The sequence below is a fragment of the Xenopus tropicalis genome, chromosome 3 (assembly GCF_000004195.4).
Source record: "Xenopus tropicalis strain Nigerian chromosome 3, UCB_Xtro_10.0, whole genome shotgun sequence".
Taxonomy (NCBI): domain Eukaryota; kingdom Metazoa; phylum Chordata; class Amphibia; order Anura; family Pipidae; genus Xenopus; species Xenopus tropicalis.
The window spans coordinates 138,940,027-139,189,718 of record NC_030679.2 but is presented as its reverse complement, the minus strand read 5'-3'; the positions used below and the strand labels follow the sequence as shown (position 1 = coordinate 139,189,718).

Genomic DNA, 249,692 nt, shown 5'->3' with positions numbered 1-249,692 from the left:
ATTGTCCCTGTAACTCCTTATTCCAGTAACCCCGCCCCTGAGTGCCTTATTGTCCCTGTAACTCCTTATTCCAGTAACCCCGCCCCTGAGTGCCTTATTGTCCCTGTAACTCCTTATTCCAGTAACCCCGCCCCTGAGTGCCTTATTGCCCCTGTAACTCCTTATTCCAGTAACCCCGCCCCTGAGTGCCTTATTGCCCCTGTAACTCCTTATTCCAGTAACCCCGCCCCTGAGTGCCTTATTGTCCCTGTAACTCCTTATTCCAGTAACCCCGCCCCTGAGTGCCTTATTGTCCCTGTAACTCCTTATTCCAGTAACCCCGCCCCTGAGTGCCTTATTGTCCCTGTAACTCCTTATTCCAGTAACCCCGCCCCTGAGTGCCTTATTGTCCCTGTAACTCCTTATTCCAGTAACCCCGCCCCTGAGTGCCTTATTGTCCCTGTAACTCCTTATTCCAGTAACCCCGCCCCTGAGTGCCTTATTGTCCCTGTAACTCCTTATTCCAGTAACCCCGCCCCTGAGTGCCTTATTGTCCCTGTAACTCCTTATTCCAGTAACCCCGCCCCTGAGTGCCTTATTGTCCCTGTAACTCCTTATTCCAGTAACCCCGCCCCTGAGTGCCTTATTGTCCCTGTAACTCCTTATTCCAGTAACCCCGCCCCTGAGTGCCTTATTGTCCCTGTAACTCCTTATTCCAGTAACCCCGCCCCTGAGTGCCTTATTGTCCCTGTAACTCCTTATTCCAGTAACCCCGCCCCTGAGTGCCTTATTGTCCCTGTAACTCCTTATTCCAGTAACCCCGCCCCTGAGTGCCTTATTGTCCCTGTAACTCCTTATTCCAGTAACCCCGCCCCTGAGTGCCTTATTGTCCCTGTAACTCCTTATTCCAGTAACCCCGCCCCTGAGTGCCTTATTGTCCCTGTAACTCCTTATTCCAGTAACCCCGCCCCTGAGTGCCTTATTGTCCCTGTAACTCCTTATTCCAGTAACCCCGCCCCTGAGTGCCTTATTGTCCCTGTAACTCCTTATTCCAGTAACCCCGCCCCTGAGTGCCTTATTGTCCCTGTAACTCCTTATTCCAGTAACCCCGCCCCTGAGTGCCTTATTGTCCCTGTAACTCCTTATTCCAGTAACCCCGCCCCTGAGTGCCTTATTGTCCCTGTAACTCCTTATTCCAGTAACCCCGCCCCTGAGTGCCTTATTGTCCCTGTAACTCCTTATTCCAGTAACCCCGCCCCTGAGTGCCTTATTGTCCCTGTAACTCCTTATTCCAGTAACCCCGCCCCTGAGTGCCTTATTGTCCCTGTAACTCCTTATTCCAGTAACCCCGCCCCTGAGTGCCTTATTGTCCCTGTAACTCCTTATTCCAGTAACCCCGCCCCTGAGTGCCTTATTGTCCCTGTAACTCCTTATTCCAGTAACCCCGCCCCTGAGTGCCTTATTGTCCCTGTAACTCCTTATTCCAGTAACCCCGCCCCTGAGTGCCTTATTGTCCCTGTAACTCCTTATTCCTGTCACCAAACAACACCCCCCTCAGACTCTTAGAGCAATGGCAGATTCTGGGTGCTTTGGTGCCAGTAGTTTCTTATGGTGCATCAGTTGCCCCTCCATAGCCAGATGGTACCTGCCGGAAAGCATTTATGCCGATGCTGGTCAGGTGATTGTTCCTTAGTGACATTTGCTTTACTGCACTTGCTGTTTGGCTTCTAGTTGCCCTGCCATGTTGGTGCCAGACAAATGCCAGCAGGAGGGATCAGTTACAGTAGCCACGGCCCCTATAGCCCCTATTGTCAGTGACGCTTGTGCTTTAACTTGAGCAGAAATTGTCCATTGTGTTTGTGGGAAAGCTCTGGAGGGGTCAGAGGAAGTGGCAGTCCCCTCCGTTCCACCACCCTCTCCTGAGTCTGCAGAAAGCCAGGGTAGGGGAGGGGGCAGGATGTGTGAGGAAAGTTCCAAGTACAGTGGGATAGCGGCAGGAATGGTGGGAGCGGAGCACCAAGGCTGCTAGATACCAGGTACTGTATGGATCTCATGCTTCATTATCAGCGCACAGTGGGAATGCCACGTGCCACACAAGCCACACAAGCCAACTGGGAGTTGATAGAACTTTAATGAATGGAAATGTACATTGTTGGCTGAAGCCGAACTCCATTGCGGTGACTGATTTACAGGGCAGGGAATCCAAACTTGTTATTCACGCTCCTTTGCTGAACTATAACCCCCCAAAAGCCTTAGCCAGGACCAGGATCTTGAGTTATCGTCTCGGAGGTTTTGTATAATTCAGGCACCACCAGACTGGCTGGGCTGTACTGTAACTATGTGTAGTCACTGGTGGGTAGCAATGATATAGGGAACTGAAGATATTCCCTGCTTTATGGCTGAGATTCTAGCTATCTGTATAACAGAGCATTCTGTCACAGTGGCACAGATCCTATCTGATCCCCCCACTGTAAGCAGCAGTCCTGCCCTGCTTTATGGCTGAGATTCTAGCTATCTGTATAACAGAGCATTCTGTCACAGTGGCACAGATCCTATCTGATCCCCCCCATTGTAAGCAGCAGTCCTGCCCTGCTTTATGGCTGAGATTCTAGCTATCTGTATAACAGAGCATTCTGTCACAGTGGCACAGATCCTATCTGATCCCCCCATTGTAAGCAGCAGTCCTGCCCTGCTTTATAGCTGAGATTCTAGCTATCTGTATAACAGAACATTCTGTCACAGTGGCACAGATCCTATCTGATCCCCCCACTGTAAGCAGCAGTCCTGCCCTGCTTTATGGCTGAGATTCTAGCTATCTGTATAACAGAGCATTTTTTATGCATCTTCTGCAGTTTAATAGGTTTTCAATTTAATGAAAATTCTGGTTTAATAAAGCAATATAAGCATCAGTCCAATCTGTCCAATCGCCAGGCTGCGGTGCATTTGCCGTATAATCTCTGCCTCCAATGGAAAAACTGCAGAGGAAATGAGTTTCGAATCTACAATAACAGCAATAGCCGTAATCAAAACAAATATGCAATCCTGTTGTGTCTTTGTCCTAAGGAAAAAAAGGCAAATGTGCATTATGGGTAATTTATAAAACCCACAGGAACTCCAAGGAGAGCAACCTTGTTCGTGGATATTGGCTCGGTCAATGTTGTTGTTTGCCTTTGAGTTAACTTTTATTATGATTTAAAGAATAATATTCTAAGATAATTTGCAGTTGGTCTTCATTTTGGCTTCATTGGGTTTTTTCAGCAGTTATCTGGTTGCTAGGGTTCAAATTGCCTTAGCAACCAGGGAGTGGTTTCGATGAGAGACTGATATATGAATAGGAGAAGCCCTGAATAGAAAAATAAGTTATAAAAATGAACAATAACAATACAATTGTAGCCTCACAGAGCAATAGTTTTTTGACTGCCGGGGTCGGTGACCCCCCATTTGGAAGTTGGAAAGAGTCAGAAGAAGAATGCAGATAATTGAAAAACTCTTACAAATAAATAATAATAAGAACCATTTGAAAAGTTGCTTAGCATTTGCCATTCTATAACATACTAAAAGTTAATTTAAAGTGAACCAAGGGATTAGAGCTGGGACACCTGAAGGCATCACTGGAGGGGGGGGAGGAAACAATGGTTTCTCCTTCTCTTTTCCTTCCGGATATTGAGAGTGAGATTTGTAGTTGCGCAATACCCAATTAAGTTTGTAATTCATAAATGTTAAGAACAAGCTGAACTCTTGCTTATTGCCTGGCACCGTTCCTAAATACTTTGCTTTGGCATCAGGCTGGCGTGTTACCTGTGCTACCAATTAAAGGGGCATACACAGTGAGGCGCCCCAGTGTGTTATTAGAATGTTCTCCTTAGATGTAGGGGGGCTGTGAGTTCCCTGGTCCCCTTTATTTATGTAAGTTAGGACTGTACAGGCAAATACAAGCTTTCATTTCCCCCATGGTACCCACTGCCTAACTGGTGCAGAAGGACTTTGCACTACTGGGAAGGTTTGTATCACCATAAACATAAGCTCTTACGGTAATTTCATATTGGTAGGAATTTCAATATATGGTTGCGATGAGGTCCCTGCCCTGAAGAACTTACATTCTCTTAAAGGAAAACTATACCCCCAGAATGAGTGCTTAACCAACAGATAATTTATATCATATTAAGTGGCCTATTAAAGAATCTTGCTAAACTGGAATATATATCAGTAAATATTGCCCTTTTGTCATTTTTTCCCTTGAGCCGCCATTTTGTGATGGTCTGTGCGCTCCTTCAGAGATCAGCTGACAGGAAGTGATGCAGCTCTTACTGTATCAGGAAGTAGTGTGGGAGTAAAGGTGGCCATACAGGGGCCGATTCTAGCTGATTCAGCAGCTAATCGGCCCATATATGGCCTGAAATCGGGCAGGTTAAAAAATGTAGTCGGTTTGGGGACCGCATTGGCTCACTGATGCGGTCTCCAATCCGACTTTGCCTATTCCTGTCGTTCGTCGTTCTAGTCGACCAAACTAGGCTGGATTCGCCCGATATCGCTCACCCGTAGGTGGGGGATATCGGGAGAAGATCCGCTTGCTTGGCGACATCGCCAAGCCAGCAGATCGGAAGGTGTATGGGCACCTTTAAAGACAGAACTCTGTCCATTCATTGGCTGATGGGGCCTAGCATGTATGTGTGCCTCGGCTTGTTTGTGTGCACTGTAAATCCTATGACCCCAGGGGGCGCCCCTTCATTTTTAAAAATGACAATTTTCTATACATTGTTTGGGGGTATACTTTTACTTTAAGAAAAGAGAGAAAAATATGTGCTGTTATGTCTGTGTGTATACAGCTACCTCCACTGAGGCGCCATGTTTGGAGATCCTGGGTCTCGGAGCAGCCTGTCCTTGGATCTGGACATGAGCTGGGGAATTGTTCTCAGGGCCTACCGCTGTCTATCAAGTGATCTGGATGAGGAATCTGGGTGCCTGGTAAGTGGCTTATTGCATCTGTAAAAAATCTACATTATTGGGCCATCTATAGCCTCCTGGGAACCATATCCAAGTGGGGTTTTGGCCACTCCCCAATCACAATGTGTTACGTCTTGACCATGAATCAATACCCCCCTAACCATGTACCTTGCCCAATAGCTGTCCATTGTATAAATCCAGGTATCTCTTGAAAAATCTTGGTTGGGGGGGAAGACAGGTTTGCATCTATATTTTACGGTCCAGTTTCACTTGGCCCAAAAGGCTTATTGGTGGGGGGGTTGGGCATGGCCTATTTTAAAAATTGTGACTCCATCCTATGTAGCTGGCAAAAAAACACTCCCAGAAACTGGGCTGTGTGCTAATAATGCAGGGGGGATACCCTGAAATACAAAAAGTGTGGGGCCCTTTGATTAAATATGAAGTATATAGTTACAGCCATCCCTGTTCAGCTTACAGTTACTTTAAGTTGGCCATACATCCTAAGATTCGCTCGCTTGGTGAGGTCGCCAAGAGAGCAGACCTTCTCCCGATATCCCCACCTATGGGTTGGCGATATCGGGTGAATTTAGGCTAATTCGGTTGTTTGGCCCTGGGGCCAAATGATCAAATTAGAATGCTGGTAATAGACACAGTCAGTTCAGGGACCGCATTAACGAACCGATGCGGTCCCTGATCCGACTACATTTTTTAACCTGCCCGATCCATATCTGGCTGATTTCAGGCCCGATGTCGGTCGGCAGGCCCATCGTTTCTGCCCCTACACGGGCCGATAAGCTGCTGAATCGGTCCAAGGGACCCATATCTGCAGCTACAATCGGTCCGTGTATGGCCACCTTAAGGCTGTGGTTTTCAGGCTTTGCTTCTTTGGCCAAGCCCCACATTGTGATCAAACATTTGGCCGGACTAAAGACCCCCTTAGCCTATAACAAGGTCACAAAAACACAACCGCATACCCTTCTGTAGTTCCAGGGGTATCCAAGTCTGCTGCATTTTTGTACAACACAAGCTTGGCTCTAGACAGGGCCCTGTACTTGGTGGCGATTCCCATTGGATTTCAGTGGGGCAGTTTCTAGCGTTTTGCCCCTTCCACTCAGGTGAAAAAACTACCAATTGCCCAGTCGCCATTCCCCTTAAAGGGCAGATTTAACTAAAGCTTATTTTTTTCCCCGTACTTGTATGTATGTATGTATAACTTTATTTATAAAGCGCCACAAGGGTACGCAGCGCTGTACAGTCTTACAGAATACACAATTACACACAGGGAGGACAAGTGATATAATAAATAAATACAATAAATACATATATATAAGTGCCATGTGGTATGAGACACAGTAGGAAGGAGGTCCCTGCCCCGTAGAGCTTACAATCTACTTGGCAAAGTAGAAAGGGTATTTTACCTACAGATTGAATTTTATTCATATTCATGGAAAATCTAAAACGAAACCTTTTTTTTTCTCAAATCAAATATTTTTTTTATCTGTATACTGTTTGGGTTTTGATAAATCAGCCCCTATGTCTTTCCTAGGGGCCCCTACACCTTTCCGCCAGATGCTGGGGGGAGGCCAGTGGGACACTGATAAAGCCATTTCACTAAATGTTTACAAAATAACATCTAATCCCAGATTTTAGGTGGCCCTGAAATGATTTTGCTGTGGGGCCCAGTAACTTCCAGTTCGGCCGCTGGATTTTCCTGTAGGGCTTGTTATTATGTCAGTCACGTGTGTTTTGGCCTTGGTGGGGGCAGGAAACTTCTGTAGCTGCTTTGTTATGGAAACAGAGAGCCGGTACTTTGTATATAGAGAAAATAACATATGTGGCCCGGTGAGAAGTCCCCAGCATTCCTGCGCACACCCGGGCCTGTCAGTGCTGGCTGAACCACATTACTGGCTGGGTGCTACCCTGAGGCACCAGGATGTTGGCCCTGCTGGCTGGGAGTTGTAGTCTGGCTGCCCTGCTTGCCTCACTCTTTCATTATCTGTCCTTCGCTTTTTTTTCCTTTAACCTTCTGCTTTTCCCAGAACTGCCACTTTCCCACAAGAACCCTTTAACCTTGCTGTGACCTCTCTCATATCAGTAGAAGTGCCCTCCTGCCTTTTCCCTCCATTTTCTTTCCTCCACTCCTAATGCGACCACATTCACTCCTTTCCCCCAAATCCCTCTCACCTCCCCCAGATCACTCTCCCTTTCTCTGTTTATTTATCCTACTCCCACGCCTATTCTTCTGCCTCTTTCTTTCCCTCCTCCTTGGTGTCTCCTTCTGCTATCTCTCTCCCTCCTCCCTACCTCCAGGGACTCTCCTCTCCTCCCATTCTCCTCCCTCTCTCTCCCTCTCTTGAGGGCCGGGATTAAATCCCTTGATGATATCAGTCTGAGCATTTGAAAAGAAAGAAAACTTTCCACAACAGGCAGTGCACCCTGGAGAGGGGACCTCAAGGACAGGAGAGCCTTAAAGCTACATAAATGCAAGGGGGGTGGCAGAGACATTGAGCTAAGGAGCCGCTCCTGAGAGGAGAGTGTTTTGTTTGGGGGGGGGGAGAGAAAAAAGTGCTTTATTTGTCAGTAAATGGCAGGAGTTGGACAGCTGCGTCGGCTCTGAACTGACAGATTTAAGAGGGAAAGGGGCGAGTCGCTGAAAAAGTTAAGAAATAGAGAGTCGAGCAGGAACAGCGCTTCAGAGGGAGCAAATCTTTTTGTAAAAACTTGGGAGCGTGTCAGCGAAAGCCAGGTCAGAAATCAGAGGCTCAGAAGATCATTAATAATCCCAATTAATTAGCTTTACTGAATTGCTGAAATGGAGGACCAGTTGTTGCCAGGGGGCCATTGTTGCCCCTATTGCCTTTACTTGATTTAGAAGAGAACGTTTGAGTTTCCTCCCCTGGATTTGCCCCCTGCAAGCAGAGCAATGCCCCTCTGGCACCGTCAGCCCGCACTCAATGGATATTCATTCCAGGATTATCATGGCGCATGATGCTGATTCCAGGATTATCCCAGGACTGACAGGTTTTATCTGCGAGACTCTCCCAGGATTTACTCACTGATACTGGGATTATGGTAACCATGTAACACAAACTCATTCTGGCTGTGCAGGGATTACTCGGGGGGATTTCGCACATTTACACCAGGATTGTCCTGGGCAGAATCACTTTCTAAGATAAAGCCATTCAGTGTTCGACTGTGGCACCTCACGTGAACTGGTATTACCCGAAGCTGATGCAGGATAGAAATACCCATTCCTGGGGAAACGTCAATTGGAAATATCCAAATATTTATTTATCTGGCCCTTTACTCCTTCTGCCATCTCTGCCATTCTACTCATTCATTGTTGCTGTCCTTCAACTCTCTGAGTAACTCTGTTTCTCAACATACTCACTGTCTCTGTCCTTCTATTCTATTAATATCTCTGTTACTCTGTTAACTGATTATCTTTGACCCTCTACCCATTTGGTATATCTGTTCTATAACTGGCTCACTGTCTCTGTCCTTCCATTTAATCAATATCTCTGTTACCTTGCTTACTCAATATCTTTAACCTTCTTCACACTCAGTATCTCTGTTCCTGAATTACTCACTGTCTCTGTCTGACTATTAAATCAATATCTCTTACACTTCTCATTCATTATCATTGACCCACCACTAATTCATAATTGCTGTCCATCTACTGGCTCTCTTTTACTTCGCTCACTCCATAAATAACTTCCTTCTCTTTATCTCACATTATCAGTCTCTTCTTCCCTTAACCCTGTTTCTTTACTCCCTATCTCTGTAGCCCTCCTCATTCACTATCTCTGTACTCACAGAATATCTCTGTAGCTCTCCTCACTCTCTGTCTCTGTACTCACACAATATCTTTGTAGCTCTCCTCACTCACTACACTATCTGTCTTTGTACTCACACAATATCTCTGTAGCGCTCCTCACTCACTGTCTCTGTACTCACACATTATCTCTGTAGCTCTTCTCACTCACTCAGTTAAACCATTCTTCTGCCTTCTCTCATTATGTTGTCTCTTCACTTGTCGCTTGAGTCACTCTGTACCTAACTGTGTACCCTCCTCATCTCCTATGCAATATTCTTCATTTCTTCATACATCTCTTCTACTAGACATTTCCTATTCATCTCTTTTCTTTTGCTTACTCTCTGGCTAATTTTATTTCCCTATCTTCTTTCATTCATTCCCTATCTCATCTCCTCTGCTAACTCTCTGTGCATCATACTCACTCTTTATGTCACTTTGTGCCTCTGCTCTCTCGTGGGACCTTACCTTCTTCCTACCTTGCTTCCAAAATCCTTTTCCTTTATAATTAGACCAAATTTATTTGTGGCTCCCTTCCTTTCCCTGCCTCGTGGTTCATTACTCTAGTTCTTCCCCATCTTTATCGTTTCTACTTTGTTAAACTGGAATGGTGCTATTCAAACTGTCATCGCTGCATCTAAGTCCCATGTCCCCCTGAGACTGTGACAATCAGCACAGATGTCAGATGAGGAGCAGCCCCCTGGGCCAAAGACTCGCCGTGCAATGGGAAAGGAGATCACTATGGTATGAATTTGTATATGCTGGGGACAAATATGCAATATAGGTAGAGGGGAATCCTATCCTACAAAGCTGACACTTTGTACACTAATGCCAATATCTGCCACAGATTTGAAAGAATGTGATAAGCAGAGATATTGGCGTCACTTCTGGGCAAGCGCGTTCAGTGGCCCGAGGCTCTTGAAAGCAGCCCCATATGTTATTAGACATTATATTGTGCAGGGAGGGGAAGACAAGGGAATCCAGGTGCCTCCCTTGGGCAGGGTAAGATATAAGCCCATACCAGACCAGTAACTTTAGATTTGGAAATGGTTGTGGAAATTACCCATACAATACTTTTGCACTATGGACCCCATTATTACTGTATCTGCAATTAAATGGAGTCATCATGACAGCATAATTATATCCGTACGCATATGTGTTCAAGGGAGATCCAATAGAAATGATAATACTGCACAAAAAAATCCATGGAGCTTCCTGATTGGCTGAGGAACATACAGGTCTGTGTTAGCAATCACTATAACCAAGGCTATTTAACAGCTCAGAAATAGAAAGGCCAAATACACTCTGTGATTTAAATGGGATGTTTGTCCTTCTGAACTTGTTTTCCCAGAATCCTTCGCAGGAATGGGGAGAAGAAGTGGAAGATGGGGCAGTGTATGGAGTGACTCTGCGGAGAGTGAGGACGGAAGCCCCTACAGGTGACACCCTGGTACGTAGCTTGGCACCCAATTATTTTTCCATGCCACCTATCATTGAGACCTGTAATGTGTAAAGGAATAATTTCCCTATAAAGTCCAACACTGTGATGTTCCACTCTTTCTCTTGACTGTATCTTCTGTATTTCCCATGGCCCAGGCTGTCCCCATGTCTCCTGGCTATGTGCATTATAAAACCTGCAAGGTCCGAGCTCTCAGGGCTGGAACACTGCAAAAGCTGGTGGAGAACCTGGTTGTGGAGTATCAGGGAACCGATCCAACGTATGTGCCCACCTTTCTGAGCACCTATCGTGCCTTCGCCGCCCCTGAAAGGGTCCTGGAGCTGCTCTTAGACAGGTGAGTGAAACTCTTCTGGGTTTAATATTACTATGTTGTGTCTGCCGCTCAGCCTGGCATTCTACATCCTATCCTACCCTGCCGTAGGGTTGGAAACCACTGAGCCAGAATCACTAGGCAATTCCTGTACCAGGAATGATTATGAATGATAAAATAATATCTGATCAGATCAGTTCCAGTGCTAAACTTTGTACACTGTTTTCAGCCATTTTGAACAGTAGTAGCAGTAATGGCAGCTGCTGCCAGGCAGTGGTTGAATCATAGACTGGAAACTGATTGGCAAGGGCTTAAATAGAAATAATAATAATGGCAGCCATCAGGAATCTCCATACGCCTGCATGGCCATGCCCTGAAGCACACAACCCAGCCCTGAAGCACACAACCCAGCCCTGAAGCACACAACCCAGCCCAGATCCATCCAATCTCTGCCCCTTTTAGCAGAAAGACCAACCCCTCTCTTGCTGTACAGAGCCCCTGATTGAACTGAGTCCCTGACAAGACTCCTACCTCAACAATAATCAGTCAGCGCAATAAATCTGGCTTCACAAACAGTTTTCATTGAAATAAGGTTTCTGTTTCTATCAAGGCAGGTCATTATTCTACAAATATCAAATTTCTGTCTCTTAAACAATAATTTCGCTTCATGATGCATCTGATTTCCCACTTCAGTGCCAGGCAGCATTTGCAATTTTTAGCTCAAGACAACTATGTTAAAAATGAAGGCCAGTGGCAAATGTTCTCAGTACGCTAAATATTACCATAAAAGATGATTTACGGTCATGTTGCTAGGGTTAGTGGGACCCAGCAACCAAAAAATACAGGACAAAGAAATCAGTATTCACTGGGATTCCAATTTGTTGAAGGTGCCTGCTTACTAATTACAGGTATGGGATCCATTATCCAGAATGCTTGGGACCTGGGGTTTTCTGGATAAGGGGTCTTTCAGTAATTCAGATCTCCAACCTTAAGTTTTTTAAAAAAAAAATGATTTAAACCGTAATTAAACCCACTAGGATTGTTTTGATTCTTAGTTGGAATCAAGTACAGGTAGTGTTTTATTATTACAGAGAAAAGGGAATCATTTAACCATTAAATAAACCCAATAGGGCTGTTCTGCCCCAATAAGGGGTAATTATATCTTAGTTGGGATCAAGTACAGGTACTGTTTTATTATTACAGAGAAAAGGGAATCATTTAACCATGAAATAAACCCAATAGGGCTGTTCTGCCCCAATAAGGGGTAATTATATCTTAGTTGGGATCAAGTACAGGTACTGTTTTATTATTACAGAGAAAAGGGAATCATTTAACCATGAAATAAACCCAATAGGGCTGTTCTGCCCCAATAAGGGGTAATTATATCTTAGTTGGGATCAAGTACAGGTACTGTTTTATTATTACAGAGAAAAGGGAATCATTTAACCATTAAATAAGCCCAATAGGGCTGTTCTGCCCCCAATAAGGGGTAATTATATCTTAGTTGGGATCAAGTACAGGTACTGTTTTATTATTACAGAGAAAAGGGAATCATTTAACCATGAAATAAACCCAATAGGGCTGTTCTGCCCCCAATAAGGGGTAATTATATCTTAGTTGGGATCAAGTACAGGTACTGTTTTATTATTACAGAGAAAAGGGAATCATTTAACCATGAAATAAACCCAATAGGGCTGTTCTGCCCCAATAAGGGGTAATTATATCTTAGTTGGGATCAAGTACAGGTACTGTTTTATTATTACAGAGAAAAGGGAATCATTTAACCATGAAATAAACCCAATAGGACTGTTCTGCCCCCAATAAGGGGTAATTATATCTTAGTTGGGATCAAGTACAGGTACTGTTTTATTATTACAGAGAAAAGGGAATCATTTAACAATTAAATAAGCCCAATAGGGCTGTTCTGCCCCCAATAAGGGGTAATTATATCTTAGTTGGGATCAAGTACAGGTACTGTTTTATTATTACAGAGAAAAATGGAAACCATTTTTAATAATGTGAATTATTTGATGTAAATGGGAGATTTTTTTTTTTTCCCGTAATTCGGAACTTTGTGGATAATAGGTTTCCAGATAAGGGATCTGATACCTGTACCAGTGGTGTAACTAGTGATCACTAGAGCAGGAACTATGGGTATGCAGAAGAGGCACAAGCCTAGTTGGAACAGACCTGCTGTGTGTTCTGGGGTATTATACATGGGACTGGCACTGTATTTATCCTGCCGTGGGTTCTGGGGGTGTTATACATGGAATTGGCATTGTATTTATCCTGCCATGGGTTCTGGGGTATTATACATGGAATTGGCCCTGTATTTATCCTGCCGTGTGTTCTGGGGTATTATACATGGAATTGGCCCTGTATTTATCCTGCCGTGTGTTCTGGGGTATTATACATGGAATTGGCCCTGTATTTATCCTGCCGTGTGTTCTGGGGTATTATACATGGAATTGGCAGTGTATTTATCCTGCCGTGGGTTCTGGGGGTGTTATACATGGAATTGGCACTGTATTTATCCTGCTGTGTGTTCTGGGGGTATTATACATGGGACTGGCACTGAATTTATCCTGCTGTGTGTTCTGGGGTATTATACATGGAATTGGCAGTGTATTTATCCTGCCGTGGGTTCAGGGGGTGTTATACATGGAATTGGCCCTGTATTTATCCTGCTGTGTGTTCTGGGGGTGTTATACATGGAATTGGCACTGTATTTATCCTGCCGTGTGTTCTGGGGTATTATACATGGAATTGGCACTGTATTTATCCTGCTGTGTGTTCTGGGGTATTATACATGGAATTGGCACTGTATTTATCCTGCTGTGTGTTCTGGGGTATTATACATGGAATTGGCACTGTATTTATCCTGCTGTGGGTTCTGGGGTATTATACATGGAATTGGCCCTGTATTTATCCTGCTGTGTGTTCTGGGGTATTATACATGGAATTGGCACTGTATTTATCCTGCTGTGTGTTATGGGTGTTATACATGGAATTGGCACTGTATTTATCCTGCTGTGGGTTCTGGGGTATTATACATGGAATTGGCACTGTATTTATCCTGCCGTGGGTTCTGGGGTATTATACATGGAATTAGCACTGTATTTATACTGCCGTGTGTTCTGGGGTATTATACATGGAATTGGCACTGTATTTATCCTGCTGTGTGTTCTGGGGTATTATACATGGAATTGGCACTGTATTTATCCTGCTGTGGGTTCTGGGGTATTATACATGGAATTGGCACTGTATTTATCCTGTGTGTGTTCTGGGGTATTATACATGGAATTGGCACTGTATTTATCCTGCTGTGTGTTATGGGTGTTATACATGGAATTGGCACTGTATTTATCCTGCTGTGGGTTCTGGGGTATTATACATGGAATTGGCACTGTATTTATCCTGCCGTGGGTTCTGGGGTATTATACATGGAATTGGCACTGTATTTATCCTGCTGTGTGTTCTGGGGTATTATACATGGAATTGGCACTGTATTTATCCTGCTGTGTGTTCTGGGGTATTATACATGGAATTTACCCTCTGTTTATCATGGTGTGTGCACACATGATCAAGCAGTTTAATTAAATTAAAATATTCTAGGAAAAACTCTTTCTGGACGGATCAGTGCTCTCCGATAAGCCCATTGAATGCATGTTGGAAGGTTGGAATTAATAATAAATATGCCCTACCATGTAATGAGGATAAACATAATCTTCTCAGAGTTCTGGATAATTAGAAACCTGCAGAAATTTCAACAACTGGTTTTCATTTTTTTCTGACAGACTGAATATTCAATTCCACAGCAGAGAGTCTCACCCTGGGCTGGGCTGATGCCAGGGAGGTTCTGTCGTGCTGTCAATCACTAATTATAGTGATAAAATTAAGAAGCAACTACACAATAAAGGGCGGATTTAGTGATTGTCGTAACAATTGATCCTGATCCATGCATAATCATTATTAGAAGTTATTACCACAACAAGCTGCAATACATCAAATTGATTTTTTATGGATCCATCAAAATTCATGTGGATTTTAATGACTGCTTGGGATGGTTAAACCTCCTCAATCTATTGCCAGATTCCTACAATAAACAGGATTGGGGTATTATATATGAAGTTGGTGCATTACTTATCCTACCATGTATGATTGGGTTTTTATACATGAAACTGACACAGTATTCATCCTGCTGTATATTCCGGGGTATTATACATGGAGTTGGCACTGTTTTTATCCTGCTGTGGGTTCTGGGGTATTATACATGGAATTGGTATAGTATTTATCCTGCTGTGTGTTCTGGGGTATTATATATGGAATTGGCACTGTATTTATCCTGCTGTGTGTTCTGGGGTATTATACATGGAATTGGCACTGTATTTATCCTGCTGTGGGTTCTGGGGTATTATACATGGAATTGGCCCTGTATTTATCCTGCTGTGTGTTCCGAGGTATTATACATGGAATTGGCACTGTATTTATCCTGCTGTGGGTTCTGGGGTATTATACATGGAATTGGCACTGTATTTATCCTGTGTGTGTTCTGGGGTATTATACATGGAATTGGCACTGTATTTATCCTGCTGTGTGTTCTGGGGTATTATACATGGAATTGGCACTGTATTTATCCTGCTGTGTGTTCTGGGGTATTATACATGGAATTGGCACTGTATTTATCCTGCTGTGTGTTCTGGGGTATTATACATGGAATTGGCACTGTATTTATCCTGCTGTGTGTTCTGGGGTATTATACATGGAATTGGCACTGTATTTATCCTGCTGTGTGTTATGGGTGTTATACATGGAATTGGCACTGTATTTATCCTGCTGTGGGTTCTGGGGTATTATACATGGAATTGGCACTGTATTTATCCTGCTGTGTGTTCTAGGGTATTATATATGGAATTGGCACTGTATTTATCCTGCCGTGTGTTCTGGGGTATTATACATGGAACTGGCACTGTATTTATCCTGCCGTGGGTTCTGGGGTATTATACATGAAATTGGCACTGTATTTATCCTGCCGTGTGTTCTGGGGTATTGTACATGGAATTGGCCCTGTATTTATCCTGCTGTGGGTTCTGGGGTATTATACATGGAATTGGCACTGTATTTATCCTGCCGTGTGTTCTGGGGCATTATACATGGAATTGGCACTGTATTTATCCTGCTGTGTGTTCTAGGGTATTATACATTGAATTGGCACTGCATTTTTCCTGCCATGTGTTCTGGGGTATTATACATGGAATTGGCCCTGTATTTATCCTGCTGTGTGTTCTGGGGCATTATACATGGAATTGGCACTGTATTTATCCTGCTGTGTGTTCTAGGGTATTATACATGGAATTGGCACTGTATTTATCCTGCTGTGTGTTCTAGGGTATTATACATTGAATTGGCACTGCATTTTTCCTGCCATGTGTTCTGGGGTATTATACATGGAATTGGCCCTGTATTTATCCTGCTGTGTGTTCTGGGGCATTATACATGGAATTGGCCCTGTATTTATCCTGCTGTGTGTTCTGGGGCATTATACATGGAATTGGCACTGTATTTATCCTGCTGTGTGTTCTAGGGTATTATACATTGAATTGGCACTGCATTTTTCCTGCCGTGTGTTCTGTGGTATTATACATGAAACTGGAGCTGTATTTATGCTATCATGTGTTGGGTATTATATAGGGAACTGGCTCTGTATTTATCCTGCGATGTGTTCTACTGAGACATTATACATATAATTGGCACTGTATTTATCCTGGCATGTGTTCTGGGGGTATTATACAGAAAAGTAGCACTGTATTTATCTTGTCGTGTTTTGGGGTATTATACAGGGACTATGCATTCTATGGGCATTATATGTGAAACTGGCACTGTAATTATCCAGCCATGAGTTCTGGAGTGTATGTAACTGGCACTGCATGTATCTTCTGGGGTATTATACATGGAATTGGCTCTCAGATAATATGAAGGTATACAATATCTTTAAATAACCTTTCCAAACACAAAATCCTCCCTCTGCCCATGTTAACATTTATCAGTGATTCTGTAGGATCCTATAAAAAATATTGATCAAATTCTCTGACCCTTCTGTGGGTTTGATACCCAAGACCAGTTCATGTTTTGAGGAGTCCAAGATATTGAAGGGAAGTAGGCAACGGACAAACTGGTGTATTGATCTGATAAAACTTCTGCCTATGGTCAAATAGACCATCTTGCAGGGAAACGGCATTATTTCCCATTCAGTCTTTGATCAATCTGCCCCTAAATATTGGAGAGTAGTGTTCAAAAAGCCTTTGTAAAGAGGTAAGGGTGAAGACACACGGAGCTACTAGTATCAGCTACTTTTTCAAGCTACTAAATGCCATAAAATACCCCACCATAGACAATACTGAGAATGGCCTCTTCTAAAACACACATAGAGAAAATTATCAATAAATGATCAGCACTCTCCACAAGATGTAGCTGCTACTAGTAGCTCCATGTGTCTTCACCCTAAAGGGAGGAGAGAAGGACAGAAATCCTGGTAAATGAACCGCAACCATTATCCCTTGTCTGGTTTATGCAGGTTCGGGCTCTCAGGTAAGCAAATATATCTGGGCCAGCAGCCAGCTAAGATTACAGTTAAAGAAACCCTTTCTCAGGAACAGAAAGGCGTGGTAAGAGAATAAATACAGATATTCAGTCGCCTTTCCTTTGGCCACTAGTTTGTATATATATATATATATATATATATATATATATATATATATATATATATATAAAAGGCATAATATGTTTTTATTTAGAGTTACAGGGAACACTCTAATAAAAAATAATGTATCTGTGCCCAAAAGTAAAACACTAGAAAACTGGGATCCTCTGAATCCATTATATTTGGGTTTGACCGAACACCAAATCCTTCATAAAAGATTCGGCTGAATACTGAACTGAATCCGAATCTTAATCTGTATATGAAATTAAGCTATGGAAGGGGGAGATAGAAGAAAAACAGAGACATTTTTTTTTACTCTGTGTTCATGGAATCAAAAGTCACATGATTTGGATTCGGAGGAAAAAATGACTGGGACTTAAGGTGGCCATACATGCACCGATAATATCGTACGAAACCTCGTTTCGTACGATATTCGGTGCGTGTATGGTATGTCGGCGAGTCGACCAATATCGCAGGAAGCTTCTGATAATGGCCGACTCGCCGATCGGACCAGTTTGAAAATTTTGATCGGGCGCCATAGAAGGCGCCTGACCAAAATCTCCCTTCAGAGCTGAATCGGCAGAAGGAGGTAGAAATCCTATTGTTTCTACCTCCTTACCTGCCGATTCATCCCTGAATGGTGTGTGGCGGATCTGACATCATCAGATCGCCACGTGTATGGCCAGCTTTATACAGTTTGAGATGGAACTGACAAGATAAAGTATATCCTAATGAATGATCTATCAAAGAATCATATACATATGATTACATGTTGCCCTTTTACATTGAGCCGCCATTTTGAGATGCTCTGTGTGTCACTCACTGATCACCTGACAGGAAATAATGTAGGTTCTGACTGAAACAGGAAGAAGTGTGCGAGAAAGACACAGCCCTGTCCATTCATTGGCTGATATAACCTAGCGTGTATGTGTGCCCTAGTTTTATGTGTAACCACAGTGCTTCATACCTCAGTACTACAATGCAGTTTTTCAGTATGATTTTATCAAGTGGAACATACTATTATACAAGCGTGTTTTCCATTAAATGATTTTTATAAAAACTTAAATTACATAAGTCTTGTTTCTCCACAGTCGATCGTGGATGAAAAGATTCTGCCCCCCCACTGTATTATGGTGATATATTTTTATGGAAACCTGAGATGTTCAGGGAAATAGTTTGACTTAATAGGGGAATTATCAGAAAAACAAAATACTCTACACTTTATCTCACGGAAATAAGAAACTTTCTAATCATAATTTAATGTTTCTGAAATAATAAAGCTACTCTTCAGTAGAGTCCAGAAGCGGGTCATCTATATTTTTACTTCATTTTTTTTTCTACCTCGCCCACTTTTGATGATGTCACTTCCAGTTTTGCAGCAACAGCACTTCCGCTTTAATGGTGGTCAGTGGGTCACGGATTGGGATGCAGATAAGGCAGTTGCGGGTCGGGTAGTGGGTCCAAGTGGGTAGAAATGGGGTTGTGGGCTGTTGGGCCAGGTCCAAACTTAGTTCCGCTCAGAATTCTACTCTTCAGTATCTTCAGTACCCCCCTCTCAGCAGCTCCAGATTTTTAAACCGCCCCCATTCTGCGCCCCCTAACGCCCCCCCCCCGCATGCACGTTTAAACTCCCATATGGAGCAGCGGGGAGAGGTCCTCATTGCTCCGTATTGGAGCAAAATTTCTAAATTTTGCTGCGCCACCCGCCCTAAGTTTGTGCCACCCTAGGCCCGGGCCACAAATTCGGGCCTGCCTCACAGCAGTCTGTGTCATTACATGCAGGTAAGCAGGGGGCGGGCCAAGCCGACGGGGCGCCCTAGGCAACCAGGTCGGCCAACTCCGCCCACCTCCCTGCCCCCCGAACGGAGCATGCGTGCCAAAGCACAGGAGGCGGTGCAGGGGGGGCGGGGCGATTAGATCGGTCATTGCCTCCGCCGCTAATGACAAGCGGCGGGAGGCAATGACAAAGTATCGCTAGGGGTAGGCAGGAGAGGCTCCTGCCTGGCGCCCCTCAATCGTTGCGCCCTAGGCAGCTGCCTCTTCTGCCTACCCCTACTTCCGGCTCTGCAGGTAAGTCAAATACTTTGGCGTGTCCCCTCTTTGCTAAGACAACTGTCTTTAAAAAAAGAAAAATGATTGTGACACAAAGAAGACAAATTGCTGAGAGGAGGCAGGCATGTCCAATTGTTTCTGTTTAGGTGGGGCTGGTATACTATTTAGGTGGGGTCTGATATACAGTTCCAGAAAACTGGGCATGGTTAGGATGAGCTGAGGGGGCGCAGTGTCAGACACACTGCTTCCCCTTGTACTGAAGCTGAGTACATGTATAGCCCCCTTAGCAATGCATCAGCTGATTATCTACTGTCGGGTTGTACCCCGGGGCTTGCTATTTAATCATTCCCCTTGTGATTGTAGTTCTTTAAGTTCACATAGAGGCACATTAATCTTGCCAGCGCTCTTTACTGCCTTTTGCTCTATTTTTATCTTATTATTTCACTTATGAAGCATGAAGGACTGGGCAACACTGTAATCTGTTCCTTCAAAAAGTATAAAAAAAATACCATTTTATTTCCTGAAATCCGGCTGCAGAACAGTTCTTCTCTTTCTGCATCATTTGAAATCCTGGCAGGAGAGGAGGGGCTAAAACATCAGTGTTACAAATGGTAACAACTTCTCCACAGCTTACAGACAGCAGTAGGAACTACATAACCCACAATGCATTGCACTGTAATGTACCTTTCCTTATTGACATCACATGTGCAGCAGGGAATTGTGGGATTGGGAGGAGGCAGGCTGAAGGCAGGCTGAGGACAGGCGACTACTGTTACATTTTATTTGAGTCTCAAAGTAGTCAGCCAGATCCGCAGGGGAACAGGGGGCGGGGCTTAGGGAACTGTACCAAACCATATTATCACATTAGACATGATGAAAAGGCTGCATATTATTTAATTGTTGTATATTGCATATTGTTTACTTTTCAAAAAGTTTGAAGGGAACAAAAAAGAGTCCTTTTCAAATGAAACATGATACCCAAATTACATTTTTAATAACACACCCCTACTTATTATAAAGGTATTTAAAAATCCCAGCTGTCAAACGTGTATTGCCTGCCCAGCCTCTATGCCTTAGGCATTCAGGTGGGTCAGATAATTACTTTCACTTTCCATTCAGCACTCACTTTCCCCCTCCCTCCTCACTATATAATTATGTAACCAGTGCATGGGCATGTGCATGTACACCATTCTGGCAAATTAATAAGATTTTGGCCTGATGCAAAGCTTGCCTTAATAACAGTGCCCACAAAATGGCGCCTGCTTGCTTGCTGTGACTGTGTAATACCAAGACTGAGGAGTCAAAATATATGTTATTTACATTTGTAAGTGTAAGTGAAGTTCATTTTGCTTGACAAACAAAATAAAAAAGAATTTGGAATTCTTTCTTAGGGTGACAGGTCCACTTTAAGTTGTGTTTGGGTGGAGTTCCCTTAGTACAATTTCACTCACAATTTCTTCTCTTCACAGGCGCCTGGAAAGAACCAGTGAAGAGGAGCATGTTACACCGGGGAGCCCTGTCCCAGATACCCCATCTGTGCAGAGGTCAGAATAGCAAAGGCCCACTCAGCCTTCTCCATGTTCTTTTTTTAACAGATATTAGGGGTAGTCCTGACCAAACCTCTAGGATCTAGTGACTAGGAATGCCATGACTTTTTATATTTACTACAGAAAAGTAATGGGACAAGCAATCCCACTGACAAATCCCATTGATCTGGCCATTATTAGACGTCATAGGCAGGAAGGAAGCAGAGAAAGAGGGGGAAAGGTTTCCTGTGCAGCTAGGAACCTCCCCACCACCCTCATCTTTACATGTTTTGTATACATTGTTCTAATGAACAGCAGGGGGCACTATTGTTTCAATTCATTATCTCAGCAGTTATGGTTGCCACCTTTTTTTTTTTTTTTTTTAGCCTTTAGGCTAGGGGCGGCAGTGACATCACTTGGAGGGGGGGGGAAATGGGTGAGATAAGGCTGCCATACACGGGCCGATTGTAGCTGCCGATATCGGTCCCTTGGATTGATTCGGCAGCTTATTGGCCAGTGTAGGGGCATGAACGACGGGCCTGCCCGACCGACCGCATCGGCTCGTTGCAGTTCCCGAACCGACTGCACCTATTACTGGCGTTTTAATTCGATCCCAGGGCCAAATGACCATATTAGCCTAAATTCACCTGATATCGCCCACCCGTAGGTGGGGATATCAGGAGAAGATCCGCTCGCTTGGCGACCTCACCAAGCGAGCGAATCTTAACGTGTATGGCCACCTATAGGCAAGGGAATGGGTGAATGGGGTGGGGGAATGGACAGATGGGGCGGGGGAAGGGGCAGGTGAGTGGGGACAATGGGTGGGGCAGAGGTTGGCCTCTATATTAAAGGGCCACAGAAAGAGTCAGGGAAGGGATTATAAGTAGGGTTGCAATCCTTACAAGTGCCTGTAAAGTTGTAATACTGGCACTGGACCTGCCAGTCAAATACCAGCTGGGTGGCAACCCTGTCAGCAGTTAAAATTGCTAATATCTTAAAAACTAAAAAAAAAAAAAAGTAAACTGCCAATGTGCTTAGAAGACTGCTTTTACCAGGTTTACATTCATTTATTTGCAGGGTGATGGCACCTGTGGAGATTAGCTTTCTACACTAAGCAACTTCTGTGTTTCCTTACCGGCAATTTACATTATTGCTGGTGGGAGATTAGTCACCCACTGTGGCGCAGATTTACCCCAAGAAACGAATCTCTGCGTCTGCCAGGGCCCTTACATTTACTTTAACTATGGCAGTGGGGAAAGATAAGGAGGCTTAAATGAGGCAAATCAAACAGATGCATCTTTATCACTGCAGGGATTCTCTTGTTTAAACAAATGTAATGGTCTTATAATAAAGTGGGTAAATTAGGTGAGGATAGTTTAACCCATTCCTTTGTGCAGGGAATGTTACAGCCGTACATAAGCCCTTGCCTTTATTTCTATATATTTATAGAGTGGTGCGCTGTCTGCTTCAGTCCTGGTTAGAGAAACACCCCCAAGATTTCCGGGATGCTCCTGACTGCCTGCAACTCATTTCCAATTACCTGAGCTGTGACAAACGGGAGCCCCCCAGCCCTCTCCTCCGCCTTCTGCAAAGTCTACAAGAGGAGATGGAAGAAAGCCCCACACCTATGGGTAAGGCAATTAGGTTCACAGGGAATGGCTTCCCCTGGGGCAGGAAACAAAGACAGTCCTGTAAAGGGCATGGATAAGTTTTGCCCATAGGGTTACCACCTGGTTGGCTTTTGACTGCCCCAGCCTGTAACTCACCAGTTACGAGGCCAGGTCCGGGGCCAGAATTACAAATTTACTCAGAATGTAATTGTAAATACCATACAAATCCCTCCCTTCCCTGGCCCTCTCCACTGATGGAATACCCCCTTATAGGGCCAGACCCACATATAATCTGCCCATTTCCCCGCCCACTCCACCCATTTCCCCCACCCACTCCACCCATTTCCCCCATCCACTTTGCCCATTTCCCTGCCCCACGTGACACCCCTGCTTGCTTCCCCGACCCAAAGGCTGGTATAATAGTAAAAAAAAAAAAAAAAGGTGACAACCTTAGTGTAGCTCAGAATTCCTGCCGTCATCAGCAGGGTACAGGGGGTATTCCAGCCATTGGCCCTGTAATAGAGGGGGGCCCCCAAGAGACAAAGGTGTGATATGAGAGTCAAGAAGGGGGTGGGGATTGCAGTGAGTGGGTGTGGTTTGGGTGTATCATGGGTTGGAGCATGTGTATGCAGTTTTTTTAATTAATTATACTACTTCTTGGCAGAATTTGCCAGTCAGAGGTCCCAGGTGACTGGTGGGAAAGGGCCCTGCTTAGTAGTATAGGCCCCATGGTTACTGATGGCAGCCCTAGCAGCAATACCAAGCTCCTAACACACTCTTTCCTTAAAGGGAGCAAAGTGAATCTCCAACCAGTAGAGGGAGACACCGAGACCCCTGGACCTACCATAGACTTACTGTCGTTCCCACCCCAGGATGTGGCTGAACAGCTTACACTTATAGATGTGGTGAGTGCTGAAGATATGTATGTACAGCCAGACAGGGGAACCCCAGCAACTAGAAAGCAAATTTTATGGTTCTTTTTGTTGTTAAGTTTAAGGCCCTCCTTGTTCATTTTCCAGTGTCTCGTTCAACCCCCATGGCGCATTGCTTAACTCCCACTGTTGCACCATTGTCCTGTTGTGCTAAAATGGAATCATGTTGCCCTATGGATCACTGCAGTGCCATAAAGCAAACCCTACTTAAGAACATGGAAGTCAATATTCCTGAGTGAAATCCCAATTGGCCCAGCAGTGTCATGTGGTACTCCCAAGTATATAACAGAAAGGGAACTGAGAACGACCGCCAGAACTACCGCTATTATCAGAAGCAATAAAGTTTCTATAGAAATGTTTAATTTACTCTTTTGTCCCCCCTTACCCCCACAGGATCTCTTTCAGAAGCTGCAGTCTTGCCATTGCCTTGGGAGCATTTGGTCTCAGCGAGACAAGAAGGAGAATAGGAATGTTGCACCCAGTGTTAGGGCCACTGTGGCCCAGTTTAATGCCGTGACAGCATGTGTGATAGCATCTGTACTGAGTGACGTCCAGCTGAAACCTCAGCAGAGAGCCAAGGTGCTGGAGAAATGGATATGTATAGCACAGGTGTGTTGCCATCGGCTCCGCCCACTGCTGGGTGACACAAACAGGAGGGGGTTATGGGGCATGGAGTCTGCCCCTCCCATTGCAGGGTGATACAGTGACACAGACAGGAGGGGGCTATGGGACATGGAGTCTGCCCCTCCCACTGCAGGGTGATACAGTGACACAGACAGGAGGGAGCTATGGGACATGGAGTCTGCCCCTCCCACTGCAGGGTGATACAGTGACAAAAGACAGGAGGGAGCTATGGGACACGGAGTCTGCCCCTCCCACTGCAGGGTGATACAGTGACACAGACAGGAGGGGGCTATGGGACACGGAGTCTGTCCCTCCCACTGCAGGGTGATACAGTGACACAGACAGGAGGGGGCTATGGGATACGGAGTCTGTCCCTCCCACTGCAGGGTGATACAGTGACACAGACAGGAGGGGGCTATGGGACACGGAGTCTGTCCCTCCCACTGCAGGGTGATACAGTGACACAGACAGGAGGGGGCTATGGGACACGGAGTCTGTCCCTCCCACTGCAGGGTGATACAGTGACACAGACAGGAGGGGGCTATGGGACACGGAGTCTGTCCCTCCCACTGCAGGGTGATACAGTGACACAGACAGGAGGGGGCTATGGGCATCCCTTAGGGAACCTAATTGCCACCTGGAAAATGAATTGCTGGCAATTCTCTGTTTCAGCACTGTCGTTTCCTGCGCAACTTCTCCTCTCTCAGAGCCATTTTGTCTGCTCTGCAATCCAACCCACTCTATAGACTGAAGAGGACGTGGGCGGCGGTGAGCAGGTAAGAAGCCCCTAACTTATTGTGACCCAGATTTATAGATTTATATATCCCCACAAGCCCACAGGACAGCCATTTTGTTGCACCCCCCTGTCTGACTAGGGGCAAATGTAATATTTTGAGGCCTAAAGCCGGAGGGCTGTGGCTTGCCTCATCCTGACAGCGCTTTGCCGCACACCGCGAGGAACCCATTGCCCTTTGCACAGTTCCTGGCAACAGTAGCAACAGCAGGTGATTAAGAAAGTGTGGCGAGAGGGAGAAATCCTGCTTAATGAGATGTTTATACAGTACTAGCGTCTGCGGACTTCTAACCTTTTGACTTTGAAGCCATGAGAAAAGAACCAGGAAAACAACTCAGAACCAGACGTCCTTTAAATAAACTTCTAGTATGAAGCAGCCAGACAATTTGCAGTTGGTCATCATTTTTCAGATTTTTGAATAACTGACAATAAAGGTCCATGAAGCTTAATGTGTCTCCCCTTCCTTCCCCAGGGATAATCTGAATATCTTCCATAAACTGTCCGACATCTTCTCGGATGAAAACAACCATGGAATGAGCCGGGAAATCCTAACCAAGGTAAGTACTGCTCAGTGGGACTGAGTATCTATAGGCTGATACTGATCCCCCCGCTCTGTATAACGGGGCTGAGTATCTATAGGCCGATAATGATCTCCCCGCTCTGTATAATGGGGCTGAGTATCTATAGGCCGATAATGATCTCCCCGCTCTGTATAATGGGGCTGAGTATCTATAGGCCGATAATGATCTCCCCGCTCTGTATAACGGGGCTGAGTATCTATAGGCCGATAATGATCTCCCCGCTCTGTATAATGGGGCTGAGTATCTATAGGCCGATAATGATCTCCCCGCTCTGTATAACGGGACTGAGTATCTATAGGCTGATACTGATCCCCCCGCTCTGTATAACGGGGCTGAGTATCTATAGGCCGATAATGATCTCCCCGCTCTGTATAATGGGGCTGAGTATCTATAGGCCGATAATGATCTCCCCGCTCTGTATAACGGGGCTGAGTATCTATAGGCCGATAATGATCCCCCCGCTCTGTATAATGGGGCTGAGTATCTATAGGCCGATAATGATCTCCCCGCTCTGTATAATGGGGCTGAGTATCTATAGGCCGATAATGATCTCCCCGCTCTGTATAATGGGACTGAGTATCTATAGGCCGATAATAATCTCCCCGCTCTGTATAATGGGGCTGAGTATCTATAGGCCGATAATGATCTCCCCGCTCTGTATAATGGGGCTGAGTATCTATAGGCCGATAATGATCCCCCCGCTCTGTATAATGGGGCTGAGTATCTATAGGCCGATAATGATCTCCCCGCTCTGTATAATGGGACTGAGTATCTATAGGCCGATAATGATCTCCCCGCTCTGTATAATGGGGCTGAGTATCTATAGGCCGATAATGATCTCCCCGCTCTGTATAATGGGACTGAGTATCTATAGGCTGATACTGATCCCCCCGCTCTGTATAATGGGGCTGAGTATCTATAGGCCGATAATGATCCCCCCGCTCTGTATAATGGGGCTGAGTATCTATAGGCCGATAATGATCTCCCCGCTCTGTATAATGGGGTTGAGTATCTATAGGCCGATAATGATCTCCCCGCTCTGTATAACGGGGCTGAGTATCTATAGGCCGATAATGATCTCCCCGCTCTGTATAATGGGGCTGAGTATCTATAGGCCGATAATGATCTCCCCGCTCTGTATAATGGGGCTGAGTATCTATAGGCCGATAATGATCTCCCCGCTCTGTATAATGGGGCTGAGTATCTATAGGCCGATAATGATCTCCCCGCTCTGTATAATGGGGCTGAGTATCTATAGGCCGATAATGATCTCCCCGCTCTGTATAATGGGGCTGAGTATCTATAGGCCGATAATGATCTCCCCGCTCTGTATAATGGGGCTGAGTATCTATAGGCTGATAATGATCTTCCCGCTCTGTATAATGGGGCTGAGTATCTATAGGCCGATAATGATCTCCCCGCTCTGTATAATGGGGCTGAGTATCTATAGGCTGATGGGTGATTTACTTGCTCGCACAGGAGGAAATCCCTCTCCGTCGAACAAACAGCGCTAGGAACGAGCCACGCCCCTTACAGAGGTCGGCATCACAAGTCCGCAGCACAGTAAGGAACTCAATTCCCTCTGCTTTATTTCACCTCTGGGGATTCTTCTGTTTCCAAAATAAAAGAAAAGTGATGATAATGAGTGCGGGGGGTGGGGGCACTGTTATTATTATACACGCCTCAGTTTGTGTACCCAAACACAGTTCAAAGGGTAAGTGCACCTCTGTCCCAGTAATTGCAAGTGTTGTGGAAGACACAGCAAATTTGCTACAAAGATGATTGACTGGGGGGAGAGATAAAGGCAGGAAAATAACAGTGCCACAAGGTGAGGGGGAGGGCAGAAGGGGGGGCACAGGTATCATTAATGTAATTGCGTGAGGAGTGGGGGGCTGCCAGCAACAACCCAGAGCATGATCTGAGCTTCACTGTTCCCACCCTCACTCACATCACCCCATAGAGTTAGGGGCGCAGGGGGGTGTGTGGCCCCACAGGTGTAGGGGGCAGGATTACTGGGTATCCATAGTTATACCCAAAGGTGCCCATGGCAGAGGCCTAGGTGCCAGAGCATGCAGTGAGTGGCAGTGCAGGGTAGCACCATGTGGTTCCATACAGTGAGTACTGACCCGTGTGTCCCCCCCATACACAGAGAGTGCTGCAGGGCACCGTCCCCTACCTGGGCACCTTTCTAACCGACCTCATCATGTTGGACACAGCACTGCCAGACTGTACTGAGGTGAGTGCCTCTATATACCTACCTACCTGTCTATTTCCCTACCTCTCTGTCTGTACCTCTATATACCTACCTACCTGTCTATTTCCCTACCTCTCTGTCTGTACCTCTATATACCTACCTACCTGTCTATTTCCCTACCTCTCTGTCTGTACCTCTATATACCTACCTACCTGTCTATTTCCCTACCTCTCTGTCTGTACCTCTATATACCTACCTACCTGTCTATTTCCCTACCTCTCTGTCTGTACCTCTATATACCTACCTACCTGTCTATTTCCCTACCTCTCTGTCTGTACCTCTATATACCTACTTACCTGTCTATTTCCCTACCTCTCTGTCTGTACCTCTATATACCTACCTACCTGTCTATTTACCTACCTCTTTGTCTGTACCTCTGTATGCCTACCTGTCTATTTACCTACATCACTGTCTGTTCTTTTATATATTCACCTTTCTTTTAATGTACCTACCTTTCTGTATGTTTCTCTATACGTGTACATACCTGTTTATCATACGTATCTATCCATGTACCTGCCTTACTGTATGTTCTGCTCTATCAGAGTAGGGAAACAACATCCTGACAAAGCCTCTGGCACCTTAGATATCGTGTCGGCTGGGCATCTCCATGGGGGCTGATGATGATGGTGTTTAGTAGAGAGAGTGGGGCCAATTATACAAAAAGAGAATTTTGGACATATGCTTCAGAAGCCACAATACTGAAAGGCCTCAATGCACCTTTTGGCATTTAATTTTTATTTGTGTGCCCACATTCTTATGGTTTGTCATTTTTAAGTGTCTTTGGTTCTCTCTTCTTTGCTTATGCTGGTTTTATTGCTATGTGACAGGGTGGCCACTAGAGGGTGTGATAGTGCTAGTGTTTCTGCATATCACCATGTGACTGTCATTTCTATACACCTACCTCCTGTTTGTTATTCTGCTATACACATACCTGTCTGCCCCTCTGTAAACGTACCTATCTATATATAACGACCTACCTCACTGTCCCTTTTCTGCCCCCCACTTTGCCTTTCTCTCCCCCATGAACCCCCAAATAATCTCAGAACCATTGATCCTTTGCAGGGTGGGTTGATAAACTTCGAGAAGAGAAGGAAGGTAGGTTTCACCTAATACTAAATCAGTGAGCTATTTACCCCTACATATACAAACTTGATTGACCCAAGAGATAACATTCTGTTCCCCCAGGAATATGAGGTTCTGGCCAAAATACAGAAGCTACAGCTTACGTGCCGCCATTATGTCCTGACTGCTAAACCAGAAATCCTCCGAGCGTTTTACTCACAGAGGCAGCTAACCGAGGACCAGAGGTAAGTACCCATGCACTATGTTGGTCCCTATCCCGTAACGTTAGTAACCTGCCAGCACATACATGCTGTGGTTTGTATCCTGGGGCAAACATGGATTCTCAGAACCAGATTTTACCCCCTTCATTAGGCAATAAATGCTGGATTGAGGGAAAGCCTTGAATTTATAGTAGGAGTAGACAGGTGAGAACTAGTGATGTGCTAATCTGTCTGGTTTCACTTCACCATAAAATTCGCGAAATGGCAAGAAAATATGCGAAACAGCGGAAAATTAGCGAAATGCATTTGTTGCACTATTTTTTTTATCACCTGCCTTTTTTGGTCTTATTTTTTTGTCGCCCGCGCTATTTTGACGCAGCCGCGTCTTTTTTTGCTGCGCCCAGTTTGCCATGACCGTGACTTTTTTTTATGCGACCGTGCCCAATTTGACGTGACCACGGCCCCTTTTTGACGCGACTGTGCCCAATTTGACGCGCCTGTGCCCTTTTTTGCCGCAAAATTTGAGATGTGACAAAAAAAATTTGCGTGAGTACTTTTTCTGCAGCAAATTTTCACGGAGGTTTCGCAAAACAATTCGCCGGTGGCGAAATGCGGAAATTCGCTGCAAATCCATGCCTGGTGAAAAAATTCGCTGATCACTAGGGAGAACCCAATCAAATTTTATTTAGTTTTATAATTATCTACACAACCCCCCACACAGAGACCTGAATGCTGAGGGCTGTTTTGGGCCCAAGTACAAAGGGGCAGTGCTTTCCTATAGGGGGGGTCACAGGTAGGTACAAATGCCGGCATGTATAGCCTTTAATGGACTAGTGAGTAGGGTTGCCACCTGGCTGCCGGTAACATTCCAGCCAAGGCCGGGGCCGGTATTACACATTTACCAGCAATGTGAATTTGTAATACCTTGTCCTCCGCCCCTGTCCCACCTTAGATCCACCCCCAGCCCACCCCCTATTCTTTCTCCCAGCACCCTTTCTAGCCCACCCTCAAACTATTGCCCCTCAAATGCGGCCACTGACTTCATGCCCCGCACCCATTAATGTTATTGCTCTGCCCCTGATGTTGTGAACCCACCCCCTGTTGACCTACCTGTGAGGAATAAGTAAGAACTGTCTGTCCGCTTTCAGTTACAGAATCTCACGCACCATCGAGCCGCCGGCCGACTCCTGCCCCAACTCTCCCCGAATTCGCAGGAAATTAACAAAGCGTTTCAGCTCGTAAGTACCATTATAGTGTGTGTAGGGGGGCGTTCAGCATGGAAGCTCTTGTGATGCTCTATAGGCCGCTTTTGGTATTTACTCTCTTCTCTTACTATTCCTTTCTATGGGTGCCTCCATGGCTGTTATCTATAAACCGTGCCTGCAGGTAGAGGAATAGTACGTTGGCTTCATGAGTCAGCTCTGGCCTTTAACTGACTCAACCTTGTATGTGCCAATAAGGCTAGGATTACTGCTAGCACTCAGCACTCACAGGGAAGGGTCATTTGTTCTGATGAACAGAAAGTTCCTAGAAAATGAACTGCTCCGATACCTCCATGTGTCACAGAAACATCCGTAGTAGATAAAAAGATATATAGACAGATAGATAGATAGATAGATAGATAGATAGATAGATAGATAGTAGATAGATAGACAGACAGATAGATAGTAGATAGATAGATACATAGATAGAGCAATAGATAGATAGATAGATAGGTATTATATATATAAATATATATACAGTATATATATATTTTTTCTTTTTTCCCCCTCCCTCTATGAAATTTAATGCCTCAACGCCTCATGTTCATTGTTTGTATTTGTTGTTTTCTATTAGTTTGCTGCTGGGATCAGAAGTATTTGGTCCCAAGCTAAATGGCGATCGTGTGTCTCCTTCAGGATCCTGCAACAGTTGTGAGACAGATGATGGTCTGATCTCAGCACTTTGCCCTAATGAGTCCTCCACACAGAAGGTACAGGGCTACTTGGGTACAGGAACAATAAGGCACTCAGGGGCGGGGTTACTGGAATAAGGAGTTACAGGGGCAATAAGGCACTCAGGGGCGGGGTTATTGGAATAAGGAGTTACGGGGACAATAAGGCACTCAGGGGCGGGGTTACTGGAATAAGGAGTTACAGGGGCAATAAGGCACTCAGGGGCGGGGTTATTGGAATAAGGAGTTACGGGGACAATAAGGCACTCAGGGGCGGGGTTACTGGAATAAGGAGTTACAGGGACAATAAGGCACTCAGGGGAGGGGTTACTGGAATAACGAGTTACAGGAACAATAAGGCACTCAGGGGCGGGGTTACTGGAATAAGGAGTTACAGGGACAATAAGGCACTCAGGGGCGGGGTTACTGGAATAAGGAGTTACAGGGACAATAAGGCACTCAGGGGCGGGGTTACTGGAATAAGCAGTTACAGGGGCAATAAGGCACTCAGGGGCAGGGTTACTGGAATAAGGAGTTACAAGGACAATAAGGCACTCAGGGGCGGGGTTACTGGAATAAGGAGTTACAGGGACAATAAGGCACTCAGGGGCGGGGTTACTGGAATAAGGAGTTACAGGGACAATAAGGCACTCAGGGGTGGGGTTACTGGAATAAGGAGTTACAGGGACAATAAGGCACTCAGGGGCGGGGTTACTGGAATAAGGAGTTACAGGGACAATAAGGCACTCAGGGGCGGGGTTACTGGAATAAGGAGTTACAGGGACAATAAGGCGCTCAGGGGCGGGGTTACTGGAATAAGGAGTTACAGGGACAATAAGGCGCTCAGGGGCGGGGTTACTGGAATAAGGAGTTACAGGGACAATAAGGCACTCAGGGGCGGGGTTACTGGAATAAGGAGTTACAGGGGAAATAAGGCACTCAGGGGCGGGGTTACTGGAATAAGGAGTTACAGGGACAATAAGGCACTCAGGGGCAGGGTTACTGGAATAAGGAGTTACAGGGACAATAAGGCACTCAGGGGCGGGGTTACTGGAATAAGGAGTTACAGGGACAATAAGGCACTCAGGGGCGGGGTTACTGGAATAAGGAGTTACAAGGACAATAAGGCACTCAGGGGCGGGGTTACTGGAATAAGGAGTTACAGGGACAATAAGGCACTCAGGGGCGGGGTTACTGGAATAAGGAGTTACAGGGACAATAAGGCACTCAGGGGCGGGGTTACTGAAATAAGGAGTTACAGGGACAATAAGGCACTCAGGGGCGGGGTTACTGGAATAAGGAGTTACAGGGGCAATAAGGCACTCAGGGGTGGGGTTACTGGAATGGGGAGTTACAATAAGGCACTCAGGGGTGAGGTTACTGGAATGGGGAGTTACAATAAGGCACTCAGGGGCGGGGTTACTGGAATGGGGAGTTACAATAAGGCACTCAGGGGTGAGGTTACTGGAATGGGGAGTTACAATAAGGCACTCAGGGGTGAGGTTACTGGAATGGGGAGTTACAATAAGGCACTCAGGGGCGGGGTTACTGGAATGGGGAGTTACAATAAGGCACTCAGGGGCGGGGTTACTGGAATGGGGAGTTACAATAAGGCACTCAGGGGTGAGGTTACTGGAATGGGGAGTTACAATAAGGCACTCAGGGGCGGGGTTACTGGAATGGGGAGTTACAATAAGGCACTCAGGGGTGAGGTTACTGGAATGGGGAGTTACAATAAGGCACTTAAGGGCTGGGCTAATGTGATAGGCAGAAAGATAATGCTATGATTATTATAATTTATGTTACAGAACATGCAAGAGCCTGGCACACCACCCACCACACCTCGGCATGATGACCAATTTCGTTTTGCCCCTCGCTCTCCCGTCTCCCCTTCCAGCACCCAGCCTTTGTACAACCAACAGATAGCTGATCTCTGTATTATACGTGTCAGCATGGAGAACACCCATGGAAACATGTATAAGAGCATACTGGTAAAAGAAAATAGATATGCATCCTTCATTCTTTTCTAGTCTTTAAGGTCTGATTGTTTTTGTTTGTTTTGCTTCTGAGTTTGCAATTCATTTTGGGTCCATTGGGTCTGATCTCTCATTGGTTCTGGTTTTATAAAAATAGTTTTTACCTTATTTTCTGATGTGTCTTATAGAGTCTCTGTATTGCATTGTGGGTTTAACAGTCCTGCTCTCTTTCAGCTCACTAGCCAGGACAAGTCCCGTGCTGTTATAGAGAGGTCACTACATAAGCACAACATAGAGTCTTGTCAACCTGATGAATTCCAGCTCGTACAGTTACTTTCTGAGGGGAAAGGTAAGGATGGAACTGAGCCCGAGTTACAAAATTTGTAACTAAATAATATATTGTCCCTTTAATGAGTGACTTTTAGATGTTTTTTAGGACAGGACTGCTGGTTACAGTGGGTATCAGATAGGATCTGTGCCACTGTGACAGAATGCTCTGTTATACAGATAGCTAGAATCTCAGCCATAAAGCAGGGCAGGACTGCTGCTTACAATGGGGGGGATCAAATAGGATCTGTGCCATTGTGACAGAATGCTCTGTTATACAGATAGCTAGAATCTCAGCCATAAAGCAGGGCAGGACTGCTGCTTACAATGGGGGGATCAGATAAGATCTGTGCCACTGCGACAGAATGCTCTGTTATACAGATAGCTAGAATCTCAGCCATAAAGCAGGGCAGGACTGCTGCTTACAATGGGGGGATCAGATAAGATCTGTGCCACTGCGACAGAATGCTCTGTTATACAGATAGCTAGAATCTCAGCCATAAAGCAGGGCAGGACTGCTGCTTACAATGGGGGAATCAGATAAGATCTGTGCCACTGCGACAGAATGCTCTGTTATACAGATAGCTAGAATCTCAGCCATAAAGCAGGGCAGGACTGCTGCTTACAATGGGGATCAGATAAGATCTGTGCCACTGCGACAGAATGCTCTGTTATACAGATAGCTAGAATCTCAGCCATAAAGCAGGGCAGGACTGCTGCTTACAATGGGGGGATCAGATAGGATCTGTGCCACTGTGACAGAATGCTCTGTTATACAGATAGCTAGAATCTCAGCCATAAAGCAGGGCAGGAATGCTGCTTACAATGGGGTTCAGATAGAACCCATGCTGCTCTCTTATAGCACAAATGTGGGAAAATTTTCCCCAAACTTTTCCACTTTACTTAACATTGTTTTCATTTACAGATATCACTTGCAGAGTCAGTTCTAGCAATGTATTTATATCAGTGTTTATTCCTTACTCATTGTTCCCTCTCTTCTCAGAACTTACCATTCCTGACTCAGCCAACGTTTACTACGCTATGAACACGTCGGCCAATTTTGACTTTGTGCTGAGACAGAAAGCGAGAGAAAGCTGAAGCTGACTGGGCCCCGCAAGGCTCCTCCCCTAAGACAATATCCAATGGAGAGGCATCAGACTGATGGTTGGAAGCAAATAAACAAAACCGGAATGCAAAGCCTATCTGAACAATCCGTTCTGGGACACAGTGACACAGTGCACCCATATTACGGGCGTGTTTATATATATATACTGTATACAGAAAGGCTCACCTTAGGATGCCGTAACAGGACAGTATATGAGTGGCTACCAACAGCAATACAAATGGAGTCACAGGACAAGTACAGTGATGCATCACAGGGCCACAGTAGAAGGCCCCACCAGAAAAAGACCAACCCACTCTCTCCAAAAATGCAGAGTGGCGCAGCAGGGTTGGTGGTTTCCATGTCCTGCCATTATCATGACCATATCAGCTTCAACTGGGCATGCTCCTTATTGGACGTTGCTAGCCTAGGCCTAGGGCAGCAAATCAAATGGCCAAACATGGCAGCCACCAACCCTGCTGCTCTTTAATAATGATCTGCCTAGTAGAGGTAAGTCTAACTACACTGAGTAATCTTGGAAAGGTTCACCACTCATCTTTATCTCAGCCCTAGGGACTTTCCAGGTATTAGGGCTATGGTAGAGCAGTACTGAGTAGCGGTGTGTAGGAGAAGTGCCCGTGCTATGATGCATTTCCCGTTCGGGTGATTGGGAGATGATAATGGCGGTTATTGGTATTTCTATGGCAACTGAAATAGACTGGCCGCCTGTGTGCTATCGTCATGATCCAATCGTAAACATTTGCTGAGCAACAGAGCACAGACTCCTCCTCTTTCAGGTAGAACCACTAATTTGGGTATTTCTAAAAAATGGGCACAACGTTTACTATAGGCCTAGTAACCCATAGCAACCGATAAGTAAGTATCATATACTGGGACTTGTTTGAAAAGCGAGGAGTCCCCCTGTCCGGTTCTTTGGGTTATTGGTGGGGTGGGGCGGGGCACCAGAGATATTAGATATAGATATATATAAGTGTATATAGTTATTAATGCACATTGACTGTATTATATGGTGCTCTGTACAGGCCAACAAACAGCTGGATTTGTAGGCTCTGATGCCTTTAAATGGACCAAAATTCTGCTTTAGGGCATTGGGACACATTGCAGTTCTGGGCGTCGACATTGTGGACGGTCAAGAAACACTTGTAATGGATCCATGGTCAGCTGACACTGGAGGGCACCAATCATTGCAGGCTGAATCGATACGTGGACCGGTGCAACTAAAGGGGAACATTGACTTTAACATAAATGATCCTATTCATATGACATAGAGGTAGTAATGGTTTCCCATTTCTAATACAAACACATTTGTATTGGAAAATCCCACTGGTGCCACCTTAAGGGCCCACTAAAAGCAATAGGCTGGGCAGGGCTTTGTTTAAAAAAAGTATACAAGATGGCTGAACACAGCAGCGATAATGGTAAACTCACTGCAATAAAACACAGATTCTACAAGATTTCTAAATGCCCTTGCTGAGCATACCCTACAAAAGGATCAACCTATTGGGGCAAGTTTATTAACACGGGTGCTCAACTGCTGTTGCCTATAGCAACCAATCCGACTGTTACTTTCATTTTCTTACTTGTGTGGGCAGTTTTTGGTTGCTATGGGTAACGGCACTGGTGCCATGTTGCAATCATGGTAGTAAATAAGCCCCACTGTCTTCAAAGCTGCCTAATCTCTATTTTTTGGACTGACATGGTATTTGCATCTGCAGAGATGGACCAAATGGTTTGGGGACTCTGGGAAATTGTAGCATCAGGAGAGCCCCAGGCAGTTCCTCTTGGACCTACTGCGCCCATTGTTCTGTCTGAGACCAAGTAGCCTCAAACCACTTCTTCCTGACAATATGACTTGATGGCCAAACAAATGTGACCACTAATAAATCATAAAATAAAAGCACTTTAATAATAAAAACGTTGTTGCAACTCTGTTATTGCGGTTTATTAGATTCTAGTTTGTTCGGCCCTTTGCTCCCTCTGCTGTTGGACCTTTCTAATTAAACATGCATACATATATAGAAACACTGGGGTAACTGTCACCCTGCTATAGTTCCAGGGGTACCCAGGGCACAAATAAGCACTCACCCCAAATCCCCCCCTAACTGGCCTTCAGGCTGGGCCCCCTTAGCCCATAACAAGGTTACAGATATATAGAAACATTGGGGTAACAGTCACCCTGCTATAGTTCCAGGGGTACCCAGGGCACAAATAAGCACTCACCCCAAATCCCCCCCTAACTGGCCTTCAGGCTGGGCCCCCTTAGCCCATAACAAGGTTACAGATATATAGAAACACTGGGGTAACTGTCACCCTGCTATAGTTCCAGGGGTACCCAGGGCACAAATAAGCACTCACCCCAAATCCCCCCCTAACTGGCCTTCAGGCTGGGCCCCCTTAGCCCATAACAAGGTTACAGATATATAGAAACATTGGGGTAACAGTCACCCTGCTATAGTTCCAGGGGTACCCAGGGCACAAATAAGCACTCACCCCAAATCCCCCCCTAACTGGCCTTCAGGCTGGGCCCCCTTAGCCCATAACAAGGTTACAGATATATAGAAACATTGGGGTAACAGTCACCCTGCTATAGTTCCAGGGGTACCCAGGGCACAAATAAGCACTCACCCCAAATCCCCCCCTAACTGGCCTTCAGGCTGGACCCCCTTAGCCCATAACAAGGTTACAGATATATAGAAACATTGGGGTAACAGTCACCCTGCTATAGTTCCAGGGGTACCCAGGGCACAAATAAGCACTCACCCCAAATCCCCCCCTAACTGGCCTTCAAGGTTAACTTTTATACCTGTGAGCCACATTCAAATGGTAAATGTTTTGGGGGGGGGGAGCAACACGAGCATGGAAAAAGTTCCTGGGGGTGCAAAATAAGAGCTATAGGGCCCGATTCACTAAAGTCCGAAATAAGGAGTGCTATTTATAGCCTGCGTTAAAAATCTTATCACTTCTTATTTTTCGCTCGATTCACTAAAAGGACACTTGTCATAATTAAGAAGCGATGTTCTTGGCGTTATTTATCTTGCGACGACATATTTTCAAGCAACGTGCTGCGTAATATGTTGTGCGCTGCGTAATATATTGCTTGAAAATATGCCGTCGCAAAATAAATAACGCCAAGAACATCGCTTCTTAATTATGACAAGTGTTCTTTTAGTGAATCGAGTGAAAAATAAGAAGTGATAAGATTTTTAACGCAGGCTATAAATAGCACTCCTTATTTCGGACTTTAGTGAATCGGGCCCAACATTGGCTATTTGGTAGCCTCTATTTGGACTGGCAGCCTATAGAAGGCTCTGTGTAGCTTTACACTGGTTTTATTCAACTGAAACTTGCCTCCAAGCCAGAAATTCAAAAATGAGCACCTACTTTGAGGCCCCTGGGAGCAACACCCAAGGGTTTGGAGAGCAACATGTTGCTAACGAAGCACTGGTTAGGGGTCGCTGCTCTATTACAAGCAGTTGAACTGCAGCTCTTTTACTGACTTCCTTTTATGGTGTGAGGCTCCACCCCTTTCTGAGCCCTCCTTCTCTCTCCAGCTACGATGACCTAAAATTGGCGAGATGTCAATCAGGCAGGCTTGGTTTTCCTGTCAGACCAAGGACCTCATAGGCTCATTGATGCACTCCTCGCTCTGACTTCTCATCTGCTGTAAGGTGCCATAGACACTCACTGTTTGGGTCTCTGTGTATCTGAAATGGCAGACCTGCTTCTCATATACCCTTCATTGTATTGCAATTGTTTGGCCCTAGTGCCAACTGATCACATTAGCATGACTTCAGCCACACAAGGTGGGCATAGGTGTATGGTGGGTGCATTCCTGGTTCTGATTCTTTGTTGTCTGATTTAAGGTTCTTGGGGCTGAATAGAAGTCTCCATGGCATCATACTTCAGGGAGCTGAGTTATCTGAGTGACCTTCAGACCTTCACACCTTAAGCTTATGTTGGACAAGATCACAGCAGTGGCTTATATCAGCAGACCAGGCTCTTCATCCTAAACACACACATTTGCAAGATCCTTTCCTGGCAGAAAGTAATGTCCCCCAATGTAGTCTAAATACATGGACGTTTGCAGGAAATTCATGGGACCAAGATGTCCTGGAATATTGCATTCCCTCCATTCTACTGACCTTATGTCAACCAGGAAGAATTGCAAGTTACAAACATTTTGTTCTCTAAACAAGTTGAATCAACTAGATTTTCCTGTTGTTCAAGTGGTACTTTCCCCTGGTATATATATATATATATCTCCTCTGTTGCCTTTGACTCCCAGAGTCCATCAGAAGATCCATCAGATCCAGCAGGGATATGTGAATCCTCTCCCCATAGCCCCATGTGGAGCTGGTTCCTGAGAGTATGGGGGACCCTTCAGGCTTGGTATCATAAACATCAGGTTACAAAAGAACAATCATCTATCAACCTTCTTCTTCACTTTCTTCAAGAGGGGTTCATCAAAGGCCTGACTATTAATTCCCTCAGAGGAGCACATACCACTGGCAATCTGTGGGTTCTGGCAAATGCCAGAGGGGCTGCTGTAAGGTGCCATAGACAGTCACTATTTATTAGGCTGCTGGGGGGCTGTTTGGGCCTCTGTGTACTGAAAATCAGGCCCAGACTGGCAATCTGTGGGTTCAGGCAAATGCCAGAGGGGCTGCTGTAAGGTGCCATAGTCACTCACTATTTATTGGGCCTATGGGGGGGCTGTTTGGGTCTCTGTGTACTGAAAATCAGGCCCAGACTGGCAATCTGTGGGTTCAGGCAAATGCCAGAGGGGCTGCTGTAAGGTGCCATAGACACTCACTATTTATTGGGCCTATGGGGGGGCTGTTTGGGTCTCTGTGTACTGAAAATCAGGCCCAGACTGGCAATCTGTGGGTTCAGGCAAATGCCAGAGGGGCTGCTGTAAGGTGCCATAGTCACTCACTATTTATTGGGCCTATGGGGGGGGCTGTTTGGGCCTCTGTGTACTGAAAATCAGGCCCAGACTGGCAATCTGTGGGTTCAGGCAAATGCCAGAGGGGCTGCTGTAAGATGCCATAGACACTCACTATTTATTGGGCCTATGGGGGGCTGTTTGGGCCTCTGTGTACTGAAAATCAGGCCCAGACTGGCAATCTGTGGGTTCAGGCAAATGCCAGAGGGGCTGCTGTAAGATGCCATAGACAGTCACTATTTATTGGGCCTATGGGGGGCTGTTTGGGCCTCTGTGTACTGAAAATCAGGCCCAGACTGGCAATCTGTGGGTTCAGGCAAATGCCAGAGGGGCTGCTGTAAGGTGCCATAGTCACTCACTATTTATTGGGCCTATGGGGGGGCTGTTTGGGCCTCTGTGTACTGAAAATCAGGCCGGACTGGCAATCTGTGGGTTCAGGCAAATGCCAGAGGGGCTGCTGTAAGGTGCCATAGACACTCACTATTTATTGGGCCTATGGGGGGGCTGTTTGGGCCTCTGTGTGTGTGTAGGGGGGGGTAGCTATAAATTAAAGCTGATGGGCACACGTGTGTTTATAGTAAATACAGAAGCTGCTTGGGAAAGGGGAACTGGCCGGGGTAGCGCAATGCCTGACACACACGCAGGGGATGTTTCCCAATGTTCCCCTCACACTCACCCACTCTCTGATAGGGTGCCAGCACGTGGCCAGAGCCTCAGGCCACCACCCTCTCGTGTCCCCATTGGGGGTGCCTCACACGTAGGTGCCAGCACCATCGCTTCCTCTAAACTCTTCACCTCCAATTGACTTTCTAACCTTTTGCCTTAGTACATCTCTTTGTAAATCTCAGCGGTCCTTCCCAGAATACACTGGAAATCTGCACTAAAGGGACCAACTCCTGTACTTTTCCTATAATGGAACAAGAGGTTCTACAAGCATTCATATTTATTTTATCAGTTTTATTATAGTTTTATTTATATAAGTTTAATGGAATTGTGATATGTATTATAAAAAAAAACTTGCCCCTAAATAATCTTATAAGGACATTATATATTATAAAGGATAATGTACCCCCTACTGTAAATGATAAGGATATTAGCAGTCACTGAGGGGTTCTGTGCCCCCCATATAAAGGCACAAGGCTGCAGGCTGAGTTATACAGGGAACTCTGAGTATCACTCATGTATTATAAGGGATAATGTACCCCCTACTGTAAATGATAAGGATATTAGCAGTCACTGAGGGGTTCTGTGCCCATATAAAGGCACAAGGCTGCAGGCTGTTATACAGGGAACTCTGAGTATCACTCATGTATTATAAGGGATAATGTACCCCCTACTGTAAATGATAAGGATATTAGCAGTCACTGAGGGGTTCTGTGCCCATATAAAGGCACAAGGCTGCAGGCTGAGTTATACAGGGAACTCTGAGTATCACTCATGTATTATAAGGGATAATGTACCCCCTACTGTAAATGATAAGGATATTAGCAGTCACTGAGGGGTTCTGTGCCCATATAAAGGCACAAGGCTGCAGGCTGAGTTATACAGGGAACTCTGAGTATCACTCATGTATTATAAGGGATAATATACCCCCTACTGTAAATGATAAGGATATTAGCAGTCACTGAGGGGTTCTGTGCCCATATAAAGGCACAAGGCTGCAGGCTGAGTTATACAGGGAACTCTGAGTATCACTCATGTATTATACGGGATAATGTACCCCCTACTGTAAATGATAAGGATATTAGCAGTCACTGAGGGGTTCTGTGCCCATATAAAAGCACAGGAGTCAGTGAGAGTAAAATAACTTTAACTGCAGAAAAGAAGATCCCGTATCCAATGAAAACAAGAGAGATTTGATGTGGCTGAACATGCTGTAGCCAATGAGACTAACAGGAAATTCACATTGGTAGATCAGCCTGTAGCCAATCAGAGTGTTAGTAGGGTCAGAAATCAAAAAAATTAGTCACATGGCAATTGCACTGTTAAGGCAACAAAATAGAAGTAAATTGTGCCCGACAATCCATCAACTGGGCCGTGCCACTGGCCGATACTGTAATGGTACTGGCACACTTACCTGCTGGGAAATATGTTGTTGTTTTTGTTTAGTTTCAGTTATATCACGTTCTTATGAAAAATATATTTCTATATATGGAGGAACAATACTGTATCTATTGTAGCTATAGGCACACACTCACCCACCAGTGTTACTAGGAACCCCTTCCCCCTTCTCCTGTGTTATCAGCGCCGTACCATTGTTCTAGCCGGAGTGCTGCTCAGATGATAAACTCCCCGAGCCCTTATCTCCCCTTTACTACTCCCTGAAACCTGTCTACAAAGCGTGCAACACCCTGGCCCCTGTGGCCTCCGCCGCGTCATATGGCATATACCTTTTTAAAAAAAAAAAAAAAAAAAGCTGTTTTGTGTGTAAATGAGCAACATTGTCTTGCTTTATGGCAGGGATTCTATATACTCACTCAGGATCCGAAAGATTGAATAAAATTATGGAACTTATAAATACAGGTATAGGACCCATTATCCAGAATGCTCGGGACCAAGGGTATTCCGGATAAGGGGTCTTTCCGTAATTTGGATCTCCATACCTTAAGTCTACTAAAAAATGAATAAAACATTATTTAAACCCAATAGGATTATTTTGCATCCAATAAGGATTAATTATATCTTAGTTGGGATCAAGTACAGGTACTGTTTTATTATTACAGAGAAAAGGGAATCATTTAACCATTAAATAAACCCAATAGGACTGTTCTGCCCCAATAAGGGGTAATTATATCTTAGTTGGGATCAAGTACAGGTACTGTTTTATTATTACAGAGAAAAGGGAATCATTTAACCATTAAATAAACCCAATAGGGCTGTTCTGCCCCCAATAAGGGGTAATTATATCTTAGTTGGGATCAAGTACAGGTACTGTTTTATTATTACAGAGAAAAGGGGATCATTTAACCATGAAATAAACCCAATAGGGCTGTTCTGCCCCAATAAGGGGTAATTATATCTTAGTTGGGATCAAGTACAGGTACTGTTTTATTATTACAGAGAAAAGGGAATCATTTAACCATGAAATAAACCCAATAGGGCTGTTCTGCCCCCAATAAGGGGTAATTATATCTTAGTTGGGATCAAGTACAGGTACTGTTTTATTATTACAGAGAAAAGGGAATCATTTAACCATTAAATAAACCCAATAGGGCTGTTCTGCCCCCAATAAGGGGTAATTATATCTTAGTTGGGATCAAGTACAGGTACTGTTTTATTATTACAGAGAAAAGGGAATCATATTTAAAATTCTCACTTATTTGATTATAATAGAGTCTATGGGAGACAGGCTTTCCATAATTCGGAGCTTTCTGGATAATGGGTTTCCGGATAAGGGATCCCATACCTGTACACACAAGTAAAATATAAATAAGGGGTGTGTGGTGACTAAGGGTGCAGTTTTACACCCTGTTGTACTATAGCATGTGTGCCTCAAGCACTTCTCCATCCCAGTCTGTATTCCTGTTCTGTTACTGCTACTATAGGCACCATCTCTCCCTACTATACCTGCTATCCCACAGCCCCAGTCCCTTCCCAGAGGCTATTATCCCTCCCACTGCTACTATAGGCACCATCTCTCCCTACTATACCTGCTATCCCACAACCACAGTCCCTTCCCAGAGGCTATTATCCCCCCACTGCTACTATAGGCACCATCTCTCCCTACTATACCTGCTATCCCACAGCCCCAGTCCCTTCCCAGAGGCTATTATCCCCCCACTGCTACTATAGGCACCATCTCTCCCTACTATACCTGCTATCCCACAACCACAGTCCCTTCCCAGAGGCTATTATCCCCCCACTGCTACTATAGGCACCATCTCTCCCTACTATACCTGCTATCCACAGCCACAGTCCCTTCCCAGAGGCTATTATCCCCCCACTGCTACTATAGGCACCATCTCTCCCTACTATACCTGCTATCCCACAGCCACAGTCCCTTCCCAGAGGCTATTATCCCCCACTGCTACTATAGGCACCATCTCTCCCTACTATACCTGCTATCCCACAGCCACAGTCCCTTCCCAGAGGCTATTATCCCCCCACTGCTACTATAGGCACCATCTCTCCCTACTATACCTGCTATCCCACAGCCCCAGTCCCTTCCCAGAGGCTATTATCCCTCCCACTGCTACTATAGGCACCATCTCTCCCTACTATACCTGCTATCCCACAGCCCCAGTCCCTTCCCAGAGGCTATTATCCCACTGCTACTATAGGCACCATCTCTCCCTACTATACCTGCTATCCCACAGCCCCAGTCCCTTCCCAGAGGCTATTATCCCACTGCTACTATAGGCACCATCTCTCCCTACTATACCTGCTATCCCACAGCCCCAGTCCCTTCCCAGAGGCTATTATCCCACTGCTACTATAGGCACCATCTCTCCCTACTATACCTGCTATCCCACAGCCCCAGTCCCTTCCCAGAGGCTATTATCCCCCACTGCTACTATAGGCACCATCTCTCCCTACTATACCTGCTATCCCACAGCCCCAGTCCCTTCCCAGAGGCTATTATCCCCCCACTGCTACTATAGGCACCATCTCTCCCTACTATACCTGCTATCCCACAGCCCCAGTCCCTTCCCAGAGGCTATTATCCCCCACTGCTTCTAATACTAATTTTCAAGTGTATGTAACCTCAGGAATTACCCCTGCACATACGAGAGTATATATATCGCACACACACCCTTTATGTTTTCCTGAGAAATGTGATGACACAAACATTAGCTGAGTAAGACGTTTGGGGAGGGGGAAGGTGGGAGGTGTATTTTTTTAAGCCAATCAGGAACTGACTTTTAAAGCTCCAAAAAAGAATAATATATTGTCTTAAGACCCAGAAGATGAAAAAGAGGACAGAGTAAGGAAGATGTTATTATAGCAGAATATCAGTATCCAATGGGGGATAATATCTGCGCTTCTATATATGTGCCCCCCACATACAGATCCGCTATGGCTTTAGCTTCTTTTATGGACCCCAGGACAATAGCTCAGTGTGATTTCCTGCAGGTAAGTGGCCACTGGGGTGGGATATGTATTATACGGTATATAAGGGGCAGAGGGACTGTTACCCTTTAGGTTTACAGGTTTGGGTAGCAGAATAGGGACTGTGCATGTTTTTTATAGTTAAATAAATTGTAGCAGTCAGTCCCTTGCTATTCTTGGCACTGTTGGTTCTGACTCCTGAAACAATGTAGCAGAACCCAGCTGTTTAACAGACTGAATTGTTTCAGGACCAGAGAATTGAAAGATAGGTTTGCGGACGAATGGGTTCCAACAGCAAATACATTTAAAACTATAGTTATAGACCAGGGCAAATGTGTATTGAATGGATATCAGGAAGCTGCTTAGAATTAGATTTTCTTTTATATTATTAGGCTAAAAACACAGTCTTTGGGTGGAGTTCCCCTTTCAAAAATAAAAAAAAGTTGGATAGAATGTGGGATAGAATGTGTAATGGAATTCTAGAGATAGAGTGCAGCTCTCGTGAAGTATTGAAGTGATAGTATGGAATGGGCAAAGTGTGAGCTCTTGGGCAGCAGACTGTTAGAAGAGCGTAATGGGCAGTATGGTGACTACCTGGGGACAGGGACCTCTTGTTGCCTATGAATATCATGTGCCACTGAATCTTTATTTTTAATGCAGTGTTTGTCCCCCTTGTGCACTGTCACTGTGTTGTACAATATGTTCATATATAGTAGAACTATATAAATAAAGATACACAAATACAAACCTTTATTCAGTGTCAATCTCGATCCACCGTGGATTGTCATCAGGAATATATATACAATCTACGAGGTGGTAGTGTTACATAGCACCATCTTAAAAATGATATCCACCAATGACGTCTAATATCCTTATCCCTGTATAACTCTGTGACTATGGTCACAGAACCCCTTAGTGATATTGTGATATAGTAATATCCTTATCATGTACACTAGGGGGTACATTATCCCTTATAATACATGAGTGATACTCAGAGTTCCCTGTATAACTCAGCCTGCAGCCTTGTGCCTTTATATGGGCACAGAACCCCTCAGTGACTGCTAATATCCTTATCATTTACAGTAGGGGGTACATTATCCCTTATAATACATGAGTGATACTCAGAGTTCCCTGTATAACTCAGCCTGCAGCCTTGTGCCTTTATATGGGCACAGAACCCCTCAGTGACTGCTAATATCCTTATCATTTACAGTAGGGGGTACATTATCCCTTATAATACATGAGTGATACTCAGAGTTCCCTACTAATATAGATATACATACATGTGTCTATTCCTTTTTCTCTAACCTTCATCATTTTATGGCCTTAGTTGTACAAACCGGAGGTGGGCCCTGAAGAACCCCCAAAGCATGCTGAAAGACATTTATTTCATTGCGCCCCCATCCCGTCCCTGACACCCAATATGGCTGATGAAGACGCCAACTGGGACGCTGACTTTTTCTTAACAAACTTTACTGACTGGCCTGCAGGTGGCGCCAGAGAAGCACCCAGCGTGCCCAGCCAACTGAAGTCCCCACTAGGCTCCCCCCAATCTGCTACAATTGCTGATATCCTTGCCCCATTCACAGAGGATGAAGCAGACCTGTTGTCACTAGTGCTGAGCAGCGGTGCCAGGCAAGAAGGATACCCTGTGCCGGTGTCACAGTCAGCAGAAATAACTGGGACTAACACAGCCCCAGGGTGTGATGAGATAGTAAATCCCACGTACCACGTTCAGTTCTTGGGATACCCCAACTCACCCCTTCCCACCCTGCCGAAACCCACCGACACTCACTTCTCAGCCAATCTGGTACCGATCTTGCCGAGGCCACTGGGTCTCTATTCTGGATTCCCCCAGACTCTGCAGTCCTTCCCCTCTACCAACCCCAATATGCCAAGCCAGCAATGTGCCGTGCCCCCCGCCCAGCAACAGAAAAGGAAAAAGTGCAAGTCCCAGAAAGGGAGCACCGCCCACCCATGCACCATTCCCGGCTGTGGGAAATCCTACAGCAAGAGCTCACACTTAAAGGCCCATCTCCGCTCTCACACAGGTAACAAGGGTTTATGGGTAGTGTGCAAGTGTCTTATTGAGTTGTTCAGCCCCTTATTGTCCTTGTAACTTCCTATTCCAGTAACCCCGCCCCTGAGTGCCTTATTGCCCCTGTAACTCCTTATTCCAGTAACCCCGCCCCTGAGTGCCTTATTGTCCTTGTAACTTCCTATTCCAGTAACCCCGCCCCTGAGTGCCTTATTGTCCTTGTAACTTCCTATTCCAGTAACCCCGCCCCTGAGTGCCTTATTGTCCTTGTAACTTCCTATTCCAGTAACCCCGCCCCTGAGTGCCTTATTGTCCCTGTAACTCCTTATTCCAGTAACCCCGCCCCTGAGTGCCTTATTGTCCCTGTAACTCCTTATTCCAGTAACCCCGCCCCTGAGTGCCTTATTGTCCTTGTAACTTCCTATTCCAGTAACCCCGCCCCTGAGTGCCTTATTGCCCCTGTAACTCCTTATTCCAGTAACCCCGCCCCTGAGTGCCTTATTGTCCTTGTAACTTCCTATTCCAGTAACCCCGCCCCTGATTGCCTTATTGTCCTTGTAACTTCCTATTCCAGTAACCCCGCCCCTGAGTGCCTTATTGTCCTTGTAACTTCCTATTCCAGTAACCCCGCCCCTAAGTGCCTTATTGTCCTTGTAACTCCTTATTCCAGTAACCCCGCCCCTGAGTGCCTTATTGTCCTTGTAACTTCCTATTCCAGTAACCCCGCCCCTGAGTGCCTTATTGTCCCTGTAACTCCTTATTCCAGTAACCCCGCCCCTGAGTGCCTTATTGTCCCTGTAACTCCTTATTCCAGTAACCCTGCCCCTGAGTGCCTTATTGCCCCTGTAACTCCTTATTCCAGTAACCCCGCCCCTGAGTGCCTTATTGCCCCTGTAACTCCTTATTCCAGTAACCCCACCCCTGAGTGCCTTATTGTCCCTGTAACTCCTTATTCCAATAACCCCGCCCCTGAGTGCCTTATTGTCCCTGTAACTCCTTATTCCAGTAACCCCGCCCCTGAGTGCCTTATTGTCCCTGTAACTCCTTATTCCAGTAACCCCGCCCCTGAGTGCCTTATTGTCCCTGTAACTCCTATTCCAGTAACCCCGCCCCTGAGTGCCTTATTGTCCCTGTAACTCCTTATTCCAGTAACCCCGCCCCTGAGTGCCTTATTGTCCCTGTAACTCCTTATTCCAGTAACCCCGCCCCTGAGTGCCTTATTGTCCCTGTAACTCCTTATTCCAGTAACCCCGCCCCTGAGTGCCTTATTGTCCCTGTAACTCCTTATTCCAGTAACCCCGCCCCTGAGTGCCTTATTGCCCCTGTAACTCCTTATTCCAGTAACCCCGCCCCTGAGTGCCTTATTGTCCCTGTAACTCCTTATTCCAGTAACCCCGCCCCTGAGTGCCTTATTGTCCCTGTAACTCCTTATTCCAGTAACCCCGCCCCTGAGTGCCTTATTGTCCCTGTAACTCCTTATTCCAGTAACCCCGCCCCTGAGTGCCTTATTGTCCCTGTAACTCCTTATTCCAGTAACCCCACCCCTGAGCGCCTTATTTTCCCTGTAACTCCTTATTCCAGTAACCCCGCCCCTGAGTGCCTTATTGTCCCTGTAACTCCTTATTCCAGTAACCCCGCCCCTGAGTGCCTTATTGCCCCTGTAACTCCTTATTCCAGTAACCCCGCCCCTGAGCGCCTTATTGTCCCTGTAACTCCTTATTCCAGTAACCCCGCCCCTGAGTGCCTTATTGTCCCTGTAACTCCTTATTCCTGTAACCCCGCCCCTGAGTGCCTTATTGTCCCTGTAACTCCTTATTCCAGTAACCCCGCCCCTGAGTGCTTTATTGTCCCGGTAACTCCTTATTCCAGTAACCCCGCCCCTGAGTGCCTTATTGCCCCTGTAACTCCTTATTCCAGTAACCCCGCCCCTGAGCGCCTTATTGGTTACTTATTGCTCCAGTAGCCCCGCCCCTGAGTGCCTTATTGTATTGTTGCTTTCTCTCTGCACAATGCTAATTAATGCCACTACCATTTTGCTGTTCCGCCAGGGGAGAAGCCCTATGTGTGTGACTGGATTGGCTGCGGTTGGAAGTTTGCCCGCTCTGACGAGCTCACGCGCCATTTCCGTAAACACACGGGTCTGCGTCCGTTCCAGTGCCGGGTCTGTCTGCGAAGCTTTGCCCGTTCTGACCACCTGGCGCTACACATGAAGAGACATTCCTCATTGGGGACATAACAACTCAAAGATTTATTTCTTCCTACTTGTAAGCATGGGCGTCCGCAGAAAATTTTCCAAGGGGGGGCAAGTAAGCTAGCATCATCCTGCAACAGACAAATATATATATATATTTTTTTTTTTTTGCAGGATGATACTAGGGGAGGCTAAATATGGCCCATACACAGACTGACCTACAGCTAATGTGACACTTAGTGGATTCACTGCTGACGTAAAAAGTTAACCTCCCAACTACCTCTTGCCGTTCCCACTGACTCCCAGGGATACTGTACAAAAGTGCGGGTGGGGGTGCTTTTTTTTTTTACCCTAAAATGTTTAGTATTAGTAGTAAAAGTATTCATACGCGCACTTCTGTTAGGGGATCTGCAAACATTTGTGTTTGGGATCAGTTAGCTTAAAGGGGTAGTTCGCATTCGAATTCACTTTTATTTTTAATGGTTTTTCAGTTATTTAGCTTTTTGTTCAGCAGCTCTCCATTTGGTATTTCAGCAGCTATCTGGTTGCTAGGGTCTTATTTACCCTAGCAACCAGGTAGTGATTTAAACAAGAGATGGGAATATGAATAGTTAAGGGGCCTACTTGGAAAAATAAGTAATACAAAATTATAATAATAATAAAATTGTAGCCTCGCAGAGCAATATTTTTTGGCCCCCATTTGAAATCTGTATAGAGGCAGAAGAGAAAGGCAAATTATTCAAAAAAATTAATTAGGAAGACCAATTGCAAAGTTGCTAGGAATAGGCCATTTTATAACATACTAAAGGTTAACTTAAAAGTGAACCACCCCTTTAGATGTGTTTATGTTAGTTTTATAGCAAGAAAGGCAGTGGGTACTGACTCCCCATTATATACAGTGAGATGCAGTCCGTATTTACAAACCCAGCACATTATATGCCATGAGGAGCAGTGGGTACAGATGGCAGATATTCAGGCCCTGGCACTATAACACTGGCACTGATACACAACATTGGCCCCACTGTAACTTACTATAAATGAACAAAACAATGACAAAAAAAAAAAAAAAATAGTAAGTGCAAAAAACAACAACACATATATAAACACACAATGAGCTTTTTCAGAGGGAAAGAGTTAACTTACCCTCCATGTGTTAGGGTAGGGGATAGATTATAAATTAAACAATTTAATGTCCGCTAGTGATTCTTTAGAACTGTATAGTACCTGTGTATAGTACCTGTGTATAGTACCTGTGTATAGTGCCTGTGTATAGTGCCTGTGTATAGTACCTGTGTATAGTGCCTGGGTATAGTGCCTGTGTATAGTGCCTGTGTATAGTACCTGGGTATAGTGCCTGGGTATAGTGCCTGTGTATAGTGCCTGTGTATAGTGCCTGGGTATAGTGCCTGGGTATAGTGCCTGGGTATAGTACCTGTGTATAGTACCTGGGTATAGTGCCTGTGTATAGTGCCTGTGTATAGTACCTGTGTATAGTACCTGTGTATAGTACCTGGGTATAGTGCCTGGGTATAGTGCCTGTGTATAATACCTGTGTATAGTACCTGGGTATAGTGCCTGTGTATAGTACCTGTGTATAGTACCTGTGTATAGTACCTGTGTATAGTACCTGTGTATAGTACCTGGGTATAGTGCCTGGGTATAGTGCCTGGGTATAGTGCCTGTGTATAGTACCTGTGTATAGTACCTGTGTATAGTACCTGTGTATAGTGCCTGTGTATAGTACCTGGGTATAGTGCCTGGGTATAGTACCTGGGTATAGTACCTGGGTATAGTGCCTGTGTATAGTACCTGTGTATAGTACCTGTGTATAGTGCCTGGGTATAGTACCTGTGTATAGTACCTGTGTATAGTACCTGGGTATAGTGCCTGGGTATAGTGCCTGTGTATAGTACCTGGGTATAGTGCCTGTGTATAGTACCTGTGTATAGTACCTGTGTATAGTACCTGTGGGATGAAAACTGCAGCAAAAGTTGAGAGTTGGTTCTCAGGTAAAGTTACAGCTGCAGATTCATCTTTTCAGTCTTTATTTCTGTTTCCAGTTTGCAAAATCTCCCGATCCCTGTGTGCATCTGTGCTCTGATTGGTCAATTTTACTGTCTGTAAAGGAAGCTGTGCTCTGATTGGTGAATCCACAAGAAGAAAGATCCAATCGGAGCACAGCAAAAACGGGCTTGAGGGGAAAGTGCAGAAACGGAGTAAGGTTTTTGTTTTTTTTGCTACTTTTCCAGGGGGGGGGCAAGTGCCCCCTCTTGCCCCCTTCTGTGGACGCCCATGCTTGTAAGACTTGGGCGGGACTATGACTCCCGCTGGGTCTAATGTGGGACTCATTGCATTCTATTTCAACTTTTCATGGCTTTTTTTTATTGTGTTGGTTTCTGTTAGACTGGTATTGGCTGGTTGCTATTTTACATGCATATAGGTTTAACCAATCACAATCAGGTTTAACCAATCACAATCAGGTTTAACCAATCATGAGGTTGGATCTGGTTGAACGGACCAAGAATCATCTCTTATTTGGTCACTCAGTTTATTATCAGAGCTGGACAACAGTTTTCTATGAGGCATGCAGACTGGCTTCTGATTGGTTCAACCAGCATGCATGTATGTTAGGGCCAACCAGTGACTGCATAGAGCAGCCTGATAGTGTTATTCAGTGAATAGCCAATAGATGGAGACATTACATGCTTCCCCACTCACATGATTCTGTTGATGTAAGTGAAGAGATGGTAACCCCCCCCCTTCCTGTCAGCTGATCTCTGAGGGAGCACACAGCCCATCACAAAATGGCGGCTCAAGGGAAAGGATATAAAAGCACAATATTTACTGATATATATATTCCAGTTTACTACGATACTGTAACAGATCACTTAGTATGATATATCTATTGGTTAAGTATTCATTCTGGGGGAATAGTTTCCCTTTAAAGGCTAAGGCTAACATGGCAGCTTCCAGAGCATGAATGCAGTGTATAACTGTGCAGCTCAGTCTGTAGGGATGAAGGGATGGCACAATGTAGCAACCTCTGAGCGCAGACAGTTGAGGTGGAAGCGGATACTATGCCAATTATCTGATTGGACGCCTGTGCCAGCCATTCAGATAAAGCCATTTTCTATAGCCAGCATTGTTATAATGATGAATATACAATGAGTTGTTGCCAGTTGCGGTATTGTATTTGTGTTCCTAACCGCCAACTGCTAACATTTTATCTGTGCAAACTGAGATAAAGTCATGTTTTGCCTTCTTTTTCCATCTGTCTTCAGTGTTTACTTTACTGCAGCAGTATTTAAAGGGGCAGTTCACCTTTTTGTTAACTTGTACTATGTTAGAGAATGCCCAGTTCTTAGAAACTTTTCAGTTGGTCTTCATTTATTTAAAGCTACTGGATTATTTGCCTTGGAATTCTGATTCTCTTCAATGTCCATATTAAAATGCATCCTGGTTGTTGGGGGTCACTGACCCCAGCAACCAAATAGCTATTGCTCTGTGAGGCTAAACAGGAAGCTTAATAAAAAAATAGAAACAAAAAAACGAAGACCAATTGAGAATTGCCTTATAATATTACTTTCTACATCATATCAAAGCTTAGAGTGCAAGATAGCAGCTCCCAGTAGGTATCAGAATAGCACTCAATAGTAAGAAATCCAAGTCCGGCTTGGGACTCCTCCAGTTACATGGGAGAAGGAGAAACAATAGGTTAGCTAAAATCAGTTCTTTGCTCCCAGGTGTTCCTTGTGCAGGAACATTGGTTGGTTGCTAGGAGTTACCAGATCTGGAGTAAGCTTTACCCCTATTATTACATCACTGTGCTTAAGGCCGGCCCCCCCTGAGCCTAAGGTATAGCAGATCTGTTTCCTACGTTTGATTGGACGGAGCCAGTAACAGCTGAATGGACAGATGAGCATACAGGCAATACATAAATATCATTATATCCCCACACAAATATAGTACATGCCTTTATATCTCGGGTGGCAGCTGGTGATATTGTTCTGTGCCAGCCTTACCCACGGGAACTCTCAGAATGGCTTTCTTATGTATTTGTTGTCTGGAAAACAGCTCCCGGCTGTTCTACCACGGATTTCCCATGGGAGCTAATAGCCAATCAGGTGGCGTATCCTGGAAAGGGTGCGGATGTAGCTGCTTGGTGTTTACAATCTGTATCTCAGAGATATGTGCAAGGGGACCTGAGCTATTGCCATGCAGCATCAATACAACTGACTGCCAGTCATTCCTATGGGAGGATATTTAGCCACTGGGCCTAGCGCAGATATGGGGGTCACTAGCTGTAGACTGGCTACTAGTGGCCCAGGTCAGGGGTATCCAGTCTGCCCCTATCAGGAATTGCTGGGAGTTAGAGTTTAAAGAGGTGGCCCTATTCCTAGCAATTTACCAATTGGTCTTCATTATTTATTTTTAATTACTTGCCTTCTTATTCTACATTTTTCCAGCTTTTCAATGGGGGTCACTGACCCCGGCAGCCAAAAAACTATTGCTGTTTGAGGCTCCAGTTTTATCATTGTTCATTGTTATTACTTATCTTACTGTTCAGTGCCTCTCCTATTCATAATCTATTCTCTCTTTCAACCCACTGCCTGGTTGCTAACGTAAAAAAGAACCTGGCAACTAATATTCCAAATTGAAGCACTGCTGAACAAAAAAGCTAAATAACTAAAAAACCCAAATAGCAAATTGTCTCAGAATATTGATGTCAATGTCATACTGAAAGTTAATACAAAAGTAAACAAGTGCTATAACAGCACATGCCATTTCCCAGGGATCCCCTGTCCTATTTCACGTCAGAAGCAATAAAATAGATGCGCTGCTGTCTGTTTAGAGTACATGGACCAAATGGCCCACGGCCCAGATACTCGGATCCACGGTGGTACTGTCCACTATATGCAAAGATTATACCAGGTTCTGGGCATTGAGCTTCTTATCCCTGGTAAAAACAGAGTATTCACTGACGCAAGTGGAAAGGAGATTCCATAACCAGCGTAGAAGGGGCTCTATAGCGTAAGTGTAGTCAAGTTGCAGAATTAGATACGAGGGAAGTGGGGAGGGGGGTTAGGGGTGATTTCCCACAAGTTTTACTATCTGTCACATGACAGGTTCCTAGTACATATATATATATATGACCCTGTGTATCAGGAACACTTTCCTTTTACCAAACTGACACATGACAATGGTTATTATCATATAATATAATTACATGTTATTACATATGTCTCAGCACACGCCTGTACAAGGAGCATCACATGTACAGGGCTATAAATATATTTCTATTCCATTTGCCAGTAACTAAAATAGAATATTAGAAATGGTTTCATTTCAGAATAAATACATGACTGCATGAACACCCATCTGGTTCCCTTCATCCAACCCCTGATGCTACATATAATGATGCTACATATAATGATGCTGAGTATCTCCAAAGTGCTTTGGGGTCATATAGACAGCATTACATTAATGGGCGGAGCTATGTAATCACATGAAATACAGCAGTCGCCCTGCTCTGCGCAGAAAATGACATCACTTAAATGACCAGTAGATGGCGCTGTTGTTCCAAATCATCATAGGCGCAGTGTGAGAATTACTAATATCTGCAAAACTAGAAAAATAATCATTCATGTAAATTGCAAAAATACTCAAAAGAGCAATCTATTTACATAACTGGCTCCAAAAGGGGTGGAGCTTTCCTAAAATAGAGCTAGGTTTTAGGATCAGGAATAATATATATATACAGGGTGTATGTATAATAAATGCCCATGTTTATAAGGGTGATGTGACCTTCCCCATTCTACTATATCCAACCCAAGTCCAAGAAAAGTCCACTTCACCCTGTAGCTTTGGGACGAGAAGGGGTGGAGTCGGGGAAACAAGGTGCATCCAATGAAAGGAGAGCAGAAGTTGAGAGATGGCAGCAATTCAGTAGCCAATCAGAGGGATGACTGGCTGCATTGCGCTGCATCCCTGCTCATGGTGTCGATATCACAGGAGCCGCCATGTTTAGTTAGGGATCAGGCACTGTTGCCGATGTGGCAGAAAAGCACGAGAGAGACAATCATGGCTGCGAGCTGTGAGGGGTTAAACAGAGAGAATGTTCATCAAGGTGCCCATATACAGACAGAGGAGGTTGGAAGGTGGCATAGGGCACAGAGAGCTAGGTGCCATACTGTGGGCCCATATCGAGGGGAGAAGGTGCCCATATACATACAGAGGATGGGAGTGGGTGGCATAGGGCACAGAGGGCTAGGTGCCATACTGTGGGCCCATATCGAGGGGAGAAGGTGCCCATATACATACAGAGGATGGGAGTGGGTGGCAGAGGGCACAGAGGGCTAGGTGCCATACTGTTGGCCCATATCGAGGGGAGAAGGTGCCCATATACATACAGAGGATGGGAGTGGGTGGCATAGGGCACAGAGGGCTAGGTGCCATACTGTGGGCCCATATCGAGGGGAGAAGGTGCCCATATACATACAGAGGATGGGAGTGGGTGGCAGAGGGCTAGGTGCCATACTGTGGGCCCATATCGAGGGGAGAAGGTGCCCATATACATACAGAGGATGGGAGTGGGTGGCAGAGGGCACAGAGGGCTAGGTGCCATACTGTGGGCCCATATCGAGGGGAGAAGGTGCCCATATACATACAGAGGATGGGAGTGGGTGGCAGAGGGCACAGAGGGCTAGGTGCCATACTGTGGGCCCATATCGAGGGGAGAAGGTGCCCATATACATACAGAGGATGGGAGTGGGTGGCATAGGGCACAGAGGGCTAGGTGCCATACTGTGGGCAAATATTGAGGGGAGAAGGTGCCCATATACATACAGAGGATGGGGGTGGGGGCATAGGGCACAGAGGGCTGGGTGCCATACTGTGGGCCCATATCGAGGGGAGAAGGTGCCCATATAATACAGAGGATGGGAGTGGGTGGCATAGGGCACAGAGGGCTAGGTGCCATACTGTGAGCCCATATCGAGGGGAGAAGGTGCCCATATACATACAGAGGATGGGAGTGGGTGGCATAGGGCACAGAGGGCTAGGTGCCATACTGTGGGCCCATATCAAAGGGAGTAGGTGCCCATATACATACAGAGGATGGGAGTGGGTGGCATAGGGCACAGAGGGCTAGGTGCCATACTGTGGGCCCATATCGAGGGGAGAAAGTGCCCATATACATACAGAGGATGAGGGTGGCATAGGGCACAGAGGGCTGGGTGCCATACTGTGGGCCCATATCAAGGGGAGAAGGTGCCCATATACATACAGAGGATGAGGGTGGCATAGGGCACAGAGGGCTGGGTGCCATACTGTGGGCCCATATCAAGGGGAGAAGGTGCCCATATACATACAGAGGATGAGGGTGGCATAGGGCACAGAGGGCTAGGTGCCATACTGTGGGCCCATATCAAGGAGAGAAGGTGTCCATATACATACAGAGGATGGGGTGGCATAGGGCACAGAGGGCTAGGTGCCATACTGTGGGCCCATATCGAGGGGAGAAGGTGCCCATATACATACAGAGGATGGGGGTGGGGGCATAGGGCACAGAGGGCTAGGTGCCATACAGTGGGCCCATATCAAGGGGAGAAGGTGCCCATATACATACAGAGGATGGGAGTGGGTGGCATAGGGCACAGAGGGCTAGGTGCCATACTGTGGGCCCATATCAAGGGAAGAAGGTGCCCATATACATAGAGAGGATGAGGGTGGCATAGGGCACAGAGGGCTGGGTGCCATACTGTGGGCCCATATCAAGGGGAGAAGGTGCCAATATACATACAGAGGATGGGAGTGGGTGGCATAGGGCACAGAGGGCTAGGTGCCATACTGTGGGCCCATATCAAGGGGAGAAGGTGCCCATATACATACAGAGGATGGGGTGGCATAGGGCACAGAGGGCTGGGTGCCATACTGTGGGCCCATATCGAGGGGAGAAGGTGCCCATATATATATACAGAGGATGGGGGTGGGGGGCATAGGGCACAGAGGGCTAGGTGCCATACTGTGGGCCCATATGAAGGGGAGAAGGTGCCCATATACATACAGAGGATGGGGGTGGGTGGCATAGGGCACAGAGGGCTAGGGGCCATACTGTGGGACCAGTATATCAGTATACAGTATATATACAGTACTTTGCTTGGGCATCACCAGGAAATACAGGGAATTACCTCCAGAGCGCAGATCCCCAGAGCGACCCCACCAACAATCTTCCCATTCCGGCTAAAGAAGTGCTCGAAGGCGGCCAGGCAGCCCTGGGGGGGGGTCACAGAGACAGTGGGTCATTCACTTGTACCTATACAGCCAGAAATACACATTCTTTCTTTGTTCTGTAAGGCTCAGTACTTGGAATATCCAGTACTGGGCATGGATATGCACTTTGAATAATGAAAGTAATACTCTGATTGGTTGCTACTGGTCACAAGACCTCAGCATCTTGCTCTACAGCTCTATAGCAGCCCATTAGGCTTAGCTTTGTATTAGATAAACTCTTTTAATGTGCAGTATCCTTATGGATTTTGGGGTACCGAGGATAAATACTAACTGGCACCCATTTATATATGCCAGGGCCTGGTATCTCTGGGTTGGCTGAGCACAGCCCTGTGCTTTATCTGTTGGTAATGTGGGAATATAGATAATAAAGAAGCACTTGGCTTTGTATATCTAATGGGTCAGGGTATGAAGCATGGCGTCCAATCACTGCCTGGCATCTATATGGGTACATAGGAATATGCCCTCTCTGGGCACAGGCACACTCAGTACAGTAACCCTCTGGGGTAATCCCATGGCTCCTACCTTCACATCAGGGTCAATTTTATACTTCTGGCACGGGCTGATGTTGGCACAGCATACGGGCGGGTACTGCTGGTTCCTCTGGTAATATGTGGAGTTGGTGAAATCCTCATAGCTATAGAATCCACAGCACTTCAACTGGGAGAGAAACAGTCAGTGTGATATGTATTGTTCCACTGCTTCTAGCAAGCTACTCAGCCCCGTTATACAGAGCGGGGAGATCATTATCGGCCTATAGATACTCAGCCCCATTATACAGAGCGGGGAGATCATTGTCGGCCTATAGATACTCAGCCCCATTATACAGAGCGGGGAGATCATTATCGGCCTATAGATACTCAGCCCCATTATACAGAGCGGGGAGATCATTATCGGCCTATAGATACTCAGCCCCATTATACAGAGCGGGGAGATCATTATCGGCCTATAGATACTCAGCCCCATTATACAGAGCGGGAGATCATTATCGGCCTATAGATACTCAGCCCCATTATACAGAGCGGGGAGATCATTATCGGCCTATAGATACTCAGCCCCATTATACAGAGCGGGGAGATCATTATCGGCCTATAGATACTCAGTCCCATTATACAGAGCGGGGAGATCATTATCAGCCTATAGATACTCAGCCCCGTTATACAGAGCGGGGAGATCATTATCGGCCTATAGATACTCAGCCCCATTATACAGAGCGGGGAGATCATTATCGGCCTATAGATACTCAGCCCCATTATACAGAGCGGGGAGATCATTATCGGCCTATAGATACTCAGCCCCATTATACAGAGCGGGGAGATCATTATCAGCCTATAGATACTCAGCCCAATTATACAGAGCGGGGAGATCATTATCGGCCTATAGATACTCAGCCCCATTATACAGAGCGGGGAGATCATTATCAGCCTATAGATACTCAGCCCCATTATACAGAGCGGGGAGATCATTATCGGCCTATAGATACTCAGCCCCGTTATACAGAGTGGGGAGATCATTATCGGCCTATAGATACTCAGCCCCGTTATAGAGAGCGGGGAGATCATTATCGGCCTATAGATACTCAGCCCTGTTATAGAGTGCGGGGAGATCATTATCGGCCTATAGATACTCAGCCCCGTTATACAGAGCGGGGAGTATACCGTTCTGCAGTAGAGATATTCATTATTCATTACTGTACCTCTTTCATGGTTGCATTCCATATTGTGGTGAGTTCATCACTTTCCCCATACTGGTAATGCAGGTATTTCACAGCCACGTTACCAAGGTACTCAATGAAAATTCGAGACTAAGGGAAAAATTAAAAGGTCCCAAACAGTGTCAGTGACTTCTTCCTCTCCCTGTATTGTATCTGTATCCCTCTGTATATTAGAGTGTAAGCTCTGCAGGGCAGGATTCCCTTCTCCCAATGGTTCCCTCTCCCTGTATTGTATCTGTGCCCCTCTGTATATTAGAGTGTAAGCTCTGCAGGGCAGGATTCCCTTCTCCCAATGGTTCCCTCTCCCTGTATTGTATCTGTGTCCCTCTGTATATTAGAGTGTAAGCTCTGCAGGGCAGGATTCCCTTCTCCCAATGGTTCCCTCTCCCTGTATTGTATCTGTGTCCCTCTGTATATTAGAGTGTAAGCTCTGCAGGGCGGGATTCCCTTCTCCCAATGGTTCCCTCTCCCTGTATTGTATCTGTGTCCCTCTGTATATTAGAGTGTAAGCTCTGCAGGGCAGGAGGTTCTATATTAACCCCTGAGCGGTTGCCCTCACCGAGTACCAGTGTAATTACAGTACCTCGTTACTGTGGGGTTCGGGGGGGGCAATGCTTACCACAGATGAGAATGCCAGCACTACCACAGCTCCTGCCACTTCAGCAATAAAAATAATGAGGATGATGATGAAGAACTGCAAGGAAAGGGCAGATATGATAGATATTGGGGTTACACAGTGCAGGTTATATGGGGCAATAGGAGGAATTAATGGGGGGAATCACTAGTAGGGAGGTTTATATAGCACAACAGGAGGGTAAGGGAAGAGTATATATGGAGCAGGATGGGCAGGTCTATCATCTATACAAAGGGGTGGAAGAGGGGCGAGTAGGAGTATATAGTATATAGAAAGAGCTTACCAACATTAACATGCAGCGGCTCTCCTTCACGGCCCCACAGCAGCCGAGGAACCCCATAAGTATAAGGAACCCTCCGACGGCAATGCACAGATACCCCACATTCACCACCTGCATGAGCTGGGGGGCAGCAGAGCCCAGGATCTGAAGAAAGGAGCCTCCATCCACCTTCACCCAGACACCGATGCCCAGTACAGCCACCCCGCCCAACTGCAACAACAGGGAAACGTTATCTACTGGGGCATCTACTGGGGTATCTACTGGGGTATCTACTGGGGTATCTACTGGGGCATCTACTGGGGCATCTACTGGGGTATCTACTGGGGTATCTACTGGGGTATCTACTGGGGCATCTACTGGGGTATCTACTGGGGTATCTACTGGGGCATCTACTGGGGCATCTACTGGGGCATTTACTGGGGCATTTACTGGGGCATCTACTGGGGCATTTACTGGCTCCTCCTGACTTTAACCATTATATCACATGCCTCTGATTGGCCATTATCTGATTATACTTATAGTGATTACATGCCTCTGATTGGTCATTATCTGAATATATTTATAGTGATTAATTGCCTCTGATTGGCCATTATCTGATTATACTTATAGTGATTAATTGCCTCTGATTGGCCATTATCTGATTATACTTATAGTGATTAATTGCCTCTAATTGGCCATTATCTGATTATACTTATAGTGATTACATGCCTCTGATTGGCCATTATCTGATTATACTTATAGTGATTAATTGCCTCTGATTGGCCATTATCTGAATATACTTATAGTGATTAATTGCCTCTAATTGGCCATTATCTGATTATACTTATAGTGATTAATTGCCTCTGATTGGCCATTATCTGATTATACTTATAGTGATTACATGCCTCTGATTGGCCATTATCTGATTATACTTATAGTGATTACATGCCTCTGATTGGCCATTATCTGAATATACTTATAGTGATTACATGCCTCTGATTGGCCATTATCTGATTATACTTATAGTGATTACATGCCTCTGATTGGCCATTATCTGATTATACTTATAGTGATTACATGCCTCTGATTGGCCATTATCTGATTATACTTATAGTGATTACATGCCTCTGATTGGCCATTATCTGATTATACTTATAGTGATTACATGCCTCTGATTGGCCATTATCTGATTATACTTATAGTGATTACATGCCTCTGATTGGCCATTATCTGAATATACTTATAGTGATTACATGCCTCTGATTGGCCATTATCTGATTATACTTATAGTGATTACATGCCTCTGATTGGCCATTATCTGATTATACTTATAGTGATTAATTGCCTCTGATTGGCCATTATCTGATTATACTTATAGTGATTAATTGCCTCTGATTGGCCATTATCTGATTATACTTATAGTGATTAATTGCCTCTGATTGGCCATTATCTGATTATACTTATAGTGATTAATTGCCTCTGATTGGCCATTATCTGATTATACTTATAGTGATTAATTGCCTCTGATTGGCCATTATCTGATTATACTTATAGTGATTACATGCCTCTGATTGGCCATTATCTGATTATACTTATAGTGATTAATTGCCTCTGATTGGCCATTATCTGATTATACTTATAGTGATTAATTGCCTCTGATTGGCCATTATCTGATTATACTTATAGTGATTAATTGCCTCTGATTGGCCATTATCTGATTATACTTATAGTGATTAATTGCCTCTGATTGGCCATTATCTGATTATACTTATAGTGATTAATTGCCTCTGATTGGCCATTATCTGATTATACTTATAGTGATTAATTGCCTCTGATTGGCCATTATCTGATTATACTTATAGTGATTAATTGCCTCTGATTGGCCATTATCTGATTATACTTATAGTGATTAATTGCCTCTGATTGGCCATTATCTGATTATACTTATAGTGATTAATTGCCTCTGATTGGCCATTATCTGATTATACTTATAGTGATTAATTGCCTCTAATTGGCCATTATCTGATTATACTTATAGTGATTACATGCCTCTGATTGGCCATTATCTGATTATACTTATAGTGATTACATGCCTCTGATTGGCCATTATCTGATTATACTTATAGTGATTACATGCCTCTGATTGGCCATTATCTGATAATACTAATTAAGTCAGGGTACAATTTGATGACAGGGTGCCCCTATGCCAGTTGCTGCTGGCAGAATGGAGCAAAATAACCTGCACCCCTCCCATGAGGCCTTCAGCCCTGTATTCATGACAGGTAGGCGGTACATGGGCGGTACATGGGCGGTACATGGGCGGTACATGGGCGTTCCCTTGCAACTAAGTTACCCTAATTTAATTAATCACAGGGGGTTTCTGGAGGTATCTCTCCCCTACCCTCTCCTGCCTCCTGTCGTTGCCCTCCTACATTTACATTTCCTATTGGTTTCTCTCTCTCCAATACTCACAAATATGATTCCATTGAACACAAACATCATGGTCTTGAGGAAGGAGAAGCAGCCCATTGTGGTACCTGAAAGGCTCGGAGCAAGGAGAAATGGATGTTATTGGACATTCCCATAAGCAGTCAGTAGTAGTGTCTGTATTAGGAGGAGAGGTAGGTAACCCTGGTGTATGTAGTGCCAGGTATCTGGGGGTGCCCCTGGCACAGCTATTAACCCTGCCCAATCCAAGTGCAAAGGGAAGGCTTTGGGATGTACCAATCATGGGACCCCAACCGTTGCATATGCCCAGTGATGGGCCGAGGGGGAACTAAAGAAGAATTGTTTTTCCTCAAATGTCCCTAAGTTGCCACCGTAGCCATATGCCCTATATAGAAAATACAGCCCTGTGTATAAGGAAGTACTGAGTGGTAGGTGCCCCTGGTATTAGCGGTAGGGTATACACCTTATACTTGTGTATTAGGGGAAGGGAAAAATAGGTGCCACTGATGGGGGAGGGGGAGGTTGGTACTTTTATGGTTGTGTATGGGGGGAAGAGTCCATTTATTAGCAGGAGGGAGAGGTAGGTAGGATATAAGGGGAGACTAACGTGTCTCTGACCTCTGATAACTTCTCCCCAGAGGCACAAGGAAGTAGCAATAGAGTTGGGTTACTGGGGAAATTCACCTAAAAATTAACTTTTAGTAACTTATAACCATCAGCTCCACAGCTTGGGACAGGGGGGGGGGGGTCTGCTTTATTCTTCCTTTAATATTTATTTACCTCTTAAATGAATTGCCCCTATAAATAAATCATTACCCCCCCCTAATAAATAAGTTATTACGGAACATTATTTCCAGGCAGTAATGCAGAAATATTATAATAGTGTCCCATTAATGGTTTAAAGTGGGTAATTGTGCCCATTGGCCGGCTGAAATTTTTTCAAAAATGGTGATATATTTACCAGCTCTTTGACTTATAACCATTAATATGTCTATAAATGTATAACCATCCTCACAAGAACATTCCTAGTGACCAGTGGTGAGTAATAAGCAACATTATGGGAATATTGAGCCATGCCAAACTTCCCCCCACCGTGATTCCCCCCGCCCCCTGGGGGCAATTCATCAAAAAATCTCCCATCATGCTTAGCCAACAGTTGTACTGGGAATCCCCGATACAGAGCATTGGAGCGTCATGGAACATTCCGGAATGTACAGGGACCAACCATTGGATCATACAGGGGGACAAGGACCGCACCAACACGCCAATGTGTTCCTCACTCAATGGGATTTTTAAATCTGCCCAATTCTTGGCCAGATATAGTTCAGGCAGGTTTATTATACTATACATGGGCCAATAAGCTGCTGCCCAGGTCTGGAGGGAGCATGTTGGTCCATGTATGGCCAACTGTACTCTGGTTACTCTAGTATTACCTGGCAGAGTATTAATATTATTACTTAGGATGTAAAGGTTTTGACTGTCTGCACAGAGGGATTCAGCTCCATTATTGCCAAGCAGACAAGCAAAGGATAAAGAAGCGTAAGCTCCACTGGGGCAGGGACTGATGGGATTGATGTACCTGCCCCCCCCCCTATCTGTGCATAATGCTGACAGACACCAAAGAGGAGGATTCTGGGTGTTTAGGGCTCCATGCCTGTAACAGGGGGCATGAATGGGGGAGAAAATGGGGTTTTTTCCACTGTGCCATTAGTTACGGAGAAGATCTAAAGGGCAAGTTAACCGGCGCAGGGGTATAAATGCCTCTGGGTATAATGGTTTCTCCGAATCCCCAGGCCTTGTGCCATAAATTGGGAGAATCTCATCACATAAACAAACAATTCCCTGACAATCCTGCTTTTGTGTAAATAACTCAGCCGCTCTCACTTTTATTCTCCTGCAGGTTCCCTTCCCTCTCTGTGCTCCATTCCCATCCCATCACTTTCCTCTATTCTCTCTTTTATTCACCTTCATGCTCTCCCCTCTCTTCCCCTTATCTTCATCTTCTCTATACTCCATGTTCAACTGTAGGCTCCGCACTCCCCCCCATAGTATCACTCCTGCTTCTCTCAGCACTGCCCCCCAGCCCTATGCTCCCTATCCCCTTATGGTCTCTGGAAGGAAGAAGATCAAACCAAGTGAGGCAAGAAGCCGGGGGAGCACAGAGAAGGGGGGGGGGGGGGGTAATAATAGAGTTAGGGAGCAGGAAAGAGAGAAGGAGCAGTTGAGGGAGAGGAAGAACAAGGAGAACATAATAAGGATGAATAGGTGCAGACAAACTCGAAAAGTCGAGAGTCAGAAGGCAAAAAGAAAGGTTGGGGTAGAATGAGTGGGGTCAGATTATGGAGGAGATTAATTAAGAGAATTGATTGCAGCAACAGATAAAGGGAGGGGTCAGATCTTAGGGGGAGGAGTCAGACAAGAAGATAAAAATTAAGGAGATGAAATATCAGACAAGAGTGATAAGGGATTCATTAGAGAAGCAGCGAAAGTAGACAAGTTGAGGGTAGAAAAATATATAAATTATAGAAAGGGGAGGAGTCAGCCAAGAGGGGGAGGTGTCAAATGAAAGAGGGAAAAGACAATATAAAATTAGATGGACGAATTAGTCAAGGGGGGAATGTAATGGGTGGAGTTAAGTGAGGCGAGAAGATGAATGAGGCGGAGTCACAAAAGATAATGAGTAGTTTTAGGTCAGAATAGTGGAAAGATATTTTAAGGCCTCAGATTACATTGTGTAAGGTGTAATTAAATCTTGGCCAATTAAGGAACAAACCCACAGTACCTCAACCTCTGTGCGGCAATTTGTATTTGTGTCGGTGCCTGATTCCTGTAGGAAGGGACAGGGAAAATAAGTGAGAGGCTGCGGTACTTGTTACATTGTACAGCAGCCCCAGGCACTGACAGTACACTCCTATACTCTTAGTATCCTTAGTATCCCTAGTATCCTTAGTATCCTTAGTATCCCTAGTATCCTTAGTATCCTTAGTATCCCTAGTATCCTTAGTATCCCTAGTATCCCTAGTATCCTTAGTATCCTTAGTATCCCTAGTATCCTTAGTATCCCTAGTATCCCTAGTATCCTTAGTATCCCTAGTATCCCTAGTATCCTTAGTATCCTTAGTATCCCTAGTATCCTTAGTATCCTTAGTATCCCTAGTATCCTTAGTATCCTTAGTATCCTTAGTATCCCTAGTATCCTTAGTATCCTTAGTATCCTTAGTATCCCTAGTATCCTTAGTATCCTTAGTATCCCTAGTATCCTTAGTATCCTTAGTATCCCTAGTATCCTTAGTATCCTTAGTATCCCTAGTATCCTTAGTATCCTTAGTATCCCTAGTATCCTTAGTATCCCTAGTATCCCTAGTATCCTTAGTATCCCTAGTATCCTTAGTATCCCTAGTATCCCTAGTATCCTTAGTATCCCTAGTATCCCTAGTATCCTTAGTATCCTTAGTATCCCTAGTATCCTTAGTATCCTTAGTATCCCTAGTATCCTTAGTATCCTTAGTATCCTTAGTATCCCTAGTATCCTTAGTATCCCTAGTATCCTTAGTATCCTTAGTATCCTTAGTATCCCTAGTATCCTTAGTATCCTTAGTATCCCTAGTATCCTTAGTATCCTTAGTATCCTTAGTATCCTTAGTATCCTTAGTATCCCTAGTATCCTTAGTATCCCTAGTATCCTTAGTATCCTTAGTATCCTTAGTATCCCTAGTATCCTTAGTATCCTTAGTATCCTTAGTATCCCTAGTATCCTTAGTATCCTTAGTATCCTTAGTATCCTTAGTATCCCTAGTATCCTTAGTATCCCTAGTATCCCTAGTATCCTTAGTATCCTTAGTATCCCTAGTATCCTTAGTATCCTTAGTATCCTTAGTATCCCTAGTATCCTTAGTATCCTTAGTATCCTTAGTATCCCTAGTATCCTTAGTATCCCTAGTATCCTTAGTATCCTTTGTATCCCTAGTATCCTTAGTATCCTTAGTATCCTTAGTATCCCTAGTATCCTTAGTATCCTTAGTATCCTTAGTATCCCTAGTATCCTTAGTATCCCTAGTATCCCTAGTATCCTTAGTATCCTTAGTATCCTTAGTATCCCTAGTATCCTTAGTATCCTTAGTATCCCTAGTATCCTTAGTATCCTTAGTATCCTTAGTATCCCTAGTATCCCTAGTATCCTTAGTATCCCTAGTATCCTTAGTATCCTTAGTATCCCTAGTATCCTTAGTATCCTTAGTATCCTTAGTATCCTTAGTCTCCTTAGTATCCCTAGTATCCTTAGTATCCCTAGTATCCTTAGTATCCTTAGTATCCCTAGTATCCTTAGTATCCTTAGTATCCTTAGTATCCTTAGTATCCCTAGTATCCTTAGTATCCTTAGTATCCTTAGTATCCTTAGTATCCTTAGTATCCCTAGTATCCTTAGTATCCTTAGTATCCCTAGTATCCTTAGTATCCTTAGTATCCCTAGTATCCTTAGTATCCTTAGTATCCTTAGTATCCTTAGTATCCTTAGTATCCATAGCTACAGAGACAGTGAGGAGGCATAGACTCATTGCTCTGATGCTCTTCCACTGGTTCCATTATGATGTGATCCTTAGCCTGGGGGTCAAACGACTGGTTCAGCCCGATTTGGCCTAGAATGTAAGTGACCAAATTGGGGCTAATATTTGTGTATGTCCATCTTAAAGGAATACTGCCATGGGAAAACATGTTTTTTTCAAAACCCATCAGTTAATAGAGCTTCTCCAGCAGAATCCTCTGTTTTTCCCATGGGGCTAGCCTTTTTCTTCATTTCCCAGGGTGCCACAGCCATGTGACCTGTGCTCTGATAAACTTCAGCCACACTTTACTGCTGCGCTGCAAGTTGGAGTGATATCCCCCTCACCCCCAGCAGCCGATCAGCAGAACAATGGGAAGGGAGCAAGATAGCAGCTCCCAGTAGGTATCAGAATAGCACTCAATAGTAAGAAATCCAAGTCCGGCTTGGGACTCCTCCAGTTACATGGGAGTAGGAGAAACAATAGGTTAGCTGAAAGCAGTTCTAATGTGTAGCACTGGCTGAAAGCTCAGACTCAGGCACAATACACTGAGATGGCGCCTACACACCAATATTACAGCTACAAATACATTTGTTGGTTCAAGAATAAAAGTTTAAACGGCAGAGGGAATTATTTGCAGGGAGGCAGAGAAATCAAATCCGACACTGGAATGGGAAATTGAGTCAGAGAAGGAAGAGAGGAGCCCAAAAGGGGGACAGAGAAGAGATTGGGGAGAGGAGAAATAACAGGAGTAGAGGAGTCTGATAAGGTGAAGCGGAGGAGTCAGGAAAGGGGATAATGAGCCAGAAAAGTCAGAGAAGAGACAGAGACAGAAGAGTAGGAATGGGGAGTGGAGACAGGAGAGGGGGGAAAGGTGGAGGAGGGCAGTGATGGTAAGAGGAAAAGAATCCATAAGGGAAGGCTGCCTAAGGTGTAGGGTTTTTATGTTGTTTACTGAAAACTTTACAAAATCAGAAGTAACAGAGCTTAGGCTGACACGGCAACAGTACGGGGGGGGGCTGCGAGCACAGAAAGGGGCAGGAGGGGCACAGAGACGGCAGGTGGTATTTTTGGCAGGGAATGAAGTTACTCACCTGTCAGGCGCAATCTCTATCCCCGCTGTGTGACTGCCACTTACTGTTCCCTCTCCTGGTAACTGCCAACCTCACTGATCTCTCCTAGAAACTGACTCTGCACCTGAGGCAAACTCCTGGGATTCACCCCCGGGGGGGAGGGACAGCGAGGGAGGGGCAGCGCGTGAGAACTGGCAGTACCAACACTGTGTAGCTCTCTCCTCTGGGGCTGTGAGCGAGGGAGACAGGGTACGGCATTGGGGGGTAGGGACCCTCTGGGTGGGGCGCCGCACTCGCACAAGATAATGTTTGATGGGCACTTGATGAGGATTTGGCACCTCTATGGGGGCATCACTGACCCCTAGTGGAGGGCAAAAAAAATTAGAATTATGTGCAATGATGTTGGAATTCAAATTGTAGAAACTTTAACCTTAGGCACCTGTAAGGGGACCTGGAACCTGCGACTTTCTGAACTACATCTCCCAGAATCCCCTTCAAAACAGAATCATTGACTGCACTGAAAACAGTTTGGGTATGTATGTATAACTTTATTTATAAAGCGCCACAAGGGTACGCAGCGCTGTACAATCTTACAATATACACAATTACACACAGGGAGGGCAAGTGTTATAATAAATACAATAAATATATATAAATGCACAGGGAATAAGTGCCATGTGGTATGAGACACAGTAGGAAGGAGGTCCCTGCCCCGTAGAGCTTACAGTCTAAGTGGTTGGGTAACATACAGGCACAAACTGGGAGGTAAGAGTGCACTAGGTATGGGTACAGGATGCATCAAAATGAACTGCTAATAAGCCATAATAACATAGTAACATACATAGTAACATAGTAAGTTGGGTTGAAAAAAGACATACGTCCATCACGTTCAACCATAATGCCTATATATAACCTGCCTAACTACTAGTTGATCCAGAGGAAGGCAAAAACCCCCATCTGAAGCCTCTCTAATTTGCCGCAGAGGGGAAAAAATTCCTTCCTGACCCCAAGATGGCAATCGGACCGGTCCCTGGATCAACGTGTACTGGAAAATATTCTTTCCAAGAATATTTTGTTCTCAGAGGGGTTAATACTTGGGGGAAATTCCTTCCGTAGCTTGCGACTGCCTGCACCATGCACTTGCACCAGCAGGGGGAGCCTGTGGCTACGGGAGGCGCATATAAAAATGTAAATATTTAGCGTTCCTCATGGCTCTGGGACACGTCAAACATTCTAAAGCAAACACTAGACCTAAGGTGCCCCCCCCTATGAAATGAATAGCTGCTAAAAAAAAATGCATTCTCCTTGCAGTGGGCCAAGGGGGGCAGCCCATTACTATTACCATCATGTATTTATAGAGCGCTGTACAGTAAATGGGTATATACAGTGAACATACAGTTTCACAGTCTGGCATTTAATTCTCATACCAGATACTTTGCTGCAAGATATCATAATCTGGGCCACCATTAGTGGGGTACAGGGGGTACTGCAGGCAGGAACCATGTGGCACAGGGGTGCCCAGAAATGGAAAGGTGCGTTTCGCTGGTGGCAAAAGGGGCTGGGCTTGGGGGAGTGAAATGTTATTATTATTATTATTATTTATATAGTGCCATCAATATACGCAGCGCTTTACAGAATAGAGGGGTACAAAAGACATAACAGTTAACATGTACATATAAACAATACACAAAAATGGGTTACAGTTACATTGGATGAGGATCGGAGACACTAGGGGGAGGGCCCTGCTCGCAAGAGCTTACAATCTAAAAGGGAGACATAAGGTCAGGGTAACTCGGATGGTGTTAGAGTTTATGTAGGTGTGTAAAGTGACAGTAAGTGTGAAGTGAGAGGTGAAATGTGTCTGTGCAGGGTCAGACTAGGGGGTACAGGGCCCACCAGTGTTTCTGCCTCAGGGGCCCCTCCATCCGTCCAGCCCCCTCCCCCGAGCGCATTAATGAAACTTACCTGCAGAGCGATGGGGAAGGGAGACTGGAGGAGCGGTGGAACTAGGGGTAGGCAGAAGAGGCATGTATGTAGGGTGCAATGCTGGGGGGGGGGGGCGCTATTCCATGCCCTTGTCCCCCACAGCCTGCTTCTTTATGGTAAAAGTGGGGCTTATTCTTGCGCTCTCATCCCTCCCCTCGCTGCCAGCATGCATGCACAAGTCTGGGAATGAGTCCGCACAATGGGAGAGGGGCAGGCTGGTCTGCTGGGCTGGTGGGGTGCCCTGTGGGGATCAGGTCTGAGCCGCCGGGACCCATCAGGTTTTTTCCTGGTGGCCCAGTCTGACCCTGCTTCTGTGCAGCTGGTCAAAATCAAAGACAGAGAGCAAACAACAGGAACCATTGCTGAAATGTAGGGACATTTGGCAACTATACATCCTTAGTGTAATGGGTGAGAGCAGGGCCGTGTTAATAAATGGGCAAAAGGGCATGTGCCCAGGCCTCACCAGCAGACAGAAATATCCTACAGAGATGGCAGACCTCTTTATTTAGTCAACTGGAAGAGCTCTACAATGCGGCTATTATATTGTCTTTGCTTTCTATCTTGTGGCACCCCAATATCTGCTCCCATAGCGGTCGGTCCAGGGTAGCACCCCCGGGGGATCGTGCCTACGTCAGTAAGTACAGACCATTTCACATGGGTATTTCTATCACATAGTTCTTGGGGCAGTCAGTGCTTTCTCCAAAAAGAAATTTGTAGGTCCCCCAGGTCCCCAGTGACTGAAGGGTCTGCTTCCTCCAGGGACCCCAGGGCAGCGGGCTGGGAGAGTCTGCTACTTTCCACCGGGCCCTTCTAAAGAATTTTTTGTAGGGGGGCCCAGCGCAGAGCAGTTACCACACTGCTATGGAGTTCCGTAAGGAAAATTCTACTAAATTGTGCAAGGTAAGGGCCAGAAGAGAGCCCGGCAGTGGAGCAAAACTGCTGTGCCAGGGTAGAATACTAGGCAGCCATCTGTGCCCTGAGCCCACTGGTACCTTAAAGTGGCCCTGGGTGACTATACTTGGCCATGAATGAATGACAGTTATGGAACTGTGCATAGGCTCAATTGGTCCCTTTATAATTACCATGGACACCCCCCAGGGATAGATGTCACCTGGCAGCCTTGCTGTGAAGGTCGCATTACCTGCAGGAGATTCTTCGTATTTTAACGAAGAATAAATGAATAACGCGTTTTTCAGGATAAAGCAAACTTAGTTACTACAGTCACAACACCTTCCATCATTTTGGTAGGAAGATGCAGCAAACAGCGCACAATAAAGAATCTGCAGTACCCGATCATATCCTCAAGAGGCCGCTGCTTCCCATAGCGTAATATACAGAGGCTGCAGTTACAGCACATTCACGCAAGGTGGAGCTGTTTGACAGTACCCAGACAGTAGGCGGAGACACTCCTTGCAAAGGAGGCGGATCCTACAGGGGGCGGGTCCCGTTGCTTCAGATGAGTCCTGTCCTGCCGGTGCAGTTGGAGTTGGGGATCTGTTCGCTGCGGGATGGCTACGGCGGATCGTAGGGCCTTTGCACAGAAAATCAACAGGTAACCTGGCGTGGGGGCTTTACTGAATCCCGTGTAGCAGTGACAGGGGGAAAGCACACAGTCAGGTACAGCGGTGACAGGGAGGGGACAGTCAGGAGCAACAGTGACTGGGAGGGGACAGTCAGACAGGTGCAACGGTGACTGGGAGGGGACACACAGGTACAGCAGTGACAGAGAGGGGACACACAGGTACAGCAGTGACAGAGAGGGGACACACAGGTACAGCAGTGACAGAGAGGGACACACAGGTACAGCAGTGACAGAGAGGGACACACAGGTACAGCAGTGACAGAGAGGGGACACACAGGTACAGCAGTGACAGAGAGGGACACACAGGTACAGCAGTGACAGAGAGGGACACACAGGTACAGCAGTGACAGAGAGGGACACACAGGTACAGCAGTGACAGAGAGGGACACACAGGTACAGCAGTGACAGAGAGGGGACACACAGGTACAGCAGTGACAGAGAGGGACACACAGGTACAGCAGTGACAGAGAGGGACACACAGGTACAGCAGTGACAGAGAGGGACACACGGGTACAGCAGTGACAGAGAGGGACACACAGGTACAGCAGTGACAGAGAGGGGACACACAGGTACAGCAGTGACAGAGAGGGACACACAGGTACAGCAGTGACAGAGAGGGGACACACAGGTACAGCAGTGACAGAGAGGGACACACAGGTACAGCAGTGACAGAGAGGGGACACACAGGTACAGCAGTGACAGAGAGGGGACACACAGGTACAGCAGTGACAGAGAGGGGACACACGGGTACAGCAGTGACAGAGAGGGGACACACAGGTACAGCAGTGACAGAGAGGGGACACACGGGTACAGCAGTGACAGAGAGGGGACACACGGGTACAGCAGTGACAGAGAGGGGACACACAGGTACAGCAGTGACAGAGAGGGGACACACAGGTACAGCAGTGACAGAGAGGGACACACAGGTACAGCAGTGACAGAGAGGGGACACACAGGTACAGCAGTGACAGAGAGGGGACACACAGGTACAGCAGTGACAGAGAGGGACACACAGGTACAGCAGTGACAGAGAGGGGACACACAGGTACAGCAGTGACAGAGAGGGGACACACGGGTACAGCAGTGACAGAGAGGGGACACACGGGTACAGCAGTGACAGAGAGGGGACACACGGGTACAGCAGTGACAGAGAGGGACACACAGGTACAGCCGTGACAGAGAGGGGACACACAGGTACAGCAGTGACAGAGAGGGGACACACAGGTACAGCAGTGACAGAGAGGGACACACAGGTACAGCAGTGACAGAGAGGGGACACACAGGTACAGCAGTGACAGAGAGGGGACACACAGGTACAGCAGTGACAGAGAGGGGACACACGGGTACAGCAGTGACAGAGAGGGGACACACGGGTACAGCAGTGACAGAGAGGGGACACACAGGTACAGCAGTGACAGAGAGGGGACACACAGGTACAGCAGTGACAGAGAGGGACACACAGGTACAGCAGTGACAGAGAGGGGACACACAGGTACAGCAGTGACAGAGAGGGGACACACAGGTACAGCAGTGACAGAGAGGGACACACAGGTACAGCAGTGACAGAGAGGGGACACACAGGTACAGCAGTGACAGAGAGGGGACACACAGGTACAGCAGTGACAGAGAGGGGACACACGGGTACAGCAGTGACAGAGAGGGGACACACGGGTACAGCAGTGACAGAGAGGGACACACAGGTACAGCAGTGACAGAGAGGGGACACACAGGTACAGCAGTGACAGAGAGGGGACACACAGGTACAGCAGTGACAGAGAGGGGACACACGGGTACAGCAGTGACAGAGAGGGGACACACAGGTACAGCAGTGACAGAGAGGGGACACACAGGTACAGCAGTGACAGAGAGGGACACACAGGTACAGCAGTGACAGAGAGGGGACACACAGGTACAGCAGTGACAGAGAGGGACACACAGGTACAGCAGTGACAGAGAGGGGACACACAGGTACAGCAGTGACAGAGAGGGACACACGGGTACAGCAGTGACAGAGAGGGGACACACAGGTACAGCAGTGACAGAGAGGGGACACACAGGTACAGCAGTGACAGAGAGGGGACACACAGGTACAGCAGTGACAGAGAGGGACACACGGGTACAGCAGTGACAGAGAGGGACACACAGGTACAGCAGTGACAGAGAGGGGACACACAGGTACAGCAGTGACAGAGAGGGGACACACAGGTACAGCAGTGACAGAGAGGGGACACACAGGTACAGCAGTGACAGAGAGATGGTCAGTGGGTGGGAGTCACCCCTGGTTTCATATGTAAGTAAATGAGATGCTTATGTTGCGCTGGATCCCCTGTGGCCCCAGATTAGTTCTTATGTATTCCTGGTGGCTCTGCTCTGTCGAGCAGGGGGCAGAGGATTATGGGAACTGTAGTTTAGTAAAAGTTTCAGTCTGTGGATTCTAGCTGTTCTGTTCTGTAAGGGGATAATCCCATGCTACTAATGGGAACTGAATATAATGTGTATTTAATGTAATATAATATATACTATCTGCTCTGTTATGTACTGAGGGGGGTGTCATAGATACGCGCAGCATATGGTCTGTCTGTCAGGGGGGTACAGTTTCACTTGGGTCCCACGTCCCTGCCCCTCATCTGCCCTCATACACCCCCTCTCCCTGATACCATCTGCTCCTAACAACTGTCTGTACTACACAAGCGCCGCACTGTCCCTCTCCCCTGGGGTATTGGCACCAAAGACGGGGTTACAGGGACAATAAGGCACTCAGGGGCAGGGTTACAGGGACAATAAGGCACTCAGGGGCGGGGTTACAGGGACAATTAGGCACTCAGGGGCGGGATTACAGGGACAATAAGGCACTCAGGGGCGGGATTACAGGGACATTAAGGCACTCAGGGGCAGGGTTACAGGGACAATAAGGCACTCAGGGGCGGGATTACAGGGACATTAAGGCACTCAGGGGCGGGATTACAGGGACATTAAGGCACTCAGGAGTGGGGTTACAGGGACAATAAGGCACTCAGGGATGGGATTATAGGGAAATTAAGGCACTCAGGGGTGGGGTTACAGGGACATTAAGGCACTCAGGGGCGGGGTTACAGGGACATTAAGGCACTCAGGGGCAGGGTTACAGGGACAATAAGGCACTCAGGGGCAGGGTTACAGGGACAATAAGGCACTCAGGGGCGGGATTACAGGCACATTAAGGCACTCAGGGGCGGGATTACAGGGACATTAAGGCACTCAGGAGTGGGGTTACAGGGACAATAAGGCACTCAGGGGCAGAGTTACAGGGACAATAAGGCACTCAGGGGCAGAGTTACAGGGACAATAAGGCACTCAGGAGTGGGGTTACAGGGACAATAAGGCACTCAGGGGCGAGATTACAGGGACATTAAGGCACTCAGGGGCAGGGTTACAGGGACATTAAGGCACTCAGGGGTGGGGTTACAGGGACAATAAGGCACTCAGGGGTGGGGTTACAGGGACAATAAGGCACTCAGGGGCGGGATTACAGGGACATTAAGGCACTCAGGGGCAGGGTTACAGGGACAATAAGGCACTAAGGGGCAGGATTACAGGGACATTAAGGCACACAGGGGCGGGATTACAGGGACAATTAGGCACTCAGGGGAGGGGTTACTGGAATAAGGGGGCGGGGTATAATACATTTGCAATATTAGTGAAATGGAACACACTCTCACACACACATAAGTGAAATTCTACGTTAGTCACAGTTGTGATTACCAGTAACCCTATGGAAGTGCTGAGCTCCCTCCCTTCCTCCCAAGTTCCTCTCCCGCACCCCCTGCGTCCTGTTATTGTTACAGGAGGAGCTGACACTTCCTATAGAATCAGCAGCCGCAGTCTGTGTCCTGTCAGCCCCAGGGGAGAGGGGCCCATTGTGTCGGGCCGAATGGGATAATACCCACGTGCTGGGGCACAGCCGGCCCTCCTGTTGTATCTCTCTGTGCTGTCTCTGCCTGGCTTGGTCTCCCCTCCTGAACCCTATCCTGGGCTGTACACCCTGCTTTCTCTATATTAGAGTGTAAGCTCTGCAGGGCAGGATTCCCTTCTCCCAATGGTTCCCTCTCCCTGTATTGTATCTGTGTCCCTCTGTATATTAGAGTGTAAGCTCTGCAGGGCAGGATTCCCTTCTCCCAATGGTTCCCTCTCCCTGTATTGTATCTGTGTCACTCTGTATATTGGAGTGTAAGCTCTGCAGGGCAGGATTCCCTTCTCCCAATGGTTCCTTCTCCCTGTATAGTATCTGTGTCACTCTGTATATTAGAGTGTAAGCTCTGCAGGGCAGGATTCCCTTCTCCCAATGGTTCCCTCTCCCTGTATTGTATCTGTGTCCCTCTGTATATTAGAGTGTAAGCTCTGCAGGGCAGGATTCCCTTCTCCCAATGGTTCCCTCTCCCTGTATTGTATCTGTGCCCCTCTGCATATTAGAGTGTAAGCTCTGCAGGGCAGGATTCCCTTCTCCCAATGGTTCCCTCTCCCTGTATTGTATCTGTGTCCCTCTGTATATTAGAGTGTAAGCTCTGCGGGGCAGGATTCCCTTCTCCCAATGGTTCCTTCTCCCTGTATTGTATCTGTGCCCCTCTGTATATTAGAGTGTAAGCTCTGCAGGACAGGATTCCCTTCTCCCAATGGTTACTTCTCCCTGTATAGTATCTGTGTCACTCTGTATATTAGAGTGTAAGCTCTGCAGGGCAGGATTCCCTTCTCCCAATGGTTCCCTCTCCCTGTATTGTATCTGTGCCCCTCTGTATATTAGAGTGTAAGCTCTGCAGGGCAGGATTCCCTTCTCCCAATGGTTCCCTCTCCCTGTATTGTATCTGTGTCCCTCTAAATAATTCAGAGGATGAACGTTCCCTCCCTGTGTATTTGGGTTACAATCCGGCACAGCCGCTCTCATGTTTCAGCCCTGCCATGGGGTATAATTGCCGCACATGGTGCTGAGAGTTACAGACATGCCTCTCTGTGTAACGACCGACCAGTGTGATTGGCTACTAACTTCATTGGGGCCCCCGGGCCGATCTGCTCAGGCTCAGCAGTGGCTCTGTTTGGCTATAGATCTGAATGTGGCCACGTGAGTGTCTCCCAGACTGAGGAGCCAATAGGAGATATTTGATCACATGATTTACTGCGGTTGGACGGGTTGTAGCGGCAGTTGCAGTTTAGCAAGAGCAGCAGCGCATTACCGCTCATTTACTAACCGGCCAATGCCCCTTCAGCTCTCTCTCACCATTAAATATGTACGTCTCTGCCCCCGGTTTTACTCTTTGTACCATATCCATGTACCCTTCTGTATCTGCCCCCCCCTACACCCCCATAGTGTATGTAGTGCTGGAATGCCCCAGGAAATGCCCCACTTGGGAAATCAGATACCAATTTTCCAATTAAAATACCTTACTAAATTCCCGATTGCTAAATTTGGATATTTTTCACACCCCTGATCTGATGCAGCCACACCCAGTTACAACCAAATGACCCTAAACTCCACCCACATTTAGTTAAGTCCCACCTCCTTTGAGATTTGTAAACAGAGCCACCATCAGGAACCATGGGGCCCCATACTATTAAATTAGCAGGGCCCAGCCCCCTTGGGGGCCCCAATTATCAAGCCAATGGTCATCTGGTCTCACCCTGATCCTTCCAAACTCCAACCACTCCCCTTCAAGCCCCGCCCCAAGCCCCGTCCCAACTCACACTTTTATGCCTTTCCTATTATATGGCCCCTGGTCTATAGAATTCCCTGTATCCCCCTATTGTGGGCCTGTCTGTGGCTCCTCCTATCAGCCTGTATATGCTGTGATGCAGCCCCCTACCCACAAGTCTTCCTAGGACCCCAATCATTGGCCTGGGGGTCACATGATTATATCATCCCAATTTGGCCCACCTCACTGAACTGACGAATGGCCCTCACACCTATTACAGCTCCTCCGGGCATTCATATGTGGCTTTTATGGCATGCTGGGAGTTGTAGTTCTAAACAGCTGCAGTCGCATGCATTGTGATCCATAAGTATGAAACCAGGCCTGTGTCCCCTGTTGGTATTGTATAAGGAGATTCTCAGAAATGGGAGCTTTGGGTGGATATAAGGAGGCTTGTATGAATAGGAGTGGAACAATGGAGCTGCTGTGCAAGGCAGAAGCTGCAAGGAGAGTATTTTGGTCCAATGACAACCCAGTATCTGTTGCTTACATGTACTAAGAACAAAAGCCTGCGGTAGAAAGGCAGAGTATTATTGTGAGTATTATTCTCGTAGAGCCGTGCCCATTGGGTAATAGCCGCCCTTCAGCTCGCCGATAAGGCCATGAAAGCAAGTTAATGATTGGCGCAGTGTTTGTGGCACGTGTCTTTCAGCCAATGTTGCCGGGAGAGATCAGTGAATAACTATAATGAAGGAGCCAGATAACTCAATGAACTTGTACTTAAAGGGGAAGTAAAGCCTCCTCTCTGTTGGTTTACAGTCATTTTTAAATGTAATTGCTATCAAAAGCAGTGCCTGTTTGGCTGTATACATTCTCTGCACTGCTGGTTCTGACTGGGGAAGCATTGTATCAGATTTACTGGAGGAGAGCCGACTTCTGCTACTTTGTTTCCAGAGTCAGAAGCAGCCGTGCAGAGCGGGAAGTTGGTTGGAATGACACAAGTGTTTATTTTGGGTTTATATCTCCTTTAATCAAAGCTTGTTTCTCATTGTTACCACATACGCCCCAAATAATCCCAGTGTAGGGCAGAGCCGTTCCTTTCAGCTGCTTGGAGAAATCTATTTCCTTTCCTTGCCTTCACTTCCTGTTCTGTAGGAAATGCCCCTCTATCCAACACTGGGGGGGTATGGCAGCTCCCGTAAAACTCCCACAGGATGTCCGGCTGGGAGCTCATTCTTTCTCTAAAACTGGAAGCGAAACAGTAGTTTTCAATACAGGGAGAGGGAACCATTGGGAGAAGGGAATCCTGCCCTGCAGAGCTTACACTCTAATATACAGAGGGACACAGATACAATACAGGGAGAGGGAACCATTGGGAGAAGGGAATCCTGCCCTGCAGAGCTTACACTCTAATATACAGAGGCACACAGATACAATACAGGAAGAGGGAACCATTGGGAGAAGGGAATCCTGCCTTGCAGAGCTTACACTCTAATATACAGAGGGACACAGATACAATACAGGGAGAGGGAACCATTGGGGGAAGGGAATCCTGCCCTTCAGAGCTTACACTCTAATATACAGAGGGACACAGATACAATACAGGGAGAGGGAACCATTGGGAGAAGGGAATCCTGCCCTGCGGAGCTTACACTCTAATATACAGAGGGACACAGATACAATACAGGGAGAGGGAACCATTAGGAGAAGGGAATCCTGCCCTGCAGAGCTTACACTCTAATATACAGAGGGACACAGATACAATACAGGGAGAGGGAACCATTGGGAGAAGGGAATCCTGCCCTGCAGAGCTTACACTCTAATATACAGAGGGACACAGATACTATACAGGGAGAGGGAACCATTGGGAGAAGGGAATCCTGCCCTGCAGAGCTTACACTCTAATATACAGAGGGACACAGATACAATACAGGGAGTAGGAACCATTGGGAGAAGGGAATCCTGCCCTGCAGAGCTTACACTCTAATATACAGAGGGACACAGATACAATACAGGGAGAGGGAACCATTGGAAGAAGGGAATCCTGCCCTGCAGAGCTTACACTCTAATATACAGAGGGACACAGATACTATACAGGGAGAGGGAACCATTGGGAGAAGGGAATCCTGCCCTGCAGAGCTTACACTCTAATATACAGAGGGACACAGATACAATACAGGGAGAGGGAACCATTGGGAGAAGGGAATCCTGCCCTGCAGAGCTTACACTCTAATATACAGAGGGACACAGATACAATACAGGGAGAGGGAACCATTGGGAGAAGGGAATCCTGCCCTGCAGAGCTTACACTCTAATATACAGAGGGACACAGATACAATACAGGGAGAGGGAACCATTGGGAGAAGGGAATCCTGCCCTGCAGAGCTTACACTCTAATATATAGAGGGACACAGATATAATACAGGGAGAGAGAACCATTGGGAGAAGGGAATCCTGCCCTGCAGAGCTTACACTCTAATATACAGAGGGACACAGATACCATACAGGGAGAGGGAACCATTGGGAGAAGGGAATCCTGCCCTGCAGAGCTTACACTCTAATATACAGAGGGACACAGATACAATACAGGGAGAGGGAACCATTGGGAGAAGGGAATCCTGCCCTGCAGAGCTTACACTCTAATATACAGAGGGGCACAGATACAATACAAGGAGAGGGAACCATTGGGAAAAGGGAATCCTGCCCTGCAGAGCTTACACTCAATATACGGCTGTGCGTATGGGGACAGCTGTGCGTATGGGTACGGCTGTGTGTTTGGGCACGGCTGTGTGTATGGGTACGGCTGTGCGTATGGGTACGGCTGTGTGTATGGGTACGGCTGTGCTGGGCGCTGCCAACTGATACCAGCTGAGCACACAATGCAGCACTGTGCTGCCCGGGGAGTCGGGGTAATGTATCAGGGATGGCTGGAATGGGCGGGATAAAGAGAATAAGGAGAGAGATAGGGAATGGTTACTAGCACCCGCCTTATAAACTGCCAACTTTAAAGGGGAGATTCGCCCCTTTCTTGGCATAATGAATGAGAGTTCTAAGCAGCTTCCCATAACCATTCATTCCTCACTCTCACTGTCTGTATTATTATGTGTAAATATTATTGCCAAGCAGCGTCTGCCTCGCCCCTTCTGCACTGCTGGTTCTGACTCTGACACAGCTTAGCAGAAGCCAACTCTCTTCTGGCCAAAACTCCACATCACTTCACAGCCAGCATTGTATAGGGAATAGATAGCGATACATCCATTTTGAGAAAAATTCCTCTTTAAAAGGGGGACCCCACCTGTGAAATTCCGTGTTTCTAGACACACAGGGTTACATACATATTGCTCATAATTCTAGATAGTGATGATAATGAATGAGTGGTGGAGCCCGGCATGAAGCAGCATGTCGCCCAGCAGCTGCCAGCGTCCTACCATCCTCGCTATTAGTTATTCCCCCTGCCCCCCCCCCCCAGGACAGTTAATGTAAAGCTAAACTTCCCATTTTTGTTTCCCCTTTAAATGATTTGTGTTCCCAGAATGTTTCTTTTCTCTGTGATTATATTGCGGGTCACTGGGTGCATGACGAGCGCAGGATAATAAATCATTTTGCACATACAGAATGCGCATGCTTTCAGGCGATTGCTTTAGGCGCATTGTGTATGGCTACATAGAAACCGGCGCAGTCTGCAGCATGCCTTGTCTGCAGTCTGCCCCTCCCACTGCAGGGTGATACAGTGACACAGACAGGAGGGGGCTATGGGACACGGAGTCTGTCCCTCCCACTGCAGGGTGATACAGTGACACAGGCAGGAGGGAGCTATGGGACACGGAGTCTGCCCCTCCCACTGCAGGGTGATACAGTGACACAGGCAGGAGGGGGATATGGGACACGGAGTCTGCCCCTCCCACTGCAGGGTGATACAGTGACACAGACAGGAGGGAGCTATGGGACACGGAGTCTGTCCCTCCCACTGCAGGGTGATACAGTGACACAGGCAGGAGGGAGCTATGGGACACGGAGTCTGCCCCTCCCACTGCAGGGTGATACAGTGACACAGGCAGGAGGGGGATATGGGACACGGAGTCTGCCCCTCCCACTGCAGGGTGATACAGTGACACAGATAGGAGGGGGCTATGGGACACGGAGTCTGCCCCTCCCACTGCAGGGGGACACAGTGACACAGGCAGAGGGGGCTATGGGACATGGAGTCTGTCCCTCCCACTGCAGGGTGATACAGTGACACAGACAGGAGGGAGCTATGGGACACGGAGTCTGTCCCTCCCACTGCATGGTGATACAGTGACACAGGCAGGAGGGGGCTATGGGACACGGAGTCTGCCCCTCCCACTGCAGGGTGATACAGTGACACAGACAGGAGGGGGCTATGGGACACGGAGTCTGTCCCTCCCACTGCAGGGTGATACAGTGACACAGACAGGAGGGAGCTATGGGACACGGAGTCTGTCCCTCCCACTGCAGGGTGATACAGTGACACAGACAGGAGGGAGCTATGGGACATGGAGTCTGCCCCTCCCACTGCAGGGTGACACAGTGACACAGACAGGAGGGGGCTATGGGACACGGAGTCTGCCCCTCCCACTGCAGGGTGACACAGTGACACAGACAGGAGGGAGCTATGGGACACGGAGTCTGCCCCTCCCACTGCAGGGTGACACAGTGACACAGACAGGAGGGAGCTATGGGACACAGAGTCTGCCCCTCCCACTGCAGGGTGATACAGTGACACAGACAGGAGGGGGCTATGGGACACGGAGTCTGCCCCTCCCACTGCAGGGGGACACAGTGACACAGACAGGAGGGAGCTATGGGAGATGGAGTCTGTCCCTCCCACTGCAGGGTGATACAGTGACACAGACAGGAGGGGGCTATGGGACACGGAGTCTGTCCCTCCCACTGCAGGGTGATACAGTGACACAGACAGGAGGGAGCTATGGGACACGGAGTCTGTCCCTCCCACTGCAGGGTGATACAGTGACACAGACAGGAGGGAGCTATGGGACATGGAGTCTGTCCCTCCCACTGCAGGGTGATACAGTGACACAGACAGGAGGGGGCTATGTGACATGGAGTCTGTCCCTCCCACTGCAGGGTGATACAGTGACACAGACAGGAGGGAGCTATGGGACATGGAGTCTGTCCCTCCCACTGCAGGGTAATACAGTGACACAGACAGGAGGGGGCTATGTGACATGGAGTCTGTCCCTCCCACTGCAGGGTGATACAGTGACACAGACAGGAGGGAGCTATGGGACACGGAGTCTGTCCCTCCCACTGCAGGGTGATACAGTGACACAGACAGGAGGGGGCTATGGGACATGGAGTCTGCCCCTCCCACTGCAGGGTGATACAGTGACACAGACAGGAGGGGGCTATGTGACATGGAGTCTGTCCCTCCCACTGCAGGGTGATACAGTGACACAGACAGGAGGGGACTATGGGACATGGAGTCTGCCCCTCCCACTGCAGGGTGATACAGTGACACAGACAGGAGGGGACTATGGGACATGGAGTCTGCCCCTCCCACTGCAGGGTGATACAGGGACACAGACAGGAGGGGACTATGGGACATGGAGTCTGCCCCTCCCACTGCAGGGTGATACAGTGACACAGACAGGAGGGGACTATGGGACACGGAGTCTGCCCCTCCCACTGCAGGGTGATACAGTGACACAGGCAGAGGGAGCTATGGGATAGGGCAGATGTTAGTGACAGACAGCGGGGCCCAGGGTTGCAGTTGGTCAGTGTGGGAGGAGGGAGAGGTGAGTGCAGGACTGTGGGAGTGTGTTGCACCTGTGAGTAATTGGAGCAGAACAGGTGGAACAGGTGTATGAAGGGAGGGGCAATGGGAGAGTTAACTGCCGAGTTGCCAGACAGCCCTGCTGACAGACAGAGAGGGTGCTGCCTGGGTGTCTGTAGCTGGGTGCCAGGGCTGTGGGTGCCAAGGCATTATGGGAATGGCGCACACACATACACGTATGTAGGTACCATTATTAGTATTTATTTCTATAGTGCCAGTTACGCAGCAACAATAATTTACCAAACAAGGGTTACAGTGAAATTAGGGTCAGGGGGCCCTACTCACAGGAGCTTACAGTCTGTAGGGACAGATGGAGGCACAGTAACAGGGAAATGCTAAGGGAGAGGGACACTTAATGAAACCCAGATCCCTATAAGGCACAGCCCAGGCAGCAGCCATAAAACTGACAGAGTGCAGCACAGAATAACCCCCCCCCCAACATGGGCCGTTCCTGCTGGCTGGGGGGGATATGGGATTCTGTGTATAGAATTCACTGCCTTGCAGACGTTGTTCAACTACAAATCCCACAGCCCACTGCCAGCCAATGCAAGCTTACATTAAGGCTGCTTCCTCATCCCTTTAAAACCAGGGAGGTACTAAGCCCACACCACAGCCTTGGCTAATTAGCAGCTAATTAAGATGATTGCTGCAGATTACTCGGCATTAGCTCAGTTAATGTCAGACACCTTAATTCTACCCCCCACCCCTGTCACCCACACTGGGGGCTCAGTCTCCCAGTTCCTGTGACTTGCGCCTGAGTTTATATTGGAGTCACTGCTGAGGGCCCTAGGGGGGCTTCAATGGAGGGGGCTTGATTGGGGACGTGGCCAAGAGACACATGAGTGAGTACCTGTCGCTGGGGTTCTGCCAGGAAGTAGAGACAGTCACATGAGTACCTGTCGCTGGGGTTCTGCCAGGAAGTAGAGACAGTCACATGAGTACCTGTTGCTGGGGTTCTGCCAGGAAGTAGAGACAGTCACATGAGTACCTGTCGCTGGGGTTCTGCCAGGATGTAGAGACAGTCACATGAGTACCTGTCGCTGGGGTTCTGCCAGGAAGTAGAGACAGTCACATGAGTACCTGTCGCTGGGGTTCTGCCAGGAAGTAGAGACAGTCACATGAGTACCTGTCGCTGGGGTTCTGCCAGGAAGTAGAGACAGTCACATAAGTACCTGTCGCTGGGGTTCTGCCAGGAAGTAGAGACAGTCATATAAGTACCTGTCGCTGGGGTTCTGCCAGGAAGTAGAGTCAGTCACATGAGTACCTGTCGCTGGGGTTCTGCCAGGAAGTAGAGACAGTCACATAAGTACCTGTCGCTGGGGTTCTGCCAGGAAGTAGAGACAGTCATATAAGTACCTGTCGCTGGGGTTCTGCCAGGAAGTAGAGTCAGTCACATAAGTACCTGTCGCTGGGGTTCTGCCAGGAAGTAGAGACAGTCATATAAGTACCTGTCTCTGGGGTTCTGCCAGGAAGTAGAGACAGTCATATAAGTACCTGTCACTGGGGTTCTGCCAGGAAGTAGAGTCAGTCACATGAGTACCTGTCGCTGGGGTTCTGCCAGGAAGTAGAGTCAGTCACATGAGTACCTGTCGCTGGGGTTCTGCCAGGAAGTAGAGTCAGTCACATGAGTACCTGTCGCTGGGGTTCTGCCAGGAAGTAGAGACAGTCACATGAGTACCTGTCGCTGGGCTTCTGCCAGGAAGTAGAGACAGTCACATGAGTATCTGTCGCTGGGGTTCTGCCAGGAAGTAGAGACAGTCACATGAGTACCTGTCGCTGGGCTTCTGCCAGGAAGTAGAGACAGTCACATGAGTATCTGTCGCTGGGGTTCTGCCAGGAAGTAGAGACAGTCACATGAGTATCTGTCGCTGGGGTTCTGCCAGGAAGTAGAGTCAGTCACATGAGTACCTGTCGCTGGGCTTCTGCCAGGAAGTAGAGACAGTCACATGAGTACCTGTCGCTGGGGTTCTGCCAGGAAGTAGAGACAGTCACATGAGTACCTGTCGCTGGGGTTCTGCCAGGAAGTAGAGACAGTCACATGAGTACCTGTCGCTGGGGTTCTGCCAGGAAGTAGAGTCAGTCACATGAGTACCTGTCGCTGGGGTTCTGCCAGGAAGTAGAGACAGTCACATAAGTACCTGTCGCTGGGGTTCTGCCAGGAAGTAGAGACAGTCATATAAGTACCTGTCGCTGGGGTTCTGCCAGGAAGTAGAGTCAGTCACATGAGTACCTGTCGCTGGGGTTCTGCCAGGAAGTAGAGACAGTCATATAAGTACCTGTCGCTGGGGTTCTGCCAGGAAGTAGAGTCAGTCACATAAGTACCTGTCGCTGGGGTTCTGCCAGGAAGTAGAGACAGTCATATAAGTACCTGTCTCTGGGGTTCTGCCAGGAAGTAGAGACAGTCATATAAGTACCTGTCACTGGGGTTCTGCCAGGAAGTAGAGTCAGTCACATGAGTACCTGTCGCTGGGGTTCTGCCAGGAAGTAGAGTCAGTCACATGAGTACCTGTCGCTGGGGTTCTGCCAGGAAGTAGAGTCAGTCACATGAGTACCTGTCGCTGGGGTTCTGCCAGGAAGTAGAGACAGTCACATGAGTACCTGTCGCTGGGCTTCTGCCAGGAAGTAGAGACAGTCACATGAGTATCTGTCGCTGGGGTTCTGCCAGGAAGTAGAGACAGTCACATGAGTACCTGTCGCTGGGCTTCTGCCAGGAAGTAGAGACAGTCACATGAGTATCTGTCGCTGGGGTTCTGCCAGGAAGTAGAGACAGTCACATGAGTACCTGTCGCTGGGGTTCTGCCAGGAAGTAGAGTCAGTCACATGAGTACCTGTCGCTGGGGTTCTGCCAGGAAGTAGAGACAGTCACATGAGTACCTGTCGCTGGGCTTCTGCCAGGAAGTAGAGACAGTCACATGAGTACCTGTCGCTGGGGTTCTGCCAGGAAGTAGAGACAGTCACATGAGTACCTGTCGCTGGGGTTCTGCCAGGAAGTAGAGACAGTCACATGAGTACCTGTCGCTGGGGTTCTGCCAGGAAGTAGAGTCAGTCACATGAGTACCTGTCGCTGGGCTTCTGCCAGGAAGTAGAGACAGTCACATGAGTACCTGTCGCTGGGGTTCTGCCAGGAAGTAGAGACAGTCACATGAGTACCTGTCGCTGGGGTTCTGCCAGGAAGTAGAGACAGTCACATGAGTACCTGTCGCTGGGGTTCTGCCAGGAAGTAGAGTCAGTCACATGAGTACCTGTCGCTGGGGTTCTGCCAGGAAGTAGAGACAGTCACATAAGTACCTGTCGCTGGGGTTCTGCCAGGAAGTAGAGACAGTCATATAAGTACCTGTCGCTGGGGTTCTGCCAGGAAGTAGAGTCAGTCACATGAGTACCTGTCGCTGGGGTTCTGCCAGGAAGTAGAGACAGTCATATAAGTACCTGTCGCTGGGGTTCTGCCAGGAAGTAGAGTCAGTCACATAAGTACCTGTCGCTGGGGTTCTGCCAGGAAGTAGAGACAGTCATATAAGTACCTGTCTCTGGGGTTCTGCCAGGAAGTAGAGACAGTCATATAAGTACCTGTCACTGGGGTTCTGCCAGGAAGTAGAGTCAGTCACATGAGTACCTGTCGCTGGGGTTCTGCCAGGAAGTAGAGTCAGTCACATGAGTACCTGTCGCTGGGGTTCTGCCAGGAAGTAGAGTCAGTCACATGAGTACCTGTCGCTGGGGTTCTGCCAGGAAGTAGAGACAGTCACATGAGTACCTGTCGCTGGGCTTCTGCCAGGAAGTAGAGACAGTCACATGAGTATCTGTCGCTGGGGTTCTGCCAGGAAGTAGAGACAGTCACATGAGTACCTGTCGCTGGGCTTCTGCCAGGAAGTAGAGACAGTCACATGAGTATCTGTCTCTGGGGTTCTGCCAGGAAGTAGAGACAGTCACATGAGTACCTGTCGCTGGGGTTCTGCCAGGAAGTAGAGTCAGTCACATGAGTACCTGTCGCTGGGGTTCTGCCAGGAAGTAGAGACAGTCACATGAGTACCTGTCGCTGGGCTTCTGCCAGGAAGTAGAGACAGTCACATGAGTACCTGTCGCTGGGGTTCTGCCAGGAAGTAGAGACAGTCACATGAGTACCTGTCGCTGGGGTTCTGCCAGGAAGTAGAGACAGTCACATGAGTACCTGTCACTTGCCCTTATTTAGGTCTGACTCGTGAAGCAATGTAGCAGCAAGTCAGTTCTGAGTTTCAGGGCAGCTATCAGTTGGGCAGCTCTGTCGGAAGGCCCCATACACGGGCAGGTAAGCTGCCGACTCTGTCCATCATTGGAAGCATTTATTGGCCCATGTGTGGCCACCGTTAGTTGGCTTCTGCTACACTGTTTCAGGAGTCAGAACCAGCAGTGAGGAGGGTATAAAGACACTGCATTGAAAAGCAATGAGTATGTTGGAAGGTTGCTTAGAAGTAAGGGTTGGCCCCTTGTGTTATGCACGGAGTATGGCACAGAACAAGGGCCCCTAAGGGCCCGAAACAAAACAAGGCTTACAGAAAGGGAAGGCTGGGCAGCCGGCTGTGGTGCTATCCCGGGGAATGCGGACAGACAGGATGGGGAACGGGTTGTCTGGGCCGGGAAAGTGGTGTGCGCACAGAGACAGTGGGAGTGTGAGCTCCAGGTTACACGTGTGTGTGTGTTTGCTTGTGCGAGAGTGCACGTGAATACATGTCAGTTGTGTCCAAGGGGTGGGATTTATATTTCTAGGGTATTAGTCCATGGCAGCCAATCAGAACGTTGCTTTCTTTACCCATACTGCAAAGCTGATTGGTCTTCATTTGTGATTTTTTTTAGGAGAGTTATTGGCTTTTTTTTGTTCAGCAGCATTTCCGAAGCTTTCTGATTGCTAGGGACTACTGTACCCTAGCAACCAGGCATTGGATTGAATGAGAGAACAGAAGATGAATAGGAAAGGCCTGAATAATAAAAAGTAACTATAACAGTAAAATTGTAGCCTCACAGGGCAACAGGATTTGGCTGCCGGGGTCAGAGAGCAATTAAGGCTTTGCTTTTGTATTTCCAGGACAGTGGCTGCAGAGGTTCGAAAGCAAGTGGCCCGGGAGTATGGGGGCTCTCCGCAGCTTTCCAAGAAGCGAGGGGGTCAGGCGTCGGTGAGTTCTGTCAGTGGCACCTTCTTCTGCCCCTGCTGGGGGGCATCCTTCCTTCATTTCCCTACTTCTCCCCTACGCTTGCTCTTGCTCCCCCTGCTGGGGGCATCCTTCCTTCATTTCCCTACTTCTCCCCTACGCTTGCTCTTGCTCCCCCTTCTGGGGGCATCCTTCCTTCATTTCCCTACTTCTCCCCTACGCTTGCTCTTGCTCCCCCTTCTGGGGGCATCCTTCCTTCATTTCCCTACTTCTCCCCTACGCTTGCTCTTGCTCCCCCTGCTGGAGGCATCCTTCCTTCATTTCCCTACTTCTCCCCTACGCTTGCTCTTGCTCCCCCTGCTGGGGGCATCCTTCCTTCATTTCCCTACTTCTCCCCTACGCTTGCTCTTGCTCCCCCTGCTGGGGGCATCCTTCCTTCATTTCCCTACTTCTCCCCTACGCTTGCTCTTGCTCCCCCTTCTGGGGGCATCCTTCCTTCATTTCCCTACTTCTCGCCTACGCTTGCTCTTGCTCCCCCTGCTGGAGGCATCCTTCCTTCATTTCCCTACTTCTCCCCTACGCTTGCTCTTGCTCCCCCTGCTGGGGGCATCCTTCCTTCATTTCCCTACTTCTCCCCTACGCTTGCTCTTGCTCCCCCTGCTGGGGGCATCCTTCCTTCATTTCCCTACTTCTCCCCTACGCCTGCTCTTGCTCCCCCTGCTGGGGGCATCCTTCCTTCATTTCCCTACTTCTCCCCTACGCTTGCTCTTGCTCCCCCTGCTGGGGGCATCCTTCCTTCATTTCCCTACTTCTCGCCTACGCTTGCTCTTGCTCCCCCTGCTGGGGGCATCCTTCCTTCATTTCCCTACTTCTCCCCTACGCTTGCTCTTGCTCCCCCTGCAGGGGGCATCCTTCCTTCATTTCCCTACTTCTCGCCTACGCTTGCTCTTGCTCCCCCTGCTGGGGGCATCCTTCCTTCATTTCCCTACTTCTCCCCTACGCTTGCTCTTGCTCCCCCTGCTGGGGGCATCCTTCCTTCATTTCCCTACTTCTCGCCTACGCTTGCTCTTGCTCCCCCTGCTGGGGGCATCCTTCATTCATTTCCCTACTTCTCCCCTACGCTTGCTCTTGCTCCCCCTGCTGGGGGCATCCTTCCTTCATTTCCCTACTTCTCCCCTCACCTACGCTTGCTCTTGCTCCCCCTGCTGGGGGCATCCTTCCTTCATTTCCCTACTTCTCCCCTACGCTTGCTCTTGCTCCCCTTGCTGGGGGCATCCTTCCTTCATTTCCCTACTTCTCCCCTCACCTACGCTTGCTCTTGCTCCCCCTGCTGGGGGCATCCTTCCTTCATTTCCCTACTTCTCACCTACGCTTGCTCTTGCTCCCCCTGCTGGGGGCATCCTTCCTTCATTTCCCTACTTCTCCCCTATGCTTGCTCTTGCTCCCCCTGCTGGGGGCATCCTTCCTTCATTTCCCTACTTCTCGCCTATGCTTGCTCTTGCTCCCCCTGCTGAGGGCATCCTTCCTTCATTTCCCTACTTCTCGCCTACGCTTGCTCTTTCTCCCCCTGCTGGGGGCATCCTTCCTTCATTTCCCTACTTCTCGCCTACTCTTGCTCTTGCTCCCCCTGCTGGGGGCATCCTTCCTTCATTTCCCTACTTCTCCCCTACGCTTGCTCTTGCTCCCCCTGCTGGGGCATCTTTCCTTCATTTCCCTACTTCTCCCCTACGCTTGCTCTTGCTCCCCCTGCTGGGGCATCTTTCCTTCATTTCCCTACTTCTCCCCTACGCTTGCTCTTGCTCCCCCTGCTGGGGGCATCCTTCCTTCATTTCCCTACTTCTCCCCTACGCTTGCTCTTGCTCCCCCTGCTGGGGGCATCCTTCCTTCATTTTCCTACTTCTCCCCTCACCTACGCTTGCTCTTGCTCCCCCTGCTGGGGGCATCCTTCCTTCATTTCCCTACTTCTCCCCTACGCTTGCTCTTGCTCCCCCTGCCCATTTATATGCTGTTGATGCTGATGATGTTTCTCTCGGTGTACAGTTTCTTTATCCTCTCTGTATTGTCTCTTCTTCTCCATTTATATTTCTGTTTCCCTTATTATTTCAGGTGCCCTTGTCTGATGTAGTAGAACCCCTGGATTTTGAGGAGTACCTCTCCAGTCACCCCCCAGATGCTGAGTGCGAGGCCATCAGAGATCTCTATGATGTTCCTCCTGATGATATTGAGATTCTATATGAGCCCAGAGAATGTCGCACTATAGAGCCGGCTGCACCAGAGGAGGGGTGAGGGACTCAGGCAGGGGGGCACTGGTAAAATATGTCTGACCTGACGTTGATATAGACAAGAGGGAACTATGGGACATGGATTCTGCCCCTCCCACTGCAGGGTGATACAGTGACACAGACAGGAGGGGGCTATGGGACACGGAGTCTGCCCCTCCCACTGCAGGGTGATACAGTGACACAGACAGGAGGGGGCTATGGGACACGGAGTCTGCCCCTCCCACTGCAGGGTGATACAGTGATACAGACAGGAGGGGGCTATGGGACACGGAGTCTGCCCCTCCCACTGCAGGGTGATACAGTGACACAGACAGGAGGGGGCTATGGGACATGGAGTCTGTCCCTCCCACTGCAGGGTGATACAGTGACACAGACAGGAGGGGGCTATGGGACACGGAGTCTGTCCCTCCCACTGCAGGGTGATACAGTGACACAGACAGGAGGGGGCTATGGGACACGGAGTCTGCCCCTCCCACTGCAGGGTGATACAGTGGCACAGACAGGAGGGGGCTATGGGACACGGAGTCTGTCCCTCCCACTGCAGGGTGATACAGTGACACAGACAGGAGGGAGCTATGGGACACGGAGTCTGCCCCTCCCACTGCAGGGTGATACAGTGGCACAGACAGGAGGGGGCTATGGGACACGGAGTCTGTCCCTCCCACTGCAGGGTGATACAGTGACACAGACAGGAGGGGGCTATGGGACATACATTTGGCCCCTCCCACTGCAGAGACCCAGGGACAGGAGGAATTAAATGTTTTTAACTTGATTTTCTACTGCAGGAAGTTGGATGCGCGAGTGCGGGAAGCACTGAAGGTTTACATGCATGACTGGGTGCTGGTACAGAGAAGGTAATTCTAATTTGGTTTGTTACACAGAGATTAATATGACAAAACAGGGACAGTAGAAGTTCTTGAATAAGTGAATTCAGACTATGGTGCTGCCATACTGATACTCCATGTAGAACGGATAGAGCGCTGTGTGCTGCAGAGTCGGAGGCTATGCTATAGTGCAAGCAATAGTGAAATTATGGAAAAGCAGTCCTGTCAGTGAGTTTTGTGTTGGGCAGATCCCAGGAGCTGAGCACGGCCTACTCACCCATCACGTTGGAACGCCAGAGGCAGCTCCAGAGGGGCTTGAGCCGACACCTGTATGAAGTGGATGAGGCTGAGGAAGAGAGGGCTGCTCAGGAGGAGCAGGTAGGCCTAGGAGCTGACAGTTGGGGTGAATGGGCTGTGGGTTGGTATCAAGCTGATTACACACCACATGTCTGTTCCTCAGGAGGACAAGAAGCGTGCGTCAGTCTCTATGGACGATACCCCCCGTGGGAGCTGGGCCTCAAGCATCTTCGACTTGAAGAATTCCTCCCCGGACCCCCTGCTTCCCGGTCTTCTGGAAAGGGCACCCTCTGAAGAGACGGATCAGATTAACCAGGAGCAACGCAGAGAAGGCAGGCACCCCCAAATCCTGGCCCTTTACTCAGCTCCTGATGAGGTGACTCTACCAAATAGCCCCCCTTAACCGTAATCCAGCCAGTTTGCATGAGAGAGACCTGAAAAAGTAACAATAACAATAAAACTGGAGCCTCACAAAGCAATAGCTGCCGGGGTCAGTGACCCCCATTAGAAAGCTGGAAAGAGTCTGAAGAGGAAGGCAAATAAATCAAAAACTATAAAAAATAAGGACCAATTGAAAAGTTGCTTAGAATTGGCCATTCTATAACATACTTAAAGTTAAATTAAAGGTGGACCACCCCATTAACCTTTCTCTATTCACCCCTAGGATGAAGCCGTGGAACGTTCCAGCATTCCGGAGGTGCCAAAAGAACACTTTGGGTTCCGGTTGCTCGTGAAGTTCCTCTCACTGAAGTGCGTATGATACGGTCTCGGTACTGAGTATTCCCATCTGGTCGCTCCCTGAGGTCTAGCAAAATGCAAAAGTTAGGCCTCACTCAACTTACTGACCAGTGGCACGGGGGGCATGACTTGGGCGCCATTAATTCTGGGCCTGGCACTGGCTAAGCCTGCCCTCGTGCCCTCCTAGCATTTAGCCATTGGTTGGGGGGTTATAGCTTGCCTTGTGCGCAGAACTGCCCTTCTCTGTATCTGTGTTTTTATACCTATGACCATATGGGTCACGGGCAATTTCCACTGGAGACAGGTCTAGTCTGTGGGATTTTGGGTATTTATGTCCACTGGCTGAGCAAACACTGCATATGCCACAAGTCTTAAGGGGTTATGTAAAAAAAGCCACTTAAGTGTGTTAGCTAACATCAACGGTGGTGTTGCCCATAGCAACCAATCAGCAATTAGATTTGAACAGTCACCGAGTTAGAAAAAATATCAAAGATCTGATTGGTTGCTATGGTGTACTTGGCTTGCACATTATAATAAATATGCCCCTAAGTTTGCCCAGGTGCAGTGACAGATAGCAACCAGTCAGCAGGTAGTATTTACTGGTCACCTGTTTCAAAGCAAACATCTTATTGGTTGCTATGAGTTACCGCTGCTGGGGAAACTTAGTGCCAGTTATTATATATGGGGGATATCATGTTTAGTTTTTATGCATTTGCATAGGGCGCAGTGGGCGTGTTTATATGCCTGGCAGATTCAGTGTACATATATGCCCTAGTATGTGCCCATATACACTAACCCTTGCCCTATCTCTCTCTCCATTGCTAGGTTTGAGATAGAAATCGAGCCCATATTTGGGGTTATGGCTCTTTATGATGCTAAAGAAAAGAGAAAGGTATGTGATGGATAACCATGTCTGGGTCACAGTACTGACATATTGGCTGCTTTGAGTTAGTTACCCAACATTTATTATCCTTCCTGTATCTATAGTCGGAGATGCAGCAAGAAATTAGGGGAATGATGGAGCTTCTTTATACTTGTAATATAACACAATAGGATGACTGTGGGAGGCAGTTAGGAAGCTTGAGGCCAGGCTTCCTGAGAGACAATGGCAGCTAAAGCAAGACTGATAGAAACTATAGAAACATGGGATTACACACTCAGCTCTTAATATTTACATTAATTTAATCCAAATGTAAAAATGAATGTACAGACCCCAGGGATACAGCTATTAGGCCTAGGAATCCCCGGCTGGTTCCCCTGGCGCTGAACAGACAAATTCCGTGCCAGGCACCTCGAGAGCTTGGATTACAGAATCCTATAGCTGGGTGCTGGCTGGGTGCCATGGCAGCTCCATCACTGATAAGGAGCCAGGCATATACCGTGCCAGTATATAGGGTATACATGGAGCTACCCTTCGCTGATGCTCTGATCTCTCTCTCGCTGCAGATATCGGAGGGCTTCCACTTTGACCTGAACTCAGACTCCGTGAAGAATATGCTGAGGTCACAGGGTGGGCACCAGGCACCTTCTACCCTTGCACGTTCTGCCATTTTCTCCATCACGTACCCCTCTCCAGACATATACCTTATCATAAAGGTGCCGTATAGTATATGTGTGTGTGTACCCTGTTATGTGCATGGTACCCAGCTATGTGCCATTCTCTGCTGCATGATTTCCTGCATTATACCCACCTCTGAGCCTCATACCCAGCTGTGTGCGTAAATCACTTATGTGCGTATAGCTTGATTTATGTAGTGCTGTTTGGATACTCAGTGCTTTGCAGTGTTACTTTAATAGCTTGTGTGATGCCCAGATACCCAGCTGTATGTGTGTGATGCCCAGATACCCAGCTGTATGTGTGTGTGTGATGCCCAGATACCCAGCTGTATGTGTGTGTGTGATGCCCAGATACCCAGCTGTATGTGTGTGTGATGCCCAGATACCCAGCTGTATGTGTGTGTGTGATGCCCAGATACTCAGCTGTATGTGTGTGTGATGCCCAGATACCCAGCTGTATGTGTGTGTGATGCCCAGATACCCAGCTGTATGTGTGTGTGTGATGCCCAGATACCCAGCTGTATGTGTGTGTGTGATGCCCAGATACTCAGCTGTATGTGTGTGTGATGCCCAGATAGCCAGCTGTATGTGTGTGTGTGATGCCCAGATACCCAGCTGTATGTGTGTGTGATGCCCAGATACCCAGCTGTATATGATGCCCAGATACCCAGCTGTATGTGATGCCCAGATACCCAGCTGTATGTGATGCCCAGATACCCAGCTGTATGTGTGTGTGATGCCCAGATATCCAGCTGTATGTGTGTGTGATGCCCAGATACCCAGCTTTATGTGTGTGATGCTCAGATACCCAGCTGTATGTGTGTGTGATGCCCAGATACCCAGCTGTATGTGTGTGATGCCCAGATACCCAGCTGTATGTGTGTGTGATGCCCAGATACCCAGCTGTATGTGTGTGTGTGATGCCCAGATACCCAGCTGTATGTGTGTGTGATGCCCAGATACCCAGCTGTATGTGTGTGTGATGCCCAGATACCCAGCTGTATGTGTGTGTGATGCCCAGATACCCAGCTGTATGTGTGTGTGTGATGCCCAGATACCCAGCTGTATGTGTGTGATGCCCAGATACCCAGCTGTATGTGTGTGTGATGCCCAGATACCCAGCTGTATGTGTGTGTGATGCCCAGATACCCAGTTGTATGTGTGTGTGATGCCCAGATACCCAGCTGTATGTGTGTGATGCCCAGATACCCAGCTGTATGTGTGTATGATGCCCAGATACCCAGCTGTATGTGTGTATGATGCCCAGATACCCAGCTGTATGTGTGTGTGATGCCCAGATACCCAGCTGTATGTGTGTGTGATGCCCAGATACCCAGCTGTATGTGTGTGATGCCCAGATACCCAGCTGTATGTGTGTGATGCCCAGATACCCAGCTGTATGTGTGTGTGATGCCCAGATACCCAGCTGTATGTGTGTATGATGCCCAGCTCTGTGTGTTTGATGCCCAGTTCTGTTGGTGAGACCAGTCTGCTCTGTGTTCCAGCTGGAGAAGGTGCTGCAGCAAGGGGATATAGGAGAGTGCTGTGAGCCGTATATGGTGCTGAAGGAGAGCGATGGGATGAAGGTAGGTCTCTTGGTGGAGGGTGGGGGGGGGATGAAGGTAGGTCTCTCTCGGTGGAGGGTTAGGGACAGCTGACAGCCTGTTGGGTGTATGGGATAAGCATATCCAGCACTTTGTACAATGTGCACTTATCAGCATTAGCCCCCAGGGATCTGCTGTTATGGTCGGGGGCCCAGGCTAATTGCCCTCTCTGCCTATCCCTGTATAAGGAATAGTAGCTACATAGACTTAAAGGGAAAGACTCTGCATCCTGACTAATATACCAGTCTTTGTTTTATATATTAGGCAATGGCAGGAGTTGAGTACAGGCCACATTGCCCCAGAGTGCACCCTGCCCTGAAATCTCATGGGTGCAAGTTCTCTAGAGATGGGCCCTAAGGGGAGCAAGGGCTTTTAACTATAAATCCAGCCATAAAATCCACCATGAAACCTACCTGTAAACTAGATTTATTCAATGTGCGTCTGTGATGCATTTTTATAGTGAAACGCTTCCTCTTTAATGGTATAAGTTTAAGGTTTATGAGGAATCTCCTTATCCCGTCTTCCATAAATGCCCATATCAGCTGCTGGAATTCTCCCTGTGTGTATATTTATATGTATAGCAACAAACTTAATACCCCACATTACTACAGCCCTAACTCATGTCACATTCCTACAATGGAAAGTTCTGTGCAGGGGCGGCCATCTTGCCTGTGTGCTTTTCAGCAGTCTCAAGTCACAGCCACCAGAGTCAGATTGCAGATTATACAGTTCCCGGTGTTAAGTGAGATAATTATATTCCCCCTATTGACACCCCCCAAGGAAGAAGGTGCTTCCCCAGGATGTACTAGTACCTACTCCTTCCATTAAGCAGAATTAAAGGGGAAGTAGGAAGTACAGGAAACCAGACTCATGGTCACTAATGGTTAATAATTTGTGTCTCCAGAACAAGGAGAAGGTGGACAAGCTGCGAGGCCAAGCGGACCAGTTCTGCTCACGACTGGGCCGGTACCGCATGCCCTTTGCTTGGACGGCCATACACCTCATGAATATCGTCAGCAGCGTGGGGGCGGTCGAGCGAGATTCCGACTCAGATAGTGGTAACTGTCCCAAGAGTGGCGGAGGGTGATAGGAAGGAAGGGGGTGATGGAGGTAGCTATTGTGGGGCAGGGGTCCTAAAGGAAATGACAAGGAAAGGAAAACCTGTAAATGGGAGGGAGGTACCCAGAGTGGCCTCTCCTCCTCCTGCAACATCTCACAGTGACACAGGCATGGGGAACTATAGCATAAATGTGTTACAGCCTATGGGACATGGAGTCTGTCCCTCCCACTGCAGGGTGATACAGTGACACAGACAGGAGGGGGCTATGGGACACGGAGCCTGTCCCTCCCACTGCAGGGTGATACAGTGACACAGACAGGAGGGACCTATGGGACATGGAGTCTGTCCCTCCCACTGCAGGGTGATACAGTGATACAGACAGGAGGGGGCTATGGGACACGGAGTCTGTCCCTCCCACTGCAGGGTGATACAGTGACACAGACAGGAGGGGCTATGGGACACGGAGTCTGTCCCTCCCACTGCAGGGTGATACAGTGACACAGACAGGAGGGAGCTATGGGACACGGAGTCTGTCCCTCCCACTGCAGGGTGATACAGTGACACAGACAGGAGGGAGCTATGGGACATAGAGTCTGTCCCTCCCACTGCAGGGTGATACAGTGACACAGACAGGAGGGGGCTATGGGACATGGAGTCTGTCCCTCCCACTGCAGGGTGATACAGTGACACAGACAGGAGGGACCTATGGGACATGGAGCCTGTCCCTCCCACTGCAGGGTGATACAGTGACACAGACAGGAGGGGGCTATGGGACATTGAGTCTGCCCCTCCCACTGCAGGGTGATACAGTGACACAGACAAGAGGGAGCTATGGGGCATGGAGTCTGCCCCTCCCACTGCAGGGTGATACAGTGACACAGACAGGAGGGAGCTATGGGGCACGGAGTCTGTCCCTCCCACTGCAGGGTGATACAGTGACACAGACAGGAGGGACCTATTGGACATGGAGTCTGTCCCTCCCACTGCAGGGTGATACAGTGATACAGACAGGAGGGAGCTATGGGACACGGAGTCTGCCCCTCCCACTGCAGGGTGATACAGTGACACAGACAGGAGGGAGCTATGGGACATGGAGTCTGTCCCTCCCACTGCAGGGTGATACAGTGACACAGACAGGAGGGGGCTATGGGACACAGAGTCTGTCCCTCCCACTGCAGGGTGATACAGTGACACAGACAGGAGGGAGCTATGGGACACGGAGTCTGTCCCTCCCACTGCAGGGTGATACAGTGACACAGACAGGAGGGAGCTATGGGACATAGAGTCTGTCCCTCCCACTGCAGGGTGATACAGTGACACAGACAGGAGGGGGCTATGGGACATGGAGTCTGTCCCTCCCACTGCAGGGTGATACAGTGACACAGACAGGAGGGACCTATGGGACATGGAGCCTGTCCCTCCCACTGCAGGGTGATACAGTGACACAGACAGGAGGGGGCTATGGGACATTGAGTCTGCTCCTCCCACTGCAGGGTGATACAGTGACACAGACAAGAGGGAGCTATGGGGCATGGAGTCTGCCCCTCCCACTGCAGGGTGATACAGTGACACAGACAGGAGGGAGCTATGGGGCACGGAGTCTGTCCCTCCCACTGCAGGGTGACACAGTGACTCAGACAGGAGGGGGCTATGGGGCACGGAGTCTGTCCCTCCCACTGCAGGGTGATACAGTGACACAGACAGGAGGGAGCTATGGGACACGGAGTCTGTCCCTCCCACTGCAGGGTGATACAGTGACACAGACAGGAGGGAGCTATGGGGCACGGAGTCTGTCCCTCCCACTGCAGGGTGATACAGTGACACAGACAGGAGGGAGCTATGGGGCACGGAGTCTGTCCCTCCCACTGCAGGGTCATACAGTGACACAGACAGGAGGGAGCTATGGGACACGGAGTCTGTTCCTCCCACTGCAGGGTGATACAGTGACACAGACAGGAGGGAGCTATGGGACATGGAGTCTGCCCCTCCCACTGCAGGGTGACACAGTGACACAGACAGGAGGGAGCTATGGGACATGGAGTCTGTCCCTCCCACTGCAGGGTGATACAGTGACACAGACAGGAGGGAGCTATGGGACACGGAGTCTGTTCCTCCCACTGCAGGGTGATACAGTGACAAAGACAGGAGGGGGCTATGGGACAGGGAGTTTGCCACTCCCACTGCAGGGAGCTATGGGTCAGTACTATACCGTATGGATCTCTCTCTGTGTATCAGAACGAAAGGGAACCTGGAATGAGCGGAAGAGGAAAGCATTCGAGCGGCTGAGCGTTGGAGATGAGACGTGTGGGCTTCACACCTTTCGCCCGGCGACACTTACTGTCACCAACTTCTTCAAACAGGTGAGCACCATGATGGAGGCAACACAAGCTGTATGAGGGGGTAGGAGTGTGAATCCTGCCCCTGGCACAGTAGGTACATAGCATTGCTTGGGCATCAGATGGGCATTTGCTGACAGCTCCTCCCTTGCAGGAAGGGGACCGGCTGAGCGATGAAGATCTCTACAAATTCCTGGCCGATATGAGGAGACCTTCTACAGCTCTGCGCCGCCTGCGCCCAGTAACAGGTATTTTCTTTTTCTTTGTAATTATAAAATAGTACTTTGTACTTGATCGCAACTAAGAATAATGAATCTTTATTGAGGCAAAACCATCCTAATGGGTTTATTTAATGTTTAAATTATTGAAGCATGGAGATCCAAATTATGGGAAGACCCCTTATCTGGAAAACCCCAGGTCCTGAGCATTCTGGATAACAGGTCCTATACCTGTAGTCATCATAGCCTGGTCCTGGGACTGATTTGGGGGATTTAGGTAACAAGCAGAGAGTATTGGAGGGAAATTAGATGGATATGGATAACTACATCAGCCATCTTGTTCTTACTTAAAGGGATACTGTCATGAGTATTATGGGGTACTTTTTATTTCTAAATGACACTGTTACACAGCAAATAATTCCCTCTGCCAGTTAAACTTTTATTCTTCAACCAACAAATGTATTTGTAGCTGTAATATTGGTGTGTAGGCGCCATCTCAGTGCATTGTGCCTGAGTCTGAGCTTTCAGCCAGCGCTACACATTAGAATTGCTTTCAGCTAACCTATTGTTTCTCCTACTCCCATGTAACTGGAGGAGTCCCAAGCCGGACTTGGATTTCTTACTATTGAGTGCTATTCTGATACCTACTGGGAGCTGATATCTTGCTCCCTTCCCATTGTTCTGCTGATCGGCTGCTGGGGGGGGGGGGGGGGGGATATCACTCCAACTTGCAGCGCAGCAGTAAAGTGTGCCTGAGTCTGAGCTTTCAGCCAGCGCTACACATTAGAACTGCTTTCAGCTAACCTATTGTTTCTCCTACTCCCATGTAACTGGAGGAGTCCCAAGCCGGACTTGGATTTCTTACCATTGAGCGCTATTCTGATACCTACTGGGAGCTGCTATCTTGCTCCTTTCCCATTGTTCTGCTGATCGGCTGCTGGGGGTGAGGGGGGGGGGGGATATCACTCCAACTTGCAGCTGCAGCAGTAAAGGGTAACTGATTTTTATTAGAGCACAGGTCACATTCAGGATTCTGCTGGAGAAGATCTATTAACTGAGGGGTTTTGAAAAAAACATCTTTTCCCCTGACTGTATTCCTTTAAAGTTTTCTGCTGGATCAAATAAAAGTCAAGTGTACCTTTAAGAGCTCCCTCCCTGGTTGGAGGAGAAGGCTTTTCCCATGGCTTTATCAGTAAGGCTGAGGCTATTGCCAATAAATCTACACCCCCAAGCACAAAGGAGCGCTGGTTCAGCAGTTAAACTTATCTCCCCCGGGGGCTGTGATAAACTGCTTTCTCCAGTGGCCGAGGGCTGGATGCCAGCGGGACTGTGTTTGTGCCCATGGTGGAGCTCAGCTTGGGGCACAGGTCCATTGTACTGTACATGGTTTAATTATACTTTTAGTACTTTTGCAATTGGTCTCCATTATTTATTATTTGTGGTTTATTAATAATTTCACTTCCTGTTTAGCAGCTATCAAGTTTGGAGTTTTAGCAGCTATCTGGTTGCTAGGGTCCAAATTACCTTAGCAACCAAGCAGTGGCGTGAGTGAGACATTGGCATATAAATAGGAGAGGGCCTGAATAGAAAGAAGAGTAATCAAAAGTAATAGTAACAATACAACTGTAGCCTCAGAGAGCAATAGGTATTTGGCTGCCGGGGTCAGTGACCCCCATTTGAAAGCTGGAAAGATTTGGAAGAAGGACATATAATCTGAAAGCTATAATAAATGGAGACCAATTGAAAAGTGGCTAAGAATTGCTCATTCTATAACATACTAGAAGTTCTTTTGAAAGTGAACTACAAACAGAACTTAGGGACTCTTAGCACCCACCCCTGCATAATGTTAGGCCTGATCCCTTGGCCAGTTACCTCATCTGAGGGTCATTAAAATGGCCCTGCTCATCCCTACTAAACTCCCAGCATTCCATTAGAACATGTCACATGGTATAACCAAAGCAGGGAAGGCAAACCCGCTACGAAACCCCTGGCTATTGGTCTTTTATATGAATATATCGCCTGGTATAAAGTCATTAGCGAGGGCAATACATTAACTGCTTGTTACAGGCACCACCCTCTTAATCCCATCATTCCCTCTGAATGTGTCACATGGTATGACTGAAGCAATGAGACAAGAGGAACGCCCGTAGAAATAGCATGATCATGGCACTGCCCCTTTGCTGGTTATTGACCTTGTCAATGTCACAGTGTCCTGTTAAAGCGCCCAACATGTAGTTAAGCCAAACAGTGAGCTCCCTATCTGGCTGTGCCCCCTTGCGTGTGAGTGTGGCGTATTGCCTGGGGCAGAGGGGCAATATTGAGATACCTGTGCCAAGTACTGTGTGAGACTGCACGGTAGCTGTGCCCTCTTGCTTGTGTGTGTGTGGCGTATTGCCTGGGGCAGAGGGGCAATATTGAGATACCTGTGCCAAGTACTGTGTGAGACTGCACGGTAGCTGCGCCCTCTTGCTTGTGTGTGGCGTATTGCCTGGGGCAGAGGGGCAATATTGGCATACCTCTGCCAAGTACTGTGTGAGACTGCACGGTAGCTGTGCCCCCTTGCTTGTGTGTGTGTGGCGTATTGCCTGGGGCAGAGGGGCAATATTGGCATACCTGTGCCAAGTACTGTGAGAGACTGCACGGTAGCTGTGCCCCCTCTGACATGTAGTCTTGGCACAGTTGGCTAATATGGGCGTGTGTCTATAAATCACGATTCGCAGTGCACGGACGCGAGCAAGCACAGACGTGCCGTTTCCACCAATAATCCATATCTGTGCAGGGAGACGTAACAGGTACCTGTAGGATATCACTGAGTTGGCCCTGCAGTGTATATGCCACCACACTGGGTACTGCCACCCTATCCATTGCTGTCCCCCGGGCACCTAAAGGCAGACATGCTGCCCATGTAGTTCTATGGTATTTACTGAAGGATGCATTCATAGCAGCCAGCAAATACAGCAGGTATATAGATGCCTCCTGCACCACATATGTAGCTACACTGTGGGTCATTTGTTAACACTGGACAAATTTGCACCTGGGCAGTAACCCATGGTAACCAGTTGGAATTCTGCTTTTGTTAAACGTGCAGCTGCTAGAAAAATATAATCACTGCTTGGTTGCTATGGGTTAAGGTAGCCATACACGGGCAGATTTAAGCTGCTGATTGGGGTCCTTTAGACCAATTCAGTAGCTTATCTGTGTATGGGCACCCCGATGTGTCTACCTAACCGAGATCTGATCTAATATTGGCCAGATCTAGATTGGGCAAGTTTGATTTTCCATCGGGGGCCACATTGGATCGTTGATGTGGCGTGACAGCGCCTATGCCTGCCATTTAAATTTGATTGTTTGGCCCTAGGGCCGAAGGACCAGATTAGCCCGATATCGCCCACCTTAGGTTTAAGAGCATACTGAGCTGGGAACAAAGTAAATGATTTTAACATGACACATTGAATATCAAAGCTGTAAATCCTGTCTGACAAGCTGTCCAGGCTCCCTTTCTGTCAGTCAGACGTGGAGGGGAGGAGCAACTTCTACCCCAGAATGTGGCCAATGAAAACAGCCAGAAACTGTGATGTCACAGAGCTGTCGACCAATCCCAAGTCACGAGGGAGGTAATGATCCACTCCAGGCCATTTTGAGACCTTATTTCATGTTATCATTTAGTGTGAGGAGAAATAAACCCAGGACTGGATCATTATCTCTCCCATGACAGGGGCCCGGTTGGTAGCTCTGATACAGCAGATTGCTTAGAACCTTACAATAATGCGACGGAGCAATAGGCCTCCTCAGCAATAGCAGTGACATCCCCAAGCGCAGCCCCCGTGTTGTTATTATACAGAAGAGTGGGCGCATCTCTGCTGCCCAAGGTCACGGTTTCATTTTCTATCGACAGGAGGAAGTAGAACTTCCCTAAACCATTTCCATCATTATTTCAGATTATTTAGTTCTCATGATTGAGCTTGAGATCCCTGCCGGTTCTGGGAAGGCCATGGGTGTTGGTGAGAACCAACCATAAAGCGCAGATGAAGTGTATCTTATTCCTAATCTGTCCATTGTAGTCCACGGCTCTGTGTATTGCAAGAAGGTACTGTATATAACATGGAGGCATTGGGACAGGACTCCGCCCATTAGCTGAGGGCCCCATTTATCACAAGTGTTTCTCAGGGTTGGACATGCCCATAGGGGTATCGGGAAAATACCTGGTGGCCCCCAGTCCTGCTGGCTCCCACTGTTGACAGTACTCTTCCCTTGTTTGACTTGTGCAATAACTTTTTTTCCTTCTGGGCCCCAATCACCCACCAACCTGCACCCCCCCGCCACTGCGCACTGCCGTACCAACTTTATTTTTTTCATATTCGAGATGAACACAATTAAAGATGGCCGTCTGTTTCAGTCAAACTGTTGGGGAACGGAGAGAAAACCCGGTGGGCCCAGTGGCCCCTTCCAACCCAACTGCAGGTGCTGGCACATTTCCGCCCCCCATCGCGGGCGCAAGGAGTAAGTGCAGTACGCATGGGGGGGATCCAGACAGCCTGTTTTTTCAAGGGGCTGTCTGGATCAGTATTCTGAAAACTGGGCAGAAACCTTCCGAATTGCATCTGGCAGATGCAATAACCCCACCCCTGAAGTCATTATGCAACCAGAAAACATCGTCAAATGATGTCAGCAGTTTGCATGATGACATCAGCTACGCACTGCACCAATGTCATCAGGCACAGCCCTTTGTCCAGGTTTAAAACCCGTCAAAGGTGGCAACCCTAGTCCCCGTGGACCCCAGACACCCCAGCCTGACCCTGAGTCTAGCTGGCATTTTGCATATTTGGGGTTAATGTGTTCACTGGCAATTTTCTGCAGTGATTTTCTGGTGTGTCTGGGGTTAATGAGCTTATAATCTGTTTCTTCAGTTTCTACATGTTTAACGTTAATATGTTCATAGTCCATTTGTGCAGCAATCTTTCTTGTGTGTCTGGGGTTATTGAGTTTATAATCGGTTTCGGAAGCATTCTTCGTGTCATGTCTAGGGTTAATGTGCTTATAATTCAATTTCTGTAGGTATCTACATTTTCTGTAGTTACCCCAAACCTTGATTATGGCTCTCTCATTTGTTTCCATTAGCTCAGCTAAAGATTGACGTGTCCCCGGCTCCGGAGAACCCCCAGTTCTGTCTGACTCCAGAGCTCCGTCATGTAAAGCCCTATCCGGACCCACGTGTGCGACCGACTAAAGAGGTGCTGGAGTTTCCATCTCGAGAGGTGTACGTACCTCACACGTCTTATCGGTGAGTATCAGCCCACCTTGTTGTGCTTCTAACACGTATCATGTGACACATGACCACCAAGTCCCACGTAGGTAGCGAACCTGTACATGCTTGGTACCAGCCAGTTGGTATCCACTATCCGTATCCATGCATGTCATACTCTCATGGTTAGGGTGAAGTATTTTTGAATTGTTTATATTTTTAATCAAAGTGAAAATTACTTGTGTGAATCTCTGGGAACCATTACTTGGGCTGGGAAATCCTAAGATCTTATTAAGTACCCTGCTCTCAAATGTTCAATCCAGGAACTGATCCCTGCAGTGTGGACATGTTTGCTATTTTGTTCTTTATGCTGCGTGGCAGTGTCTTTTGGACTCTTCCAGCCCCTCCCTAATGTCTAGCTTGGGCCCCTCTTAGCAACAAGGTAGGCCTGGGGTACCCAGGGCACAAATAAGCACTCACCCCAAATCTCCCCCTAACTGGCCTTCAGGCTGGGCCCCCTTAGCCCATAACAAGGTTACAGATATATAGAAACATTGGGGTAACAGTCACCCTGCTATAGTTCCAGGGGTACCCAGGGTACAAATAAGCACTCACCCCAAATCCCCCCCTAACTGGCCTTCAGGCTGGGCCCCCTTAGCCCATAACAAGGTTACAGATATATAGAAACATTGGGGTAACAGTCACCCTGCTATAGTTCCAGGGGTACCCAGGGCACAAATAAGCACTCACCCCAAATCCCCCCTAACTGGCCTTCAGGCTGGGCCCCCTTAGCCCATAACAAGGTTACAGATATATAGAAACATTGGGGTAACAGTCACCCTGCTATAGTTCCAGGGGTACCCAGGGCACAAATAAGCACTCACCCCAAATCCCCCCCTAACTGGCCTTCAGGCTGGGCCCCCTTAGCCCATAACAAGGTTACAGATATATAGAAACATTGGGGTAACAGTCACCCTGCTATAGTTCCAGGGGTACCCAGGGCACAAATAAGCACTCACCCCAAATCCCCCCCTAACTGGCCTTCAGGCTGGGCCCCCTTAGCCCATAACAAGGTTACAGATATATAGAAACATTGGGGTAACAGTCACCCTGCTATAGTTCCAGGGGTACCCAGGGCACAAATAAACAAATCTCCCAGAAACAACGAACTTAATCTTAAGATATGTAAGTCGTATCCATTCAATAATGGTAGTCACTACATTTATTAAATTTGTTGCAATATTAAAAGTTTATTTGTGCGTTTTAATGAATGTCGGCCTGTGTCACGTCTCCTTCAGCTGTACTGGCAGTTACTGCCGCCTGTTTCAAGTGTGATATTACAAGCAAGGGTCTGTAACTCCGCGCAGAGCACATCAGTCCTGTTTGTATTGTGTAAGTCACAATATGGTGAATCTTCATACACAGTGGCCACAGTGAATCTGTTGTGAAGCAGATGGGTCATCAGGGTCAGTGTGAATGTTTAGAACAGACCTGAAACAGAAGCATAGAAACATACAGTATATAGAATAATATACAGAATAATAGAAAAATACAGTATATGGCTGTAGTTCTAGCCTTGTGATTAATATCTATGTGATTATACAGCTTCTTTCTATTACAGTTACACACGGCGGCGCCCCTCTGGGGAGGGATCCCAGTAATATCTGCGCATTTATACGCCCCCTTTCTATTACAGTTATACACGGCGCCGCCCCTCTGGGGAGGGATCCCAGTAATATCTGCGCATTTATACGGCCCCTTTCTATTACAGTTATACGCGGCGCCGCCCCTCTGGGGAGGGATCCCAGTAATATCTGCGCATTTATACGGCCCCTTTCTATTACAGTTATACGCGGCGCCCCCCTCTGGGGAGGGATCCCAGTAATATCTGCGCATTTATACGGCCCCTTTCTATTACAGTTATACACGGCGCCCCCCTCTGGGGAGGGATCCCAGTAATATCTGCGCATTTATACGGCCCCTTTCTATTACAGTTATACGCGGCGCCCCCCTCTGGGGAGGGATCCCAGTAATATCTGCGCATTTATACGGCCCCTTTCTATTACAGTTATACGCGGCGCCCCCCTCTGGGGAGGGATCCCAGTAATATCTGCGCATTTATACGGCCCCTTTCTATTACAGTTATACACGGCGCCGCCCCTCTGGGGAGGGATCCCAGTAATATCTGCGCATTTATACGGCCCCTTTCTATTACAGTTACACACGGCGGCGCCGCCCCTCTGGGGAGGGATCCCAGTAATATCTGCGCATTTATACGGCCCCTTTCTATTACAGTTATACGCGGCGCCGCCCCTCTGGGGAGGGATCCCAGTAATATCTGCGCATTTATACGGCCCCTTTCTATTACAGTTATACGCGGCGCCGCCCCTCTGGGGAGGGATCCCAGTAATATCTGCGCATTTATACGGCCCCTTTCTATTACAGTTACACACGGCGGCGCCCCTCTGGGGAGGGATCCCAGTAATATCTGCGCATTTATACAGCCCCTTTCTATTATAGTTACACACAGCGCCGCCCCTCTGGGGAGGGATCCCAGTAATATCTGCGCATTTATACGGCCCCTTTCTATTACAGTTATACAGGCGCCGCCCCTCTGGGGAGGGATCCCAGTAATATCTGCGCATTTATACGGCCCCTTTCTATTACAGTTATACAGGCGCCGCCCCTCTGGGGAGGGATCCCAGTAATATCTGCGCATTTATACAGCCCCTTTCTATTATAGTTACACACAGCGCCGCCCCTCTGGGGAGGGATCCCAGTAATATCTGCGCATTTATACGGCCCCTTTCTATTACAGTTATACAGGCGCCGCCCCTCTGGGGAGGGATCCCAGTAATATCTGCGCATTTATACGGCCCCTTTCTATTACAGTTATACGCGGCGGCGCCGCCCCTCTGGGGAGGGATCCCAGTAATATCTGCGCATTTATACGGCCCCTTTCTATTACAGTTATACGCGGCGCCGCCCCTCTGGGGAGGGATCCCAGTAATATCTGCGCATTTATACGGCCCCTTTCTATTACAGTTATACGCGGCGGCGCCCCTCTGGGGAGGGATCCCAGTAATATCTGCGCATTTATACGGCCCCTTTCTATTACAGTTATACGCGGCGCCGCCCCTCTGGGGAGGGATCCCAGTAATATCTGCGCATTTATACGGCCCCTTTCTATTACAGTTATACGCGGCGCCGCCCCTCTGGGGAGGGATCCCAGTAATATCTGCGCATTTATACGGCCCCTTTCTATTACAGTTATACAGGCGCCGCCCCTCTGGGGAGGGATCCCAGTAATATCTGCGCATTTATACGGCCCCTTTCTATTACAGTTATACAGGCGCCGCCCCTCTGGGGAGGGATCCCAGTAATATCTGCGCATTTATACGGCCCCTTTCTATTACAGTTATACACGGCGTCGCCCCTCTGGGGAGGGATCCCAGTAATATCTGCGCATTTATACGGCCCCTTTCTATTACAGTTATACACGGCGCCGCCCCTCTGGGGAGGGATCCCAGTAATATCTGCGCATTTATACGACCCCTTTCTATTACAGTTATACAGGCGCCGCCCCTCTGGGGAGGGATCCCAGTAATATCTGCGCATTTATACGGCCCCTTTCTATTACAGTTATACACGGCGCCGCCCCTCTGGGGAGGGATCCCAGTAATATCTGCGCATTTATACGGCCCCTTTCTATTACAGTTATACACGGCGCCGCCCCTCTGGGGAGGGATCCCAGTAATATCTGCGCATTTATACGGCCCCTTTCTATTACAGTTATACGCGGCGCCGCCCCTCTGGGGAGGGATCCCAGTAATATCTGCGCATTTATACGGCCCCTTTCTATTACAGTTATACGCGGCGCCGCCCCTCTGGGGAGGGATCCCAGTAATATCTGCGCATTTATACGGCCCCTTTCTATTACAGTTATACACGGCGCCGCCCCTCTGGGGAGGGATCCCAGTAATATCTGCGCATTTATACGGCCCCTTTCTATTACAGTTATACACGGCGCCGCCCCTCTGGGGAGGGATCCCAGTAATATCTGCGCATTTAAACGGCCCCTTTCTATTACAGTTATACGCGGCGCCGCCCCTCTGGGGAGGGATCCCAGTAATATCTGCGCATTTAAACGGCCCCTTTCTATTACAGTTATACGCGGCGCCGCCCCTCTGGGGAGGGATCCCAGTAATATCTGCGCATTTATACGGCCCCTTTCTATTACAGTTATACGCGGCGCCGCCCCTCTGGGGAGGGATCCCAGTAATATCTGCGCATTTATACGGCCCCTTTCTATTACAGTTATACGCGGCGCCGCCCCTCTGGGGAGGGATCCCAGTAATATCTGCGCATTTATACGGCCCCTTTCTATCACAGTTATACGCGGCGCCGCCCCTCTGGGGAGGGATCCCAGTAATATCTGCGCATTTATACGGCCCCTTTCTATTACAGTTATACACGGCGCCGCCCCTCTGGGGAGGGATCCCAGTAATATCTGCGCATTTATACGGCCCCTTTCTATTACAGTTATACGCGGCGCCGCCCCTCTGGGGAGGGATCCCAGTAATATCTGCGCATTTATACGGCCCCTTTCTATCACAGTTATACGCGGCGCCGCCCCTCTGGGGAGGGATCCCAGTAATATCTGCGCATTTATACGGCCCCTTTCTATCACAGTTATACGCGGCGCCGCCCCTCTGGGGAGGGATCCCAGTAATACAGAGTTGTAGCTGAAAGCTAAGAATTGTACCTTTGTGAGAATGTGACTAAGCTGCTGCCTTTGCTTGGCCATTTGTGCTTGCTGCTGTGTCACCGCTTCTATCACAACCTGAAGAATGAGATTCTGACGTTCAGTCTGCACCTGTGTATATAAAACATAAAGGGAACGGTCGCTAAGAATGTAGAGTTAGGGCGGCCATATTGGCCTACCTCTTTCTTATTAATACAGCTTGCCTCAAGTGGCCATGCTAAGGGTGCATGTGATGCCCATTCGCTTGGGGTGACCTGAATGGGCCCTTATATTATCAGTGTTCTTCTGGGAATATTTACAGGAACCGTTGGTCAGTATAAGGCACATAAATCAAATTGCTGTGGGTAGTTGGGACCACGTGCTGTTGGGCTGTGGAACCCATTCACTGAGGCCAATTCCCCTTTATACCTTCAGCGCTGCAGCCTCCCCTGCCTTTGCCTTGCCCACTCCCTCTTCCAGGTGCTGCACCCTCTCCTGGAGCTCTCGGTATCCTTTCTGGAGCTGCCATAACTCACTCTCTATCTGGTTGGAGAACATCTGTATCTCATGCTCCTCCCCCTGTAGGAGACATCAGGAGTAGCAGCTTAGCCATTGGGAATTATAAGGATGAGTCAAGAAGAAGCCAGAATTATATGAAGTATGCACAAATTCCTCTGCATTTCCCACAGCCAAAATGGCTGACCTTGAAGTTCCCCATTGGAAAAAGGTTATAGTTGGAACCAACCTATCAGACACATTAGCCCAGGACCATAGCAGCTAATGTAATCACTTCTAAATGATGACCCAACATTTCTCTTCTAGGTATTGTCTCTCCCACCTGTCTCCCCTATACTGGGCTTTCCCACGTGTCCCCCCTATACTGGGCTTTCCCACGTGTCCCCCCTATACTGGGCTTTCCCACGTGTCTCCCCTATACTGGGCTTTCCCACGTGTCTCCCCTATACTGGGCTTTCCCACGTGTCTCCCCTATACTGGGCTTTCCCACGTGTCTCCCCTATACTGGTCTTTCCCAAGTGTCTCCCCTATACTGGGCTTTCCCACGTGTCCCCCCTATACTGGGCTTTCCCACGTGTCTCCCCTATACTGGGCTTTCCCACGTGTCTCCCCTATACTGGGCTTTCCCACGTGTCTCCCCTATACTGGGCTTTCCCACGTGTCTCCCCTATACTGGGCTTTCCCACGTGTCCCCCCTATACTGGGCTTTCCCACGTGTCTCCCCTATACTGGGCTTTCCCACGTGTCTCCCCTATACTGGGCTTTCCCACGTGTCTCCCCTATACTGGGCTTTCCCACGTGTCTCCCCTATACTGGGCTTTCCCACGTGTCCCCCCTATACTGGGCTTTCCCACGTGTCTCCCCTATACTGGGCTTTCCCACGTGTCTCCCCTATACTGGGCTTTCCCACGTGTCTCCCCTATACTGGGCTTTCTCACGTGTCTCCCCTATACTGGGCTTTCCCACGTGTCTCCCCTATACTGGGCTTTCCCACGTGTCTCCCCTATACTGGGCTTTCCCACGTGTCCCCCCTATACTGGGCTTTCCCACGTGTCTCCCCTATACTGGGCTTTCCCACGTGTCTCCCCTATACTGGGCTTTCCCACGTGTCTCCCCTATACTGGGCTTTCCCACGTGTCTCCCCTATACTGGGCTTTCCCACGTGTCCCCCCTATACTGGGCTTTCCCACGTGTCTCCCCTATACTGGGCTTTCCCACGTGTCTCCCCTATACTGGGCTTTCTCACGTGTCTCCCCTATACTGGGCTTTCCCACGTGTCTCCCCTATACTGGGCTTTCCCACGTGTCTCCCCTATACTGGGCTTTCCCACGTGTCTCCCCTATACTGGGCTTTCCCACGTGTCTCCCCTATACTGGGCTTTCCCACGTGTCTCCCCTATACTGGGCTTTCCCACGTGTCCCCCCTATACTGGGCTTTCCCACGTGTCTCCCCTATACTGGGCTTTCCCACGTGTCCCCCCTATACTGGGCTTTCCCACTCCTGCTGTCTCTCTCTTCCCAGGGGTCTCTTTCACGTGCTTCTGTCCTCATATTCATGTCTTCCATGTATTTCTTTGTCAGTAGGTTTCTCCTCTGTCTCTTTGATTTATCTCCCCTTAGGGTCTCTGCTGTAACTGCCCCCTAGAGTTATCTCTTGCCGGGTAAGGTCTCCCTCATTATATTCTCTCTCCCAACTATTATTTTATCTTTACCCCTTCTCTTTCCCAGTGTTGTTGCTTAGTCTTTCCCCCTCTTCCAATGATCTTTCCCATTCCCTTCTGCTATAGAGAATGGAGTAGCCCATACATTGCCTTATCTCCCAAGCAGCACAGTCCTGACGTTTATGTGACCCCTCACCTGGAGTCTCTGCACCTCTCTGCGGAGCCTTTGCTCTTCACTCCATGCTCTGCTGCTCTGCTCCCCCAGCCTCTGCAGATGGTGCTCCTGCCTGCTGTGCCGGCTCTTCAACCTTTGGAGTTTGTTAGTAGTGGAGGAGTAGGTGTCCGACAGTGCCTGCCCCAGTTGAAGGGTCCCATACACCAGCACATTAACCTCCCCCTGCAGCGCAACCTTTCCCTCATCCTCCCCCTGGGAGACGGGCAGCGCCAGCAGCGGCAGGACCAGCGGCAGCAGCAGGACCAGCGGCAGCAGCAGCACCAGCGGCAGCATGGTGTAAGGACCCCAGGGAAGAGGGAGTCTGTGGCACCGGGCACACAAGATAAAGTGGCAGTAAATATGCTGCTTGCAGGGACATGGGAGGTGTGTGCTGGGGTTGTGCAAGATGGAAGGGAGATTACGACAGGTGCTGCAGGAATGCACATACAGGGGCTGGAGAAAAGGGCACATTCTCTTGATTTCCAGTGGATTTGGGGAATATTTGTATTTTTTCGATTCTGATTTATTGATACTTTCACCCCTTTTCTTGTCTATCTGCTTCCCTATCCATCAGCAAAATGAATCAATGGTTTCTACTCACAATGCAGTGTGTTTTTTTCCCAGAAATGCAGCATTTTGCGTCCAAAGTAGTGCTTTACACTTCACAAATGAGCTTTATTTATACCTGCCATCACTGTCTAGTATTGTATAATGACATGTTGTAGTGTGTGTGTGGGGATAGTATAATGGAGCATTCCATCACAGTGGCACAGATCCCCAATTTAAGCAGCAGTCCAGGCCTGCTTTATGGCTGAGATTCTAGCTATCTGTATAACAGAGCATTCTGTCACAGTGGCACAGATCCTATCTGACCCCCACATTGTAAGCAGCAGTCCTGCCCTGCTTTATGGCTGAGATTCTAGCTATCTGTGTAACAGAGCATTCTGTCACAGTGGCACAGATCCTATCTGATCCCCCCCATTGTAAGCAGCAGTCCTGCCCTGCTTTATGGCTGAGATTCTAGCTATCTGTATAACAGAGCATTCTGTCACAGTGGCACAGATCCTATCTGATCCCCCCATTGTAAGCAGCAGTCCTGCCCTGCTTTATGGCTGAGATTCTAGCTATCTGTATAACAGAGCATTCTGTCGAAGTGGCACAGATCCTATCTGACCCCCTCCCCACTGTAAGCAGCAGTCCTGCCCTGCTTTATGGCTGAGAATCTAGCTATCTGTATAACAGAGCATTGTTATTTTCGTTTCCCCATGTCCCTCCCTCCCTGGCTTGGCATGAGTCGCGCTGTTACTCCAGTTCAGTCATTTTGCCCCCCTCATGTCTGCGGTCACTGCACAGTAAATACAGGCAACCCCTTTCCAAGGTTACACATTGGTAATTCTGTCTGCGTATTCCTATTGGCTGGTAATGTTGTGCCTACTATGTCCTCTGGGTTGGCAGCCAATTTCCCTCTCCCGCTGCAGCCCCTGTGGTTAGAAAACCAGCTAGACTGCAGGTAGTAAAAACTGCTTATATTTTATATATAAAGTAAAAGTGCAGAACTGACTTTGTTAGGTAACAGTGTGGGGGGGGAGGTGTTTGCAGAACACAGACTGGTTCTGGTGCTGGATAGATTCCTTTCATTTAGTATGTTGCACATATGAGCTATACGGAAGTCATTCAAGGGTTAATCAGCATAAATGTCAGGGGTAGGGTAAAGTGACACTCCCCTCTGTGTCCCACATTCTGTTTATCCTCTGCCCCTGAGGCTGGGTGGGAAGGTAACAAAGGGTCCGGTTAGATCATTTTCACTGGACCCCCAGGCTGTTGCCTGTAATAAAACCTGACTTCAATCCCCCACTGACAGAGGGGTCTCTCTCATAACCCGGCAACTGTATTACTTCTCTGTTAGATATCACATTCCTGGGTTTGGGGAAGGGAAAGAACAATATGTTTCATCTTATTATCTTATGTTCCTCTTCTTTCTCTGCTACTATCACAATATCACCCTGCAGTGGGAGGGGCAGACTCCGTGTCCCATAGCTCCCTCCTGTCTGTGTCACTGTATCACCCTGCAGTGGGAGGGACAGACTCCGTGTCCCATAGCCCCCTCCTGTCTGTGTCACTGTATCACCCTGCAGTGGGAGGGACAGACTCCGTGTCCCATAGCCCCCTCCTGTCTGTGTCACTGTATCACCCTGCAGTGGGAGGGACAGACTCCGTGTCCCATAGCCCCCTCCTGTCTGTGTCACTGTATCACTCTGCAGTGGGAGGGACAGACTCCATGTCCCATAGCTCCCTCCTGTCTGTGTCACTGTATCACCCTGCAGTGGGAGGGACAGACTCCATGTCCCATAGCCCCCTCCTGTCTGTGTCACTGTATCACCCTGCAGTGGGAGGGACAGACTCCGTGTCCCATAGCCCCCTCCTGTCTGTGTCACTGTATCACCCTGCAGTGGGAGGGACAGACTCCGTGTTCCATAGCTCCCTCCTGTCTGTGTCACTGTATCACCCTGCAGTGGGAGGGGCAGACTCCGTGTCCCATAGCCCCCTCCTGTCTGTGTCACTGTATCACCCTGCAGTGGGAGGACAGACTCCGTGTCCCATAGCCCCCTCCTGTCTGTGTCACTGTATCACCCTGCAGTGGGAGGGACAGACTCCGTGTCCCATAGCTCCCTCCTGTCTGTGTCACTGTATCACCCTGCAGTGGGAGGGACAGACTCCATGTCCCATAGCCCCCTCCTGTCTGTGTCACTGTATCACCCTGCAGTGGGAGGGACAGACTCCGTGTCCCATAGCTCCCTCCTGTCTGTGTCACTGTATCACCCTGCAGTGGGAGGGACAGACTCCGTGTTCCATAGCTCCCTCCTTTCTGTGTCACTGTATCACCCTGCAGTGGGAGGGGCAGACTCAGTGTCCCATAGCCCCCTCCTGTCTGTGTCACTGTATCACCCTGCAGTGGGAGGGACAGACTCCGTGTCCCATTGCTCCCTCCTGTCTGTGTCACTGTATCACCCTGCAGTGGGAGGGACAGACTCCATGTCCCATAGCTCCCTCCTGTCTGTGTCACTGTATCACCCTGCAGTGGGAGGGACAGACTCCGTGTCCCATAGCTCCTTCCTGTCTGTGTCACTGTATCACCCTGCAGTGGGAGGGGCAGACTCCATGTCCCATAGCTCCCTCCTGTCTGTGTCACTGTATCACCCTGCAGTGGGAGGGACAGACTCCATGTCCCATAGCTCCCTCCTGTCTGTGTCACTGTATCACCCTGCAGTGGGAGGGACAGACTCCGTGTCCCATAGCTCCTTCCTGTCTGTGTCACTGTATCACCCTGCAGTGGGAGGGACAGACTCCATGTCCCATAGCCCCCTCCTGTCTGTGTCACTGTATCACCCATCAGTGGGATGGGCAGACTCAATGTCCCATAGCCCCCTCCTGTCTTCCATAGTTGATTATAGAGCTCCCATAGCTAACTGAATGGCTGATGCATCTCTTTCTGTTGAATTAATGTTATACCAACTGATTTCAAGCCACCTCTCTATTCACAGGAATCTGCTGTTTGTGTACCCTCGAAGCCTGAACTTAAGCAGCCGTCAGGGGTCGGTGAGGAACATTGCTGTGAAAGTTCAGTTCATGGCTGGAGAGGACCCAAATCAGGCATTGTCGGTGAGTGTAGGAGTGAGAGTGTGAGAGGAAATAAATAGCCAGAGAATTGCGCCATTGGTTAATGTAAGTCATGTGTTTGGTTACAGGTGATCTTTGGCAAATCAAGCTGTAGTGAGTTCTGCAGTGAGGCTTACACACCTGTTGTGTATCACAACAAGTAAGTAATATTACCAGTTTAGTTGGCCATACACAAGCTGATAAAAGCTGCCAATGGTCTGAGTCTGCCCTATGTATGGGGCCCTCAGAGGGGCCTGCCTCACCAATATCTTGCCGAAAATCAGGCAAATGTCAGTCAGGCAGGTTTAAAAAATCCCTTTGGGACAAGGAGCGCATTGGGGTATTGATACGGCCCTCATCCCTACAGCCAATATCCCAGCAATGTTATCCGCTTGTTTGGCCTGAAGACCGAACAATAGGATCAATCTGACATTGCGCACCTTAAGGTGGGAAAAATGGGGAAAGATCCACTTGTTTGGTGACCTCATCAAATGAGTAAATCTTTCAGTTTATGGCCAGCTGTAGCCGTGGGGTTGGAGTCCTAGGCAGTTACACAGGGTCTGTTAGAAGGACTAAGCACCTTTTCAATTTACGTGATATTTTTTCTAGTTTTTAAGCTATACATATGTCATGTGATCAAAATCTAAGCAGAAGAAGATCACAAGACTTTTCTCACTAACTTAATTTTCTGCCGACTATTACCAGGCGACCAAAATAAACAGCAAGTGGCTCTCTTGTTACAAACTCATTATATCGGCATTGTCAAAACTGCTAATATCTTGTCTGTATTTAGAATGTTTACATTTCCTATAACACAGCAAGGTATTTATATAAACTATAGTAGCCGTTCTGAAGCAAACACACAACTTTTACCAGTGCGGGGCAGCAGTACATTATAGTTTAATTACTTTGATAAATTGTAATTTTTTGGTGTTACTGTTCCTTTAAGTGGATCTACCCATAGGACTCCAACTCTTAGCTTCATGCAGTTTAATTTAATGTTATCCCTTGTAGTAGTTTGATCAAAACTAACTGCTGGTTGGTTACTATTGGTAACAGCAAGGGTGATGGTTATTATTGTTATGGTTACTATTCCCTTCATATTCTCAGTATTTGCCCTCTTTCTTTAAATGTGTTTGTTTGTTCTACCACACGTAAGGTCTCCTGATTTCTATGAAGAATTCAAAATGAAAATCCCAGGAAATCTGACAGAAAATCATCACCTTCTCTTCACCTTTTACCACGTGAGCTGCAGGCCCAATCAGAGCAGTGCTGTGGAGACTCCGGCAGGGTATACGGTGAGTGCCTTATATATGCCTGAACCCTTCTCCCAGATTATTTCTGTCCCGATAAACAACCTATCAGAGAATAATATTAAATTACTGTGTACATATTCCTAGTTGCCCTTTATATATTTTACCCTGAGCCACCATTTTGTGATCTTTTGTTTCACTCACTGGAGCAAATTGTGTAGCACCACATGCGCTTAGAATGTGCAATGACTGGTATAGCCACGTCACAGTAGAACAATACAAACAACATTTCGGTATTACATAGTTACATAGTTACATAGTTACATAGTTACATAGGGTTGAAAAAAGACCATTGTCCATCAAGTTCAACCCATCCGAGTAAACCCAGCACACAACCTATACTAACCAATCTATACACTCACATACATAAACTATATATATACAACCAGTAATACTAACTGTAGATATTAGTATCACAATAGCCTTGGATATTCTGCTTGTTCAAAAACTCATCCAGGCCCCTCTTAAAGGCATTAACAGAGTCTGCCATTACCACATCACTAGGAAGGGCATTCCACAGCCTCACTGCCCTCACCGTGAAAAACCACCTACGCTGCTTCAAATGGAAGCTCCGTTCCTCTAATCTATAGGGGTGACCTCTGGTGCGCTGATTGTTTTTATGGGAAAAAAGAACATCCCCCAACTGCCTATAATCCCCTCTAATGTACTTGTACAGAGTAATCATGTCCCCTCGCAAGCGCCTCTTTTCCAGAGAAAACAACCCCAACCTCGACAGTCTAACCTCATAGCTTAAATCTTCCATCCCCTTTACCAGTTTAGTTGCACGTCTCTGCACTCTCTCCAGCTCATTAATATCCTTCTTAAGGACTGGAGCCCAAAACTGCCCCCCATACTCAAGGTGAGGCCTTACCAGGGACCTATAAAGCGGCAAAAATATGTTCTCATCCCTTGAGTCAATGCCCTTTTTTATACAAGACAGCACTTTATTTGCTTTAGTAGCCACAGAATGACACTGCCTGGAATTAGACAACTTGTGATCTACAAAAACCCCTAGATCCTTCTCCATTAAGGATGCCCCCAACACACTACCATTCAGTAGATAGTTTGCGTTTATATTATTCCTACCAAAGTGCATAACTTTGCACTTGTCAACATTGAACCTCATTTTCCAGTTTGCTGCCCAGTTTTCCAATTTTGTCAAATCGCTCTGCAAAGCGGCAGCATCCTGCATGGAACTTATAGTTTTGCACAATTTAGTGTCATCAGCAAAAATAGAAACAGTACTGTCTATGCCCACCTCCAGGTCATTAATAAACAAGTTAAAAAGCAAAGGACCAAGGACTGACCCCTGCTGTACTTCACTAACCACACTGGCCCAATTAGAAAATGTTCCATTTACCACCACTCTTTGTACTCTATCCTTCAGCCAGTTCTCTATCCAATTACAAATATTATGTTCTAGGCCAATATTCCTCAATTTGATCATTAACCTTCTGTGAGGTACTGTATCAAACGCTTTAGCAAAATCTAAGTAGATGACATCAACTGCCATTCCAGCATCAAGGTTCCTGCTCACCTCCTCATAAAAGGCAACTAAATTAGTCTGGCAAGATCTGTTACGCATAAAACCATGCTGGCACAAACTAATAGTATTGTGAACTGCAATGTATTCAACTATCCTATCCCTTATTACCCCTTCCAGAAGCTTTCCTACTACTGATGTCAGACTAACAGGCCTATAGTTTTCAGGCTGAGAACGAGATCCCTTTTTAAATAACGGCACCACATTAGCAATCCGCCAGTCTCTCGGCACCATGCCAAACCTCAACGAATCCTGAAAAATTATGTGAAGAGGCTTGGCAATCACAGCGCTCAGCTCATTTAATACCCTGGGATGAATCCCATCCGGTCCTGGACCTTTGTTTACCTTTACATGTTCAAGTCTCTTTTGAATTTCCTCCTGAGTGACCCATGCGCCAGTAGCTAAATTACTAGCACTGGGTATATTACAAGGGAAGCCTTCATTATCTGGCTCCTCAGATGTATAGACAGATGAAAAATAAGAGTTCAAAATTTCAGCTTTTTCCCCGTTCTCATCAACCAACGTACCCCCCCGTGATAATAAGGTTCCCACCCCTTCTTGCTTCATTTTTTTACTATTCACATAATTAAAAAATAATTTTGGATTCTTTTTACTCCTAGCTGCAATATCCCTTTCCATCTCTATTTTAGCTTGCCTGATAGCTTTTTTGCATGCTTTATTTGCTTCCTTGTACCTGATGAAAGTTTCCGCTGTCCCAGCTAACTTGAATGCTTTAAAAGCACGTTTTTTATTACCAACCTCGACCTTAACTCTTTTATTCAGCCATAAGGGTTTTGCTTTGCGATGCCTCTCCTTGCTTACAAGGGGGATATACTGTTGTGTATACCTGCAAAGCAATGTTTTAAAGATGTTCCATTTTCCTTCTGTGTCTAACCCCATGAAAAGCCTTTCCCAGTTGACACATTGCAGAGATGCCCTTAAACTGGCAAAGTCTGCACGTCTAAAATTGAGCGTTTTAGTTACTCCCTTATAGAGCTGTCTCTGTAGCATTATCTCAAAGGAGACCATGTTGTGATCACTGTTCCCCAAATGCTCACCCACACAAATGTTAGAGATAAGTTCAGTATTATTAGATATTACCAGGTCCAAAATAGACTCATTCCGAGTAGGTTCTTGAACCACCTGAAATAAAAAGTTGTCATTTAGCATATTTACAAACCTACTAGCTTTTTCTGACTTAGCCACCCCATTACTCCAGTCAATGTCCGGATAATTAAAGTCCCCCATAATAACAACTTGACCCAATTTTGAAGCCTCCTCCAATTGCAAAAGTAGCTGGGACTCATCCCCCTCATCTATACGGGGTGGTTTATAGCATACACCAATGATCATTTTCTTTGTGACCTTCAGCCCTACTGAAATTTCTACCCAAAGAGATTCAACGTTTTCATTGGTAATGTCTTTATTACATGGCTTTAAATCTGACTTTACATAAAGACAAACCCCTCCACCCTTTTTAATCCCTCTGTCCCTCCTAAAAAGCGTATACCCATTTAAATTCACTGCCCAGTCGCCCAGTATTCATCCTGATGAAGCGAGGTACAGACATCCCCCCAAACATTGATCATGTGGTAAAACTGGCTTATAAACAAGAGGCTTGAACAGCAAAGAAATGGCGAGTGCTGCTTGATTGTTCTACTGTTTCACTCACTGATCACCTGACAGCAAATAATGATGGTTCTGACTCTGACTGAAACAGGAAGAAGTGTGTGAGGAAAAGACACAGCCCTGTCCATTCATTGGCTGATAACCTAGCGTGTATGTGTGCCCTTGGTTTGTGTGTGAGCAGAGCGCCTCATACCAGTCTGAGGGAGAGACTTTGTTACTTAATGTAAAAACTATCCCTGAACAATATAGGGCTGTATAAAAATATACTGCAAAAAAGGGATCGCCTCCTGGGATCATAGGATTCACAGTGCACACAAACAAGTCAAGGCTACATGCTAGGCCCCATCAGCCAATGAATGGACAGTGTTCTACCCTTTACTCCCACACTACTTCCTGTTACAGTTAGAGCTGCGTTACTTCCTGTCAGCTGATCTCTGAGGGACCACACAGCCCATCACTAAATGGCGGCTCAAAGGAAAGGATATAAAAGGCCAATATTTACTGATATATATATATTCCAATTTGGCGAGATTCTTTAATAGGCCACTTAACATAATATAAACTATCTGTTGGTTACGTATTCATTCTGGGGGTATAGTTTTCCTTTAAAATGGCAGTGTTTCATTGCCCATAAAGATCTCCCTGAGAGCAGTACGAAGGCCAAAACCCCATAGCCCTAAAATATAAGCTGCAGCCCTCCAGCTATTGATGAACTGACAGCACAGCCAGTGCCCCTTGGTGATTATCGCCTGACAGTGAGCGCAAGCAAAGCCTTTAACTGATTCTCCTCCTAACCTGTGTTTATTCACCTCATCTCAGTGGATTCCACTGATGCAACATGGCCGTCTGCAGACTGGATCTTTCTCTCTTCCTGTATCGGTGGAGAAGCTGCCCCCAAGTTATTCGGTGCTGACCCCCGATGTGAGTAGATGCATTTTTTACTATACGTCACACACAACTCTAAACAGCTCAGTATGGAGGGGATCAGTACAACGGGAGCAGAGGGTTTGACTGGGTCTTGTCCTGAAGAGCCGTTTGGAGTCAGTAGCATGTGGTGGAGAGTGAAGTGGTGCAAAAGAAAGGCCCTAGTCAGGTCTGGACTGGGGTACAAAATAGGCCCTGGCAAGTACACAGAGGCCCAAGCAGCCCCCATTAATAGTGAGTGTCTATGGCATCTTACAGCAGCCCCTCTGGCATTTGCCTGAACCCACAGATTGCCAGTCTGGGCCTGATTTTCAGTACACAGAGGCCCAAGCAGCCCCCCATAGGCCCAATAAATAGTGAGTGTCTATGGCATCTTACAGCAGCCCCTCTGGCATTTGCCTGAACCCACAGATTGCCAGTCTGGGCCTGATTTTCAGTACACAGAGGCCCAAACAGCCCCCCATAGGCCCAATAAATAGTGAGTGTCTATGGCACCTTACAGCAGCCCCTCTGGCATTTGCCTGAACCCACAGATTGCCAGTCCGGACCTGATTTTCATACACAGAGGCCCAAACAGCCCCCCCCCCATAGGCCCAATAAATAGTGAGTGTCTATGGCATCTTACAGCAGCCCCTCTGGCATTTGCCTGAACCCACAGATTGCCAGTCCGGACCTGTCCTTGGTACAGCACATGGTACCAAGTTGAGGTCCACAAGAACTGTGGCCCGGTACAAGGAGCTACAGTATAGACACAGATGTGTTCCATGGGGGGTTTCCACTAAAGAACTGCCATGAAGTAAGGGAATAATTAGCATCCAGGGAAAATTCATACAAGTCTAGTAACATGAATGTCCAGTGACATAAATGTCTTGTGGGATGTATGGACCAGCATGGGATGCTTGAATATGCAGTATTTTCCATTCTTATATAAAGGTATTGTTAGAAATGCAGAAAAGTGCCAGATTAATACCCCCTCACCCACTGGACTGGCAGCTAGAAAATAAATGGGATTTGTATTTTTCTGTATAAGCACTAGGGATGCACCAAATCCACAATTTTACGATCCGGCTGAACCCCGAATCCTTTGCGAAAGATTCGGCCGAATGCCAAACCAAATCCAAATCTGAATTTGCATATGCAAATTAGGGCAAGAAAGGGTTAAAGAGAAAAAATTTTAACTTGTGTGTTTATTTGACAAAAAGTCACATGAGGCATGGATTCGGCTGAATCTGAATCCTGCTGATAAAGGACATATCTTGGCCGAATCCCGAACCGAATCCTGGATTCAGTGCATCCCTAACAAGCACCCATAGGCGGTCCCCCTGCAGCTGCTGCAGTAGGCATGGGCCCTTGGGTGCCTGCATAGAATATAAAGCGCTCTGGTGCATATGGCTCTGGAATCCCATTTACTCTGCAACCTGCGCGCTCCTGCCCAAATCTGTTTTGTTCATTGCGCTGTTTCTCCTCTATTCGACAGGTCCAGCTCCCAGGAATGAAGTGGGTGGATAACCACAAGCCTGTGTTCTCTGTGGATTTGGTGGCTGCCTCCTCTGTCCACACACAGGTGAGTGTCAGAGGCGCTGTGCTTGCAGACAGATGCTCGCTGGGGGTAGGATAAGGGGCAATAGCATGTACAAGGGGTCTCTAGTGTACATAACCCGCAGGATATTCAGTGTGTGGCTCTTCCGGCTCTCTGGGGATTCTGGGATTGGAATTACAGAAGTTTGGCTGCTGCTTCCAAATAGGATCCCACTGACGTCCTGCTGGGGATTTATTTAATTATAGTATCTCCCAGCTGAACCATTTCCTGTCTCTGTCATTACATGCTGGAACCCATATTTATCCCTCCCCCACAAGCTGGTGTGGGCTAAAAGTTCCAGAGGATACTGGGAGTTGTTGTTTACAACAGTTGGCGTTCCCTGTGTGCTTTGGGATTTTTAGGGTATCAGAACCACAACGCCAAGGCATGATGTATAACTGAACTCTCGGACATGTGTCCTGAACAGCCTACCCCAGGGTTCACTGCCATCCCTGTCCCACAAATATCTTTTTCCTAAACCAACTCCACCTGTTGGATTGGCTTGGTACTGCACTCTGCGACCCTGCTTGTGCAAAAACCATGGGTATAGAAGCCTGTAGGTTTGTTAGGTAAAGTCTACATTGCTGTAGCTCTGCTGGGCTGGCACATGTCCCCGCACTCCAGATGCAGGGGGCAAGCACAGTGCATTTGCCACTGTAGCCCCATTCCATTTTGATTTTACCTCCTCATAAAAACTGAACAGCTCAGGGGCATACCTACAGAGGAAGCAGACCCTGCGGTTTCAGGAGGCCTAGGCAGGGTCAGACAGAGCTGGTGAGACACTGAGTAAAAACCTTGCGGGTCCCTGCCGTTGTTGGTCCTGCCGAACCAGTTATGCTCCTCTCTAACTCAGGCACTTCTCCCTCATCCCCCCGATTTCACCTCAAATAAGACCAAAGCAGTCCGGACACCCCAGTCCAATCTTGGGACCAGGAGAGTAGGGGGCCCAGTAATGCTTTATTTAAAGGGCAGTTTCAATATATCTCGGTAGAATTGGTCAATATACCAATGTATGAGGGACCTTAACAGAATTTGCTGTGGGGCTCAGTAACATCTAGTTCCACCACTGGACCAGCTTTGCTCCCTTCTCCTTACTGTGGTTTATCCAAGCCCTTGTGAGACTGCCATTATCCTAGAGGACCAGCCAGGAGATTTCCCATAGAATGCGGACAAATCCTGCAGCCAGCAATGCACTTTCCCTAGGGGAAGCCACAGTTATTTGGCCGCATCCATCCAGAAGCCTGCAGGGCTGAGGAGAAATAACTATGCAAAAGGCCAAGTGGAAAATGATGTCCTCACGTGAGACGGGGGCAGCCTAGCATTCACCCATCAGAAAGTTGCGGCTGAGCAGCTGTTGCACAACTACAGATTCCAGCCTCCTCCTCTGACAGCTGCCAGGACTTTATCTGGAATACCAGTGGAATAAATGAGTGCCCAGGATGCGGCGCGGTGATGCCAGTGCATATGATGTATGTAAATATGCAAGGGCCTGTGTAGCTGGTAATGGCTGGTTATTTCCTCTGTTTGCATCATTATAAAAATAGGTTCCTCATGTGGCTAGAACTTCATAATCTGCTATGCTAAATCATGCTAAATCTTGTCGTTGGTGTTCAGTCCTATCCAACCCAGCCCTCTGCTTGCAACCTCCCTGTCCTGTTCTAGTCCCGCCTACTCCTGATTACCCACCCCTCTCCCATTATAAGAAAGGTAAAGCCTGCAAACCAATGAATGTAAAATTGCTCAGAGAGCTCTTCTAAGCACTTTTGCAATTTACATTTATTCTAGTTTTCAACATATTGGCAGATTTTAAACTGGCAATAGAATGAACTTGAAACTACGGTGCCATCTGCTGGTTGGTCTGGCCAACTGTCTACAGTTTAATGAGACAAATCAACATTGCCGTTGCTCTGCTCAGTGGCTCAAGGGTTGGGGACCCTTCATCTAGATTGAGGACAGACTAAATCCCCCAGAATTCCTTTATCTTAGTGGTACTGAGCCCATGGTACTGTCCATGTTCATTAGCAGGTATCTGCCTCCCCTGCATTAGAATTTACCCACTTCTCCCTATTGCCTGAAGGTTTCTCCTCTTTTCATTATCAGTTATGATACAGTATGTCTCCATAGGACCCCCATTTGGACAAGTTCTTCACATTGGTGCAGTTGCTGGAGGAGCAGAGTTTCCCATTCCGGCTGAAGGACGTGATCATCACGGAAAGCAACGTGGAGTCCGAACTGAGGAACAGCATGGTGAACTTGCTCCAAGCGGCTCTGGGGCCTGCTGTCTGCTTCTGTCATCCCCTGCTGGACAAGCTCATACTACTCATTGTGCGACCCCCTATCATTGGGGGCCAGATTGGTCAGTCCATCCTGGTTTCATATCTCCCTTCCTCACAGTGCCCTATCATTGATTCCCCATTTCCTGGTCTACCATATTCATACTTGTCAGCTGATGAGATTCAGATTTGGATACTCCATACTGTTATACACATGTTTCTGCCATTTTAATTACTTTAATTAGTTACTTTTTACTCCTTTCCTTCTTTCCATACTTGTCTCTTGTCTGTCGTTATGCACATTTTCCACTCTCACTTCTTGTTCTCACAAGTGCTGTTCTCTCTGTACCTGCAGTGAACCTGGGCCGTGCCGCATTTGAAGTGATGGCCAAGCTTGTGGGCCATATCCACCGTGACGTGGAAGTGGGTCAGGACCAGCATGGACGAAACAGCCTCTTGGCTTCCTATTTGTATTACGCCTTTCACCTTCCCAGCGATATGCCAGCACAGCTAAACAGTGAGTGGGACCTTCCTGATAAATATTTTTAGTATCTTCTTTACTTGCTGCTCTTTTCTCCCTGTTTCCAAGTGTTTTTCCCAACATTTCCTTTTTCCCCCTATACAGTGGCCACTAGTACATCTACCGCATCCTCTCTCCATTCTGCCACAATGTCCCGTGCAACAGGGCGCCCCAGCAGCTATACACTGGCCCGCTGCAAAAGCATCAGCAATAGTAACCCAGATCTGACCAGCATTCCTGGCTCCACAGACGATGAGGAGGTGCAGAGGATCTTAGGAGGCAAGGTACATAACTGGGCTTACGTACTGCCATGTTTGGCTTGAGATCAGGGGCGGGCCAAGCTGACTGGACGCCCTAGGCAACCTGGTCGGCCACTTCGCCCCTGCACCTTCCCCCCCCCCTCGCGTGTGCTTTGGCGCGCACACGCAGTTCCGGGGGGAGGGAGTTGCGATGGGTTATTGTCCCCACCACGTAATGACAAACGGCAGGAGCAATGACAAAGGATTGGGATTCCCTTCTTTATCCCTTAGTCCCTGTCTGGTTGGGATTCCCTTCTTTATCCCTTAGTCCCTGTCTGGTTGGGATTCCCTTCTTTATCCCTTAGTCCCTGTCTGGTGGGGATTCCCTTTTTTATCCTTTAGTTCCTGTCTGGTTGGGATTCCCTTCTTTATCCCTTAGTCCCTGTCTGGTTGGGATTCCCTTCTTTATCCCTTAGTCCCTGTCTGGTGGGGATTCCCTTTTTTATCCCTTAGTTCCTGTCTGGTTGGGATTCCCTTCTTTATCCCTTAGTCCCTGTCTGGTGGGGATTCCCTTTTTTATCCCTTAGTTCCTGTCTGGTTGGGACTCCCTTCTTTATCCCTTAGTCCCTGTCTGGTGGGGATTCCCTTTTTTATCCCTTAGTTCTTGTCTGGTTGGGATTCCCTTCTTTATCCCTTAGTCCCTGTCTGGTGGGGATTCCCTTTTTTATCCCTTAGTTCCTGTCTGGTTGGGATTCCCTTCTTTATCCCTTAGTCCCTGTCTGGTTGGGATTCCCTTCTTTATCCCTTAGTCCCTGTCTGGTTGGGATTCCCTTCTTTATCCCTTAGTCCCTGTCTGGTGGGGATTCCCTTTTTTATCCCTTAGTTCCTGTCTGGTTGGGATTCCCTTCTTTATCCCTTAGTCCCTGTCTGGTTGGGATTCCCTTCTTTATCCCTTAGTCCCTGTCTGGTGGGGATTCCCTTTTTTATCCCTTAGTTCCTGTCTGGCTGGGATTCCCTTCTTTATCCTTAGTCCCTGTCTGGTTGGGATTCCCTTCTTTATCTCTTAGTCACTGTCTGGTTGGGATTCCCTTCTTTATCCCTTAGTTCCTGTCTGGTGGGGATTCCCTTCTTTATCCCTTAGTCCAGGGGGCTCAAACTCAATTTAGCTGGGGGCCGCAGGAGGCAAAGTCAGGATGAGGCTGGGCCGCATAAGGGATTTCAGAAAAAATTGGCTTTCAAGGGATAATGCAAGGCACGGCAGGCGGGAGCTGCTGATTGCGGAAATGACATTATGCCATCATAACAGTTATTATGGGAAGACGTTCTGTGTGCACAATTAGCTCCTTAGCAGCTAATTGTGCACACAGAACGTCTTCCCATAATAACTGTTATGATGGCATAACGTCATTTCCGCAATCAGCAGCTCCCGCCCGCTGTGCCTTGCATTATCCCTTGAATCGCAATGAAAATCGTGATCCATTCATTGCTTTTGAGAAGGCGTTGGTTGGTGCGGGCCACAAAATATTGTACCGAGGGCCGCAAATGGCCCCCGGGCCGCGAGTTTGAGACCCCTGCCTTAGTCCCTGTCTGGTTGGGATTCCCTTCTTTATCCCTTAGTCCCTGTCTGGTTGGGATTCCCTTCTTTATCCTTAGTCCCTGTCTGGTTGGGATTCCCTTCTTTATTCTTAGTCCCTGTCTGGTTTGGATTACCTTCTTTATCCTTAGTCCCTGTCTGGTTTGGATTACCTTCTTTATCCTTAGTCCCTGTCTGGTTTGGATTACCTTCTTTATCCTTAGTCCCTGTCTGGTTTGGATTCCCTTCTTTATTCTTAGTCCCTGTCTGGTTTGGATTACCTTCTTTATCCTTAGTCCCTGTCTGGTTTGGATTACCTTCTTTATCCTTAGTCCCTGTCTGGTTTGGATTACCTTCTTTATCCTTAGTCCCTGTCTGGTTTGGATTACCTTCTTTATCCTTAGTCCCTGTCTGGTTTGGATTACCTTCTTTATCCTTAGTCCCTGTCTGGTTGGGATTCCCTTCTATATTCTTAGTCCCTGTCTGGTAAGGATTCCCCTCTTTTTGGGGGAATTAATATTCCTCACCCCCCTTCGCTGGTGCTCCCTTCTTTCTTTTGGTGTCTGTCTCACCTGCTTCCCTGCCTGGGTGCTCTCATTTTTTTTTTACAGGGTATTGATCGCTCTCACTCCTGGGTGAACTCTGCTTATGGCCCTGGGGGTCCCAAATCTGTGCAACGGCGGACCCAGCCCAACTCCAACACTGAGCTCCGACAGGTGGCACTTTGTTTCCCCAGCCCTCCCCCACCCTAATCCCTAGCATGTAACTGAGTATTCTGCATGCCCCCTGTGTTACTCTGCATGTGCTAGTGAATCTCTACGCATGCCCCTAATAATATATCCTCATCACCCCCTGGTGGTATAGATAACAGTGCTGCCACACAGTGTTAGCAAACAGTATTACACCATGAATTTCATGCAGATCACAGTTCATTTAACAGGGTTTTCTTATTGAGCCACATTAATGATCGGTTTCTGGGCCATGGAGGATTATAACTACGGACTGTATTCTGAAATACAGTGCGGTACAATAGGGAGCGGGCATACCTTGGTATCTCATTCACAGGAGCTGCCACTATGGTTCAGGTACAATAGGTGCAACAGACTGTATGCCAAGAACTAACTAGCATAGAGGTAGCAGGATTTCTGTAATAATCACTCCTAGCAACACATTCAGTCTCTTCTAAAATTCAGTCCGTAGGGCATCAACACAGGGCACTTGCATGACATCCATGCATAGTTATCAATTCCTGGTAAGGAGAGTAACCTTGGGAATGCTGGGTCCCTTGCCACCTACCCTGCCTCCATGCACCAGCAGTCCAGACTTGGCACCCAGCCCACAGTGCCAATGGTGCCAGTGCCAAACCAGTTGAACCAATGAGCTGTTTTGTTTTACCAGACTGGGACACGTTACTGAGAATGGGCTGTGACAGTTAAAAATCAAGCTCCGCGTATGGGGGGGTTTAAAGTATGCTGCCCGCTCAGCTCTCTTCCTTCCGTTGTGTGTATTATTGGCAGTGTATTGTGGTACTGTGTGTACGGAGATGTGCCCTGGGTGTGTGCTTGAAGTGTGTAACAACGTGTGATCACTCAGTACCCAGTGGGCCAAAATAGGCCCTGGCATTCCAAGTACACAGAGGCTCAAACAGCCCCCCAGCAGCCCAATAAATACTGACTGACTATGGCACCTTACAGCAGCCCCTCTGGCATTTGCCTGAACCCACAGATTGCCAGTCCGGGCCTGATTTTCAGTACACAGAGGCCCAAACAGCCCCCCCCATAGGCCTAATAAATAGTGAGTGTCTATGGCACCTTACAGCAGCCCCTCTGGCATTTGCCTGAACCCACAGATTGCCAGTCCGGGCCTGATTTTCAGTACACAGAGGCCCAAACAGCCCCCCAGCAGCCCAATAAATAGTGAGTGTCTATGGCACCTTACAGCAGCCCCTCTGGCATTTGCTTGAACCCACAGATTGCCAGTCTGACCCTGATTTTCAGTACACAGAGGCCCAAACAGCCCCCCATAGGCCCAATAAATAGTGAGTGTCTATGGCACCTTACAGCAGCCCCTCTGGCATTTGCCTGAACCCACAGATTGCCAGTCCGGGCCTGATTTTCAGTACACAGTGGCCCAAACAGCCCCCCAGCAGCCCAATAAATAGTGAGTGTCTATGGCACCTTACAGCAGCCCCTCTGGCATTTGCCTGAACCCACAGATTGCCAGTTCGGGCCTGTAGTGGGGTTTGTATCATTCCTTCTAATCATTCCTGTCTTTCCAAATCTGATATTTCCTCTCTTTTTTCTTATTTCATCTTCATGTTCTCCCAACCTTTTCTCACCCTCCTCCTTCTTTTTTTCCTTTGCTTCTGTCCTTACTTCTTTTTCCATCATTCTCCCTTTGCCATCACTCTTTCCCATCATGCATTCCATCTATCCATTTCCTGTAACAGAATGTGGAGCGCAGCCCTAACCGCATATCCAGCTACATGGAGGGTGGAGCATCCTCTGTCCAGCCGCGGCCAACCGCCAAAAAGGTATAAAAGGGGTCTGGGGGCAGCAGGGAGAAGTCGGTGGCGGGTCCTTTAAATCATTGCAGGGGGTTTCTCCCCAGCTTAGAGAATATACATACAGGGTCACATTAAATACTTTTTAGTTTGTGTCCAAATATCATATATTAGCCAATTACTCTGCCTTCTGCTATTTAACATGCCTGCACCATGCACTGACTTACTGTAACAGCTTTATCCCTAGTATTCCTTCTCTCATACACCATCAACCCTCCTTATACTGCTCTTCATTCACTCACTCACCAAGTTATTCATTCATTTACTCAATCATTCATTGAACATTGTTATTTTAGTAATCTTTTAGTGAGTATGTTATATTCTAGGACTGGAGTCTGCTCCTCCCACTGCAGGGTGATACAGTGACACAGACAGGAGGGGGCTATGGGACACGGAGTCTGCCCCTCCCACTGCAGGGTAATACAGTGACACAGACAGGAGGGGGCTATGGGACACGGAGTCTGTCCCTCCCACTGCAGGGTGATACAGTGACACAGACAGGAGGGGGCTATGGGACACGGAGTCTGTCCCTCCCACTGCAGGGTGATACAGTGACACAGACAGGAGGGGGCTATGGGACACGGAGTCTGCCCCTCCCACTGCAGGGTGATACAGTGACTCAGACAGGAGGGGGCTATGGGACACGGAGTCTGTCCCTCCCACTGCAGGGTGATACAGTGACACAGACAGGAGGGGGCTATGGGACACGGAGTCTGTCCCTCCCACTGCAGGGTGATACAGTGACTCAGACAGGAGGGGGCTATGGGACACGGAGTCTGTCCCTCCCACTGCAGGGTGATACAGTGACACAGACAGGAGGGAGCTATGGGACATGGAGTCTGTCCCTCCCAGTGCAGGGTGATACAGTGACACAGGAGGGGGCTATGGGACACGGAGTCTGTCCCTCCCACTGCAGGGTGATACAGTGACACAGACAGGAGGGGGCTATGGGACACGGAGTCTGTCCCTCCCACTGCAGGGTGATACAGTGACACAGACAGGAGGGGGCTATGGTACATGGAGTCTGTCCCTCCCACTGCAGGGTGATACAGTGACACAGACAGGAGGGGGCTATGGGACATGGAGTCTGCCCCTCCCACTGCAGGGTGATACAGTGACACAGACAGGAGGGGGCTATGGGACACGGAGTCTGCCCCTCCCACTGCAGGGTGATACAGTGACACAGACAGGAGGGAGCTATGGGACAGGGAGTCTGCCCCTCCCACTGCAGGGTGATACAGTGACACAGACAGGAGGGGGCTATGGGACACGGAGTCTGCCCCTCCCACTGCAGGGTGATACAGACTGGAGGGTCCTGGGCAGGTTGTCAATCCATGTTACAGCATTACCTTGTAACACAGACAGAGGGAAGCCATAAGGGTCTTTTCCCAGAATCCCTCAGACAGGGCAATGTGCTACAAGTGATACCAGCTGTTGTTCTGCCATAGTTGCTGCACGAGGAGTTGGTGCTGCAGTGGGTGGTTAGCAGCGCCGCGGTACGGGAGGCCGCCATGAGTCAAGCTTGGTTCTTTTTCCAGCTCATGGTGAGTAATTACAGAAAGGGGGTCTCTATTCTTTATTGTAATAAAATGCAAGGTGGGTAGGGGGTATAGACTGTTGCTTGTGAGAAGGAAAGTCTGACCATTATCATCCTTCTGGCTCTGGAATGATCTGCTTCTGATTGGCTGACTTCTTTCTCTCCGCTTCTGTCAGACGAAGAGCATGACCCTTCACTTGCACATGTCTGAGAGGCTGGACGCCCCCCGGAGACAGCGCTTTCCGGAGAGATTCGTTGATGATATTTCTGCGCTTGTGTGTAACGTTTGCTCAGAGATTACCAGCCGCTACCTCAAGGTCAGCTCATTGGTTTTGGCTGTCTCTTCCCATGGCCCCTGGCCTCTCGACCCTTCTGTCCCACCTGTCTCCATTCTCATTATTGTATTTTTCCAGGATCCAGAGTTTACTGAGCGCCTGAATAGCAGCCTCGCCTTTTTCCTGAATGATCTCTTGTCCCTGATGGACCGAGGATTTGTCTTTAATCTAATCCGATCTTACTACAAGCAGGTAATGTGGAAGCTGACAGTGAGGTTCCGCCTCTTTACAGGAAAGTCTGTGTCTGACTTAGCGGGATGTTTCATTGGGAAGTCGGAGCTGCCACTGTGATATTCCAAGTGCCATCATTTATGTTTCCAGGTGAATAATAAGTTGTCAACAGCACAGAACCCGAATGCCTTGATATCTATGCGCATGGATCTGATCCGCATTGTGTGCTCCCAGGAACACTACGTCTCCTTGAACTTACCCTGTGGCACTCTGACACCCCCAAATTCCCCAACTCCTTCCATCTCCTCCACCACCTCCCAGGTACAGTGACATAAGTGACATAAACAATACAGCCCTATGGAATATAGAGAATGTATTTTCTGCTGCAGGGTGATACAGTGACACAGACAGGAGGGAGCTATGGGACATGGAGTCTGTCCCTCCCACTGCAGGGTGATACAGTGACACAGACAGGAGGGAGCTATGGGACATGGAGTCTGCCCCTCCCACTGCAGGGTGATACAGTGACACAGACAGGAGGGAGCTATGGGACATGGAGTCTGTCCCTCCCACTGCAGGGTGATACAGTGACACAGACAGGAGGGAGCTATGGGACATGGAGTCTGTCCCTCCCACTGCAGGGTGATAGAGTGACACAAACAGGAGGGGGCTATGGGACATGGAGTCTGCCCCTCCCACTGCAGGGTGATACAGTGACACAGACAGGAGGGGGCTATGGGACATGGAGTCTGCCCCTCCCACTGCAGGGTGATACTGTGACACAGACAGGAGGGGGCTATGGGACATGGAGTCTGTCCCTCCCACTGCAGGGTGATACAGTGACAGACAGGAGGGGGCTATGGGACACGGAGTCTGCCCCTCCCACTGCAGGGTGATACAGTGACACAGACAGGAGGGGGCTATGGGACATGGAGTCTGCCCCTCCCACTGCAGGGTGATACAGTGACACAGACAGGAGGGGGCTATGGGACACGGAGTCTGCCCCTCCCACTGCAGGGTGATACAGTGACACAGACAGGAGGGAGCTATGGGACATGAAGTCTGCCCCTCCCACTGCAGGGTGAATGACAGAAGGGAGGTACGGGGGGGGGGGGTCACCCTTCTGAACACCCCCGTTGTTCTTTCCCTCAGAGCTCGGTGTTCTCCAGCCCGGCCCAGGACAGGACTATCACAAACATGTTTGAACTGTCGGTGCCATTCAGACAGCAGCACTTCCTTGCCGGCCTAATCTTGACAGAACTTTCCCTTATTCTGGAGCCAGATGTAGAAGGGTGAGATCCGAAAAAAACTAACATAAGGCTATTTCCTCTGCCTCTCCTCTTCCTCTGACTATGTTAAACTACAATTCTTAGCATCCCATTGTCTGGGAAAGGCTGGTAGGTCCTGGGATTTTATTTCTCTTGCTCTCTTCATTGTGGCCATTTATTTGCTCTTTCTTTTACATTGCGTTCCATTTTGTGTGTCCCATCTCTCCACAGAGTATTCTTTCTCCAGAAGAAGTCCATCAGCACTCTGCACAACCTGATCTGCAGCCACGACACTGACCCCCGCTATGCAGAGCCACTGGTCAAAGAGAGTGTCGCTCGCCTCTACCTACCCCTGATTGGTGTCATACTGGAGAATCTGCCCCAGCTGTATGATTTTACTGGTAAGTGCCAGCCAGGCATTCAAATATACATATTTAACCGATGTGCCTATATATCTGTAACCTTGTTATGGGCTAAGGGGGCCCAGTCTGAAGGCCAGTTAGGGGGAGATTTGGGGTGAGTGCTTATTTGTGCCCTGGGTACCCCTGGAACTATAGCAGGGTGACTGTTACCCCAATGTTTCTATATATCTGTAACCTTGTTATGGGCTAAGGGGGCCCAGCCTGAAGGCCAGTTAGGGGGAGATTTGGGGTGAGTGCTTATTTGTGCCCTTGGTACACCTGGAACTATAGCAGGGTGACTGTTACCCCAATGTTTCTATATATCTGTAACCTTGTTATGGGCTAAGGGGGCCCAGCCTGAAGGCCAGTTAGGGGGGGATTTGGGGTGAGTGCTAATTTGTGCCCTGGGTACCCCTGGAACTATAGCAGGGTGACTGTTACCCCAATGTTTCTATATATCTGTAACCCTGTTATAGGCTAAGGGGGCCCAGTCTGAAGGCCAGTTAAGGGGGGATTTGGGGTGAGTGCTTATTTGTGCCCTGGGTACCCCTGGAATTATAGCAGGGTGACTGTTACCCCAATGTTTCTATATATCTGTAACCTTGTTATGGGCTAGGGGGAGATTTGGGGTGAGTGCCATGGGTACCCCTGGAGTTATGAGGGGCCCAACCTGTTTAATGCCCCACCTGTATATCAGTGGGGCAACAGAAGATGCTTTGTAGAGGAGCGAGAACATAAAACTTAACTGAGTTTTTCCCATCAGATCCCCATGCACATCGGGTGCGCAACGTTTCTGCACTGGTGGATGAGGTGGACTCGGATGGGACAACTATCAATCCGACAGTTGCCATGGCAATAGCTGGATCCCCGTTACCTGCTCCACAGAAAACCAATAACTTTCCTTTACCGCCTCCTGTAAGTAAATCCCCCAGAGCATCACCTAATGCTGAACTAAGTATTTTTTCTCTTGTTGGGGCAATTTTTTCCTCTAATTACAGCCCTAGATATATAATTTTTTCTCACCTATTACTATATATATTGTGTCTGTTCCTGCAGCCTGCCCGGGCAGGTAGCACCCTCTCTGCTGATGCTAGTCGCAATCTGCTGGTCTGCGCCCTGTGGGTGTTGAAGAACGCAGAGAGAGACCTTTTGCACCGTTGGTTCTCCAACCTGACTGTGCTGCAGCTCACTCGCCTTCTGGAGCTGCTCAGCCTGTGTGTCTCCTGTTTCCAGTATAAGGTCAGTTCTGCTGATTGCCATTATTTTGCTGTCACCTTACCGGCGTCACTGTTTTCTGACAAGCTTCCACTTCAAGGGCTGTGCCAAATGGGCCATTAGGTCTAGTGCTGCCATCTGGTGGGGAAACAGCCATGGTCAAAATGCCCCACTCTGCCTGTCTCCCTAATGTTCTCTAATGACAAGTTCCCTGGCAGGAGTTGTGACTGGCGGCTTTTCATGTTTGTTATTTGAGACTCCCTGTGTGCCACTTGCCTTATTCTTTTGTTTCTCTGCTGCACTCCCTGTGCCAGGGCAAGAAGGCCTTTGAACGTATAAACAGTCTGACATTTAAGAAGTCACTGGATATGAAGGCCCGGTTAGAAGAAGCAATACTAGGGACGATAGGGGCCCGGCAAGACATGGTGAAACGCAGCAGAGGTGAGTCCTTGGTGTATAAATGAGTCTCTGCCCGCTGAGTTATGCATGGCAGTGTAAAGGGGGCCATAAATGATGCGATCTGCTCATTTGGCGAGGTCACCAAATGAGCGGATATGCCCACCTTAGGTGGCAAAATTGAGCGAATTCGATCATTTGGCCCTAGGGCCTTGGGTATATGGGCCATCGGACCGAGGACAGAATCAACTAGCCAATGTGTTCTTCGATCAATCAGGAAAATCAAATCTGCCTAAACGAGATCTAACCAATTTTAGGGGGTAGGCCCGTCTGGGATGCCCATACACGGGCAGATAAGCTGCTGAATCAGTCTGAAGGATCTGAATTAAGAGCTGAAATCTGCCCATGTATGGCCACTATAACAGCATGCTTACCTAGCTACCTACAACCTTTCTGATAAAGGCTCTATTCAGTTAATTAGATCCTACCAAATGAATAAAATTCCTTTGTGGCCCCTTGGGAATGGATGTCTTAGGCTTAGCAAAGGGGGATATGGTGCGGTTACACAGGAGGCCACTGGGACATGGGCCCTTACTCACAGGCAGAATGGTATTTAGTACGTATGAATGGGGTGCCTTATTCATATCAACCTTTACCCTAACTTACCCTCTTGCCTGACTCCATCACTGCAGAACGTGGTCCCTTTGGTAACCAAGAGAATGTGCGATGGAGGAAAAACATAACTCAGTGGAGGCCGACCAGTGAGAAGACAGAGAAGTAAGTACCCATGGCATATACAGTATGTACTTGGCAATAGGCTGGTTCCTCCAACAGAGATGGAATTAGAGGAAAAATGATGGCCACCTCTGATAATTCTAGTGATGGAGTAGTGCATTCCTAGGACTGATATCATGAGAATGGCACTTAATTTATTTATTTGCCCGATTTGCTGTATTTAGAGAGTTGAAGCAGCACAAAAACACAGCTCTTACTCCTTAGTGAGCACTAGGAGTCAAGTTGCTCCCATAGCAAATGCTGACTGCCAGTACTTACAGAGGTATCAGGGCTGCTGTAGCTCCATAATGCCAGCAATTACTGAAAACTAGTATTCTCCTGGAGATGGCGCTACTGATTCATATTAAGAACAAAATGGATAAATTAAATAAAAGTGTGAGAATGGATCAGGCATCTATAAAGTGAGCAAAGCACAATTATGGGCATGCAGATGTCACAAAGCAGGGTGCTGGTCTTGTCTCTTATTTGTAGGACACAAGCAGAACGAGAGCTAGAGATTATAGTAGATGGGAATATGGCGACTGAGGCCAATATGGTGGTGTTAGACACGCTGGAGATCGTTGTGCAGGTAAGCATATGGCTTCACCATACACTCATTATATTGTGACCCTCCACCAGGAGAGGCAAAAGGAACCCAAATCAATTCTCTCTTTTCCATTTGCAGACAGTGATGATGTCTGAGCTGAAAGAGAGCATTCTGGCAGGAGTGCTGAAAGTGATATTACACAGCTTGGGCTGCAGCCAGAGTGCCCTATACCTGCAGCACTGTCTGGCCAGTCAGAGAGCACTGGTGAGCAAGGTAAGAGGAGGCAGCAGAGCAATGGGATACAAGGTGAGGAAAGGAGGGAAGAAAACTAAGGCACATTGGCATACTGATAAAGTGGGATGTAAAAAGCTAGCATCCAGGGAGTTAGTCATGGGGAATGTGAGCTTACAGGTGTGCAAAATAGGTATACAGGGAAGCAGTGTTGGGCAAGGTAATTATACTGGGAGGCTCTAGTGTGTTGCATATAACAAAATTGCCTTATGTTGTGTGATAGGATTCTAAACAGACATGGTGGATTTTGAGTCCTAGTACAGTGGCCCATATAGGTTTGCCCCATTCACTATCTAACAAGTCTCCCCCCGTCTTTATCCCTCTTGTGCAGTTCCCAGAGATGCTCTTTGAAGATGATACCGAGCTGTGCTCTGATCTGTGTCTCCGACTCCTACGCCACTGCAGCAGTTGTATCAGCAGCGTCCGCACCCAGGCCAGTGCCTCTCTCTACCTACTCATGAGGCAGAACTTTGAGATTGGAAATGTAAGAGACTAGTATGGAAGTGTCTGCTCTTATCATTGCAGGGTGATACAGTGACACAGACAGGAGGGGGCTATGGGACATGGAGTCTGTCCCTCCCACTGCAGGGTGATACAGTGACACAGACAGGAGGGAGCTATGGGACATGGAGTCTGCCCCTCCCACTGCAGGGTGATACAGTGACACAGACAGGAGGGAGCTATGGGACATGGAGTCTGCCCCTCCCACTGCAGGGTGATACAGTGACACAGACTGGAGGGGGCTATGGGACATGGAGTCTGCCCCTCCCACTGCAGGGTGATACAGTGACACAGACAGGAGGGAGCTATGGGACATGGAGTCTGCCCCTCCCACTGCAGGGTGATACAGTGACACAGACTGGAGGGGGCTATGGGACATGGAGTCTGCCCCTCCCACTGCAGGGTGATACAGTGACACAGACAGGAGGGAGCTATGGGACACTGAGTCTGTCCCTCCCACTGCAGGGTGATACAGTGACACAGACAGGAGGGGGCTATGGGACATGGAGTCTGTCCCTCCCACTGCAGGGTGATACAGTGACACAGACAGGGAGCTATGGGACACGGAGTCTGCCCCTCCCACTGCAGGGTGATACAGTGACACAGACAGGAGGGGGCTATGGCACATGGAGTCTGCCCCTCCCACTGCAGGGTGATACAGTGACACATACAGGAGGGAGCTATGGGACATGGAGTTTGTCCCTCCCACTGCAGGGTGATACAGTGACACAGACAGGAGGGGGCTATGGGACACGGAGTCTGCCCCTCCCACTACAGGGTGATACAGTGACACAGATAGGGAGCTATGGGACACGGAGTCTGCCCCTCCCACTGCAGGGTGATACAGTGACACAGACAGGAGGGAGCTATGGCACACGGAGTCTGTCCCTCCCACTGCAGGGTGATACAGTGACACAGATAGGGAGCTATGGGACAAGGAGTCTGCCCCTCCCACTGCAGGGTGATACAGTGACACAGACAGAAGGGGGCTATGGGACAAGGAGTCTGCCCCTCCCACTGCAGGGTGATACAGTGACACAGACAGGAGGGAGCTATGGCACACGGAGTCTGCCCCTCCCACTGCAGGGTGATACAGTGACACAGACAGGAGGGGGCTATGGGACACGGAGTCTGCCCCTCCCACTGCAGGATGATACAGTGACACAGACAGGAGGGAGCTATGGGACACAGAGTCTGCCCCTCCCACTGCAGGGTGATACAGTGACACAGACAGGAGGGGGCTATGGCACATGGAGTCTGCCCCTCCCACTGCAGGGTGATACAGTGACACAGACAGGAGGGGGCTATGGGACATGGAGTCTGCCCCTCCCACTGCAGGGTGATACAGACAAATAGGAGCTGGTGTTCGGGACAGTCTGATAATATTTTTTTATTTGTTTTATCAGAATTTTGCTCGGGTAAAGATGCAGGTCACCATGTCCCTCTCCTCATTAGTGGGGACATCACAGAAGTTTAATGAGGAGCACTTGCGCCGGTCACTAAAGACCATCCTGACATACGCAGAGGAAGATCTGGAGATGAGAGACACAACGTTCCCTGAGCAGGTATGAGTAGGGCCAGTTGGCCTCCAAGTAAATCTAAGACCAGGGGAAACGTACAATTGCTGTACTAGTAGAGCAGAGCTGCCGGCCATCATTGCTAGTGGTGCTCGAATTGTCTCACTGAGACCATAACTGAAGTTCTGCTCCTTTTTAGGTCCAAGATCTGGTGTTCAATCTACACATGATCCTGACAGACACGGTGAAGATGAAGGAGCATCAGCAAGACCCTGAGATGTTAATAGATTTAATGTATAGGTGAGCGCCAGTCCCACATACGTGCAGTACCCAATCACTGGAACTGTAGAGACCTCAGAATTCTGCTTCCATTCTATCTGCAAAGACCTAGAGATCTCAGTTCCAAGTGTGTCTCTGGTTCCATGTCAGTTGGTACATGCCTGGAGATTCTGGCTCTAATTCCGTGCATTCTGATTCTGTTTCTACAGAATTAGAATGTTTGTGGGGACCCACAACTAGAGGAAGGTTGGTAAGGACCAGTGACCCCTGCCCAGTTGCGAGCCATAATTCCATTTTTAACCCTTGTGTGTAACACTAGTCAAGATGATAAGTCCTTGGGGGTCATGTATCAACACTGGGCAAATTTGCCTGTGAGCAGTAATCCAATCAAATTTTTGCATTCATTGTTCAACCTGCAGCTGACTGAAAAAAGCCAATCACCACTGTTGATATTTGAGCCCCAAGTCTCATACGTAAAGCTATAATGTAGTTTGATGATATGGAAAATTATCTGGGAAAATGATGTGTGCAAAATATAACAATGGCAGGAAGGGATGTGTCTGTAGTTAACAAGCAGTAAGTGGGTAGATACTCAGGCCTTAAGGGTGAAGACACACAGAGCTACTAGTAGCAGCTACTTGTCATGGCTACAGAAATTGATAATTCTGATAATTTACTGATAATTGTCTCTACGTGTGTTTTAGCAGAGGCAATTCTCAGTATTGTATATGGCAGGGTATTTTCTGGCATTTAGTAGCTGTGAACAAATAGCTGCTATTAAGTAGTCTTCACCTAAAAAGGGAAAACATTACTTCCTGACCCATTCAGAACTACATTCCCTTCTTATTTAAAAAGCCATGCAACTGATTTTTCAAAACTACTGACTCATTCCATAACGTGACTGCCCTTGCAGTAAAGAAGCCCTCCCACGCTGATGACTAAATCCCCTTTCCTCCACCCTCAGTAAAGATACTCAGCACATGCACATTCTAAAGGAAAAAAGAAAACCTTAGACAAAAGTTTCTATACTGTATATATTTGTATGTATATGTGTGTTTTAGCAGAGGCAATTCTCAGTATTGTCTATGGCAGAGAATTTTCTGGAGTTTAGCAGCCGTGACAAGTAGCTGCTACTAATTAGCTCTGTGTGTGTTCACCCTTAAGGCCTGAATTATCTACCCACTTACTGCTTGTTAACTACAGACACATCCCTTCCTGCTGTAGTAGCTGCTACTAAGTAGCTCTGGTGTCTTCACCCTTATACAGATATAGAGTCTGGGCATCTCAATGGTTTCATAAACTTTTCTGTACTTATCCTTTAGGATTGCCAAGGGATACCAGAACTCACCAGACCTGCGTCTCACGTGGCTCCAGAACATGGCAGCCAAACACAGCGAACGTGGGAATCAAGCGGAGGCTGCCCACTGCTTTGTACATGGCGCCGCCCTGGTGGCGGAATACCTCAGCATGCTGGAGGATGCCAGACACCTGCCTGTGGGCTGTGTTAGCTTCCAGGTACCTTCACACTCCGAAATTCACTGTCTTACCTAAATGTGACTTCCTGCCGATCCGCCCAGTTTATACACTGGTTCATTTGTAATAAGCCATGTCTGTTTAACCCCGCAGAATATCTCCTCCAACATTCTGGAGGAGTCGGCGGTGTCCGACGACGTGGTATCGCCAGATGAGGAGGGAATATGCGCTGGCAAATACTTCACCGAAGCAGGACTGGTGGGACTACTGGAGCAGGCCTGTGCCAGCTTTAACCTGGTATGGGCCACTCATATTGGGCACAATCCCTGGCCTAGGCCTAGTCTACGTTGTATTTTGTTGATATAACAGTCACGTGTGATATAAACCCCTCTCTTGTGCAGGGCGGCCTGTTTGAGGCAGTGAATGAAGTGTACAAGATACTTATACCCATCTATGAAGCCAGTCGAGATTACAAGAAATTGGCGGTGGTTCATGGGAAATTACAGGAGGTGTTCAGCAAGATCACCAACCAGGTGTGTGCCCCACTAGCAGCCCATATTCATATCCTGGACTCCCCTTCAGCTTATGAAATGAGCCCATTAACGAGAATTCAGGACACAAGGGCTGAGGAAACATGTCCTCTTAAACTGGTTCCTAGCGGGCATTACCCACAGGGCTTCAATCCAAAGACTTGTTTGTCCCGCATACTGCCCAATGCCACATATTCCGTAAGGAACAGAAAGTGCCCCTTATGTTGGTCTGCGGGTGCATCTTCCCAAAGTGCAGGACTGGGACCCATTGCTCCTGCGCAAGGGAAGTGCTTCAGAGACCCATTAGAATTCCTGCATGGGGAATAGGGAAAGGTGGGCCCAATGGATATTACTGTATATTAACCTGTGCTCTTCACATTATTTCTACTATCTCTTCCTGGTGCCATTTATTCTTCTCTCATTTCTGCACTACCATATTCTCCTATATGCTGTAATTTCTACATTCTCACTTGTTTTACCTTCCCATATTCTCTTATATGGTGTCATTTCTTCTTCCTCATGTCTTCTACCCTCCTGTATCCTCCTATACAGTGTCATTTCTTCGTTCTCACTTGTTTTACCCTCCCTTATCCTCCTATATAGTGTAATTTCTTTATTTCCAATTTTTTACCCTCCCCTATATGGGGTAATTTCTTTATTTTTACTTTTCTGACCCTCCCCCATATCCTAGTATTTGGAGTTATTTCTTTGTTATCACTCCTATATAGTGTAATTTCTTTATTTCCAATTTTTTACACTCCCCCATATGGGGTAATTTCTTTATTTTTTCTTTTCTTACCCTCCTCCATATCCCTCCTATAAAGGGTAATTTCTTTGGTATCACTTGTTCTACTCTCCTATGTCCTCCAATATAATGTAATTTCTTTTTTTCCAAGTTTTTACCCTCCCCCCATATCCTCCTATATGGGGTAATTTCTTTATTTTTACCTTTCTTACCCTCCCCCATATCCTATATGGAGTATTCCTTTATTTTTACTTTTCTTACTCTCCCCCATATCCAATATGGGGTAATTTCTTTATTTTTACTTTTCTCACCCTCCTCCATATCCTCCTATATGGGGTAATTTATTTTTTTTAACTTTTCTTACCCTCCCCCATATCCTACTATATGGGGTAATTTCTTTATCACTTGTTCCACCCTCCCATACCTTCTTATGTTATTTGTATTTTTCCTCTCTTGTGCAACCCACAAACTGGGTGGGGTAATTTCTCCTTCCTTACTAGTTCTACTCTCCTGTATCCCCAATTGTACCCTCACTTCTACCCCTCTGTTTATGACTCCCCCATGTTGACTTGCCCCTTACTAACCCAAATAGATTCCTTCATTTCCATTCTCCCCTTCTCCTTGTTTCCATGTACCTGTCATTATCTCCACTGCCTCCATATTCACTTCCCATTTCTATCATTTTACCTTCTTCTTGCTTCCAAGTTCACATTGTAATAATTGCCCCTGTCCTTTCCCTCTCTTGCTCCTGCCTTCTGTCATTCTCCCCTGCTCCTGAGCAGATCACAAGCTGGGAGGTAGGCAGTGTGAAAATTAAACCAATATTTTATTTTCCCTCCGCTTCTCTTACCCACAATGACTTGCTGCACATTGGTTAACTCCCCACCCCCCACTCATTACGCCAATGATAACTTTTTAATTATGCAGTAGGATTGAGCCTGTTTATATTCACTGTACCGCCATAAGTGGCCCACCCGGCCCCAAGTTCTCCCTTTCATATGAAGGATTTAATTATTAGCCAATGGGAAAAAAAGTCCCAGCACCAAACTTCAAATTGACCAATGATTGCCTGTGAATCCCCAAATTGTCACTGGATAAGGAATCCTACTGCATAATTAGAATGTGTGCTTGCACAGCACTGTTGTGTCCATCACAGAGGAGTGGATTGCATTACAAAATGTTGTGTTGTGGTTGGTAGCCATTTGCATGCCCAGAGTACTAGCATGCCTATGTGTATATGTGTGAGTGCCCTGTATTGCTGCTGCATTGTTGTATACTCCATGAATGGAAGCTGTGGGTGCTTCTGAGTGTTCCTCGGAGCTGTTAACTTCACAAGTGCGTTGGATTGCGTATGGCCGGTGTGCCTCGTACATCTATGTGTTGTGCCTCACACCCTCCCTAACACCAGACATGTACAGCGCTTGTCTCATTAGCACCACATTAGTGCCGTCATGTTGCTAATTTTAATTTGTTTCTTCTTGTTTCTCCCATTCTTCATGTTGCTGCTGCACCTGGATGTTACTGGTGAGTGTCACAAACATCTTGTTATTTTCATTCCACGGATATATCGCTGATAATTATATATGCCTCAATGTCCTGCCCCACCCATAGCCATCTCAGTTTTCCTAGTCTGACTGCGCACACACAGATCTGGCACATCTTTGGGCCTTCTCTGACCGCCCCCCCTAAACACAAATCTATGGACCTCCTCTGATCCCCCTGGAACATCTATGAGCCTCCTCTGATCCCCCAGGCACATCTATGAGCCTCCTCTGATCTCCCTGACACATCTATGAGCCTCCTCTGATCCCCCTAGCACATCTATGAGCCTCCTCTGATCCCCCTCGCACATCTATGAGCCTCCTCTGATCCCCCAGGCACATCTATGAGCCTCCTCTGATCTCTCTGACACATATATGAGCCTCCTCTGATCCCCCTAGCACATCTATGAGCCTCTTCTGATCCCCCTCGCACATCTATGGGCCTCCCTTGACCCCCCTGGCATATCCATGGGACTCCTCTGATCCCCCTGGCACATCTATGGGCCTTCTCTGACCCACTGGCACATCTATGGAACTTCTCTGACCCCATGCTGTTCTGCCTCCTCAGATACATAGAGGATGTTTGGGACCTATTTCCGTGTTGGTTTCTATGGTTCAAAGTTTGGAGATCTGGATGAGCAGGAGTTTGTCTATAAGGAACCATCCATAACCAAACTGGCAGAGATATCTCACCGCCTAGAGGTAAGAGGGTAGAAGGTGGGTGTGTTTATAGGGTTGTAGCCTGTAGGACACTTTCTTTGTCAGTCACTTTCCAAAGAGAAGAGCTGCTGCTGATGTAATGTGCAATGGCAGATATCAGCGTGTGAGTCTGACTGTCTCAATAGACCACTGTAGGAATGTTCCCATATGGGACATGCTGAGGAAAACAGTCTGGCACACAGGTAAGTGCTGCCCACACTGACTATAACGTTTCCTTTCTGCCACCAGGAGTTCTACACTGAGAGGTTTGGGGAAGGGACAGTGCAAGTCGTTAAAGATTCCAATCATGTGGATAAAAGCAAACTGGACCCAAACAAGGTAAGAGCCGCAGTCTGTCAGTGAGACAAAGGGCTTGTACTTTTGGGGATCCCCAGTCCTTGTACACAGGGGCCATAATAGGTAAATAAGCATACACAGTGTCAGATAAAGCTGTTGTTAGTACTAACCTGGCCATACATAACTCTGCATGGAACCATTTGCTGTGCCCTTTATTAATTGTTTTAGGGACACCTTCAATGTGCTGCTCATTGAGCTTGATTATTGCCATTTCCCTTGCAGGCGTATATTCAGATCACGTATGTGGAGCCATTTTTCGATACGTATGAACTGAAGGACCGCGTCACATACTTCGACAAAAACTACAACCTGCGCACCTTCCTCTTCTGCACACCCTTCACGCTGGACGGCCGGGCACACGGGGAGCTGCACGAGCAATACAAGCGCAAGACTGTGCTCACTACATCCCACGCCTTCCCCTACATCAAGACACGCATCAATGTGCTTGACCGGGAGGAGGTAAAGTACACAGAGGGGGTTCTTGGAGGTTCAGTTCAACTAAACAGTAGAAAATGAGGCAGATTGATCATCAGTGGGCCAGCAAGACACCAGGAAAAAAACAGTGCGTCCCACCGACCCAGACCCGTTTCCAGGGCTGCCAATAGTGGGCCTGGTGGGTTTTTGGGTCTAAAGGGTCCTGGCCATACTGCACTTACTTGATTAGCCGGTCCCCTGCTATCCGTGAGCTACAGAGTTCGGAAGTGAGTGTGGATGCTTGGGTGCCTGCATCCTCTTTCCAGGAGGAAAGGTTAACTCCTGGTAGAGCTGCATGGGGATTGGATGGGCTTGGGTGGGGGGGGCGGGAATTAAACTTCACCCATCCAATCACTGTGCAGCTCTACTGGGATATAAACTTAAGTGAAAAAAGGAGCAGTACAGAAAGCTGTGTGGAAAGAGCATGCAGGCACCAGAGCTCTCTCCCTTCCCAAGTCTGCAGCTCATTGACAGCAGGGGGGCCCCGGCTAATAAAGTAAGTGCAGAACTGCAGGGCCCCTCTTGGGAGGGAAGATTCGTGACTGGGGTGGTGGGCCCCTGAGGTGACCAGAAAACCCCAGTGCAAATTGGGGATAGATCATTTTTACAGAAAAGATGATTAGAAGGATCAGTATTTAAGGGCAGGAGTGGAGACATGGAAGTCAGTTGGAGCTTAGGGATCATTTTGGGGATAGAGTAAGGTAGGCAGGTGAAGGAGTACACAATGAAGATAGAGGACTTAAGTGGAGCTCACAGGGGGCATAAGATAGTTGGAGAATAGAGATAGGACAGGGGAGACAGAGGGAGCTCAAGGATAGGAAATGGGACAGCAATCTGATAGGACAGGGGGCATAAGGCTGAGGAAAGGTGCACTTTTGCTAGCCTGGAGAAGGGTAGAGAAGGATCACAGGGTATGAAAATACTATTCTGGCACTTTGGAAAATTCTGCGCTTGTTGCTGAAGCAAGATTGGGAATGTATGGGGGTGCATAACAGAAGAATCAGCCAAATGGTGGTACATCGTTTAGAGTCTAGGGTCGTGGAATGGGCAAAGATAAGGCGAGAAGCCTGATACAGACGAATGAGAGAGAACAAGATGGAGGCAGTGTATCAGTATCAGTAGAGTTCTCTTCTAGTGTCTATAAGTACCCTGCTAATCCAACAGTGTGCCCATTCTTCCTCATCTATGAACCATAATCCCTGCACCCTATGGACTATTTTATATATATATGCCATTATGAACTATGCCATTAGGTGGTGCTCATCCCGGTAGAAGTGGCAATTGAAGACATGCAGAAGAAGACTCAGGAGCTGGCGTTTGCCACTCACCAGGACCCGGCTGATGCTAAGATGCTACAGATGGTGCTGCAGGGCTGCGTGGGCACAACAGTCAACCAGGTGATAGCGGCAGTCCTTTTCTGCCATGATTTGTGATTATAATGGAAATACAGATCAATACTGACTGGAATGTCTCGGCAGTAGGAGCCACCATGTTTTTTTTGTCTGTCTATCATCCCACCTAGAGAATGTCTGTCCATTATGTGCTGTGCTGCACTTCTTTTCTTTCAGGGCCCTCTGGAGGTGGCCCAGGTGTTTCTGTCTGAGATCCCAGAAGATCCGCGACTTTACCGACTCCATAATAAGCTGCGCTTGTGCTTCCGGGACTTCACCAAGAGGTGAGGAGACACTGAGGCATGGGGAGTGGTGCTGGAAAGCGGGCTTGGCTCAATTATTCCATGGTGATATTGATGTTGTGCTTGTGTGGCCCCACAGGTGTGAGGATGCCCTGAAAAAGAACAAAACTCTAATTGGTCCAGACCAGCGAGAATATCACAGGGAGCTGGAGAGGAACTATCAGAGGCTTAGAGAGGCTCTTGCCCCTTTAACGTCTCGGAGGATCCCACAACTCTATAATGACTTATTGCCCCACACTACTGCCAGGTAGGGTTTATATATGGCATAGCCAGTGAGAAGGTGACATGCACACCAGCTAGACCTTCTGCCTCAGAACCTGCACAGTGGGGTCAGTTAGTGACTGAGGATGAAGAACTATCTATAACTTCTTTCTCCTCTTTGCAGAGACTCTTTGAATCGCTCAAGTCGTATTGACGTTTGAGATGCTAAATGCCTTACTACTGCCCCTTTCTGATGAGGAACACTAACGAAGAGGATAAGCAGCAAGCAGGTCCGACAGGGATTTAAAATAGGCCTTGGCACTTTAAGTACACAGAGGCCCAACCAGCCTCCCATAGACCCAATAAATAGTGAGTGTCTATGGCATCTTACAGCAGCCCCTCTGGCATTTGCCTGAACCCACAGATTGCCAGTCCAAGCCTGTATAAAATCACTCAGAGCGGCCAGCCTCCATAGAGGCTAACTGGATGGCTGAAATGCAGAGTAGCTGGGCCCCGTGCCAGTTTGGGCTAAGTACAAAGCTTCCTCTTCTGTGTGAACTTGAGTCTAGGACCAGCGAGAGGCTTTGGACTTGTAAAAGGACAAGCAGTATGGTGGCTGAGAATGGTGTAACGGATAAATATGGATTTGCAAAAAGCTGGGATAGGGACAGGATTAACTGATTTCCCCGGTATATGTGAATGCATTCTGAATATGGCTACCATTCCACCCCCCCATGGCAGCAAGGACATTGCCGTTTAATTAATTCTGTTGACAGCTCAGGGAGAACTAAGCTCAGAGTGTTGCCAGCGAGACCACTGTGTCTGCCCCTTCTTACTGCCTGCGCTACTGCCATAGTGTCCATTATCCCCCATCCCACAAAAGTTTTGCACTGTAGGAAGGATCCTGTTCATGTCCGGTTACTGAGTTTGCCCTGTATCAGAGCCGCTGTGGTGTTTCTCCTCTTGTGCAGGGTTGTTGCACTCCCCTGATATGCTGCCACTCCATCCATGTTGCTCTTACTACTGTTACTTTGTGTGTCCTACTGATATTTAGTGTTTCTGTCTGTTTCCATCTCATTATCAGTTTTTCCTTGTTTTGTCACCCAATGGGACTGTCAATTCCTGTCACCCAGTGGGACTGCGTAACTGTCACATTATATTCTGTTGTCCACTGGCATTGTCGGTATCTGTTCTGTCACCCACTGGGACTGTGTCAGTATTACTGTCACTTCCTGTCCTGTCGCCCACTGGGACTGTGTCAATATCACTGTCACTTCCTGTCCTGTCACCCACTGGGACTGTGTCAGTATCACTGTCACTTCCTGTCCTGTCACCCACTGGGACTGTGTCAGTATCACTGTCACTTCCTGTCCTGTCGCCCACTGGAACTGTGTCAGTATCACTGTCACTTCCTGTCCTGTCACCCACTGGGACTGTGTCAGTATCACTGTCACTTCCTGTCCTGTCACCCACTGGGACTGTGTCAGTATCACTGTCACTTCCTGTCCTGTCGCCACTGGGACTGTGTGTTACTGACACTTCCTGTTTATTTTCCACTGGGACTGTGTGTCACTGACACTTCCTGTTTATTTTCCACTGGGACTGTGTGTCACTGACACTTCCTGTTTATTTTCCACTGGGACTGTGTGTTACTGTAACTTCCTGTTCTGTCGCCACTGGGACTGTGTGTCACTGTCACTTCCTGTTTATTTTCCATTGGGACTGTGTGTTACTGTCACTTCCTGTTCTGTCGCCACCGGGACTGTGTTTCACTGTCACTTCCTGTTTATTTGCCGCTGAGATTGTGTGTCACTGTCACTTCCTGTTTATTTGCCGCTGGGAGTGTGTGTCACTGTCACTCCTGTCCTGTCGCCACTTGGACTGTGTGTCACTGTCACTTCCTGTTTATTTGCCACTGGGACTGTGTGTCACTGTCACTTCCTGTTTATTTGCCGCTGGGAGTGTGTTACTGTCACTCCTGTCCTGTCACCACTGGGACTGTGTGCTATTGTCACTTCTTGTTCTGTCGCCACTGGGACTGTGTGTCACTGTCACTTCTTGTTCTGTCGCCACTGGGACTGTGTGTCACTGTCACTTCCTGTTTATATGCCACTGGGACTGTGTGTCACTGTCACTTCCTGTTTATATGCCACTGGGACTGTGTGTTACTGTCACTCCTGTCCTGTCACCACTGGGACTGTGTGCTATTGTCACTTCTTGTTCTGTCGCCACTGGGACTGTGTGTCACTGTCACTTCTTGTTCTGTCGCCACTGGGACTGTGTGTCACTGTCACTTCCTGTTTATATGCCACTGGGACTGTGTGTCACTGTCACTTCCTGTTTATATGCCACTGGGACTGTGTGTTACTGTCACTCCTGTCCTGTCGCCACTGGGACTGTGTGTCACTGTCACTTCCTGTTTATATGCCACTGGGACTGTGTGTTACTGTCACTTCCTGGTTATATGCCACTGGGACTGTGTGTTACTGTCAATCCTGTCCTGTCGCCACTGGGACTGTGTGTCACTATTACTTCCTGTTCTGTCGCCACTGGGACTGTGTGTCACTGTCACTTCCTGTTTATATGCCACTGGGACTGTGTGTCACTGTCACTTCCTGTTTATATGCCACTCCACTGGGACTGTGTGTCACTGTCACTTCCTGTTTATATGCCACTCCACTGGGACTGTGTGTCACTGTCACTTCCTGTTTATATGCCACTCCACTGGGAGTGTGTGTCACTGTCACTCCTGTCCTGTTGCCACTGGGACTGTGTGTTACTGTCACTTCCTGCTCTGTTTCCTGTTCTGTTTCCCCAGGAAATTGTGAGTATCACTGCCACTTCCTGTTCTGTTCCCCTGGGATTATGTCAGAATCACTGTCACTTCCTGCTGTCACCCAGTGGGACTGTGTCAGTGTCCCTTTCTGTTCTGTCACCCAGTGGGACTGTGTTAGTATCACTGCCATTTCCTGCTCTTTTACCCCCTGGGACTGTGTGTCACTGCCCCTTCCTGTTCTGTCACCCGATGGGACCCCAGTTTGTCACCCAGGGTGATTGGCTTTGCCCAGTGCCACTTCCTGTTCCCAGTCACTGTTACCCGCTGACACACATTAAATATATGAGCCGTTTGTTTTGTAATAAAATTCTTGTAGTGTGGCGCTTGTGTGACTTATATATGACTTCTGTGACTTATACATATAATGAACTGACTCCCTGTACTGCCCACCCCCAGTATAAGCGGGAGAGAGCCCACCTAAATATGAGGGCTGCCCCTGTGCTCCTTTACACCCCAGCCACATATCAGTGCACGGCTACTTTAGATGCAGTGCAGGCTGCAGCACACATGCAGGATTTTATGCTAAGTTTTAAAGAGGCAGCATCCCAATGAACAGGGTTTCTGCTCTGTCCCTTTAAGTACATGCTGATGCGCCGGAACCCCCGGCCCGACAGATGAACAATGAACTGATTTAGTCAATTTGCCATAAAGTGGAACAAGTTTAAATGTCCGCATTCATTATGGCAACTGACTGCTCCCTGGCACACAGCTCGGAGCGATGGCTCTGCCGGCAGTGCAGCTGTCACGGGCCCCCTGCGCCCAATCCTCTGCTTAAACACTGCTGCTCAACATATCCCTGCATACTGTAACATAACAAGCGGTAAGCATGCTGGGAGTTGTAGTCCAACATCATCAGGGTTTTATTTCCAAAGCAGTATTGCTCATTAATACTGTTCCCCATTTCTCCAGGTGCCATTAAAATGCAAAAGAATTCTCCAATGGGAATCCCAGCAGCTAAAGCCCAGCAATAATGTTCAGCTGCAAAGATCAAAGCACACAAGCTCTATGGTAAATTTTTCATAGTTTTCATATATATATATATATTATCCCTTATAATACATGAGTTCCCTGACTGCTAATATCCTTATCATTTACAGTAGGGGGTACATTATCCCTTATAATACATGAGTGATACTCAGAGTTCCCTGTATAACTCAGCCTGCAGCCTTGTGCCTTTATATGGGGGGCACAGAACCCCTCAGTGACTGCTAATATCCTTATCATTTACAGTAGGGGGTACATTATCCCTTATAATACATGAGTGATACTCAGAGTTCCCTGTATAACTCAGCCTGCAGCCTTGTGCCTTTATATGGGCACAGAACCCCTCAGTGACTGCTAATATCCTTATCATTTACAGTAGGGGGTACATTATCCCTTATAATACATGAGTGATACTCAGAGTTCCCTGTATAACTCAGCCTGCAGCCTTGTGCCTTTATATGGGCACAGAACCCCTCAGTGACTGCTAATATCCTTATCATTTACAGTAGGGGGTACATTATCCCTTATAATACATGAGTGATACTCAGAGTTCCCTGTATAACTCAGCCTGCAGCCTTGTGCCTTTATATGGGCACAGAACCCCTCAGTGACTGCTAATATCCTTATCATTTACAGTAGGGGGTACATTATCCCTTATAATACATGAGTGATACTCAGAGTTCCCTGTATAACTCAGCCTGCAGCCTTGTGCCTTTATATGGGCACAGAACCCCTCAGTGACTGCTAATATCCTTATCATTTACAGTAGGGGGTACATTATCCCTTATAATACATGAGTGATACTCAGAGTTCCCTGTATAACTCAGCCTGCAGCCTTGTGCCTTTATATGGGCACAGAACCCCTCAGTGACTGCTAATATCCTTATCATTTACAGTAGGGGGTACATGCGGTTCATCCACTTCTGCCCACTAATGCCCCTATCATGCCTAAGATCTCTACAGACCTATTTGTATGACAAAATTGTTCTATAATAATTCACCCCCAGTTGGCATTGAATAGCGAATAACTGGCTCACAGCATGGAAGCTGTTGGGCTGCAGGTATGAGGAATTAACTTGCAGATATATGAATCTATACCCAGGGCTGCCATCAGAAAATGTGGGGCCCCGTACATGTTATTTATATGGGGCCCCCATGAACACAAGTGCATAATACTAAAGTTTTGCCCACACCCCCTGTGTGTGCAATATAAACAGCTGATGTTACTCTATAATAAGCCGTTCATATAAAGAGTTCCATTGATTAATCAGTGCTAATCAGTCAGTCAGTTCATTGGGGCAGTGGAGTTTGCCCTGAGTTTCTTTGTATTGTTGGTCAGTGGAGTTGCCCCCCTGCCTGCCCACTCAGGCCTCTCTGTATTGTATTTTACTAAATACACAAGTTTTTAGGCAGGTTACTGTCTTGGGAAAACATATTTTTGTAAAAACCCCTCAGTTAATAGAGTTTTTCCCATGGGGCTAGCCATATTCTTCATTTCCCAGGGTGTCTATAGTAAGAATTGGGACTCCTCCAGTTACATGGGAGTAGGAGAAACAATAGGTTAGCTGAAAGCAGTTCTAATGTGTAGCGCTGGCTGAAAGCTCAGACTCAGGCACAATGCACTGAGATGGCGCCTACACACCAATATTACAGCTACAAATACATTTGTTGGTTCAAGAATTAAAGTGTAAATGGCAGAGGGAATTATTTGCTGGGTAACAGTGTCATTTAGAAATAAAAAGTACCCCATAAAAATCAGAATCCCTTTAAGGAACCTTATGAGCCCGGATACATACAGTATAATTCATTCCCACGCAGATGGGAGCCCGGTTACATACGGTATAATTCATCCCCACACAGATGGGAGCCCGGTTACATACGGTATAATTCATTCCCACGCAGATGGGAGCCCGGTTACATACGGTATAATTCATTCCCACGCAGATGGGAGCCCGGTTACATACGGTATAATTCATTCCCACGCAGATGGGAGCCCGGTTACATACGGTATAATTCATTCCCACGCAGATGGGAGCCCGGTTACATACGGTATAATTCATTCCCACGCAGATGGGAGCCCGGATACATACGGTATAATTCATTCCCACGCAGATGGGAGCCCGGTTACATACGGTATAATTCATTCCCACGCAGATGGGAGCCCGGTTACATACGGTATAATTCATTCCCACGCAGATGGGAGCCCGGTTACATACGGTATAATTCATTCCCACGCAGATGGGAGCCCGGTTACATACGGTATAATTCATTCCCACGCAGATGGGAGCCCGGTTACATACGGTATAATTCATTCCCACGCAGATGGGAGCCCGGTTACATATGGTATAATTCATTCCCACGCAGATGGGAGCCCGGTTACATACGGTATAATTCATTCCCACGCAGATGGGAGCCCGGTTACATACAGTATAATTCATTCCCACGCAGATGGGAGCCTGGCTACATACGGTATAATTCATTCCCACGCAGATGGGAGCCCGGTTACATATGGTATAATTCATTCCCAGGCAGATGGGAGCCCGGATACATACGGTATAATTCATTCCCACGCAGTATAATTCATTCCCACGCAGATGGGAGCCCGGATACATACGGTATAATTCATTCCCACGCAGATGGGAGCCCGGATACATACGCTATAATTAATTCCCACGCAGATGGGAGCCCGGCTACATACGGTATAATTCATTCCCGCGCAGATGGGAGCCCGGCTACATACGGTATAATTCATCCCCACACAGTATAATTCATTCCCACACAGTATAATTCATTCCCACACAGTATAATTCATTCCCACACAGTATAATTCATTCCCACACAGTATAATTCATTCCCACGCAGATGGGAGCCCGGATACATACGGTATAATTCATTCCCACGCAGATGGGAGCCCGGATACATACGGTATAATTCATTCCCACGCAGATGGGAGCCCGGATACATACGGTATAATTCATTCCCACACAGATGGGAGCCCGGCTACATACGGTATAATTCATTCCCACACAGTATAATTCATTCCCACGCAGATGGGAGCCCGGCTACATACGGTATAATTCATTGCCACGCAGATGGGAGCCCGGCTACATACGGTATAATTCATTCCCACGCAGTATAATTCATTCCCACACAGTATAATTCATTCCCACACAGTATAATTCATTCCCACACAGTATAATTCATTCCCACACAGATATGAGGGAGTCCAGGAATGGAGACTATTTTACCCCCCAACATTCCATCAGTGAGTCCCTGTAGCACCTCACTATGGGGAAGGATTTTATTTGCCATTTAGCCCCTTTGCTCGCCCATTCCGTCCCATTCCCAGCGGTAATTACCCCCGTGTCCCTTTAAGAGCAGCCGCGGAGCTGTTGGGGGCGGGGCCGGAGGGGGTCCCAGTTACAGGGAGAGTTTTGGGAGCGGAGTGGATGAGGAGAGGCAGAGAGAGGAGGCAGGAGGGATCCCGCGTACGAACCGTTGGGTGAGTCTCTATTCTGATAGCTGCGGGCATTAACCCGGCAAGTGGGGGGCTAATAATGTCCCGGACACCCCATGGCACCCAGAAATGGGAGGTGGGGGGCTCTAATCCCTTCCCTGCCCCCCGTCTCCAAAGGATGAAGATCAGGAGAGTGCGCTAACTATAACCAGATGTGCGCCAGCATCACTATGTATGAGCGCTGCCAGTAGGGGCGCTGCGCACTGCGCATTGGGGCTAATGATGCCCCCACTTATACCCTCATAGCAACACCCCAACTTCATTAGAGCCCCTAATATTGGGGGGCAGCATTGTGGGTTAGTTTGCCTTTCCGTGGGATGTTCTGCAGCTTCCAAAAATCTGCACTGTGGGTTCCCACTCAGGATTCTCTCACTGTAGGATTATCTGACTGGGGGGGGGGGGGGGGGTCGGAGTGTAATTGCCATCTGCACAGACTCTGTAGCCCCCAGAGAATATTGTAGGGGGGGGGGCAAATACTTGCCTCCAGCTGTTGTGGCTAAACTTCAGCTCCTAGTAATATGAGCTTGGGCTGCTGGGGCATGCTGGGAGTTGTAGTCCAGCAACCAGAGGCTTGTCTCAACCCTATGCAACCCCACTTTGGCTTTAATGTTTATTGGGCTTAAATGGCCCCTCTGTAAGATTCTCTCCCGGTCAATGTTTGAGCTCATTTTCTGTATTTAGCAAAACTTTCCCAAAACAAAACAAAAAATTGTAGTTGCAATTAGTGGCCATAGAGTCGGCTCGGCCGCACAGAGGGGTAGAAAGGGGCTGTGTGATTGGTTCCTGGGTTTTAGTGGTAAATGTGGGAGAGGAATTCCCTGCCCCCTCCCGGAGTATCTGCCAGAAGCTTTATGGATTCCAGATTTCCCCACTGGGCTGTCAGCGACCCACCCTGGGCAAGCAAACTGCCGGCATGGGGGGCACGGGCAAAGTTGCCCCCACTGGGCTGTCAGCAACCCACCCTGGGCAAGCAAACTGCCGGCATGGGGGGCACGGGGGAAGTTGCCCCCATTGGGCTGTCAGTGACCCACCCTGGGCAAGCAAACTGCCGGCATGGGGGGCACGGGCGAAGTTGCCCCCACTGGGCTGTCAGCGACCCACCCTGGGCAAGCAAACTGCAGGCATGGGGGGGCACGGGGGAAGTTGCCCCCACTGGGCTGTCAGCGACCCACCCTGGGCAAGCAAACTGCCGGCATGGGGGGCACGGGCAAAGTTGCCCCCACTGGGCTGTAAGCGACCCACCCTGGGCAAGCAAACTGCCGGCATGGGGGGCACGGGGGAAGTTGCCCCCATTGGGCTGTCAGTGACCCACCCTGGGCAAGCAAACTGCCGGCATGGGGGGCACGGGCGAAGTTGCCCCCATTGGGCTGTCAGCGACCCACCCTGGGCAAGCAAACTGCAGGCATGGGGGGCACGGGCGAAGTTGCCCCCATTGGGCTGTCAGCGACCCACCCTGGGCAAGCAAACTGCCGGCATGGGGGGGCATGGGCAAAGTTGTCCCCACTGGGCTGTAAGCGACCCACCCTGGGCAAGCAAACTGCCGGCATGGGGGGCACGGGCAAAGTTGCCCCCATTGGGCTGTAAGCGACCCTCCCTGGGCAAGCAAACTGCCGGCATGGGGGGCACGGGCAAAGTTGCCCCCATTGGGCTGTAAGCGACCCACCCTGGGCAAGCAAACTGCCGGCATGGGGGGCACGAGGCGAAGTTTCCCCCACTGGGCTGTCAGTGACCCACCCTGGGCAAGCAAACTGCAGGCATGGGAGGGGGCACTCTTCCAGGGGGACACAGGGGCCACTGCTTCTCTGCTGATGTTTCAAGTGTTGGTACAAGTAGGAAGATTTCTTGCAGGGGTGGGCAATAATTGTGTAGGTTTCCATTTTTTCCCACAACTGTCCCAGCAACTTATGTCCCCCTCGGAAACACGTAAAAAAGTTAATTTTAATTTAGGGGAATGTTAAAATCTATAGTGGGGTGCCAATTTACTAGACTGCCCCCCCCCCTCCCCGCCCAGTGACCAAAATTGCTTGCTTTATACCCCAGCTAGACACACACCCCCATTTTTTTTTAAAAATGTACCAGGCCAGGGTACTTTCCCTCAGCCACACCTCCATCTTCTTTCATTTGCCCAGGGACCCCTCGCTGGATACACACAGACTGTACTAATGCAGGGCCCTGGTACCTATATTGGCCCCCAAGGGCCACAGTGGATCTAAATACAGCCCTATACTAGTCTGCTCAATGGCCAATCAGGGGTCCGGCAAGGGAAAATGAAAAGAAGGAGGGGGAGTGGCCCCTGGCCGTGGCAGCACTGGGGTTCCTACCTTATTGAATAGGTTTTCCTCTGCTTTTATTGGCCCTGATGATATTAAAGTGGGCGGAACCTTTATTAATGATTTGCTAAAATGTTGTGTTGTGCCCGAAATCCGGGAGCCCCGGGGGGTGGGAATGTTATCCCCCCCGCTCTTATGGAACGGACACTCTATAGAAATCTATTCTGTTTTGGCCACAGACAGTGCAGTAAAAGAGCTTTGATATTTGTCACTCTGTGATGTCATAGAGTGACATATAATAGACTGACAAATATATAGCTCTTGTGTATGATGATATATTTCGTAACAGTCAGTCAGCATACGCACAGCTTTACTTTATATACTATACTGTCATCCATATACCCTATATACAGACTCCTCTGATCTACTGTTATCTATTAGGCCCCTCCCCTCTGCTGTTCATTGGTGGGCATTGCATGACATCTGTCAGTCAATCGCTGATGTGTAAAAAAAATGCATGGAGAAAACAATCTCTTATATTGGGTGAGTGATACTTTTATATGGGCACAGAACCCCTCAGTGACTTCTAATATCCTTATCATTTACAGTAGGGGGTAGATTATCCCTTATAATACATGAGTGATACTCAGAGTTCCCTGTATAATTCAGCCTGCAGCCTTGTGCCTTTATATGGGCACAGAACCCCTCAGTGACTGCTAATATCCTTATCATTTACAGTAGGGGGTACATTATCCCTTATAATACATGAGTGATACTCAGAGTTCCCTGTATAACTCAGCCTGCAGCCTTGTGCCTTTATATGGGCACAGAACCCCTCAGTGACTGCTAATATCCTTATCATTTACAGTAGGGGGTACATTATCCCTTATAATACATGAGTGATACTCAGAGTTCCCTGTATAACTCAGCCTGCAGCCTTGTGCCTTTATATGGGGGGCACAGAACCCCTCAGTGACTGCTAATATCCTTATCATTTACAGTAGGGGGTACATTATCCTTATAATACATGAGTGATACTCAGAGTTCCCTGTATAACTCAGCCTGCAGCCTTGTGCCTTTATATGGGGGGCACAGAACCCCTCAGTGACTGCTAATATCCTTATCATTTACAGTAGGGGGTACATTATCCCTTATAATACATGAGTGATACTCAGAGTTCCCTGTATAACTCAGCCTGCAGCCTTGTGCCTTTATATGGGCACAGAACCCCTCAGTGACTGCTAATATCCTTATCATTTACAGTAGGGGGTACATTATCCCTTATAATACATGAGTGATACTCAGAGTTCCCTGTATAACTCAGCCTGCAGCCTTGTGCCTTTATATGGGCACAGAACCCCTCAGTGACTGCTAATATCCTTATCATTTACAGTAGGGGGTACATTATCCCTTATAATACATGAGTGATACTCAGAGTTCCCTGTATAACTCAGCCTGCAGCCTTGTGCCTTTATATGGGGGGCACAGAACCCCTCAGTGACTGCTAATATCCTTATCATTTACAGTAGGGGGTACATTATCCCTTATAATACATGAGTGATACTCAGAGTTCCCTGTATAACTCAGCCTGCAGCCTTGTGCCTTTATATGGGCACAGAACCCCTCAGTGACTGCTAATATCCTTATCATTTACAGTAGGGGGTACATTATCCCTTATAATACATGAGTGATACTCAGAGTTCCCTGTATAACTCAGCCTGCAGCCTTGTGCCTTTATATGGGGGGCACAGAACCCCTCAGTGACTGCTAATATCCTTATCATTTACAGTAGGGGGTACATTATCCCTTATAATACATGAGTGATACTCAGAGTTCCCTGTATAACTCAGCCTGCAGCCTTGTGCCTTTATATGGGCACAGAACCCCTCAGTGACTGCTAATATCCTTATCATTTACAGTAGGGGGTACATTACTGGCATTATATAAGACACTTGTGGGCTGGGTTATTGGGATAAGGAGTTACAGGGACAATAAGGCACTCAGGGGCGGGGTTACTGGAATAAGGAGTTACAGGGACAATAAGGCACTCAGGGGCGGGGTTACTGGAATAAGGAGTTACAGGGGCAATAAGGCACTCAGGGGCGGGGTTACTGGAATAAGGAGTTACAGGGACAATAAGGCACTCAGGGGCGGGGTTACTGGAATAAGGAGTTACAGGGGCAATAAGGCACTCAGGGGCGGGGTTACTGGAATAAGGAGTTACAGGGACAATAAGGCACTCAGGGGCGGGGTTACTGGAATAAGGAGTTACAGGGACAATAAGGCACTCAGGGGCGGGGTTACTGGAATAAGGAGTTACAGGGACAATAAGGCACTCAGGGGCGGGGTTACTGGAATAAGGAGTTACAGGGACAATAAGGCACTCAGGGGCGGGGTTACTGGAATAAGGAGTTACAGGAGCAATAAGGCACTCAGGGGCGGGGTTATTGGAATAAGGAGTTACAGGGGCAATAAGGCACTCAGGGGCGGGGTTACTGGAATAAGGAGTTACAGGGACAATAAGGCACTCAGGGGCGGGGTTACTGGAATAAGGAGTTACAGGAGCAATAAGGCACTCAGGGGCGGGGTTACTGGAATAAGGAGTTACAGGGGCAATAAGGCACTCAGGGGCGGGGTTACTGGAATAAGGAGTTACAGGGGCAATAAGGCACTCAGGGGCGGGGTTACTGGAATAATGAGGCACTCAGGGGCGGGGTTACTGGGGCGGATCTGTACAAGGACAGGTAGATGGCACTTGTTCATGGAGGAACATCTGGGACACAGATGGTGGGATCACAGTTACAGCCAGAATACTAGAACCCTCCACCCTGTTTAATGAGAGCGAGAGATGGAGAATGGGAGGGTGGTGGAAAGAAAGGGCTGAGAAAAGGGAAAGGAGACAGATGGGGGGGGGGGGGTGAGGAAAACAAGGTGGGGAGATCACAGGGGAAGGAGGGAAGTTTAGAAAGAAAACATAATTTGATGAAGGAAAAAGAAATCAGGTACTGAGGGAGAGAGGAGAGGGGGAAGGAGAGGCTGAAGAAGGGAATGAGAAAGCAGATGAGGAGGGGAGAATGGGGGGGGGGGTGGAATTAGGAGCAATGAGTAATGGAGAATATGGGGCACTAATAAACAGAATCAGTGAATGGGCCCAAAGCACTCAGTCCGGTCCTGTCCTCTGATTGGCTTCTTGGGGGAGCGCAGCGCAGGCACCTAGGGGGGCCCTGCATAGAGTTAATACCCAGTGGGCTCCACATGAGCAGGCAGGTTAGATTGTCAGCTCTTCAGCTCCCAGGTGATACCCCGGGGTAAGTGCAGTGACAGCAGAGAGTAATGTCGGCTGGGGAGTCAGTGATTTCATTTATTTCCTTTATTTCTAACCGTATTCTCCGGTACAAGTTGCAGAAGTCATGTAGGGCGGGTTCTATAAAACCCTATAAGTACCGTATATATTGGAGAAGCATGGGGAAGGGCCGGCCCCTAGCTCCAGGGGCCCCTATAGTACCGTATATATGGGAGAAGCAGAGGGAAGGGCCAGCCCCTAGCTCCAGGGGCCACTATAGTACCGTATATATGGGAGAAGCATGGGGAAGGGCCAGCCCCTAGCTCCAGGGGCCCCTATAGTACCGTATATATGGGAGAAGCAGAGGGAAGGGCCGGCCCCTAGCTCCAGGGGCCACTATAGTACCGTATATATGGGAGAAGCACGGGGAAGGGCCGGCCCCTAGCTCCAGGGGCCCCTATAGTACTGTATATATGGGAGAAGCACGGGGAAGGGCCGGCCCCTAGCTCCAGGGGCCCCTATAGTACTGTATATATGGGAGAAGCAGAGGGAAGGGCCAGCCCCTAGCTCCAGGGGCCACTATAGTACCGTATATATGGGAGAAGCATGGGGAAGGGCCGGCCCCTAGCTTCAGGGGTCCCTATAGTACCGTATATATGGGAGAAGCAGAGGGAAGGGCCAGCCCCTAGCTCCAGGGGCCACTATAGTACCGTATATATGGGAGAAGCATGGGGAAGGGCCGGCCCCTAGCTCCAGGGGCCCCTATAGTACCGTATATATGGGAGAAGCAGAGGGAAGGGCCAGCCCCTAGCTCCAGGGGCCACTATAGTACCGTATATATGGGAGAAGCATGGGGAAGGGCCGGCCCCTAGCTCCCGGGGTCCCTATAGTACCGTATATATGGGAGAAGCACGGGGAAGGGCCGGCCCCTAGCTCCAGGGGTCCCTATAGTACCGTATATATGGGAGAAGCACGGGGAAGGGCCGGCCCCTAGCTCCAGGGGTCCCTATAGTACCATATATATGGGAGAAGCAGGGGGAAGGGCCGGCCCCTAGCTCCCGGGGCCCCTATAGTACTGTATATATGGGAGAAGCACGGGGAAGGGCCGGCCCCTAGCTCCAGGGGCCCCTATAGTACTGTATATATGGGAGAAGCACGGGGAAGGGCCAGCCCCTAGCTCCAGGGGCCACTATAGTACCGTATATATAGGAGAAGCAGAGGGAAGGGCCAGCCCCTAGCTCCAGGGGCCACTATAGTACCGTATATATGGGAGAAGCACGGGGAAGGGCCAGCCCCTAGCTCCCGGGGCCCCGATAGTACCGTATATATGGGAGAAGCACGGGGAAGGGCCGGCCCCTAGCTCCAGGGGCCCCTATAGTACTGTATATATGGGAGAAGCACGGGGAAGGGCCGGCCCCTAGCTCCAGGGGCCCCTATAGTACCGTATATATGGGAGAAGCACGGGGAAGGGCCAGCCCCTAGCTCCCGGGGCCCCGATAGTACCGTATATATGGGAGAAGCACGGGGAAGGGCCGGCCCCTAGCTCCAGGGGCCCCTATAGTACCATATATATGGGAGAAGCACGGGAAGGGCCGGCCCCTAGCTCCAGGGGCCCCTATAGTATAAACACAGAGCAGGAATGCTGCCTGGGAGCAATTAGGCTAATGCAGTGCTGGCCTGTGGCAAGCGGCCCACACCAAATATTTATTTTCTCTTCATTATCCTTCCCCCAAATAAACAGTTCCTGTGGTTCAGGAGAAGTGTCAGGACCCCCCATAAAGGCTATGCCCCACCCCAGATAAGTGCCCGGGGGGGCGTCTCAGGTTTATATATTACAGGGATCAGAAGGCACAAACCAGCACCCACCCAATGCCACCCATTCACTCCAATGGCATCTGCCTGTCACTGCCCAAAGGGTGGGGGCCCACTTGTGTATTTTCATGGTCAGAATTTACAGTGTGTCCCCCCCCCCAATGTGTTTTTCTTGATGGGAACAAGTGAGTCACACGCTGAGACTGCTGAGAGAGTGCGAAGGGAGAGAGAAATAAGGGAGGTGGAGTGGCAGCAACCGAGAGGGAGGATGTGAGAGAAGCCACAGAGAGAAGGGATGGGGCACGACTGGGCATGAGATAAGATTGTGGCACTGAGGCCGACTGCCAGCCTCGAGGGGGGGGTGGAAATGGTCCTGATAATGAGAGCAATAAGGGAAGCCAGTCCCTGAAATACGTGTCCCAGCATCCCCTGACAGCCAATAATCCCTTCCCAGAGGCACCATCTCTCCCTACTATACCTGCTATCCCACAGCCCCAGTCCCTTCCCAGAGGCTATTATCCCCCCACTGCTACTATAGGCACCATCTCTCCCTACTATACCTGCTATCCCACAGCCCCAGTCCCTTCCCAGAGGCTATTATCCCCCCACTGCTACTATAGGCACCATCTCTCCCTACTATACCTGCTATCCCACAGCCCCAGTCCCTTCCCAGAGGCTATTATCCCCCCCACTGCTACTATAGGCACCATCTCTCCCTACTATACCTGCTATCCCACAGCCCCAGTCCCTTCCCAGAGGCTATTATCCCCCCACTCCTACTATAGGCACCATCTCTCCCTACTATACCTGCTATCCCACAGCCCCAGTCCCTTCCCAGAGGCTATTATCCCCCCACTGCTACTATAGGCACCATCTCTCCCTACTATACCTGCTATCCCACAGCCCCAGTCCCTTCCCAGAGGCTATTATCCCCCCACTGCTACTATAGGCACCATCTCTCCCTACTATACCTGCTATCCCACAGCCCCAGTCCCTTCCCAGAGGCTATTATCCCCCCACTGCTACTATAGGCACCATCTCTCCCTACTATACCTGCTATCCCACAGCCCCAGTCCCTTCCCAGAGGCTATTATCCCCCCACTGCTACTATAGGCACCATCTCTCCCTACTATACCTGCTATCCCACAGCCCCAGTCCCTTCCCAGAGGCTATTATCCCCCTGCTACTATAGGCACCATCTCTCCCTACTATACCTGCTATCCCACAGCCACAGTCCCTTCCCAGAGGCTATTATCCCCCCACTGCTACTACAGGCACCATCTCTCCCTACTATACCTGCTATCCCACAGCCCCAGTCCCTTCCCAGAGGCTATTATCCCACTGCTACTATAGGCACCATCTCTCCCTACTATACCTGCTATCCCACAGCCCCAGTCCCTTCCCAGAGGCTATTATCCCCCCACTGCTACTATAGGCACCATCTCTCCCTACTATACCTGCTATCCCACAGCCCCAGTCCCTTCCCAGAGGCTATTATCCCCCCACTGCTACTATAGGCACCATCTCTCCCTACTATACCTGCTATCCCACAGCCCCAGTCCCTTCCCAGAAGCTATTATCCCACTGCTACTATAGGCACCATCTCTCCCTACTATACCTGCTATCCCACAGCCCCAGTCCCTTCCCAGAGGCTATTATCCCCCCACTGCTACTATAGGCACCATCTCTCCCTACTATACCTGCTATCCCACAGCCCCAGTCCCTTCCCAGAGGCTATTATCCCACTGCTACTATAGGCACCATCTCTCCCTACTATACCTGCTATCCCACAGCCACAGCCCCTAGTCCATCCGTGAGTGTGAGCTCACCATGTTTGTGTGCAGGAAGGCCCAGCAGGGATATAGGCAGTGACGCTGATGCCCTGCAGGACACTTCCCGTTGTTTACACCATCTTACATTTCTGGTACCTGTGCCTCAGCCGGGGCTGTGTAAGGCCGGACGGCTGTGGCACCATAGAGAAGACCTGGTGCTTTTGCATGGATGTAGTAAATATAACTTAGTATGCCGAGGTAATAAAGGTTTTTTAAAAAAAAATCAATTCAGTAGAAAGGCAATGTAAGGCTGGGGATAGAGGGAGGGGGGTTCTGGGAGTTGTAGTTCTTTATGGCCAAAGGTTGCTGATTTGTGGGGGTGAGAAGTCTGAGTTTGAAACAACAGAAGTGCATTATTGTATGACTGGTAGTAGTACTTGTGGGGGGGGGGAATGATTTCCACATGTCCCAGACAGGGCTGTGCTAGGGAACTAGGAATGCAATACATTCCCTGGGGAAGCGATAGATAAGTGGTTGGTAACAGCAGTGTTGGGTTACTGGGGGGAGCACCCGCAGACTTGTACCACTGGCATAACTACCGTGGGTGCCCAGCCCATATGCAAGCCCCTGTCTAATTAGTTGAGTGTTGGGAGTTTTAGTTCAACAGCAGCCTGAGGGTCACATGTTGCACATCCCTCTTGTCTTGGTTTGTGGCTCTCCTCCCTGGGTACCAGACAGTCTCCAGCTGTTTGTCTGTACGGAGGGGCTCGGGTTACTGGGCTGCCTCCCCCCAGTCTGTCAGCACCAGGCTCTGTGGTGGGGTCTGGCCTGACACCAGTGCTACAGGGAGAGCCGGCTATGGGCATGGAATTGCAATGTGTGTTAGTGTAGGATGTAGTAGTGTGTGTGTGTTAGTGTAGGATGTAGTAGTGTGTGTGTGTTAGTGTAGGATGTAGTAGTGTGTGTTAGTGTAGGATGTAGTAGTGTGTGTTAGTGTAGGATGTAGTAGTGTGTGTTAGTGTAGGATGTAGTAGTGTGTGTTAGTGTAGGATGTAGTAGTGTGTGTGTGTTAGTGTAGGATATAGTAGTGTGTGTGTGTTAGTGTAGGATGTAGTAGTGTGTGGTGTGTTAGTAGGTGTAGTGTGTTGTGTAGTGTAGTAGTGTGTGTGTGTTAGTGTAGGATGTAGTAGTGTGTGTGTGTTAGTGTAGGATGTAGTAGTGTGTGTGTGTTAGTGTAGGATGTAGTAGTGTGTGTGTGTTAGTGTAGGATGTAGTAGTGTGTGTGTGTTAGTGTAGGATGTAGTAGTGTGTGTGTGTTAGTGTAGGATGTAGTAGTGTGTGTGTTAGTGTAGGATGTAGTAGTGTGTGTTAGTGTAGGATGTAGTAGTGTGTGTTAGTGTAGGATGTAGTAGTGTGTGTGTGTTAGTGTAGGATGTAGTAGTGTGTGTTAGTGTAGGATGTAGTAGTGTGTGTGTGTTAGTGTAGGATGTAGTAGTGTGTGTGTGTTAGTGTAGGATGTAGTAGTATGTGTGTGTTAGTGTAGGATGTAGTAGTGTGTGTTAGTGTAGGATGTAGTAGTGTGTGTGTGTGTTAGTGTAGGATGTAGTAGTGTGTGTGTGTTAGTGTAGGATGTAGTAGTGTGTGTTAGTGTAGGATGTAGTAGTGTGTGTTAGTGTAGGATGTAGTAGTGTGTGTTAGTGTAGGATGTAGTAGTGTGTGTTAGTGTAGGATGTGTAGTGTGTGTGTTAGTGTAGGATGTAGTAGTGTGTGTTAGTGTAGGATGTAGTAGTGTGTGTGTGTGTTAGTGTAGGATGTAGTAGTGTGTGTTAGTGTAGGATGTAGTAGTGTGTGTGTGTTAGTGTAGGATGTAGTAGTGTGTGTTAGTGTAGGATGTAGTAGTGTGTGTTAGTGTAGGATGTAGTAGTGTGTGTGTGTTAGTGTAGGATGTAGTAGTGTGTGTGTGTTAGTGTAGGATGTAGTAGTGTGTGTGTGTTAGTGTAGGATGTAGTAGTGTGTGTTAGTGTAGGATGTAGTAGTGTGTGTGTGTTAGTGTAGGATGTAGTAGTGTGTGTGTGTTAGTGTAGGATGTAGTAGTGTGTGTGTGTTAGTGTAGGATATAGTAGTGTGTGTTAGTGTAGGATGTAGTAGTGTGTGTTAGTGTAGGATGTAGTAGTGTGTGTTAGTGTAGGATGTAGTAGTGTGTGTTAGTGTAGGATGTAGTAGTGTGTGTTAGTGTAGGATGTAGTAGTGTGTGTGTGTTAGTGTAGGATGTAGTAGTGTGTGTTAGTGTAGGATGTAGTAGTGTGTGTTAGTGTAGGATGTAGTAGTGTGTGTTAGTGTAGGATGTAGTAGTGTGTGTTAGTGTAGGATGTAGTAGTGTGTGTGTGTTAGTGTAGGATGTAGTAGTGTGTGTGTGTTAGTGTAGGATGTAGTAGTATGTGTGTGTTAGTGTAGGATGTAGTAGTGTGTGTTAGTGTAGGATGTAGTAGTGTGTGTGTGTGTTAGTGTAGGATGTAGTAGTGTGTGTGTGTTAGTGTAGGATGTAGTAGTGTGTGTTAGTGTAGGATGTAGTAGTGTGTGTTAGTGTAGGATGTAGTAGTGTGTGTTAGTGTAGGATGTAGTAGTGTGTGTTAGTGTAGGATGTAGTAGTGTGTGTGTGTTAGTGTAGGATGTAGTAGTGTGTGTTAGTGTAGGATGTAGTAGTGTGTGTGTGTGTTAGTGTAGGATGTAGTAGTGTGTGTTAGTGTAGGATGTAGTAGTGTGTGTGTGTTAGTGTAGGATGTAGTAGTGTGTGTGTGTTAGTGTAGGATGTAGTAGTGTGTGTGTGTTAGTGTAGGATGTAGTAGTGTGTGTGTGTTAGTGTAGGATGTAGTAGTGTGTGTGTGTTAGTGTAGGATGTAGTAGTGTGTGTGTGTTAGTGTAGGATGTAGTAGTGTGTGTGTGTTAGTGTAGGATGTAGTAGTGTGTGTGTGTTAGTGTAGGATGTAGTAGTGTGTGTGTGTTAGTGTAGGATGTAGTAGTGTGTGTGTGTTAGTGTAGGATGTAGTAGTGTGTGTTAGTGTAGGATGTAGTAGTGTGTGTTAGTGTAGGATGTAGTAGTGTGTGTGTGTTAGTGTAGGATGTAGTAGTGTGTGTTAGTGTAGGATGTAGTAGTGTGTGTGTGTTAGTGTAGGATGTAGTAGTGTGTGTGTGTTAGTGTAGGATGTAGTAGTATGTGTGTGTTAGTGTAGGATGTAGTAGTGTGTGTTAGTGTAGGATGTAGTAGTGTGTGTGTGTGTTAGTGTAGGATGTAGTAGTGTGTGTGTGTTAGTGTAGGATGTAGTAGTGTGTGTTAGTGTAGGATGTAGTAGTGTGTGTTAGTGTAGGATGTAGTAGTGTGTGTTAGTGTAGGATGTAGTAGTGTGTGTTAGTGTAGGATGTAGTAGTGTGTGTGTGTTAGTGTAGGATGTAGTAGTGTGTGTTAGTGTAGGATGTAGTAGTGTGTGTGTGTGTTAGTGTAGGATGTAGTAGTGTGTGTTAGTGTAGGATGTAGTAGTGTGTGTGTGTTAGTGTAGGATGTAGTAGTGTGTGTTAGTGTAGGATGTAGTAGTGTGTGTGTGTTAGTGTAGGATGTAGTAGTGTGTGTGTGTTAGTGTAGGATGTAGTAGTGTGTGTGTGTTAGTGTAGGATGTAGTAGTGTGTGTTAGTGTAGGATGTAGTAGTGTGTGTGTGTTAGTGTAGGATGTAGTAGTGTGTGTGTGTTAGTGTAGGATGTAGTAGTGTGTGTGTGTTAGTGTAGGATGTAGTAGTGTGTGTTAGTGTAGGATGTAGTAGTGTGTGTTAGTGTAGGATGTAGTAGTGTGTGTTAGTGTAGGATGTAGTAGTGTGTGTTAGTGTAGGATGTAGTAGTGTGTGTTAGTGTAGGATGTAGTAGTGTGTGTGTGTTAGTGTAGGATGTAGTAGTGTGTGTTAGTGTAGGATGTAGTAGTGTGTGTTAGTGTAGGATGTAGTAGTGTGTGTGTGTTAGTGTAGGATGTAGTAGTGTGTGTTAGTGTAGGATGTAGTAGTGTGTGTGTGTTAGTGTAGGATGTAGTAGTGTGTGTGTGTTAGTGTAGGATGTAGTAGTATGTGTGTGTTAGTGTAGGATGTAGTAGTGTGTGTTAGTGTAGGATGTAGTAGTGTGTGTGTGTGTTAGTGTAGGATGTAGTAGTGTGTGTGTGTTAGTGTAGGATGTAGTAGTGTGTGTTAGTGTAGGATGTAGTAGTGTGTGTTAGTGTAGGATGTAGTAGTGTGTGTTAGTGTAGGATGTAGTAGTGTGTGTTAGTGTAGGATGTAGTAGTGTGTGTGTGTTAGTGTAGGATGTAGTAGTGTGTGTTAGTGTAGGATGTAGTAGTGTGTGTGTGTGTTAGTGTAGGATGTAGTAGTGTGTGTTAGTGTAGGATGTAGTAGTGTGTGTGTGTTAGTGTAGGATGTAGTAGTGTGTGTGTGTGTTAGTGTAGGATGTAGTAGTGTGTGTTAGTGTAGGATGTAGTAGTGTGTGTGTGTTAGTGTAGGATGTAGTAGTGTGTGTTAGTGTAGGATGTAGTAGTGTGTGTGTGTGTTAGTGTAGGATGTAGTAGTGTGTGTTAGTGTAGGATGTAGTAGTGTGTGTTAGTGTAGGATGTAGTAGTGTTTGTTTAATATTCCGGTGCAGAGACATCTGGGGGCTTTGAATTTGCTCTGCATTCCATGTCCCTGTTCATAAAAACAGAGAGAACCCAAATAAGGAGAGAGCGGCGCCGCCACCGCACATTGTTCCGCACACTCCTTGCGCCTGGCGACCCACAGCGCCCTGCTCTTCTTATGTCACTGGGTTAACTCTCTAACACCCAGTGTGTGCACATAGCAAGTGGTGAGGGGGCAGAACAGGGTGTTTATATGTACTGAGTGGGGAGAGGGGGCCGAACAGGGTGTTTATATGTACTGAGTGGGGTGAGGGGGCAGAACAGGGTGTTTATATGTACTGAGTGGGGAGAGGGGGCCGAACAGGGTGTTTATATGTACTGAGTGGGGTGAGGGGGCAGAACAGGGTGTTTATATGTACTGAGTGGGGAGAGGGGGCCGAACAGGGTGTTTATATGTACTGAGTGGGATGAGGGGCAGAACAGGGTGTTTATATGTACTGAGTGGGGAGAGGGGGCCGAACAGGGTGTTTATATGTGCCGAGTGGGATGAGGGGGCCGAACAGGGTGTTTATATGTACTGAGTGGGGAGAGGGGGCCGAACAGGGTGTTTATATGTGCCGAGTGGGATGAGGGGGCCGAACAGGGTGTTTATATGTACCTAGTGGGGTGAGGGGGCCGAACAGGGTGTTTATATGTGCCGAGTGGGATGAGGGGGCCGAACAGGGTGTTTATATGTACTGAGTGGGGTGAGGGGGCCGAACAGGGTGTTTATATGTGCCGAGTGGGATGAGGGGGCCGAACAGGGTGTTTATATGTACTGAGTGGGGAGAGGGGGCAGAACAGGGTGTTTATATGTGCCGAGTGGGATGAGGGGGCCGAACAGGGTGTTTATATGTACTGAGTGGGGTGAGGGGGCCGAACAGGGTGTTTATATGTGCCGAGTGGGATGAGGGGGCCGAACAGGGTGTTTATATGTACTGAGTGGGGAGAGGGGGCCGAACAGGGTGTTTATATGTGCCGAGTGGGATGAGGGGGCCGAACAGGGTGTTTATATGTGCCGAGTGGGGTGAGGGGGCAGAGCTGGGTGTTTATACGTGACGAGTGGGGTGAGGGGGCCAAACAGGGTGTTTATATTTGCTGAGTGGGGTGAGGGGGCCGAACAGGGTGTTTATATGTGCCGAGTGGGGTGAGGGGGCCGAACAGGGTGTTTATATGTGCCGAGTGGGGTGAGGGGGCCGAACAGGGTGTTTTATATGTGCCGAGTGGGGTGAGGGGGCCGAACAGGGTGTTTATAGGTGCCGAGTGGGGTGAGGGGGCCGAACAGGGTGTTTATACGTGCCGAGTGGGGTGAGGGGGCTGAACAGGGTGTTTATACGTGCCGAGTGGGGTGAGGGGGCTGAACAGGGTGTTTATACGTGCCGAGTGGGGTGAGGGGGCTGAACAGGGTGTTTATACGTGCCGAGAGGGTGAGGGGGCTGAACAGGGTGTTTATACGTGCCAAGTGGGGTGAGGGGGCCGAACAGGGTGTTTATATTTGCTGAGTGGGGTGAGGGGGCCGAACAGGGTGTTTATATGTGCCGAGTGGGGTGAGGGGGCCGAACAGGGTGTTTATATGTTCCGAGTGGGGAGAGCTGGGTGTTTATATGTGCTAAGTGGGCAGAGCAGGGTGTGGGTGGGTATGTGCCCACTGGTGGGAATGTAGTACCCACAGTAGTTACAGAGTGGAGGAGAGAGAATAGGTGGGAAAGCCCAGAGATGAGCCCAAGCCTGGGATAGTTTGAAGTCCCACTCAGACATTAGGAACACCTATTCCCGAGAAACTGCCCACAAAGTGGCCCTCAGATCATCTGTGTTTGGCCGTAGCCCCCGCTCCATATGTGAGCACAGTAAGGATCCCTCACCAACAGCACTGCCTTAGGGAATCGTCTGCTCCTCCACTCTGACTTCTCCTATCCAATTACTCCGGGGGTGAATGTGGCCGACATATGGTCTCCCACTCAGCCACCCAAGCTAATCTGCCTGGGAACAGCCTGGGGCGCTGCTTAGGGCCCCTCCATCCCTCTGCCTTTATCTGCCGGGCCCCTAGCACCAAGCTCTGTACAGTCTCCGGTCCCTATGCTGTGAGTGAGGGGGACACAACTATTTGGGGACTTTGCATGGGATGTGCTGATTGGCTGAGAGTACGAGGCATAGGAACCAAAACACAGGGACAGCTGGTCAGTTCATTGGAGCTGCTGAGAGACTAGAGAGCAGCAAAGGGGCCTTTAAAGTTAATACTGAAGACAGAGGAGACCCCAGATTTAGACAGATGGATAGGGGGATTGCTGAGACTCCATTGCTTCTATAAACATCTACCTGAAGGTATGGCAGCCCATTAGCCTCCTTGTGTGCCGGCCTGCCCGCTGTCTCACTGTCCCCTCTTTGTCCCTTGGAAATGCTTGTCCTTGGCTTTTATAACTGACCATCTGCATGGAAGTATTGATCTCATAGGCAGAGACCTCTCCGCCTGGCTCTATGGCCCGGGGGTGCCCAAAAGGTAAGTGATGCGCCGTGGCACTGATTCCGGCTGCTCCATGTCTGCGTTACAATCGAGGCATTTATAATAGGGGTGCCATGCACTGTCAGACACGACTCTGAGCATATTTGTTAGCCGTGCATTTGTTTATATTGCTCCAGTCTCTTATCTCACGCTCGGATACCTGTACTGGGGTAAATAGTGTCTCACAGATACCCCCCTTGTGCTCTGATCGCTCTGAGAGAAAGCCATAAGGCATAATGGCGTATTCCCTTTAGGCATTTGTTAAGAAGCGCCTAAACCTGGCCAGGCAGCCATCTTACTAACCAGGGCAATGTTTCATAATTGTACAAAGATCTCTGGAGCTGGGCCATAATAATCGCCATGAAAGTGCCATACCTGGACCACAGGCCGCCAGTTGGACATCACTCTCTAGAAGTGGCCATACCAGCTGGGTCCGGTGCTGGACCAATGCCCGTGTATGGGCAGCCATCCTGAATACTGGGACAAGGGCACTGAGCAGAGAGGGCGGTATATTGGTGGCTTTTTGGGACAAAGGCCTGGGCAGGGATACTGACTGGGTCTTGGGCACGTTGGCCTGCGTGTGTGATCGGGTCGGTGAAAGCCGAGGATAAACTGCTTTGGGCCGGGGTCCTTTCCATTGACTATGGCTGAGCTTTGCTGTATTGTAGCGATGGGGTCCTGGGTTTGATTCCAACCAGGCCACTACCTGCAGGAGGTCTGTAGGGTCCCCCTGTGGTTGGTCGGTGGGGGTGTGCAACAATCACAAGGCACTCAGGCAGGTCAGTTGGCTCCTGATTACATTGCCCCTAGTGAGTGTGGATCTGCTAAAGGCCTTAGATTGTAAGCTCTGCTGGGCAGGGAGGAATGTATAACCTCCAGGCTGTGGGCTGTATAGATAGTAGGGGAGCTACCAGTCCTCCAGCTGCCCCTCTTCCCACCCCCTGCACTCTCGCTGTCCCTCGGTCACACAGCTTCACGGGGCATTAGAGCAATAAATGCTCCTTTGTGCTGCCCGGATATTTCCGTGCCTTGCTACGCGCCGCACATGTCTCTAATAATAACCGTGGCACCATGGGGCGGCCTGCATTCACCCGGAAACCTCCCCTGCCCATCTCCCCATGCATCTCCTCTGCATCAGGGCCTTGTTTGCCTCTCTTGGGCCCCGAACCAAGCCCTGAATTCATAATATGGCCATCAGCTGCAATATATATACATTATATATATATACATATAGCTGGGCCATCTAGGAACTTTCACCCTGCAGTGGGAGGGACAGACTCCATGTCCCATAGCCCCCTCCTGTCTGTGTCACTGTATCACCCTGCAGTGGGAGGGACAGACTCCGTGTCCCATAGCCCCCTCCTGTCTGTGTCACTGTATCACCCTGCAGTGGGAGGGACAGACTCCGTGTCCCATAGCCCCCTCCTGTCTGTGTCACTGTATCACCCTGCAGTGGGAGGGACAGACTCCGTGTCCCATAGCTCCCTCCTGTCTGTGTCACTGTATCACCCTGCAGTGGGAGGGACAGACTCCGTGTCCCATAGCCCCCTCCTGTCTGTGTCACTGTATCACCCTGCAGTGGGAGGGGCAGACTCCATGTCCCATAGCTCCCTCCTGTCTGTGTCACTGTATCACCCTGCAGTGGGAGGGACAGACTCCGTGTCCCATAGCCCCCTCCTGTCTGTGTCACTGTATCACCCTGCAGTGGGAGGGGCAGACTCCATGTCCCATAGCTCCTTCCTGTCTGTGTCACTGTATCACCCTGCAGTGGGAGGGGCAGACTCCGTGTCCCATAGCCCCTTCCTGTCTGTCACTGTATCACCCTGCAGTGGGAGGGGCAGACTCCGTGTCCCATAGCCCCCTCCTGTCTGTCACTGTATCACCCTGCAGTGGGAGGGGCAGACTCCATGTCCCATAGCCCCCTCCTGTCTGTGTCACTGTATCACCCTGCAGTGGGAGGGGCAGACTCCGTGTCCCATAGCTCCCTCCTGTCTGTGTCACTGTATCACCCTGCAGTGGGAGGGGCAGACTCCATGTCCCATAGCTCCCTCCTGTCTGTGTCACTGTATCACCCTGCAGTGGGAGGGACAGACTCCGTGTCCCATAGCCCCCTCCTGTCTGTGTCACTGTATCACCCTGCAGTGGGAGGGGCATACTCCGTGTCCCATAGCTCCCTCCTGTCTGTGTCACTGTATCACCCTGCAGTGGGAGGGACAGACTCCATGTCCCATAGCCCCCTCCTGTCTGTGTCACTGTATCACCCTGCAGTGGGAGGGGACAGACTCCGTGTCCCATAGCTCCCTCCTGTCTGTGTCACTGTATCACCCTGCAGTGGGAGGGGACAGACTCCGTGTCCCATAGCCCCCTCCTGTCTGTGTCACTGTATCACCCTGAAGTGGGAGGGACAGACTCCATGTCCCATAGCTCCCTCCTGTCTGTGTCACTGTATCACCCTGCAGTGGGAGGGACAGACTCCATGTCCCATAGCCCCCTCCTGTCTGTGTCACTGTATCACCCTGCAGTGGGAGGGACAGACTCCGTGTCCCATAGCTCCCTCCTGTCTGTGTCACTGTATCACCCTGCAGTGGGAGGGGCAGACTCCGTGTCCCATAGCTCCCTCCTGTCTGTGTCACTGTATCACCCTGCAGTGGGAGGGACAGACTCCGTGTCCCATAGCCCCCTCCTGTCTGTGTCACTGTATCACCCTGCAGTGGGAGGGGCATACTCCGTGTCCCATAGCTCCCTCCTGTCTGTGTCACTGTATCACCCTGCAGTGGGAGGGGACAGACTCCGTGTCCCATAGCCCCCTCCTGTCTGTGTCACTGTATCACCCTGAAGTGGGAGGGACAGACTCCATGTCCCATAGCTCCCTCCTGTCTGTGTCACTGTATCACCCTGCAGTGGGAGGGGACAGACTCCGTGTCCCATAGCCCCCTCCTGTCTGTGTCACTGTATCACCCTGCAGTGGGAGGGACAGACTCCATGTCCCATAGCCCCCTCCTGTCTGTGTCACTGTATCACCCTGCAGTGGGAGGGACAGACTCCATGTCCCATAGCCCCCTCCTGTCTGTGTCACTGTATCACCCTGCAGTGGGAGGGACAGACTCCATGTCCCATAGCTCCCTCCTGTCTGTGTCACTGTATCACCCTGCAGTGGGAGGGACAGACTCCATGTCCCATAGCCCCCTCCTGTCTGTATCACTGTATCACCCTGCAGTGGGAGGGACAGACTCCGTGTCCCATAGCCCCCTCCTGTCTGTGTCACTGTATCACCCTGCAGTGGGAGGGACAGACTCCATGTCCCATAGCCCCCTCCTGTTTGTGTCACTGTATCACCCTGCAGTGGGAGGGACAGACTCCGTGTCCCATAGCTCCCTCCTGTCTGTGTCACTGTATCACCCTGCAGTGGGAGGGGCAGACTCCGTGTCCCATAGCCCCCTCCTGTCTGTGTCACTGTATCACCCTGCAGTGGGAGGGACAGACTCCATGTCCCATAGCCCCCTCCTGTCTGTGTCACTGTATCACCCTGCAGTGGGAGGGACAGACTCCGTGTCCCATAGCCCCCTCCTGTCTGTGTCACTGTATCACCCTGCAGTGGGAGGGACAGACTCCGTGTCCCATAGCCCCCTCCTGTCTGTGTCACTGTATCACCCTGCAGTGGGAGGGGCAGACTCCGTGTCCCATAGCCCCCTCCTGTCTGTGTCACTGTATCACCCTGCAGTGGGAGGGACAGACTCCGTGTCCCATAGCTCCCTCCTGTCTGTGTCACTGTATCACCCTGCAGTGGGAGGGGCAGACTCCGTGTCCCATAGCTCCCTCCTGTCTGTGTCACTGTATCACCCTGCAGTGGGAGGGACAGACTCCATGTCCCATAGCTCCCTCCTGTCTGTGTCACTGTATCACCCTGCAGTGGGAGGGGCAGACTCCGTGTCCCATAGCCCCCTCCTGTCTGTGTCACTGTATCACCCTGCAGTGGGAGGGACAGACTCCGTGTCCCATAGCCCCCTCCTGTCTGTGTCACTGTATCACCCTGCAGTGGGAGGGGCAGACTCCGTGTCCCATAGCCCCCTCCTGTCTGTGTCACTGTATCACCCTGCAGTGGGAGGGGCAGACTCCGTGTCCCATAGCTCCCTCCTGTCTGTGTCACTGTATCACCCTGCAGTGGGAGGGACAGACTCCGTGTCCCATAGCTCCCTCCTGTCTGTGTCACTGTATCACCCTGCAGTGGGAGGGACAGACTCCATGTCCCATAGCCCCCTCCTGTCTGTGTCACTGTATCACCCTGCAGTGGGAGGGGCAGACTCCGTGTCCCATAGCCCCCTCCTGTCTGTGTCACTGTATCACCCTGCAGTGGGAGGGGCAGACTCCGTGTCCCATAGCTCCCTCCTGTCTGTGTCACTGTATCACCCTGCAGTGGGAGGGACAGACTCCGTGTCCCATAGCTCCCTCCTGTCTGTGTCACTGTATCACCCTGCAGTGGGAGGGACAGACTCCATGTCCCATAGCCCCCTCCTGTCTGTGTCACTGTATCACCCTGCTGTGGGAGGGACAGACTCCATGTCCCATAGCCCCCTCCTGTCTGTGTCACTGTATCACCCTGCAGTGGGAGGAGCAGACTCCATGTCCCATAGCTCCCTCCTGTCTGTGTCACTGTATCACCCTGCAGTGGGAGGGACAGACTCCATGTCCCATAGCTCCCTCCTGTCTGTGTCACTGTATCACCCTGCAGTGGGAGGGACAGACTCCGTGTCCCATAGCCCCCTCCTGTCTGTGTCACTGTATCACCCTGCAGTGGGAGGGACAGACTCCGTGTCCCATAGCCCCCTCCTGTCTGTGTCACTGTATCACCCTGCAGTGGGAGGGGCAGACTCCATGTCCCATAGCCCCCTCCTGTCTGTGTCACTGTATCACCCTGCAGTGGGAGGGACAGACTCCGTGTCCCATAGCCCCCTCCTGTCTGTGTCACTGTATCACCCTGCAGTGGGAGGGACAGACTCCATGTCCCATAGCCCCCTCCTGTCTGTGTCACTGTATCACCCTGCAGTGGGAGGGACGGCTCTGTTGAGGTAATGTTTCAAAAGTTGCAAGTCTAGTAACCAATAAGCAGGTAACATTTAAAAATATGCCTGGTTTCTATGGGTTACTAGACCAGGTGATAAGGTTGGAAACCCATATGTACCATAGGTGCTTCCCGTGTGTGTGTGGGTGCCATGGTGCCCAGCAGTTACTAATATTGGTGCATATATTGAGTCTGTGTATGGCTGAGCCAAATCTTGATTACCCACTTTTGCCCTAGTTACCAGCCTAGGGCCTAATCATAAAAAAATTCTAGTTGCAAAACAACAAAATAATTTTTTGGGCCCCTAAACATTTCCATGAACATATGTTGGAATGCATACCAGTCAATAGCCTACTGGCCCCCAGTTCGTCCTGGCCCCCCAGCTGGGCCTGCTGGCTGGGCCCCTGTGTATATGGTTACCAATCACCTGCAGTGCTGTTTCTGGGCCCTGAGGAATCCCGCCCATGCCTGGAATGTGTCTGGGCAGAGAGGGGTCTGTCTGCTCCTGGTGTTGAAATAACCAATTTCATGTAGTTCCCCCTGAACTCCCTATTCCCGGCTCTAATCTTCAGCCAGTGGGGGGGGGGGGCTCTGCTTTCTGTCACTCAGTTTGAGGGGGGGGGACCCTGCATTCTTAAAGGCACCTACACCCAAAAGCCTTGGCCTCATGAGAGAGAATATCATTCTAAGCAATTTCCCAATATCCATTCATTCCTCACTCTCACCAGTTGTACAGTTGTACAGTTAGGTATAAATGCTGCGGAATACAGCGCCTGTCTGTCCCATTCTCTTCCCTGGTTCTGACTCTTGAAACAATTTAGAAGTCAGTTCTTCTCTGGGTCTGCTAAACTGGTTTGTGAGTCAGAAATACTCTCTCTGCAGTGTTGGACTGGGAACCCAAGGGCCCACCAGAAAACCTTGGACCCTAGGCCCACTTTCTAGGGTATTTTTCCTCCTTTCCTCACCCAAACTCTTTATTCTCTTAGTCTCTTTTATTTACATGCTAGCATCTATCCTTCCATCTATTTCTCCTCTTTCTTCCCATTTAAAAATAGGGAATGACCATGAAACAGACCAAATGTTGAGGAGCAGGAGGGCCCACTGACACCTGGTCCCACTGGGAGTTTTCCTGGTATCCTGGTGGGCCAGTCCCACACTGTCTCTCTGTACCAGACTTGCTTATTTGAGTTAGCTCTAATACATATTCCAGAAATGCCCCCCCCCCACTTAAAAGATCTTTATAACCCCTATCCCTTTTCTTCCCATAACCCCTTGATTCTCCCCCCATTCTGTATAACCCCTTAATATAACTCTTTCTATTGCTCCATATAACCCCTCCCTATAACTCCTCCTATTGCTCCATATAACCCCTCCCTATAACTCCTCCTATTGCTCCATATAACCCCTCCCTATAACTCCTCCTATTGCTCCATATAACCCATCCCTATAACTCCTCCTATTGCTCCATATAACCCCTCCCCTATAACTCCTCCTATTGCTCCATATAACCCCTCCCTATAACTCCTCCTATTGCTCAATATAACACCTCCCTATAACCCCTCCTATTGCTCCATATAACCCCTCCCTATAACTCCTCCTATTGCTCCATATAACCCCTCCCTATAACTCCTCCTATTGCTCCATATAACCCCTCCCTATAACCCCTCCTATTGCTCAATATAACACCTCCCTATAACCCCTCCTATTGCTCCATATAACCCCTCCCTATAACCCCTCCTATTGCTCCATATAACCCCTCCCTATAACCCCTCCTATTGTCCCATATAACCCTCCCTATAACTCCTCCTATTGCTCCATATAACCCCTCCCTATAACTCCTCATATTTCCCCATATAACCCCTCCCTATAACTCCTCCTATTGCTCCATATAACCCCTCCCTATAACTCCTCCTATTGCTCCATATAACCCCTCCCTATAACTCCTCCTATTGCCCCATATAACCCCTCACTGTAACTCCTCCTATTGCCCCATATAACCCCTCCCTATAACTCCTATTGCTCCATATAACCCCTCCCTATAACTCCTCCTATTGCTCCATATAACCCCTTAATATAACTCCTCCTATTGCCCCATATAACCCCTCCCTATAACTCCTCCTGTTACTCCTTATAACCCCTCCCTAAACTCATCCTATTACTCCTTATAACCCCTCCCTAAACTCCTCCTATTACCCCTTATAACCCCTCCCTAAACTCTTCCTATTACTCCTTATAACCCCTCCCTAAACTCTTCCTATTACTCCTTATAACCCCTCCCTAAACTCCTCCTATTGCTCCATATAACCCCTCCCTAAACTCCTCCTATTGCTCCATATAACCCCTCCCTAAACTCCTCCTATTGCTCCATATAACCCCTCCCTAAACTCCTCCTATTGCTCCATATAACCCCTCCCTAAACTCCTCCTATTGCTCCATATAACCCCTCCCTAAACTCTTCCTATTACTCCTTATAACCCCTCCCTAAACTCTTCCTATTGCTCCATATAACCCCTCCCTAAACTCCTATTACTCCTTATAACCCCTCCCTAAACTCCTCCTATTGCTCCATATAACCCCTCCCTAAACTCCTCCTATTGCTCCATATAACCCCTTAATAAAACTCTTTTTATTGCTCCATATAACCCCTCCCTAAACTCCTATTACTCCTTATAACCCCTCCCTAAACTCCTCCTATTGCTCCATATAACCCCTCCCTATAACTCCTCCTTTTGCTCCATATAACCCCTCCCTAAACTCCTATTACTCCTTATAACCCCTCCCTAAACTCCTCCTATTGCTCCATATAACCCCTCCCTATAACTCCTCCTATTGCTCCATATAACCCCTCCCTAAACTCCTCCTATTACTCCTTATAACCCCTCCCTAAACTCCTCCTATTACTCCTTATAACCCCTCCCTAAACTCCTCCTATTGCTCCATATAACCTATTACTCCTTATAACCCCTCCCTATAACTCCTCTTATTGCTCCATATAACCCCTCCCTAAACTCCTCCTATTGCTCCATATAACCCCTCCCCATAACTCCTCCTATTGCTCCATATAACCCCTCCCTATAACTCCTCCTATTACTGTATATAAGCCCCTCCCTATTAGTGATGTGCTGACCAGCTCAAAACCCGGGGGACACACAGGTTCGGGCCGACACACGTAGCAAATATGTGGGGGCTGAGCCCTTCCTGCCACCCTCCCCGTCTGCAGCCTAACTTGTCCCCTCTTCCGCCTTTGGTAGGGTCTATTTATAGATGCGTGCCTGTCCCGCCCCCCCTGATTTCAGACATGGGGTGGGCACGGGTATATAAACTGATGCAGCTCAGTGGACTGGGTTGGGTGAAGAGCAGGCCGGGTTGGGTGCGGGTAGGTGAAGGGCTGGCCGGGTTGGGTGTGGGTAGGAGAAGAGCAGGCCGGGTTGGGTGCGGGTAGGAGAAGAGCAGGCCGGGTTGGGTGCGGGTAGGTGAAGAGCAGGCCGGGTTGGGTGCGGGTAGGAGAAGAGCAGGCCGGGTTGGGTGCGGGTAGGAGAAGAGCAGGCCGGGTTGGGTGCGGGTAGGAGAAGAGCAGGCCGGGTTGGGTGCGGGTAGGTGAAGAGCTGGCCGGGTTGGGTGCGGGTAGGAGAAGAGCAGGCCGGGTTGGGTGCGGGTAGGTGAAGAGCAGGCCGGTTCCAGGTTGAGAAGGGGCAAGTTAGGATATGGGATTCCCAACCAGCGCAGCTCTGGGTGTTGCTATGTTTGTGGCCCGTAGGTTACGGTTGCTGCCATTTGCCCTGTGTGCCAGTGTTGGGGAGAGACAGCCACTGCTAGAGGATGATTTGGTTCCCTCTGGCCTGAATAGTTCCCACGGGGGTGGCTGGGGCTTGGCAGGCAGGAAGCCGGGCAGTAAGCAAACTGGGTAGAAATGTTTATTTATAGAGAGCAGGCGATCCTTATATGGGGGCAGGAGAGGGGAAAGGGGGGAACCGCTGGGGGAGAAACATTTGCATTAACACTCTATTACACAGCTGGGGTGGCCAGCATTGGTACCCCAATATTTCTATATATCTGTAACCTTGTTATGGGCTAAGGGGGCCCAGCCTGAAGGCCAGTTAGGGGGGGATTTGGGGTGAGTGCTTATTTGTGCCCTGGGTACCCCTGGAACTATAGCAGGGTGACTGTTACCCCAATGTTTCTATATATCTGTAACCTTGTTATGGGCTAAGGGGGCCCAGCCTGAAGGCCAGTTAAGGGGGGATTTGGGGTGAGTGCTTATTTGTGCCCTGGGTACCCCTGGAACTATAGCGGGGTGACTGTTACCCCAATGTTTCTATATATCTGTAACCTTGTTATGGGCTAAGGGGGCCCAGCCTGAAGGCCAGTTAGGGGGGGATTTGGGGTGAGTGCTTATTTGTGCCCTGGGTACCCCTGGAACTATAGCAGGGTGACTGTTACCCCAATGTTTCTATATATCTGTAACCTTGTTATGAGCTAAGGGGGCCCAGCCTGAAGGCCAGTTAGGGGGGGATTTGGGGTGAGTGCTTATTTGTGCCCTGGGTACCCCTGGAACTATAGCAGAGTGACAGATTGGGAGAGGGTAGCCCCAGCATAACAATATGGTCCTTGCCAATAGTGTTGGGACAGTTATTGGTTAAGCAGACTGGCAAGAGTGCCCCACTTATGGCCCAGAAAGACAAAAGGGGCACGTACCACACACAGAGATGGGTATAAATGACAAACCCAAGTGTGTGAGATAAAGGGGAGAATATTAGGTTCCACTGTGTGTGTGTGTATATATATAGTATAATAGTAAACACAGATCCCCATACTGGGTACATTATGCGTTGGTGTTACCAGTGTGTCTTTGGCTGTGTGGGAAAAGCATGGAGATTTGCAGTTTGCAGTTTCAGCAATCTGGTTGCTAGGGTCCAAATTACCCTAGCGACCATGCATTGATTTGAATAAGAGACTGGAGTATGAAAAGAGAGGGCCAGAATAGAAAGATGAGCAATAAAAAGTAGCAATAATCACTAATTTGTAGCTTTATGGAGCATTCCTTTTTTAGATGAAAGCTGGAAAGAGTCAGACGAAGAAGAAGGCAAATAATTGTAAAACTATAAAAAAAGAAAAAACGAAGGCCAATTGAAACTTTGCTTAGAATTAGCCATTCTGTAACATCGTAACAAAGGTGAGCCACCCCTTTAAAGGGCAACTTTTCCTTCCTATGTGGAAATGTTATGCAGGAGATGGATTATTTTGCTTCTTGCGTTATTGTTTTAACTTGATTCTACAACGTTGTTACTTCTATTTACAAGCACCGCCCACCTGAGTGGGGTGTGGTCAGAGTAGTGAGAGGTGTGGCCAGGAATACTCCACCCCCTATTATTCCAAGCAACTCTCCAATATATATTAACTACTCATTTTCAGGTTCTCTAGTTCTGACTCCTAAAACAATGTAGCGGATGGCGGTTCTTTCGGTTTCCCAGTGGGGTTTACGGTTGTCCCAGTACGCTGTCTCTTTAACCATGAATTTCCTTAAAGTACCAAGTTCAATGCTGCTGGAAGGCACCCAAAATATACAGAGCTTGGTATCAGCGACCGGCCGGCTCACAGAGAGATAGCGAGTAGCATTCCTTTCCTACAGCAAAGCTCTCAGCGCGTGTATGGAGTCGGGCATAGGCACGGGCTGGGAAACCTAATGGCCGCGCTTAGAGTGTAAGCTCCGCTGGCACAGGGACTGCTGTATAATCATACAGAATATATAAACACTATGGTAAAATGAATATCCCAGTGCTAGCCAATCAGATTATTTTTCTCTGGGATAAATGTATTTTCCTTTCTATCATATTTAGGGTTAAAAAAACCAAAACCTGAGGGGCCACCTCTCCAGTAAAGGCCAATTCCCATGTTGGTTAATGAGAGCCTTGTTCTGTAGGGTAGGCCTGCGTGTGTGTGGGCTCAGCACTGGGACTGCCAGCAGCGCGGCACAGAAAGGGCAAAGGCGGCACAGTTCTCTTACATTGGCCCTCCTTGTGCTTTATAGCCAGGGGCCAACACAGGCTCCTTATTGGGAGGATTTCCCTCTTTGTCCAACACACTATTCAGCCCCCATATCCTGTCCGGCTCTGTCAGTCGCAGCCCTGTTCCTGCCGTGGGCTTCATTCTTCTTCTCTATGTGGCACCAACTTAAACACGCAGGGGGTTATTTCCATGGGAAGAAAGGGGGTTTTATGCTAATATTCCCCTATAGTAAATGATAAGGATATTACAAGTATCACTCATGTATTATAAGGGATAATGTACCCCCTACTGTAAATGATAAGGATATTAGCAGTCACTGAGGGGTTCTGTGCCCATATAAAGGCACAAGGCACAAGGCTGAGTTATACAGGGAACTCTGAGTATCACTCATGTATTATAAGGGATAATGTACCCCCTACTGTAAATGATAAGGATATTAGCAGTTACTGAGGGGTTCTGTGCCCATATAAAGGCACAAGGTTGCAGGCTGAGTTATACAGGGAACTGTGAGTATCACTCATGTATTATAAGGGATAATGTACCCCCTACTGTAAATGATAAGGATATTAGCAGTCACTGAGGGGTTCTGTGCCCATATAAAGGCACAAGGCTGCAGGCTGAGTTATACAGGGAACTCCGAGTATCACTCATGTATTATAAGGGATAATGTACCCCCTACTGTAAATGATAAGGATATTAGCAGTCACTGAGGGGTTCTGTGCCCATATAAAGGCACAAGGCTGCAGGCTGAGTTATACAGGGAACTCTGAGTATCACTCATGTATTATAAGGGATAATGTACCCCCTACTGTAAATGATAAGGATATTAGCAGTTACTGAGGGGTTCTGTGCCCATATAAAGGCACAAGGCTGCAGGCTGAGTTATACAGGGAACTCTGAGTATCACTCATGTATTATAAGGGATAATGTACCCCCTACTGTAAATGATAAGGATATTAGCAGTCACTGAGGGGTTCTGTGCCCATATAAAGGCACAAGGCTGCAGGCTGAGTTATACAGGGAACTGTGAGTATCACTCATGTATTATAAGGGATAATGTACCCCTACTGTAAATGATAAGGATATTAGCAGTCACTGAGGGGTTCTGTGCCCATATAAAGGCACAAGGCTGCAGGCTGAGTTATACAGGGAACTCCGAGTATCACTCATGTATTATAAGGGATAATGTACCCCCTACTGTAAATGATAAGGATATTAGCAGTCACTGAGGGGTTCTGTGCCCATATAAAGGCACAAGGCTGCAGGCTGAGTTATACAGGGAACTCTGAGTATCACTCATGTATTATAAGGGATAATGTACCCCCTACTGTAAATGATAAGGATATTAGCAGTCACTGAGGGGTTCTGTGCCCATATAAAGGCACAAGGCTGCAGGCTGAGTTATACAGGGAACTCTGAGTATCACTCATGTATTATAAGGGATAATGTACCCCCTACTGTAAATGATAAGGATATTAGCAGTCACTGAGGGACTTACATGAGAACAGGCTCAGGGCACGCTGACCACACTCTATATAATGATTCTTGCGAGTCCCTTGCTATCTGCAGATTTATTCCAGATATTTATGTTACTCCGCGAAGAGATTTTCCATTCCTCCACCCCTCGCTGTGATGTTGCTGAAGGCAGAGAGGGGGGAGGCCTGAGAGACAGACGAGAGCTTGTGGAAAAGTGTGTGAGAAAGAGTGCGACCAAATCAGCACATAGAGGGAGAGAGGCCTTTACTGTAAATAGAGCAACCGGAATGGGCAAATGTGTGCCTGTAGCCTTGCTATACTGTATATATATATAGGGAGAGTTAGGGGGTACATGCTGTGCCGCTCAGTGTATCAGTGTATGGATATACAAGTAGGCAGAGGGCTGGCATGTTACCCGTGGGTATATGCACATATGGATATACAGTGAGGGCTAGCATAGATCCCCCCTCCATTTGACTTGAATGAGAGGCCTGGTAGCCCCAGGACTGGTGTTTTATTGGCCATAAATGCTCCCTGGCATCACTGAATCACCTACCAACAGTCACATGGGGTGTGAATACATATATAGTGTATGTATAGTGCATATATCCATGTGTGTATATATATATATAGTGACAGTGGGAGGCACAGCTTGTGGACTGCTGGCTCCATCTGCACCCCCCCCAGCCACAGTGCAGTTTGGAAAGACCCGCAGTGCCATAGGGAGGGCAGCACATACTGCATTGCTGTGCCCCAGAGCTAATGATTAGCTGTGCCCGCCTGTCAGTACTGGGCAAGGCAGCGCTGCTGATGGGAGCGGGCAAGTCACAGTGTGTTAGGAGGCAGTCGGGCAGAATGAAAGGGGATGAGGCAATGAAGGAAATAGAGGAGTGGGGGATAAGCCTAGAGAACACATGGGGTGGAGAAGGAATGGTGGCAAAGGGAGGGATATGGGAGCAGCACAGTGGGTTTATCCATGCCAATCACAAGGTGTGGGGATACACGGGCACCTCCTCAGGCTGCACAGCTGGCATAAGGATGGCATAGAGACAGGTGGGACAGGGGCCCCCAGGGCAGAGGTGAGCGGCTGATTGGGCTCAGTACAGAACCCATAGGGGGGGTCGCCAGGACTAAGCACGGGGCACAGCAATGCTGATCAGGGAAAGTGATAAGGAAATCCTTGTGACAGCCACATACACAGCGTGTGATCTGCATCATGGGGAGGGGAGGGTGGGGATGGGGGCTGTGTCATGGGGAGGGTGGGGATGGGGGCTGTGTCATGGGGAGGGTGGGGATGGGGGCTGTGTCATGGGGAGGGTGGGGATGGGGGGCTGTGTCATGGGGAGGGTGGGGATGGGGGGCTGTGTCATGGGGAGGGTGGGGATGGGGGGCTGTGTCATGGGGAGGGTGGGGATGGGGCTGTGTCATGGGGAGGGTGGGGATGGGGGCTGTGTCGTGGGGATGGGGGCTGTGTCATGGGGAGGGTGGGGATGGGGGCTGTGTCATGGGGAGGGTGGGGATGGGGGGCTGTGTCATGGGGCAGTAGGGAGGGAAGTATATACACTGTACATGAGGCAGAGTTTATAGGGTTAATGATAGCATATTGGGCTACAGATACTCAGGGAATCATACATAATCATGCATGAAGGCCCAAGTTCTAATGTCTATTCACATTGTTATGGTGGCCCTTCAGCTGTTGTTGAACTACTGTTTCCAGTGCCCTCAGCCATCAGGAAGGGAAAGCCATGTCTGGGAATATAGAGAGCGCTAAATTGTCCTTCCCTGCAGGAATAGTTAGTAGAAAGGGTGAGCGCTGGTGCCACCCAGTGGTGAATATGATGAGTTACACAACTATAGGGTCAGCTTTTATCTCCCCCTTCTGTGCTGTGCTCTTACTTGGTATTATATTACAGGGATAAATGCTGATACCCCCACATGCTGCAGCTCCCTTCTATCAATGTCACCCTGCAGTGGGAGGGGCAGACTCCATGTCCCATAGCTCCCTCCTGTCTGTGTCACTGTATCACCCTGCAGTGGGAGGGGCAGACTCCGTGTCCCATAGCTCCCTCCTGTCTGTGTCACTGTATCACCCTGCAGTGGGAGGGGCAGACTCCGTGTCCCATAGCTCCCTCCTGTCTGTGTCACTGTATCACCCTGCAGTGGGAGGGGCAGACTCCATGTCCCATAGCTCCCTCCTGTCTGTGGTCACTGTATCACCCTGCAGTGGGAGGGGCAGACTCCGTGTCCCATAGCTCCCTCCTGTCTGTGTCACTGTATCACCCTGCAGTGGGAGGGGCAGACTCCGTGTCCCATAGCTCCCTCCTGTCTGTGTCACTGTATCACCCTGCAGTGGGAGGGGCAGACTCCATGTCCCATAGCTCCCTCCTGTCTGTGTCACTGTATCACCCTGCAGTGGGAGGGGCAGACTGTGTCCCATAGCCCCCTCCTGTCTGTGTCATTGTATCACCCTGCAGTGGGAGGGGCAGACTCCGTGTCCCATAGCTCCCTCCTGTGTCACTGTATCACCCTGCAGTGGGAGGGGCAGACTCCGTGTCCCATAGCCCCCTCCTGTCTGTGTCATTGTATCACCCTGCAGTGGGAGGGGCAGACTCCGTGTCCCATAGCCCCCTCCTGTCTGTGTCATTGTATCACCCTGCAGTGGGAGGGGCAGACTCCGTGTCCCATAGCCCCCTCCTGTCTGTGTCATTGTATCACCCTGCAGTGGGAGGGGCAGACTCCATGTCCCATAGCCCCCTCCTGTCTGTGTCACTGTATCACCCTGCAGTGGGAGGGGCAGACTCTGTGTCCCATAGCCCCCTCCTGTCTGTGTCACTGTATCACCCTGCAGTGGGAGGGGCAGACTCCGTGTCCCATAGCTCCCTCCTGTCTGTGTCACTGTATCACCCTGCAGTGGGAGGGGCAGACTCCGTGTCCCATAGCTCCCTCCTGTCTGTGTCACTGTATCACCCTGCAGTGGGAGGGGCAGACTCCGTGTCCCATAGCTCCCTCCTGTCTGTGTCACTGTATCACCCTGCAGTGGGAGGGGCAGACTCTGTGTCCCATAGCCCCCTCCTGTCTGTGTCACTGTATCACCCTGCAGTGGGAGGGGCAGACTCCGTGTCCCATAGCTCCCTCCTGTCTGTGTCACTGTATCACCCTGCAGTGGGAGGGCAGACTCTGTGTCCCATAGCTCCCTCCTGTCTGTGTCACTGTATCACCCTGCAGTGGGAGGGGCAGACTCCGTGTCCCATAGCTCCCTCCTGTCTGTGTCACTGTATCACCCTGCAGAGGGAGGGGCAGACTCCGTGTCCCATAGCCCCCTCCTGTCTGTGTCACTGTATCACCCTGCAGTGGGAGGGACAGACTCCATGTCCCATAGCTCCCTCCTGTCTGTGTCACTGTATCACCCTGCAGTGGGAGGGACAGACTCCATGTCCCATAGCTCCCTCCTGTCTGTGTCACTGTATCACCCTGCAGTGGGAGGGACAGACTCCATGTCCCATAGCTCCCTCCTGTCTGTGTCACTGTATCACCCTGCAGTGGGAGGGACAGACTCCATGTCCCATAGCTCCCTCCTGTCTGTGTCACTGTATCACCCTGCAGTGGGAGGGGCAGACTCTGTGTCCCATAGCTCCCTCCTGTCTGTGTCACTGTATCACCCTGCAGTGGGAGGGGCAGACTCCATGTCCCATAGCTCCCCCCTGTCTGTGTCACTGTATCACCCTGCAGTGGGAGGGACAGACTCCATGTCCCATAGCTCCCTCCTGTCTGTGTCACTGTATCACCCTGCAGTGGGAGGGGCAGACTCTGTGTCCCATAGCTCCCTCCTGTCTGTGTCACTGTATCACCCTGCAGTGGGAGGGACAGACTCTATGTCCCATAGCCCCCTCCTGTCTGTGTCACTGTATCACCCTGCAGTGGGAGGGACAGACTCCCGTGTCCCATAGCCCCCTCCTGTCTGTGTCACTGTATCACCCTGCAGTGGGAGGTACAGACTCCGTGTCCCATAGCTCCCTCCTGTCTGTGTCACTGTATCACCCTGCAGTGGGAGGGGCAGACTCCGTGTCCCATAGCTCCCTCCTGTCTGTGTCACTGTATCACCCTGCAGTGGGAGGGACAGACTCCATGTCCCATAGCTCCCTCCTGTCTGTGTCACTGTATCACCCTGCAGTGGGAGGGACAGACTCAGTGTCCCATAGCCCCCTCCTGTCTGTGTCACTGTATCACCCTGCAGTGGGAGGGGCAGACTCCATGTCCCATAGCCCCCTCCTGTCTGTGTCACTGTATCACCCTGCAGTGGGAGGGGCAGACTCTGTGTCCCATAGCCCCCTCCTGTCTGTGTCACTGTATCACCCTGCAGTGGGAGGGGCAGACTCCGTGTCCCATAGCTCCCTCCTGTCTGTGTCACTGTATCACCCTGCAGTGGGAGGGACAGACTCCGTGTCCCATAGCCCCCTCCTGTCTGTGTCACTGTATCACCCTGCAGTGGGAGGGGCAGACTCCGTGTCCCATAGCTCCCTCCTGTCTGTGTCACTGTATCACCCTGCAGTGGGAGGGGCAGACTCCGTGTCCCATAGCCCCCTCCTGTCTGTGTCACTGTATCACCCTGCAGTGGGAGGGACAGACTCCATGTCCCATAGCCCCCTCCTGTCTGTGTCACTGTATCACCCTGCAGTGGGAGGGGCAGACTCCGTGTCCCATAGCCCCCTCCTGTCTGTGTCACTGTATCACCCTGCAGTGGGAGGGACAGACTCCATGTCCCATAGCTCCCTCCTGTCTGTGTCACTGTATCACCCTGCAGTGGGAGGGACAGACTCCATGTCCCATAGCTCCCTCCTGTCTGTGTCACTGTATCACCCTGCAGTGGGAGGGACAGACTCCATGTCCCATAGCTCCCTCCTGTCTGTGTCACTGTATCACCCTGCAGTGGGAGGGGACAGACTCCATGTCCCATAGCTCCCTCCTGTCTGTGTCACTGTATCACCCTGCAGTGGGAGGGACAGACTCCATGTCCCATAGCCCCCTCCTGTCTGTGTCACTGTATCACCCTGCAGTGGGAGGGGCAGACTCCATGTCCCATAGCCCCCTCCTGTCTGTGTCACTGTATCACCCTGCAGTGGGAGGGACAGACTCTATGTCCCATAGCCCCCTCCTGTCTGTGTCACTGTATCACCCTGCAGTGGGAGGGACAGACTCCGTGTCCCATAGCCCCCTCCTGTCTGTGTCACTGTATCACCCTGCAGTGGGAGGGACAGACTCCGTGTCCCATAGCCCCCTCCTGTCTGTGTCACTGTATCACCCTGCAGTGGGAGGGGCAGACTCTGTGTCCCATAGCTCCCTCCTGTCTGTGTCACTGTATCACCCTGCAGTGGGAGGGGCAGACTCCGTGTCCCATAGCTCCCTCCTGTCTGTGTCACTATATCACCCTGCAGTGGGAGGGACAGACTCCATGTCCCATAGCTCCCTCCTGTCTGTGTCACTGTATCACCCTGCAGTGGGAGGGACAGACTCAGTGTCCCATAGCCCCCTCCTGTCTGTGTCACTGTATCACCCTGCAGTGGGAGGGGCAGACTCCATGTCCCATAGCCCCCTCCTGTCTGTGTCACTGTATCACCCTGCAGTGGGAGGGCCAGACTACATTATGCGTTCTACCATTTTTATTCTACTGTTTATCTCCCTATTAAATTCATTCTCTGTGTTGCAGGGCCAAAAGTGACGACACATCAATCTCAGGCACCTTCTTGATTGGACATTGGGACAGTTGGTGACATGATGGCGCAAGTTCTACATATGGAGGCCCACTTCCCAGGTACTCATTGCTGGGGGAGACTGCCGGTGGTTCTGCCAGGCTGTTCTGTACGTGTCTAATGGACACAACTAGAGATGGAAATATTCTGATTACTGTGTTGTCTCTTTTGCCAGGGAAGCCGGGTCCTCCCTCTCTCTCTTCTATGAAAGACCCAGAAGCAGCCTATTCGGTGGAGACGCCCTACGGTTACCGCTTGGATTTGGATTTCCTCAAATACGTTGACGACATAGAAAAGGGCCACACTATAAAACGAGTGCCAGTGCACCGCCGGCCCCGCTATGGATCCCTGCCCCGAGGCCCTGGATACACAGGCTCATGGTGGACCTCTACGGAATCCCTCTGCTCCAATGCTAGCAACGACAGGTAACATGAATGTAGGGGTTACTATGGGAACGGAGGGTGGCAACCAGTTCATACGGTATATATATAAGGACACAACTAATTTCCACTTTTATTCATTGTAGCCGCCATTCTTCCTACTCCTACTGTGGCAGAGGCTTCTACCCAGCCTACGAGAGCAGAGGTGGGGCCCAGGCACCCCATAACTTTAATCCAAGGGTGGAGAAGACGCTGCTCGATGCCAGTAAGAAGTTGGAGGCAGGGCAGTCTCGCCCTCTCAGCTTGGGATGCCGCTCCACCAGCTCTCTGTCTACTCAGTCTCTCTCTCGCTTTCCCTCAACCTCATCCCAGCAGATCTCTTCTTTTACCCCTCTAAGCTCTGGGATGTCCACCCCAGTGTCTCCGTCGCCGGCCCAGCTTCAACATGTGCGCGAGCAAATGGCGGTGGCACTCAAGAGGTTGCGGCAGCTTGAGGAACAGGTGAAGATGATCCCCGTCCTGCAGGTGAAGATCTCTGTTCTCCAAGAAGAGAAACGCCAGCTCAGCGTCCAGCTCAAGAGCCAGAAATATCTTGGGCACCCAAGGGGTAACATTAGGGGTAAGGACAGAGGTGAGCTATACATCGAGATCCCAGAGGAAGAGTCAAAGGTGGAGAAAGAAGAAGGTGAAGATAAAGTAGCTGGTAAGGAGGGACCTGAAAAGGAAAACAAGAAACCGGAAGGGGAAATCAAAAACCCAAAGGAAGTGTGTAAGAAAGAGACGGTGGAAAACAACAGTTTACCTGGGAAAAGAATGTGCAGTGTTGGGGTGTGGGTACGAGAGACGGACTTTGCCCCACTTCCCATAAGGCAGCTAGAGGCGGACAAGCAGAAGATGCTGGTCCAGGCTCTGTCGGCCAAAATAGCAGTGCTTGAAAAGCAACTTGGCCGGGCGTTAATAGAAGTGCAGAATGCCAACCGCAAGTTGGAGGAGGCAGAAAGGGCAGGGAGAGCAGAGGAGGCGGCAAAGAGGGAGAAGAAAGAGGAGGTGCGGGCAGATGCTGTCAAAGTGGCCCGGGTGGAACGGGGGAGTGAAGTGGTCTCCAGCACCAAAGTCGGGCATGGGGTCCAGCCGCAAAGAGCACGAGACCTGGAATGGAGAGGAGCAGCAAAAGCAACAGACGGAGAGGAGGAACGAGTCTACAAAAGCAAAGAGGTGGTGGAGAAGCCATTGCTCTCTCCCTCAGGACCAGCTCCCAAATTCCATCTGGTCAAAAAAATCAGCATCACTGGGCACTGCTCTACAGAAGGTAAGGAGATCCTTAGGTTCCATGATTAGCAGATGCTGCCCATATGAGACCCACAAGTACCCTCACTCCCTAGGTACACAGGGCCTTACAGCAGTGTCAGATGGATAGGTCCAATTCCCTTTACTTCCGCTTCTGTGTCCCTATGTTACCTGGGTCCTGACTGGGGACCGGCCTTGGACTGATAGAGCTGGATCCAGACAGCTGTGTTCCCCATGGATGAGAATGGGGGTGGTGCTTGGTGGAGAAGGACAAGACAGTACATCCCTATTGCACAGAGCTCCATCTAGTGGCCAAAGCTATAACCACCCTCATTATATTGCCTGAGTGTCTGAATGGCACAGGAAAATACCCAACTGGCTTCTCTGCCAAGCTCCAACTCCTGGGCCAATATGTGGGTAGGCATTGGGGGTTCAACTAACTTGGTACATAGGGTGACTCCCTGTTTATCTCTCACAGCCAGTGGGTGAATGACAGTTTTTCTCCTTTATCCCAGAGCCTGCAACAGAAGGAAATACGGGCGGAATACTGGCCCAGACAGCTACGTGGAGTCAGATGAACGTGTCGGGCGCTGCGGCAGGGAGGGAAGGAGATGGCACAGGTACAAAGCACAGATGCCCCGCGTTCATGCCAAGCACATTATTCCTGATTCTGCTCTCAGATTTGGGAGAAATGGATCAATTTGTGGCTTTGTTACAGTTGAACCACTAACCCATAGCAGCCTATTACTGGCCAGATTAGTGGCTCTGTATAATGTGATCTCCCCGCTCTGTATAATGGGGCTGAGTATCTATAGGCCGATAATGATCTCCCCGCTCTGTATAATGGGGCTGAGTATCTATAGGCCGATAATGATCTCCCCGCTCTGTATAATGGGGACTGAGTATCTATAGGCCGATAATGATCTCCCCACTCTGTATAATGGGGCTGAGTATCTATAGGCCGATAATGATCTCCCCGCTCTGTATAATGGGGCTGAGTATCTATAGGCTGATAATGATCTCCCCGCTCTGTATAACGGGGCTGAGTATCTATAGGCCGATAATGATCTCCCCGCTCTGTATAATGGGGCTGAGTATCTATAGGCTGATAATGATCTCCCCGCTCTGTATAATGGGGCTTAGTATCTATAGGCCGATAATGATCTCCCCGCTCTGTATAATGGGGCTGAGTATCTATAGGCCGATAATGATCTCCCCGCTCTGTATAATGGGACTGAGTATCTATAGGCCGATAATGATCTCCCCGCTCTGTATAATGGGGCTGAGTATCTATAGGCCGATAATGATCTCCCCGCTCTGTATAATGGGGCTGAGTATCTATAGGCCGATAATGATCTCCCCGCTCTGTATAATGGGGCTGAGTATCTATAGGCCGATAATGATCTCCCCGCTCTGTATAATGGGGCTGAGTATCTATAGGCCGATAATGATCTCCCCGCTCTGTATAATGGGGCTGAGTATCTATAGGCCGATAATGATCTCCCCGCTCTGTATAACGGGGCTGAGTGTCTATAGGCCGATAATGATCTCCCCGCTCTGTATAATGGGGCTGAGTATCTATAGGCCGATAATGATCTCCCCGCTCTGTATAACGGGGCTGAGTATCTATAGGCTGATAATGATCTCCCCGCTCTGTATAATGGGGCTGAGTATCTATAGGCTGATAATGATCTCCCCGCTCTGTATAATGGGGCTGAGTATCTATAGGCCGATAATGATCTCCCCGCTCTGTATAATGGGGCTGAGTATCTATAGGCCGATAATGATCTCCCCGCTCTGTATAATGGGACTGAGTATCTATAGGCTGATAATGATCTCCCCGCTCTGTATAATGGGGCTGAGTATCTATAGGCCGATAATGATCTCCCCGCTCTGTATAATGGGGCTTAGTATCTATAGGCCGATAATGATCTCCCCGCTCTGTATAATGGGGCTGAGTATCTATAGGCTGATAATGATCTCCCCGCTCTGTATAATGGGGCTGAGTATCTATAGGCCGATAATGATCTCCCCGCTCTGTATAATGGGGCTGAGTATCTATAGGCTGATAATGATCTCCCCGCTCTGTATAATGGGGCTTAGTATCTATAGGCCGATAATGATCTCCCCGCTCTGTATAATGGGGCTGAGTATCTATAGGCTGATAATGATCTCCCCGCTCTGTATAACGGGGCTGAGTATCTATAGGCCGATAATGATCTCCCCGCTCTGTATAACGGGGCTGAGTGTCTATAGGCCGATAATGATCTCCCCGCTCTGTATAATGGGGCTGAGTATCTATAGGCCGATAATGATCTCCCCGCTCTGTATAATGGGACTGAGTATCTATAGGCCGATAATGATCTCCTCGCTCTGTATAATGGGACTGAGTATCTATAGGCCGATAATGATCTCCCCGCTCTGTATAATGGGGCTGAGTATCTATAGGCCGATAATGATCTCCCCGCTCTGTATAATGGGGCTGAGTATCTATAGGCCGATAATGATCTCCCCGCTTTGTATAACGGGGCTGAGTATCTATAGGCTGATAATGATCTCCCCGCTCTGTATAACGGGGCTGAGTATCTATAGGCCGATAATGATCCCCCCGCTCTGTATAATGGGGCTGAGTATCTATAGGCCGATAATGATCTCCCCGCTCTGTATAATGGGGCTGAGTATCTATAGGCCGATAATGATCTCCCCGCTCTGTATAATGGGGCTGAGTATCTATAGGCCGATAATGATCTCCCCGCTCTGTATAATGGGGCTGAGTATCTATAGGCCGATAATGATCTCCCCGCTCTGTATAATGGGGCTGAGTATCTATAGGCCGATAATGATCTCCCCGCTCTGTATAACGGGGCTGAGTATCTATAGGCCGATAATGATCCCCCCGCTCTGTATAAAAACCCCCTGAATAACATACCTTACTCCTTGCATTCGGTCTGATCTGGTTTCTGATTTATAAGTGGAAATTTCCAGCTCCTTTCTTCCTGGTACAGTGTGAAGCCCCGCCCCCTCTTCCTGTTTAGCTTTCCTTATCTCTCTGACTACAGGGCAGTCGAAGAGGAGAGCCTTCTGTGCATGACAGGGAAGAAGCTTTCTGGGAATCTTAAGGAAAGCTGAACAGGAAGAAGGGGCGGGGCTTGATGCTGTAGCAGGAGGGCAGTTGTGAATGCTAGGGGGCAGCACAGAGTCAGTACCAATAGGAATGTGCATGGGGAATGAGTAACAATGACGTGGGATGATTCTGTGTGACAGACCCAACCAAGGAACAAGATAAAGGCAAGAGGAACGCACAGGAAGATCCACAACCAAAACCGGCCCAGTTCCCCCGGCTGAATGGAGAGTAAGTACCCACTCCTCTTAATCCAGTCACGTGTGGCGTATTGTCTGCTCTTATGCGCAGCTCCGTGTATCTGTATTGAAAGCTGCAATCTGATTGGCGCTAACTCTTTCCTTTATAGAATGGACTCTGCCTCCTCAGAGGATTCTGGGACTATGGAGAATCCATCAGACAGTGAGAGCACAGAGAGTGAATATCATGAGGCGAGTGAGGCATTGGCGGGGGCACAGGCTGAGCTCCACTCGTTAGCAGCGGGTAACAGTGATACCCCAAAGGAACCAGAGAGAGAGCAACCTGCACCCACAGCCATAGTGTCCCCCCCCAAGCCTACTCCCAGGTAATAGCACCATGCTTCCATCCCTCCCTCCTGTCCATTTCACCCTGCAGTGGGAGGGGCAGACTCCGTGTCCCATAGCCCCCTCCTGTCTGTGTCACTGTATCACCCTGCAGTGGGAGGGACAGACTCCGTGTCCCATAGCCCCCTCCTGTCTGTGTCACTGTATCACCCTGCAGTGGGAGGGGCAGACTCCGTGTCCCATAGCCCCCTCCTGCCTGTGTCACTGTATCACCCTGCAGAGGGAGGGACAGACTCCATGTCCCATAGCCCCCTCCTGTCTGTGCCACTGTATCACCCTGCAGTGGGAGGGACAGACTCAATGTCCCATAGCTCCCTCCTGTCTGTGTCACTGTATCACCCTGCAGTGGGAGGGGCAGACTCCGTGTCCCATAGCTCCCTCCTGTCTGTGTCACTGTATCACCCTGCAGTGGGAGGGACAGACTCCATGTCCCATAGCCCCCTCCTGTCTGTGTCACTGTATCACCCTGCAGTGGGAGGGACAGACTCCGTGTCCCATAGCCCCCCCTCCTGTCTGTGTCACTGTATCACCCTGCAGTGGGAGGGGCAGACTCCGTGTCCCATAGCCCATAAATATTAATATAACACTGTTGTTGCAGGGTGGAGCTGAGCAATGTGCTGATTTCGGGGTGCGTGGCCCTTCAGAAGTCTCTAGATGAAGGCACAGCTCTTCCAGAAATGGAGAAGGTGAGGGAGTTGCAAGGCCAGGGATGGGTGTATGAGGCTGGGGGGATTCTCAGATAAACGGCATCTTTTTGCTCTTTTTTTGCATCTAGTCAGCGGCGCACAGTGTGATTTTGCAGGAATGGATGAAGATACTTCGGCAGAAGGATGTGGACCCGGCTGTAATTCGCCACCATCTAACAGTGTTCCGCGCCATGTCCCCACGTTTGCTGGAGGTCATCATAAACATGGCCGACGCCAAGGGGAACACGGCAGTGCACTATGCTGTGTCTCAGTCCAACTTCACTGCGGTCAGGCAGCTCCTGGATACAGGTCAGTGCTGACAGACAGCCAGGTGGCTGGAATTTAAACTAATATGTGGTTGGTAGGGTCCTACTTACCCAGGTAACAAGGCAATGGATTGGATGGCAGACCGAAAGATAATTAGGAAAGGACCTGGTTGCCGGGGTCAGTGACCCTTTTATGTTCTTTCTATGTTTGCTGCCTAGTTTAAAGCTCTTTCCTGCCCTTTTCTGCCTTCTGTACCCATCCAGTTTCTCACCCCCCCATCCCTGCCCTTTCATGCTGCTCCTCATCCTCTCACCCTCCTTCGTCCCTCAGGCCTATGTGATGTGAACAGACAGAATAAGGCCGGATTCACTCCCCTCATGCTCACAGCCCTGGCGGCTTTTCGATCTGACGAAGATATTGAGACGGTCACGCAGATGTTGCGTCTGGGAGATGTGAACTGCAGAGCCAGCCAGGTACCGGCAACCCCCCCTCCTCTGCCCCCACATACAAACTGACAGCAAATGTCCCAACAGATCTGACCCTTACAGGTACCTGTTGATCTTAGGGAGCATTGCCAATGCCAGTACCCATTAGTCCTGCTTCCCACCCCATATATAATGGCCAGAGATACAGTGCCCTGCACACAGAATTAGTAAGAACTTTCCATTTGCCTTTAGGCTGGGCAGACTGCTTTGATGTTGGCCGTCAGTCATGGGAGGTTGGATGTGGTTCGGGCCCTGCTGGCGTGTGGAGCAGACGTCAACATACAGGATCACGATGGCTCCACGGCACTTATGTGTGCATGTGAACACGGCCACGCGGATATTGTCAGTCTACTCCTGGCTGTACCTGCATGTGATGTTTCACTCACTGATAATGTAAGTCTGGCACACAGCTTGGCCTGTCTCTCCCCGGGGGGCGCCGCCGCGTATAACTGTAATAGAAAGGGGCCGTATAATAGGCTGCTGTATACACAGGTTTTAAATTGTTACAGTATAGTAATAATACAAACAGTGGGAAAATATTGCAATGAATAAAAAAATAAAAAACACATATTTCATAGTGCATATTACAGGAGGAAGTAGGGCCTTCCCATATGGAGTTTACATCTATACTCTATGCGATACTAATACTAACAATATATATGCTTTGTTTTATACACACATATAGGATGGAAGTACAGCTCTGTCTATTGCGCTGGAAGCTGGACAGAATGATATAGCAATGCTGCTATCTGCACATAACTCCAAGATATCCAATCAGGTTTGTAGGAATGCAATACAGTTATGACACAGACTGGAGGGAGCTATGGGACATGGAGTCTGCCCCTCCCACTGCAGGGTGATACAGTGACACAGACAGGAGGGGGGCTATGGGACATGGAGTCTGTCCCTCCCACTGCAGGGTGATACAGTGACACAGACAGGAGGGGGCTATGGGACATGGAGTCTGTCCCTCCCACTGCAGGGTGATACAGTGACACAGACAGGAGGGGGCTATGGGACACGGAGTCTGCCCCTCCCACTGCAGGGTGATACAGTGACACAGACAGGAGGGGGCTATGGGACACGGAGTCTGTCCCTCCCACTGCAGGGTGATACAGTGACACAGACAGGAGGGGGCTATGGGACACTGAGTCTGCCCCTCCCACTGCAGGGTGATACAGTGACACAGACAGGAGGGGGCTATGGGACATGGAGTCTGTCCCCCCCACTGCAGGGTGATACAGTGACACAGACAGGAGGGAGCTATGGGACACTGAGTCTGTCCCCCCCACTGCAGGGTGATACAGTGACACAGACAGGAGGGAGCTATGGGACACGGAGTCTGTCCCTCCCACTGCAGGGTGATACAGTGACACAGACAGGAGGGGGCTATGGGACACGGAGTCTGTCCCTCCCACTGCAGGGTGATACAGTGACATAGACAGGAGGGGGCTATGGGACACGGAGTCTGCCCCTCCCACTGCAGGGTGATACAGTGACACAGACAGGAGGGAGCTATGGGACATGGAGTCTGCCCCTCCCACTGCAGGGTGATACAGTGACACAGACAGGAGGGAGCTATGGGACATGGAGTCTGTCCCTCCCACTGCAGGGTGATACAGTGACACAGACAGGAGGGGGCTATGGGACATGGAGTCTGCCCCTCCCACTGCAGGGTGATACAGTGACACAGACAGGAGGGGGCTATGGGACACGGAGTCTGCCCCTCCCACTGCAGGGTGATACAGTGACACAGACAGGAGGGGGCTATGGGACACGGAGTCTGCCCCTCCCACTGCAGGGTGATACAGTGACACAGACAGGAGGGGGCTATATTGGGGGTCTCTGATTGGATACAAAGCTAACATCCCATAACATATAATGATACCTTATTGCAGGATGAAGGAACAGACCCTAAACGCCAGAGAGTGAACCCATCAGATGAATCCCAATAAGAGGAGGAAGTGGGTGAAGCTCAAGTGGGGGCCACAGAGACACTGCATGCCGTCCAAAGCTATAAGTGGCCCCTGTAATACTGCACTGCAAGAACCACTAGGATTTTACACTCGGCTTCAGCACCATGGAGAGAGGGGGGGGGGCTTAGGGGACGGGAGAGAGGAAGTGAGAAGCTAAAGCAAAGCAAACAGCCATAGAGTATTGGGGGGGGGGGCTAAGGGAAAGCAGAGATGAGTGATGTACATAAGGGAAATGAGGAGGTAATTAGAGAAAGAGAATGGAAGGTTATTGGAGATGTACGAGAGGCTGAGAATGTAGAGAGAGGAGTGGGATCAGGTCTGAGTTTAGGATTGGTGGGGCTCATAGTGAAACAGTTACTGTGTTGGCGCCGGTATTTATATCAGGTATCGCCAACCTCTTGCCCTCGAGCTGTTGTTGAACTACAAATTCTAGATCCCCACCAACACTAAGGCTGCTGGGAATTGTAGTGCAACAGCAGCTATAGGACCAAAGCTTGGGCAACAATGCTAAACAGTGCGGCTCTCCTTACTGAACCTGCTGTTCCACCGGCCAGTCCCAGGGGGCGCTGCTTGTTCATTTGAGGCACATAACTCAGCTTTCCTGCCCACATTCATTGCTACTTTATTTGTAGCCCACAGGGGCAGGACTGGACACCCCAGGAAGCCGTGGCCATGACTTCAAGCTATTAAATGCTTTTAGCATAGAAACACTGAGGGCAAAATGCCACGTGCCACACCCACTGCAGCTGGTGAGAGCAGGACCCACAGGGGCTAGAAGCCCTGTGATTGGTGAGTTATGTTCTGGCGGGAAAGCCCACTCTCAAGATGAAAAGGGGGTGACTGGGAGCTGTACTTAGAGTGAAACGGTAAATGTTGAAAAGATTGAGAATGTGAAAAGAAGACAGCGGAGAGAGGTGGGAGATGCCATAGTAATAAACAGGGTGATGCCCTCGGGTGGGGGAAAAGCGTCGCCTCTCTCCTCTTTACCAGCCAGTTAAGCTCATTCCATAGGATTCAGCAATAATACTTACAGACTATCGGTTGTTATACAGGCACTGCAATTTATATATTTTTGTTATGCATACTTATATATGTAGAGAGGACTCTCTATCTGTATTTTATAAAAACTGTATCGCTATATATATATAAATGTAAAGAATATATATATGTACCTTTGTGTTACAGGTTTCCTTTTTAATGAACAAAGATATTGCAGTACTTAACCCTCACCCGAGGGTGGCAGTATATCCGCATAGCAAAAATGTAATATCCTATCCCACAGCCCCAGTCCCTTCCCAGAGGCTATTATCCCCCCACTGCTACTATAGGCACCATCTCTCCCTACTATACCTGCTATCCCACAGCCCCAGTCCCTTCCCAGAGGCTATTATCCCCCCACTGCTACTATAGGCACCATCTCTCCCTACTATACCTGCTATCCCACAGCCCCAGTCCCTTCCCAGAGGCTATTATCCCCCCACTGCTACTATAGGCACCATCTCTCCCTACTATACCTGCTATCCCACAGCCCCAGTCCCTTCCCAGAGGCTATTATCCCCCCCACTGCTACTATAGGCACCATCTCTCCCTACTATACCTGCTATCCCACAGCCCCAGTCCCTTCCCAGAGGCTATTATCCCCCCACTGCTACTATAGGCACCATCTCTCCCTACTATACCTGCTATCCCACAGCCCCAGTCCCTTCCCAGAGGCTATTATCCCACTGCTACTATAGGCACCATCTCTCCCTACTATACCTGCTATCCCACAGCCCCAGTCCCTTCCCAGAGGCTATTATCCCCCACTGTTACTATAGGCACCATCTCTCCCTACTATACCTGCTATCCCACAGCCCCAGTCCCTTCCCAGAGGCTATTATCCCACTGCTACTATAGGCACCATCTCTCCCTACTATACCTGCTATCCCACAGCCCCAGTCCCTTCCCAGAGGCTATTATCCCCCCACTGCTACTATAGGCACCATCTCTCCCTACTATAACTGCTATCCCACAGCCCCAGTCCCTTCCCAGAGGCTATTATCCCCCCACTGCTACTATAGGCACCATCTCTCCCTACTATACCTGCTATCCCACAGCCCCAGTCCCTTCCCAGAGGCTATTATCCCCCCACTGCTACTATAGGCACCATCTCTCCCTACTATACCTGCTATCCCACAGCCCCAGTCCCTTCCCAGAGGCTATTATCCCCCCACTGCTACTATAGGCACCATCTCTCCCTACTATAACTGCTATCCCACAGCCCCAGTCCCTTCCCAGAGGCTATTATCCCCCCACTGCTACTATAGGCACCATCTCTCCCTACTATACCTGCTATCCCACAGCCCCAGTCCCTTCCCAGAGGCTATTATCCCCCCACTGCTACTATAGGCACCATCTCTCCCTACTATACCTGCTATCCCACAGCCCCAGTCCCTTCCCAGAGGCTATTATCCCCCCACTGCTACTATAGGCACCATCTCTCCCTACTATACCTGCTATCCCACAGCCCCAGTCCCTTCCCAGAGGCTACTATACAGTAGATATAGGATATTTATGGGAAGATGTTGCTGGAGCAGAGAAATAGAAAAAGTTTCTGTGGACCCAAGGACACAATTTCAGCTGTATCCGGTATCCCACAGCAATGGATCCGTAGGCGTATACTGTATCTGGTTCCACACCTCTCTCTCCATGGTGGTGTGATTACAGATCCAGCCCAGACCCAGCTCGGTGACTCCCCATCCCAGCAGAAGCCCACGTGGGTGTTCTGACCCGGTGCCAGGGAGCAGCTGCACCCACTCATCCCTATTAATCGACATGAGAAACATGAGATGAACTTCTCCTCCCACCCACGGCGCTGGGACCTCTCTGCCCAGAGACCGGCAGTATTTGTACCTATTATCATAGGGCTTAAATTAATGGGACTTAAAGGGAAACTCCACCCCAAAACTAAACAAAAATGTAACTAAAAGCAGCATTTATCTGGCTGTTCTTATTCTTTGCACTGCCAAGTCTGTGGGGGTTTCACAACTTCTCATAGGCTGACCAGAGAGATACCATAAAACTATGGAAGCATAGGGATTCCCCTGTACTAAGCGCAATTCAGCAGGAACAGCCCCCTAAGTTTGCTCATAGCCTGTACTGAGATATACCATATAACTATGGCACATAGGGATTCCCCTGTACTAAGCACAATTCAGCAGGAACAGCCCCCTAAGGTTGTTCATAGCCTGTACTGAGAGATACCATAAACCTATGGCACATAGGGATTCCCCTGTACTAAGCACAATTCAGCAGGAACAGCCCCCTAAGTTTGCTCATAGCCTGTACAGAGAGATACCATAAAACTATGGCAGAATAAGGATTCCCTTGTACTAAGCACAATTCAGCAGGAACAGCCCCCTATATGTAGAACGTCTAGGGGAACCACACTGGTGTGACTAATGTTCCAAGTGGTTGCTAAATAAGGCTAGTGATTGGCTGATTGGACTGACTCAGCAGTTTTTTGTCAGCCCATGTATGGCCACCTTAAGTCTGGTAATTATGGACTTGTATGACTGACACTGGTTAAGTGGGAAAGTTGAGGATCTGTTTGTGGATACAGGCCCCAGAGACTGAGCCGTGCCAGCATGGGGTTATCCTTGAGAGAGGGTTCCCTGGTTGCCCACATTTACAGCAAACCCCTACATTGTGGCTAGGAGCATCCAACCACGTCATCTTTTTGCTTTTCTACACAGCCAAGAGATGGCGCTCTTCCATTACTGCAGATGGCTGGCAGAGCAGAAGGGCACTTTGTCCAACCCGGTGTGCTTTCAAGGCAAACTAGAGCAGAAGGACGTCTTGTTCCTGTCCAAAACTGTGTTCAGTTAAATAAGTCAATATTTAGCCTGGGTCTGCTGGCCTTGGCACACTAAGGGCTATGGCACGGACTTTCTTTGGAACAGTCTATAGTGGCTACTGGCCGACAAGCTATTTGCATTCCAGCCAATGACAGGAGGCACGGGCAGATTTGGGCACCTCTGCATCAGAGCTGATGACATAACCCCTGTGCCATCCGCCTAAAGCTATTATCATTTGCTTTTAGTAGTTATCTTAAACGGCAGATTTGTTCCACCATCATGTTTATGGTAAATCCTCACCAGTGAACCCCAGGAGCAGCAGCGGCCTATTGAGGGTACAGAGTATGCCCCATTTGTATTTAGCTCACACAAAAAAACTCCCCTAGGTTTGCACATAGCCCTTTTTTAAAAAAAAAAATCTCAATAAACAGCACCTGTGTTCTCCACAATGTTGCCCCCAGCAGCTCCACCACCGGTTAGGCCAAGTGTTACGTGTCAGGGGCACTGCACATGCTCAGTGGGCTCTGAGATGCTGCTGAGAATCTAAGCTCAGGGGTTGTCACAAATCACCACCTAGCAGATATCTGTCAGATGCTACAGGGCTGATTATATTCCGATGCAGACTGCACTGATTTCTGAGCTGCCATGTAATGTTCATCTGGCTTAAATACTAATCAGTCCTGTGTTGTGGCTGTCATATTTATTGTGTCTGTATATTGTGTGTGGGTCCCTAAGCCCAGGTAACTGCCCAGAACCAGCAGAAATGAAAATGGGGAGCTATTGTCCCATCAGTTTTGCAACTGGTCTTCATTAATTTTATTTTATTTTTTTAATTATTTTTCATTCTCTTCCACATCTTTCCAGCTTTATAATGGGGGTCACTGACCCCAGCAGACAAACAACTATTGCTCTGTAAGGCTAACATTTTATTGTTACTTTTTATCCCTTATCTATCTGTTTATTCCCTCTCCTATACAAATTCCTGTCTCTTGTTTCAACCACTGCCTGGTTGCCAGGACCCTAGCAACCAGACTGGACCCTAGCAACCAGACTACGGCTGAAATTCCAAACTGGAGAGGTGTGGAACAAAAACCTAAATAACTGAAAAACCACAAAAAAATAAATCAGAATAGCCCTGGGGGCAGCCGTTCCTGCACTGGTACAGCTGGGGTGTTTGCTACAGAAACCCTACTATAGTTTATATAAATACCCCGCTGTGTAGCCCCGGGGGCAGCCATTCCTGCACCGGTACAGCTGGGGTGTTTGCTACAGAAACCCTACTATAGTTTATATAAATACCCCGCTGTGTAGCCCCGGGGGCAGCCATTCCTGCACTGGTACAGCTGGGGTGTTTGCTACAGAAACCCTACTATAGTTTATATAAATACCCTGCTGTGTAGCCCCGGGGGCAGCCATTCCTGCACTGGTACAGCTGGGGTGTTTGCTACAGAAACCCTACTATAGTTTATATAAATACCCCGCTGTGTAGCCCCGGGGGCAGCCATTCCTGCACTGGTACAGCTGGGGTGTTTGCTACAGAAACCCTACTATAGTTTATATAAATACCCCGCTGTGTAGCCCCGGGGGCAGCCGTTCCTGCACTGGTACAGCTGGGGTGTTTGCTACAGAAACCCTACTATAGTTTATATAAATACCCCGCTGTGTAGCCCCGGGGGCAGCCGTTCCTGCACTGGTACAGCTGGGGTGTTTGCTACAGAAACCCTACTATAGTTTATATAAATACCCCGCTGTGTAGCCCCGGGGGCAGCCATTCCTGCACTGGTACAGCTGGGGTGTTTGCTACAGAAACCCTACTATAGTTCATATAAATACCCCGCTGTGTAGCCCCGGGGGCAGCCATTCCTGCACTGGTACAGCTGGGGTGTTTGCTACAGAAACCCTACTATAGTTTATATAAATAACACACTGTGTAGCCCTGGGGGCAGCCATTCCTGCACTGGTACAGCTGGGGTGTTTGCTACAGAAACCCTACTATAGTTTATATAAATACCCCGCTGTGTAGCCCCGGGGGCAGCCATTCCTGCACTGGTACAGCTGGGGTGTTTGCTACAGAAACCCTACTATAGTTTATATAAATACCCCGCTGTGTAGCCCCGGGGGCAGCCATTCCTGCACTGGTACAGCTGGGGTGTTTGCTACAGAAACCTTACTATAGTTTATATAAATACCCTGCTGTTTAGCCCTGGAGGCAGCCATTTTAAGCTGGAACAAGGCACAGGTTATATAGCAGATAACAGATAAGCTCTATTTATCGGTTATCTGCTAAGTAACCTGTGAATTTTCTCCTTAGAATGGCTGTCCCCCAGGGCTACACAGCAGCTTTGTTTATATAAACTATAGTAAGGATTTGAAGCAAACAGACAACGTTTACCAGTGCAGGGCAATACAGCATTAATATATTAAATTACTTTTATACATTTTTTTGGTGTTACTGTTCCTTTAAGTGAGCATTAATGTTCTCTGAGATAAATGTCCAGAACCCAGTTATGGCAGGAAGGGCTCAGGCCGGATCATAGTTCAAAGAAAGAAGTTCCATTTTAGATTAAAGCCCAAAATAAAAACCATGAGACTCGTGGAAGCTTAGGAAATAAATAAATTATATATTAATCTTTTCTTTCCCAGGAATGACAAAAAATATACATACAGGAAATACATTGTGCAATACACTGTACAGAAACAAATATTTACACCCTTCAGAACAAAAAAAAAAAATATATAAGAAAGCACTCTCTTTCCAAGGCTCGGGCAGGACGGATTCGTTTCAATACTGCAGAAAAAGGGATACTTGCATACAAAGAGCAGAGGCGGGATTTCGGAGAAGGCGTGTCCCAAATCATCCATTCAGAACCAACGATTGTAAAACCTGAGATTTTTCGAGGAAAAAAAAAATATACGCGACGATAGCTCAGTTCTGCACCGGGAAGCAATTAAGGCAGCAGTAGTAACAGGCACGGTTTAACCTCGTTAGGTGCTGATCCGCGGGACAGCGTTCCGATGACATCACAAACGTTCAGACTCGAAGCCCTAGAACCATTCAGTCTATCCAAATCCCAAACAAAAACAAAAAAAGTCGCTTCTGCCGTCATACCCTGTTCCATGAGTACGGTGAATAGAAGGAAGCTGAAGAATTGACAACTCTGTGCAACAAACATACAAACGCAGGAGAGAGGGGGGGGGAAAAAGTGCAGGCGGAGGGCGGGGGCAACAGTGGAACCGCTGCAAAAGAATGATGGTAGAACCAGGCACTTGTGGGTAATTAGTGGCCTTTGTCACTTTGCTACATCCTATCAGGAAGGCAGTGCCAAATATGGCTACCCGAAAAAAGGTAGTAAACATTCTCCGACAACCTGAGCAGATTGGGACGTCCACAAGTCTATATAGAAAACAAAAAAAGCTGCAAGTTCTGCTCCCCCACCGGGTCCCTCCCGTTCAGAGTTTGGTTCTTTTTAGTGTTTTTTTTTTTTCTTCAAGATATTGTGCTTTTAAAACAAAACAAAAGACAGATATAACCCCAGCCAGGATTGTAGGTAAGTCCTTCACAGTCCCCCCTAGTGCAGTTTCGCCATTGTGTTTCCGTATTCCTTCGTGTAAGATCTCTCGTTTCCGAGGGGAATTGTCACATTACTAGTGTGCAATAGAGCATAAAACATGGCACAGTAAAAAAAAAAGAAAAAATTAAACTTAAATAGAATTATCTCAGACACAAAAAAAAAGTGAAGTCCACGGGCGATTTGTAGGTTGAGTCTTAGGAATCGCCGAGGACGAATCAACGTTTGGGCTGCGTGGGTTGGACTTAGTGACAACTAATGTACAAAAAAAAAAAAGTGTGTTTTGGTTTCGTCGTTATTTGTATTGTCCCTGAAACAGTAAGCAGCAACATTTGGCGACAGGCACACGAGTGGTCAAGTTGTTCAAGCAATGTCATCTTCCAAGCTCACCATCTGCCTCTGTGAATGGGAAACACAGAAACACGTTAGTGACCAGTACAGACCGATCTTAGCATTAGCATTCATTTCAATTATATAGAGAAAAACACACAACAGGGGGGCTGGTCCCAAAAACACAGCACTTTGTATACATGGGTATAGGCCCCCTCTGTTAAATTGAACAATTTCATTTAAAGCTGCTCTTCTGAGCAATTGACATTCTTTTAGTTATGATATTACCATTTTTACACTACTACTATCATGGATTTTGCAACTGGAGCACCCCCTGCTGTTCTGTCTGATGGACTAGCTGTCAGATAATTAAAGGGGTGGCTCACTTTCACTATGTTATAGAATGGACTGTTATTACCAACTTTTTCAGTTGGTCTTCATTTTTTATTTTGTATGCTTTTTGAATTGTTCTCCTCTTCTGACCAAAAACTGTTGCCCTGTGAGTCTACAATTGTATTGTTTTTGTTATTTTTCATTGCTTATCTTTTTATTTAGGCCCTCCTCTACTGATTTCTCTGTCTCTATTTTAAACCACTGCCTGGTTCCTAGGTTGAATTGAACCATAGCAACCAGAGAGCTGTGGAAATTCCAAACCGAAGAGCTGCTAAACAAATAAAAGCTACTGGGGGTATCCACCTTATCTTGCTTATCTGGTGGTATGTATTATATGTGGTTGTATTTTCAACATAAGAGCAATATTGTGCTGTGTTGTTATCATTTAACACCTTATGAAGATATTTTTATTGTGATAATACCACTGGTGTGTATTGCTTTATTTGAGTGCAAGCCCTACTTCTCTATTTAGTTTGATGTACCTGGGGGTGGGGAGGGGGAAGTATATTTGGGCTTTATTGCACCTTATTCTACCTTATTAGTTTTCATTTTCCATCTAGCAGTGTGCTCTCCATTGATTAAAAAAAACCTACTACTCAGTGCCATTGCTCTTATCCTATTGATCAACAGAATTTTGCATAAAAGTATCAAGAGACGCCTCCTGCTTCAGTAATGTAAGCTTCTGCCCCCCCCCCCCCCAGCAGACAGCATTCCTGTAACACATTCATGATATTGGCAGTGTTAAACTGCTAATATCACAAAAGCTAAAATAGAAAAAGCCCATCGTTGTTTGGGTGGGTATATATTTCCCCTTAAAGAGCATTAAAGGACCATTGAGCCTTAGCTGAATGTTCAAGGGAACAAACAAAACCAAATTTGCGCCTTCATTGAATGGATACATTAGAAGTGGGATTATGCTCACCGAAGGGTAGGTGTATCCATCCTGACTTCTGCCGATGTGAATCTGGTCTTCCTCGGTTGTTTTTTGGTACACGGGATTATCAAAGTTTATGCTGTTTGTATTTTTTAATCTCCAGTTCTTCCAGAGGAGGAATCCCCCGAAGGCAACAAGGCAAAGTATCACTAGAATGAGAAAAGCATTAAAAAGTTAGACCAATTGCAATATTTTGCCTTTAGAAACAACACTACCCTGTCCTTGTTTCAATGTTCTGTATAAAGGCTGACATGATAAAGGCTTACAGAAGTCAAGTTTTGGGTTCTATTAGAACCTGCCATGGTGCCAAGCATAGTCAGTGTAAAGTAGGAGTTACTGTAACTGGATAGATTTAAGTGGGCCGAAAAAGGAGGCTCTGGACATGGCAGCCAACACCTCCACTAGTAGCCAAACGCTCACAAGACAAATGTGTTGGGACGACATTATGGTCCCGGCCAAATGGCAGGTATGTTTAGCAGCGAAGGTTTCAGGTGACATTCAATAGCCTCACTGCCACCCGACATCGTGACAAAACTACACAGTACAAATAAGTCATCTATACCCAAGTACATTCATCGCAGAGAAGCTCATGGATTAAGTGAGGAACTCACCAATAGGGAGCACAATGTAGAGAGCAGTGGGATGGGATCGGGCACTTTCAACTACTCCTTCATTAGCAAATTTATTTCCAGCTACAGGAAGGGAAAAAATGCAGTTAGCAAAACATGTTACATAAACATAAGTCAATATCAGGTGAGAATACATAACTGCACCCCCCACCGTCCCCACCGACTGTGCATACCTAGTTGTGAATGAGTCACAGGCTCCCATGTGGTACGATCAGGGACTCTTTCTGTAACCATTCTCTGGGTTGTTTTAGGGGATTCTGTGGTAGGCCTTGGTGGTGCTACAGTGGTGCTGGCCATTTTTGGTCTCTGTGGAGCAACAGTTGAGGTAGTTGAAGTAATCTTAGCCAGTGTTGTGCTCCTAGTAGTGGGACGTGTTGTTGTAGTGGTTGTGACTGGTGCTGAAGTGGTGGTTGTGGTAGAGGTCTCTGGTAACACTGGTTCTGGAAAGTAAGGACACAATAAATCAGAATAGGTTTCTTTTGAATAGCCAGCACAAAAAAGTTAGCCAACCTGGAACACAGAGAACCGTTCCGAGAGATCTGAAGCAAGGGGCCTACCTTTCACGCAGCTCCTCATGTCTGCCCCCAGGTGCATCCCATCTGGACAAGCACAGGTGAATTTGGGAGAACGTGAGGTAATGAGCGGTGCTGGAAGGCACAGGTACTCGCAGCCGCCATTGCCAAGGTGGTGAGATTCACACCAATTTTCAGCTGTGGCAGAAAAAAAATTGATGAGTTTAAATTCATTGGACACAGAAGAGAGAGTACAAGGTAACACTGCTGGACTTATAACTATAGAAAGGTAAGTAAGGAGCCACATAGTGGGGCAATCATTTTCTACCATACATTTATACCCCTATATAAAACACGGTGCTAATGTGCCCCAGCAGGCCCCTTGGGAGAACAGGTCCCCCTGCCCCTCCCGCCACTATGTGCGCCTCTTATGTGGAAGCACTGACAGACCATCTCACTATTCAGAGTGCACTCAATTCCCCTGGACTGAAAAAACAGGAGCAACATGGCAGAAGGCAGCTCTAATCATCCTATTTAAGAACATCTGTTGGGCCCTAAAACCTAATGGGTGAATTTCAGCAATAAAACCATCTAATTGCAGACAATTAAAGCTGTAAGGGTGGCTCATACCTTTCGGTTGCCTCAGGTTGTGGTACAAGACAATGTCCTCTGGAGACAAGAGATCTTCTGCTACTTTCGTGATATTGCTGCCAGTCAGTCTGTTTGCGCTAAAGATGGCCTCATTTTCAATGTCAGTCCAGAATACAAGATCCTAAAAGAAAGAGGGGTCGTCGTCAGCACATGTACTTCATGAGATTACACATGGTACCTCCATCCCATAATTATCTGATGCCAATCTGCTCATAAGATAACAGCCTATGCTGCCCCACACTATTTTTTATTATTTGTGTGCTGGGCAAAGCCTGGGTATCATTATCAGCTTACCTCAAAGACGGTGAGCCCAAAAGGATGAGCCAGGTGGGTCTCGTCTGATATGACCGTTATTCTGTTCTGCCCAGTGACATCAATACAGGACAGAGAGTGAAGCTTAGAGTCCACCCAGTATAGCCGTTGGTTGGTTAAGTCTAAATATACAACACAAGGGAGAATGTCATCATGAAAATTGAAATTGTTACAATAGGAAGACCAGCTTATGGAACAGTAAGTATGCGGAGTAATCCGCAGGTAAAAGATTGCTCACCTAATGTGATGCCGTTGGGCCATTCAATGTTCTCTGTAACCAAGGGGTATCTGTCAACTCCATTCAAGCCTCCTTTCTCAATCTTGGCTGGGAGGCCCCAGTCAGTCCAGTACATAAACCTGTAATTAAAAAAAAAAAAAAAAAAACATTTAAGGCTGCAGCAGGTAACAATGTATAGGTTTATATACAACACAGAGCTAACGGGATCTCTGACACACTTACACGGCATCATAAACATCGCCAAAAGGGATCACTTCTCTCACTAACACTGTATTCATAGCCTTCATTTTATTTTGTATACAACCAAGACTAAGCCCTATTACTGGCCCCTATGAGCATCATGCCGTCCTTCTAATTCCCAGTTCTGTTGCAGTGTAATATAACACAAGTAATTTCCACCTGACTTACCCTTGAGAAGGATCCACCACAATGTCCCTTGGCTTTGCCAGATCGTCACTGAAAAGAGTTTTCCTTTTTGATCCCTCTGTGTTGGCCACAGAAATGGTGCTGAACTTAGAGTCTGTCCAATAGATGTTCCCGTGGATCCAGTCCACTGCAATGCCATCAGGAGCCTGGATTTGGCTGCTAATCACAGTTTCGTGGTGGGACGTGTTGTCTGCCTTATCCATCGATGCACTAATTATGGTTGGGAAGAAATGACATATTAGACCTTTGTAAATGTAATAAGCTCACTTAAAGGGGTGGCTCACTTTCAGGTTAGCTTTTAGTATGTTATAGTCTATTTGTAGAATCTTTTCAATTGGTCTCCATTTTTAATTATTTGATTTCCTATTCACCTTTCCAGCTTTCAAATGGTCACTTTCTTTTTGTTACTTTCTATTACTAATCTTCCTATACAGGCCCTCCACTATTCATAGCCCTGTCTCTCTTTCAAACCACTGCCTGGTTGCTAGGTTAAACTGGACCCTAGCAACCAGGCTACAGCTGAAATTCCAAACTAGAGAGCTGCTAAATAAAAACCTAATTAATTCCAAAACCGCAAATATGAAGACCAACTGCAAACTGTCTCAGTATAGCACTCTCTGCATCATACTAAAAGTTAATTTAAAAGGTGAACAACATATGCAGTATTTAGAGGGTACATGACTGGGCATTCTTTACCATGCAAGAGGTTGATCTGAGAGGGCATCCACCCTTCATATAGGAGAACTAGTTTGGGGTGTAAAGCAGCAACGCCAGTCTCGCCATTACCTGTATATTTTCCTCTGAGTCAGGTCAGACCAATAGATTTTGTTGCTGGCAATCTCCATATCCAAAGCCACCACATTCTTAAGGCGAGGGATAAAGCTTGTGTATTCGCTCCGATCCAGCGTCATCTTCCTCACCTCGTGCCGGTTTGTGAAGAACAGGTAAGCCACAGTTCCTACACGTGCACAGGAATGAAACAACAGATCAGACCATGGGATATTTTGACAGATGACAAGCACAAAGAAGCTCTAAAGCCCACAGGCAGGCTTGGCATTGTACTTACCGATGGATTTGCAGGATGCAGTCACTGGGTCCATCTGATAACCTTCTCTGCATTCACACTTGTAGCCTCCATCAAGATTGATGCAAATCTGACTGCAGGTATTGGGGTTCTCACATTCATTAATATCTGGATAAAAGAAAAGAAGGGAAAGAAAACATTAGACTGGATTTGAAGTACTCTGAGTACCTTTGATGCTACAAAGATCCAAAAAAAAAAAACTCTGATGCTAAAAAGTTCCAAAAAAAGCTAAAATTACCTTCACAGCGTTTCTTGTCCACAAGTCTGTACCCTTCGTTGCACAAACACTCATATCCTATTTTAAGATCATTGCAGATGTGGGCGCAGCCGCCGTTGTTTCGCATGCACTCGTTTTCACCTGAAGAGAAAGGGTTGGTGTTAAATATCATGATTAAGGAACGAGGCAAGTGCCGTGATTAGTCCTTATGTGACACAGGTTGATACTCACCACACTCCTTGATGGGTTCATCTGACCAGTCCCTGCAATCTCTTTTCTTGTTGCAGACTTTGTCCATTGTGATACACTCCCCAGAGCGGCATTTGAATACATCAGGGCCTTCACATTTTGTCACTGTTTGTAGAAAAACAAAATAGACACCTTATTATTAAAGATCACGTGTGACCATACATATATGCCATATGTAGGTAAGAATCAATCATTTTCAGCTTGGCAGTTCGGACATAAACTCTATGAACCTTATGGCAAATACAGTAATGACCATGAACACTTCTACAGTACTGGTTTGTTAAACAATGTCCATTAAAGGAACAGCAGTTTTACAAACAAAATGGGCCACATGCTATATTTTTTTCAGTCTGGGCAAATGAGATGCTCACCATTAACACAACCCTCCTCATCGCTAAGATCTTTGCAGTCATATTCTCGGTCACACTGGCGGCTGCCATGAATGCACGTCCCATCGTTACACTGGAACTCATCCGGGCGGCAAGTGGGTTTCACTGAAGAGAGATAGAGATAGGAGTGAATAACAAAGTGGTTATCTTACCCTAGATGCACACAGCACCGTGCCACTGTATCTTTGCAGGAGGGTAGAGGTGTTTTAGGGTTCCCGACAGCTCACTAAAAGTGTAGGGACCTGTGGCAGCTCTACTGCCAGGACAAAGACGTATATACGGGAACAAGAAGGACGCAACCACAGAGGCAGTTCAAACTTGTTCAATTTATTGTTACGCGCTCATAGCTTTTATAACCTTCTGAGTAAGTGCAAATACATAGGAGTGTATTATAACAAATAGAAAGACCACTGTAGTTTCAAGAATGGCCTTCAAGGATTGCTTGTGCCGAACAGGAATATAACCGATAAGATAATTAATATGTATTTCATAATGTGCAAGCCGTGCAGAGTCACTATTTGAGAGAAACCAACTTATTATGGGATGTCAAGTCTTCCAGTCTGCAGTTACAAAATGGAGATACATTTTAAAATGGAGTATAATATTCTAAGCCTCAGAGTATATGAATATATGATAATATGTCAAACCTCACAGGGTGATACCTACCACAGTCCTTCTCATCGGATTTATCCTTGCAGTCGTATCCCCCATCGCATTTCCAGGACATGTGTATGCATTCTCCACTCCCACAGTGGAACTCAAGGGGAGAGCAGGGCTTGTCAGTCTTGATGGGTTCCCTCCCCTCGCAGTGCTGTTCATCTGAACCATCTTCGCAGTCGGGGTCCCCGTCACAGGCCCACAATTTAGGGATGCAAATGCCTTTATCTTTACACTGAAACATGGCTGGGTTGCAAGTGGGGGCTGGACAATAACTCTCATCGCTACCGTCATCACAGTCCAGGTCTTCATCGCAAACAAAGTCAAGGGAGATGCATTTCCCACTTCGGCATGTAAACTGGTCATCAGCACACACCTTACGAGCTAAAGGATGAAAGGATTAAATAATAATTATTAAAGTTCAGGGCAGAAACAAAAAAGGAGGGACAGTCAGACAAAGATGGGCCAAAAGACCTGCCAACTTGTCCCCTCCAGACTGAGCCAGCTGCTTATTGGGGGGCCCTCCTGACAGCCTGCCTGACCCATATATTGCTGATTTAAAAATCCCCTTGGGTTAAGGTTGCATTATAATGGTGGTCTAAGGAGATGCCTTCCATGACTAGTAGGTCTCCTTAGGCTTTCATTATGAACCAATTGTTGTCCCGGTGCCAAACTTCTCATTTGACGAGGTTGTCAAATGAGGGGGTCGGCCTGGGACAACAATTAATTCATAATGGATCTAAATGTGTGCCCAGCTTTAATTCTGCTTAAACATTAATACTTACTACAGTCATTCTCATCAGAACCATTTTCACAGTCTGTCTGGCCATCACATTTCCATAACAGGGGAATACAACGGTTAAGCCTTCCGCCACAACTGAAATGGTCAGCACCGCATGTTACCACCTCTGTAGACAAGAGGAATCATTATTAAAATTCAAAATACAGAATTTTTTTTTGCCAGTAATGTGTCTCACTGAGATATTTTCAATGTACTTACTGCAAGTCTCTGGGGATTCATCGGATCCATCCTTACACTCAGCACTGCCATCACAAATCCACTTGTAGGGGATACACTTCCCATCTCCGCATTGGAATTCACTCCGATCACACTTTCTAACCTCTGAAATGCAGATTCAAGGAATGATGATGAATACCCACAAGTTGTTGTTGTATCAGTTTCTAATTGCCAATATATAAACATTTTATCCAGTATTTGTTAAAAGGAAGTGACCAGTGCACTACCAAGTACTCAGACAGGGATGAGCGGCACACCTTGTGTGAGAGAAAGGCTGGGAGCTAACCCTATGCAATCACATTTTAAAGTTGGTTTATAACCAAGGTACAGGGCAAACAATGCAACAGAAAACAGTGTTGTGTGCTCTACCCAACTCAGGAAAGCACTAGGGAGCAATCATACCACCGACACTGCATCACATATAGGAAACACCCCACAAAGAGGGAAATTCAGTGCCGATCCCAAGACCCAAAGCACATGACTACTACTTTCAGAAAGCGAATGTGATAGGACACTGAATCAGCTTATTCCAATGGCACGTGAACATCTTGAGTACATTCCATTAAGTGACAATGGACAACTGTGTTCTATATAACCCATTAACTATATGGCTAAAAAAAAACACAACAATACGGCATTGGGTTTGTTCCTAGATGAGGAGACTGTAATCTAACGCCCTAAAAAACAGAAGCAACAGGACCTAGCAAAAATACCTCAGTCAAAGTCTGAGCTACTCATAATTGGCTGACAACCCTCCATTCTGTGAGGAATCCTCCATTTTACATATGATCAAGCAGTGTAGATCCCACTAAGGAACACACCTCTCCCCAAATCCCCATGGTCACACACCCCAACAAGACATTTGGCTTAACGTGGCACATTTTTATTTATGTCTCAAAACACCTATAGCCTATATTGTTATCAGCCGGCGGATCATTCATCTTCTGCGCCATTTGATCAATCAGTGCTCTGTATTTAAACGCTTTATACACAGCTGTCGTCAATAGAAAATCCAAACCCTGGTGTAATGGAGGCTCAGCACACGTGTCACATACCAGGAAACCGCCCTCTGCCAGAACTACCTCAGTCACACACAGCGACAAAGGCATTTTCCACTAGTAACTGCACAAACATTTACGTCCTTCCTTGTATGTGGAGCCGAGTTACTATTTTGAGCCCCTCATTTCTCCACTTTATTCTTCCTTATTGGATTAGAACACTACAAGTAAGCACAAGCAGCATGATGGCCTTTAGGTGAAACAGGGCACAGTTAGCCTAAAAAACCCTCACAAAAAGAACTTCAGTAGGTTTCTAATGGTCTTTTTGTTATTAATTTAAGGGAAAAGTGACCTTAGTGGCATCAAGTCAAGGGAATCGTTGCTTTAGCAGTTATTTGTTGAGAATGATGCAGAAAAACGTTGACTTTGCTTCAGAATGAAGCCATTTTAAGCCATGGGCCGTTAAAAATCATCCCCCTGAGACGATATAACCGTTAAGTGTTCCTCTCCGACTTCAAGGTTTACATTTAAACTTGAAGGTGAAGTAAAAGTAGTTTTCCATGAAGATATCAGGCGGCAGAATGACTCAGCACAGAGCTACAGTCATCTGCCCTTATGTACTGCAGACACTTTTACCTCACGCGTACGATAATCTTGGGTGCCATGTGCTAACGCAGAGAGTGGACAAGGACACCGTCAAAGTAATTTACGGCGTGAAGTGAGGGGGGGTGCCAACATGCGTCAAATAAGATTTGTAATATAAGGAAATTGGCCATAGCTGGGTTTTATATAATGACACAAGTCTAGGGGTTCACTTCCAGTAACAAAAATACCAATTGCAAAACAGTACACTGCCGTTATTCCCCAGTTATGAGAAAAAATAATGGTCTAATGCTCAAAGCAACTACAGGAAATGGAAGATTTTTTTAAATGAAGAAGCAGGAAACTCTATAGCAATGCTCAAAGTAAGGGTGGGGCTGCCTGGTAAAAGCAAGAAAATACATTAAATAGCAGCATTGGCCAATAAAACAATATTAATGTAAAGCATCCACTAAATCATGTGAAAACAAGGTGTGCCTCAAATATAGCTTATAATAAGTGAAATGACGCATCTTGTGCAATATCGTTTTCAAGAACGGGAGACAGGAAGTACATGCCACCATTTTAGATTTCACAAAGGGCCTAGCAGTTTAGTAAAACTAGTGACTTTCTGCGCTGCTGAGGTATTTACTACGATTTATTACTACTACAATCTTAACAAATGATAAAAGTCCACACTGAACTATTAGTGAAGGTAAACGGTAAATCTGACGCACCTTGTTGCCATGTTTTGACAAATGAGGTTACACTTGCCACAATAAGTGGAACAATGTTAATATAACCCTGCAATCAGTATTGGGCTTGGATACTTTAGAAAAATAAAAAAGCCATGGGAACCAGTAGTGATTTTTACAACAATTAAAGTTCATTTGCACTGCCATCGTTTATTTACCTCATTACGATCAAGTTTAACAACAAATCCGGGGCAAGAATATTTGCATTTTACCTCACACTTATCACAATCCAATCTGACACCCTAATCTGGGGCAGGAATATCTGCCATTTTGCCTTTTTAACTCACTATCAAGTTTGAATTCTAATCTGTGGCAGAAACAATTGCCATTTTGTGTTTTTACCTCACAATCAATTTGACAGCTAACCTGCAACAGAAACAACCACCATCTTGCCTTTAACCTCACTCATTCATGTTTACCCAATCAAGTTCAACAACTAATCTGGGACAGAAACTGCCATCTTGCCTTTTTTACCTCACATTTCGTGAAAAACAACTAGTTCAACACACAGCCTTCATGGGGATTTTTACAACCAGAGTCATAGGGATTTTTCTCAAGCCTATTAATTAAAAAGCAATTTTTTTACCTCAATTGCTCTTTTTAATATTAAGAGGCCACAGTTACATATTATGTTTTTTAATGTACTACAGGTATAGGACCCGTTATCCAGAATGCTTGGGACCAAGGGCATTCCGGATAAGGGGTCTTTCCGTAATTTGGATCTTCATACCTTAAATCTACTAAAAAAAAAAAAAACAATAAAACATTAATTAAACCCAATACGATTGTTCTGCCCCCAATAAGGGGTAATTATATCTTAGTTGGGATCAAGTACAGGTACTGTTTTATTATTACAGAGAAAAGGGAATCATTTAACCATGAAATAAACCCAATAGGGCTGTTCTGCCCCAATAAGGGGTAATTATATCTTAGTTGGGATCATGTACAAGGTAGTGTTTTATTTTTATAGAGAAAAAGGAAATCAATTATAAAATATGAATTATTTGATTAAAATGGAGTCTATGGGAGACGGGCTTTCCGGATATCAGATCCCATACCTGTATTTGAATTATACCTATATTAAATTTGACCACATCGCTATATACCACGTTTTCTACTAGAATGGATGCCACAAACTGATATAAGAGAGGTGGCCAAATGATAGTTCCTATGCACAGGGGGTTTGTATTTTTCAGCCCTATAGACATCATAAAAGTATGACAAACCCCAGACAGCCTTCAGCTGCTGGGGATGGCAATTAGCTCCCTATACCTCCCTAAATGTCCAGTGGTTGCTTCTCCCTCAACGAAGCAGATACAGAGAAAGCTGGGCATTCAGGAGGTAAAGGGAACCCAGTGGGGGCACCGACTGGTAAGAAGTTTTATTATACATTTATGAAAAAAGGTCTTATTTCCAAAGTGTTGGGGTCCCTTAAATGTTGGAGAATCCTCTTAAAAAAGGCATGAACCAAATTTATCGCTATATACCCACCACGTCACCCTTTAATCTGGAAACATATATAGTAACAGGCCCGGACTGGCAATGTGTGGTTTCTAACATGCCAGAAGGGCGGTTTTAAGATGCAATTTATTGGTCCTGTGGGGGAGCTGTTTGGGCCTCTGTGTTGAAATATTTTGTTGCACCTCAGTCCAGACATGTACAGTAAGTTGCATATTGCCTAGCCACATAGAAAGCAGAGCAGTCTGCAACACACTGATAGAGAGGAAGGGGTCCCTGTAAATAAAAAACGACAAGACCCCTCTACCTGAGGGGGGGGGGCATCAGGAAATGTATTCATATAGTCCCTACAGTTGTTTCTGATCTATAATGCTCAGAAAAAGTGGTTTAATGTTGCAGTTTAATAACATCAGGAGGAGGACAAAGTCGATATATTCTAGTTACAAATAAAACTGATTACACTCGGGGCCTCAAAACCAATCCGATACTGCCCAACCCTAAACCCAGGCTTGACAATGGAGCTTACTACAAACAAGGAGTGGCCCCAAAGCCACATCATACACATATCATAAGCGCAGAGCCACGCCCTCGCCTCATGCTGGAAGGCACCGCCCATCTACACATTTATGGCCACAGCTAACCGGCGGCAGCCAATGGGCTGCTTCCCTTCACTGACAGCAACCGTGGGCGGAACCTTTCACACGCTGGTGGGCGGATACCTCTAACCACATCAAGCCCTCTCGCCCCTCCCCTCAGTCACGTCCTTCCCTCGTAATGATTGGTGGAGAGGGTGGAGGCTCGCAATCGGCAGATTTTACGTCAGCCAATCGGCGGGCGGTACACTCATTCACAATCCCAAACCAACAGGAGGTGGGCGTGGCGAGTAGAAGCGGGCGTTTTCCGCATGTGTGAGAGGAAACACCGGTTGTAAATGTCATTGCGATAACGCTAATTACCGGGCTGACGGGCAGGGCTCCTACTATGGGAGTCCGCTAGATATATTAGCATGCTCTGACGGGGGCATAGGCGCTGAGGTAACAAAAATCATATAACTATATGAGAGAAAGGGTAGTTGCAATAAAATGGGATTATTGTTAATAGTAACTACAGCTATCAGGGAGGGCAGCTTTAAATAGAAGCCCCAGCCTCCCTGCACTGACAGGGCTCCCCTTGCCCCGGACTGACCTCTGCGCATCAGTAATACTGCAATACACTTCCATTTGGGTTGGTTGCTACGGGCAACCAAGGGCCTGCACTTTTGCATCAACACCAGTAAGTGCCCCCCCAACTTCAACCCCAATACCATCAAGGCTGGGGGTCATTTCCCAGTAGTAACTACATTATAAACAAGCCCCACAGCATGCATTGCATTGGCACAAATGCTTTATCCCATAGACATATGTAGATATACATTCCCCAGAATGGGCAGGCATCCCAGTGCCACCATGAACCCCTGGCTGGCACTTACCTGAGATGGCAGACACATGGCACAAGCCAAGGAGCAGCAGGAAGGATGCTGGCAGTAGTGCAGGCTTCATCATGAAGGCTTCAGATCCTCCCTGTAATGTGAATGGGGCCCCCCTTCTATCCTAGGAGCAGGGGATACTGCTTAGGTGCTTGCACAGCTGGTCCTGCTGGAAGAGTGTTTGGGGCAGCCCTGAGTGAGTTTCAATTAATTGCCCCCTTTTTTTTTTCCTCTAACTGCCACCCCCATGAGGGAGGGGCCTCCAGTGGTGTGATTTTTAAACCTCGTTGCATCTCAGTAGCAGGGAGGGGCTACTAAAACGCACCATTTGACATGGCAGGGTAGTCCTTCCCTGTAGGGGCAATGCTATTGGCTGAGAGTCACACGTCCCCACCCAGGGGGTGAGTCACATTGCAGCTCTGACCCCTTGTATCATACGGCATAACTGGAATACCTCTGCACTGCATTCCTACTGGGGGGGGGGGACCAAATAAACATAAACATTGGGGGGAAATCATCTCAGCATTTTCTATTTATACTGATTGCAACTGCTATTGGACTACAATTCCCAGCGTCCCCCAAATCTGAGAAGCACAGATTGGGCATAATGGCTTTTATAGCCTCAGTGTTGTATGTATGTATGTATGTATATCTTTATTTATAAAGTGCTACTTATGTACGCAGCGCTGTACAGTAGAATCCATTAATACAAACAGGGGGTTAAAGATAATGGATAAATACAAAGTACACCAATAAATACAAATAAATACAAGGTACAGTTGCAATAAGAGTCAGAAACACAAGATGAAGGAGGTCCCTGCCCCGTAGAGCTTACAATCTATATGGGAGGGGTAACTAACAGACACAAATGGGCAAATATAAGTGCTGTAGGTCACAGTGGGTGACATTACAGTATAAGTGCCAGTTCCCAGATCAGGTGCTGGGTGAGTGCTCCAAAGGGTAGTCTTTAAGTTTAGTTTTAGTGTTGTGATCATTCAGTGCTTATGAATTATTAAGAAGCATTAAGCCATAGGCAGCAGCAATTATGCAATCATGTTATAATATATCATAAACTATTATGCAAGTCTGCACTGAACTATCCGGCTTTAAAGGGGAAGTCATGCCTCCAGAAATAGGCAGCTTTGACTACAATACAACTGCAACTCCAGGCGTATGTATGTATTATTATTATTAACATTTATTTATAAAGCGCCGACATATCCCGCAGCGCTGTACAATAAGTGGGTTTCATACATTGGACATACAGAGTAACATATAAAGCAATCAGTAACCGATACAAGAGCTGAAGAGAGCCCTGCCCAAAAGAGCTTATAATCTACAAGGATATCTTTATTTATAAAGTGCTACTTATGTACGCAGTGCTGTACAGTAGAATACATTAATACAAACGGGGTTATTAAGATAATAATAGATAAATACACAGTATAACAATAAATACAAGATACAGTTGCAATAAGAGTCAAAGACACAAGAGGATGGAGGTCCCTGCCCCGTAGAGCTTACAATCTATATGGGAGGGTAACTTACAGACACAAGTAGGCAAATGCGGTATAAGTGCTGTAGGTCACAGTGGGTGACAGTACAATATAAGTGCCAGTTCCCAGATCAGGGGCTGTGCGAGTGCTCCAAGAGGTAGTCTTGCAAATTATCACTGTAAATTTGTAAACACGATAGTCACTGCAAATTATCAGATGCATTTTAAGGTTTTGAGACAAGTTGCAGTTAACATTTCTTTCCAGAGGAGGCTTTGTTATTACAGAAAGCCATCTGCACTTAAATCATAATTAGCATTAGCCCCTAGGGGGCCCAATTACTAGTGACCAGAGCCCTAATACTATGGGGTCCAAATGGAAAAAATGCTCCTTGCATGTATAGCCGCACCCCTGATGTGCACTGGCCATTCCCCAATGATGCCAATCCCTGCCCACTCCCACCAAGCCTATTCCCTATCCCTTTTGGAATCATCCTTTTCTATCTTGGACTTCCTTCTGCCATGGGGCCACCAGAGCTGTCAACTCTAAGGGTGAAGACACATGGAGCTACTAGTAGCAGCTACTTGTAGTGGCTACTAAAATAGACAATGCTGACCATTTACTGATAATTGTCTCAATGTGTGTTTTAGCAGAGGCAATTGGTGGGCGGGAGATAGTGCAGAACAAATTTGCTGCTATACCTGGAAGTGACGTCATTCATATGAGCAAATGCTGAATTGAAGGCAAAAAATCGTGCCTAAAATCTTATGCAAACTTAGGGCAGTTTAAAAGTAAATGGGAGAAAACTATCTGATGACAAGAGGCAGGGGGAGAGAAGTCAAATTCTGGTATCTCCTGCAAAAATAGGGGGGGTTGACAGCTCTGGACCACTGACTGTAGTACCCAGGGTTGGACTGGGCCAGTCCAAGCAAGCAGATATTTTTAAGGATTCACTAAAATATTGAGGGAATTGCTTTAAGTGCCTGGAGACTGGTAGATGGACCTTTAAAATGGGTAACTCCTAGGATAATTGGAAGGGTTGACAGCTCTCTACTGGCAGTACCCCCTGTACCTCCCAAATGGTGGCCCTGTGTGCACCCTGCAGCGGAACACTGCGCATGTGCTTTCCCCTGGATTAAGAGGAGGGGCACATTAGAAGTACCAATAAGGTAACGGTAGGCAGATTTCAGTTGCTGATACCCGTGTATGGGCACCCCCCGACGGGCCCACCCTAAAACTGTCCAGATCTCCAAAAAATTACGACTGAACTAGTTTAGGGGTATATTCAACCTTTAGTATAAGGGGTCCAGGTGTCCAAACTTCAAAAAACCCTTAGCTCACAGTAAAACTCCAACAAAAAATACCTCAAAATGAGAAAACAAGGCTGGCACTAGAAAAAACTGGACCAGTTAATCAAAAAGGGGCAAAATAAGGAGCAAATATTCCCATGTATGGTTACCTTAATAAGGGGTTGAGCTTGGGTTATACCTTAAAGGGAAAGTTCACATCTAAATCAACTTTTGTATGTTATATAGTGGCCAATTCTAAGCAGCTTAGCGGTTGGTCTGCATTTTTTATATTTATAGCTAGAAAAGCCTAACAAACACACTGACTATGTTATTATCATTGCTATTCTATTGTCACTGCTATTTAATAGTGCTAATCTTTCTTTTCAGATGTTTTCAAGTAAAGCACAGTGTTAAATACAGTCTGAAATAATCATCAGATGTACGTGAGTACGGTTTCACTGAATAGTAAGTGATTTTCATGGGAAAAAAGCTGTGTTGTAACATGTACACCCAGAAAAAGGCCAGGTCTGTCTGTTTGTGTTGGAAACCCATGCATGTGTTCTTTGGCAGCTGCCCAACAGCATGCCCGGTATACATGCGCAGGGCATAGAAACATTTGTTCTCTGCAGGCCAACCAATATCACACGGCTTGGGCAGAACATGACTCCATGGAGCGAGAGCTACGGAACAATTTATGTCACTGAGCTGCTGTACAAATGGAAGCATACACCGGGGGCTCTAATTCTGTAACCAACACTTGGTTAAAGTTGCTTTAAGGCCAAATTTACCAAATTAAAAGCCCTACAAAAACATTCTTGTCTTTCTTTGTGTTTATAAATGGAGCAGTGGTGGTAGAGGGGGCACCAAGAGATGTAAAAGGCAGGGTTTCGCCATTATTGGTGTGGCTGGGCAAGGCCATAGGTTCTGTTTGTTGGGGTCCAGGTGATCATTAGGTTATAAGTTGGGGCCCCCAGGGTGGAGGACCCTGTTAACTATATGGGGCCACATGATTCCTGATGGTGACCCTGTGCATAAGGCACTGAAGGAGGGCGTGCCAAGGTAAGAAATATAGGGGGCCAATGGACTGCTTCATAAAAGGGATGGTTCCTAATAATCGTAGAGCTGCTACCAGTCTGGGCTGGTAAAGTAAGGTATGTTATTTGCAGCTCAGTAATTGGACATTAGTTCTCCTTTAAATATTATAGTCCACCTTATGGTAATCACTAGATCCACTTACCACTCTGCATGGTGGCATTAAAACCAAGGAACCAAGGAGACCAAGTCCTATAGGATCTTCTCACCTTGCACATGGCTGAAGCCCCTCTGGGCGTACCCAGAACCAATATGAAAGTATTACATAGAGTATGGAAGTTGTTTGGCCCAAATAAATATTCCTTTATAAATATTCATATACTGATTGGCATTTCCAGTGCCTGTGTGGCTACATTACGGTATTTTCAAATAAGGCTTTCAGGACTCCTGTGTCACATGGCTGATTAGTTTCTCTGATTATTAAGTAACTCTGTAATCAAATCTGCATCTTTATTGGTGCCGCAATAACATGTACTTTCCAGAGCCATATACTTACTCTGTGTTTTGTAACAGTCATGTGAAAGATCTGCCCATGCTGGCGTCATCTGGAGAATGCTCTTGTGCTATATATGTATATAGTTTGCCTTGCACAGAAGTATCCAATACAAAATATTGGAGTTATAGGGAGGGGTAATATGGAGCAATAGGAGGAGTTATAGGGAGGGGTTATATGGAGCAATAGGAGGAGTTATAGGGAGGGGTAATATGGAGCAATAGGAGGAGTTATAGGGAGGGGTTATATGGAGCAATAGGAGGAGTTATAGGGAGGGGTGATATGGAGCAATAGGAGGAGTTATAGGGAGGGGTTATATGGAGCAATAGGTGGAGTTATAGGGAGGGGTTATATGGAGCAATAGGAGGAGTTATAGGGAGGGGTTATAAGGAGCAATGGGAGCATTTATACGGAGGGGTTATATGGAGCAATAGGAGGGGTTATAGGGGGGGTTATATGGAGCAATAGGAGGAGTTATAGGGAGGGGTTATATGGAGCAATAGGAGGAGTTATGGGGAGGGGTTATATGGAGCAATAGGAGGAGTCATAGGGAGGGGTATATGGAGCAATAGGAGGAGTTATAGGGAGGGGTTATATGGAGCAATAGGAGGAGTTATAGGGAGGGGATATATGGAGCAATAGGAGGAGTTATAGGGAGGGTTATGTGGAGCAATAGGGGGCGTTATAGGGAGTGTTATATGGAGAAATATGAGGAGTTATAGGGAGGGGTTATAAGGAGCAATGGGAGCAGTTATACGGAGGGGTTATATGGAGCAATAGGAGGGGTTATAGGGAGGGGTTATATGGAGCAATAGGAGGAGTTATAGGGAGGGTTATGTGGAGCAATAGGAGGAGTTATAGGGAGGGGTTATATGGAGCAATAGGAGGAGTTATAGGGAGGGGTAATATGGAGCAATAGGAGGAGTTATGGGGAGGGGTATATGGAGCAATAGGAGGAGTTATAGGGAGGGGTTATATGGAGCAATAGGAGGAGTTATAGGGAGGGGTTATATGGAGCAATAGGAGGAGTTATAGGGAGGGTTATGTGGAGCAATAGGAGGAGTTATAGGGAGGGGTTATATGGAGCAATAGGAGGAGTTATAGGGAGGGGTTATATGGAGCAATAGGAGGAGTTATGGGGAGGGGTATATGGAGCAATAGGAGGAGTTATAGGGAGGGGTTATATGGAGCAATAGGAGGAGTTATAGGGAGGGGATATATGGAGCAATAGGAGGAGTTATAGGGAGGGTTATGTGGAGCAATAGGGGGCGTTATAGGGAGTGTTATATGGAGAAATATGAGGATTTATAGGGAGGCGATAGGAGGGCTTATAGGGGTTATAGTGGTAGGAGGGACCAAAGTAGAATGCTGCATGCCGGGGCCAGGCCCTCTGAAGTTTTTTCTCATGGGGGGGTGCCCAAATTTAGGGACATTACAATAGGGGAAGCTGGGGGCCAGGAGTATATGGGTACCTGTTAAACAGTCCTCCTACATAATGTTATGGGTGACCCTAAAATTACGAGACTGTGGGGCCTAATAACACCTAATTACACCTCTGTTCAGATGTATAAAAAAACGTGGAGCTATTAGACAGGCCAAGGGCTGTCCCTCTAGTTACTTGTTTGACAACACGGCTGTACATGAAGGTCACATACATTTATTTGTTTATTACTGATATCTGCAGGTCTTTACCCTCACAGGAATGGCTTGTTTTCAAACAGAAAATAGGACTTTGGAAACAAGAGCTATACTACATGCAAATGTTTGCAGTAATGTATCTTACCTTGACCTACACATACAGTAGGTAATTACACCAAGAGAACTGTATATTTGTGACAGTACACATTTAATCTGCATCTTTGATGGATCATCATGGACCATAATGGTAATCATATTAACAATAACTGAAGTACTCCATGTAGCAGAAAATAAAACCATTTTGTAAACCTTAGGATTACCAAAATCAACTGTCTGGAATATCATAAAGAAGAAAGAATGCACAGGTGAGCTCTGTATTTGCAAAGGGACAGGTAGGCAAAGGAAGACCTCCACTGCTAATGGCAGAAGAATCCTCACAGTGGTAAAGAAAAATCCTCAAATGACTGTACAACAGATCGGAAATACTCTTCAGGAGGCAGGTGTGACTTTGTCATAGACTACTATCCATATATCCCTATGTACAGGAAAACAGAGGCTACACTGCAAGATGCAAACCACTATGTTAGCCACAAAAATGGGCAGGTTTGCAAAAAGGTTCTTAAAAGAGCCTGCAGTAGTCTGTAAAAAAGGTGTTACGGACAGACGAGACCAAGATTAACCTGGATCAGAGTGATGGCAAGAGGAAAGTGTGGAGACGAAAAGGAACTGCCCAAGGTCAAAAGCTTAGCAGCTCATCTGTGAAACATGGTGGTGGGGGTGTTATGGCTTGGGTGTGGGCATGTATGGCTGCCACAGCTACTGGCACATTTATCTTCATTTATGATATAACTGCTGATGTCAGTTGCACAATGAATTCGAAGGGATATAGAAACCTCTTATCTGCTCAAGTTCCAGTAAATGGAAAACCCTTGAATGGCTGAGCCAGTCATCTGATTTAATTCAAATTGAGCATGCCTTCCATTTGCAAGCCCCCAGAACAATCAGGAATTGAAGGTGGCTGGAGTAAAGGAGATGTCTATGAATCAAAGACTTCAAGTAGTCATTGCAAGCAAGAGAGATGCAACAAAGTACTAAATATGACTGCTTTAATATACCTACCATGACTTTGTCCCAAACATTCTGGTGCCCTGAAATGAGGGGGACTATGTAGGGACCCAAAATGAAAATAGCACGTATGACATTTCTTGGCTGCTAATGCAGCTTCTGCAAGCAAAGCCCCCTGACTTTGTATTATGTGTCATAACAAAGCACAACCACAGCATTATATATTCCCCCACATTATTTAATATATATCATCCCCTAATAATTCCTCCGTCTGCTACCCAATCCACCGTTCTCTTGTGTTCTCTACAGTATATTCATTTCCCCTCTTTTTGTTTATTCTTTTTCTTTTCTTCTGCTCTTCTGTTCTCTATAACCAGGGTCAGACTGTGGGGACCCCACACCCCCTCATAGACCCCCGCTGTGGCCTCCACACCCCTCCAGGGGCCCCTGCCACCCACGCAACACCGTCCCCCCAAGCACGCATATATAATAGTTATCTTGGGCGCAATCAGGGGAGGGGGCTCAGCTGGGTAGCGCCGGTGGGGATCAGGTCTTGGTTGGCGGGTCCCACAGCATTTTCCCCGGTGCCCTGCCAGCCCAGTCCAACCCTGTCTATAACCCTCTCTGATGACTATACATTTTTCATCTGTATAACGCTCATACATCTCTTCTCTACTTTTCTCCCAGCAAGCTTTTCTCCTCTAAATGCTCTTTTTCCTTGGGCTTCTTAACCAATTGGTTTTCTTTTCTTAACTCTTTTCCACCATTTTATACTGCTACTCTCTAGCCTTCACCATTTCTTCTTTCTCTGCTTTCAGTTTTATAGTTTCATTTCCTCCCTCTTCTTCTTTCACCTACTTCAGCCTCTACTGTAATTCAAGCATAACCTGCAGCGCTGCCATTTTCTAACTTTCTACAACTTTAGATATGGCTTGTCTTTTTCTGTTGTGGTACTGCCGCACAGGGATTGGATTGGCTGGAGGGAGATTCAGAGTTCACTCTCCAGCCTATCCAGCAAGAAAAAAGACAAGCAATTCCGCTGTAGCACAGCGGCTTAACAACAACGTGCCAGGCTCCCCACAGAAATAAAACTTTAGAGGGGTCCAGCACACACCTACCTGGCCCTCTCTCCAACCGTTTACCCTTGTTCCTCCACATCCCTTCCCAATTCCATAACTTCATAAAACTGGAATGTCATGGAAGGGAGCTGGAGAAGAAACTTATTTTGTGTCCTACAACCCAAACCATTGGCGCAAAGCTCTATGTTCATCTGCCAGGGTCAAACTGGTTTCTCCGCATTTATTCCTTGTGCCTGTGATGGGGGGAGATGTGCCGCCTGCAGTTCTCAGAAGGAGCTGGTCTGCGTCGGTGTGGTCGTGGGGCCAATGAGGGCCGGGGCCCACTGGGTTTTTTCCAGGCCCGACCCTGGCATCTGCAGTTACCATGCCACAGTCTGCCCAATGCACATACTTTGTTTTCTGCAGTCTTTGCTACTGAGTAAATGGGCCAGCTACTATTATTTTATTTGAAAATGGGACCAAATGCAATGGTATAACAGAGAGTGGAAAAAAACACGTATTAGGCTCATTGCTTATTCACAGTTCATGTCTGGGAAGAACCACCATCATGGTGCAAGATAGATGTTCCTGTTTCACAGATTTCCTTCTCATTCTCAGATATTACTGACGTTCTTCATTGGGTTCTCAGTTCTTCAAACAGCTGACAGCATGTGGCAGTTGGAAGAAGAATCAAACAGATCCCCTTTTCCTTCCATTCCTATAAAGTTATGCAGAGGTAGGCGAGTGTATAACAATGTTTTAAATTCCCTTTGCGCCCATAGCAGACAGCAGAAACCCACTTGGAGGAACGACTTCTTGCTTTAGCTAATGTATATGTTGAACATATCTGCTGATAAACTGTATCCCTGATATCTGGAGACATCTTCAAAAGTTCTTATGGAATAAGTAAATGTTTTTTGTTTTTTAAAATCTTTAAAACTACTCTGTACAGCCCCCAGAATAATATACCTTACTCCATGCATCCTGATTTATTTTGTTTCTCTACTACAGCCAGTTCAACTACAGCTCTTTTACTGACTTCTATGTCTAGCGTGAAGCTCCGCCTCATTTTGCTTTCTGAGCCCTCCTTCCCTCTCCAAATATGTTGACCTCAAAGAGGTGCCTACTGCACATGCCTGATTGATTTAAATTGGAGCAGAGACAGTGGGCATGCCCAGTAGGAGAAGGAGGGATCACAAAGCAAAAGGGGCGGAGCTTCACACTAGACAAGGAAGTCAGTAAAAGAGCTGCAACAAAAAAAACAAAATAAATATGCATACAGGAAGAAAGGTATATTGTTTCTGGGGCTGTTTAGAGTAATTTTACAAGAATTTTAAAATAAAAGGCTTTCTTTATCCTTTAATCACATGATATCACGCTCTAGTACACTATAGAATTCTAAGGCTCATGTCTCACATGGGGAGGTTAGCAGCTGATACTCGTAATTGTTTCTTGTGGGGGCGTAATAGCCTACTTGTAGCAGCTACTAATTTCCCTGTGAGAGATGAGCCTTCATGGTTGTACATGTTATTGTGATATAAAGAAACAAGCAAGCTGAGCTACCGTTCCATTGATAGCTGATATCATTTCCAAAGTATTTCAGTTTTTGGGTTCAATTAAAGTACTAAGGCTGCCCATGCGTGTGCTATTTTCATATTAAATATTGGTAGGAAAGGTGGGGACGTGGGAGGAAATGATACAAAGACAAAGGGTGGGGGAGGGTAAATACTGTATATTAGGAGCTGTAATTATTACCAAGTAATAACATTGGGAGGGCTTGAAAGTGCCAATATATATATGGGCCTAGAAGGCAAGCGTGGGTGGTGCACAATACGCCTAGCTGATATACATGCGAGAAGATGCTTATATTTCCCACAAGAATTTTTAAGCTGCTTGACAGTTTTGTAATAAATTGGCGCAGAAATGCCTTGCGTGACATAGCCCTAACGTGGACACTGGCCTCTGTGCAGTCACACACTCCAGAGAGTTGGAGCCAGTGGCGTGACTATAGAGGAAACAGAACCCATGGTCACGTGGGGCTCAGGGGGACAGGGGGCCCAGACCATGGGGTTTGCCTCCTCTATAGTTGTTAGAAAACCCCCTTCCCCAGCTGCTATGTTAACCACGCCGACCCAAAGGCTGCCCCATTCTCCCATATTTCAGCACCCAAGTCTGCTCTGTGTTTCTGCACACAGGTTGGCATCATGCCTGTCAGTGCACATACAGGTCTGAACAGACGAGAGAAGATTGGTTGTTTCCAGTGGTGTAACTAGATGTTACTGGGTCCCAAAACATTGGTTAGTTGACAATTCTACCAAGATATATTGAAATTGTTTGTTAATTCGGGCCCTTTACTCTTCTGTGCCCCCCTGCAACTGCAGGGCTTGCTTTCCCTGTAGTTATACCCCTGTGTATTTCTCTGACCACGTTTATACATTATATATAGCACCACCAATGTGTGCAGTGCGCAATGCATAGACCCAAACAGGGGTATAGTTATTATCCATTACACAGTGAGAAACAATTCTAGGAGCGCTAGGAGTTTCAGACAATTTATTCTCACAGAAAGTCTTGATACATTCCATGCAAATGAATCACCTTACTGGCAAACATACAAATATATACAGTATAGAAACTTTTTTCCTTTAGAATGTGCATGTGCTGAGTATCTTTACTGAGGGTGGAGGAAAGGGGATTTAGTCAGCAGCGTGGGAAGGCCTTCTTTACTGCAAGGGCAGTCACTTATGGAATGAGTCAGTAGTTTTGTAAAATCAGTTGCATGGCTTTTTAAATAAGAAGAGAATGTAGTTCTGAATGGGTCAGGAAGTAATGTTTTCCCTTTTTAGGTGAAGACACACAGAGCTACTTAGTAGCAGCTAATTGTCATGGCTACTAAACTCCAGAGAATATCCTGCCATAGACAATAGTGAGAATTACCTCTGCTAAAACACACATAGAGACAATTATCAGTACATGATCAGCATTGTCTATTTTTGTAGCTGTAACAAGTAGCTGCTACTAGTAGCTCCATGTGTCTTCACCCTTAATTGGCCTTTGGCGGGGTGTTCCCTTCTGATGGCTTATCTTGTAGGGGGACTAGAAGGAATCAAGCTTAGACATGTAAGCACATGACATCAATTGTTCTCTATCAATATAATCTGCAGTGTGATATTTAATTACTTAATTGTTATATTTCTATGTTTTATACTTGTGCCAAATCCATTGTCATAGCACAGTGCGAGGGATATCATATTGCACAATGCATCCCGTGTGTTACATAACACTGCTCTCAAAAAAGCTATACTTTGTTTTTAATAACACTTTTTGTTTTTTTATTATAGTCTCACAGCTCACCATAGGCCTAAGCAGGTAAGCTTTTTGGTCAAGATTGACTGTTTGTACTTCTTTTGGTATTAGTGGTTAGATGGAAGCTCAAGTGTTCCCACTTAGGAAAAGATTTATGGCCACTTGGGATCTTAAAAAGACTGCTGCAACTTGCATGTTCATCATGAGACAGACTGGCAGAGAGCTGTATAGAGACAGGCCAGCAATGGGGCACTTCATTCCATTTATGTCTCCCTGTATATGAGCTAACTTACAGCCAGATGCCAGTCAACAAGGAAGTGGCAAGAGCTCAAAGATGGGGGCAGAGGAGAGGGTTGGTGGGGTATGCTGACTTTTTGAATTTTACATGGGGTTAGCCATATTCTTCATTTCCCAGGGTGCCACAGACATGTGACCTGTGCTCTGATAAACTTCAGTCACACTTTACTGCTGCGCTGCAAGTTGGAGTGATATCCCCTTCTCCCAGCAGCCGATCAGCAGAACAATGGGAAGGGAGCAAGATAGCAGCTCCCAGTAGGTATCAGACTAGCACTCAATAGTAAGAAATCCAAGTCCGGCTTGGGACTCCTCCAGTTACATGGGAGTAGGAGAAACAATAGGTTAGCTGAAAGCAGTTCTAATGTGTAGCGCTGGCTCCTTCTGAAAGCTCAGACTCAGGCACACTTTACTGCTGTGCTGCAAGTTGGAGTGATATCCCCCACTCACCCCCAGCAGCCGATCAGCAGAACAATGAGAAGGGAGCAAGATAGCAGCTCCCAGTAGGTATCAGAATAGCACTCAATAGTAAGAAATCCAAGTCCAGCTTGGGACCCCTCCAGTTACATGGGAGTAGGAGAAACAATAGGTTAGCTGAAAGCAGTTCTAATATGTAGCGCTGGCTGAAAGCACAATACACTGAGATGGCCCCTACACACCAATATTACAGCTAAAAAAGATACATTTGTTGGTTTAACAATAACATTTTAAATGGCAGAGGGAATTATTTGCTGGGTAACAGTGTCATTTAGATATAAAAAGTACCCCATAAAAATCATGACAGAATTTCTTTCAATTCATGAACTCCAATGCAGACTGCACTGAATTTAATACAGCCATGCAGTGCACATTTAAATGAATAAGCCCTTAGCATGGGAATTTTATTAGTGTTCAACTTGCCACATTATCCCTTTAGAAATAGATACCGATAAGATAAACATGCTGCACGACCAATAAGTAACAGCTATATGTTGTGCAGTCAGATTGTTGCCCTTCACTTCCTGTTTTGGCAGGTGTTCCTGATTTAAGGGATGCTCTGTCCAACCCTAATCTGCAAGAAGAATCTAGAAACATAAAGTATCAGATAACCTCATATAAATAAGACTTGAACTCAACTTAGACTTGTTTATATTTAATGTTAAATCCTGTGTATTTTTATTTCCCTAAACTGCTATAGGAGTCACATGTCCCCCCTTCCTTTGCGGGATAGTATATACAGTGGTGTGAAAAACTATTTGCCCCCTTCCTGATTTCTTATTCTTTTGCATGTTTGTCACACTTAAAGGGGAAGGAAAGGCAAAGTCACTTGGGGGTGCCAAAATGTTAAGCACCCCCAAGTGACTTTAACCGCTTACCTTGTACCCCGGGCTGGTGCCCCTGTTCGGAGAAAATAGCACCAGCCCGGGGCACCTGGAGCGCAGCACTTCCTCCTTCCGCCTTCCACTTCCTAAACTGCCGGTGGCTGGGCATGCACAGTAGAGCGAAAAAGCCGACTTAAATGTTTAAGTTCGGCTTTTCACTCTACTGCGCATGCGCGCGCAGCGAAGCCGGAAGGAGGAAGCGCCGGCAGCTACCCCGGGCTGGTGCTATTTTCTCCTGACAGCGGCACCAGCCCGGGGTAAAAGGTAGGCGGTTAAAGTCACTTGGGGGTGCCTAACATTTTGGCACCCCCAAGTGACTTTACCTTTCTTTTTCCTTTAAATGTTTCTGCTCATCAAAAACCGTTAACTATTAGTCAAAGATAACATAATTGAACACAAAATGCAGTTTTTAAATGAAGGTTTACGTTATTATGGGAGAAAAAAAACTCCAAATCTACATGACCCTGTGTGAAAAAGTGATTGCCCCCCTTGTTAAAAAATAACTTAACTGTGGTTTATCAATTTCAATTTTCAATTTCAATATCAATTTCTGTAGTCACCCCCAGGCCTGATTACTGCCACACCTGTTTCAATCAAGAAATCACTTAAATAGGAGCTACCTGACACAGAGAAGTAGACCAAAAGCACCTCAAAAGCTAGACATCATGCCAAGATCCAAAGAAATTCAGGAACAAATGAGAACAAAAGTAATTGAGATCTATCAGTCTGGTAAAGGTTATAAAGCCATTTCTAAAGCTTTGGGACTCCAGCGAACCACAGTGAGAGCCATTATCCACAAATGGCAAAAGAATGGAACAGTGGTGAACCTTCCCAGGAGTGGCCGGCCGACCAAAATTACCCCAAGAGCGCAGAGACAACTCATCCGAGAGGCCACAAAAGACCCCAGGACAACATCTAAAGAACTGCAGGCCTCACTTGCCTCAATTAAGGTCAGTGTTCACGACTCCACCATAAGAAAGAGACTGGGCAAAAACGGCCTGCATGGCAGATTTCCAAGGCGCAAACCACTTTTAAGCAAAAAGAACATTATGGCTCGTCTCAATTTTGCTAAAAAACATCTCAATGATTGCCAAGACTTTTGAGAAAATACCTTGTGGACCGACAAGACAAAAGTTGAACATTTTGGAAGGTGCGTGTCCCGTTACATCTGGCGTAAAAGTAACACAGCATTTCAGAAAAAGAACATCATACCAACAGTAAAATATGGTGGGGGTAGTGTGATGGTCTGGGGTTGTTTTGCTGCTTCAGGACCTGGAAGGCTTGCTGTGATAGATGGAACCATGAATTCTACTGTCTACCAAAAAATCCTGAAGGAGAATGTCCGGCCATCTGTTCGTCAACTCAAGCTGAAGCGATCTTGGGTGCTGCAGCAGGACAATGACCCAAAACACACCAGCAAATCCACCTCTGAATGGCTGAAGAAAAACAAAATGAAGACTTTGGAGTGGCCTAGTCAAAGTCCTGACCTGAATCCTATTGAGATGTTGTGGCATGACCTTAAAAAGGCGGTTCATGCTAGAAAACCCTCAAATAAAGCTGAATTACAACAATTCTGCAAAGATGAGTGGGCCAAAATTCCTCCAGAGCGCTGTAAAAGACTCGTTGCAAGTTATCGCAAACGCTTGATTGCAGTTATTGCTGCTAAGGGTGGCCCAACCAGTTATTAGGTTCAGGGGGCAATTACTTTTTCACACAGGGCCATGTAGGTTTGGATTTTTTTTCTCCCTAAATAATAAAAACCCTCATTTAAAAACTGCATTTTGTGTTTACTTGTGTTATCTTTGACTAATAGTTAAATGTGTTTGATGATCAGAAACATTTTGTGTGACAAACATGCAAAAGAATAAGAAATCAGGAAGGGGGCAAATAGTTTTTCACACCACTGTAGCTTTGGGAGAGAAGCTGCACAGAGGCACACATATTACAATTCCACTTGAGTTTTATCTAGATTGCCATGTTTTGCTAGAGCCAGACCAAGCAGTATTTGTCTAGTGCTCTTCCACTAGGCCCCCTCATTCGCCACCCTTGCTAATCCTGCATGCCCCCTTTTTACGGGAACCTACCCCCCTTGGGCTAAATCATGGGTCACCTGGAATTGGTGACAAGCAATATTTATGTGTGTCACAGGTCACCCCTGGGCCCCCTATAGAGAAAGCAGACCCAGGCTCACCCATGGCTGTGGGGTTAGCTTCCTCTGTAGTCACGCTACTGCCCCCCCAATGCTAGATTTGTAACTGCCTGATCCCCGCCCCCATTTGCTCACCCACTTTGTCTCCAGCTTCTGTATGCTTTGCCCTTATCACTTCAGTTGTGTCCCCACCTTTGCACCCCAGGCATATGCCACCCCCTGCCTACCCCTAGTTCTGGACCTGATTCAATAGCCCTAGGTCAGTAATAACCCCTATCTTGTGCCTTTTGTTGCCCCTGGGACTCATGTTCAAACTCCAGGTGTTTGCAGCTGCCTTCAATCCAGCTGTAGTTCATTCTCTTTATGTATCACCCAAGCTCAATTACATTCCTTTTATTTGTCTTTTAAAATAGGCAAAGGTTCACTTGATTATAGATGGTATATGGAAGCCTCAATCTTCTGGTTTCTGAGGTTAAAGCTGGTTGCTCTGAGGGTGGGTTTATAGCCCATTGCCTAAAAAGTAAGGCTGTGATTAGTCTTAGGCGCACACGGCACCACGGTGGTCGTAAGCTGAAACCACCAATGCAGGACGATGGGTGTTTTTATTTTGGTCAAGAAGATTATACTTCACACATTATAGCCAACAGTGTGAGAAGTTACTGGGAGCCAAAAAAAAATCTGTTTAGGCTCTCCAAAACTTCAAGGATTTGCACTGCTTTGCAAACATATATTTTAGTTATATAAGAGAGTCAGGGCCAGCAGCCCCAAGGGATATCATGGATTTTTCATGTTTGGGGCAGGATGTAAAAACAGGTTTCAGAGCTGTTTAGGATGGTGAAATATATAACAACAGAACATGTTAATAAAATAAGAAATGGCTCAGAACCTAATTTTAGGTTGCAAAGCTCATTCTGGAACTTTATTTGGACAAAAGGAAACACAGGTTTAGATGAACATCAAATGACATTGTGCAACCACTGTTGGATGGACAAAATGGACAACATCCAACATTACTGTATGCCCCCACCCCCTCTAAACAGCTGCAAAGACATACATAGGGCATAGAATAACATTGTATCACCGGGCCCCACCAGAAAAGTATATCTATGGGCCCTTAAGCTGGCCATACACGCACCGATAATATCGTACGAAACCTCGTTTCGTACGATATTCAGTGCATGTATGGCAAGTCGGTGAGTCGACCGATATCGCAGGATGCGGGCCGCTTTAAAGATTTTGATCGGGCGCCATAGAAGGCGCCTGAACAAAATCTGTCTTCGGGGCTGAATCGGCAGAAGGAGGTAGAAATCCTGTTTCTACCTCCTTATCTGCCGTTTCAGCCCTGAACGGTTAGTGGCGCTTTGTATGATCTTTGAAGATCTAAAATCGCCACGTGTGTGGCCACCTTTACTCCATGGCCCTCAATCCCTGATTCAACCCCTACATCTGTGGAGGTGGCAGTATCTTACCAAACCCCATATTCCCCGCCCCACTACTGCCCAGATGTACACATTATGTAGTACTATATCATATAAAATCCCATAGCTGTGTTTTTTGGAGTTGTGCATGACATTTACTGTACATATCTTCAGAAATAAACAACTGTTTCCCCCCACGGTTAGTGTTTCCCCAGCACATTCTCACACCCCTTCATGCTTCCTGGAATACAATGGAAGGAATGTGATTCCTGGAATGCTTTCCTACGGCCGGGGTTCCCCCACACATGCAAGACGGTACAAAGCAGTGGCTTTGCAGAAATCTTAATTTTCTAGGAAAAAATGTACATAACCTACGTTAAAGTCGACGTATACATACACAGGAATGTTCTTCTACCTGTTCCTAGCCCTAATCCTAACTTTAAATGCTGAGGCAATATTGGAATATTGGAATGCTACTGTTGGAAATTCCTTCTTGCTGTATAATCGGGCACAATCAATTTTGCCATTTTAGGCCTACCTCTACCTTCTAAAATCCATCAAACAGCATGAAAACGATAAGATGGTGTTGTGCTAGACAATCATACATTCCCCCCCAGAAAGGTAACTTTTGCATAGAGCCCATACTTGTGAATTAGCCTTCCCACTAATCCACATGAATGGAACCAATCAAGGAATCATGGATTCCCTGAGCTACCTGTTTCTCCTATTCCATGCCCACACTTCATACTTTTTATCTTCTTATCCTCTCCATCTACCACAAACATTGGTGCCCATTAATCCATTATCACCTCTGCACGATGCTTTTCCTAAAATACATCTGCTAATGTTTTAGTACGTTGGAAGATATGCTATTTGGCCAAAAATGTCCGGATAGATCTTATTCCTTTGAAACTCTCTACTTATCTTGAAGGCCCTTCACTAGATGTTGGAGCACGGAGGTTTGCTTTTATTCAGATACAAGAACTTCAGTGAGGATGGGAGAGGGGTGTTAAGGCCTGGCTTGCATTCCATGTTTCATATTCTAGTTCATCCCATAGGTGTTTACTTGGATTGAGATCAGGGTTCTAAGCAGGGCAGCCAAGTTTTTCCACTCCCCTCTGTACTGACTTTTCTACCAAACAGCATAGCACTTAAAAGGCAAATGCAGCGAAATCCAAATATTCTGAATTGTTTCATCCCTATTTACATTGTACATTGTGGTATCTTATTAATAGCAGCATTGTAAGACAACAAATTCATTTTTTTCCAGTGGTATTCAAAGTCATTTCACTTGGCATTTTTTTTATATTTGTTTTGGAACTCTTACATTAATTAGTGTTTTTTTATTCTATGCTTAGTGCTTAACCTTCTTTGACAAGAACCCAAGTTAAATCTGGCACCACAGTGGTATAGAATTAGCTCCATATCTTATTTTAATTACTATTGTCTATTTTAGATCATAAGGAGCTACCCTGGACAGTTTGGGATCCCATCCAGTATGTTAAGAACCACCAATGAAGGTATGGTTTTCTCCTGTTGTTTTCTTCTCTGTGAAAGTGTTGCTGACTAAACTTACAATTTTAGCCCTGTCTAAGCAACTTTCTCAGTGTGGGGTGTCCAGGGCCCACTGGGGCTGCAACTGGAACCCTCAACCTCAAATTGGAGCTGCTATATTTTTGTGTACCCCCTCTCCATGGCATTCCACACTTCCTCCTCGCAGCCACGATGGAAGGGGGAGCCCTGGCGCTGGAGCATGGGCCTGGGTCAACGGTGGGCGAAGGGCCCACGAGGGCTGGGGTCCATTGGGCTTTTTCCCGGTGCCCTGCTGGACCTTCTATATGCCCTCCGATAGCCACTCTGTTATGTTATAGTCCTATAAAAAAGGTAACAGTGGATTTCACATGATGTCATTGGCCAGAGACTGCAAATATGGAGAATAATGAAGATTAAGGGAGGCTTGACCCAAGTGGAATTGCCACCTTTGTAAGCAAATTAGGGTTCAGATTCGGCTCAGTAATTGGCTGAATCTTTTACAAAGGTTTCAAGGTTCGGCCAAATCCCAAAATAGTGGATTTGGTGCATCCTTAGTTTATAGAATGACAGAGTGGCTGATCCGACCAACCAGACAACATTTTTAATTCCACTGTGAAAAAATATAAATGTGTCTTTATATGTCTTTATATCTCAATTAACATGTTTATTAATATTAATGTTACCATTAAGCACCATCAATTTCAACTTCTGGTGACCCTATGGATTGTGTTTCTCAGGCATGTCCTGGGTCTTCATCATTCATTATTGCTGTCACTGGGCCTTCAGCTTTTCTAAACATGGTTGTCTTTTACAATGAGTAGGTTCTTCTCACAGTATTTTCTCCTCAAATTGGATCTTGTCATTAAGTTTTCATGTGAATCTGGCCCAATATGCCCAAAATAGGACAATTTCACACTGGTCCTTTGTGCTTCAAGTGGAACGTCAGGCTTGCTGTGCTTTCCTTGATGTCCTTGGGATCCTCCGCCAAAGGTCCAAGTGCTTCTTCTTCATTGTCCAGCTTTCATACCTATAAAGAGCGACCAAAAACACCATCATCTGGATAACTTTACTCTTTGTTTTTATAGACAAATCAGGACTTTTGAAGATCTTTTTCTAAGTCTTTGATCATTGTTCTATCAAATACCAGTCTGCTACTGAATGTTACATTACTACTCCTTTAAACCTAGTCTTCATGGTCTCTGTGTGTCTTTAATTACTAGTTTATGTGCCTGGATTATCCAGTATTACGCAGAATCAGTTTTTCAGATCCAAAGTTCTGACTTTGTTCCTTTTGTTTTATTTTCAGTGCGTCCCTCAAGGGCAAAGTTGGAACAGATGGGCACGTATGAGCCAACCTTTAGAATGATGATCCAGCCTTGTACGGAAGGTCATTGACTGGCTGCAGAGATCCGTCAGATGCAGGTCTGATATAACGTTAACCAGTGGATATCAGTCAGGCTGTAATGGAGATATAGACCATGAATATTAATGGCGAATAATGAACTTTACCTTTACCCATGGCTTTCCAACCCCTATCTATTTAAACTACCATAGCTGGGATCCATTCCAACCCCATGCTTGATTCTTAACAAGATCATATCGGCTGTTGATATGTTCCCGAGCAGGCTCTGCATTGTATTGTGAGTGGGTGGATAAGTGACCATTAAAGGGGTTGCTTACAACATGCAAGGAAAAAATTGGGCATGCCATGTATTTGCACCCTGCACCCTAAATGAATTTCCACAGGTCTCTGCACTCCAGAATGGATTGGTGGATGGGTTGGATAATCTGGATCACCACCCATGACTGCACACATACCTCCCAACATTTGAAAAATGAAAAGAGGGACAAAAAGATTTGGCAGCAATTTTTTGTCCATGCCCACTTTTGTGGCCACGCCCCACTTACCACACCCATCCTTTTTTTGTTTTTCAAAAAATACTCCTTTTATATAGTTGAAATGGCGGGATCAGACGCAAAATGTGCTATACCCTCATACTGTACTACCTAAGCAAAACAATATAGCAACTCCTACATATAAATACAAATATAGAGAGAAGGCAGTCAGTTATAAGTGAGTTATAACTATGTAGCAGTTTTGCCCCCCCATACACAGTGCCCCCAATGGCCCAATAGACAGTACCCCCCATACACAGTGCCCCCATAGACAGTACCCCCCATACACAGTGCCCCCATACACAATGCCCCCATAGACAGTACCCCCCCATAGAATGTGCCCCCAATAGCCCCCATAGACAGTACCCACCCATACACAGTGCCCCCAATTGCCCCCATAGACAGTACCCCCCATAGAAAGTGCTCCCATAGTCAGTACCCCCCCATAGAAAGTGCCCCCATAGACAGTACCCCCCATACACAGTGCCCCCAACTGCCCCCATAGACAGTAACCCCCATACACAGTACCCCCATACACAGTACCCCCCCACAGAAAGTGCCCCTAATTGCCCCCATAGACAGTACCCCCCATACACAGTGCCCCCAATTGAGACAGTTCCCCCCATACACAGTGCCTCCTTCTTCAGCGGCTCCTCTCTGTATGAGGCTCCTTGCGTGGTGGCGACAGGCCCTTTTATAAGGCTGCGCCCTGTGTGTACATGTGACGTCAATACACACGGGGCGCAACCTTATAAAAGGGCCTGTCACCACCACGCAAGGAGCTGCATACTCAGAGGAGCCGCTGAAGAAGCAACGCATCCCACTGTCCCGGATACTTCAATGAATGTTCTGCATTTCCGTAATCTATTAAAACCGGGACTGTCCCGCGGAAAGCAGGACAGTTGGTGGGTATTACTGCACAGCAAATCATTAATAATTATAGTTATTACCTTTTATTTATCACTCTACCATTTATTTCTTCTCTCGTCTCATTTTTGCATTTATATATATATATATATACATCCCTTTTGATGATCCCCCCTTTATGCAATAAATAAATGCCTGGAAGCTAGAGTTAATATAGAGCCTTAAAGCAAGAAGTATAGGATTGACAAGATTACGTTGGCTGTTCTTGTGTATGCAGCAATGAATATGTACCCTGTCTGGGCAAGAGCCTCAGCGGCTCAACAAGCAAATATTATCATTTATTAACAGAGATCAATGTGCAAAAACTGACACAATTCACCACATTTGTTTTGCCCACAATGCAGAATTCTTTTCCCAGAATGCCACCATCATTGCAAGTACCTCTACCCTCAACTGCTAGGTGCAATAATGCTTCAGTATTTGTTTCTTTATGTACAGTGTCAGACTGGTGTATCTGGGCCCACCGGAAACTTTACCACAAGGGCCCCTATAGGGCCAGAACTAGGGGTAGGCAGAAGAGACACATGACTAGTGGTGGTGGCAGAAGGGTGCAGGGCACATCTTTTTCTGCTTGCCTGCCTGCCCTCCCCTAGTTTTGATCCATCTGAAAGTCTGGATGCCATACACACCAATGCACAAAAGGGTTGTCAGGTGTTTGAAGAGACCAGTGGTTGGCTGCAAACATCCACCCATGGACAAACCATTTACACTCCCCTGCAGAGCCTGGGTAGGCAGGGTGTTACGTGGGCCTGGCGGGTACTGGTGGGTCTTACCCACCCCCACTATTTACTATAAAAGAAATAACAAAATAACGTACTGGCACATAAAGCAAAGGGTACCCTTGTATAAAAGACAGGTAGAAATTACAGGGCACTGAGCTTTTAGTCCTTTGCTTCCATCGCCTTTTTTGTGGCCCCTTGCTGGCCGATGATGTTAAGGTGGAGGCGGGGCTGAAAATGGGTGGGGCCAGTGAAATACCAGCAGGGTGGCAACCCTTATCACAATGAATAGGTTGTAGGTAAGTTAGATGTTACAGTACTGATACTATGGTAGCCCTGTATTTAGCGTCTCACAATTACTATGAATCCCCCTGATCTCCCTAGTTTGTGCCAGCATTCAGAAGGGGGGGATACACATGTACCGCCAAGTTACCGGCTCTCTCTAGTCGTAGATTCGCCAAAAACTCAGGGTGCAAATGGCTGGGGAAGCATACAAAGTACAAAAGGTAGCTTTGTGTTTGTGTTTTGCTCTTGGCCATTGTCAGATTGTTGATATATCAGGCTTATGAATCAAACATCACAGTCACTTTCATAAATATACCCCTAGGTAATCAGATTATGTAGTAGTGTAGTCATCATAGAATTCCAATGGTCTCAACCCATGTACAAATGAGAGGATCCCTTCTTTGTTTTGCCTTTGTAACAAATGCGCTACATTGCTGTGGCTTTTTTGGGAGACTGCTGCCTTGGCAACGTGGCGGAGTCCTCCCCTGTTATTAGGTTACAGTACTGATACAACATGGCACATACCCAAGCCAACCTGCCCAGCTCTGTAATTAGACATAATTCTCCGCAGCTTTCTACATAAAGAGCAAGCTGTGTTTATTTATATGTACAGTATCAGCGCAACGGGCAACCCAGGGGATAGAAACTACCTTCTCTTGTAACTAGGAAAGCAAGCTAATAAACCCCAGCATTTGTCTTTATAGGTGCAGAGTCAAAACTAAAACACAGGGACACTAACTGGAAAATGTGGGAGTCTCAAGTGATCAGAGGCACTCCCTTTCCTGCTCTTTAACACTCAAATATTGGGAGGTATGGTAATGTCATGCATGGTCATGTTGTGGGTCAGATCCTGTGCAACATGAGCTAGTGGGTTGACCTAAAGAAGGTTCAAGGCCCAAACAAATGTTTGGCTGGAGATGAAGAGTAGAGCTGGGAGTGAATTGGAAAGCTGGCTGGACTTGGTATCGGTCACTTACCAATGGTAATTATAGGCATATGGTCCTCTAATGGGTCTTCTTCAAACCATTGTCATGCTCTGTCACCCAATGATATTCTCAGTATTTATAAGGAAGTTGGAAGCAGGGTCAGACTGGGGGGTGAAGGGCCCCAGGGGCCCGGCAGGCGCCGCCCCCCTGCCCGCAGGGCCCCCCCCAACCCCCCTCACAGGGCCCCCCACCCGGCGTCCACCCCCGAGCGCGTAAATTTAAAGTGTCAGGGGAGGAGCAGTCGGGCAGGAGGAGCGCAGGCAAGGGTCGGGTCTGGGCCGCCGGGGCCCACTAGAGCTGGGGCGGCCCAGTCCGACCCTGAATGTAGGATAGGATTTGTGGAAGCAGTAAAGGCAAACAAGCTTTCTGTTTTATGGCTTTTTGTTTAGGACAGACATCAACAACCCTTTTTGCTTGCTGTGGCATAGATAAGAGGTGTTAAAGGTCTTTGGCTGTTTTAATAGGAATTTTAATTAGTGTGTTGACCCAGAAGTTCCAGAATTTATTAAGAGGTATATTGCCTCTTAATTAATACATGTGTGTGTGTATATATATATATATATATATATATATATATATATAGAGTAGCTGTAGAGAGAGTCTGCACTCACAGGTCTTACAGAAAATGTAGAGGTTTTATTCAAATCAACATCTAACGTATCGGCTGCATCCACATCCTTTCTCAAAGTGGTCAAATACAAGAATCTGCTGTGTCCCTATAGATTTTGTAGGTAATTTCATTGGATGTCTTGGAACTGAGGCATGGGAAGGGGCAGCCTGGACACTAAGTCATCCTCAATATTCTCTTTAAAATAACAAGAGACCTGCTTAAGATCAAAGCAAGTCACCCTTATTCCAATGGTCAAACTGGAATAAATCTTTTACTTCTGGACTGTTCTTGAACAGAAAAGGAAAGTCATACTTAACAGCGTCCAAGCTGGAGAGGACACGTCTGTCTTACAATCATGGGCTTTAGGTGGAGGGAGCATAGGTGGGCTTTAGGTGGAGGGAGCATAGGTGGGCTTTAGGTGGAGAGAGCATAGGTGGGCTTTAGGTGGAGGGAGCATAGGTGGGCTTTAGGTGGAGAGAGCATAGGTGGGCTTTAGGTGGAGGGAGCATAGGTGGGCTTTAGGTGGAGGGAGCATAGGTGGGCTTTAGGTGGAGGGAGCATAGGTGGGCTTTAGGTGGAGGGAGCATAGGTGGGCTTTAGGTGGAGGGAGCATAGGTGGGCTTTAGGTGGAGAGAGCATAGGTGGGCTTTAGGTGGAGGGAGCAAAGGTGGGCTTTAGGTGGAGAGAGCATAGGTGGGCTTTAGGTGGAGGGAGCATAGGTGGGCTTTAGGTGGAGAGAGCATAGGTGGGCTTTAGGTGGAGGGAGCATAGGTGGGCTTTAGGTGGAGAGAGCATAGGTGGGCTTTAGGTGGAGGGAATCCATAGATTTATCTCCAAAATGAGCACAAATTAAAAATGGCATCTACTAGTAAAAGGGGAAGGACCAATGGCAGTCATTGATAATGTGGGAAAAAGGGACAATTCAGGCCTTCACAGAGCTGAGCCTATAAACAAGCACCCATGGAGATTTTTAGTAATGGAGTGGAGACCAAAGCACCAGACGTGCATCACCGGAGTACGCAAACAGGCAACATTCGCCAACCCATATGATAAATAGGAGTGATGCGAGATGCTGGCAGTTGATGTCACTTTACACAAATGAATTAACAAAGAAAGGTAAAGCTAATGGGGGGGGTACCAAATTGTTAGGGACCCACCAACAAATATCTAATATATTATTGCCTTGGCTATGTGTACCCATTGGCCCTTGGCTCAGTGGGGTCCTTTTTCTTAAAAAATACCCTTGGTCAAAGTACAAATTATGTTCTATTAAACTGTGCAACAAGTCTCAGACACAAGTTAGAACTATTGGACCTCCAGCTGTTTTTAAACAGGAACCCCATCAGTGGGTCCCTAATGTCACATGATTAACATAGCAGCTCACCTTCACCAGTGCAGTCGCCAGTGGCAACCACTTAGCTCTTTGCTTTCATTTTCTTAACTTGCAGTAGGCTGTTCCAAGCCAGTTGCCAACTGGTTGCCATTGGTTACTACACTGTTAGTAAATGATCACCCCTATGTGCAGAAATGTTTTTTCATGTGGGATTCAGCAGTGAAAGGGGCAACGGCTTGCTCTGTTTTTCTGCTCTCATCAAAGTCCAGTTCCACTGACAGCTATCAAATAAAACCTTGACGGCCGGGTTACTCAATCACCAGAGTCCCTGAGCCAGATTCAAGGGCACATCGGGCCCTTTCTCTTCCAAGGTTGTTCTTCAGTGAATTACGTAGGTACTGGTGAAAAACACACATACCAGTATTACTTTCATCTTCCTAGGGATTCCACTCAGCAATAGCAATGCAAAAAAAAGCAACTTCGGCAAATTGTGGTGCCGCATATGCCATCCCAACGGCGATTTACATTCTAGCCGGTGGGATGGCGGCATTGCGTGGGGACAAGAGATATTTGTTGCGGCACGACTAATCTCCTAAAGGGCAAGAAGAAAGCCAAACAAGGCCTTGACTTTTGCAAAGTACGCTTAATCATACAGCATAATAACCCAATCACAGCGATTGCACCACAATACCTACTAGCAGGAATAAGAGCCCTTGTAATCTTTATCTCTTGCAATATAACCTCCTATAGGAAACAGTAAAACTTGATGGTAGAGCCCTTTATCATCACAAAGCGTGCGACAACTACTGTACATCGGCTCCAAAGTGCGGCATACAGATTTCCGTATTTTGTTCCATGCAGGTTGTGTGGCATTAGCCAACAAATTGTACTTGCAGGGCTCTTCCGTATCTAGATGTTGCCCTAAGGAACTGGAGAACCCCAAGATCAGGGGCCCCCGAAGACTTGGGGAGCAACACAAGCATAAAAAAGTTCCTGAGGTGCCAAATAAGGGCTATGATTGGCTATTCGGTAGCCCTTATGGGGACTGACAGCCAACAAAAAGTTCTGTTTATTAGTATAACTGGTCTTTATACCTTCAAAACATGCCTCCAAGCAGGGTCGGACTGGGGGGTGAAGGGCCCACCGGGGCTCCCGCCCCAGGGGCCCTGCAGTTGCCCACGCCCATAGCCCCCCCCCCCGGAGGGGCCCCCCTAACCCCCCCTCGCAGGGCCCCCCACCCGATGTCCTCCCCCGAGCGCGTAAAATTAACGCGTCAGGGCAGGAGCGGTCGGGCAGGGGGAGCACCGCAAGGGTCGGGTCTAGAACCGGGGCCCAGTCCGACCCTGCCTCCAAGCCAGAAATGTGTATAGAACTGAGCTAATTCCATTTGGTCCTTACTGACAGTACCAAAGAAGGTTACAAAGGGAATTGAACCTGGGACTTTTATTGGCTGCTAGGGAGGCAACTGTGAGTTTGTATGTTAGTATTTTACCTGGCTTTTCTGCTTAATATAACTAATCCCTGCATTCTCATTGGCCACTGCCAGCCAGTCACTGCATTGCCCTTCCAGTTGAATTAATGTTCCAGTCCTTGCTGAAGCCTTCTTTCTGTAGCTGCTCATCTTTACATGTACCGACCTAAGCCTGTTAGTATACCTTGTTTTACCTGCCCCAACCTCTGCATGGAATACTGACTACACTGACTTGTTGCCAGCCCTTACCTTCGCCCATCTCACTATGATTCCTGCCCCCATATTGCTGACACTTACCCCACCTATAAACCTGTTGAATTATAAGCACGGCGTAAGATATAAAGTGACACCTTTGATTCCCAGGCTAAAAAGGTACAATAACATCTTCAAAAGAACCAAGTTTGTTATCAGTTGCCATCATAGGGGGTTATGTAATAAAAGACCCAGGAGAAGAAACCCATAGCAACCAACCAGTAGCTATGGGTTACTGCTACTGGGCCTTTTATTACATATGGGGGTTAGAGTTCTAGAATTACCAATCCAAGATTTCATCTTGAAAGATCATTCTGTATAGATCAGCATCAGTATTGGTGCAAGGGCATGACATGGGCATTGGTGGAATTAAGTATTGGCGATGCACACCATCAATCTAATAAGCATCAGGGTGGGTGCTCACTGCTGGGGTCCCCTAGAAGATCACCAGGTTCTATACAAAATGGAAGAAAAGAAGGGCACTCCAAAATTGTATTTGAAAAATGTATTATTGGTTGGGGTTGAAATGCGTTGGGTTTTTTATGTAAATAATACATTTTTCAAATACAATTTTGGAGTGCCCTGTGCTTTTCTCTTATATGGGCATGGGTGGGACTCTGTAGTGGGGGAGGAGCTTACATGCTACATAGACCCCATCCCTTCCCACCCTGATGGAACTCCTCACAGCAGATGGTTACTTACATGAAAGAACCAATGGCAGAGAAGGAAGCACAATCAGAATATTTACTTCCTGTTTGTTATCAGAAGTGACACTGGCACAGTAACACTAAACCCTCGCTATCGAGATAAGATGATTAATATTAAACTTTCACCCCAGAGTTAATTGGAGCACTTGGGGGGTGGGGTCTGTTTATCAAACACTCCTTTTATTGCCCATGTAGTAAAGATATACTGCTGTTATTATTATTATAGGGTTTGTTTAGAATACAGTTGGGAAGTTATGGCAGTGTAAGATACAAGTATGAGGCTAATGGCGCCCTTAGTATATTGAAGGAAATAGGAAATTTGTTGATGGAGATGGGAGAGGTGAGGGGTCATGCCATTTGGTGGCAGTGTCAATGGCATTCAGCATTCAAGCAGGTAGGGTTCTCCTAGCCAAATTTGACAAGAAAAATCAGGATGAAGTCATAGTGGTAGTGATGTTTCAAATGGGAGTGGCTTACAGTAATGACTAAAGCCTCAACAGGAGGCAGAGCAAGGGCAAGAGGGGCAGTACACAGATACATAGTGTAGGCCCAGTGCCATAAGGACAATCAATTGAGCCCCCAATATTATTATGAAGTATTGCTGACCTTACCCCTGCCAACATTCCCCTATGCGCTTGCACTATGGTTGCTATCTTCTGTTTGTGGTGGATCAAGACTACGGAGGATAGGGCTGCCCAAGGGGGGGGACTAAGATGTAAGGAGCTGTCCAGGGGCAGGGATAAGATGCAGGGCCAACATCAGAAACTTTGGGGCCCCACACAAGTCATTTATATGGGGCCCCCCATGAACACAAGCTGCAGAACCAAAATAGTGGCCACGCCCCTTGTGTGCGCAATATAAACAGTTGATGTTTTACTATAATAAGCAGTTCATTTAAATAGTTAATATGAATAATAAAGTGCTAATCAGTCAGTCAGTTCATTGGGGGCAGTGGGATTTACCTTAAGTTTTTTAATTCATTGATGGTCATTGGAGTTTGTCTCTGCAAAGCTTCTCCCTGCATTGTCTTTAGCTTCATACGCAAGTTACTTAAGTCCAAGGCATGTTACGTAGCTTTCTAAGCAGTTTTTGCAGAAGTTACGTAAATTGTGTAAGTTTCGGCAAATTGCGTAACCTTCGCAACAAGACCGGGCCCCCCAAAGAAAGAAGATTTTTTATGGGGCCTGGTACAGTTGTACCCCCTGTACCCCCCTGATGGCGGCCCTGATAGAATGTAATGGGGCTGTCCAATGGCAAGACTAAGATGTTAAGGGGCTGTCCAATGGCAAGACTAAGATGTTAAGGTGCTGTCCAGAGAAAGCTTAGATGTAAGGGGGCTGTCCAGGGGTGGGACTATGATGTACTGGGGCCGTCCAGGGGAAACTTAGATGTAAGGGGGCTGTCCAGGGGTGGGACTATGATGTACTGGGGCTGTCCAGGGGAAACTTAGATGTAAGGGGGCTGTCCAGGGGTGGGACTATGATGTAATGAGGCTGTCCAGGGGAAGCTTAGATGTAAGGGGGCTGTCCAGGGGTGGGACTATGATGTAATGAGGCTGTTCAGGGGAAGCTTAGATGTAAGGGGGCTGTCCAGGGGTGGGACTATGATGTAATGGGGCTGTCCAGGGGAAACTTAGATTTAAGGGGGCTGTCCAGGGGTGGGACTATGATGTAATGGGGCTGTCCAGGGGAAACTTAGATGTAAGGGGGCTGTCCAGGGGTGGGACTATGATGTAATGAGGCTGTTCAGGGGAAGCTTAGATGTAAGGGGGCTGTCCAGGGGTGGGACTATGATGTAATGGGGCTGTCCAGGGGAAACTTAGATTTAAGGGGGCTGTCCAGGGGTGGGACTATGATGTAATGAGGCTGTCCAGGGGAAGCTTAGATGTCCAGGGGTGGGACTAGGATGTAATGGGGCCATCCAGTTGAAGCTTAAATTTAAGGGGGCTGTCCAGGGGTGGGACTATGATGTACTGGGGCCGTCCAGGGGAAGCTTAGATTTAAGGGGGCTGTCCAGGGGTGGGACTATGATGTACTGGGGCTGTTCAGGGGAAGCTTAGATGTAAGGGGGCTGTTCAGGGGTGGGACTATGATGTACTGGGGCCGTCCAGGGGAAGCTTAGATTTAAGGGGGCTGTCCAGGGGTGGGACTATGATGTAATGAGGCTGTCCAGGGGAAGCTTAGATGTCCAGGGGTGGGACTAGGATGTAATGAGGCTGTCCAGGGGAAGCTTAGATGTCCAGGGGTGGGACTAGGATGTAATGGGGCCGTCCAGTTGAAGCTTAAATTTAAGGGTGCTGTCCAGGGGTGGGACTATGATGTAATGGGGCTGTCCAGGGAGTGCTGAGATGTAAGGGGGCTGTCCAGGGGTGGGGCTAAGATGTAAGGGGGCTGTCCATGGGTGGGGCTAAGATGTAAGGGGGTTGTCCAGGGGTGGGGCTTATATGTAAGGGGGCTGAAAGTGCAGCACTTTGTGTTAGGGTTGAGCCAGTACTGTAGGGCTGTACCATCTGGCTCCTGCAGAACAAGAGGCCGCACCTCGTGGCTGATCCCTGGCTGCTCACAATATAACAGCAGTGTGATTCTACAAATATTTAAGTAAGGGAAGGAGCCAGCGTTAATGCACGTCACATGGCCAGATAGAAAACTGTCACATGCACCAACCTCTTATACCAGTGTTTGCTTTAATCAGAAAATGATTTCCATATGGAACCAAATGACTCCCTGACAATGGAGCAATGTGCAAAAAAAAAACCAAAAACAGACGTGAACCCCTTTTTTTAAACCCACAATGCACCTCTGATTTACACCTGCTGTTCCCTGAATAGAGCCTGTCAGTGCTACATGGATGGGGCAAGGGCATCCCCTGGCACACCACTAATGACATGCCAGTAAGTAGGGTCAGGGGATGCAAGGCACTGTCGAACCCCGTAGTTAAAGGCTAATAACAGACCAAGTCACTGGGGAATGCCAGCAGGAATCATGGAACCCCATATCACTAGGTTATCAGCTCCCTATGGGGCTATGGTTGCCACCCATCTGGATTTACAAAATAGGACTTTCCTAGATTGATGCAGCGACCACCCCTATTAAATCACAGCACCGCTACCGTGACATCACTATCCTGTCCCATGACATCACTGACGATAGGGCCCAGTTATTAGCACACTTGTCATCAGAGCCCCCTGTATGGTGGGCCCTGCCAACATGGAAAATGGGGTGCCAATAAAAAAAATGCCCCAATTATGTTAAAACCCTGTGCATGATTTGCCAACCCCCGCCCACAGGCCTACAAATCACCACTTTTCCCCTCTGCCATAGGGGCCCCTGACTGCACTACCCCCCTGTACCCTCAATTTGTTAAATACCCCAGGTCAGCACCCCTATTCACAATAGCGTGAAGATTGCTGCATGCACTTTCATAAAAAGTACCCAGGGCCAGGGCATTTTTTAATGAAGAGGGGCACTAACATTTCCTTGTCCTTTAATGCCCATTGAACCTTGTGTAGCATGTTGGTGCTATATAAATAAAAGATACTGGTAAGTGCCTACGTATAGATGCCCTAAGGGTACAAGTCAGTCTATTTTGTTGTGAATATAAACAATATGACAATGTTGTGGGTGGAGTGCTGGGAGTTGTAGTTCACAACAAGTTGTACATACTGGAGCTTACTCAGTCTAGCAACTGTTATACTATATCCCCTATCGTATGTTATTTGTGTTTGTATCTAGGTTTATTCCATTTGATACTGGAGGGCCGCACCCTGAAACAAATGTAATAGACCTGACCCGGCACACAGTTTCCCTCTGGCCAAGACGTAGTCAGAGAATCACACCACACTGTGGCCCTTCCCTTTCCTTCCCTCGGTGCATAGATAGGAAGGAAGCATTCGCAGCATGAAAGGAATCTCCAGTACAAAGCTTCCCATACAATGTGCTATTAACCCTTGGGCTGACAGAGTGACAGCAGTGTATATGTGCGTCACAGAACCCGGCTTGACTGAGTTTGCCGAGGGGGTCAGATCATCCTTTGGGTAACAAACTAGGCATTTCCCATTGAGCCCCTTTAAAACTAAAGACATCTGAAAGCGAAATTCTGCAAGGCAAAGTTGCAGTTAAAGTTGCACGCTGCAGACTGTGGCAATTTCAGTTCAGCCATGAAGGATGCACCTAGGGCACCTACACCATCACTTATGAATCGCTGACCCCAGTTGTAATGCTTGCTATGTACGGATGGGTGAATTGTATTGTTATAGACAACAGCACAACCAGACAGCCCCTGCACCTCACTGTGTGCAGCCATATACTGTGTGTATGAAAGCTGGGGCTTCTGCATGTGTATATCAAACAAGAGCCCTAGATGTGTGTGCAGGCCCTTTATCTGCATGGCCACCATGTCTGCACTCAGATACACAATAGTCCCTTACAGGTCTGGACTGAGAGTCAAAATTGGTCCTGGCATTCCAAGTACACAGAGGCCCAAACAGCCCCCCCCCCCACCCACAGGCACAATAAATAGTGAGTGTCTATGGCACCTTACAGCAGCCCCTCTGGCATTTGCCTGAACCCACAGATTGCCAGTCCGGCCTGATTTTCAGTACACAGAGGCCCAAACAGCCCCCCCAGCAGCCCAATAAATAGTGAGTGTCTATGGCACCTTACAGCAGCCCCTCTGGCATTTGCCTGAACCCACAGATTTCCAGTCTGGGCCTGATTTTCACTACACAGAGGCCCAAACAGCCCCCATAGGCCCAATAAATAGTGAGTGTCTATGGCACCTTACAGCAGCCCCTCTGGCATTTGCCTGAACCCACAGATTGCCAGTCTGGGCCTGATTTTCAGTCCACAGAGGCCCAAACAGCCCCCCCATAGGCCCAATAAATAATGAGTGTCTATGGCATCTTACAGCAGCCCCTCTGGCACCTTACAGCAGCCCCTCTGGCATTTGCCTGAACCCACAGATTGCCAGTCTGGGCCTAATTTTCAGTACACAGAGGCCCAAACAGCCCCCCATAGGCCCAATAAATAGTGAGTGCCTATGGCACCTTACAGCAGCCCCTCTGGCATTTGCCTGAACCCACAGATTGCCAGTCCGGGCCTGATTTTCAGTACACAGAGACCCAAACAGCCCCCCATAGGCCCAATAAATAGTGAGTGCCTATGGCACCTTACAGCAGCCCCTCTGGCATTTGCCAGAACCAGCAGATGTGGGTGATTAAGATGGATGTAGCTTTGGCTCACACGCCTCTAATGTCAATGTTATCTCTGTGTGTGGGTGTTT

The 249,692-nt window shown here is 47.7% G+C and overlaps 7 protein-coding genes and 2 long non-coding RNA genes across 14 annotated transcripts; 6 read left to right on the top strand and 3 right to left on the bottom strand.

Moving 5' to 3' along the window:
- Window positions 1-1,911: 1,911 nt before the first annotated feature.
- rgl3 (ral guanine nucleotide dissociation stimulator like 3) lies at window positions 1,912-36,142 on the top strand. 2 transcript variants are annotated; one of them, XM_012953182.3, is made up of 19 exons: window positions 1,912-2,015; window positions 4,806-4,944; window positions 10,089-10,187; window positions 10,334-10,530; window positions 20,728-20,802; window positions 22,234-22,415; window positions 23,184-23,299; window positions 23,720-23,935; window positions 24,623-24,726; window positions 25,216-25,300; window positions 26,804-26,887; window positions 27,474-27,560; window positions 28,641-28,673; window positions 28,764-28,885; window positions 30,010-30,099; window positions 30,698-30,833; window positions 32,603-32,785; window positions 33,005-33,119; window positions 34,101-36,142. In XM_012953182.3, the coding sequence occupies exons 2-19, from the start codon at window positions 4,825-4,827 to the stop codon at window positions 34,193-34,195; spliced, it is 2,139 nt and encodes a 712-aa protein (XP_012808636.1). In that variant the 5' UTR covers window positions 1,912-2,015; window positions 4,806-4,824; the 3' UTR covers window positions 34,196-36,142. The 2 variants fall into 2 exon arrangements, with proteins under 2 accessions (XP_012808636.1, XP_012808637.1); XM_012953183.3 differs by lacking the exons at window positions 1,912-2,015; window positions 4,806-4,944 and adding an exon at window positions 6,824-9,481.
- A 7,937-nt stretch (window positions 36,143-44,079) lies between these two features.
- On the top strand, window positions 44,080-48,580 carry LOC101734132 (Krueppel-like factor 1). Its single transcript, XM_031898162.1, has 3 exons — window positions 44,080-44,238; window positions 45,545-46,265; window positions 48,301-48,580. Exons 1-3 carry the CDS (start codon window positions 44,128-44,130, stop codon window positions 48,486-48,488), a joined length of 1,020 nt encoding a protein of 339 aa, XP_031754022.1. The 5' UTR covers window positions 44,080-44,127; the 3' UTR covers window positions 48,489-48,580.
- A 5,062-nt stretch (window positions 48,581-53,642) lies between these two features.
- Window positions 53,643-67,632, bottom strand: tspan16 (tetraspanin 16). 2 transcript variants are annotated; one of them, XM_031898062.1, is made up of 9 exons: window positions 67,423-67,632; window positions 64,570-64,614; window positions 61,812-61,876; window positions 59,364-59,570; window positions 59,066-59,140; window positions 58,429-58,536; window positions 57,258-57,392; window positions 56,633-56,716; window positions 53,643-54,535 (listed from the first exon to the last, which is right to left on the bottom strand). In XM_031898062.1, exons 3-9 carry the CDS (start codon window positions 61,866-61,868, stop codon window positions 54,479-54,481), a joined length of 723 nt encoding a protein of 240 aa, XP_031753922.1. In that variant the 5' UTR covers window positions 61,869-61,876; window positions 64,570-64,614; window positions 67,423-67,632; the 3' UTR covers window positions 53,643-54,478.
- Window positions 67,633-70,828: 3,196 nt separating this feature from the next.
- dock6 (dedicator of cytokinesis 6) lies at window positions 70,829-148,764 on the top strand. 4 transcript variants are annotated; one of them, XM_031899432.1, is made up of 50 exons: window positions 70,829-70,939; window positions 87,495-87,582; window positions 89,665-89,840; window positions 90,626-90,694; window positions 90,913-91,042; window positions 91,125-91,337; window positions 91,626-91,711; window positions 92,525-92,591; window positions 93,146-93,295; window positions 94,762-94,842; window positions 95,765-95,918; window positions 98,156-98,280; window positions 98,411-98,504; window positions 103,593-103,755; window positions 114,393-114,510; window positions 114,597-114,667; window positions 115,667-115,805; window positions 119,812-119,913; window positions 121,394-121,480; window positions 123,620-123,851; window positions 124,124-124,285; window positions 124,394-124,572; window positions 126,712-126,816; window positions 128,550-128,633; window positions 130,112-130,207; window positions 130,377-130,517; window positions 130,614-130,727; window positions 130,857-131,027; window positions 131,859-131,998; window positions 132,206-132,375; window positions 133,139-133,290; window positions 133,432-133,614; window positions 133,905-134,031; window positions 134,679-134,763; window positions 135,253-135,349; window positions 135,446-135,580; window positions 135,930-136,082; window positions 137,506-137,664; window positions 137,816-137,916; window positions 139,218-139,410; window positions 139,522-139,665; window positions 139,770-139,901; window positions 141,426-141,440; window positions 142,761-142,886; window positions 143,133-143,222; window positions 143,463-143,699; window positions 144,968-145,111; window positions 145,283-145,389; window positions 145,487-145,654; window positions 145,793-148,764. In XM_031899432.1, the coding sequence occupies exons 1-50, from the start codon at window positions 70,896-70,898 to the stop codon at window positions 145,827-145,829; spliced, it is 6,336 nt and encodes a 2,111-aa protein (XP_031755292.1). In that variant the 5' UTR covers window positions 70,829-70,895; the 3' UTR covers window positions 145,830-148,764. The 4 variants fall into 4 exon arrangements, with proteins under 4 accessions (XP_031755292.1, XP_031755295.1, XP_031755294.1 ...); XM_031899435.1 differs by lacking the exon at window positions 126,712-126,816; XM_031899434.1 differs by lacking the exon at window positions 128,550-128,633.
- LOC101732836 (golgin subfamily A member 6-like protein 22) lies at window positions 104,942-111,216 on the bottom strand. The gene is made up of 4 exons (XM_004918895.4): window positions 110,833-111,216; window positions 108,890-109,039; window positions 108,482-108,592; window positions 104,942-105,207 (listed from the first exon to the last, which is right to left on the bottom strand). Exons 1-4 carry the CDS (start codon window positions 111,142-111,144, stop codon window positions 105,184-105,186), a joined length of 597 nt encoding a protein of 198 aa, XP_004918952.1. The 5' UTR covers window positions 111,145-111,216; the 3' UTR covers window positions 104,942-105,183.
- Window positions 148,765-152,840: 4,076 nt separating the features above from the next.
- Window positions 152,841-197,510, top strand: kank2 (KN motif and ankyrin repeat domains 2). The gene is made up of 13 exons (XM_018092551.2): window positions 152,841-152,930; window positions 187,510-187,614; window positions 187,728-187,977; window positions 188,079-189,241; window positions 189,735-189,839; window positions 192,484-192,571; window positions 192,690-192,905; window positions 193,523-193,610; window positions 193,700-193,919; window positions 194,208-194,350; window positions 194,555-194,755; window positions 195,048-195,140; window positions 196,261-197,510. Exons 2-13 carry the CDS (start codon window positions 187,575-187,577, stop codon window positions 196,315-196,317), a joined length of 2,664 nt encoding a protein of 887 aa, XP_017948040.1. The 5' UTR covers window positions 152,841-152,930; window positions 187,510-187,574; the 3' UTR covers window positions 196,318-197,510.
- A 5,264-nt stretch (window positions 197,511-202,774) lies between these two features.
- Window positions 202,775-217,257, bottom strand: ldlr (low density lipoprotein receptor). Its single transcript, XM_002942845.5, has 18 exons — window positions 217,041-217,257; window positions 211,765-211,887; window positions 211,550-211,672; window positions 210,774-211,148; window positions 210,090-210,212; window positions 209,701-209,823; window positions 209,491-209,610; window positions 209,235-209,360; window positions 208,955-209,126; window positions 208,151-208,378; window positions 207,743-207,861; window positions 207,487-207,626; window positions 207,172-207,313; window positions 206,587-206,739; window positions 206,203-206,469; window positions 206,012-206,092; window positions 205,389-205,549; window positions 202,775-204,142 (listed from the first exon to the last, which is right to left on the bottom strand). Exons 1-18 carry the CDS (start codon window positions 217,111-217,113, stop codon window positions 204,107-204,109), a joined length of 2,685 nt encoding a protein of 894 aa, XP_002942891.1. The 5' UTR covers window positions 217,114-217,257; the 3' UTR covers window positions 202,775-204,106.
- LOC116409824 lies at window positions 216,378-220,631 on the top strand. The gene is made up of 2 exons (XR_004222110.1): window positions 216,378-216,606; window positions 220,207-220,631. It is a non-coding gene; the product is annotated as an uncharacterized LOC116409824 (long non-coding RNA).
- Window positions 220,632-225,780: 5,149 nt separating this feature from the next.
- On the top strand, window positions 225,781-236,910 carry LOC116409502. The gene is made up of 4 exons (XR_004221884.1): window positions 225,781-225,901; window positions 228,507-228,534; window positions 235,150-235,213; window positions 236,533-236,910. It is a non-coding gene; the product is annotated as an uncharacterized LOC116409502 (long non-coding RNA).
- The last annotated feature ends 12,782 nt before the right edge of the window (window positions 236,911-249,692 follow it).

What these genes read in the sequence shown, in the direction of transcription:
- kank2 (XM_018092551.2), top strand. Translation starts at nt 187,575, where the DNA reads ATGATGGCGCAAGTTCTACATATGGAGGCCCACTTCCCAG. An exon ending in TCCAATGCTAGCAACGACAG is followed by an intron (nt 187,978 to 188,078) that starts GTAACATGAATG and finishes TATTCATTGTAG; the next exon opens with CCGCCATTCTTCCTACTCCT. An exon ending in TGGGCACTGCTCTACAGAAG is followed by an intron (nt 189,242 to 189,734) that starts GTAAGGAGATCC and finishes CCTTTATCCCAG; the next exon opens with AGCCTGCAACAGAAGGAAAT.
- ldlr (XM_002942845.5), bottom strand. Translation starts at nt 217,113, where the DNA reads ATGATGAAGCCTGCACTACTGCCAGCATCCTTCCTGCTGCTCCTTGGC. An exon ending in TGAATCCCCAGAGACTTGCA is followed by an intron (nt 211,673 to 211,764) that starts GTAAGTACATTG and finishes TCTTGTCTACAG; the next exon opens with AGGTGGTAACATGCGGTGCT. An exon ending in CAACCTGAGGCAACCGAAAG is followed by an intron (nt 206,740 to 207,171) that starts GTATGAGCCACC and finishes TTTCTGCCACAG; the next exon opens with CTGAAAATTGGTGTGAATCT.
- dock6 (XM_031899432.1), top strand. Translation starts at nt 70,896, where the DNA reads ATGGCTACGGCGGATCGTAGGGCCTTTGCACAGAAAATCAACAG. An exon ending in ATTCGGTGCTGACCCCCGAT is followed by an intron (nt 119,914 to 121,393) that starts GTGAGTAGATGC and finishes TCTATTCGACAG; the next exon opens with GTCCAGCTCCCAGGAATGAA. An exon ending in CCTCCTCTGTCCACACACAG is followed by an intron (nt 121,481 to 123,619) that starts GTGAGTGTCAGA and finishes ATGTCTCCATAG; the next exon opens with GACCCCCATTTGGACAAGTT.
- LOC101732836 (XM_004918895.4), bottom strand. Translation starts at nt 111,144, where the DNA reads ATGCTGCCGCTGGTGCTGCTGCTGCCGCTGGTCCTGCTGCTGCCGCTG. An exon ending in GAGAGGTGCAGAGACTCCAG is followed by an intron (nt 109,040 to 110,832) that starts GTGAGGGGTCAC and finishes TGTCTCCTACAG; the next exon opens with GGGGAGGAGCATGAGATACA. An exon ending in TTAGTCACATTCTCACAAAG is followed by an intron (nt 105,208 to 108,481) that starts GTACAATTCTTA and finishes CTTCTGTTTCAG; the next exon opens with GTCTGTTCTAAACATTCACA.
- tspan16 (XM_031898062.1), bottom strand. Translation starts at nt 61,868, where the DNA reads ATGGGCTGCTTCTCCTTCCTCAAGACCATGATGTTTGTGTTCAATGGA. An exon ending in TGCTGGCATTCTCATCTGTG is followed by an intron (nt 58,537 to 59,065) that starts GTAAGCATTGCC and finishes TTTTTCCCTTAG; the next exon opens with TCTCGAATTTTCATTGAGTA. An exon ending in TGGGGATCTGCGCTCTGGAG is followed by an intron (nt 54,536 to 56,632) that starts GTAATTCCCTGT and finishes AACCCCTCACAG; the next exon opens with CTCGCAGCCATGATTGTCTC.
- rgl3 (XM_012953182.3), top strand. Translation starts at nt 4,825, where the DNA reads ATGTTTGGAGATCCTGGGTCTCGGAGCAGCCTGTCCTTGGATCTGGAC. An exon ending in ATGAGGAATCTGGGTGCCTG is followed by an intron (nt 4,945 to 10,088) that starts GTAAGTGGCTTA and finishes TTGTTTTCCCAG; the next exon opens with AATCCTTCGCAGGAATGGGG. An exon ending in AATGGATATGTATAGCACAG is followed by an intron (nt 23,936 to 24,622) that starts GTGTGTTGCCAT and finishes TCTCTGTTTCAG; the next exon opens with CACTGTCGTTTCCTGCGCAA.
- LOC101734132 (XM_031898162.1), top strand. Translation starts at nt 44,128, where the DNA reads ATGGGGGATAATATCTGCGCTTCTATATATGTGCCCCCCACATACAGA. An exon ending in CTCAGTGTGATTTCCTGCAG is followed by an intron (nt 44,239 to 45,544) that starts GTAAGTGGCCAC and finishes TTATGGCCTTAG; the next exon opens with TTGTACAAACCGGAGGTGGG. An exon ending in CCATCTCCGCTCTCACACAG is followed by an intron (nt 46,266 to 48,300) that starts GTAACAAGGGTT and finishes CTGTTCCGCCAG; the next exon opens with GGGAGAAGCCCTATGTGTGT.